Source organism: Globicephala melas, chromosome 15 (assembly GCF_963455315.2).
Source record: "Globicephala melas chromosome 15, mGloMel1.2, whole genome shotgun sequence".
In the NCBI taxonomy this organism is placed as follows: domain Eukaryota; kingdom Metazoa; phylum Chordata; class Mammalia; order Artiodactyla; family Delphinidae; genus Globicephala; species Globicephala melas.
In genome coordinates this window covers 34,993,132-35,195,530 of record NC_083328.1, presented here as the reverse complement: position 1 = coordinate 35,195,530, position 202,399 = coordinate 34,993,132, and the positions used below count along the sequence as shown (strand labels likewise).

At 47.0% G+C, this 202,399-nt stretch overlaps 5 protein-coding genes and 1 long non-coding RNA gene across 21 annotated transcripts; 3 read left to right on the top strand and 3 right to left on the bottom strand.

The window, feature by feature from the left end:
• The first annotated feature begins 9,575 nt into the window (after nt 1-9,575).
• On the top strand, nt 9,576-53,551 carry CLUAP1 (clusterin associated protein 1). 5 transcript variants are annotated; one of them, XM_060285493.2, is made up of 14 exons: nt 9,577-10,141; nt 12,493-12,604; nt 13,496-13,580; nt 16,113-16,292; nt 18,904-18,999; nt 21,167-21,250; nt 24,987-25,120; nt 32,295-32,436; nt 34,520-34,592; nt 35,462-35,539; nt 45,883-45,990; nt 48,446-48,501; nt 48,783-48,839; nt 51,829-53,549. In XM_060285493.2, exons 1-14 carry the CDS (start codon nt 10,120-10,122, stop codon nt 51,973-51,975), a joined length of 1,374 nt encoding a protein of 457 aa, XP_060141476.1. In that variant the 5' UTR covers nt 9,577-10,119; the 3' UTR covers nt 51,976-53,549. The 5 variants fall into 5 exon arrangements, with proteins under 5 accessions (XP_060141477.1, XP_060141476.1, XP_060141479.1 ...); XM_060285494.2 differs by lacking the exon at nt 48,783-48,839 and having other exon boundaries at nt 9,576-10,141; nt 51,829-53,551; XM_060285495.2 differs by lacking the exon at nt 35,462-35,539 and having other exon boundaries at nt 9,583-10,141; nt 51,829-53,546.
• Nucleotides 53,552-57,411: 3,860 nt separating this feature from the next.
• LOC115848090 (uncharacterized) lies at nt 57,412-100,334 on the top strand. The gene is made up of 7 exons (XR_004037578.2): nt 57,412-59,406; nt 61,546-61,661; nt 72,938-73,091; nt 78,630-78,763; nt 94,883-95,158; nt 95,430-95,592; nt 98,445-100,334. It is a non-coding gene; the product is annotated as an uncharacterized lncRNA (long non-coding RNA).
• NLRC3 (NLR family CARD domain containing 3) lies at nt 58,547-76,272 on the bottom strand. The gene is made up of 17 exons (XM_030848454.3): nt 76,095-76,272; nt 74,243-75,989; nt 73,130-73,216; nt 69,778-69,861; nt 69,246-69,329; nt 67,783-67,866; nt 66,352-66,435; nt 65,676-65,759; nt 64,993-65,076; nt 64,380-64,463; nt 63,617-63,700; nt 63,040-63,123; nt 60,661-60,744; nt 60,156-60,239; nt 59,429-59,512; nt 58,955-59,038; nt 58,547-58,637 (listed from the first exon to the last, which is right to left on the bottom strand). The coding sequence occupies exons 1-17, from the start codon at nt 76,270-76,272 to the stop codon at nt 58,547-58,549; spliced, it is 3,195 nt and encodes a 1,064-aa protein (XP_030704314.1).
• SLX4 (SLX4 structure-specific endonuclease subunit) lies at nt 97,633-119,501 on the bottom strand. Of its 3 annotated transcripts, XM_060284219.1 has the most exons (16): nt 119,460-119,501; nt 117,370-117,463; nt 116,756-117,152; nt 114,877-115,098; nt 112,850-113,039; nt 111,181-111,393; nt 108,925-109,133; nt 108,495-108,817; nt 107,733-107,973; nt 107,239-107,327; nt 106,197-106,343; nt 105,338-105,507; nt 102,116-104,385; nt 100,003-100,105; nt 99,032-99,448; nt 97,633-98,743 (listed from the first exon to the last, which is right to left on the bottom strand). In XM_060284219.1, exons 3-16 carry the CDS (start codon nt 117,099-117,101, stop codon nt 98,347-98,349), a joined length of 5,337 nt encoding a protein of 1,778 aa, XP_060140202.1. In that variant the 5' UTR covers nt 117,102-117,152; nt 117,370-117,463; nt 119,460-119,501; the 3' UTR covers nt 97,633-98,346. The 3 variants fall into 3 exon arrangements, with proteins under 3 accessions (XP_060140202.1, XP_069899634.1, XP_030704309.1); XM_070043533.1 differs by lacking the exon at nt 119,460-119,501 and having other exon boundaries at nt 100,003-100,102; nt 117,370-119,453; XM_030848449.2 differs by lacking the exons at nt 114,877-115,098; nt 116,756-117,152; nt 117,370-117,463; nt 119,460-119,501 and having other exon boundaries at nt 112,771-112,993.
• A 95-nt stretch (nt 119,502-119,596) lies between these two features.
• DNASE1 (deoxyribonuclease 1) lies at nt 119,597-155,556 on the top strand. Of its 9 annotated transcripts, none has more exons than XR_011376767.1 (13): nt 119,597-119,705; nt 134,518-134,952; nt 137,057-137,313; nt 144,076-144,162; nt 144,623-144,770; nt 145,148-145,236; nt 145,409-145,492; nt 145,791-145,906; nt 146,108-146,220; nt 146,301-146,455; nt 146,913-147,009; nt 147,228-147,438; nt 151,371-155,556. XR_011376767.1 is itself a non-coding variant. In XM_060285729.1 (12 exons), the coding sequence occupies exons 5-12, from the start codon at nt 144,624-144,626 to the stop codon at nt 147,279-147,281; spliced, it is 855 nt and encodes a 284-aa protein (XP_060141712.1). In that variant the 5' UTR covers nt 119,597-119,705; nt 134,518-134,952; nt 137,161-137,313; nt 144,076-144,162; nt 144,623; the 3' UTR covers nt 147,282-147,561. The 9 variants fall into 9 exon arrangements, 7 of the variants coding, with proteins under 7 accessions (XP_060141712.1, XP_069899866.1, XP_069899868.1 ...); XR_011376766.1 differs by having other exon boundaries at nt 151,996-155,551; XM_060285729.1 differs by lacking the exon at nt 151,371-155,556 and having other exon boundaries at nt 137,161-137,313; nt 147,228-147,561.
• TRAP1 (TNF receptor associated protein 1) lies at nt 143,823-192,512 on the bottom strand. 2 transcript variants are annotated; one of them, XM_060285728.2, is made up of 19 exons: nt 192,386-192,512; nt 170,800-170,964; nt 169,851-169,933; nt 168,531-168,671; nt 163,981-164,052; nt 163,577-163,737; nt 162,657-162,766; nt 162,023-162,096; nt 161,066-161,221; nt 159,789-159,909; nt 159,272-159,341; nt 155,858-156,005; nt 153,497-153,682; nt 152,894-153,032; nt 152,404-152,489; nt 150,946-151,091; nt 147,911-147,983; nt 147,633-147,752; nt 143,825-146,983 (listed from the first exon to the last, which is right to left on the bottom strand). In XM_060285728.2, the coding sequence occupies exons 1-18, from the start codon at nt 192,459-192,461 to the stop codon at nt 147,651-147,653; spliced, it is 2,109 nt and encodes a 702-aa protein (XP_060141711.1). In that variant the 5' UTR covers nt 192,462-192,512; the 3' UTR covers nt 143,825-146,983; nt 147,633-147,650. The 2 variants fall into 2 exon arrangements, with proteins under 2 accessions (XP_030704382.1, XP_060141711.1); XM_030848522.3 differs by having other exon boundaries at nt 143,823-147,752.
• Nucleotides 192,513-202,399: the final 9,887 nt, after the last annotated feature.

The following is a 202,399-nucleotide window of genomic DNA, read 5'->3' as shown; positions in this document are numbered from 1 at the left end:
GATATCAGTTTCCTAATCCATGGATGGAAAATGAAGGTTTAGGGATGCAGACTTGGTGAGATCTGGGTCAGTGCTTTGAGCATGCTGAGAAGGTGGTATTGGGTGACTGGATAGGTCCCTTAATTTTTCTGTCCATTTTCCCATAAGTAGATGATGGGGTACTGTGGGATCATACCAAGTGTAAGGAAGGATTTGGAGGAACTGGAACTCTCATATGTTGCTGGGGGAATGTAAAATGGTACCACCAATTTGGGAAACAGTTTCTTAAAAAGTTAAACCTTCAATTCTCTATTCACAGATGGCATGATCTTATACAGAGAAAAAAATTAATTCACACTAAAAAAAACTATTTGAGCTAATCAAACTATCAGAACTAATAAGATTCAGCAAAGTCTCAGGATACAAGATCAACATGCAAAATTAACTGTATTTCTATACAGTAGCAAAGAGCAAAAAAAATAAAACAGGAATAAAATTAACCATGGAGGTACAAGACAACACTGAAAACTAGAAAACATTGCTGGGAAAAAAAACCTTAAATAAATGGAAAAAGATCCTGTTCATGGTTTGAAGACTTAATATTGTTAAGACAACAGTCCTTCCCAAAGTGATCTATAGATTCAATGCAATTCTTATCAAAATCTCAATGGCCTTGTAGGCAGAAACAGGAAAACTGATCCTAAAATTCATGTGGAATTACAAGGGAGCCCAAAAGCCAAAAACAATCTTAAAAAGTTTGAAGACTCAAGATTTCCGATTTCAAAACTTATTGCAAAGAATGCTACAGTAACCATAACTGTGGAACTGGTATAAGGCTAGACATCCAGACTAATGGAATAGAATAGAGAGCCCAGAATAATTTCATACATCTCTGGACAATTTATTTTCAACAGATCGCCAAGACTATTCCATAGGGAAAATAATAGTCTCTTCAACAAATGGTGCTGGGACAACTAGATGTTCAAAAGATACAAATGAAGAATGAAGCTGGACCCCTACCTCACACCATATACAAAAATTAACTCAAAGAAAACTCTTTGAAGAAATCCTCATCACCATGGATTTGGTAATGGATTCTTAGATATGACAACAAAAGCACAAGCAACAAAAGAAAAAATAGGTAAATTGGACTTCATAAAAGTTGAAAACTTTTGTGTTGCAAAAGACAATGTCAAGGGCTTCCCTGGTGGCGCAGTGGTTGAGAGTCCGCCTGCCAATGCAGGGGACAGGGTTCGTGCCCCGGTCCGGGAAGATCCCACATGCCGCGGAGCGGCTGGGCCCGTGAGCTATGGCCGCTGAGCCTGCGCGTCCGGAGCCTGTTGCTCCGCAACGGGAGAGGCCACAACAGTGGGAGGCCCGCGTACCGCAAAAAAAAAAAAAAAAGACAATGTCAAGAAGTGAAAAGACAGCCTACAGAATGAGAGAAAACATTTGCAAATCATATATCTGATTAGAGTGTAGTATCTAGAACACATAAAGAGCTCTTAGAAGTCAACAACAAAAAGACAAACAACCCAATTTAAAAATGGGTGAAGAACTTGAATAGATATTTCCCCAGAGAAGATATACAAAGAGTCAACAAGCACATGAAAACATGTTCAATGTATTTAGTCATTAGAGAAATGCAAATTTAAACCACAGTGAGGGACTTCCCTGGTGGCGCAGTGGTTAAGAATCTGCCTGCCAATGCAGGGGACACAGGTTCGAGCCCTCGTCCAGGAGGATCCCACATGCCGTGGAGCAACTAGGCCTGTGTGCCACAACTACTGAGCCTGCACTCTGGAGCCCACGAACCACAACTGCTGAGCCCAAGTGCAACAACTACTGAGGCCCACCCGCCTAGAGCCTGTGCTGCGTGACAAAGATAAGCCACTGTAATGAGGGGCCCATGCACTACAACAAAGAGCAGCCCCCACTCGCCACAACTAGAGAAAGCCTGTGTGTAGCAACGAAGACCCAATGCAGCCAAAAATAAATATTTTTAAAAATTATAAAAAGTAAACCACAGTGAGACACTACTTCTCACACATGAGGCTGGCTATAATTTAAAAAACCAACCAAACAACCCCCCAGAAGATAAGTGTTAATGAGGATGTAGAGAAATTGAAACCTGCTTATACTGCTGGTGGGAATGGAAGGTGGTGCAGCCACTAGGGAGAACAGCTTGGCAGTTCCTCAACAAGTTAAACATAGAACTACCATATGACCTAGCAATTTCACTCCTAGGTATATACCCAAAAGAGTTGAAAACAGGGCTTCCCTGGTGGCGCAGTGGTTGAGAGTCTGCCTGCCGATGCAGGGTACGCAGGTTCGTGCCCCGGTCCAGGAAGATCCCACATGCCATGGAGCGGCTAGGCCCGTGAGCCATGGCCGCTGAGCCTGCGTGTCTGGAGCCTGTGCTCCGCAATGGGAGAGGCCACAACAGTGAGAGGCCCGCGTACCGCAAAAAAAAAGAAAAAAAAAAAGTTGAAAACGGGTATTTAAATAAATACTTGTACACAAATATTTATAACAGCATTATTTATAGTAACCAAAGAGTAGAAACAACCCAGAAGTCCATCAGCTAATGGATGGATAAACAAATTGTAGTCTGTCCATACAGGGAAATATTATTCAGCTGTAAAAATAATGAAGTACTGATACACAGGGCAACATGGATGAACCTCAGAAACATAATGCTCAGTGGTAGAAGCCAGATGCAAAATGCCACACATTTTATGATTCTATTTATACGAAATATGCAGAATGAATAAATCCAAAGTGACAGAAAGCAGGTTAGTGATTACCAGGGGTTATGGGGAAGGAGAAATGGGGAGAGGCTGCTTAGTTGGTATGACATTTCTTTTGGGGGTGATTAAAATATTTTGGAACTAAATAGAGATGGTGGTTGAACATTTCAAATGTATTTAATGCTACCGAATTGTACACTTATAAGGGCAAATTTTATGTTATGTATATTTTATCACAATAAAAATAAGTAAATGACCAGCACCACTTAAAACTATCAAGGTCATCAAAAACAAGGAAAGTTTGAGGAACTGTCACAGTCTAGAGAAACCTAAGAAGACATGATGACTAAATGTAATGCTGTGTCCTGAATCAAATCATAGAACAGGAAAAGGACAGTAGGTTAGAAATGAGGAAATCTGAACTTTAGTTAATAATAATGTATCAGTATTGGTTCATCAGGCAAATGCACCATACTAATGTAAGATGTTAACAATGGCGGGGGTGAGGGAGAGATGGAATATACAGGAACTCTGTACTATCTTTGAAACTCCTTTGAAAGTCTAAAACTGTTCTAAAATCAAAAGTCCATTGAAGGGCTTCCCTGGTGGCACAGTGGTTAAGAATCTGCCTGCCAATGCAGGGGACACGGGTTCGAGCCCTGGTCTGGGAAGATCCCACATGCTGCGGAGCTGCTAAGCCTGTGTGCCACAACTACTGAGCCTGCGCCCTAGAGCCCGCAAGCCACAACTACTAAAGCCCACGTGCCTACGGCCTGTCCTCCACAACAAGAGAAGCCACTGCAATGAGAAGCCCGCGCACCACAACAAAGAGTAGCCCCTACTCGCCGCAACTAGAGAAAACCCGCATGCCTCAACGAAGACCCAACGCAGCCAAAAATAAATAAAATTAATTTATTTTTTAAAAAAATTATCGAAGGGCTTCCCTGGTGGCGCAGTGGTTGAGAGTCCGCCTGCCGATGCAGGGGACACGGGTTCGTGCCCTGGTCCAGGAGGATCCCACATGCTGCGGAGCGGCTGGGCCCGTGAGCCATGGCCGCTGAGCCTGCGCGTCCGGAGCCTGTGCTCCGCAATGGGAGAGGCCACAACAGCGAGAGCCCCGTGTACAGCAAAAAAAAAAAAAAAAAAAAAAAAATTATTGAAAAAGAAAAAAAGTTAAACATTCACTTGCCTTATGACTCTGTGTCATTCATAGGTATTTATTCAAGAGAAAAGAAAGCATATGTGTCTTTATAAGGATTTCTACATGAATGTTCATACCAGCTTTATTTGTACTAGCCCCAAACTGGAAATGCCCAGAACAGGTGATGTGTAAATAAACTGTGGTGTATCCATACAATGGATATACAACTCAGCAGTAAAAAGGGATGAATTACCGATACAGGCTACAACCTGGATGAGTCTCAAAATAATTATGCCAAGTAAAAGATGCCAGACAAAAAGGAGAATATGTTGTGTGATCCCATTTATATAAAACCCGAGAAATACACCTGTGTACAGTGACAGAAAGCAGAGGAATGGTTGCCTGGGGTAGAGGGAGTGGCAGGAGGTAGACATTACAAAGGGGTGGGACACAGGAAAACAGGTGGCAGATGTGTTCTCTATCTTGATTGTGGGGATGGTTTCTTGTGTGTATACACTTGTCAAAGCTTATTAAATTGCACACTTTAAATATGTGCATTTTATCTTATGTTAAAAAGCTGTTAAAAAATGTAAAAACCGAGGGAGGAAGCTCGGTGCTCCCTCCATGCCCTGCCAGCTACAGTGGTTGTCAAGTGCTGTCTGCCCATCACAGCCTCCACTGTGTGTGTCAGGCATCACAACCTCCACTGTGACATTGAAGAATCTAAGTCCCCCAGAGGTTGAGTAACTTCCCAAGTCACAAAGCTGACTGCTTTAGAGACTGCACTAGGTGCCCTGTGCACACCAGTTTGCCCTAACTTACACCAGATCTGGTGGACTTCAGGCAGCCTGTTGTGTCAGCTCTGAACTGGGCATCACAGCCAGCACAGAGCATGGGAGGAGGGCAGGGGACGTGGCCTTTCCTGAAAGACCTTTCACTTCACTGGGGTGAGGCATTGTACTCCGACTCACTCATTCAGTCTCAACATGTATGTTCTGAGAGCCTGTGTAGTGCCAGATACTATTGTAGACTTGGGGAGAGAGTTGAGTAGGACAGAGAAGGTATCTGTTTCCACAGTGCATACATGTCCAGATCAGAGACACAGAAGAGAAGCAAGCGAGATGTTTCCAGGTCATACTACGAAGAAAATAAAAGAAGGTGATATGACAGGGAGGGGGCTGGGAAGGGTCTGCTTTGGTGCAGATGGTCCAAGAGGCCTCTTCACAAAGACCTGAAGAACTTGGGAAGAGCACTCCGGACAGAGTGAACTACTTGTGCAAAGGCCAGAAAGCAGGAAGAAGGTGGGCGTGTTCAACAGGAAGCCAGGGAGGGGAGATGGAGGGAAGGGAGCAGAGGAGGCACAGCAGGCACAGCTCAGAGGGCTGAGTTTTCTTTGAACAGTGATGGGAAGCCATTGGATAGTTTTTTTTTTTAAGCTTTTTTGTTTTTAGTCATGCTTAGTGATATAATATTTTATTTTATTCTATTCTATTCGCCATGCCACGCGTCTTGTGGGATCTTAGTTCCCCGACTAGGGATAGAACCTGGGCCCCAGGTTCGACAGGGCAGTGAAAGCGCCCAGTCCTAACCACTGGACCCCCAGGGAATTCCCAAGAGATACAATTTTAGATGTGGTAAAATTAACCCTTTTTAGTGCACAGATCTATGAGTTTTGACAAACGGCTACTGTCATGTAATTACCACCACAATCAAGATATAGAACAGTTTCATCACCCCCAAAATTATTTTGCACCCAACTCTTCCTGGCAATCACTGATTTATGTTTCTATATTTTCATCTCATTCTGATTGTCACATAAATGGAATCATACAGTATGAAGCCTTTTTTTAAAATAAATTTATTTTATTTATCATTTTTGGATGCGTTGGGTCTTCGTTGCTGCGTGCAGGCTTTCTCTAGTTGCGGCGAGTGGGGGCTACTCTTCGTTGCGGTGTGCGGGCTTCTCATTGCGGTGGCTTCTCTTCTTGCGGAGCATGGGCTCTGGGCATGCGGGCTTCAGTAGTTGTGGCTTGCGGTCTCTAGAGCGCAGGCTCAGTAGCTGTGGCGCACGGGCTTAAGTGCTCCGCGGCATGTGGAATCTTCCCGGACCAGGGCTAGAACCCATGTCCCCTGCATTGGCAGGCGGATTCTTAACCAGTGCACCACCAGGGAAGCCCTTTTTAAATATCTTTATTGGAGTGTAATTGCTTTACAATGTTGTGTTGGTTTCTGCTGTACAACAAAGTGAATGTATACATATATCGCCATATCCCCTCCCTCTTGAGCCTCCCTCCCACCCTCCCTATCCCACTCCTCTAGGTCGTCACAAAGCATCGAGCTGATCTCGCTGTGGCATGCAGCAGCTTCCCACTAGCCATCCGTTTTACATTTGGTAGTGTATATATGTCAGTGCTACTCTCTCACTTTGTTCTAGCTTCCCCTCCTCCCACTGTGTCCTCAAGTCCTTGTACGAAGCCTTTTGAGTCTGGCTTCTTCCAGTTAGCATAAGACATTGGAGATTCATCATTGTCCTTGCGTATTTTAGCTCTTTGCTTTTTTAAAATTGCTGAGTGGTAATCCATTGTGTGAATGTACCACAATGTGTTTATCCATTGATAAGTTGAGGGGCACTTGAGTGGTTTCCAGTTTGGGGCAATTATAAAGCTGCTCTCAACATTTATGTATAAGTTTTATGTGAACGTAAGTTTTTATTTCTCTTGGGCAGATACCTGGGAGAGAGACTGCTGAGCTGTACGTTGTATATGTTTAACTTTATTAAGAAACTACCAACTGTTTTTTCAAAGTGGATGTACCGTTTCATATTCTCACCAATAGTGTATGAAAGCCCAATTTGCTCCACATCCTTTCAAGTCCTTGGCACTGTCAGGGTTTTTGTGGTTTTTTGTTGTTTTAGCTATTCTAATAATTGTGTAGTGATATCTTGTGGTTTAATATGCATTTCTCTAATGACTAATAATCTTGAGCATCTTTTCCTTACTATTTGTAATGAAATAAAATTCATATTTTAAGGCAAGACAAGAAGATTTAAACATAAATTTTTTTCTGCCCATTTGGGCCTCCTCTCTCCCCTGTAGTGTGCATTGTGTATCTATATTATGCATTAACCAGACCTCCCCAGCAGCAGAAATACCTGCTCAGCCATAAAGCTCAGTTTTTCTTCTTTTGATGCCAGTTATATAACTCCTTAGAAAACATTCCTTTCTCAATCTTGTAAGGGGTCATGATGCAGATATCTTTGGTGAACTTTGTGTGCAATGCCAATATAACATTTCCCTTAAAGATAGCGATTGGTGCAGAACACACTGGGTCAGATGATCTGGGGAGATACTGGGCCACACCTAATGGAAGTTCTTAGCTTAAATACCTACTTAGGACCTTATTAATGTTACTTGTATTCTGTCTATTTTGCAAGATTATAGTTTCTTGTATTACTGAATATGTGACTGAGCCTCTGATGAAAATGACTAGGCTACTTGAAACAATTGATCAAATATACAGTTCTATAACATTGAAGATTTTTTTCTTTTTTTGGCCACACCACGTGGCTTGCAGGATCTTAGTTCCCTGACCAGGGACTGAATCCAGGCCCTTGGCGGTGAAAGCGCAGAGTCCCAACCACCGGACCACTAGGGAAGTTCCAAGATTGATGATATTAATAGTGTAACTCTAGATACGGGAAGAAGCAGTAAGAGAGAAGCATTTCCTGGACCATAAAAGACTAGAAAGACAGGCAACGTGGTCCAGAGGCTTTTGGCTACTGTTAACAGTCCAGTGATAGCACATTGCGTGGCCTATCAATGAAATCCTTGCTTGACCTGGGTATGAGCATTCCTAGAGCTGTGGGACAAACTGGTCATGAAATGCTTCCTAAACCGTGGTAGAAATTAAGATGGAAAAGGAGGAGATTGTAAAACAAAGAATGTTGCTCACCATCCAATTCTACAAGAATTGAGTCATTAGTCACTACAGTCACTGATTTACAACACACCCTGAAAGAAATTCAGGGCCAGTATCAGGATGAGGCATTTTGTGCTCTGGGAAAACTGGCAGAACTAGCTCTCAGATATTTTCGGGAGAAAATTTTATGAACTCAGTTTCTTGCATCTTCCCATACTTAGAAAAGCACTACAGGGCTTCCCTGGTGGCGCAGTGGTTGAGAGTCCGCCTGCCGATGCAGGGGACACGGGTTCGTGCCCCGGTCTGGGAAGATCCCACATGCCGCGGAGTGGCTGGGCCCGTGAGCCATGGCCGCTGAGCCTGTGCGTGCGGAGCCTGTGCTCCACAACGGGAGAGGCCACAACAGTGAGAGGCCCGCGTACCGCAAAAAAAAAAAAAAAAAAAAAGAAAAGAAAAGCACTACAACCATTAACTAAGATATCTGCTCCTCGTGAATAGCAGTAACCTTCTACCAAGATGTATGCTTGACTGCACCTACCCCTTAGTCAAAATCACTACATACTAGCCTCCCCCTTTCCTCTTTGGAACATCCTCAGAGCTTTCTGAAAGACTGTCTCCCTGATTATAATCCTCAGGCTGGCCCGAATAAACTATGCATTTCTTAGATTGACTATTGATTAATTTTTTTTGTTGACATTTGCCACATCTTCCCTTGTGAAGTATCTGTTTTAAGTTTTTTGTCTACTTTCTTGTCTTTAATTTTTTTGAAACAATTTTTGACTGGGCCGTGTGGCATGCAGGATCTTAGTTCCTGAACCAGGAATGGAACCCATACTGCCTGCAGTGGAAGCTTGGAGTCTTAACCACTGGACCACCAGGGAAGTTCCTTTTTCTACTTTCTAACTGGATGGGTTTTTTTTACTGAGTTTTGAGAGTGTTATGTATTTTGGATAGAAGGCTTTTTATCAGATGTGTTTTGTGAATTTATTTTTCTAGACTCTGGATTATCTTTTCATGTTCTTAGTGTATTGAAGAGCAGTTTTAAATTTTGATGAGGTGCAATTTATCAAAAAACATTTTTTAAGAGGATGATACTTTTGGTATATCTAAGAACTCTTGTTTAACCCAGTCAGAAAGTTTTCCCCATAAGTTTTCTTCTGGAAAAGTTATATTCGGTTGGCCAAAAAGTTCATTCCGGTTTTTATGTGCGATATTAACGAACTTTTTGGCTAACCCAATAGTTTTTAGGTTTTACTCTTAGGCAAGGGTGGAGGTTCATTTACTTGCATTTCCAACTGTTCCAAAACCATTTGCTGAAAGATTATTCTTTCTCCACTAAAGGGCTTTACCATCTTTGTTCTAATGACCACGTATATGTGGGTCTATTTCGGGACTCTCTTTGAGGTCCTGTGCCTTTATGTGTCTGTTACTTCGCCAAAACCAATGCAGGGGCGGAGGGCGTCCCGCGGGTGTAGTCCCTCGTCTTCGCCTACCCTTCTGGGCTCAGCTCACTTCGCCTCCCCAGCCCTTGCTGTCACCTATCCCCAACCGTGGCAGCCCAGTAGAGAAGACTCCCAAGTTAGATCACAGCTCATCTGGCCACATGTTGGGCGCGGTCCTCACCCCGGAGCCGCCCCCTCCCTCCACCAGGAGCAACTACAGCTCCAGCTGCCAGAGTTCACGGTTGCCAGGACAACCGCCGGCGCGCGAACACCCGGGTCAGTTTCCGGCCTGTTGTGAAGAGCGAGACGGCTGCGCACGCGCAGATGGCTGTCGGGCCTGCTCTCGCCGCCCCGCGGTCAGCGCCTACCTGCGACTCGCAATCTGTGGCCTCAACTGCTTCACGCTGCAGGCGCTTCTTGCGGGTTTCGGACGCGGGCGCGGCCAGCCATTTTACACATGCCAGAGAGAAGTGTGCTGGGCACAGGACACAGGCTGGAGACCCGGCTTCGTGATATTATGTACATTCTTTCTAGAGGAGTTTAGGAGGAAATGAGAAGTAGTACGTAGGGTGCCTCGCACAGCGTCAGGCACTTAGTAGGTCCTCAGGACATGTCAGCCAGTGCCAAACGTCTGCAAACTGTGTAAAGTGGGCCCGGCCGCCAGGCGGGGCGGGACCCCACGCCCCCTCCCTCAGCGTCGCGGGACGTCCCCTGCCGGCTGCCCTTTCTCTGGTGCGCATGGAGCATGCGCACACAGCCCGGCCGTTTCGCCTCCAGTCCTGTTTGGCCCCGGCTGCGCGCCGTAGAGGGCTCCGTGCATTGCCATAGAAACCCATGAGTGCTGAGGGGCAAGCGGCGGAGACTCCGGGATCCTGAGGACCAGGGCGCAATGTCTTTCCGGGACCTCCGCAGTAAGGCAACCCTGACCCCTGTGACCTGCGGTCCTCCCGAGACTCGGGGCTCCGGCCCGCCGGGTTGCCTGTCTGAGCCCCGCTGAGGCTCTCGCGCTGGAGCCCCCTCCCGGGCCTCTGCGGCTCGGGGGCGCCCCTGGCCCGCCGCCCCCCAGGCTGAGCGCCCCAGCCCTGTCTCAGCCCTTTCTGCGATGATGGGAGGTTGTGTATGTGTATGCGGCTAGTGCGGCTGAGGAACCGAAGCTTTAATTTTATTTAACTTTAATTGACTTATGGGTCTGTTCGCTACTGTATTGGAAAACGCAGAGACCGTTTTTGAGTTGGGTTAGCTTAGAGCTCCGGGAAACGAACAACAACCGAGGAGGGGGCTGGTGAATAATAATTGAGGCTTCCGTTTTTTCGAGTTTTTATGATCTGCCAGGTAGTTACTGTCTTATGTGTGTTCATCGTTTCATTGACTTCTCTGAACAACTGTGCACCTGTGTTTAGAGATGAGGAACTGGGCAGAGAGAGGTCAGGTCAGGGGACACAGGTGGTAAGAGCTGGCGCTGAAGTGTGAAATCAGGGTGTCTAACCTCCAAAGCTTGCATCTTTTCTAAAGGGGTTGGTGAGGAGAAGGGAATCCAAGTGCCTTTGCTAGGAGGGTGGGGTAATGGAAGAATGGGGAAAAGAGAATTAGTTACTACTACTTTGGGGGACACCTGTTACACACCAAACATTTTACATTCAATATCTTATTTTAGTCCTCACTGTAACAGTAAGGTGGTTTGTATAAGTTTCTGGATGAAATACTTTGAGGCAGAGAGGTAAAGTAGTTTGCTTTAGGTCACACAGCTAGAACTGGGTGGAAACGAGGATCAAAAGGTAGGACTGTGTGAAGGAATCTCTTGCCTTTTATACGCTTTCATTTTCTGAATCTGAAGCAGTTCAGCCAACTGGCTCCACCTGCGTAGGTGTAGCAGGTGATTGCCGATTTGGTGTGATCTGAGGGGCCTCTTTAAGGCCAATTTTCTAACAATTGCTGGTGCCTGAAATTTCCCCATTAAAGATTACTCCTTTCAGTTGTGAATTGCTCTTTTTTCTATAATGGAAATATATAGGAAGAGGCATCACATTTTATTGATGCCTATTAGCACTATTGTGTGAATCTGTGCCCTCTGGGAGTTGGAGGTTCTTGGTGACCTTGTGTTGTAGAGACAAGTTTCTCCTTCCTCATAGTTGAGGGAGGCCAGCCTTGTGCTAGGGGATGTTGAATGGAGTTGTGTTGGTTAAAGTGTAGAAGAAGGGGATTTCTGAGCATTTTGACCTTAAATGAATGCTGTACATTATGCAATTCATGGTAAGATTCTTATTCAGATTGTCTCCATTTTAACAGTAATACTGTAGAATTAACAGAACTGCACTGCTACTTAGCGGCAAGAAGTGTTTAGGGCTTACTGTGTGATGGGAAGGCTGCTGCTTTATTTTCCATTGCTCTATTTAAATATCCCCCAAAACAGCAACAGAGGCCCTCTGCTTCTCTTTCCTCTGCTTATGCTTTCTCTTCTGTTGTCTTGTGAAATCCAGACTAATCTCCAAGGCCCAAGTAGCTTATTTGTGAATGTCATTGGGACATCTTGAATATCCACCTTCAAGAAGAGTGAAGACAGACATTATTTAGCCAGAAGCACACTGAATACAGGTCTTAGCACATCGTGGGAACTAAAAAGATGTTTTATTTCCAAGTCTTGCTTAAAGCTTAGTGACTGCAGCATCTGGTATCAACATGTATTAGTATTACTGTTTCTTAGTCTGTCTCATAATACATCTAAATACTGCTCAATAGTTCAATCATTTTCTTGAAGATTTCTCTAAATACAATGCAACTAATGTTTAAATTTTGTGTTATTAAGGTCCTATATGCCCAGTGGGAAAAAAAAGTCAACTCAGAAATAACACAAAAAACACAGAAATAACACACAAAACTTCACCCTACCACCATCACACCCCCCCAAAAAAAACCCACAGTTAACATTTAAACCGTGACCAGGTAATTCTCATTTTGAGTGGTAAAGAGAAAGATATCCAAGAGATAAATGAGGTATCCAAGAGAGAAATTAAATTCACAGCCAATCCCTAAACCCCATTTCAATGTACAGTTTCCTCTTCTCCCATTGAATTTAAATACATGTTTTTCAGGAAGCAGATTAGGTATTTTAACTTTTATCTCTTTTTTTCTTTCCTTCTTAGTTGATAAATAGTCCATAAAAGTGTCAGTAGGTTGGGAGTAAGAAGAGAAAGCAAAGTGTCTGCATTCATAAGTCGTTGCTGTTTGACGAGGAACTGACTACATTGTGTTTTACCTTGGACAGACTTTACAGAGATGATGAGAGCCTTGGGATACCCTCGACATATTTCTATGGAAAATTTCCGCACGCCAAATTTTGGACTTGTATCTGAAGTGCTTCTCTGGCTTGTGAAAAGGTTAGAACTGCACTTTACTGAGGTCTTAAGAATGTATATGAGTTGTTATTCATTAGCTACCTAGAAACAGGATGCTTTTGCGTAGCAAAAGGAAAAGTTCAATAAAATTTGACAGACTTGGTTGTAACCTGTTAAAAATCAGTTGAGTTTAAAGAATGCTGTGGGAGAAGGGAGTGTACCAGGCAGCGGTAAAAGGAGAATGTTTCTCAGTAGGAAGCCGACACAGGGGTGCTGGTCCGCATTCTTCTTCATCCCCTCACCTTCATCAGGGAGTGACAGGACCTCCTCACACATTCTGCTGAGTACCTGGCTTGGAAATAATTTAGATTTCATTTTGTGTGAAAAATCTAATATGATTCAGGGTTGGCAAACTTTTTTGCTAAGGAGATAGTCAATATTTCAGGCATTGCAAGCTACATAAGATCTCTGTCATGTATTCTTCCTTATTTTTTTTATAACCTTTGAAAAATGTAACAAACCGTTTTTAGTTTGCGGGCTGTTCAGGAAGAGGCCAAGGGCTGCCGTCTGTTGACCCCGGTGTGTCATCAGTTACTCGAAGAAAGGAACTCCACTGGGTCAAGGGCAGGCAGCCAGAGTAATAGTTCTGATTATTTTAATGGAACTTTACAGTCTGAGATAGATTTAATTTTGTAAGCTGAGCCCCGAATTTGATTTTTGAAATTTGTTAAACCTATTTTTAGGTGAAGATTTGTTCTCTTGAATGTTTGGTATTTTGTGTTGCTTCTGAAGCCTTTCTTACTCTTACTGCCTTAGCTGGGGACTCAGAGCTTCCTGTTACAGATCCACTGTCCTCTCAGTTGCTTTACCTTCTCTTTTGTGAACTTTATACTTAATTACCTTGTGTCTTCTCTCTCTCTCTCTCTGCAATAGGTATGAACCTCAGACTGACATCCCTTCTGATGTTGAGACTGAACAAGACCGAGTTTTCTTCATTAAGGCAATTGCCCAGTTCATGGTTGGTTCACAGTTTTTTGATGGAGTTGTAAAATTAAATACATTAGAAGGAGATGAAGCCTAGTTAGAGCTGCTTTCAGATTTCTTTTTTAAAAGTACTTTTTCCTTCTATTTTTTAAAAAATTAATTAATTACTTTTATCTTTGGCTGCGTTGGGTCTTTGTTGCTGCGCAGGCTTTCTCTAGTTGTGGCGAGCGGGGGCTACTGTTTGTTGCAGTGCGCAGGCTTCTCATCGCTGTAGCTTCTCTTGTTGCGGAACACAGGCTCTAGGTGCGCAGGCTTCAGTAGTTGTGGCACACGGGCTCAGTAGTTGTGGCTTGTGGGCTCTAGGGTGCAGGCTCAGTAGTTGTGGTACATGGGCTTAGTTGCTCCGTGGCATGTGGGATCTTCCCGGACCAGGGATCAAACCCATGTCCCCTGCATTGGCGAGTGGATTCTTAACCACTGGGCCACCAGGGAAGTTCCAGATTTCTAAACACACTCCATTACCAGACTTCTGTGGAGCCATTTTACCAACAAAGTTTTCTGGGTTTTTTGTTTTTAATTTATTATTTGTTAAGAAATTTAGAGTCCCATGCCCCAGCGGCCATTGGTCCCTACAGTCAGGCTGTGTTAGTTGGCAGGACCATTTACGTTTCAGGACAGCTAGGCATGGACCCTGCAAATGGACAGCTTGTGCCAGGAGGGGTGGCAGAAGAGTCTAAACAGGCTCTTACAAACATGGGTGAAATTCTGAAAGCAGTAGGCTGTGAGTTCACGAATGTGATAAAAACAACTGTTTTCCTAGAGAACGGACTTGAGGTTATGGGGAGGGGGAAGGGTGAGCTGTGACAGGGCGAGAGAGAGTCATGGGCATATACACACTAACAAACGTAGTAAGGTAGATAGCTAGTGGGAAGCAGCCGCATGGCACAGGGATATTGGCTCGGTGCTTTGTGACAGCCTGGAGGGGTGGGATAGGGAGGGTGGGAGGGAGGCAGACGCAAGAGGGAAGACATATGGGAACATATGTTTATGTATGACTGATTCACTTTGTTATAAAGCAGAAACTAACACACCATTGTAAAGCAATTATACCCCAATAAAGATGTTTAAAAAAAAAAAAAAAAAACTGTTTTGCTGGCTAACATACTGTCAATGACATCTACAGGCAATATTTCCAGAGTAGTTTTCCTGTGAGAGCTGCTTACCAGGTTGCTGCTTTGCCCAAAGGAGGCCATGTTGAAATTGAAGCAGTAGCTGTTCCAGGACATCTTGTGACAGCATCACTTTAAGTGGACCCAGGATTATTTAGTCTGGAATTTTAAAAATGTTTTAAAATTAACATCTTAATTTTTACAATCTTTGTTGCAAAGTGTAAGGTTGACTGAAATATCTGAAATTATTATGGAAATACTATATAATAAGGGGAATTGAACATAAATTGAAGATTAATGATGAATCTAGTTATTGACATTACAAATTACGCTTACAGAACACTCGTATTACTGGACGTGGGAAAAGAGACATGCATTACATAGTTACTCAGATAAATAAAAGTAAAGGGAAGTAACATACAGGAAAGATGAGTTACTATTCCTGAGAAATAATAAAGAGCACACCTAATTAAACCCGATTAGTTTAATGATGTGAAATATTTATTTTTCATGTCAGATATATGATCCTGCTTTTACTTGAGTAAAATTAAAGTATTTAAGTATTCAAACCTAGTAGAGCTAAAGGAGAAGAAACTGGACCAAAATTTTATATAGATAATATTTTTCTAATGGAAATTAAATAGCATGCAGATTTTAAAAAAGAATTTTATTTACTTATTTTTGAATAGGTAATATATTTTATGGTTCAAAAATTTTTTTAAATCATGAAACAATATAGAGTAAAATGACTTTTATTCTGTTTGCCATCAGCCCAGTTCCATTCCCAGTGATCACTATTCTTAATATCTTTCAGAGTTTCTTTAGGCATAATTAAGCAAATAGACTGTATATTCCTTTTCCTTCCTCTTACACAAATGGTGGCATACTGCACACCACCGTTTAGAATCTTGTCTTCATATAACAGTACATTTTGGAGAACTTTTCAAATACACATAGAGTTTCTTTATCCTCTCTTACACCTGAGTAGTATTGCTTGCAAGTTTATACCATAACTTATGTAATTTATACAGGTAGGCATTTAGGTTGTTGGTAACTTTTGTTCTTAGAAGCAATGCTGTAACAAATAACCTATACACATCATTTTGTTTGTGAATATGTATATCCCTAGCATAAGTTCTTAGGATTGGAATTGCTGGGCCAAAGGACATATGCATTTGTAATTAATTTTGTTGTCATTTACCAAATTGTTGTCCATCAAGATTGTATCAGTCAACATACCCACTTGCAATATATGAGTAACTTGAAAGTTTGATTCTTAAAATGATTTGGTTATATCCCTATTGTTGGCAGTGACATTTTCAAATGACCTACATGGAATTTGGTTTAGATTTTACGTGGAATGGGTCTTAAACTTTTTTTTTTTTATCTGAAAATAGGCCACTAAGGCACATATAAAACTCAATACTAAGAAGCTTTATCAAGCAGACGGGTATGCAGTGAAAGAACTATTGAAGATCACCTCTGTCCTTTATAATGCTATGAAGACCAAAGGTATGGAAGACTCTAAAATAGGAGAGGAAGATATCAGCAAATTCAAGTTTGACCTTGGCTCAAAGGTAAGGACAATGCAAGGCTTGTAGTGAGGGATGGAATGTTTATTTCTCAAACACTGAAATGGGCTATATCAATACAGCATCACTTCTTTCCTTACTCCTTGACTGAGGGCCATTTGTTAGTTTTGTGCTCATCAGCATTTGGATCAAAGCAGAAGGGACAATAAATTCAACTTTTTATTGAAAGCCTGCTGCTATCTGCCAGGCACTCTTCAAGCACTGGGGATACAGGCGTGAACAACAAGGACAGGAATCGTCTGTTCCCGCGGCTCAGTTGGGGGAGCCAGACTGTAAACCGCAAAGCAGAAGGAGTGACAGGTCAGATGGGCTGCATGTGTGGAGGATAGTAAAGCAGGGAAGGGGCTGGGGTGCCGGGGGAGGTGTCTTAAATAGAGGGCTAGGACAGCCTCAGGGATTGGATGACGGTTTCAGCAGAGATCTGAAGGAGGGAAGGAGCAAACCATTCAGTGGAAAGGTGTGCTGTGTGTGTTTGAAGAAACACAAGGGGGCCATGTGATGAGAGCTGGGAGAGGAGGCAGCCTCAGGCCTGTGGTCCCTGGAAAGCCACTGTCAAGACTTTGACTCTGAGCTGGAAAATCATTGAGTTTTGAACAAAGAAGTACATAATTTGAAACTTCATATTAAAAGGATCACTCTGGCTGCTGGATTGAGTCGGACTGAAGGGGGAAAAAAGGTGGAAGCCCAGAGACCTGTTAGAAAGCAGGAGGTGACAGCGCCTTTGAGCAGAGTGGCCGTCAGGTGCTCAGCTGAGCTTGGGGAGAGAGTGAGCTGCCAGGCGTCGGAGGACTCGATTAAAGCAACAAGCCAAACATGAAAGCTGTGTCTTTAATCACTAACTGCAGTGGTATAAGCAAGGGACTAAAGCCAGAGGAAGTGTCAACTCCCTGTTTCATAAGACTGCTTTGGCAGTTTTAATGCCCCCTGAGGCGTGGGAGAAGGTGTTTGCCCCACCTTCCCCAATAAGGAAGCCTCAGCAGAGGCACTGAAGATGACCTGGACCCAAGGCCTCAGATAAAGAGACCTAGGAATGCAGGTCTTTATGAGAACATGACTGGCCAGAGGGCCTGGTTCCTTGACTGCAACTCTCTTCAGAGACTGCAGGGCACTGGTGTTCGAGCACAGCTTTCCCCAGGAGGCCTGCCAGGTAAAGCCTCCAGGATTGCCTGTGGTCAGGCCTGAAAACCCATACACAGGAGCCAGATCCTCACTGGGAGGAAGTGGTCAGAGGTTAGAGCATATTTTGAAGGTAGGTCTTATGGATTGGGTGTAGGTTGGAAGAAAGCAGACAGCACAAGGAAGGTCCTGAAGCAGCTCTCTGGTAGCGCTTCCGGGCTGGTGGATGTGTTCTGTGTCTCTGCCATGTGATATGGTAGTCGCTAGCCACGTGTTGCCAGCATAACCAAGGAACTGAGTTTTAAGTTTTATTAAATTTTGAATGGTTTAACATTGAAAATGGCCACACGTGACTAGTGGGCACGATATTAGATATCATGGCTCTAAAGTTTTGGGTGTGAGTTCCTGCAAGGACAAAGTTGCCATCTACTGAAGTGGAGAAAAGTTTGGAAGGAGCAGATCTGGCAGGAAAGATGAGTTTGGTTTAGGACATGTTATGTTTGTGACGTCCACGAGGTGTCCAAGTGGAGATGTCAAACCTCAGCTCATGGCTTTAATCTTGGTATCAGAGCTGAAAGCTTGCGGGGAGTATGTGTGGAAGGGAGGTCCGGGGTTGGGGGTGGTGTGCGGCTGGACTCTGCTGAACTTCAGTGCTGAGAAGTGGGGCGGATGAGAGGACTCCCAGAGAGGAAGCTGGGAACTCGCTGCTGGTGAGGAAGCAGCTATTCGAGAGGAGTCCTGAGGACTGAGGAAATGGGAAGGAAGTCACCAGCTGTGAACGAAGAGTGAGAGTTGTCAGTGGTTTGAAAATGAAAGAGGGTGGGAATTCGTTGTTTTGGGGAGAGGGAGAGGGAGCTGAGCTGGGAAATGTTTGGGCTCTTTGGAAGTTTAGTGTATTCATGGAAGAGTGTGTGATGTGTAGATCCTAAGAAAGAAGCTGTGCCCAGGGCCAGATCATCATCATCTTCACAGCAGTGCCTTGTGGGAGCTTGTAAGGCCTTCATGCCGGTGAGCTCATTTGAGCTCACAGCAGCCCAGTGAAGTGCAGCCTGAAGGCAGAGAATGAGGGGACAGGGAGGGTTAAACATAGGGCATCAGGGTTCTGCGGTAGGCATGTGTCCCTCAGGTTGCCCCTCCTTTGCTCACCCCACCACTGCCAGGGTCCCTTATTATAGGAAGCGTGTCAACGTTCACAACCCCCACAGCTCCTTGTTGCAGAGTACATTTGACCTGACATTTGGGTTTTTCAGGTGACCTGGAATTGGTCTAATTTGTACTTAGATCAGTGTTTCCTAAACTGATGTTTTGGGAACTCTCTTCTCCAGGATGTAAATATGTGTCTTGTGGAAAATGTGTTCTATAGTCAAGTAAGTCAAGTATCCTGACTGGAGGTGGGAACCTATATGAACAGATTGATTCTTTCTGAATGCCTAATAAAAACCTGTCACTGAAGTTTCTGTTTTTGATATTTTCCTTCCAGATTGCAGATTTGAAAGCAGCCAGGCAGCTTGCTTCTGAAATCACTTCCAAGGGAGCATCTCTGTACGACTTGCTGGGCAAGGAGGTGGAGTTGAGGGTAAGCAGTGTTCAGATAACTCAGTTACCTCCTTAGCTAAGCAGATTTCCAAGGTTTCTTTTCCAATTCTGTTTTTCTCTGTTCTTTTGATTTCATTAAACGGTACCTGATTAAATGAGCTACTGTGGGGGAAAGTAATATACGTGTGGTGTTTGCTGCTGTTTGTGCTTCTGGTGGGCTCTGGTCTGTTTCTAATACCTTTGACATCTAGTTCAGGAATGGCAAATATGTGCCTGTTGCTGAAACTTTCCTCCTTGTGCCCGTGGCAGACTTTATTGATCATGATGCTTTCCCCCGGTACACTCAGCCTTGGCATTCTTCCCAACAAAATGCTCTTCTGAGCCTGTGGTTCCCAAATCTTGTGGCCCAGTGGAATCACCTGGGGATCTTTACAAACTACTGATGTCTGGCTTCCATGCTAATGTCATTGGTATGAAATGTGACTTGGGCACTGGGAGTTTTAAGTCTCCTGGGTGGTTCTAACGTACAGCAGAGTTTGGGAACCAGTCATTAATCTAGGTAGTCACTACCAATCATTTGAAGTTGATGTTACAGTTGAAACTTATTTGCAGTCCTTATTCTAGCCCATGCCAGTCAAGGAGGGTGCTCTGTCCACTGTGTTTAAGGAGCTGTTGAAGAGTGGGTTCGTAAAACACCCTTGGAGCTCCTATAGAGCTTTTTAAATCATCCAGCATCCAGGTCATCCCCCATACCAGTGGATCAAAATGTTTGGGGGTGAGAGCCAGATTTTTAAAGATCTCCAGGTGATTCCAACGAGCAGCAGAGTTTTGGACCTACTGGCTGGAGAAGAAATGGAGTGCTGTTTAATTCTTACCTGGGAGGATTTATGGCATTTGAAGCATACATGCTCATATCTAATGTTTTTGAATTAAATGCACTTAGTTCATTCCATTCCCATCAGGTGTATCATCCATGACTGCTCTCTCACTGCCTTGCCTGTGTTCTGGCATTGCTGCTACAGTGTAATGGCATTTTTCATTTCTGCCCTAGGAACAGATTGGAAGCGGGGGACTTGGTGCTAGCTCACCATCCCTGCTCTTGATATATTGCCACCTGGTGAAGTGTAGTTGGCAGAACAAACCTGACATAATGTCTGACAGCTAATTTAGATAAGCAGTGAGGCAGCTCCTGGCTTTCCATGTTTTCTGTTTATAGTGCACATGTCTACACGTGTTCCTCACAGTCCCAGAGACAGGAGCTGGTCACTTGCTATTTGCCAGCAGAGCCCTGGCTTCATTGTGAGGCTCACCAGGATTTCCCTGGGGACTCTTTTAGTACTGTCCTGTAATGAATTGATGGAGCAATCAGAGGCCGAACTGTTGCCATGGAAGCCAAGGGACCCTGAATGTAGGACTTCTCATATTCTGTGTACAGTCATGATCTGAGGAAGATCCCCTATCCAATATATGTTTTTCATACACTCAACAAAATATTCATTGAGGACCAGCACCAACCACAGGCAAGGAAGGCACTGTGCTCTGTGTCCTTGAGTAAGTCACGGTCCCTGCCCTCAGTAGTTTTCCACTGTGGGGGAGGTAATGTACACTGTGGAATAAAGGAAGCACAAGACAGGATTTGATAAAGTGCTCCAGGAACCCCATAACTGCATCTGCAATGAAGTCCCATGTTTCGGAAATTTCCAATACTGATATGATAGGCACAGATGCCTCCCTTGATGGTTAGTGGTTAGTGCTGGGGCAGGGCCGAGCTGATTCTTCTCATTAGTTACAGTTGTCAGTAATGGGCAACTTAGAGGGATGTGATCACAAAGAAGATTGTACAGGCTGGCAGTGGGTTCAGACAGCAAGTTGAGCTGCACTTGGTTTGGGGTCACCTGAATGGAATGCAAGTAAAAGAAGCAAATTTTGGAGAAAAGATTCTGGATGGTGAGTTCAGGTTCCTATGGTGTTAGGGTACAGGGGGCCTGTGGCTGGAGAAGGGGACCTTGAGCACTGGAGAGAGGCCAGGCTGGCCAGAGGATTACAGAAGACACTTGGAGGAGGTGATGGCGGGAGTGCTTTTGCATCAGAGACCCACACAGTAATGAAGCTTTTGAGAACCAGTCCATAAGCCGTATCTAGACAGGGGAATTGGTCTTGAGAATTCGTCTTCTGAAAAAATAATTTCGCTTCATTGTTTCCAATAGGAACTGAGAACAGAAGCAATTGCCAGACCTCTGGAAATAAATGAGACTGAAAAAGTGATGAGAATTGCAATAAAAGATATTTTGGTAAGATTACTTCGCTTTTATTTAATGTTTTTATGCCTGGGACTGGAAAATAGTTCCTGGCTCTACAGGACAGAACAAGCCAGACTTCATAACAAAGAAGGGACAGGTTAGTGGGGAGGTGAAAAATTTAGAGCACATTCTAGAATAGTTGGTGACTTACTGTTATTTTCCCCTCATTACAAATATGAACAATTTCTCCTGTTGCTAAAATTTTGCCAGTTTTATTAATTTAATAATTCTCTTAAATTCTGCAGTAATTTTAGTAAATACTTTATGGACTCTTCATACTTGATTTAACCAGTTCCTCACTGCTGGGCGTTTAAATGATTTCCAGATTTTCTTAACTTTAAACAGCACTGTATAAATAGAATGATCATCATCCTTTACTACTTACCCATGATCAGTTGTTATTTGCTTATCTCACCTATATCATTCATTTGGAAAGCAGAAGGTGAGGGGGACTCAGACTACTTGGGTTTGAATCCCTCTGTGTGATTTTAGGCAAGTTACTTAACTTCTTTGTGCCTCACTTTCCGCATCTATAAAATGGGAGGAATGGCAATGCCCACCACATAGGGTCCTTGTGAGCATTCATTATGACAGTGCGTGGCACATAGTAGGTATTCAGTCATTATTAGAGATTCATTTTATTCAGTAGACACAGACAGGGGGGCCTTACATAAATTAAGAATAGTTATAAAACAAGAATTTGCTGTGAGTTGTACAAAACTCTAAGATTGGTTTTTATAGTACTCTTATCATAAAACAGTAATACTCCCTGCGCAGCCCAGCACAGAGAGTTGGAGCCTCAGCAGGGTGAGACGTGCAGGGTAGCTGAGATGGGAGATGGTTACATACAGGCAGGTTGATCAAATAAGTAAATATATTAAAGATAATGGAAGCCAAGTTTCTCACTGTTGGAGAATGGAGTTACAGATATGAAAAGGGAGAAAATTAGATTGAACCCTGAAATAGGAGGTGTTGGCTAAATGCATGCATTTCAATATGTAGATAGATATAGGAATAAATTTTGTTGTGTGTATGTACGTGTAGCATATGTATGTAGTATATTTATGTACATACACATGCACACCCACATACACATTCATACACTCCTTAGCTCTGAGCATACCTAGCACCCAGATCTTGGCTTCTAAATGCCATTCTCCACTAAAATGAAGCAGGGCTCTTCAGGAGAGATGGCTGATTCCAAAGCTAGGATAAGAAAGTACAAGATCTTCTTGTGCCAGAAAGCAAGGAAGTGCTCAAAGAGTGTCAGAAGGACACAGAAGCCAGCTTCCCCTGGCCACACCAGGGACAGGATAAGCATCAAAATGAATGAATTATAGTAATGGATTATAGACCATTGAATGAAATGGGAGATCTTGAGTTCTCACTGATAAATGAATACATTGAAAACTGATGAAGAGCAGGTTTTTCACATAGTTTCAAAGTAGCTCCCTACAAAATACTTATTAATTACAGAGAGGAAAAGAGTAATGTCATAGGAGAAGCCTGACAGACACCCTCTTAATCCAGTGGTCAAAGGAATATCACCAGTGATGGAGCAAACCAGAATTATGCCCACCTGATGGGATGCAGGGTTCAGTGATATCTGTGCTATTCCTGCTAGGGGTGTGTAATCTGAAGCTAATCAGACAAAGGCAAATTGAGGGGCATTCTGTAAATTCCCTGGCCCCTACTCTTCAACAGTGAAAAGTTCATGTTCCTGTCATGAACATCCAGGAGAGGTTGAGGAGCCATTCCAGACTGAAGGAGGCTAAGGAGACCTGATGACTGAATGCCAGGGGTCACTCCCATCTGCTGTTAAGAACTTCATGGGGACAGTGGGTCTGAGGGTTGGGTGGGGGTGGTGCGTCAAGAGTTCATTTCCTGTCTTGATGATTGTGTTGTGGTTATTTAGGAGAAAGGCCTTATTTGCAGGAAATACACATTAAAATATTTAGAAGTGATGGAGCATCAGGTCAGCAGCTCATTCTCACCTAGGTTAGGAAAAAATGTTTTGTATTATACTTCAGCTGTTTGTAAGTTCCTCATTGTTTCTAAATTAAAAAAAAAAACTAATGATAATACTTGTGTGCTTGTCAGTGTTCTGGCTGAATCAGGTTAGCATGACATGAATGTGCCTTTAGCACTAAGTCAGTATTAAAAATGGAACAACCAAATGAGGGCACAGTTCATTTCTTGGTGAACACCTCTTAAGATATCTTTTCGTTGCTGGAAAATATACATGATATTTGATAATTCTAAAAACAAAAGCGAAACAACAACATGGATACTTAAAAGGGGTTATGAAATATAGGCCATTTATTTCAGAAAGCTAGAGAAAATTTTTTATGTTTATTACATTTGTCTTTTTTGAGGAACAGAACCTTTTTAAAAATTCTTTATTTTTGAGGTCAGATAGATTCACTAGGTTTTAATCTGACTTTGATTCAGAGAAATAGTTGCCATCAACCTGAGTTGTCTGTTCAGAAAGGAGCCCCACCGTGTCTTCCTCTGAGAGTGAACTCACATCTCTGCTGTGGTTTTTAAAGTACTTGCAGCAAATCAGTGGTTAGTGATATGATTAATCTTCATGAAAGCATCTTCGAAATGGTTAGTGTACTTAAACAAAAAAAATTAAGCCATAAAGTGCTGATAAAACTGATTGCTTCCAAATATGCACTGTCTCTGAGAGTCGTGGAGCGTGTCTGGGCTCCTTAGCTGATTTCTTTGTGGACCGCATAGTGTTTCAGAGGCCTGCAGGTAAACAGTAAACCTTCACGGGGCTACACACGTGTAAAGTCCTGGAGGGGAGGACCCCACCTTGGCCATCTGGAACTTAACAGCAGAGTTGGATAGTCCCAGCCTGGGGGCGCGGAGAGCAGTTCTACACTTGGCTGGTTGAGTTGCAGATGTCATTCCTAGGGCAGCAGATTGCAGCTCTGAGCCACAGGCCTTGACCTGGCCCGCTTACCAGACAACACGAGTGTGAAGACAGTGCATTTACTCAGACTAGCCCTGCCTCAGATGAACTTGCTCTTATGGGAGGGAAGATGGGGAGGCCTGTGGTTTTCGCCAGAGATCTCTTTCCCTTCACGCTGCCCTCTTGCTCAGGGGCCTGTGCCACACTGCTGCCCAGGCTCCCTCCCCAAGGCTGGGTCACACCGGAGCCACCCAGGGAGCCACTTTCTCCTAATGGAGTGGTTTCTCTGTTTAGTTCAGTCTGCGGTTCAGCTGCCTGGGAAGGGGAGAGGAACCTTCTCTCAGTCCCAGCAGGCAGCGCATTAGAGCTGGGACCAGGCGGCATTTCTTTTTGTTCCCTTCTAAGTAAAGCTAAGATAAAGTTTGTGTGTGCATGTATTCTGTAAGTCAGTTATTTGTAGCTGGGGGGTAGCCTGAACTATGTAAATGAAGGCAAACCAACCCTTCAGAGTGAGGTGTAACCATCTAAACAAGTGAGGTGGCAGGAGGTTTTGGGTCCCTCTTTGGAAACACCTTCTCATGGAAAAAAAAAAGTAGATGATTCTTTCTAGGCCTATGTGATGTTCCTCCTGGAAATAGTTGGTTAAACGAGTGATTGCTTGGGGGAGGGTTTGCTCTGTTTGCTTCCCGTTGATTATGTTTAGTGAGGTGTTGCTGGGCTTGAGAGGTTGAGAAGTCCTGCTCTTCCAAGAGTCAGGTCGTGGTCCTTATTGGCACATTTGTCTCCTTCATTTCCTGTTAAATGTAGGTGCAGGTTCAGAAGACGAAAGACCTGCTCAATAATGTGGCCTCTGATGAAGCTAACCTAGAAGCCAAAATTGACAAGAGGAAATTAGAGCTGGAAAGAAATCGGAAGCGACTCCAGACTCTGCAGAGTGTCAGGTAGATATGAACACCTGAAGTGTGAGTAGAACGCTGTCTCTGCAAGTTAAAGCAGACTGAGGGAATATATCGTCAGTGGTATTAACCTTTCAAGCAGTGGGAAAAGCCCAGCATAAAGATGTCTCTGCTGCAGAATGTACGTGTGTTTTTAACAGGCACACTGCTAAACTCATTCTCTTTACTGCTTTCAATATGTCTGGAAAACTGCTTAGTTGTTGAACCTCCCTTCTAGCTTTTATAGCTTCTTGGAACACAAGTCAAAGTAAGTAAATCCAGATGGCGAAAGTTATACAAGGCCTGGCTCCTCAGATCTGTGACTTGCCATAAATTAGGTGGAAACAGAAACATACTCCCATTTCTTGGTTTGAGTAGATTTTACAGTTTCTAATTCCTCACTGGTAATTCATCCTTCCTCTGACTTTCCCTTTCAAGTGTGTGCCTCACATTTTCTTGGAGCCCACACTTGCCCCCACCGCACCTCTTTCTTGTGCCCTCCCTTTTTCTCTCACTTTGTACCCTCCTTCCTTTGCTTTGTTTCTGTGTTGCCCTTCCTCCGTTTTCATTCTCCCATTATTTTTCTCTCTTTACTCCTTCTTTCTCCAGCTGCTGTATTCGCTCTGAATGTGTCTTGCTTTCTGGGGACACGTGCCTGGCCCACACTCTGGCTCCTGTCCTGAGATCTGCAGGAAGGCAGCACCTGGGGGCAGCAGACAGTAACCGAGGGAGCATCAAGGCTTCCTCTTTGCCAAGGGCAAGCCCACATCCCTTCTGCCTCTGGATCAGGGCCACCAGATAGATTTATCTCATTAAAAACTTCTGCCTTTCAAGCATAAATTCATTTTTGTTAAGCCTCAGATCTTTTGTTTTTTTAATTTATTTTTATTTTTTTTATACAGCAGGTTTGATTAGTCATCAGTTTTATACACATCAGTGTATACATGTCAATCCCAATCGCCCAATTCATCACACCACCATCCCCACCCCCCTGCGGCTTTAACCCCTTGGTGTCCATACGTTTGTCCTCTACATGTGTCTCAACTTCTGCCCTGCAAACCGGTTCATCTGTACCATTTTCCTAGATTCCACGTACATGCGTTAATATACGATATTTGTTTTTCTCTTTCTGACTTACTTCACTCTGTATGACAGTCTCTAGATCCATCCACGTCTCTACAAATGACTCAATTTCGTTCCTTTTCATGGCTGAGTAATATTCCATTGTATATATGTACCACATCTTCTTTAACCATTCGTCTGTTTATGGGCATTTAGGTTGCTTCCATGTCCTGGCTATTGTAAATAGTGCTGCAATGAACATTGGGGTGCATGTGTCCTTTTGAATTATGGTTTTCTCTGGGTATATGCCCGGTAGTGGGAATGCTGGGTCATATGCTAATTCCATTTTTAGTTTTTTAAGGAACCCCTCCATACTGTTCTCCATAGTGGCTGTATCAATTTACATTCCCACCAACAGTGCAAGAGGGTTCCCTTTTCTCCACACCCCCTCCAGCGTTTGTTGTTTGTAGATTTTCTGATGATGCCCAATCTAACTGGTGTGAGGTGATACCTCATTGTAGTTTTGATTTGCATTTCTCTAATAATTAGTGATGTTGAGCAGCTTTTCATGTGCTTCTTGGCCATCTGTATGTCTTCTTTGGAGAAATGTCTATTTAGGTCTTATGCCCATTTTTGGATTGTGTTATTTGTTTCTTTAATATTGAGCTGCATGAGCTGTTTATATATTTTGGAGATTAATCCTTTGTCTGTTGATTCATTTGCAAATATTTTCTTCCATATTGAGGGTTGTCTTTTCGTCTTGTTTATGGTTTACTTTGCTGTGGAAAAGCTTTTAAGTTTCATTAGGTCCCATTTGTTTATTTTTGTTTTTATTTCCATCACTCTAGGAGGTGGATCAAAAAAGATCTTGCCGTGATTTATGTCAAAAGAGTGTTCTTCCTATGTTTTCCTCTAAGAGTTTTATAGTCTCTGGTCTTACATTTAGGTCTCTAATCCTTTTTGAGTTTATTTTTGTGTATGGTGTTAGGGAGTGTTCTAATTTCATTCTTTTACATGTAGCTGTCCAGTTTTCCCAGCACCACTTATTGAAGAGACTGTGTTTTCTCCATTGTATATCCTTGCCTCCTTTGTCATAGATTAGTTGACCATAGGTGTGTGGGTTTATCTCTGGGCTTTCTGTCCAGTTCCATTGATCTATATTTCTGTTTTTGTGCCAGTACCATATTGTCTTGATTACTGTAGCTTTGTAGTATAGTCTAAAGTCAGGGCGTCTGATTCCTCCAGCTCCGTTTTTTTCCCTCAAGACTGCCTTGGCTATTCGGGGTCTTTTGTGTCTCCATACAAATTTTAAGGTATTTTGTTCTAGTTCTGTTAAAAAAAAATGCCATTGGTAATTTGATAGGGATTGCATTGAATCTGTAGATTGCTTTGGGTAGTGTAGTCATTTTCACAATATTGATTTTTCCAATCCAAGAACATGGTATATCTCTCCATCTGTTGGTATCATCTTTAATTTCTTTCATCAGTGTCTTACAGTTTTCTGCATACAGGTGTTTCGTCTCCCTAGGTAGGTTTATTCCTAGGTATTTTATTCTTTTTGTTGCAGTGGTAAATAGGAGTGTTTCCTTAATTTCTCTTTCAGATTTTTCATCATTAATGTATAAGAATGCAAAAGATTTCTGTGTATTAATTTTGTATCCTGCAACTTTACCAAATTCATTGATTAGCTCCAGTAGTTTTCTGGTAGCATCTTTAGGATTCTCTATGTATAGTATCATGTCATCTGGAAACAGTGACAGTTTTACTTCCTCTTTTCCAATTTGTATTCCTTTTATTTCTTTTTCTTCTCTGATTGCCGTGGCTAGGACTTCCAAAACTATGTTGAATAATAGTGGTGAGAGTGGACATCCTTGTCTTCTTGTTCCTGATCTTAGAGGAAATGCTTTCAGTTTTTTACTATTGAAATGATGTTTGCTGTGGGTTTGTTGTATATGGCCTTTATTATGTTGAGGTAGGTTCCCTCTATGTCCACTTTCTGGAGAGTTTTTATCATAAATGGGTGTTGAATTTTGTCAAAAGCTTTTTCTGCATCTATTGAGATGATCATATGGTTTTTCTTCTTCAGTTTGTTAATATGGTGTATCGCATTGATTGATTTGCATATATTGAAGAATCCTTGCATCCCTGGGATAAATCCCACTTGATCATGGGGTATGATCCTTTTAATGTGTTGTTGGATTCTGTTTGCTAGTATTTTGTTGAGGATTTTTGCATCTATATTCATGAGTGATATTGGTCTGTAATTTTCTCTTTTTGTAGTATCTTTGTCTGGTTTTGGTATCAGGGTGATGGTGGCCTCATAGAATGAGTTTGGGAGTGTTTCTTCCTCTGCAATTTTTTGGAAGAGTTTGAGAAAGATGGGTGTTAGCTCTTCTCTAAATATTTGATAGAATTCACCTGTGAAGCCATCTGGTCCTGGACTTTTGTTTGTTGGAAGATTTTTAATCACAGTTTCAATTTCGTTACTTGTGATTGGTCTGTTCATATTTTCTATTTCTTCCTGGTTCGGTCTTGGAAAGTTATACCTTTCTAAGAATTTGTCCATTTCTTCCAGGTTGTCCATTTTATTGACGTATAGTTGCTTGTAGTAGTCTCTTAGGATGCTTTGTATTTCTGTGGTGTCTGTTGTAACTTCTCCTTTTTCATATCTAATTTTATTGATTTGAGTCCTCTCCCTGTTTTTCTTGATGAGTCTGGCTAATCATTTATCAATTTTGTTTATCGTCTCAAAGGACCAGCTTTTAGTTTTATTGATCTTTGCTATTGTTTTCTTTGTTTCTATTTCATTTATTTCTGCTCTGATCTTTATGATTTCTTTCCTTCTGCTAACTTTGGGTTTTGTTTGTTCTTCTTTCTCTAGTTCCTTTAGGTGTAAGGATAGATTGTTTATTTGAGATGTTTGCTGTTTCTTGAGGTAAGGTGTATAGCTATAAACTTTCCTCTTAGAACTGCTTATGCTGCATCCCATAGGTTTTGAATTGTCGTGTTTTCATTGTCCTTTGTCTCTAGGTATTTTTGGATTTCCTCTTTGATTTCTTCCGTGATCTCTTGGTTATTTAGTAATGTATTGTTTAGCCTCCATGTGTTTGAGTTTTTTACGTTTTCTTCCCTGTAGTTCATTTCTTTTTTTTTTTAATAGCTGTTCTAAGGTTTTTTTTTTTTTTAATAATTTATTTTTGGCTATGTTGGGTCTTCGTTTCTGTGCGAGGGCTTTCTCTAGTCGTGGCAAGTGGGGGCCACTCTTCATCGTGGTGCGTGGGCCTCTCACTATCGCGGCCTCTCGTGTTGTGGAGCACACGCTCCAGATGTGCAGTCTCAGTAGTTGTGGCTCATGGACCCAGTTGCTCCACGGCATGTGGGATCTTCCCAGACCAGGGCTCGAACCCGTGTCCCCTGCATTGGCAGGCAGACTCAACCACTGTGCCACCAGGGAAGCCCCCTGTAATTCATTTCTAATCTCAGAGCGTTGTGGTCAGAAAAGATGCTTGATATTATTTTAGTTTTCTTAAATTTACTGAGGTTTGATCTGTGACCCAAGATGTGATCTATCCTGGAGAATGTTCCGTGCGCACTTGAGAAGAAAGTGTAATCTGCTGTTTTTGGATGGAATGTCCTATAAATATCAATTAAATCTGTTTGGTCTATTGTGTCATTTAAAGCTTCTGTTTCCTTATGTATTTTCATTTTGGATGATCTGTCCATTGGTGTGAAGTGTTAAAGTCCCCCACTATAATTGTGGTACTGTTAATTTCGTCTTTTATAGCTGTTAGCAGTTGCCTTATGTATTGAGGTGCTCCTATGTTGGGTGCATATATATTTATAATTGTTATATCTTCTTCTTGGATTGATCCCTTGATCATTATGTAGTGTCCTTCCTAGTCTCTTGTAACATTCTTTATTTTAAAGTCTATTTTATCTGATATGAGTATTGCTACTCCAGCTTTCTTTTGATATCCATTTGCATAGAATATCTTTTTCATCCCCTCACTTTCAATGTGTATGTGTCCCTAGGTCTGAAGTGGGTCTCTCGTAGACAGCTTATATGTGGGTCTTGTTTTTGTATCCATTCAGCAAGCCTGTGTCTTTTGGTTGGAGCATTTAATCCATTCACTTTTAAGGTAATTATTGATATGTATGTTCCTATGGCCATTTTCTTAGTTGTTTTGCGTTTGTTTTAGTAGGTCCTCTTCTTCTCTTGTGTTTCCCACTTAGAGAAGTTTCTTTAGCGTTTGTTGTAGAGCTGGTTTGGTGGTGCTGAATTCTCTTAGCTTTTGGTTGTCTGTAAAGCTTTTGATTTCTCCATCAAATCTGAATGAGATCCTTGCTGGGTAGAGTAATCTTGGTTGTAGGTTCTTCCCTTTCATCACTTTAAATATGTCATGCCACTCCCTTCTGGCTTGTAGAGTTTCTGCTGAGAAATCAGCTGTTAACCTTATGGGAGTTTTCTTGTATGTTATTTGTCTTTTTTCCCTTGCTGCTTTCAATAATTTTTCTTTGTCTTTAATTTTTGCCAATTTGATTACTGTGTGTCTCAGCGTGTTTCTCCTTAGGTTTGTCCTGTTTGGGACTCACTGTGCTTCCTGGACTTGGGTGGCTATTTCCTTTCCCATGTTAGGGAAGTTTTCGACTATAATCTCTTTAAATATTTCCTCTGGTCCTTTCTCTCTCTCTTCTCTTTCTGGGACCCCTATAATGCAAATGTTGTTGTGTTTAATGTTGTCGCAGAGGTCTCTTAGGCTGTCTTCATTTCTTTTCATTCTTTTTTCTTTATTTTGTTCCGCAGCAGTGAATTCCACCATTCTGTTTTCCAGGTCACTTATCCGTTCTTCTGCCTCAGTTATTCTGCTATTGATTCCTTCTAGTGTAGTTTTCATTTCAGTTATTGTATTGTTCATCTCTGTTTGTTTGTTGTTTAATTCTTCTAGGTCTTTGATAAACATTTCTTGCATCTTCTCGATCTTTGCCTCCATTCTTTTTCTGAGGTCCTGGATCATCTTCACTATCATTCTGAATTCTTTTTCTGGAAGGTTGCTTATCTCCACTTCATTTAGTTGTTTTTCTGGGGTTTTGTCTTGTTCCTTCATCTGGTACATAGCCCTCTGCCTTTTCATCTAGCCTATCTTTCTGTGAATGTGATTTTTGTTCCACAAGCCTCAGATCTTTTTAATAGAAAAATTTCTCTGTTTTCCTCTAGTCCAAAAGATTATAAATTATTTTCTAGTTTGTCTGTTTATGTTTTTATTTTTAAAATTTTTGGGGCTGTGCCGTGCGGCCTGCGGGATCTTAGTTCCCCGACCCGGGATCAAACCCGTGCCCCCTGCATTGGGAACTCAGAGTCTTAACCACTGGACTGCCAAGGAAGTCCCTATCTGTTTATATTTTTAAAAGAACAAAGTTTTCCCTTTAAGATCTATAATAAGAGAAAAAAATTCAACAAACCAATTGAAACAGGTTTTTATGCTGTGGTTTTATTTTTAAGTTTTATATTGTTTAAAAACTTAGCTTTAATTTGTAGCAACCTATATTTCTCTTTTTAGGGGACTGATTAAATTTTGGAACATTCAGACAGAATATTATACCCAGCTAAGATAATGCATGTATTTAATTTATTGATTTTTAGAGATGTGTATGATGTATGATTATTCTTTAACTCTGTATTGAAATATGTGCCATATTGAGTGAGGAAAAAAGACCTCAGAGCTTCATTTGAGATAATATACTTAATGTTTGTTAAAAAGAAATACATTTCTGTATGTATCTATGCATAGAAAAGTCTGGAAGGATGTATGTCAAATATTAAGTGCTAATACCTAGTGATGGGATTATGAGTAATTTTAATTTTATTCTTAATACTTTCAGGATTATTTCTAGTTTTTACAAAGAGCATGTCTTAATTTTTGATTAAAAGTATCTTCATTTTGTGGGGAGGGAAGAGAAAAGGGGAAATTAGCTTTAGTTACAAGAATGAAGAACCTTCTCTAATTAAAGGCTTTCCAAAGAAAACCAGGACGGAATCTGGAGCTCTGAATATCAATTTCAAACTACTGTATTTTTGTATATTGATTAATCTTTCAGTTTTTATTTCATTTTTTTCTAGGCCAGCCTTTATGGATGAATATGAGAAGACTGAGGACGAATTGCAAAAGCAGTATGACATTTATCTAGAGAAATTTCGAAATCTGGCTTATCTGGAACAGCAACTCGAGGATCATCACAGGATGGAGCAAGAGAGGTTTGAGGTGAGTGCTTAGTCCTTCTGTATGACCATTTGTTCTGGTGTGTTACTTTGTACTTGTTGACATGCCAGTTTGTAAATATCACTGTGAAAAAAATATCTGGTGAATGTTTTTTCTCCCTGACCAGACTAAGGATTGCTCATGTGATTCTTCTGTTTTTCTGGTTGTGTAGCCTGGGCTCCGAGGTTGTCAAATCTTTGGTAGTAGGTTATCACCAGAGTTTGGTCAGTTAGGACTACAGACAGGGTGGGGACATGACCTGTGCAGTTGGCTACAGCTGCAAGCTTAGAAGGACCTGGGCTTGCTTTAATCCTCTGCTGTCACCGTTTTGAAATTCTTAGTAATTTTTTTTTTTTCTTAGTAATTTTTAACTCCATTTTATTTTGCACTGAGTCCCACAAATTATGTAACATGTCTTGTGTACAGATCTTGCTTGGTCAGCTCACTTAAAGATTTTCAAGCTCTGGTTTATTGAATCACCCAGAGTAGCTTTTCAGAAACTGCTTTATAAAGAAGAATTGTAGCTTATCGATTATTGTGGGAAATATGTATGACCTATAAACTGACCAGCTGTCTTTCAGGTTCCTTTCATCCCAATGCGTAAGGCCATTTAGGAAAGAGTATTTCAGATCCCAGCATCAGTTGATAAGTATGGAATCAGAGCAAAGGAAGTTGGACAAAGTTGCTGTCATTTTGAATTGCCCTTATCCCCTAGGGATATTTCTGCTTAACCCTAAAATAGGCATTTGGAATCTATTTTCACAGTGAAACTGGTCTCCAGTCTCCCTTTCTCATGCTGTCCTTGACAGCTTTTGGTATAAAGGTTATCCTAGCCTTATTACAAACCTGGACATTTGAATTAGGTGATGCTACTTTGTTGCCAAGAGGGCTGGCTGTAACTGACACCTTCATCTGGACATGTTTATCTGGACGAGGAACCTGTTGCCACTCTTGCTGTAAGGCAGAGGCAGGTCATGGAGGAATGGAGGGTCCAGGACAGGCACGTTTTGAGGGCAATGAAAAGACCCTGGAGTTCTGGACATTTTAAACATTGGGTGTCTGGGAAAGAGCAGTAAAGAGACAGTGAAAATAAGCTGATCATTTTGTACTATTGTCTGGGCCACCCCTGGGCTCAGAGAACGTACCAAAGAACGTGCCTCAGGATGCGAGTGGGTGGCCCAGGTTACTTCTGAAGGGCGCCTTCCTGCCCACCCTCCCTTCAGCAAGTACCTACCCTCTTTTTCTTCTGTGCTCACAGCTACTCCCCATGCTTCTAATACCTGGTCCCTCAAAATATCTCATGCATGAAACAGTGCTTCCTTTTTAACATTTAGAACAACAGCACATTTTTAAAAGCCAATTTCCTCTCCCATTCTCTCTTTTTCTAACTTTTTTTTTTCGGCCGCACCGCATGGCATGCGGGATCTTAGTTCCCCAATCAGAGATGGAACCTGCGCCCTCTGCAGTGGAAGTGCGGAGTCTTAACCACTGAACCACCACAAGGAAGTCCCTCCCATTCTCTTTTTTGACAATAATCAGGGCCACATTTTGTAACCTAACTCAAGTATTAGCTTTTTTTTATACCCTAGGAATTAAAACTAGTATTTCTTTCTTTCTTTTCCTATCTGATCACTCCTACCATTTAGCCCCTTTCAGGGTTAGAATTGTGCAGGGCAGGAAAATGATAAAATTCGTGCTTTATTTTAAGAGCAAGAGGCCCCGTAGTTGATGCATCTGTTCCTGTGTCCACATCCCACACAGGCACATGTGACGGGCATCTTGTTGTGTTGTCAATTTTCTTCAGAGGCAGTGAGGTGTAGTGGGAGGAGCCTGGCTTTGGGGATCAGTGAGGCCCATTTTGGGCCAGTGGTGTCACTTCTGGGAGCCCCCCTTTTCATCGGGCTGCCAGAGTGATGACGGAGAGGGGGTGTTGAGTTTCTCATGCAGCGTTAGTTCTCTTCCCCTTCCTGTAGTTTAGTCTTTTTTGCTTCTATATCACAAATTTAGCAGTACTTACATGGTAAAGAATAATAAAACAGTCCAGAAAGTGTCATTTCTTCTGGATCTTGTTTTTCCTGCTCCATAGGAAGCTGAAAACACTCTCCGTCTGATGCAGAACAAGCTAAAGGAGGAAGAAAAGCGACTGCTCAAGAGCAGAAGTAAGCCCACACTTTTTAAATGGACGTACTTACTCTGGACTAGAGTTTTTAGCCTCAGAAAATTTACACGCATATTTTATTTATTTTCAAAAGGCAATTTTCTCACAACTTTTATATCAGGTACCATTTTAATTCACTTAGGAGCTCAAGAGAATGTTTTAAATTACATAGCATTTAAAGTACATTTGGTTTTCGTGCCAACTGAAATACTGTTTTCCCCTGTTTAAATGATACAATTAGTTTGAGTTGCATATAATTATACAAGAAAATTTGCTCTTAGAGGTCTTGTAGGGTTCCTTATTTTAGGGCAAACTGAGGGAAAGCAAGTATTGTGATGCAGTACAAGTGTACTTATTTGAAGGTAGTCCCCCCACTTCACACACGCCTGTCATATGTCCCCCGGTAATCCAAAGTCGTTCATCTAGGCTCTCACCTGTAGAGAAATGGGAGTTACCTACTTGTGAGACCTAGATTCTGGGAAGAAATGTTCCCCATGACTGGGTAGCACACTTCATCCATGAACTTCACCCAGGTGTCAAGTCAGCCTTGGGAGCAGTAGCAGCACATGATCTTCATGCGGAATTGATGGTTTTGTCTCACAGAGTTACTTCTCTTGCTTGTTTCTCTTTTCTTGTGATGGTTTTTTCTCTCATGCTTGCAGGAAGTGTACCTGTCCCAGCAGGTGTGCTCTCTCTCTGTGTTTTCCCTTTGTATCTCTTGCCTGTCATACTTGTTCTATGCCTCTCTCTCCTGAATGTCAGGAAACTCTGGAAGAAGAGTAGGGACTGCTGTGAAATTCTCTAGGGGCAAGTTTAGAAAATTCCAAGGGCCTCTCTAGCAAAAGCAGCCCCTCACCTTTATGGTTCCAGGTTGGCCAGGAGTGCCTGAAGCAGCCCTAAATGATAAGCCTGCATGGAGTTTATCCTCTTCCGAGAGGCCCAGCACAGGTAAGAGCCCGGTTGGTTGGCTGCATCCTGCTCCGCCCTGGACCAGCACATTAAGACCTTTCTCAGTGATCTTGCTTTATTCTTCTGAACTCCTACTTTAATTTTGTGATCCATAGGTTTGGGATCTCATGAAGGACAGAGATTCTCATGAGTATGTGTGATTTAGTTTTTTTGGAAAAATAAGTTCCGGTTTAAACCAACTTAATGAAGGAAAGCGCTTAATTTAGTAATTTTTGAGCAAAGAAGTTAGGAAAATATTTACAAAGGACCATTCTCAGTTCTATTTATCCTAAGCTTCTTAAGATGCCCTGTGCTTCTTTGCTTTTCTGCACATGTGGGAACATTGCCCAGAGTATTGGGATATAAAGGAGGAGAGATATAAAGGAAGACCTTCTGAACTTTTCTCCCATCTGTGAAAGACTCCTCTGAACAGAAAAATCTAATAGTACATAGATGTGAATCGGGGCAAGAATTAGCAAAATCCAAAAGCTGGAAGAGAGCATCTTGTTCAGGCCACTCTGCAGGTAGCTGATTCAACCCAGCAAAGCATTATTGAGTATCTATTCTGGGTGCTAAGGACATACCAGTGGACAGCAGACAGGGATCCTTGCCTTAAACGATTTGATGTGCTAATGACATGCTGGGGGACAAACAATAAGCAAGCTGTTTGTGGAAGGTGAAAAATGCCATGGGGGAAAACGAGGAGCAGGTAAGGGGCATAGGGAAGGTGTAATAGAATTGCAGTTTTAAAGAGGAGTCAGGGTAGACCTCACCAGGAGATGCTGTTTAAACAAAGGCTAAATCAGTAGAGCTGGGGAGAAGGGAGCTATCAGATGGGGAAAGTCCCAGCCTTTCTGTGAGAAACTCAGTGAGTTTTGCTGAGTGAGGAAAAGTATGAACACATGGGGCTGGAGCTGAGGCAGATGAGATGAGCTGGAAGGTGGGCCGTGTGCTTGAGGGGTTCACATTTGATGGAGACTGTCTTCTCTGTTAAGCAGGAGGTAAAGTCATCTCAGATTTCGCTTTGGGATTTGGAGTAAGAGGTTTGAGGAAGAGAAAGTTTGAGTAATTAGAGATGGGAGAGTGCCATAGGCCCCAGAGATTAAAAAGGCAAAGTGCTCTGTTGGGATGCCCTGTAATAAAAGTCAAGGGCGACTCTTCACCTTCCCACCATCCTTTTAAACCTCGTTGCTGGGAGTAAATTTATAACTGTATCCTCGGTAGGATTCAAGCACTGTAGCATTAGGAACTTAAAGAATCCTCTGAATTTATAAAATGACCCAGGAATTTCTAGAAAGCAACTGAGTAACCTTGCTGTGGTTCCATTTTTGTGGTGTAGTGGAGAGAAGATGTTCATGCATGTCATGCACATTTACCATTTGCCTACTGTGTGACGGGTGTTGTGCCAGTGCACAGTGATGGCAAAGGCGCTCAGGGATCTCCACGTCTAGAACTGCACCATCGGTACCTGGCCATGAGCTGGTGTTCTTGGAGCACTTGAAACGTGGCTAGTCCGAATCGAGATATGCTGTTTGTGGAGAATATACACCAGATTTTGAAGACTTACTATAAAAGTAGAGTAAAATTACTCATTAATACTTTTCTAAATTGGTTACTTTTTTTTGAATTTTATTTTATTTTTATACAGCAGGTTCTTACTAGTTATCCATTTTATACATATTAGTGTACATATGTCAATCCCAATATCCCAGTTCATCATACCACTACCCCTCCCACCCGCCACGTTCCCCCCTTGGTGTCCATACGTTTGTTCTCTACATCTATGTCTCAATTTCTGCCCTGCAAACTGGTTCATCTGCACCACTTTTCTATGTTCCATATATATTCACTCTGTATGACAGTCTCTAGATCCATCCACGTCTCTACAAATGACTCAATTTCGTTCCTTTTCATGGCTGAGTAATATTCCATTGTATATATGTACCACATCTTCTTTAACCATTCGTCTGTTTATGGGCATTTAGGTTGCTTCCATGTCCTGGCTATTGTAAATAGTGCTGCAATGAACATTGGGGTGCATGTGTCCTTTTGAATTATGGTTTTCTCTGGGTATATGCCCGGTAGTGGGAATGCTGGGTCATATGCTAATTCCATTTTTAGTTTTTTAAGGAACCCCTCCATACTGTTCTCCATAGTGGCTGTATCAATTTACATTCCCACCAACAGTGCAAGAGGGTTCCCTTTTCTCCACACCCCCTCCAGCGTTTGTTGTTTGTAGATTTTCTGATGATGCCCAATCTAACTGGTGTGAGGTGATACCTCATTGTAGTTTTGATTTGCATTTCTCTAATAATTAGTGATGTTGAGCAGCTTTTCACATGCTTCTTGGCCATCTGTATGTCTTCTTTGGAGAAATGTCTATTTAGGTCTTATGCCCATTTTTGGATTGTGTTATTTGTTTCTTTAATATTGAGCTGCATGAGCTGTTTATATATTTTGGAGATTAATCCTTTGTCTGTTGATTCATTTGCAAATATTTTCTCCCATTCTGAGGGTTGTCTTTTCATCTTGTTTGTAGTTTCCTTTCCTGTGCAAAAGCTTTTAAGTTTCATTAGATCCCACTTGTTTATTTTTGTTTTTATTTCCATCACTCTAGGAGGTGGATCAAAAAAGATCTTGCCGTGATTTATGTCAAAGAGTGTTCTTCCTATGTTTTCCTCTAAGAGTTTTATAGTCTCTGGTCTTACATTTAGGTCTCTAATCCTTTTTGAGTTTATTTTTGTGTATGGTGTTAGGGAGTGTTCTAATTTCATTCTTTTACATGTAGCTGTCCAGTTTTCCCAGCACCGCTTATTGAAGAGACTGTGTTTTCTCCATTGTATATCCTTGCCTCCTTTGTCATAGATTAGTTGACCATAGGTGTGTGGGTTTATCTCTGGGCTTTCTGTCCAGTTCCATTGATCTATATTTCTGTTTTTGTGCCAGTACCATATTGTCTTGATTATTGTAGCTTTGTAATATAGTCTGAAGTCAGGGCGTCTGATTCCTCCAGCTCCGTTTTTTTCCCTCAAGACTGCCTTGGCTATTCGGGGTCTATTGTGTCTCCATTACAAATTTTAAGGTATTTTGTTCTAGTTCTGTTAAAAAAAAATGCCATTGGTAATTTGATAGGGATTGCATTGAATCTGTAGATTGCTTTGGGTAGTATAGTCATTTTCACAATATTGATTCTTCCAATCCAAGAACATGGTATATCTCTCCATCTGTTGGTATCATCTTTAATTTCTTTCATCAGTGTCTTACAGTTTTCTGCATACAGGTGTTTCGTCTCCCTAGGTAGGTTTATTCCTAGGTATTTTATTCTTTTTGTTGCAGTGGTAAATGGGAGTGTTTCCTTAATTTCTCTTTCAGATTTTTCATCATTAATGTATAGGAATGCAAAAGATTTCTGTGTATTAATTTTGTATTCTGCAACTTTACCAAATTCATTGATTAGCTCCAGTAGTTTTCTGGTAGCATCTTTAGGATTCTCTATGTATAGTATCATGTCATCTGGAAACAGTGACAGTTTTACTTCCTCTTTTCCAATTTGTATTCCTTTTATTTCTTTTTCTTCTCTGATTGCCGTGGCTAGGACTTCCAAAACTATGTTGAATAATAGTGGTGAGAGTGGACATCCTTGTCTTCTTGTTCCTGATCTTAGAGGAAATGCTTTCAGTTTTCACTATTGAAATGATGTTTGCTGTGGGTTTGTTGTATATGGCCTTTATTATGTTGAGGTAGGTTCCCTCTATGCCCACTTTCTGGAGAGTTTTTATCATAAATGGGTGTTGAATTTTGTCAAAAGCTTTTTCTGCATCTATTGAGATGATCATATGGTTTTTCTTCTTCAGTTTGTTAATATGGTGTATCGCATTGATTGATTTGCATATATTGAAGAATCCTTGCATCCCTAGGATAAATCCCACTTGACCACAGTGTATGATCCTTTCAGTGTGTTCTTGGATTCTGCTTGCTAGTATTTTGTTGAGGATTTTTGCATCTATATTCATGAGTGATATTGGTCTGTAATTTTCTTTTTTTGTAGTATCTTTGTCTGGTTTTGGTATCAGGTTGATGGTGGCCTCATAGAATGAGTTTGGGAGTGTTTCTTCCTCTGCAGTTTTTTGGAAGAGTTTGAGAAAGATGGGTGTTAGCTCTTTTCTAAATGTTTGATAGAATTCACCTGTGAAGCCATCTGGTCCAGGGCTTTTTTTTTCTTTTTTTTTTTTCTTTTTTTTACGGTACGCGGGCCTCTAACTGTGGTGGCCTCTCCCATTGCGGAGCACAGGCTCCGGACGCGCAGGCTCAGCGGCCATGGCTCATGGGCCCAGCCCCTCCGTGGCATGTGGGATCTTCCCAGACCGGGGCACGAACCCGTGTCCCCTGCATCAGCAGGCGGACTCTCAATCACTGCGCCACCAGGGAAGCCCTGGTCCAGGGCTTTTGTTTGTTGGAAGATTTTTAATCACAGTTTCAATTTCGTTACTTGTGATTGGTCTGTTCATATTTTCTATTTCTTCCTGGTTTGGTCTTGGAAGGTTATACCTTTCTAAGAATTTGTCCATTTCTTCCAGGTTGTCCATTTTATAGGCGTGGAGTTGCTTGTAGTAGTCTCTTAGGATGCTTTGTATTTCTGCGGTGTCGTAACTTCTCCTTTTTCATATCTAATTTTATTGATTTGAGTCCTCTCCCTCTTTTTCTTTATGAGTCTGGCTAATCATTTATCAATTTTGTTTATCTTCTCAAAGGACCAGCTTTTAGTTTTATTGATCTTTGCTATTGTTTTCTTTGTTTCTCTCTCATTTATTTCTGCTCTGATCTTTATGATTTCTTTCCTTCTACTAACTTTGGGTTTTGTTTGTCCTTCTTTCTCTAGTTCCTTTAGGTGTAAGGTTAGATTGTTTATTTCAGATGTTTGCTGTTTCTTGAGGTAGGATTGTATTACTATAAACTTCCGTCTCAGAACTGCTTTTGCTGCATACCATAGGTTTTGGATTGTCGTGTTTTCCTTGTCATTTGTCTCTAGGTATTTTTCAACTTCCTCTTTGATTTCTTCCGTGATCTCTTGGTTATTTAGTAACGTATTGTTTAACCTCCATGTGTTGTGTTTTTTACTTTCTTTCCCTGTGATTCATTTCTAATCTCATAGCGTTGTGGTCAGAAAAGATGCTTGATATTATTTCAATTTTCTTAAATTTTCTGAGGCTTGGTTTGTGACCCAAGATGTGATCTATCCTGGAGAATGTTCCGTGCACCCTTGAGAAGAAAGTAATCTGCTGCTTTTGGTTGGAATGTCCTATAAATATCAATTAAATCTATCTGGTCTATTGTGTCATTTAAAGCTTGTGTTTCCTTATTAATTTTCTGTCTGGATGATCTGTCCATTGGTGTAAGTGAGATGTTAAAGTCCCCCACTACTATTGTGTTACTGTCGATTTCCTGTTTTATAGCTGTTAGCAGTTGCCTTATGTATTGAGGTGCTCCTATGTTATGTGCATATATAATTATAATTGTTATATCTTCTTCTTGGATTGATCTCTTGATCATTATGTAGTGTCCTTCCTGGTTTCTTGTAACATTCTTTATTTTAAAGTTTATTTTACCTGATATGAGTATTGCTACTCCAGCTTTCTTTTGATATCCATTTGCATGGAATATCTTTTTCCATCCCCTCACTTTCAGTCTGTATGTGTCCCTAGGTCTGAAGTGGGTCTTTTGTAGACAGCATATATTTGGGTCTTTTTTTTGTATCCATTCAGCAAGCCTGTGTCTTTGGGTTGGAGCATTTAATCCATTCACTTTTAAGGTAATTATTGATATGTATGTTCCTATGACCATTTTCTTAATTGCTTTGGGTTTGTTTTAGTAGGTCCTTTTCTTCTCTTGTGTTTCCCACTTAGAGAAGTTTCTTTAGCGTTTGTTGTAGAGCTGGTTTGGTGGTGCTGAATTCTCTTAGCTTTTGGTTGTCTGTAAAGCTTTTGATTTCTCCATCAAATCTGAATGAGATCCTTGCTGGGTAGAGTAATCTTGGTTGTAGGTTCTTCCCTTTCATCACTTTAAATATGTCATGCCACTCCCTTCTGGCTTGTAGAGTTTCTGCTGAGAAATCAGCTGTTAACCTTATGGGAGTTCCCTTGTATGTTATTTGTCGCTTTTTCCTTGCTGCTTTCAATAATTTTTCTGTGTCTTTAATTTTTGCCAATTTGATTACTATGTGTCTCAGCCTGTTTCTCCTTGGGTTTATCCTGTATGGGAATCTCTTCGCTTCCTAAACTTGGGTGGCTATTTCCTTTCCCATGTTAGGGAAGTTTTCGACTATAATCTCTTTAAATATTTTCTCTGGTCCTTTCTCTCTCTCTTCTCCTTCTGGGACCCCTATAATGTGAATATTGTTGCATTTAATATTGTCGCAGAGGTCTCTTAGGCTGTCTTCATTTCTTTTCATTCTTTTTTCTTTATTCTGTTCCGCAGCAGTGAATTCCACCATTCTGTCTTCAGGTCACTTATCCGTTCTTCTGCCTCAGTTATTCTGCTATTGATTCCTTCTAGTGTAGTTTTCATTTCAATTATTGTATTTTTCATCTCTGTTTGTTTGTTCTTTAATTCTTCTAGGTCTTTGTTAAACATTTCTTGCATCTTCTCAGTCTTTGCCTCCCTTCTGTTTCCACGGTCCTGGATCATACTGTCATTATTCTGAATTCTTTTTCTGGAAGGTTGCCTATCTCTACTTCATTTAGTTGTTTTTCTGGGGTTTTGTCTTGTTCCTTCATCTGGTGCATAGCCCTCTGCCTTTTCATCTTGTCTGTCTTTCTGTGAATGTGGTTTTTGTTCCACAGGCTGCAGGGCTGTAGTTCTTGCTTCTGCTGTCTGCCCTCTGGTGGGTGAGGCTATCTCAGAGGCTTGTGCAAGTTTCCTGATGGGAGTGACTGGTGGTGGGTAGAGCTGGCTGTTGCTCTGGTAGGCAGAGCTCAGTGAAACTTGTGTGCTGATGGGTGGGGCTGGGTTCCCTCCCTGTTGGTTGTTTGGCCTGAGGCGCCCCGACCCTGGAGCCTACCTGGGCTCTTTGGTGGGGCTAATGTTGGACTCTGGGAGGGCTCACACCAAGGAGTACTTCCCAGAACTTCTGCTGCCAGTGTCCTTGTCCTCACGGAGAGACACAGCCACCCCCCGCCTCTGCAGGAGACCCTCCAACACTAGCAGGTAGGTCTGGTTCAGTCTCTTATGGGGTCACTGCTCCTTCCCCTGGGTCCCGATGTGCACACTACTTTGTGTGTGCCCTCTAAGAGTGGAGTCTCTGTTTCCCCCAGTCCTGTCGAAGTCCTGCAATGAAATCTCGCTTGCCTTCAAAGTCTGAATCTCTGGGAATTCCTCCTCCCGTTGCTGTACTCACAGGTTGGGAAGCCTGACGTGGGGCTCAGAACCTTCACTCCAGTGGGTGGACTTCTGTGGTATCCGTGTTCTCCAGTCTGTGAGTCAGCCACCCAGCAATTATGGGATTTGATTTTATTTTGTGTATTTATCTTTATTTTTGGCTCCATTGGGTGTTTGTTGCTGCGCACGGGCTCTCTCTAGTTGCGGTGAGCGGGGAGCTACTCTTCATTGTGGTGCGCGGGTTTCTCATTGCAGTGGCCTCTCTTGTCGCGGAGCACAGGCTCTAGGTGCACGGGCTCAGCATTTGTGGCTCGCGGGCTCTACAGCGCAGGCTCAGTAGTTGTGGCGCACGGGCTTAGTTGCTCCGCAGCATGTGGAATCTTCCCGCACCAGGGCTTGAACCCGTGTCCCCTGCCTTGGCAGGTGGGTTCCTAACCACTGTGCTGCCGGGAAAGCCCCTGATTTTATTTTGATTGCATCCCTCCTGCCATCTCACTGTGGCTTTTCCTTTGTCTTTGGATGTGGGGTATCTTTTTTGGTGAGTTCCTGTGTCTTCCTGTTGATGATTGTTCAGCAGTTAGTTGTGATTCCAGTGCTCTTGCAGGAGGGAGTGAGAGCACATCCTTCTACTCTGCCAACTTGAACCAGTCTCCTATTGGTTACTTATTAAAATGACATTTTAGATATATTGGGTTAAATAAAACATTATTAAAATTAATTCACCTGTTTTTGCTTTAATGTAGTTAGTAGAAAATTTTAAATTGCATCTGGGGCTGGCATATTTCTATTGGACAGTGTTGATCTAAAAGGAGAAACTTACAAAGTTTAAGTTTAAGTGTGTATGAAGTATATTTCATTGTGTTTTTTTTTTTTTTTTTTTTTTGGTGGTTCGCGGGCCTCTCCCGTTGCGGAGCACAGGCTCCGGACGCGCAGGCCCAGCGGCCATGGCCCACGGGCCCAGCCGTTCCGCGGCACGTGGGATCCTCCCGGACTGGGGCACGAACCCGTGTCCCCTGCAATGACAGGCGGACTCTCAACCACTGCACCACCAGGGAAGCCCTTCATTGTGGTTCTGATTTGAATTTCTCTGATAGCCGATGAAATGGCGCATCTTTTCATCTGCTTATTGGCTGTCTGTATATCTTCTTTGGAGAGATCTATTCAAGCCCTTTGCAGATTTTTAAATTGGGTTTTCCTTTTATTGTTGACTTATATATTCTAGATACTAGACCCTTATATATGATTTCTGATTTGCAAATATTTTCTGTCATTCTCTGGACTATCTTTTCACTTTCTTGATGCTGTCCTTTGCTGTACAAAGTTTTAATGAAGTACAGTTTATCAGTTTTTTTCTTTGTTGCTTGTGCTTTTAGTGTCATATTTAAGAAACTGCTGAATTCAAGGTCACCAAGGTTTACCCCTCTGTTTTCCTTCTAGGAGTTTTATAGTTTTAACTCTTACATTTAGGTCTCTGACCCATTTTGAGTTAATCCTTGTATATTAACTCATTCTTTTGTGTGTGGCTGTCCATTTGTCCCAGCACTACTTTTTGGAAAGTCTATTATTTTCCTGTTGAATCATCCCGGCACCCTAGTTGGCCATCCTCATTTTAACGTGTCACTGACAACTCGGTGATTTCGGTGTCAGCGTGTATTAACTTTAGTTTACATGCTTGGTCCTCAGTCTATTGCTGTGACTTGTCAGAAGAAATCGTACTGAGCCCAAGGTACCTGTATTAATGTTGGTTTAAAATTCATGATATCATTTGCTTTATATTGCATGGGGTGAGGATTTAATGTCATAATTTTCCTGGAGGAAGTAAAAAAACTAATCTGAAGAGTGATTTCACTTTGTGGTCATTAATTTGTGTTAATATCTAGTTAATATCTAATCACATTCTCTGTAACAGCTTTTATAAGGTGGTAGTTGTCAGCTTGATTGTACTGAAGTCCTTACAGGATGCCCTTATTGACACTTTCTCCAGCTCCCAGCTTTGCCCCTTCGTGCTGTAGAGTACAGCTCTTCTCTCCAGGGCTAAAGGAAGCAGGAAACTTTCCCTCAGTGCCCAGCTAGATGCAGCTGCCATTTCATTACTCTCTTACAGCAGGAGTTACGCAAAGCATTTTTGTAGATGAACAATTACTCTACTTCCAAACTGTCTTAAGAGTCAGTGATGAGAACAGCAACTGCATTCTTCCAGTTCCATCCTTCTGAAACCTCTGTCACTCTCTGGGCACAGAGCAGTTGGGCTGGGCAGTGAAAGTTTTTTCTCCCCACTGTGGAAACTCTCCTTTTGTAGGTTTACATTAGGAAATGTTCAACCTGCACAAGACTCCAGAGGAGTATTTAAGAAATTAATGTAAAAGCCCATTGCACTGAGAATGACCTTTCTTTACCTTTATAATGAGTTTTCTCCAGTAAGGAATATCACGAGCACCAATTTTCGTTGCCAGTCACCAGGTAGCTATCTTTCCCAGGCAGCCCAAACAGGACCTTCCTGGCCCATCTCCCTCTTGCCTCCAGGCTTGTTCTGGTGCAGTTGCTGACCATTTCAGTGGGCTCCACTTTCCTCGTGTTATCTTCAAGGAGCTTGAGTTCTGGTAACATGGCCTAAGACTGAACAGAGAATGGTTTTTTTCCCCCGACTAACGAAGAACTCCAGCTACCTTGACAGCTGGCTAGTCAAATTTTTAGTTTTACATACTGGAATAATGTTTCTAACTGATATAACTGACCCACTTTTTTCTTGCTTTGGAAAATTGTTTATAAAAAAACTAGCCTATGGTTGTTTGCATTAACTCTTCACTAAGTATCTACAGGCAACTCCCAAGAGCCTTGTAAAATCAAATGCATCAAAAGAAAGGCTCAGGAGCACAGATGGCTTTTGACAAGAGCCTTACTGGACAGAAGCTGTTTTAGAGGCAATGACGGAGCTGCCCTTTTGTTTTGCCTACTTGTGTCGCTGCCAGGTAATGATGACTCCGACATTGACATCCAGGAGGACGATGAATCCGACAGTGAACTAGAAGAGAGACGGCTGTCCAAGCCACGGACAGCCATGGAGGCGCTCTTGCAAGGTACCACAGTGGCTCTTGCTTGCCCTCCGCCCCATGCCCTGTCACAGGAAATGGCGGCCGGGATTGGGTCAGGGCTGCTTGGTTTCGAGGCCCATAAGCACACTGCCCTGTTGTTCATCAGGATTTGGCTCTTAAACTGGTCAGTGGTCATCTTTGCTGCTAATACTCTTACCTTTGGCCCCAAGAATAACCAGTCTTATTTATGGTTTGGTACTTCTCACAGAGGCCACATAACACACTGCCTCTGCTGATCAGCTGAATTCTGCCCGTTGTGGGTCCAAACTGCTCTCAGTGCAGTTACATCCCTTATGGTCAGAGAATTAATGCACAAATAAGGGACTTACATGAGCATCTGTACTGTTAAAAAAAACGTTCTTCTGGGAATTCCCTGGCGGTCCAGTAGTTAGGACTGTGTGCTCCCACTGCAGGGGGCACAGGTTTGATCCCTGGCCAAGGAACTAAGATCCCCCATGCTGTGAGGTGGCCAAAAAAAAAAAAAAGGTTCTTCTAGTTTCTACCTTCTTACTGCAAAAGATTCAAGCAATAACATATGTGGAGCAAATGTGGGTGCTCCCCTCGGGTCTTCCTCATGTCCCACACTCTCACCTACAGGGATCATGGCCAGTGGTTTGGAGTGTGTCCTTCCAAATTACCTTTCCACACATTTACAAGTGTGTGCTTGTGAGTGTGCACACACACACACACTCAGATGTGGACACAAAGATCACCTGAAACATTTTTTAACCTAAATGGGACCAGATTGTGTGTGGTTCTGTACTTGCTTTTTAAAATTATTATTAAATATACTGGAACCTTTTCCATGTCAGTAAAATATAAATCTGCTTCATTCTTTCTGACAGCTGCATAGTATTCCATCCTGTGGCTGTACCCATAATTTATTTGGGCATTCCATATTGATATATATTTAAGTATTTCTACTCTTGCCTTTGTATGTACATCTTTCCGCATATGTGCAAGTGTTTTTTTAGGTTGCATCATTAAAAATGGAATTCTTAGGTCAAAGGTTATATAAATTGTTATTTTGATAGATACTAAATTGCCCTATATTTGCCTATAAAGCATTTCTACTACCTGTTAATTTTTGGAACAAAATTGCATTTTTATGTATATAATACTTCTAAGTCGTAAATCATCTTTATTGTTTTATATTAACTTCTATATTAACTGCTTTCTCTTATACATTTCATTTTTTTATAGGATAATTAGATGCTCTGATTCCTTTCTCTTCCTTTTATTTTTTAAGAGCTTCATGATATAAATAGAGGTTAGAGGTTATGACTCCCATTCTGCAGATGGGGGCCAAGGCTCTAAAAAGGTATGGAATTGGCTCAATAGAACATAGTAAGGGCACTGGGTTCCTAAATTCTCCTGCTGACCACTCAGCCTGCAGAAGTAAAATCACAGGGTTCGTTTCCAAAAACTACAAATAAGTTCTTCAAACAACACAAGAGTTGCATTTTATCTGACCAAGGGAGCGTGTCCATAAACAGCTCTTGATGGCCATCTCCAGGCCTGCCCTGAATGAGCTCCTCTGAGCTGCCTTCGCTGCCTTTCTTCTGAGGCCTGGCCCTGGCGTCACCGGTGGCTGTTTTTCAGCCTTCGGGTATGTGCAGCTCTCTGCCTTCACCCAGCAAGGATGGCTCCTGAGTTTTTGCAGAAGTCTCATCTAGAAAACATTGACTTCCAGAGGAGGAGGGGAGAATCACATAGATAATGATGGTGTTTTGAAGGATAAATTAATGTGATACTTAAATTTTTTTTTACTGTTTGGAGCTCAGACATAGATTCAAGTACAAGTGACACTGGCCCATAAAAGGAGAATATATTTCTTTTTTCAACAGAGAGCACATCTATTCTATTGCATGTATACTAATAATGGGATTCAGTGATTTTTACCTAAAATATTTACAGGATGCATATTTATTTTTCTGATTTATGATTTGTGCTTATATTTTAATGCCCTTTTCCTCTTTTTCAAAGTGGAAATGCAGAAAATCTGTTACTGTCACAGTTCTGATTAGCTGGATGCTACTGAAGTCAGTTTTTTGTTTTTGTTTTTTTTTAAGTATTTATTTACTTATTTTATGTATTTGGCTGTGCCGGGTCTTAGTTGCAGCACGTGGGATCATCGTTGCCTCGTATGGGATCTTTATTTGTGGCATGCAGGATCTTTAGTTTTGGCATGCATGTGGGATCAAGTTCCCTGACCAGGGATTGAACCCAGGCCCCCTGCACTGGGAGCGTGGAACCTTAACCACTGGACCACCAGGAAAGTACCTACTTAAGTCCGTTTTTTTTTTTTTTTCTTAAGTCAGTTTTTTAATGTGATTCTTCTTTTTCCCAGTTTTCTAAAGGAAAGCAAATCTTGAAGGCCGTTTCCTGTCCTGTATCCTACAAGGTTTTCATACTCTCTTCATGCTTTTGTTCTCCTCAGGACGACCCAGCAAACGCGTTGTGGGCACAATGCAAGGTGGAGACTCGGACGACGATGTGAGTCCCGACCAGCTCCCTGAGCTGTCCTGGTCTTGGCCGTCTTGGGCCAGCCTCGTAGGCTAGTTTGGCCGAGAAGCTAAGTGCATCTGACCAGTTTAGCGCGAGGTGCTGCTTCTCAGCCCGGCCTTTTGTTGGGTTTGTGGCAGAGTTCGACCTCCCAAGGAGCTAGACTCTCTTCTTTGCTAGCTGTTGGCTCATTTCTTTTCTTTTCAAATGAACGTGCTTGCCCTACTTTTTTTTTTTCTTCTCATTGTTCTTTCCATTCTCGCTTTCCAAAGATGGAAGCAGCACCAGCTCTCTTAGGTAAATGCAAGACTTCCAGCTCCAAGAAACAGGTTGGTTTTCTTTTTCACCTCCATTTGTGTGTGTGTGAGCCACTTACGGTCAGCAGAGAGCCTTCCCCAAGAGTGATACCTTGTGTCTGGGGCAAGAAGCCACTCACATGGGTTCCACAGTGAGTGGTGAAGTTACCTAGAGGTCCCTGTGCTAATGAGGAGGCGGGGTGAACACTGAGCCAAGAGACAAGGAAGGTTATCAGGCCCCTTAACTGTAACCTAGAAGAGAAGGGATTCTGCTGAGGGCTGGGATCAAGACCAGGCTTTTCTTCAGCTCCATTCTGGGGAGGGAACCTGAAAGGCAGGCTCTCTTGAGACCAGGGCCCGGAGTGTGACATCACGTTGCTGATGCCTTGAGCACTGTTGAGTGGATAACTGACTGGGAAACCAATGGAATGGGGAACCAAGGCATCCTTGCTGGGGTCCAGTTATTGGGGCCGCACTGTCCATCGATCTGGGCTTGCCTTCTTTGTTGAGTCCCTGGCAGGGCTGTGAGGCCCAAGAGGCAAAGGTGACTGGACTGATGGAGATCACAGACTTCCCATCAGGCTGAATGCCATGTGTGTTTGGAGCATGGCACGAGTACATGCACATAGCGTGGGCTGATATTCTTGTACAAACAGTTCCATTTATTAGGTACCAATGGTGAATACTTTTAGAGAAATTCACAGGAGAGGAGAGGTCACTCAGATTTGCTGGGCAAGATGCACAGAGAAGATAGGGCCTTGAATTCATAGAAGACAGTCTGTAGAGAAGCAGAGAGACTACCTCCAAAATTTTTTTAACAAAGTAGGGGATGGATGGCTAAATAGCTTCTATCCATCCATCTTACCCATCTGAGACGGAATTAGGGAAAGTCTGGTGTGGAAACTCATGACACTGGCCTCTTTTCTTATGATTTGCTTGATCATTTGTATAGCTTTCTACTTTTCTGAGTAAATGCCTTATTTGTAGCTTAAAATCTCCTCTGTGCCTGTTGCCCCTTATTTATCTCAAGGAGGCTGTTTCCACACATCCCCCTGGGCTTGTCCTTCACCTGTTCACTCATTCACTTGCCGGGTCCTTGTTGAGTGCCTGTTACGTACCAAGCACTGTTAGGGGTTAGGGGAATACAGCAGTGAACAGAACAAAGCCCCTGCCTTCTTGAGGCTTACATTCCAACGGTCATCAAGCAGATACATCAGGGGTCATGGTGATAAGAAAAATAAAGCAGGTTTAGGGGACAGAGTGACAGGGATGAGGGAGGAGGTCGATGTCTTCTGATTGGTCAGGGAAGGTCTCTGATTAGGTGACATTGGGCAGGGGGCTGAGTGGCAGGAGGAAGGTGATGCTGCAGTAGGGCAGTGAGGCCTAGGAAACATGGTTCCTGAATTCGAGGGCCGGAGGCGACAGCGTGACTGGGAGTGAGTGAACTGGGGCAGGAGCAGCAGGAGAGGCAGCAGGAGCAGCAGGAGAGGCAGCAGGGGCCACGCACAGCTTTGCAGGATGTGAGGAGGGCTTGTGCTCTCTGAGTGCAGCGGGGAGGTGCTGGAGACTCAGGAGAGCTGACCTGAGTTTCAGAGGAACCAGGTTGGGGGCATTTGCAGGGGTCTAGTTCAGAGTGAGGGTGGCGGTAGCAGCAGACTGGTGAGAAGTGGTCAGGTTCTGGATGTTTCTAAGGTGAGAACCATTAGGTTTTGTTAATTGGACATGAGGTGTTAGAGAAAGAGAGAAATGCCCTGGTTGTGGCTTAATTGGCTGAAAGCATAGTTTTCATTTCCTGAGGGGGGCAGACCTGAGGCAGGGACTTGAGAGCAGATCAAGAGTCTGGTTTTGGACATTCTCAGTGTGAGCTGCCTGCTAGATGTCCACATGCTGGTGTTGAGGACTTCAAGGGTCAGGTCTGAGCTGGAGATTGAATTTGGTGGAGCCACCCAAAGACCACCATGAGGATAGATGTGATTGCTTGGGGAGAGAGAGTAGAAAGGGAAGAGAGGAGGCCCAAGGCCGACCCTGTATTGCAGAGGTCAGGGCGAGGAAGCAGGTCAGGCAAGCTCTATGGAGAAGACAAGGAAGTGAGATGGGGCGAGCACCTGAGAGGAGGGGGCCTGGAGCACAGGAAGGGGGTTCTGGGGGAGGAGGAGCAGTCCTGTGTCAGATGCAGCCATGGGTCAAACAGGAGGATGGAGAATTACCCATAGGATCTGAGTCCATTGAACGTTTCAGTCTTGGGGGACTTGGGGGGAGGGGTGAGAGCCTGGCTAGTGGGTGCTTAGAGGGCAGCGAGAAGGGAGCCAGCAGGGATAGCGTGAGTGCAAGCTCGTTCTGGGGGTTTGCTGTGAGGCCACAGGAGAACAGGGCAGAGTAGCTGCAGAGGAAGGTGGGGTTACATTTTAGCGTTTTTTATTTTGTGTTTTTAAGAAGAAGGAGATTGCAGCATGTATGTGTGCAGGTGGGAATGGTCTATATAGAGTGACTGACCATCCTGGTTTACTGGGGATACGGGACTTGCAATATGAAAAAGCTGGTTGAGTTGGTCACCCTCATCTAGATGATGAAAGAGAGAATGTCTTTTATTTTGCTCCTTACACCCGTTTCCTGAGTGGCTTTCCATCCAAAAGCCCAAATAAGCAACCCCCACCAAGCCCCTGCCCTTCTTGCTGTCCACAGGTGGGTCTCTGGGCCTCCAGTGAGCTTCCGTGCACATCCAGTGGTGCTCCTGAGACGGCGGCGGGAAAGCCACCTTGCAGCTCCAGCCTTGGCTTGCCCGTTGGTGTTTGAGGGTTACTGGTTGGAAGACACATTTATATATGTATTTCAGCCAGCAATATATAGACACTGGCCCCATTCTTATGCCCCCACAGCCTGACTGCTACTCTGGCAAGCTCTTCCTTCATGTGGGTGTTGCTGGTTATTGAGCAACTAGTAAAAAAGCAAGGTAGGGTCTCTGCTGACATGATGTCAGTAGCAGGATGGGACTCTCAGCTGTATTTGCTGTCTTTTCTTGTAGGAAGACTCAGAGGACAGTGAGATTGACATGGAGGATGATGAAGACGATGACGATTTGGAGGACGAGAGCATTGCTCTCTCACCAGCTAAGCCCAGTCAAAGAGTCCGGAAACCTGAGCCCCTGGATGAGAGTGACAATGACTTCTGACCTTCTTGCCAAGGGACCCAGGCAGACTAAAACCCTCAGATTTGTAGGTAAAGGGGAAATTAAAGGGTCAGAAGGAAATAGGCATTTTGTTGGATAAGCCAGCAGGACTCATTGTTAATGAAGTAAAACCTGTTTCCGCTTTAGCCTCCTGTGTGTTACTCTACACACTCCAAAGCTTAAACAAGAACCGGAGCAAACCCCAAAGATGATTTTTTTTTCCCTTATCTATCTCCTAAAACTTGGGAAATGCACGTGTTCTTAGTGATTCACATCCACAGGACAAAACCTTGAGAAATAACAGCCAACGCTGTGTAAGTCTTGCCCGTTATTTTTGTCATACTTTTCCTCTAAAAGTCAGCCGGACCTTCAAGTCCAGACCTGGGGCTAGAACTGGGCACAGGACTCATTTCAGGAGTTGTGTGGGAGTGTCTGACTATTCATCGCATACAGTTCAGAATGTTTATTTTAGATCAGCTTTTGATTCTAGCCTTTATTTTCTTTCTTCTGCATGCTCACGATACCAAGCTTTAAATGTATTTTACTAAAATTGTCTGAAGGAAAGTCAGCTGACTCAGACGAAAACTAGCTTTCCTTGAAAATCAGGCAACAGATCGATGCTCCAGATCATACACACTCCATTTTCTCTCAGAAGGCTGACATTCCTCCTTAGGAAGGAGCAAATTAAGGACAAAGTTTTGGTACGGATTCATGTTTCTGACCTAAAAAAATAAACCAGAATTGAATTTGATAGAATAGCACTAGAATTTCCCTTCTGTGAAAGGAGAAGTGACAGATAGGTGGAGTTTGGTTTTGTCTTGTTAATATGGAAAGCACAGAGGAGTTTTCATTGATTTCACTTATAAAGTCAGACGACTTGTGAAGTTCTCGCTTAATAAATTTATTTAATACCATATTTTTATATTATTGTTTTATTTGAAAGTATAATTATTTATTTGTACCATAACATATAGATACTTATTTAAGAAGAGTTCATGGGTTATTATATTACATGTGAATTTCAGGAGACTATGTGACAGTTATTTCTATGTTTGCTTTTTTCTCTGTCTTTCCCTCAATTTTACATAAGAGATTACCTGCTTTTTATAAAAAAACATTCAGCATTCAGTTAATTCACCAGTAATTTGAGATGTGCCATCTTTGAAACGATAAGCTAACGGGGAAGAGGTGTATCGGGTGCCACATTACCTCCTCAGATGCCGTGGCTTTTAAGGCACAAGAGAGTCATTGCATCTCCTTGGATGACATAGCTTTGGTTTACCTGAGTCTGACCTGACTTTTATTTTAAAAAACAAAAATTGTATTTGTTTCCCTTATGTGATGCTTTCTTCTAATGGGCATTAACATGGGAGCCCAACCCAAACCACAGATAACACGTCCACAGGTGGAGGCAAGAGCTGCAGCGGCTAGTCATTGTCTCACCTGCTTCTTGTCATCCCTCATCCCTTGATTAACTGACTTTGTGCAGAGTCTTGCGTGGTCTGATGTTTCCTTACTTGAGCAGCATCTTTCAACAAAGGAGCTTCAAGTATGGATCCTAATTATTAATGTACTTCTGTTGCTCTGACAGATCCGGGAGTCAGATGTGTGCAGGGGCCTTACGATTTGGTGTCATTTGGTTTTGGTCAAGCAGCAGAGCAGACTCAGGCCCCAGAGAAGATTGTGTGATTAGGTCAATGAAAAACTAGCTTTTAGATCATTGCTGACGGCTTTTTTTGTTTTTTGCTGTGTAATCAAAGGACCTCTTAAAATGCTTTAAAATACATGTATTGGCAGAAAATGTAAAGGAACTTTTTAAGTCCTCAGTTTTTATTGGTGGGGATACCCATCGAGGATGTCCATTGGGAATTCTGAAGAACTGTTTCCCTTTTATCTGGGGCAGGAAGAAGAAATACAAGATCTCTTTCACTAGTATTTTAAACTGTAACATCAGCGTCAAATGTCTGAAAGGAAGGTGTGTCCCTTTAGGTTAGCAGCATACTGTGTAAATATCACAACTGTTAGATTGGCCCAGGGGACTCATGTGTGCTAGAACACAGGACTGGCTGAATTGGAAGTGAACTAAAAGCTTCTGCCTCCTACCCAGAACAGAAGTCCTTTCTATAAGGATGCGACTGGAGCAGGAAGACAAAGGGCTCAAGAAGTAATGTCATTAGGGGAAAATGGAACTGACAGGATAACCGATATGTCTGTAGGAAACAGTATTCAGATTTTACTTTCCTATTAGATCGTTTGGAAAAATTAAGCAGTAGTGACATAGAAAGTTTAAAATGATGCAACTTTTAATTCTAGAAAGAACAATGAATTATATAGGAAGAAAATGGCTCAGCAGTGATCATCAGTACTAATAAAATCATAAAATAAACACTAAATAATGATTTACCCAAGAATCATGCTGTAACTGTATTGGAAGGATGGAGAAACAAAGTGGGGACATACAGTGATATACGTACAAGTGCCATTTCCCATAATAGAAAGTTAATAGATAATCTCTAAAATGATGAAACAAGAACTAGTGTATGTATGACATTTAGCTTTGGGGTGGAGAGGTATTCAGGAAGGGGAGGAATAGGACAGGAGATTGTTCTTTCCCATTATAAGCCTAGTACTCTGACTTTTTAAACTGTGTATTACTACACATTTTGTCCTGATGAAAATGAATTTTTTAAAAAGATAAATGTACAGGCAGGAAAGGGGTGAGGGCTGGAGATTCAGGTTTGAGAATCATTTGTGTATAAGATTCCTCAGGGGAGAACACGTGGGACGAGAAGAGAGCTAAGGGTGGAAGCCTGTGTCTAAGGGGAGAGTCCACGAGGAGCCAGGAGAGACTGGGAAAGTATTTTCTAGATTTTCTAAAGTGAATGTATTTTTCCTTTAATAATCAGGAGAAATATGTTTAGTTTTTCAAAGAGTGGTAATGAGAAGGTGGAAGGATTGGAAGATGGTAATGTTATGGAATCCAGGGCAGGGGAGAATTTCCCAAGAAGGGAGAGGTGAACAATGTGAGGTCCTTGCTGTAAGTGAGCTTGAGTCAGAGAAGTCACTGAAATGGACAGTTAGGAAATCTCTGGTGACCTCAACAAGGAAAAGCAAGATAGCAGGTGAGGGTTGAAGAGAGGTTGGGATTTGAAGTGAGTATTGATGACTATTTGGAAAGTGGGTGGTCATAAGTGAAAATGGAAGGCAGAGCCAGGGAAGAGTGGGATCAAAGAACATTTTGGAGGGGCAGAGGGCCTTTTTTTTTTTTTTTTTTAAGAGGAACATGAACATGGCTTTTTAACTGAAGGGAACTAGCTTGTGGAATGAGAGGGGTTGAGTCTGTGGGAGAGAGAGAGGGAGGGAGTGACTGTGTGTGTAATGATGAAGCAAAGTTTGCATTAGGAGCCATTCTGCTTAAATATGTGTTGTATATTGAAAACATACACACCAGATAACCATTTGGGTTGGTGCTGCTATTTGGGGTAAGAAGGCTAAGGCTGATTTCATGGTCTTTTACACCTGGATTTCTATAGTGTCTATTGTAGATACGGCCCAAAACAGTTCTCTTGACTTGGGCATCAGGTAGAGTACCCAGAACACTGAGACATTGCCTTAGAAGTTGAGTCAAAGTAGCCCTAGACTAAAGGATGGCTGATCCTGACTAGCAAATCTTCAAAGCAAGTTTTGAAAGGATCCAACTGTTTCTAGGTAATTGTGTCCCAGAATAAAGCTCAAGAATATTTTAAGGAATATGAAAATAGTCAATACCCAACAAGATAAAATTTTCAATGTCTGGGATCAAATCAAAAATTACCAGGTATAATAAGAAAAGTCAAGAAACAGACCAAGAAATGACGCAAAAATGACAGTTGATAGAATTAGTAGAAAGGGACATTCAGACAGTTATAACTATATTCCATATATTCAGACGGTAGAGGAACGCATGAGCAGGTTGTGAGATACGGAAGATGGAAGGAAAGTCTCACACAGTACTGCTAGAGATTTAAAAAAATGAGAGGACAACTGTGCAAGCTGAGATTAAGATCAGATTAGACACTGCAGAAGAAAACATTACTGATCCTGAAGACACAGGGCATGTTTGTCTAAAATGGAATACAAAAAAGACCCCCAAAATCCCATTGTGCTGATTATCAATTTATTGCCTCAGCTCCAAATTCACCTTTTGGCCTGCTCTGTGATAGTGGAGCTATTCGTTGTAAATATCTCTCCTTTGCTAGCCAGCAAGATGTTAAGCCTCATCAGTAGGGTGCTAGAGAGACTTTGAAGGAGAGAAGAGGGGCCTTTACTTCCAATTCCCAGTGTGGCTGCTTTCGAAGTTCCTGGAGAGCACACTTTTTTCTCCACTGGTTTGGCCCCTGAGTTTTCTCCAGTGCTAGGTTCCTGCAAAGGCACAGCTTTCTCTAGCATTTGGCTACTGCAACTACTGTCTGTCACATTCTCAACTTAGCCAGAAACAGTGCAAACCAGAAGACAGTATAGCAACATCTTGAAAGTGCTGAAAGAAAAAACTGTCACCCTGGAATTCTATACCCAGCAAAAATATCTTTCAAAACCAGTAATCCAGTAAAGACTATAACAAGACCTATGTTCAAATGTCCCCAACTTCCAAATAATGTTCTTTATAGCTGATTTTTTCCCTCTAGTCTAGGATCCAATCAAAGATCTTAAGTTGTTATGACTCTTTAATAATATCCTTTCGTTTAAAATAGTCCCCAGCCTTTTGTATTTTTCATGATGTTGACGTTTTTTAAGAGGTCAGGCTAGTTTTTCCTTTTTTTTCCCCAGAATGACCCTCCATTTGGATTTTGTCTGACTGTTCATTCATGATTAGATTCAAGTAGACATTTTTGGCAAGAATAAAATACATCAGTGATGTGTCCTTTTTTATGAATTTATTTATTTTTGGCTGTGTTGGGTCTTCATTGCTGCGTGCAGGCTTTCTCTAGTTATGGCGAGCAGGGGCTACTCTTTGTTGCGGTGCACGGGCTTCTCATTGCAGTGGCTTCTCTTGTTGCGGAGCACAGGCTCTAGGCATGTGGGCTTCAGTAGTTGTGGCACGTGGGCTCAGTAGTTGTGGCTCGCGGGCTCTAGAGCTCAGGCTCAGTAGTTGTGGCACACGGGCTTAGTTGCTCCGTGGCATGTGGGATCTTCCCCGACCAGGGGAAGGGACACAGGGGAACCTGTGTCCCTTGCATTGGCAGGCAGATTCTTAACCACTGTGCCACCAGGGAAGTCCCAAAATGTCTCCATTTTTAAGGAACCTTTATAAATACCCCTCTGTGGGGTGATACTTTGAGACTGTGTGATTTTCTTCCCTAATAGGCTTTCATCCATGGTTTTATCATCCAATGATGATTCTTGCCCAAATACTCTTTTTTTTGTTGTTGTTTTTTGCAGTACACAGGCCTCTCACCGTTGTGGCCTCTCCCGTTGCGGAGCACAGGCTCTGGACGCGCAGGCTCAGCGGCCATGGCTCACGGGCCTAGCCACTCCACAGCATGTGGGATCTTCCCGGACCGGGGCACGAACCCCTGTCCCCTGCATCGGCAGGTGGACTCTCAACCACTGCGCCACGAGGGAAGCCCCCAAATATTCATTTTTAAAGGAACATTTGGAACATAGTTCCTATTCAAATTTAAAAGTGATAATTACTTTATAATTTTCATAAGCATTTTCCTTGGTTATTTAGTTGATGAGAGCTGTGATGTCCGTTTGGAATATTTTTCCTTTCAACATGGACAGATGTCTGAGGGAATTTATGCCACATGGAAACTCGCCTTTCTTGCCCTTACAGGGAAGCTGTAGCCACAGTAGTGCTTTGGGAAGCCAAATATATATTATGGCATTGACATTTAATGTACCATTGATAACCACTATGCCAGATTCCAAATGACATATAGCAGACAAAATCAGAGATTTTGTAATGGATAAAAGATGGCAAAAACCTTGGAGAACTTTTTTTGTCTGTCTCCAGAATCCTATAATTGAAGGCTTCATTTCTCTTTAAAATTTTTTCATAATTTTTCCGTATGACTCTAAGGATCATACTCCTAAATCCTGTTTTTCGTCTTGAGAAAAGAAAGAGAGGTCCCCTCTGTCACGGATGCCAAATTGATACTCTTCATGGGCTTGAAGATGGCAACTCATTTCAGAGTGAGGGGGATGATTTTAGCCAGGTCAGTGGAAAAGGGCAGTAATGATAAGAAAAAGTAGGGGCACATGAAGACCTCAGGATATAAATGGCTCCAACTGGCTTCTTACTTGCTGAGTTCTGAGGCCTGTCCCTGATCCCCTTGGAGGAAGACCCTCCTTTCCTTGTGCTGTAACACAGTGTTCATCGCTCCCCTGCCTGGACTGACCCTGGACCAGGAGAGGTGCTTGTGTCCTCCTCTGGCAGCACCACTCCTGCCTCCTAGTAGAAGACCAGCTCTCCTGCAGGTCAGCATCATTCCCAGAACACAGGAAGGCACCTTGGAAAGTGGTCTTTTTGTTGGAAAGCTTCCAGCTGTGTCTCTGCTGTTCTTCTGCCTGGTCCACCAAGAACTTGTTTTGCTCACATTTCAACAGTGAACGAGGAGGCATTTGTCTTGATAGCCTCTGAGATCATCCTGGCACCAGATTCTCCAATGTGATTTCCCTGGAGACTAGAAGAGAAGGATTAGGACAGGGCTTGAGAAATTGACTGAAGGGCTGGAGGCCTGAAGATTCTCATTAGTAAAGCACAGATGGTCACTACATAAAATGCAGAACCCAGTGTGAAACCTTTGTGCTTCCAGGATTCCTCCTGTGGACAAGGCTCAGCATGGCTCCTTCTTATACTGAGTTCCCTTGCAGAGCTGCTAAGGGGCCTGGGAGTCAGCTGGCTCCGAGACTCAGGCGGAAGGTAGGGTCTGCCCTGGGAGCAGTTCTAAGGGTGAGCAAGGATGGCAGGAACGGGCAGATGCTGCCGAGCCCCACTCACTTGATGTGCCGTAGCCCATGGTTTCCAGACAGTGCGGTGGCAACACATATCGCCCCGTCCATTCCCAAGGAATTCTCTTGGAGACTAGGCAGAGAAAAGATGGAGACACCACAGTGAGCCATTCAGGACAGAAGAACACTCCCCAGGAAGCAGCACTGCACTATCTTGGGACAAGTCTGAGACTGATTTATCCACAGGCGCCATAGCAACAGCGAAGTGGCATTTAACCCTGAGACCTGTGTCTGCAGGCCGCCAGATTGTCTCGTCCAGGTGCCGTGGAGGACATAAGACCAAAAATGCAGAAGTGAACAAACCCATCCACAATATGGACTATAGTAATCAGAATAGTGTCAGCTATTTGTACTCGGAAGGAAGCAGCTACAAAGGAAATCAAGTGTGTCTTATGCCACGGGAGAGGTTCCAGAAGAGAAGTCTGCTGTTTTAAGGCGCAGGTAGGTCTATACAACCACTCACTTGAGTCTTCGGAGACTTGAGTTGACCCTCAGAGCATTCGCCAGGGCTTTGGCTCCGGCCACCCCAATGGCATTTCCTCTTAAGCTGTTGGGAAAGATGGGAACCCTAAGGCACAGTGACAGCTGAGAGGTGAACACGGTACCTCTTCAGGTGAGCATGAGTTACTTAGTAACCACGGGCGGGTGGCGGTACAGTAAGGTTGCTCCTTCCTCACTCCTGGGCACAGAACAGAAATTGGCTCTGGGGAGCAGGATGCAGGGAGGGGTGAGGCCAACCCAACCTGGTGGTTTGTTGGAACTCTTATCCTCCGTTTTCATTCCAAAGAAAGAGCTGGGCCCAGACCAGAGCAGCAACCCTCCATCCAGAGGGGCCCATGTGCTCGGAGCCACAGAACTGCAGGAGCAGGGATGACCCAGACATCCTGAGAGCCCCACAGAGGTTGGGGCCCCAGGTTTGATCTTCTCACAGACCGGGTCAGTGGCCACTGGCCACCCCAGGCCTGGGGACATGTTTAGCCTGGGCAAGGCCAAGGAGAGGACCAACAAGTGACTCCCAGGAAAAGGGGTGACATGGGGTTGGGGAAGCTGGGGCCTGCCCAATCTACGTGAGGATATTTAAATGATTTGGGAGTTTCCGTGTACATTTCCCCCTTCCATATCTGTTCATTTTGAGTCAACATCTTGGTTTCTTTGGGCAAGAGGCTGTAGCCAGAGACTGGAATACTTACTCAAGAATCTCCAAGGTTCTGTTCACAGCCAGGGCCTCCCCGAGTGCCTGGGCCCCAGGGGCAGCAATGGAGGCCACCTGGAGACTATAAAAGGAGATGCAGTCAACACAGACAGGCAGCCTCTCTGGCCCTCACACCCACCCGGGTCCAACTGCATCCATACTCGCCCTTCATTTCCACTACCTCTTGACTTAGGGCTGAAAGTGGTGAAATAGCACTGAAAGTTGTTGGCCCTGGTCTGTCCAAAGAACGCTGCATCTCCTGTCTGCACTGATGCTAGACAGAGATCTGGATGCTATGGATATAGGAAGTAGAGGTGGTCTTCCGGAGAGTTTGGGGGGTAATACTCCCTGCACCCCTAGTTCTTTCTAGATGTCCGGTGACCCAGTTGCTAATATTAGGAAAATCAAACCCACCTTCCTTGACTAGGAAACAAAAATGACGGTTAATGTGAAAGGATGGTTAAGGGCCAGCTTCCTGGGCTGCTGTGCATATCAGGACTTACTAGAGAGCAGTGAGGGCTGTGTTCGCCTTTAGCGCACTGGCCACTGCAGAAGCACCTTCGTCCCCGATGGCGTTTTCCTGTAAACTGAACATAGAGCCTGAACTCTGGGTGCACAGAACAGGGGCCAACGCTGTGGCAGGACATGCTGAGCATGGACCTTCTAGATTTAAATCAGACCACACACACGATAGCAGACCATCTTCCCAGGGTCACCCTGGGGATCACTGTACCTCGTGTGTGGCCACTGCAGCCCCGTGGCCACCTAATGCATGTGCTCAGGGGTCTGGGGTCTGCATGAGTCTGGACTGTCAGAGCCAAACCAGAAAAGGGACACGTGGACATACTGTCAATGAGAGCTTGGTGTGCTTTGCAAAGCCATCCAGAAAATCAAAGCGCTCAATCCTCGGGCCATTCTTGCTGGTCAGTGTTTTACATCTTTTTTCCCCCCTTTCCTTCCACATTGGAGGAAAGTGGCAGGCCCTGGAGCAATAAATGTTTAAGAGTTTAGTTCAAGTGGACGTTGGTATGTTTGAGGGAGCAATTTGCAGTGATAATTTTAACAGACATTTGAGTATATTGGGTGCCAGCAAGCCCAGTTCCAGCTTCTTGGAACTCAGGTGGGGAGACAGATGAGAGTTACCAACTGCAGGGTGCTAGAAGAGCCCTGTGGAGTCTCCTTCCCCAGTGTGGTCACAGAGGCTGCCCAGCAGAAATAGGTCTAAACCAAACCTGCAGGTGAGAGATGGGGGAGGGCCTGGCACATCTAAGGAAACCAAAGAAATCGAGTTGAGTTGTTGGAGTGTGTAATGAGGCTGAGGGGGTGCAAAGGAAGCAGATCTTTAGGGGCCTTGGAAGCCACGCTAAGGGTTGGACTTCACTCTGCAGGCACCAGGCAGCCATTTAAACATCTTGTCTAGGATGGGAACAGATTTACGTTTGGGAAAGATCTTTGGCCAGCAGTATGAAGATGGACGGATGTGGAGGCTGTGGCAGTGATGCAGGTGAGTGCTGCTGGCGGCCTGGACAGCGGCCGTGAGGGTAGAGGGTGGGTGGGTGGAACATTGGGGGAAGAATTGACAGGATTTGGAGATGGGGTGCAGGTGGGAAGTGAGAAGGCGATGTTTCTAGCTTGCACAGTTGGTTGCTGGATCCCCTCACAAGGTGAGGAGCCAAGAAGCAGACTTGTGGGGGAGATAAGTCAGTGGGAAGTGGAGTGGGCAGTGGACACGTGGGTCTGGAGCTCAGGAGAGAGGTCTGAGCTGTAGATGTGGGGGCCACCAGGACTTTGAAGGGAATTGGAGCCCTGGGTTAGGAGGAGCTTCTAGAAAGAGACATCATTCAAGGGAAGATGACCCAGGACAGAACCTTGAGGAGTACTGTATTTAGAGTCAAACGGAAGGACCAGCCAGACGAGGAATATCTTGGAAGTTGAGGGAGAAGTATTCGGCATGAAAAGCAGATGAGGCTCAAAGGTTCAACACGGAGTGACCATCTGACCCAGCAGTTCTGCTCCCAGGTGTACACACAAGAGAATTAAAAGCATGTGTCCACACGGAAACTTCTCTATGAATGCTCACGGCAGCATTATTCATAATAGCCAAAAAGTGGAAACAACCCAAGTGTCCATCAGTGGGTGAGTGGATAAACATGTCTATCCATGCAGTGGAATATTATTTACTCATAAAAAGGAATGAAGTACTGATACATGCTGCAATGCAGATGAACCTTGAAAACATTATACTAAATGAAAGATGTGAGTCACGAAAGACTTCATTTACATGAAATGTCCAAAACAGGTAAATCCATAGAGACAGTAGATTAGGGAACTGGGGGACTTGGTTGGGGGCAGGGGAATGGGGAGTGACTGCTAATGAGTATGAAGTTTCTTTTGGGGTGATTGAAAGGTCCTAAAATTGATTGCAGTGATATTGCACAACTCTGTGAATATACTAGAAACCAGCGACATGTACACCTTAAATGGGTGTATTATATCTCAACAAAGCCGTTGTTTTTTGGGTTTTTTTGCAGTATGCGGGCCTCTCACTGTTGCAGCCCCTCCCGCTGTGGAGCACAGGCTCCAGACACGCAGGCTCAGTGGCCATGGCTCACAGGCCCAGCCGCTCCGCGGCATGTGGGATCCTCCCAGACCGGGGCACAAACCCATGTCCCCTGCATCGGCAGGCGGACTCTCAACCACTGCACCACCAGGGAAGCCCTCAACAAAGCTGCTTTTTTTTAAATAGCAGATGAGATGGAAACCTGCCCGCTAGCTTTAGAGCAGAGGAGGCTGTGTGCTGAGGGTGTGAGCCCTGCACCTGGTGGGCACCGAGGTTGCAGATTTCCCTGCCCCCTCTCCCCCCCTGCGGAGGCCCCACTTACTCAAGGCTGGTGAGGCTCGTGTTGAGCTGTAGTGCTTGTCCCAGGGCCTTGGCGGCGCCGGCCTGGATAAAGTTCCACTGCAGGCTGGGCAGACACACACACATGACTGCGTGGCCCATGGCAGAGCCCAGGAGGTCCTAGGGGCTCCAGAAAGAAGGGGCTTCTCCTGGGAGAGTGACCACAGGGAATGGGGTCCCTGAAGGACGAGGTCCTGACCAAGGTGGGCAGAATGCCTGCAGCCCCCCCTCAGGCTAGTCCCAAGGGGCCTACGTGCACTCTGGTTAGTGGAGGGCACAGGGACAGGCTCAAATAGACTCCAGGTGGCCCTGCATGAAGCATGTGACAGAAGCACAGCGTGGGCACACACCTCCCACCATTGGCCTCTCTCCGGTGAACGGCCCCAGGGAGCAGAGCAGGGGGCAGGGCACAGCCTAAAGGCCCTGAGGCCATGTTGCTGGCGGGGGTGGGGCCGGGGCCCTAAGCCGAACTTGGCCTTCGGCCTCCCCTGGTTTGAGTGGTCCTGCAGCTCTGTGAGCAGACAAATGGACAGGGCAGGGAGGGTGCGTCGAAGACTCACTGAAGGGATGTGAGGGCACAGTTTTCTCTCACTGCCACTGCGATGGCCTGGGCGCCCTGGTCGTGGAGCAGGTTGGCTGTCAGGCTGGGAGGAGGGGAACAGGGGCAAGTGAGTGGGAGCTGGCAGTGCAGCCCCCGTTCTTGCTCACTGGGGGATCCAGACCTCTGCCGTGTTGTCCCCAACCCCCCCACCCCAGGACTTCATCGTGTCTCCTGGGATTGCCTGGCTCACGCTCTTGGGGTACTTGAATGTACCAGGTGCTGTGTCCAGCATGTGTCCTGGACCATTGAACTGCATCCTGGCAAGCCCATGGGGGGTGGGGGGCAGGGGGCAGGCTCTGTTCAGTGAGCTTCCACGACAGGTCACCTGCCAGGAGGTGGCCAGAGCCGCCTGGGGACTCACTCATTCCTGATCCCTGTTCTGGGAGCCCCTCCCACTTGCTCATATATTGTTGCCAGGGAGTGGGGGTCGGGGGGTCAGGGCAGGGAGAGTGTTGCCACTCACTTCATCCTCCTGTAATTTACGACATAGAGCGGGGGACTTGTGTCAGGGTTGCCACCGGGCAGCAGGTCTCCCAGTCCCCCCACCAACCAGGTCCTTCCCGCACAATGGCGGGGGCGCCAAGGGTCTGCCATCGACTCCCAGCTCTGGATGAGTGAGGCCCTAGGTGCCAAGGGTCTGCCATCGACTCCCAGCTCTGGATGAGTGAGGCCCTAGGTGGCATAAAGAGCCTTAGGAAGCACAGCCTGCCCCCATCACGTACTCCAGGCTCTTCAGGGTGCTGTTGGTGCGGAGAGCACGAGCCAGATCCTGGGCTCCCTCCGGGCTGATGGAGTTTTCTCGCAGGCTGAGGAAAGAGAGGACCGTGAACTGCTGACTGACAGGGGAGGCCTGCCAGGTGCTCAGGCTGTGAGAAGCTGAGAGCCCCAGGTGGAACCTGGGCCAAGGTGGGAAGAGCCTGCTCTAGGAAGTCCCCCTCCGACTGCTCACCAGCCAGATGTCCCCACACACCCCCAGGACTGTCAGCAGTAGGACAGACAGTCCAGGAGGAAGAGGATAAGATGACAGGACCTCAGAGGTGTGAAGGGAGGGGAAGGCCAGCATGCTTGGGGGCCTGCAGGCTTGCCCGTAGGAAGGGAGCTGCAGATACGGCCAGCTGAGGGCCAGAGCTGCCCCTGCCTCCCCAGTGAACAGGGGGAGCGCCGGCTGCCAGGCTCCAGAACCAAGCTGCCCAACCATAGATCTTCCCCATCACAGGCCCCTGGGGGTGGGGGTGTGGGCTTCTCAGCACCAGCCTTTCCTTCCACGCCCCAAAGTCCCTTCAGACACCCTGGCCAAAGGGACGCCCTCAGATGGAGAGTGAGGCAGGGACTTACTTGAGGCTGAGGAGCATCTGGTTGGTGCAGAGGGCTTCCATCAGCGCTGCCACTCCCAGATCACTGATGGAATTGCTTTGCAGGCTGCAGACAGAGGACAGGGCGCACTTTGACGTGGCTGTCTCAGGATGCGGAGGGAGTCCAGCCTGGGGCTGCAGGCACTGAGTTCAGCAGGGAGTTGGGGGAACCCTGTGCTGCCCCCACGGCCTTTCTCATCCCGTTCCCCGCATTCCGGCTCCTGCTAGGTCAGGGCAGGTGGGTCTAGCACAACCAGTGCCTTGATTTGAGTGGCTCCACAAGGCTTCTGGGGGGGGGGACATGTGTCTGCAGCCCCCAGAGAAAGTGGTGCAGCTGAGTGTCCCCATTATGGGGATAGCACTGAACTCCCCAATCCCCACCAAGGCCCTTGGAGCCAGCCCCCTCTGCAGCCACCTGTGCCAGCTTCTAAAGTACACTCAGTGCTTGTCACTGAAAATTCCAGAACCAGCGCCGACCCTGACTGTCCACTGGGGTGGGCTGGAGGGAGACACTAAGATCACAGTATGCCCAGGGTTGGTGGTTGATTTGGTTCTGACAAGGAACTGGTCCTGACTGACAGCCCTCCTCCAGGACCCACCCACCTGCTGGATGGGGAACCCAGGTGGGGAGTCACCCTCTGCCCATAGCCACCCCTGGAGACTCACTCCAGGCTCTTCAGGCCCTGGTTCACCTTCAGGGTCTCCGCCAGGGCCTTGGCACCTCCATCGCCAATGCTGTTACTGGAGAACCTGCAAGAGATGGGACATGGGTGGAGCAGCCTGGTAGGGCGAAGCTGGGGGATCAGAGTCCAGGAAGCCCTCCAGGGAAGGGCTGTCTCTGTTGTCTCAAGGGTGCCCAGGGCACAGTTTCTTCTGCCTGAGGCTGGTTGGTGGGTAGCCTCCGTAAGAGATCAAGGTAGCAAAGTCTTTCTTGACTCCTTGACAGGGTTGGCAGGGCCAACTCTTTAGTGAGGGGTATTTGTGATAACTTTATGTGAAGGTGGCTGGGATGGTGTTTTCTTCTACCAGCTGGGAAGGCAGTAAATGTGAGTCTGAGACAGTTGGGGCTCACTCATTCCTGGGAATCTGGATCTCCATTCTCCTGGTCCAGGGCTTTGGAGTCCAAAGCCAGCTATCTTGTGCCCACACATTGATTCATCCATCCACTCACCCACTTACTCACTCATCCATTCATCCATCCATCCACTCACCCACCCACTCATCTGCCCACTCATCCATCCATCCACCCATCCATCCAACCCCTTGTTCACAAATATTTGTGATGGGCTGGGCATTGTGCCAGGCATGGAGGATACCAGTTTGGCCCTTCTGCATTTCTCACATGAGCTCCTTCAGACTCCTGTTCTGCTTCAGGGCATCTGCCATCTGCTGGGTTCCCGCTGGCCCGATGCTGTTCTTCTGCAGGCTGTAGGAGAGGGGTCCTTCAACAAAGCTGGTCACAGCCATTCCCAGGCTAAGGACAGTCTGGTTCAAGGTGAGAGGTCAGAGACTACTCAAGTGCCTCTCTGTTTACCACAGCATGGGGCGAGGGGTCTCCAGGAAAGGTCTGTGGATTGTTGCCAAAGTGTTGCTAATAGACTGATGTGAAGAGTTGAGGCAAGAACCGTTGGGCCTTCCCTTCAGGGGCCAGAAAGCAGTGACCAGCGGACACTGTTGATATCCAGCAACCTCCAAACTGGAGATTTCCATGTAGAAGTCCCACTGGCCCTTCACCTGACCAGCCTTCTCAACACTCAGCAGTCTGCCTCCAACCAGACCAGCCAGCAGCCTGCCCTGCAACCCTGCAGTCCTCCCAAGGGCAGACCCTCCCTTAGGCGCCTCGTCTTCAAAAGCTTCTTCCTTTTATACTAAATGTGGAGGAGGGAGATGTTACAGGAGAAACCCTGTGCTCATCCTAGAAGGACAGGCAGGGCAGGACCTCTTCTGTGTGAGGCTAAATACACTCTAAACAAAATGGAATTTTCCCTGGTTACAAAGGGAAAAAACCCCTCCCTCCCCTCCCTTAGAGTATTTCCTTGAGCAAACTTGGGATTGTAAATCCTTTCCCTGTCCCTTTGAGAGTGTGTAAATCTTTTTAAGAGCTAGAAGTAAACCTCTTGGCAAGTTTATAGCCTCGGAATATCTTTTGTAAGGGCCTTGGAGCCATCTCTTTGAACTGTGCACATCAAGTAAGAGAGCACCTGCTCCAAGCTGTAAGTACCTGCTGGTCATAAAGATGTGAGAAGTTTTCTTTTCCTTTTGATAAATGCAGTTAGCAAACACAGATGGCTTCCCCCAAATAACAGGCAAATTTAGTATAAGGTAAGTGTGACAAATGGTTCTGTCCAGTCCTCTTATTTGAGGGCAAGTTGTGGTTTTTCTTGAAGACACTTATGTAATGGGTTGTATCTGCTCGACTGTAGGAAAGGGTGAGATTCTTTTCTGTCTTTGCCATCCCATTGGTGGATTGCCTTTGATGCTCATTGCAGGCTAACTGAATGCTTATTCCAGTAATTAAGCTGTTTCATACTTTTCTACATTTGTGGAGAGGATTTTCTGGGTTGGCAGGAGGCTTTATTTTTAATTATTTCCCCCACACCTGTTCTGTGGAAAAGCAGTGGACATCAGATTTTCCAGGGGCCATCCAGATGGATCAGAAAGCCTCAGGGCTTTGTCCCATCCATCCCTCCATGCAGAAAACAGACAGGCCCTTGGAGGAGAAGGGAGAAGAGAGAAGAGAAAACGTTCTCTGCCAGCCAGCATGCCCACTCACTGCAGCACGGAGAGGGTCCGGTTGGCAGCCAAGGCCTCAGCCATGGACCTGGCACCGTCATCCCTGATCCTGTTGCTCTGGAGGCTGTGGAAGCAAAGAGGTGCATCACTGATGGAGCATAGGATGGTGCCTGGCATGCCCTCACCCCCACTACCCAGGAAGTGGGAAAACAACTGGCCCTTCCCACTGCTGCTTTGGCCTTAGGTTTTCCTCTGGGTCTCTAAGTACTTGCCTGCTGACTGGGGACAAGGTGCCCATGGTATGTGGATCACAATGACAAGGTCATTGATAGTCCCAATTACAGCTAAAAGCCACAGCACCCAGGTGTTGGTGAGGATGTGGAGAAATTGGAACCCTCATCCGCTGCTGGTGGGAATGTCAAATGGTATGGCCTTTGAGGAAAGCAGTCTGACAGTTACTCAAAAGGTTAAATATAGGGTTACCGTGTGACCCAGCAAATTCCACTCCTACGTATATCTACCCAAAAGGATTGAAAAAAAGTCCTCAAATACTTGTACAGAGATGTGTACAGCACAATAGCCACAAGGTGGAAACAACCCAAGTGTCCATCAGCTGATGAATGGATAAACAAATTGTGGTCTGTTCATGTAATGGAATATTATTCAGCCATGAAATGGAATGAAATACTGGCGCATGCTACAACGTGGATGAACCTTGAAAACATTATACTAAGTGAAAGAAGAAAGACACAAAAAGTCTTATTTTTTGATTCTATTTATATGAAATATCCAGAATAGGTAAACATACAGAAAGCAGATTGGTGGTTGCCAGGGGCTGAGGGGAAGGGAGAATGGGAAGTGATTGCTAATGGGTATAGTGTCTCTCTTTAGGGTGATGCAAATATTTTGGAACTAGATAGAGGTGTTGGTTGCACAACTGTGAATATACTAAATGCCATTGAATTGTACACTTTAAAATGATGAATTTTATGTGAATTTCGCTTCAATAAAAATAAATATATAAATGAACAAGACAAAACAAAATGACAGGACACACTCCGCTAAGGATGGATACAACCAGTGGCCCCTAAAAGGAGCCCAGCAAACCACACCACACCATAGGAACCATCTGGAAGATGGGATTTCAGTGTCTTGGAAAACACCGCAGGGGATCATTCTGATGCCATGGCCTTGGGGATTTCCTACTCAATGTAGGACAAGAGCTTTCCCTCATAGATTATTTTGTCCTTCAAACCTCCATATACCTCCACCCCTCTTCTCCTCCATCCCCTGTTCAGGCCATAAACACAGGCATAATGACTAGGGAAGAGCTGAACTTAGAAACTTGCTTAGGATACAAGATCCCCTGGCATCCACTGGGTGGGAGCCACTATCTCATGGTCGCCATTTTGAATTACCTCCCACTCCATGGGTGGCACCTGATGAGAGGGTTCTCTGGGCCACCTCCTGGGGGCAGAGAGACAGGGAGCGGGTGACACGTACCACAGAGAGGCCAGAGTGCGGTTGATCTTCAGAGCATCTGCCAGTGCCTTGGCCCCTTGAGGTCCAATGGAGTTACTGCGGAGGCTGGCAGAGGAAGAGAGAGGAAGAACCATTCTCTTTTAGCCAATTCCCAGGGAGGGAAGGAGGAACAGAAGTTACATGGACCTTTAAATCCATGCTCCTCGAAAAGAATGCATCAGGGTTTAGGATTTCACGTTCTGTAGAACTGGGGCAGAGATCCTTATTTAGGCAATCGAGGAAGGAGTTCCCCAAGATGGCCCCATGTGATGGGGAGAAGAAAGCAGGATCTGATGGACTAGTGGGCTTGGGCCAAGTGTGAAGAGATGATAACACCAGGTTCAAGGCCAAAATTCTGGCGCTTCACTGGGTGAGTCCCAGCAGCTGAGCAGGAGTCAAGACTTTGCTTGCTCAGCTGTCCTTCCAACCCATCCTGGGAAGAGTGTGGTCTAGGGGACTTCACAAGATGGCTCAACACTCTCTCCCTGTCCCAGGGGTGAAGGGTCCTACTTACTCCAGAGTGGTCAAACTTCTGTTAACGAGGAGGGATCTGGCCAGAGCTTTCGCCCCTTTGTTACTGATCTGGTTTTCAGCCAAGCTGCCCAAAGAGAGGGAGAGGAGTGGTTAATGAAGGTCTGTAAATCTTGCCGCCTATCCTGCAACGCGAGGCCTGGGATCCAAACCCGTCAGCCACCATAACATCATCGGGGCCTGGACTCAGGTGGAGATCAGGTAAGCCAGGCCGAGGAAAGCCTCTGAGATGGGCAAGGTAGGGCCAGAGTGGGTGGACAGACCCTCACACCAGCAGAGGGTCCCAGTGGGAAGTATGACCAGAATCCAGCACAACACCTTCTACCCCAACAGCGCAGCAGAGGGTACGGGCAATTACTGAAGACTACCATGGGATTCCCAGCCAGGGGTGTGCTGGAAAACCAGCTGTCAGGAAGAAACAAAATACAAAAATCATGATTTGTTGGGTTGGCTAATTTCCATGGTGTAAATACTCCCATCATGGCCAATTTCAAGCACTCTCAGCTTGTAAAAATTCCGAAAATGTAACAATCAGCTCTCATGAACTTGTGGCTGAAGTCGGTTCCAGCACACCCCTGACCCCAGCCCTTTCTCTAATCCAAGAAAGGAAAATGGTAGAGTTATTATAAAATTAACTTTGAAGTAACAAAATGTACGTCTGTATCTGCCTTGAAAGGGCATTCCAGGGAATTCCCCAGTGGTCCAGTGGTTAAGACTCTGCTTTCATTGACAAGGGCATGGGTTTGATCCCTGGTCAAGGAACTAAGATCCCACAAGACACGTGGTGTGGCCAAAAAAAGGCATTCCAGGAACACAATGGGGATCCACTTAATGTTCCTTCATACACCCAGTTTCAGAAATGATATCTGTTGAGGTTCTTAGGCATTTTAAAATGTGAGACAGCCCCATGGGATGCAATTGGAATCCACAGTGCTTTTCAAGCTATGTTTCAACAGACCCTAAGTTTCTTCAGAAAAGCTTCAGGAGGCTGAGGGGAAACCAAGTGCCTAGGCCCTGCCTCCCACTTCTTTGAATCCCAGCAGCCCCCCTTTTGTTTGCCTGTCTAATTGGGATTCTGCCTCATATGCCACTTTTTTATTTATATTTGACGGCGTTGGGTCTTCGTTGCTGCGCATGGGCTTTCTCTAGTTGAAGTGAGTGGGGGCTACTCTTCGTTGCAGTGCACGGGTTTCTCATTGCAGTGGCTTCTCATTGTGGAGCAGGGGCTCTAGGCATGCAGGCTTCAGTAGTTGTGGCACGTGGGCTCAGTAGTTGTGGCTTGTGGGCTCTAGAGGGCAGGCCCAGTAGTTGTGGTGCCTGGACTTAGCTTCTCCGTGGCATGTGAGATCTTCCTAGACCAGGGCTTGAACCCGTGTCCCCTGCATTGGCAGGAGGATTCTTAACCACTGTGCCACCAGGGAAGGCCCTCATGTGCCACTTTTAAAAAGCGTTCTATCACTTAAAAAAAGTTTGAAGACTGTTCATCCAGACCACCACCTTCTATATAACTGTTCTCAGCTTCTAGAGAGCCTCTGTCTCCATCCCCTACCCCCAGGACTTTTGTAACATTTTATAAACAATATTTCATGAAGGATACCTTGGATGTTTCAAACAGGGTTGTGGCACTGAGGACCACCTATAGAGAGGTGAAGGAGAGAGTGTGGCCAGAGAAGTTGTTTTTGGCTTTGTTCAGAAAAATCTCTGAGTACTATCTAGATTCCTTTAAGCAAAACACTGAAAGTTGGCTATTTTGCTGAAGGTTCTCATGAAGGAAACTATATTCATAATGAGAAATTATCATTATTTTGTTTCTTTCAAAGAGATTGCATTTAAATTTCTGGCTAACAAGAGGATCCTGCTAGTTAACAGCTGGCTCTTACACGGTGCTTCCTCTGTGGCTGTCCTGTCCTGAGCACTTTACGTGAATTAACTCATGTAGCCTCGTGGCAACCCTAAGAGGCAGTGTGCAGTAAAGGATTAACCTTGGCCCCTGCTCCTGAGAGGTGACCTCTAAGCCCTTGGAATGTCCTGCCTGGTAGGAATGTCTCTGTTTACCTGGGGGCCTTGGGCCTTGATGGATAGTCTATCTCACAATGGGATTTATGGTCATGCAGTGTCAGCTTGACCTCTGGAGGGGCTGGAGACTAAGGTCAGCATGCGGTGGGCAGGTGTGTCTTCACGACCAACCCCCAGTAATAACCCTGGACACCAAGGCTTGGGTGAGCTTCCCTGGTTGGAATGCTCTGTGTGTGTTGTCACACATGGTCTCTGGGAGTAGGAAGCGCTCTCTGTTCAGCTCCGCTGGGAGAGAGCGGCTGGAAGCTTGGCCTGGTCTCTGGGACCCTGCCCCAAGGGCTGTTCGCTTTGCAGATTTTAATGTGTATCCTTTCAGTGTAATGAACCGTAATTGTGGGTATAATTGGTTTTCTGAGTTCTTTGAGTTCACTGAACCTGAGAGTGGTCATGGGGACCCCTGAACCCATACCGTTTACCCTTCTTAGGCACAGAGGTGTCTGTTCAAGGTCACATGGAGCTCACCACTACTCTAACCACTATCCTCAAAGACTTACTTTTGCTCTGGACTCATTCTATATTCTTGTCTCCTCAGAAAAAGATTATTTCAAAAGCTGGAGGCTTGTGTGAGGATGAAAAATTACTCTCTGGGTCCTGTTCTCTAAACTCACCTCCCTAGTTCTCCTAAAGCCACCCTCAGGTCATCACATCGATTCAACTACAAATCAGGGTGTTAACTCACACTTGGATGTTATTGGGTTGGCCAAAAAGTTTGTTCGGGTTCTCATAAGATGATGTAGAAAAACACAAACGAATTTTTTGGCCAACCGGATGTAGGAGTGATTTCATTAGCACATAGATCAGTTCTGCAATCAGCATATAAACTCTAATTATGTCATTAAAGATGCAATGTTTAAATTTAAAATTGTTTTAATTGATATTAATTTAAAAATTTGTGTGTTATTTAAAGATGCAATCCTGTGCTCAAAATACCATTTGAGGGCAAACTTTGTGAGGCATTTAGAGTAAATCAGACTTGGTGGTATGTCCGCACAGACAGCATCTGGAGAAATGGTTATGTATCCACGATAGTATCTGACCCATACCGTATCCTTTGCCTCTTCTTACAGATGAGGTACCTGAGCCTCTGGAACTTTCTGGAATGAGCAGAAACAAGCAGCCTGCATCCTGAGCCACACGCCTCAATGACACTTCACTTTGAAAGCACCCCTGGCCATTTGAGCAGAGAGGAGGATGTGAAAAGAGCCCCGGACACCTAGACAGGTGGGCAGCCTGGGCAAGGTCTCCTGGGTCGGCGTTACCTGATCCTCTGAATGCGACAGTCCTTCCCACTCAGCACACTGCCCAGCAGTTCCATCATGGGGTCCTGGAACTGGTTGGTGTCCAGCCTGGTCAGGAGGAACAGCAATAATGAACAGTCCCACTGCCCATGGGCAGGTGGGATGAGGCCCCTGGCAGAGGGCTGGCATCAGGCAGCGGAGGGGGCACTCCACAGACACCCAGGCTGAGATCCTTTCCCTCCCCCTCCTCTCCATCCCAGTGCAGCCCCCACTGTGAGGTTCAGAGATCCGTGCCAGCACACCCACATGCTCAGAGTTTTCCTACAAGAGTGACTTGGGAGGCTCAGTGGTGTAAACCCTGGGCTTCCTACCCACAGGGATGTCTTCCCAGCAGCCCCGCAGTCTGTATGCGTGTGCAGGACACCAGTTGCTAGCTCTCCTCCTTCTGAGGATGTAGAAGCTACTCTGAGGTCCTGAATGACCCTTGTCCTAAGCCTTCCCTTCCCCCCACCAGGGTCCAGAGAATGGACAGAGGGTGATGGGCTGAGAGTGGAGTGAATGGGTATGGCCTGTCAGCATTGGGATGGTTTACAGGGTGTTGTAGGTTGAATTGTATACACCTATAAGATATGTTGGTGTCATAACCCCCCAGTGCCTCAAGAACGTGACCTTATTTGGAAATAGGGTCATTGCAGGGTAATGAGTTAAGATGAGGTGGGGTGGGGTGGCCTGTAACCCAGTGTGACTGGTGTCCTCACAAGAGAGGAGAGCTCTACATGAAGACAGACATGGAGAAGGTGGCCGTGTGACCTCAGAGGGCAGAGACTGTGGTGATGCGTCTACAAGCCAAGTATTGCCAGCAAACACTGAAGGCTGGAGAGGCCAAGAATGACCCAAGGATCCTCCCCTACAGGTTTCAGAGGGAACACAGCCCTGCTGACACCTTGATCTTAGACTCTAGCCTCCAGAACTGGGAGAAAATAACATGTCATTTTAAGCCACCCAGGCTGTGGTCCTTTGTTACAGCAGCCCTAGGACATGGACACAGAGGGGCATGGTGGAGGGGAGGAGCCCTCCAGGTCCCTGCTCTCTCCTCTGCCCACACGCCCCACACAGCCCCACCCTGGCGCCCACCTCAGACTCCGGCAGTAGAGTAGCTGGGGCAGCAGGCTCTGGAGGACCCCCTGGCTGAGGTACAGGGGCAGGTTGGCCTCCTGGGTGCAGACATCGGACACCTGCAGGAGGTAGGCCAGGGCAGCGCGGTGTTGGGGGCTGGTCAGCCCGGCCAGGCCCCCGCTTGCCATGGCCTCTTCCACGCTGTGGGCCAGCTCCGTGTGCTGCAGCTCGCGCAGGCAGTGCAGGACGTTGATGGCCCGGGCGCAGACCACCGTGTTGGGGCACAGGCAGCCCTTCAGGAGCTCGGCCACCTGGGCCCGGTAGCCCTGGTGCTCGCCCTGGGTCAGCAGGGAGCCGGCCAGCAGCGCGTTGACCCTCGGAGACAAGAGGCCTGAGAGGAAGCGCAGGAAGACATCGAGCCGCCCATCCTCGGCCTGCATGGCCCTCTGGGCCGCACTCCTGAAGTGCGTGAGGAAGCCAAGCTGGGGCCAGGACATGCCACCCTCGGTGAAGAGATCGAAGATGGCCCTCTTGGACGCGCTGTAGTAGTAGGCAGCTGCCACAAACTCCTGCAGGGACAGGTGGGTGAAGTAGTAGACTGCTGAGGAGAGGGTCTCCTCCCGCTGCAGGAAGCAGCTGCATGGGGCGGTCTGCAGCAGAGCAAGGTCCACGCCGAACACCTTGAGGTCTGGCTCATAGAACACGTACTTCTTCCTGACCAGCCCGTGGAAGGCCAGCCGGCCCAGTGTCCCCACCATCTTGCGGCAGCCGTGGGCCAGCTGCTCAATGCGGGGGCTCACCTTGCCCTTCTCCTGCCCCTCCCTGCTGAGGGCCATTCTGAAGTACCATGAGTAGAGTTCACACAGGGTCCTTGGAGGCCACGGCTCTGCATCCTGGAGCCCTGGCCTGTTGCGGTGCAGGTGGCCCAGCACCGACCCCACCAGCTGGCAGAAGGCTGGGACGGCGCACATCAGATACAGGGGCCTGTCAGCCTGCATCTGGCTCAGGACCCAACCCGAGAGGACCTGGTCCTCAGGGAACATCTGCCCCAGACACATCTTGATCTCCTCCTCGTTGAAGCCCCGGATCTCGGTCATCCGGTCCACCAGGCCTCCCGGGATCTGGCCAGCCGCGCTGGGGCGGGAGGTGACCCAGACAGAAACACCTGGGAAGAGGTTGCCCCGGATGATGTTGGTGATCAGATGGTCCACTTGGATCTCCTTCTTGGGGTCTCTGCAGGCCACGGTGTTGGAGAAGTCCAGGGGCATCTTACACTCATCCAGGCCATCCAGGACGAGGAGGACTTTGGTTAGGGCTGCTGACGCCAGGCCAGTCTCCCCCGCGTGTGGGAAGACAGAGCGGACAAGTCTGTCTGCAGACAGCTTCTCATGGGTGTTGAGATCCCGGAAGGTCAAAGGCAGCACCAGCGAGAAGTCCTTGCCCATCTGCCCCCGGGCCCAGAGGTAGACAAAGTTCCTCACCAGGGTGGTCTTGCCCACGCCAGCCACCCCAATGGTGATGGAGATGCGGGGCGGGACGGACACCCGCGACAGAGGCAGGAAAAGCCTGTCCAGGGCGATGGTCCTGTTGGAGCACCAGCCCCCACGTGTGGCCTCCACCTGCGTGAAGTCGTGTTCCCTCAGCTGCAGGTCCATCAGGTCCTCCACCAGCAGGAGGCTGGTCAACCTGGAGGAGGGGCTTCCCAGCTCAGGGCTGCCTCCCATCCTGTTCAGAAGGGCCTCTCGGTGCCTCTGTATCCTCAAATCTGGACAGAAGCCAGAGGGGAGGGATGGGGGAGGGTGGGGGAAGAGGGCCCTCCCTCCGGTGGGGGAGGGGAAGAGGGCCCAGGGATCCCTATCTGTCTGCTTACCATTGCCATGGGGCCTCAGCAGGGACTCTGGTGTCCTGTCAGGGGGCTGCAGGATCTGGGAGCCCTGACTGCCCTTCCCAGCCAGCAGGTCCACTAGGGCTTTCACCTGCTCGGCTGGGGAGCCAGCACCGTGGCCCTGGCCAGCCTCCCTGCCCGTGTGCACCTCTTGCTTCCTCATGGAGTCTGGGATTGCTGCCAGGAGCTGTGGAGAGAGGGCCTGAATCTGCTTTCTTCTGTCTCCCCATCAGTGGCCTGGGGACAGGTTAAGCAAGCCTCAAGGGATGGGCGGATGGGGACCCACCCTTTCTCCTGCCCTGAACTACAGGTGGCTCTTGATCTGGCCTCCGGGACAGGGTTGGAAGGACTGTTTGTTGCTGGATGGTGACAGTAGTCCCTGCTGCCAGGAGCATTGCTCAGGTGCAGGGGCCCTGGGCTCGAATCTGAGCTCTGTCACTTACTGGCTCTGCAACACTGGACAGGCCACCTGAGTGCTCTGTGCCGTGGTATCCTCATTTGTAACCTGGAAATGGGGATGAGATTGTGAACAGTTCCACTCATGAGAGGGGAAGGATGAAAGAGACCAATCTGGAAAAGCTGCGTGTGGTATGATTCCAATCCTATGGCCTCCTGGAAAAGGCAAAGCTATGGAGACAGTAAAAGGATCAGTGTTCGTCTGGGGTTTGAGGCGAGGAGGGAGGATGAAGTGGCAGAGCACAGAGGATTTTTAGGGCACTGAAACTACTCTGTATGATACTGCAGTGGTAGATTCATGTCATTGTACATTTGTCCAAACCCATAGAATGTATGGCACCACGAGTGACACTAATGTCAGCTCTGGACTCTGGGTGATAGTGACGTGTCAGTGTAAGTCAACCAATTGTAACCAATGTGCCCCTCTGGTTGGGGAAGGGTGCGTGTAGGTGTGCTGGGGGTAGAGGGAAATCTCTATATTTCCCACTTGATTTTTCTGTGAACCTAAAACTGCTCTAAAAACTAACGTCTATTAACTTAAGAAGAAAAAAAAGAAAGAAAGGAGGAGCCAAAAGGGAAGAGAGAGCTGGTTCAGCTACTCAGCTACTTTTCTTTTGTGTTCCTGGGGCCTCTGGGAAGCGCAGAGGCTCCTGACCCTCAGGCAGCACTGTTTTCTGCTGGGAACAGTGATGCCGAGGCACTGAGAGGCAGAGCCCCACCTGCTCACGTTCCTTTCCCTCCCTGGGGACTGGAGTGGATCCTGTTGCCAAGGCTGGCCGCCCCCATGTGTCCCTCCGTCAGCTAAGGTGGACACTTGAGGACCCTGAGCCCGCCCCCAGCCGCTCCTCACCTGCAGCAGGCAGGATGTCCAGCCCTAGGCAGCCCCTCCAGCAGGGCCCCAGGAACTCAGGGGGCGGGGGTCAGCCATCCTTTGTCCACGGGTCTAGGAGAAAACAGGACGTGGGGCTGGGCAGAGGTCATGCCTGCTGCTTCAGATGGCAGCAGCTCATTGAAACAGATCGACCCGCACCCTCCAGCCCTAAAGCTCTCTGGGTCCCAATGTGATTCATTTACGAGGGGGCCACTGAATACAGACCCCAGGATCCAACACACTCGCTGACCTTGGATTTGAATTGGTCTTCCCAGGCATTTTAACTTGAGATGAACCTTTCTACGTGGAAAATGCTAAAAGAAGCTTGGCAACAAGTAAAATAGCATTTTCTAACCATTCAGTTCACGGTGATATTGAAGAGTTAGTGCAATGAATTTGAGGTAGGTGGTGCCCAACCGAGCTGACTAAACTATTCTGGGAACTTCAGAAATAGGCCAGGGTGAGGCCATGCTCCTTACACTTTTTCAGGACCCTTCTGGCTGTTTTGTTTTATTTTTCTGAATGTCAAAACCAAGGGGGAAAAAACTGGATGGGGTGTTGGTTTAAGTCTTATTAATGTGCACAGATTAATGGAGGCATTATTGAGGTTTTTCTTTAGATCCTTTGCTAAAACTATATTTTTCCTTATCTAGATCTTGCCAATTTCTTCTTTGTGTCTAAGTATTTTTAAATAGTTCTTGTTGTTATTATGAATTTTGTTGGTGTCAAAGAAGGCAATTTTTGTGTATTTTATCTTGTATCCCACCAACATGTTAAGTAGTCACAGTAGTTCTCATTTTTCAGTTAACTCTCTTCAGGCTTTTGAATTACTGCAATGCAAATAATTTCATCTCTTGAACAATTTCTCTGCATGGTCCAGCCCCACCGCTGCCCCCAGCAATGTTGAAGGACAGTGGTTGTAACAGGCATCGTTTTCTTACTCCTGACTCTCCCAGGAGTGGTTCTAGCCCAAACCATTAGACCTGATGTTTGTGACCGGTATATAATTAGTTCTCTTCTCCTCTTGGAAAAGATTCCTTCAATTCCTCCTTTCTTATTGCCATTCAAGTAACATTATATAATCCTTGTTGAAGGCTTACTGTGTTTCAGACATTCTGTTAAGCACTGTACTTACATCACTTCATTTACGCCTTGTAACAACTCTCATTACCATTCCTTCTCGCATTTTATAGATGAGGACACTGAGGCTCAGAGAGTTTAAATGACTTTCTCAAGGATACACGAGTGGGAAGCAGTTGTGTTGGAATAGAAACCAAGGCTTCACTGACAGCAGTACTTGTGCTGTATAATCTACCTGCCTCTTAAGGTATGTTGACACATTTTATAAAAGTTTTAGGCATGTCTGTTAAATGAGCAAATAACTTTTTAGCAATATTGATATAATCGCATGATTTACTTCCAATCATTCATCCAGCTAGCAGATATTTATAGGGGGCTGCTGTGTGTTCCAGGCACTGGTGATGTAAAGGTGAACAATTAGACAAAGTCCTTACCTTGTGAGTGTGGTGGGGGTGGAGGATAATAATAGTAAAGAAGAAAACAAGTGAATAAGCAAGGCAGTTCTGATGGTGATTAGTGCCTGAATAAAATAAACCGTGTGAGTGATGGAGAGGGTCAGGGTCCGGGGGAGGGGGTCCTTTAGTCTCAGTGTCCAGGGAAGGACTCTGTGAGAAAGCTACATATGAGCAGAGATCTGAAAGGTGAGAAGGAGAGAGTCATGCAGAGAGCCAGGGGAGCAGCAAGTGTAAATACCCTGCGTGTTAGAGCAGGAGGAAAAGGCCAGAGTTGCTGGAATGCAGTGAATGAGCACGTGGGCTCACAAAGGGGGTTGGGAGGCCACCTCAGAGGGGCTTGAGACCTGGTCACTCCCCTAAGGAGTTTGGATGCGTTTGAGTGTGGTGCGAAGCCACTGGAGGGAGCAACGGGACTGATGTATATCAGATCTTTATTTTATTTTATTCTGTTTTTATTAATTAATTTATTTTGGCTGCGCCGGGTCTTAGTTGCGGCATGTGGGCTTCTTAGTTGAGGCATGCATGCAGGATCTAGTTCCCCAGCCAGAGATCGAACCCAGGCCCCGTGCATTGGGAGCGTGGAGTCCTACCCACTGGACCACCAGGGCAGTCCCTCAGATCTCTCTTTTAAACCGTGAACTACACTGGCACTTCCCTGGCAGTCCAGTGGTTAAGACTCTGTGCTTCCACTGCAAGGAGCACGGGCCTGATCCCTGGTCAGGGAATTTTATGCTGTGTGGCACAGCCAAAAACAAAAAAACAAAACAAAACAAAAACTGTGAGCTATGCTAATAGATTTTCTAACATCAAACCAAACTTGCATTCTTGAATATAATCTTCCATTAGTATTAAGCTATGTATAACAGGGTGGGATAGCACAAAAATAGAAACATAAGTCAATAGAACATAATAAAGGGTCCAAGAACAAATATATATTTATATTATTTACATATGAAGGAATTTGCTAATATGACAAAAATAACATTTCAAGTCAGTGGTATTGGCCAGCCTATGAAAAAAAATTTTTTTGAACTTCACATTAAGTGCAAAATTTAACTTCAGTTTGGATTAAATACAAAACCATAAAAGCACAATAAGAAAATACGAGAGAATATTTTAAAATATTCTTTCGGTAAGGGAGGCTTTTTTTTAAGCAAGACATAAAATCCAGGAGTCATAAAGGGGAAGACTAACAGATTTGCCTTAATTGAATATTTCTCAATAATAATAGGTGCCACAAATAAAATTGGAGGAAAACCTCAAGCCAAGAGTCAGCATTTGCAAATATATGAAAGAGCATTAATATCTTTAATGTATAAGGAACTCTTAAAATCAATAAGAAAGAAATAGAAGTGAATAGAAATAGAAATGAATAGAAATAGAATGATGGACACAGACAGGTAATTGTGGACCCAGACAGAAATAGAAAAAAGGACATAGATAATTCATAGAAGTATAAGTGACCATGATATTGAAAAGATGCTCAATCCTACTAATGATCAAGAAAAAACAAAACAAGGAGCTATCATAATGACATAACAGGCTGCATTGGTGAGAACGTGGGATTAATAGGAATCTTAGTGCATAGCTGGTGGGAGGGTAAATTAGTATGATTCTGGATCATAATGTATCATTATCTATTGTCATTAAATATCTTTGATCCAGAAGTTCCACTTCTGGGAATTTATGCTAAAGAAATAATTGGGTAAGTGCACAGAGATGTGACTATAAGGATGATCCTGAAACATTGTTTACAACAACAAGAAATTGAAGGGGAAAAAAACTAAATTTCTATCCAGAGAGAATTGGTAAAATTATTTTGGCGCAGTTAAACAGTGGAAACCTACGTGGCCATAAAAAATAATAAGGTCAAACTGGAAATGTCCACAGTGTATTTTTTTTGTCTCTTAATGTTATAAAGGTTTTTTTTAAAAATTCATTTATTTATTATTTATTTATTTTTGGCTGCGTTGGGTCTTTGTTGCTGCGCATGGGCTTTCTCTAGTTGTGGCGAGCAAGGGCTACTCTTCGTTGCGGTGCATGGGCTTCTCTTGTTGTGGAGCACGGGCTCTAGGCACGCGGGCTTCAGTAGTTGTGGCGCACGGGCTCAGTAGTTGTGGCGCACGGGCTTAGTTACTCCGCAGCATGTGGGATCTTCCTGGACCAGGGCTCGAACCCGTGTCTCCTGCATTGGCAGGCGGATTCTTAAGCACGGCGCCACCAGGGAAGCCCTGGTATAAAGGTTTTAATCACTTTTCTGAGGTATAATTTTTTTTAAAATGAGAATCCTATATATATATATATTTTTTTTAATTATTTATTTATTTTATCATTTATTTGGTTACACCAGGTCTTAGTTGCGGCCGGCAGGTTCCTTAGTTGTGGCATGCGAACTTTTAGTTGCGGCATGCATGTGAGATCTAGTTCCCTGACCAGGGATCGAACCCAGGCTCCCTGCATTGGGAGCATGGAGTCTTAACCACTGTGCCACCAGGGAAGTCCTGAATTATAATTTATATAAAATAAAATGCATGCATTTCAAATAGAGTTATATGAGTTCTGACAAATGTATACACCTCTGTAACATCTACCACAATCAAGTCACTGAACATTTCTTTCTCCCAAAAAGTGATCCCTCATGCCCCTTTGCTGTCTACCCCAACCACACCCCTCTGGCCCTGAGCCATCCATCTGCTTTTTTCACTATAGTTTTACCTTTTCTAGAATTTCAATGTTTTTTTTTCCACTTTTTAAAAATTGTGGTAAAATTCATATAACATAATTACTATCTTAACCATTTTTAAGTGTACAGGTCAGTGGTATTAAATGTATTCACACTGTTGTGCAACCATCACCACGATCATCCCCTTAACTCTCTTTATCTTGTAAAACTGAAACTCTATACCCATTAAACAACAACTCCCTATGCTCCCCTCCTCCCTAGCCCCGGGCAACCACCCCTGTACTTTCTGTCTTTATGATTTTGATGACTCTAAGTACCTCATATAAGTAGAATCATACAATATTGGTCTTCTTGCATCTGGCCTCTTTCACTGAGCATAATGTTTTCCAGGTTCATCCATATTGCAACATGTATCAGAATTTTGTTCCCTTTTATGATTGAATAATATTCCATTGTATGTAGGTACCGTATTTTTCTTATACATTCACCTGTCAGTGAGTACTTGGGCTGCTTTTATGTTTTAACTTCGGTAAATAATGCTGCTACAAACATGGGTGTACAAAGGTGAACTCTTTAAGACCGCACTTGCAATTCTTTAGGGTTTATACCCAGAAGTGGAATTGCTAGATCATATGGTAACTCTATTTTTAATTTTTTGAGGAGCTGCCACACTGTTTTCCAAAGAAGCTTTAACATCTTACTTTCCCACCAACAGTGAGTGCACAGGGTTCCAATTTCTCCACATTCTCACCAGTACTTGTTGTTTTCTGGTTTTTTGATAGCAGCCATCCTAATGGGTGTGAGGTGGTATTTCATTGTAGTCTTGATTTGTGTTTCCCCAATGATTAGTAATGTTGAGCATCTTTTCGTGTGCTTATCGGCCATTTATATGTCTTCTTTGGAGAAATATCTATTCAAATCCTTTGCCCATTTTTCAATCAGGTTGTTTGGGTTTTTTGTTGTTGTTGAGTTTTAGGAGTTCTCTATATATTCTGGATATTAAATCCTTATCAGATACATGATTTGCAAATATTTTCTTCCATCCTGTTTTTTGTACTCTGGATAGTGTCTTTTGATGTACAAAATTGTTTAATTTTCATGAAGTCCAATTTGTCTAATTTTTCTTTTGTTACCTGTGCTTTTGGTGTCATATCCAAGAAATAATTGACAAATCCAATGTTGTGAAGCTTTGTCCTCTGTTTTCTTCTAAGAGTTTTATTGGTTTAGGTCTTACATTTATCCATTGTGAGTTAATTTTTGTGTATGGTATTAGGTAAGGATCCAACTTTATTCTTTTGTATGTGGATATCCAGTTTTCATAGCACCATTTGTTGAAAAGACTGTCCTTTTCTCATTGAATGGTCATGGCACCCTTGTCAAAAATCATTTTACCACATACATGAGGGTTTATTTCTGGGCTCTCTATTCTATTCCATTGGTTTACATGTCTGTCTTTATGCTAATACCATACTCTTTTGATTACTGCCACTTTGTGGTAAATTTTGAAATTAAGAAGTGTGGGTCCTTGGGGCTTCCCTGGTGGTGCAGTGGTTGAGAATCTGCCTGCCGGTGCAGGGGACACGGGTTCGTGCCCCGGTCCAGGAAGATCCCACATGCCGCGGAGCGGCTAGTCCCATGAGCCATGGCCACTGAGCCTGCGTGTCCGGAGCCTGTGCTCCACAACGGGAGAGGCCACAACAGTGAGAGGCCTGCGTACCGCAAAAAAAAAAAAAAAAAAGGAGTGTGGGTCCTCTAGTTTTGTTCTTTTTTTTTTTTTTTTTTTAATACGGCAGGTTCTTATTTAGTTTTGTTCTTTTTCAAGGTTGTTTTGGCTATTTGAGGTGCCTTGAAATTCCATGTGAATTTTAAGTTGGGTTTTTATATTTCTGCAAAAAAAATGTCATTGAGATTTTGATAGGGATTGCACTGAGTCTATAGCTAGCTTTCAGTAGTATTGACATTTTAACAATATTAAGTCTTCAAGTTCATGAACATGGGATGTGTTTCCATTAATTTATGTCTTCTTTAATTCAGCAGTGTTTTGTAGCTTTCATTGTACAGGTCTTTTACCTCCTTGGTTAAGTTAATTCCTAAGCATTTTATTCTTTTTGATGTTATTGTGAATGGAATCGTTTTTGTGATGTCCTTTTCAGGTTGTTCATTGTTCATGTATAGGAATGAAGGTGAATTTTGTGTGTTGACTTTGTATCCTGCTACTTTGATGAATTCACTTATTAGTTCTAACAATTGTTTTGTGGAACCTTTAGGATTTTCTGCATAAAAAATCATATCTGCAAACAGATGATTTTACTTCTTCCTTTCCAATTTGGATGACTTTTCTGTGTGGCCTTTTATGGCCACATAATTTTCCACTGTATAACTTGGCCATAATAATTTTACCAATCTTCTTTGGATAGAAATTTCATTTTTTCCCCTTCAGTTTCTTTTTCTTACCTAATTGCTCTGGCTAGAACTTCCAGTACTATATTGAATAGAAGTGGTGAAAGCAGGCATCCTTACCTTGTTCCCAATGTTAGAGGAATCACTATCAGTCTTTCATCATTGAGTATGATGTTTGCTGCAGGTTTTTATTATGTGGAGATAGATTCCTTCTATTCCTAGCTTACTGTTTTTTTTTTTGTTTGTTTTTTTTGTGGTACGCGGGCCTCTCACTGTTGTGGCCCCTCCCGTTGTGGAGCACAGGTCCCGGATGCGCAGGCTCAGCAGCCACGGCTCACGGGCCCAGCCGCTCCACGGCATGTGGGATCTTCCCGGACCGGGGCACGAACCCGTGTCCCCTGCATCGGCAGGCGGACTCTCAACCACTGCGCCACCAGAGAAGCCCACTGAGTGTTTTTATAATGAAGGGATGTTCAATTTTGTCAAATGCTTTTTCTGTGTCAGTTGAGATGTTCATGTGGGTTTTTTCCTTCCTTTTGTTTATGTGGCATATTACATTGGTTGATTTTCCTATGTCGAACCATCCTTGTATTCCGTGAATAAATTCCATTTGGTTTTTGTTGAAGATTTTTGCATCAGTGCTCATAAGGGATACCTATATTTTTCTTTTCTTATAGTGTCTTTGTTTGGCTCTGGTATCAGGGTAATGCTGGCCTCATAGAATGGGTTGGGAAATGTTCTCTCCTTTTCAACTTTTCAGAAAATTTTGAGAAGGATTGGTATTACTTCTTTAAATGTTTGGTAGAATTCACTAGTGAATATATATATATATATATTTGGCTGCACCACATGACATGTGGAATCTTAGGTCCTTGACCAGGGATCGAACCCATGCTCCCTGCATTGGAAGCACAGAGTCTTAATCACTGGACTGCCAGAGAAGTCCCTCTTTTCTAGTTTTAGTAATTTAAGTTGTCTCTCTTTTTCCTTAGTCCATCTAGCAAAAGATTTGTCAATTTTATTAATCTTTTTGAAGAACCAGCTTTTGGTGTCATTGATTTTTCTCTATCATTTTTCTATTTTCTGTTTTATTTTTATTATTTCCTTCCTTATGCTAGTTTTGGGTTTAGTTCTTTTTTTTCTAGTTTTCTTAAGTTGTAAAGTTAGGTTGTTGATTTGAGATCTTTCCCATTTTTTAATATAAATACTTATAGCTATCAGTTTCCTCCCTTAGCACCACTTTCACTGTGTCCCATAAGTTTGGCATGTTGTGTTTTCATTTTTATTCATCTCTGAGTATTTTTAAATTTTCCTTGTGAATTCTTCCTTAATACATTAGTGATTTAAAAGTGTGTTGTTTGGGCTTCCCTGGTGGCACAGTGGTTGGGAGTCCGCTTGCCAATGCGGGGGACCTAGGTTTGGGCCCTGGTCTGGGAGGCTCCCACGTGCCACGGAGTGACTGGACCTGTGTGCCACAGCTGCTAAGCCTATGCTCTGGGGCCTGTGAGCCATGGCTGCTGAGCCCACGCGCTGCAATAATTGAAGCCCGAGTGCCTGGAGCCTGTGTTCTGTGACAGGAGAGGCCACTGTGGTGAGAGGCCCGTGCACTTCAGCGAAGAGTGGCCCCCGCTTGCCGGAACTGGAGGGAGCCTGCGCTCTGCAGCAAGGACCCAACGCAGCCAAAAGTAAATAAAAATAAAATAAATTTTAAAAAAATAGTGTGTTGTTTAATTTCTGCAATTTCATGCATTTTCCAGTTTTTCTTCTGTTATTTATTTCTAAGTTCATCCCACTGTGGTTAGAGAAGATACTTTGTATAATATCTATATTTTAAAATCTCTAAAGACTTAACTTGTAGCCTAACATATGGTCAGCTCTGTTAAAATCCCATGTGCATTTGAAAAGAATATTCTCTTGTTGGGTAGTGTATTCTGTATGTGTCTGTTAGATCTAATTGTGTTAAGACTTCTATTTCATTATTTGTCTTCTGTCTGGTTGTTCTATGCATTATTGTGAGTGGGTTATTAAAGTATCCAACTATTATTGTGGAACTATTTCTCCCTTCAGTCCTATCAGTTTTTGCTTCATATGTTTTAATGGTCTTTCATTAGGTATATAATGTTTATAATTGTTATATCTTCTTGCTGTTTCAAATCTTTTATTAATATAAAATGTCCTTCTTTGTCTCTTGTAACCTTTTTTGATTTAAAGCCTTTTTTGTCTGATATCAGTATAGCTTCCCCTGCTCTCTTTTGGTTACTATTGTCATGGAATGTAGTTTTTAGGTTTTTTGGGTGGGGCCATGCTGCACGGCTTGTGGGATCTCAGTTCCCCAACTAGGGATTGAACCCGAGCCACAGCAGTGAAAGCCCGGAATCCTAACCACTAGGCAACCAGGGAACTCCCCATGGAATATCTTTTTTTTATCCTTTCATTTTCAACCTATTTGTGTCTTTGGATCTAAAGTTAGTCTCTCATAGACATCCTATAGTTGGATCACATGGTTTTCTCCATTCTGCCAATCTCTGTCTTTTGATTAGAGAGTTTAACCCATTTACGTTTAAAGTAATTGCTGATAAGAAGGGCCTTACTTCTGTCATTGTGCTATTTGTTTTTATTCTGCCTTATTACTTCCCCCCTCATTTCTTGCATTACCGTCTTCTTTTGTATTTAGTTGATTTTTTGTACTGAAATGTTAAAATTCCTTTTTCATTTCCTTTTGTGTATATATTTTAGTTATTTTCTTTGTGGTTACCATGGGTTACATTTAATATCCTAAAGTTATAATACTCTAATTTAAATTTATACCAGCTTAACTTCAATAACAAACAAAAACTTTGCTCCTTTACAGCTCTGTCCCCACCCCTTTTGGTTGTTGATGTCACAGTATTACACCTTTATACATTGTGTGCCCCCCAAACATAAACTAATAATTTTAAAAAATTCTTTAGTCTCTTATATTATGTAGAAAACAAAATTTGAAGTTACAAACCAAAGATATAGTAATATTAGCTTGTACACTAATAACTGGTTTTTTTCTTTAAATATAATAGTATCTTAAATCATGTAGAAAACAAAAAGTGCAGTTATAAACCATTGTTACTAGCGTTTATAATTGCCCATGTGTTGACTTTTGTTGAGATCTTTATTTCTCCATATGACTTTGAGTTACTACTGTCTAGTGCTCAGGACTCCCCTGAGCATTCTTGCAGGGAAGGTCATGGTCATGAACTCCCTCAGCTTTTGTTTATCTGGGAATGTCTTAATTTCTCCCTTAATTTTATAAAAATAAATTTATTAATTTTATTAATTTTATTTATTGTTTCTGACTGCATTGGGTCTTCGTTGCTGTGCGTCGGCTTTTCTCTTGTTGCAGCGAGTGGGGGCTACTCTTCTTTGCGGTTTGCAGGCTTCTCATTGTGGTGGCTTCTCTTGTTGAGGAGCATGAGCTCTAGGTGCACGGGCTTCAGTAGTTGTGGCATGTGGGCTCAGTAGTTGTGGCTCGTGGGCTCTAGAGCGCAGGCTCAGTAGTTGTGGCTCACGGGCCTAGTTGCTCTGTGGCATGTGGGATCTTCCTGGACCAGGGATCAAACCCATGTCCCCTGCACTGGCAGGCAGATTCTCAACCACTGTGCTACCAGGGAAGCCCCTCCCTTAATTTTGAAGGGCAGTTTTGCTGGATATAAGACTCTTGGTTGATAGGTTTTTTTCTTTGAACAATTTGAATATGTCAGCCTACTCTTTTCTGGCCTCCAAAGTTTCTGATGAGAAGTCTGTTGATAATCTTATTGAGGATCCCTTGTGTGTGATGATTTTCTTCCTCTCTTGCTGATTTCAAGATTGTCTTTGTTTTTTGAAGGTTTGATTATAATGTGTCTTGGTGTGGGTCTTTTTGAACTAATCTTACTTGGAGTTTGTTGAGCTTCCTGTATGGTTTACAATGTATTAAAAAAAATTTTTTTTTAATTAATTAACTTTATTTATTTTTGACTGCATTGGGTCTTCGTTGCTGCGAGTGGGCTTTCTCTAGTTGCGGTGAGCGGGGGCTACTCTTCGTTGCAATGCACAGGCTTCTTATTGCAGTGGCTTCTCTTGTTGCAGAGCCCGGGCTCTAGGCGTGCGGGCTTCAGTAGTTGTGGCACGTGGGCTCAGTAGTTGCAGCATGCAGGCTCAGTAGTTGTGTCTCGCGGGCTCTAGAGCGCAGGCTCAGTAGTTGTGGTGCATGGGCTTAGTTGCTCTGCAGCATGTGGGATCTTCCCAGACCAGGGCTCGAACCCGTGTCCCCTGCATTGGCAGGCAGATTCTTAACCACTATGCCACCAGGGAAGCCCTACAATGTATTTTTGTGTGGGGAAAAAACTCGATGTGCAGAGGAGAATTATGATGGGATACCTTTATGTTTTAAAAAGAAAATAGGATACTGTTTTTGTCTGGCTAGAGATTAGCTGGAAATATTTGACAGTGGGATTAAGGAATTATTTCTTATTTTGTGAATTTTGATTGCTTAGATTTTGGTAACTAATGTGTATTGCTTCCCCTCATTTAAATAGATTGCTTATAGAATTATAAAAGTAAAACATTAAAATCATTTAAATAATACAAAAGTAAGTAAAGTATATACCTCACTTCCACTCCCCAGGGGTGACCTTTTCTAGTTGATGGTTTTGTTTTTTTTTTAAGTAGGTGCTAGTGCAATAGGGCAAATAAAAGAAATAAAAGACATCAAGATTGGAAAAGGAAAGAATAAAACTGTCACTATTCACAGTTGACATGACTGTATACTTTGAAAATCCAAAAGAATCTACAATAGAACTATTAGAACTAATACATGAACTTAACAAGGTTTCTGGACACAAGATCAACACACAAAAAGATCAGTTATATTTCTACGTACTAGCAACACTCAAGTCAAAAGTAAAAATTTTAAATACCATTTAAAAAATCAAATATATAAGAATAAATCTAGGGACTTCCCTGGTGGTCCAGTGGCTAAGACTCCACGCTCCCAATGCAGGGGGCCTGGGTTTGATCCCTGGTCAGGGAACTAGATCCCACGTGCTGCAACTAAGAGTTCACATGCCGCAAATAAAGATCCCACGTGCTGCAACAAAGATCCTGCGTGCTACACCTACGACCCAGCATAGCCAAATAAATATTAAAAAAAGAATAAATCTAGCAAAAAAATTTGCATGACCTCCACATTGAAAACTATGAAACAATACTAAGAGAAATTAAAGAAGACCTAAAGTAGGGATTTGCCATATTCGTGGATTGAAAGACTCAGTATTATTAAGATGATCTATAGATTGACATACCAATCAAAATCCCAGCAGGCTTTTTGGAGGGCGATGGGGAGGGTGGAAATTGGTAAGCTGATTCTAAAACATAAACAAAAGACCCTGAAATAGACAAAATAATCTTGAAGAAGAAGAACAAAGCCTGAGGACTTACACTACACAATATCAAGACTTAGTATAGAGCTATAGGTATTGGTACAAGGGCAGACAAATAGACCAGTGCACTAGAATAGAGGGTCCAGAAACAGACCCATACATATATGGGCACCTGATTTATAACAAGGCCTCCAATGCAATTCAGTGGGCATTAAATTGTGCTGGCTAATGGGATATTCATATGGGAAAAGTGAACCCTGACCTCTACTTCACACCGTACACAAAACATTAATTCAAGCTGGATCATAGATCTATCTAAATGTGAATGCTAACACAGTCAAGCCTTAGAAAAAATACAGGATAAAATATCTTTTTAGGGCTTCCCTGGTGGCGCAGTGATTGAGAGTCCACCTGCTGTTGCAGGGGACACGGGTTCGTGCCCCGGTCCGGGAAGATCCCACATGCCACAGAGTGGCTGGGCCCATGAGCCATGGCCGCTGGGCCTGCACGTCCAGAGCCTGTGCTCCGCAACAGGAGAGGCCACAACAGTGAGAGGCCCACATACCGCAAAAAAAAAATATATATATATATCTTTTTGAACTTGGTCTACGTAAAGATTAAACAGAACACAAAAAGCACTAACCATGAAAGAAAAGAACAATATATTGAGATTCATTAAAATTAGGAATATCTGTTCATTAGAAGACAGCATTAAAAGGTGAAAAAGCAAACCATTGACTAGGAGACAACATCCCCAACACCTTAATCAATCAGTAAGAAACAGACACCTGATGATAAACTGAGCCAAAACTTGAAAGAATGTCACTGCAGAGAATATCATTAGTAATCAGAAAATGAAAATTAAGATCACTCTGGAAAAATGTTTGGTAATGGTAAGACTAAATATGCATATTTCTGTGACCCAGTAATTTCCCTCCTGGGTATATACCCAACAGAAACGAGTGTTTATGTCCACCAAAACCCAGATCAGAATATTTATAGCAGCTTTATTCATAAACTCCAGAAGAGTGGAAACAACCAATGTCCATCAACAAAAGATTGAGATTTTTTTTGGAATATTCATACAATCAAATCCTACATTATAAAGAAACAGAATAAGCTACTGATATCCTCAACACTATGGCTGACTCTCGCAGACATTGTGAGTGAAAGAAGTCTGATGCAAAAGAGACATACTCTTGTGATTCCATTTGTAGGAAGTTTAAAGTCAGGCCAAACCAATCTGAAAAGATAGAAGTCAAAGTAGTAGTTACACTTGGAGGCGGTTCTGACTGGACGGGGCATGAGGGAGCCTTCTAGGGTGCTGTAAACTTCTATCTAATTTAATCTGGATGGTGTACACACAGGCGTACACATATATAAAAATCCATTGAGCTCACTTTACTGTCTAAGTTATACCTCAATTTAGAGAACGTTATGCTAGCAGCTATCTAAAAGTTCAAATGTATGTAAACCAAAATGAAGCACTGTTACTGCAGCCTCTTAGTGCATGAGCTGGGACACTCAGGCCTCTGTCCTGCTCTCAGGGCAATGTCAGGGTGTGGCCCAGGGCTGGACACAGCCTCCTGCATTGGATGTCCAGGTACACCCACCAAGTAACAGACTATGCTTTGGTGGGGGTGGGGTGGTGGCCAGGAGTACGCAGGACCATGTTGAAGAAGGGCCAGGCTCAGTGCCTCTCAGCTCTGGCAGGACATTGTCTGGAGCACTAAATATTTTTTTAATTTAAAATTTTTATTGTGGTAAAGTATACCTAACATAAAATTTACTATTTTAACTATTTTTTAAGCATTCAATTCAGTGACATTAAGTACATTTATAATGTTGTGCAACCATCACCACCATCCCCCTCTAGAACTTTTTCATCCTCCCAAATGGAAACTCTGTACTCATTAAGCACTGACTCCCCAGCCCCTGGTAACCACTTTCTGTTTATATGAATCTGACAACTCTAGGTACCTCATGTAAGTGGGATCACACAGTATTTGTCCCTTTGCATCTGGCCTCTTTGAGCATAATGTTTTCCAGGCTCATCCAAGTTGTAACAAGTACTAGAATTTCATTCCTTTTTAAGGCTAAATCATATTCCAGTTTATGGATGGACCACATTTTGTTTATTCATCCATTCGTCAATAGATATTGTTCTTAGGTTGTTTCCACCTTTTGGCTCTTGTGAATAATGCTGCTGTGAACGTGGGAGTACAAATAGCAGTTCAAGGTCCTGCTTTCAACTCTTTTGGGTGTATACCCAGAAGTGGAATTGCTGGATTTTATGGTCATTCTATGGAGCGCTATTTTAAAAAAGCCACTGCTTAGCCCAACTGCGCAGAGATTTCACTGGTCTGGGGTAGAGCCCCTACATGGATGCATTTTAAAGCTACCCAGGTGATTCTAATGAGCAGCCAGAGTTGAGAACCACTGGGCCAGAGAGAGGCTAGGAAAGTGACAAAGAAGCGACTGCAGAAGGCGAGAGTGAGCAGGAGGAAGAGGCCGGCCTGAGTGTGCCTGGGAAGGTGGGAGGGCGAGCTCCTTGCCTCTGGGTCCCAGCAGCCACTCAGCAGTGGGGCCAACATTCCCTCCTGATCAGACACCCATCTTTCTTGCCCCACTGACCTCGCCTAGGGTTGCCAGATTTAGCAAATTAAGATACAGGACAGCCAGTGAAATTTGAATTTCAGACAAACAACAAATAATTCTTCTAGTATATCTTATGTACTACTTGGGACATACTTATACTTAAAAAAAACAAAACTCATTCTTTATCTGAGATTAAATATTAACAAGGTGTTCTGTTATCTGGCACCCCTACTCAGGCCCCACTCAGATAAGAGCCCCCCCAGTCTGGCCTTCACCTTTGGACACCTTGTCCCAACAAGAACAGAAGAGGAGACCCCAGCAGTTGGCCCAGGAGCCACACCATTCCCATGACCTCCCAGGGCCAGCAGCAGCTGAGGGTGGCTACCTGGCCACCTGTGTGGACAGCCCTGCTTACAGCCCCAGATGCCACCCTCACAGGGTGGAACCTACCACAGACTTCTGAGCAGGATGACATCCGGTGGCCACACATGCCACCAGGGACAGCCAGGTAGACCCTGCCCAGTGTAGACAGTCTCCGGTGAGCAGCAGGAAGCCTGAGAGCCCAGCTTAAAGGGAAGAAGACTGAGGGCGGGTGGGCCTTGGATCGCCTTGGGGGCTTTTAGGGCCAGAGGGCGGTCAGTCTGCAGAGGGTCTGTGCTGTAGCAGGCAGGGCAAGGCCAGACACAGGACCGGGGTTCCACGGCCACCTCCCTGGAGTAGGGCTTCCCCGCTCCCATGCATCCTCCAGTGCTTCATCCATGGGGCAGGACACAGCTAAGGGCCTGCGTGCCCTTGTGCTGGAATCACTCAGACCCTGTCCCTCAGGCTCCACAGCTGGGCTTCTGTCTCATCCCTGAGGCCCAGGCCCCGATTTCCTCATTGTCTCTGCCAACAAGGTCCAGCTTGTCCTATGCTATCCTTCCAGGGGCCCTAGTCCCGTCTGCCAGGCCTGTGTGAGAGCAACCGGCCTCTGCTCTGCCCACCTGCACTTGGTGACTGTGGGGCCTGCAGTGCTGCCCTCCCTCCTGGGCTGCCCGTGTCCCAGGCCACAGCTTCTCGGATGTTCCTGTCTCCTGACTCCCACCCCTGCCCCCCAGGGCCGGAGACTTCAGTTCTCAGCCCTTTTAGGTGGCCCCCCCAACCATGACCGCTGACCACCTGAGACCAAACAGCCTTTCCCAGAGGGAGGAAGCAGTGCCTTCACCGTGAGACACAGCTCTCCTAACTTCACTGCCCTGGAACCCTCTTGGGGACCGGGACAGGCTCAACCCTGGGGATCCTGGCACCCCTGGGACAGAGGAGGAGGTGCCCAGCCTGCACCCCCACCTGGGAGCCAGCTGCAGGTTTCCCTGTAATGGCCAAGGGTGAGCCCTAGGGCTCAGGGAAAGCATGTGCGTCCTTTGAGGGGACAGGGAAAAACCCTGGGACCCAGGAGCCTGGCCACAGGGGAGGGCCCTATGACCAATAGCCACCCTGAACCAGCTCTATGGTGCCTCTTCTGAGAAAGCCTCTGTGATTACCGTCCCTCTCAGAATGATGAACCTCACCTCCATCCGAGGGTGCAGCTGGGAGAGGACCCTGGGGACTGCTCACCCAACATGAGGGTGACATTTATGGAGCAGGCACTGGGTGATAGACCCAACCCCACCTGCACCACCTCCCTTGGTCCTCAGGACCCTGGGCAGGTCTGGTATTGTCCCCTCCATCTTAAGGGAGGAAAGGGGATGCTAGGATAGTGCCCAGGTCTGCTGATTCCAAGTTTAACCACTGGGCTGCACTGCTCAACCTCACCTCTGCCTGCCTGCAGCACTTTCCAGCTACTTCCTGCTCCTCCTGTCCCATCATTGGTACCTGGGGTGCTGGGCTTTGTCGCCTTGGCCCATTGTGGGCTGTCCTTAGGCACCTGTTTGCTTATTTCACACCGTTATCTAGTCCTTCCCAGCAGCTCCTGGCACCCATGGGGACACCTTCCTGGAGTTGCCCCAGCCACCACTCCACAGAGTGGCTCAGGCCTTCAAAGTCATGGTCCTTTCTGCCAGCTGTCTCCTCTTTCTCCCCCATCCTGTACTGAGACAGTCTGGACTCGACTTACCTCCCGGGCCTCATTGCTCCAGGGATGCCAATGCTGGGGGGCCGAGGGCGTCCATCCCAGCGCTCCTGGGCTCAGCCCTGCTCCAGTGGACAGAGGCAGCTGGGTGGGTGTGAGGATGTCCTGGGAATCTCTGTGGCTGGTCAGCTGGTCCCCGAGCCGTCAGGATCTGTCCAGGGCAGGAGTGAAGCCCTGTCTGGAGGGATCAGGAGGTGATTACCGTGCAGGGCAGCAGGGCCGTGGCCTGCCAGCTCCCGCACTCCCCCGAGCCCACCGGCTGTCACGGCAGCCGGGGCTCCTCACCTCTTCCTGTGCCGGGCTCCACCTCAACCCTCCTTCCTGTCTGATTTCAAAAGCCAACAGCCTTACAGACAAATCAGTGAGCTGTAGCTGCCTCGGGCCAGCTCTCTGGCTTTGTCACCACCCTGTAAGTCAGAGGCAAGGGTGATGCCAGGGTCTTGTTTCAAGGACTGAGTGCCCCTGCAGACCTGATGCTCAGGGGAAAGTGGTCCAACCGAGGCCACAAAGGAAAACAGACTCACCATCAGCAGACCTTTGCTTTTTGGGGGGTGGTAGGGAAACCAGGCAAGCGTGGGGGCATTCAGTGACTTCCTCAAGGCCACACAGCAGGCAGCTGACCTTGCTGGGGCTGGAACTGCGTCCTGCCACTCTAGGCTGGCATGCTCTGATACGGTGTGTGGCCCTCCTCACCCCTTCTTCTAACCGCCCTTGCTTTCCTTCTCTCTAGCACCCAACAGGCACCTTTGCCCCAGCTGTACTCCACAGTGTCTTCCCAACTCAAGGGCCCCCAAGGCAGGTCAGCTGCACCTGAAACAGCAGAATGTGGCAGTTCACTCAGGCCCCTGGAGGTGGACCTCAGCACGTGCGCTGCATTGATGGGGAAGGACACAGCCCAGAGTGAACAACATGAGAAAAGTTACAATAGAGGAAAAATACAGGACAGACTCTGGTGACAGGGAGCAAACCACCTCATGTGAAGCCACTGAGAGAAGCAGATGACGAGGTGGGAGCAAAGTGATGGGGCCTCAGATTTTCTCAGCGAGCAGGTGGGAGCCAGCAATGGTTGTAGAGCAGGAGAGTAGTAGGTTCAAGTGCATGTAGCAGCTTGTGTGTGAGGGGAGTTGGGAGGGGGCGGGGCATGTGCTTGTATTAGCCTGTCCTCAAGAGCCGCATGGGTGATGGAGGGGAGGGGGGTACCAAGGCGGCAGATCAGAAGTGCTTCATAGAATGCCATGCTCCCATTCCCCCCTCACTCCCTCTGTCCCTTCCATCAGCACTCGCCAGGTGCTGGGGGGACACACGGTGGCTACCCTGGAGAAGCCTGCTGAGGCTTCAGGCAGGCAGAGTGCAGACTGGCGGCTGCAGCCCTGGCCAGAGGTGCAGCGAAGGCATTTGAGAGCAGGCCGCCCACAGGATGTTGGAAACCACAGGGGCCAGGTGGGTATCTGTCACATGACAGAGGCCAGGAGGCCCCTCTGCTCCTCCCTCCACGGCTCAGGGTCGATGGATCCTGAGCACAAAAGGAAACAGCATCCTCTGTGGGGAATCTCAGGGCACCCCTGAGTCAGCACTGCCCCCCACCTTTCCTCCCCACCTAGAAGGGATGTCCCATGGCTGGGTAGGGCTGGGCCCCAGGCTCCCTCTGCTGGCTCCTCTAAGAAGTTCGGGGCCTTCTCCTGACTCTCCCGGGGGTTTTCATACGTTTGGGGTGAGGTCTCCCATGCTCGTTCTCACTCTGGGGCTTTCTATCCACCCAGAGTTGTGGTCAGCTGGGCAGGCCCTTCCCAGCTCAGCGAAAACCTGAGGCTTCCTGCCTGCATGGGCCTCTCTGGGGTTGTGCAGACTGCAAGGCCCCCTTGCTGGGGCCCTGCTCAAGCTGGGCTGTGGCTGTCCTTTGATTGCCTTGAGTGACCATGTCCAGGCCGAGGCCAAGCCACAGGAAGCGGGACTGGCCCAGGAGGTCACATCACAGTGAAGCGTGGGTGTCTCTTCGTTTTCGCTGATGGGTGAATGTTCCGCTGCCCTGGAGCTCAGCGCATGTTCTTCCTATGCTGAGTCCCTGTGGCGACTGTCAGAGCTTCTGCACAGGAACGCCTGTGCCTGCTGCCCACCACGAGGCCATGGCCGCTGGCTCCTCCAGGCTCCCTGTGGGTGCTGGGAGAGGGCAGCTCATCATCAGCTCCTTTTCAACCAGTTAGCTGGACCTAATTCTCTAGTTCCTGAGTCAGGTTTAAACCCTCTGTAAAGGTCATGCTTTCCCGGGTGCCGCCTTCTCTGGCTGTGGTGGTTTCTTTTCTTAGTGGCTGGTTTAACCCTCTTTCCTTGCTTTTGCACTGGCCGAGCCATGGCCAGGCCAACTGCTGACCCCTGCTGGCCTCCGGGGACACGCTGCACAGACCCGATGGGCCAAGGTCTTCAGTCCCCAGGCCCACCTTCCCTCCCTTTACCTGCTGGTGGCTTTTTATCAACTTTAACCCCTCCCCCAAAACCTCCTTTTCCACTTGGAGTTGGTAGCGTTCTCCGAGTCAGGACACTGTCCGAGGAGTGAGGCTCCCAGGCCTCCCCCGAGGGAGTGCACCCGAAGCTGCATGGTCTCCCCTGCGAGCCAGTGAGCAGGGTAAGGACCCTGGGTCGGCTCCCTCCTTCCTAACTCCACTTCATTTCCCTGACACAGCCCATACTCGGGAGGGGGCATCAAGCCCTTCATACAAGAAATGCATGGTAGCTTCTAGAACAGGCCAGGCTCCATCTTCAGTCTGATCAAAGTGGTGTGATCTGAGCCGAGCTTCCCTCTAGCCGTCTGCCCTTGGGCAGCAGACACAGGGAAGGCTGGGTCCCCTCCGCCTGGTCACAAATCAGGAAACACAGTATGTGTTCAAGAAGCCCCATTTCGCCTCCCTGAATGCTGCACGCCGCTGAGGCCCAGTTCACAAACCCCCTCTTCCAGGAAGCTGTCCCTTTGGGCCATCTGAGCACTGACCCTCACAGCTGGCACAGAGGAGAGGCCAGTCTGTCTTCTCCACTAGATGACCGGAAGTGCCGGCCTGTTTCCTTTTCTCCACAGGGCCCAGCACACAGGCCAGAGCAGGCTTCATAAACTCATCCTGTTAAAATGCAGATTCTGACTCAGTGGGTATGGGCGGCCCAAGCCTGCATGTAACAAACCCCGGGCAATGCTGCTGGGCCTCGGCCTCTCCTGGATCATCGAGGGTGGGAGCTCAGCGCCTGCTGAGGGCTCTTAACTGTAGGCGTGTGGGGTTTGGGGTGGGGGCGCAAATGTGTAGATGAATGAGTACCTAAGAACCAGAGGAATGAGCAGCAGCAGGCCTGGGCTCCGCCTTGAGATGGAGAACAGGCACAGGCCTTCGGCAGACACGGGTGTGGGGTCAGCAGGGGCACTGTGGGTCCCCTCCCCACGGCCCGTTTCCCTCGTTATTTTCTAGAGTACAGTATCCAGAAGGTTTCTATAAAGGCTTTTTGTTTTTATTGCACGATATAAAACGAACTGCACCGTATTTAAAACAGACAAGACGTTCACAAGGACACAGAGACCCAAACTTTTCTTCTTTTCCAGCCCTCACCTGCACTCCACAGGCGGCTACATACTGGTGGAACCAGTTAACAAAGAACATGCTTATTTGGGGGGCTTCAGAGCTGTACTGGGCCTTCTGTACTGTCCAATTCAAAGACTGCTGGTGACAATGACAGGTGTCTGGGCAGGACAGCTGGGCCAGCAGAGCACCTGGGGCCTGGCAGTTCAGGGCCTGTGGACAGCTGGTCTGCTGGTGGAGGCTGGGATTACAGCCCAAGTGCTGAGAAGGAAGACATGGGCAGGGGCAGCCTGGACCCAGACATCCACCTCAGGACACGGACACCTGTGACTGGTGGGCAAAGAGAGTGGAAAATGCAGCTGAATCAGGCCTTGCCCTGGCCAGCTGGCAGTGGCCCACCCCCTTCTGAAACACATGGGGCCCAAGGGGGTTAAAGGGAGACAAACTGTGGGCACCAATGGAGGGAGGGGCCAGGGCCCCTAAATCCAGCAGATGACACACTCCAAAGGCCACTCTAGGATATGAGGTCAAGAGGAAGCCGATCTGGGTTGGTGCTGCCGTTATTCACAGGGGGAGCAGTGTGGTCAGAAAGCTCAGAAACACTGTGGGGGCCTGGCTGGCTGACGGGGGCTGCAGACCCTCACAGGGTGCTGATGGCCTGGGGTTGGGGGCGGGGGACAGGCCCGCGGGTTCTGACCCCCGTCTTCTTGCTCATGGGCTGCCGTCTCTTCCTCACAGGCTTTGCCTTGCGGGCGGCAGCTGTGGTGAAGGTGATGCACTGGGTGTCCAGGAAGTCCAGCAGCTTCCCCGTGGCCACATGGATGCCTTGATGCTTCAGCTCGGCCTGTAGCTCTGCCAGCTCCAAGGGCTGGTACAGCAGGACCTTGCGGTAGAGGGCTGGCTTGGAGCAGATATAATGCCTCACGGCCTCCTCTGTGGCCGCTACCTGGATGGCCGCCTGTGAAGCACTGATACCCTCCTCGTCCTCCTCATCTTCTCCTGCAGACTCCAAGGCCGCTCCAAAGTCACAGGAAGAACTGAAAAGAACCAGACAATAACACCTAGCAACACCCCTTCTTTCCGGCCTCCACCCCGAGACCAGGAGCCCCTTTGAGGGAAGGAGTGTGTTTCTTTGTCCCCTGCGGAGCCCGGCACATGGACGACCCCCAGGGCAGTAGGAAGCCCCAGGCTGCTGTGTCCCTGGCACTCTAGTTGCAGGCCTGAGCGGGATCGCACCCTCAGCCAGAATCTAATGCCGAGGGCAGCTGTGCTAGGCTGGCCCTGCTTGTGAGAGAGGATGTGGCCCTGTCCTTCCATCTGGTTACCTTTGTGAGCTGCAGGAGCTGTCACTGCTGTCTACAGAGGTGGCCATGGATTCCTGGGAGGCCGGTAGCTGGGTGTCACCATCAGGGCCTGGAGGGCCCTCCTTGGCTGGTGACGTGCTCAGGGCAGGGACCCTTCCACCAGGCTGTGTCTTTTGATGTTGGGGGCCCTTGGTCTTAGCAGGTCCCTTGGACCTTTGGGGAACGGAGCCAGAAGTGGCCTCCAGCTGGGTGCGGCCAGCTGCCCTTGAAGGCTTAGAGGTCTTGGTGGTGTAAGTTTGGCTGCAAGGAGCCTCCAAGGGCACCTGTGAGGACTGGCTCTCTTCCTCAGAGTCTGACTCCAGTATCTGGTGAGTGTACTGGAATATCTCCTTCAGTTTCAGGACCATTTGGCGTTTGGGCAGAGGGCGGACCCCAAACCTGAATAGGAAAACAGATGAACGTCAGCAAAGAGCAAACAGGTATTAACGAATTAAACTAGTGGCTTTATGTAACTGAATCTTAAATGCCTGACTTAAGAGCATTCAGAGGTCGGTATCTATCCTGCATACCCACTGAGCTGACTCAGGAATATTCCAGAAAGGCCATTCCCCCTGAGTTCTGAGTGGTGGTGGTAGCAGTGACCTCCCCAGTGTCCAAGGCAAACAGCAGAATTCATTGGAATGTGAGTTTTGATGTTCTTTTAAAAAATCAGCTCTCCCTCCTCAAACTGTTAAGGCAAGGGTACCATTCCCATCCACATGGCACATGGAGACCTGCCACCTGATGGGTGACCTGGAGGAGTGTCATTTCTTGGCCCTAAGTCACCTGGGGAACAGTATGTGGAGAGCTGGGAGTCACGCACGCCCCCCCACCAGCCAGAGGCTCCTGCCACCAGAGCCCAGGGTGCCGTTCTGCTCCCCACTTCACTAAGCCTGGACATAGGTGCAGGAGGGAGGGTCTGCTCAGAGCAAGCTTTCCAGAACACCACCAACCTGTCCAGTTCTTTCTTCAGCACCGGGGTCTCCATGATGGAATACCTTGGCATTGGGGTTATGGGCACTTCGGGGGGCAAGTTCTTCTTCCGGTTAGCACCTTCTGGGTAGAACAAAAGAAACATACGTTTCAGCACGAGGGCCCTGGATTTGCCTCTTCTGACCCTGATAGTGTCACTTAGAGAAGCGCTGCCCTCGCTCCAGGACAGCAGGGATGTCCACCCTTCACTGTTTGACTCTGGAGTCACATCTTCCCATTGGAAAGCATCACACAGCACGCGGTGAGGGCCACGGGCTTATGTGGTGCTGATGCTGTGAAGAGCTCGAAAGCAGGTAGGCAGTTGCCAGGGGCTGGGGTGAAGGGGGCAGTGGGGCGACTGCTAATGGGATGGGATTTATTTTGGGGTGATGAAAACATCCTGGAATTAGACAGTTGTAGAATACTGTACTAAAAAGCCATTGAATAGTACATTTGAAAGGGTGAATTTTATGATATGTGAATAACATCTCAATAATGCTGTTATTAAAAAAAATCAGTATTTTAAAGACAACTTAGGGACAACTTAAGTACATCTGGACTTTGGTTCTTATCCTGTTTATGAGCATGGAGTCCTTTGAGATGCCAATGAAAACAACAGGATCTGTCTTGTGAAAAATGCACAAGATTCTTTATATCATTTCAGAGAGTTTGTGACCCTCATGAATCTCCCCTCAGATTCTGACTAAGGTCCCCTGGTCTCAGGTCTCCTGCAGCGGTTCTCACACACCACCTCGGAACCTGTTAGAAATGCAAAATCTTGGTTACACAGCAGACCTCCTGAAGCAGCAGCTCTGGGGTAGAGACAGGCCACGTGTGTTTTAAGAAGCTCTGCAGGCAATTCTGACGCCCACTCAAGGCTGAAAGCACTGGTTAGTGATGCCCAGCTGGTCTAAGATTTTAGGGGGACATGAAATAGCAGGACACAGGCAGATGCTCTGCCCATAGGCTCTGCTTCCCTGTCACCAGTCACGGCTCAGTGTCGCCTGGTCCCTTCCCAGACTCTCCCTGGATCAGTCCAGCTGGAGAGGATAGCGGTGGGGCAGCAGCACCTCAAGGGGCCGACACCAACACCAGGGGCCTTGATTTTCCCCTGTGACTGAAATGAGCTGGGAAGTGGGGTCCCTCCACCAGTGGGGCCGATAAGGCTCACAGCAGACCTCCCACACTCACCCCATCTGGTCTTTTAATTGAGATGAAATTCACGTAACAAAATTTTAAAGTGAACAGTAGCACTTAGCACATTCAGTGTTGTGCAACCACCACATCTTTCTAGTTCTAAAACATTTCATCCCCCAAAGAAAGTTCCATGCTCGTCACTCCCTGTTCTCCTCCCCCCAAGCCCCTGGTGATCACTCATCTACTTTCTGTCTCTATGGCTTTGTCCATCTGAATGTTTCATATAAAAGGAATCATATAATACGTGGTGGCCTTTTGTGTCTGGCTTCTTTCACTGAGCAGCATGTTTTCAAGGTTCATTCTGCTGTATCTGTGTCAGTGCTTTATTCCTTCATATGGCTGAATAATATTCCACTGTATGTATGTATGGACCACATTTCTTTATCCACTTATCAGCTGATGGACATTTGGGTTGTTTCCACCTTTTGGCTGTTGTGAATATTGCTGCTGTGAACATTTGTATACAGGAGTCCCGACCTCAAAACCTTTGAATGTATACGTGGGAGTGGAATTGCCTGGTGGTAATGGCAATTCTGTGTTTGACTACTTGAGGAACCACACGTTTGCTCTTAAGGTGCACCTGAGGAGCCTATCACAGCCTCTCGGGAGGTGCTGGTCCACTATTCTGGAGCGGAGCCACAGACAGGGATCTTGAACAAGTACCCAGGCGAGCCACAGGATCCAGGCAGGTTTAGGAAGCCCTGACTTACTGGCTAAGGAGTATATGTTTGACAGCAGGCCGATCCTCCCCAACCGTGGAGTGGGGTCAGGCAGGCAAGGGGAGGGCTGGCCACGGGTCAGCAGGCCCTTTAGCATCACTGCCCCGCGCTGTCGTTACGACCCTCCACGCCCCTTAGTGTAAAACAGTGTAAAAGACAACACCCTCCCATTACTCACTTGGCGTCTGTAACTCTTGCAGTTTCTGGGCTCCATCCGCGCTTGGTGTCTGGGGCAGAGGAGGAGCCTCTGGGGGCTTCTGTTCTTCTCCATCCCAATCCTCCCACAGAGCTGAGTTCAGAAAGCTCAGCCTGCTGCTCCCAGGGGAGCCAGCCCCAGGGGATTTCTCTTGAGGCTTCCTCTGGCCAGTGCAGCTTCCTCGGATGGGGGTGGTGCCCAGCAGTGCTGGGGAGCGGCAGTCACCGCTGTCCGGGGCTCCCTCCACCCTACTGCCAGGGCTACTGGTGCTCAGGGGGCCGGTCCACTCGAGGTTCAGGTGGTCGATTGGAATTGGTGAGAGGGGCTCCACGTGCCAACACCAATTGTCGGCTGGAATCGGGGGGTCACTATCCAGCAGGGGGATGTTGCTCGCCTTCTGGGAGGCCACCTCCTGCTCCTCCTCACTGTCCTCAACCTCCACCACTTCACTCGCAGTGGCCTGAACCCCTGGGCTCGGCGCAGGCGGCGGGTGCCTCTGGAACTGCCCAGTGAGGTCAGCGAGGCCTCCTGAGCCGGGACGGGGAGCCAGAGGAGAAAAGTACTGGTGGCATCTGGGGTGGGGACTGGACGGGCTTCTGCAGACCTGCCTTCTGCTGTCAGGGCTTCCGGGAGCGATGGGGCCCAGGAGTGAGGATGATGTCTGAGGCACGATGACCGAAAACTTACTCATGGCTTCCGGTTCACCCCTGTTCTCTAACAGGGCCCTGGGCTTGGGCTGAGCCAGTGGGTCTGCTGAAGGCCTGGACCTGAGGCCTGTGATTTGGGTCTGCGATGAACAGTCGCGGCTTCTACTAGCCAGTGGGGTGGCAGGCACCAGCCACGAGGTATCTGTCGTGCTGTCCTCGTCGCCACTGATCTTGGGGTCGCAGAACAGTTGGGGGGTCCCTCTGCCCCCGACAGAGCCCCGGTTCCCCAGCGGTCCCTCCACCTCCTGCTGTAGCGTGGGCTCTCTTCCTGGTGGGCTTTGGGAAGGTTCCTGCTCTGCATCAAGGTCGATGATGGAAAACAGCTCAGAGGACTTGGTGCTAACTTCAAGAACTTTCCTTTCTTCCGAGGGACCATTCAAACCTGACTTTGTTTTGATTTGTTCCAGCTCCAGCTCTTCATCTGAATCCAATAAAAGGATAACCTCATCTTCTCTGTTCACGCTGGATGGAGAGTTCTGAGACCTGGCACTCAAGCAGCCAGGTTCTGACTGGGTTAGATCCATGGGTGGTGACTTTTCTGGGGAGATCAGGACCCCTTTACCTCTGTGTTCCAACACGGAACTACACTCCTTGTCTTTCTGGCCTGGATCCTTATGTGACATGGGAAGGCTTCTGGCCCTCTTTGGCTTCAGTGATGAGTTCTGGGAGGCCACCCTGGAAGCTGTGCCCTGCAACTGGGGTGTTGGCAGGGACAGGTCACTGGTGTGACGAGAACGAAGATGTGGCCCGCAGGGACTCCTGCCTTGATGGGGCTGTGATGGGAAGAAGGGTGAGTGTGAGGGAGGTGCCTGCTGGCGAGCAGGGGGATGGGAACTCTCTATCTCCCTTTCCCATACAGTGCAGTTTCCTTCCTTGCGATCACTTGTCATCTGGGAGGGTTCAGGGTATCCGGCTTGAGGCGATGAAAAGGACTGTTCATCATCATCAACATCAACTGAGCACAAAAAGGTGCTTTCCTGCTTCTCTGCCTGACCCCGGGCAGGGCTGGAAGAGTAGGGAAGAGCCAGTGCTTCCTCTGGGGACTCTGCGTTCTCCTCCCTGTCCAAACCCCGGTCCCCGGGGGACAGGAGCGTGGACTGTCTCATGTTTTTCCATTTGTCTAGGGCCTCATCTCTTCCTTGCCCAGATGATTCCATCTGCTCTGCATTTTCTGACTGTTGTTTATTGTGAACGCTTGTGAGGATTCCCCCAGAAACTGGACCGTCCTCCCTGAGCTGGTCAGCTTCTTCCTCCATCGCTGGAGCTTTCTCCCACTGGAGCAGCTTTCGCTGAGTAGCTGCAAATTCATAAATTTCTTCCATCTCTGCCTCATTCACCTTTTCTCTGTCTTCTTCTCGGCCCTCGGATTTCAGCAGAGCCTCTGCTTCCTCCTCCTCACCCCGCCACACCAACCGCAGGAGTTCTTGGAAAGTCTCCACTCTGCTTTCACAATCCTCGTCTTCCTGCTCCTTCTGCTGTCCACCCTCTGCATCCATCAGGACGGGCACCTGTTCGCACAGGTGAACAAGCTCAGTCACGCCAAACCTGCAATGGGAAAGCCATGCGTCACCCCACCCTGCGCAGAGGCGGCAGCTGGGTGTCCAGGTGCGGGAGGCTTGGAGCAGGAGCCCTCACGGGGAGGACGGCCATGATTCACCCTGGCCTTTCCCCTGCTCCCCTATGGAGACGGTTCCCGTGCTCATGCCCAGCTATGCCCCAGGCTGCTCAGTTCTAGAAACAGAGCCTTCAAGGAGGGCCACTAACCCTGCTGTGCAGGCCCAAGTGCAGGCTGAGGGGAGATGGCAGGGATGGGTGGTGCTGTGACCGGGAGAGCACCCAAAGCGCTGTGACTGATGCAAACCGGGACACCCAAACCTGTCACGGGTCAGCCAGGCCTAGGGCCACACCAGCCTGCCACCTGCTTGATGGCTCTGTGGTCTAATTGGTACCTTTGAAACTCCAGAGGCTGAGCCCATCCTTCCCAATAATACACCTGAGAAATGAACAAGGTTTCATCCCAGAGGCCCTCGAGGCTTATCAGGAAATAAAACACCTATTTTTGCTGAGCTACCTGCCACCTCTCCTGAGATACTGGTGTGGACAAACCAGGTAGGTGCAAATTCATGGGAGTTAGATCAAGCATCCTATTCACTTCCATTTTCTGGGACTTGGGAAAGGACAGCTGTTGTTCAGCTTTGGTGGCAGAACCACCAAGGAGTGGCAGTGTTTGGGGGCTGAGGTTGGGACCACCCTCTCACCACGCCCAGGGATCGAAAGCCACGGGGCCCTCCTCAGCCGGCACTTGGCTCTCCTGCAAGTGTTCATTCTGGCCAGACTTCCAGTCAATACACCCTGTTCAAGGTCACCACCGGGTATAAACGGGGGATTAAAAGGTACAGGAAGGACTCAGCCCTGACCTTCCCACGGGCCACCAACCAGATAATCCTTGTCAGTTAATGTCAAAAGCTGTGAAGTAAATGGGAAGACCAATCCGGACCTGTGGGCCAGAGAGCTCAGGTCAGGGGCCAGGTGGGGAGTAAGGGCAGTGTCCGCAGCATAGAGGTAACGCAGGAACACCCGGGCGGCCTCAGCGCTGACGTCACTCAGCAGAACGCGCTGGGTCCTCATGTCACCATCTTCTATTGCAAAGAAGCCTTCACTGTTTACCTGAGGGAGAAACGCATGCAGAAGAGTTACCGATCGGACAGTCGTGACTTGGGGCGAAACAGACCTCAGGGAGGTTCTGGGAGCCTCTGAGCTTGTCCCAGGACAGGTATTAGCCAGTGTCGCTCCATTTAGTTGGCCAGGAATTCTGCAGGTTAGGCCACAAAACTTGTCTGTTTCCAAAATCAAGTCAGTGATAGATGCTCAAGAACCCAGTCAGTCCCCTCTTGACAGGCATATCAAAGGCACTAGAACTTTCTGACGAGACTGACAACAGTTTCTGGGATTCCTGCAATGCGATGTTCAAGTCAAATGCACAATGGCACAGAAATGTCGCAGTAGCTCGAGCTTAACAAGGTTGATTATAACACTTTACAATTATGCAAATAGAGGAAAAGGAAACAATTCTGGGGAGAAAAGGATTTTTATTCAACAGAACAAGAAATCTGATATTTCCCAAAGCTCATCTCCTCATAGAGCTTCCTGACCTCAAACCTGTCTTCTCCATGGAAGCATAACCTTGATGGCAACAGAGGAAGAACATTCCAGGGCAGTGGGAGGAGAGCCGGGGTTGGGGGAGGAAAGGGGGCAGGAAGACAGAGGCAGAGGCAGGGCACAGAGGGAAGAAGAGGGGAGGAGGGAGAGGAGGGGGGAGGGAAGGGGGTGGGGAGGCAGCTTGACCGCACACTTACGTGCTGCATGAGGAGTGGGCATCGGGCATAGAGCACAAACTTGTGGGCATAAAGCACCTCCCCACCGTCCATCTGAAACTGGACGTCGCTGAGGTGTGGGTTGTTGACCATGGCACTGAAGTCGGCCACCAGCAAACCGAGGGCGAGCTGAAATGAGAGGGGGAGAGCGGCCACTGCCGCCTGTCACCCACCTAACTGTGCAGGCCCAACTGACGGGGTGCAGGTGGCCAGTCAGGGCCTCGTGCTGCTCCCCACAAGGTCCAATGTTGGGCTCCACCTTTAAGTTACCTTTAGGCCCTCAGGGACACAGAACAGCAAAACCCAGTCCTTTCTAAAAATCTCCATCACACCCAATTCCCTGGCCTAAATGGGAGCCCCAGCCCATGGAGAGGTGTGCTTGACGGCAGCATCAGCACCTGCTGAGGGCTCCATGGGCCAGGCGGTGTGCGGCCCCACAGGAAGCTACCAGCCTAGCCTGCCATGACAGATGGGACCTGAGCCCAAGCAGTTACAGGGCAGGCCGAGGAGCTCCGTGTCCCTCTCTGACACGTGCCACGTCTCTAGGGAGACCTTGGTGAGAAGTGCTTGGCTGATACCAATGCACTCACGGGATGACACCCACCCTAAGGAAAACCCAGCTTCTAACCCAATTTGTCACCAACATAGAACACAAACTATTAGCTGGAGGCCTCCAGGACTCACACATGAGGGCACAGCAAGTCCTGAACGAGTGAATGGAACTTTGAGAGATGGATGCACAGAGCCGTCGGCTGAAGTGAGGCACCCTCACCGAGCAGGGGTGCTCCCCAGGCCCCAGGACAGAGCAGGCTCCCAGGGCCAGGCTACTGAGGTGCCCCAGGGTTCAGCAACAAAAGGGAAAACTGCCTCATGGCAAAGACCCGCTCAGTTCAAAGCCCGTCAAGGGGATCAGTGGACTCGAGCAGGGGCCTGGAGGCTGGCAGTGAGCTGGCAGCACTGAACACACAACAAGCCCTTCGGCCAAGACCATGGATGGAGCCGGGACAGGGCCAGACATTCTTACCGAAGCCTGGCTGCTCCTCTCCAGGCACTTCTCCTTGTCTGGCAGGACAAACCCAGTCAGTGGAAGGCTGCTGGGCGACAAGTCCATTCCTGAGAGGAGGATTCGCAGGTTAAAAGAACAGCACCTCCTGGCAACATCAACCACCAGGGAAAGAGCATCACCTAGGCTGACCCGAGGACGTCTTCATGGAAAACGAACTGCCCACAGACCACCTGCACCACCACCCCCTCCCAACAGAGAGGGACTCGGGAGAGAAAGAGCTGAAATCAGCCCTCATGACCACTCGTTCTGGCAAAAGGCTCTGTCCTTGGTCAAAGTTGAAGGAAGACTGTGACAAACTCACCTAAATCACATTTACCTTTGAGGAAAAATGAAAGCACCTAGTGAGACTACATTCTCCCTGTCACATGGGGATGAGCCTGGCAACATCGGATCTGAGCAGCTCTCACTGCCCTGGTCCCAGGGAGAACAGGCCCCAGTGGCCAGTGTCTCACCTGTGGCCCCTCCTGAGCCGGCCGGGCCCCCACTGCAGGGCCATGGGCTGGCGCTCAGCCCCTCTCCTGCCAAGTCCAGGAGGTCCTGCAGGGCCTGATGCTCCCTCTGGCTGGCGGAGGGCGCTGGGCTCAGGGGGCTATGGCCCACAGGGCGGGTGCCATGGACGGCAAGGGGTGTTTGCACGCCAGGCTCTGGCTTCTCAGGCAGCTCCAGTGGCAGCGTAGGCTCCTGTGTGAGGCCCTGAAAGAAGTGGGAGAGCCAGAGTGAGCGTGCAGCCACCACAGCAGGCTCCCCAAGGGTGTGAGCCCCAGCCCAGAGCGACCCTGGGAAGCTTGTCACCATTGCCACCTGTCAGCAGGCTCATCTGTCACGGCAGAGGCCATGCCTGTGGCCTCCACATCTGCAGAAGGGTTCCCAGGGCCCCCGCCCTCCTAGTATCGTCTGAATTGCTTCAAGCGGGTGAGTACCAATTCCAGACACCTGCATAGGCCAGTCTGGTTCCTGCCCCCCATCACAAGCAGGTCATACGCGGTCCGGGAGAAGGCCCTGGGACTCTGCATTTTAAACTCTCCAGGAACATAACACACTTGGGAGCCAGTGGTCTCCCTGTTCCTACCAGGGGAACCATCTGGTTGCTGCAAAGAAAACACGCTAGACCACACACGATGCTCCTTGGCTTCCCCCCCCTCCCATCTTCCTCCAACTTTCTGCCGCCACCCTCTCTCCTGAGCCCACCCGTGCCAGCTTGGAAGGGAGCACACCTCGGCGGGCCACTGGGGCACCAGGGGAGGGACCAGGCTGGCCGTGTAGAAGGATTCCAGAGCCCAGGCCCCGGTCAGGGCGCTGCCCTCCCACAGAAAGTTCTGCTTTCCTCCAGGTGGTCGAAGACCCCGCCTGCTCTTTTCCAGCTCTTCCTTAAAAATTCTGCTCGCAGGAAGCGGTGGCGTGCCAGACAGTTCCAGCTCCTCTGCCAAGAGCTGGGCCACGCGATCCTCCATCTGTCTCCCTGTGGTCTCCACGTCCTGGACTAACAACTGCGGGGGCGTAACGGGAGCTTTCTTCTTGCGACTTTTCTTCTCTAGAGCTAAACAGAAGCAACATGGAGTCATCCTCCCCCCGAGGCCTCCAGCTGCTCCTTTAGCGGCTGCCGTGTGGCGAGGCTCCCCCGGCACCACCCTTGACCACACGTACCTGCTCCCGGTCTCGTCCTCTCAGAAAAAGCGTTTCCCAGCCTGAGTGCCGCCGGCACAGCCTTCTGCTCCATCTCGGACCGGGACAGAGCCATGGCCACCAGCAGGTCCTCGGACGGCGCCTCGGGCTTGGCGACCTTCCGCCTCTTCTGCGGCTCCTTCTTGGCAGTGGCTCCCTTCCGCTTCAGACCTCCAGCGTGATCCCTGAGGCTTAAAAGGCAGCCACACCGAAAGGTTAGTGAGGCTAGAGATGCGAGCACTTCCTGTTCTGAGGTGGTCCCCACTGGACCCGAGAAGGCTCACCCTTTCTCCTTGGTAGGGGGCGCGAGAGAAAAGGGATAAATGTGCAAACAGAAGCATCAACGGCTTCTGTACTCAGTCACTGCGCTCACTCTGTGCCTCACGTGAGCTCGCCTGATCCTGGGCCATGAGTTCAGCACAGTCCAGACACGGGAGGGTCTGGGTCCTTCCAGGTGATGCTGCCCAGCAGGGTTCTTGGCAGACACACAAAGCTGACAGCAGCACCCGCATACCCCAGCCATGGCCAAACCCTTCTGGTGGAGTCAGCTCCCCGGATTCCACCCACTTCTGCCCATCCATACCTCAGATGCCCTGAGGCGGACCCGGCCACATTGGCCGTGAAAAGATTCCTTCCCTCCTGCAGGGGCCCTAGGGTGGCACCTCTGCCCAAGGCCTGAAAGGCCTCCCAGGTTAGGCCACCAATGTGGTCAGCTGACTCAGAGGTCAACGTGCAACATGTCATTTGGGTTGGAGGATATTTATTTAAAGGACTTTCTGGCTGGAGAGAACCTACACTGCCTGGTGAATTCCAACAGTCTGGGTGAGAGGTGGGAGGTAAAGGTGAGACAGATGGAGATTGCAGACCCAGGACCACCTTCCCTGCACCTCAGGGCAGTGTGCGGGAAGCACCTCTGGTTTGAGTAAAAGCTCGTGCTCTCCACCGGGCCAGGGATGGCTCCGGAATCGCAGGTATCACCTCAGAGATCTCAGCGAGCCCTAATTCAGTTCCAAACTCCTGGGAACCCTGCATGATAACCACAGCCTCCAAGAGGGGAAGAAGCCACCCTAACCTCCAGGCCCTGCTGGCAGCTGCTGCAGACTATACCTCGGCCCAGCGGGCAGGGCCTGGGCTGAGGTGAAAGCATGCGAGGGGTGCAGGAGCAAGTGGGGTGCTCTCACCAGCATGTGTGCCCTGGCTGGGGAGCTCTGACTACCCCAGAGTCAAAACACTCTGGGCTGGGCCGTATGGCAGGCAAGGCTCTTCGTTTGCTGTGGTTTTCTACTCTAACAACCTTCCAGAAGGACCCACACACTTCTTGGAGGTATTTAAAAAGCAGATATATTTTATCTGAGTAGGTAGCTTCAGTCTAGTCCTGCCAAAAGGCAAGCAATAGCTTAGATGACATCTATTCTAAGGACTTAAGGCTTCTGAATCTGTGATGCTAGTGTTGATGTGCTAAAATATGGACAGGCTTGCAGCTAAGAATCGACCACCCAGTCTCAGCACTGGCCCCCTTCAGAGGCCCATCACCTGTGTGCAAGGCAATGGCTGGAACAAACAGAGCCACTGCCCTCAGCCTTCCCTTTGCCCTCAAGAGCTGCCGAGAGAAAGAAGTCCCGAACCTATAGAAGTCCAGGGCCTGTGCTACTCTGTTCCCTGTAACACTGGGACCTACCCAGGCATCCACAGCGGCAGAGGCGATGTGGAGGGAAGCAACCCTCTGCCACTTGTTTGCCTGTGGTTTGCATGCCAAGCACTTGTTTCTGGGTATCAGCAAGGCCTCCTATTCAAACACTTAAGCATTTAATTCATGCAAAAAAATAGGCCTATGGTTCTGTCTCATCAACTTGTTGAGCTATGCTGAGTAATCTTACATTAATAGTATGAAAATCGGACTACACTGAGCTGGAAGCCATGCTGTACCCCACACAAAATGGATGAGGTGAAGAGAATTATCGAATTCTTAGCTGCTCAGGATGGTGGGGATGGGAAAATCTCAGGAAGGCCCTCGTGGAAACCAGTCCAATCCAACTGGTCCATTTCAAAGCCTCCGACGATAGAGATCTGTCCCCTCCTCAGTCCCTGTGGAGACTATGCCCAATTTCCTCCCAAAATATTTAATCTCCAGAATCAGAGAGGGCTCTGTTGTCCTCCAACACTACAAAAGGCCTTTTCTCTTTTTTTTTTTAAACAAATCAGAGTACTTTGATTTTTCTTCCTTTTCATCTGACTCACCTTGATGCCAGTGTGCCAGAGGCCCCCTCGGGCTGAGCTGTCTGCAGCCGCACGGCCTGGAGCAGGAGCTGCGGGCCAACCTCCATCTTCACTGCACACTGTTTCAAGTGACTGATTCTGCTCTTTGGGGTGAGAAATGGCTTGCCGCAAATTGGGCATTCAGGGATCTGAGGCACAGAAGGTCTCAGTGCCTTTTCAGCCTCGTCCAAGCACCTGGAGGAAGACAGCAAAGGTAGAAGAACCACCCTCCCTGGTAATATGATCGTAGATAGGGATTCATATCAGCGTGGACGTGCTGTGGGACAAAGCCTGTTCCCCCTGAGCTGATCCCTCCACACAGCCTACAGTCAGCCTCCAGACATTGAATTCAGGTTTCTGTTAGCAAAGGTGTCTGAAGAAAGCAAGGATACACTAAACATAGAGTCATGGGAGTAACCATATGGCACAGTGATTCTACTCCTAAGTATGTGCCCCAAAGAGCTGAAAGCAGATACTCAAGGGACTTCCCTGGTGGTCCCAATGCAGGGGGCCTGGGTTCCATCCCTGGCTGGGGAACTAAGATCCCACATGCCGCAACTAGGCCCGCGTGCTGCAACTAGAGAAGCCCAAGTGCCACAACGAAGAGCCCACACAGCCAAAATAAATAAATAAATTAAAAAAAACAAAAAAACAACAGATACTTAAGCAAATACATGGAAAGCATGTTCACAGCAGCTCTATTCATAAAACCCAAAAGGTGGAGACAAATGTCCACCAATGGATGAATGAATAAATGAGATGTGGTCCATCCATACAGTGGAATATTATCTAACCTTAAAAAGGAGAAAAGCACTGACACAGCTACAACATGGATGACCCTTGCCAACACTCTGCTGAGTGAAGGAAGCCAGACACAAAAGGCCATATATTGTGTGAGTCCACTAATGTCCTGAACGGGCAAATCCACAGAGACATAAGGCAGATCAGTGGTTGCCAGGGGCTGAAGAGGGAAATGGGGGTGCCTGCTTAATGGGTCTGGGGTTTCTTTTGGGGGTGACAAGATATTATAAAATTGACTGTGGGGACTTCCCTGGTGGCACAGTGGTTAAGAATCCACCTGCCAATGCAGGGGACACGGGTTCGAGCCCTGGTCTGGGAAGATCCCACATGCCGCGGAGCAACTAAGCCCGTGTGCCGCAACTACTGAGCCTGCACTCTAGAGCCCGCGAGCCACAACTACTGAGCCCATGTGCCACAACCACTGAAGCCCGCATGTCCAGAGTTCATGCTCTGCAACAAGAGAAGCCACCGCAATGAGAAGCCCGTGCACCACAACGAAGAGTAGCCCCTGCTCACTGCAACTGGAGAAAGCCCGTGCACAGTAACAATGACCCAATGCAGCCAAAAATAAATAAATAAATAAATTTACAGGAAAAAAAATTGTAGTGATGGCTGCACAACTCTGTCAATATATTAAGTAAACACGATTTTATTGTTCACTTTAAATGGGTGAATTGTATGGTATACGAATTATATCTCAATAAAGCTGTTTAAAAAGAAAAGCAAGGACAGATTGACACTGATACTGAGGTACTATCTCAAGATTCCCACCATGGCCACAGGAGCCCCGGAGCTGGTCACACCCATGGGAGAGGTGACCGCAGACAGGTGACGGCCGAGCTGCTCCTACCGGTTCACGTGCTGCTCCCTCCGTGTCACGGTCATAGCCGAGAGGTTCTTTTGACAGATCTGGCAAAAGAACAACCCCTTCTCCTCCAGGCTGTCGTTGTGTGCGGATGCCCGTTCTAGCCCAAACTCATGCTGGAGGGCCAAGGCCACTGCAGCGTCGCTTTCTGTGGCAGGGAGCCTGGGCCCAGACCCTGTGGAGGCACAAGGACCCATGAGGACCAGCTTATCCTCAGATGTCGAGGAGCACAGACACTGGGCGTGTCGTGAGGAATCCAGACCTGGCACCACTTGGCTCATGCGTGGCCCCTTCCAGGGAGACTGGACACCTAGTGGGTCCCTGAGAAGGGTACTCCTTAAACTTTAACAGGTACAGGGACCCCCAGAAAGCTGGTTAAAATGCAGGTCCGGAGGCTGGCACTCTGGGGGCCCAGGTGGAGCCTGAGATTCTGCATTTCTGACAACTCCAAGGCAAGGCTGATGCTGCTGGTCCAGGACCATTCTCTGAGCATCAAGGTACTAAAGAACTTGCCTTTCTTTTCCCATCTCTGCTAAAGTCAGCAACCCTGGGCATTCCAGGTTTATAAGGCTTCTATTCCAAAAAATCTAAGTTTTCTCTTCAAAGCTCAACCTTTCCTACTACTCTGACTTTTTCTTGCCCATCCCAGAAGAACCAGGTCAGAGTGAAATGCCATTCTTGGTTTTTCTCTGCATCAGACCAGAGGATGGACTGACTCCAATCTTGAGATGGCTCTCAAGGTGGTCATGCCCACTGCTGTGGCCCTCTGTCACATCTGACGTTGCTGGAGCAGACCCTCGGCACTCGTGAGGGATATGCCCTGAGAACAAAGCCAGAAAAGCATCATACTTCATTTTGGTCCTATGTTTTTTTTAAACAAAGAAATGGTTTATCTCTCCTGAGTATTCCTGGGTATGATGTGATGATTTATGGAAACAACTGAGTCGCATGTACGGCAGGTGCTGGGCTTATGCACTGGCTGAGTGACTCCTCTGCACCCCTTGGTGCCACGTGGACCAAGGACCAACGCCACAGCAGATGTCACATCACTATGTCACCTGCATGGACCTTTGGGGTAGCCTGAGAATCCTCAGTAATCCTGAGGTGAAATCTGCAGGTACAGTACCAGGAGACTATGTATTCACTAGCTGTAAGTCTGTCAATACAGTTTCTTTCTATTTCTTTTCCTTTTGTATATTTTCACCAGGGATGAAAATTCCTATTGTTTAGGGGATAAAGTGTAGTACCACCTGACATTACAAGCCTCAAGAGGTGGTGTAACATGCAGTGCATGGCACTTCCCTGCAGGAAAAGGTTAAATGACAGCAGGAGGAAACAAGCAAATCCAGAAAGGGGGGAATTTTCAAAGACAATTGTCCTGGATTTTCAAGAAGTTAGTATTGTGAAAAAACAAGGACAAGACAAGGGGACTGGTCTACAGTCTAGACCAGAGAGACTACTGAGCCACAGCCACATGTGTGTGACAAATCCTCATTCAGAAAGAGAAGGAGTCCAGCTACAGCAGCTATCCTTGGGACAACCAGGGAAATCTGAATGTGAACTGATACCAGGCAGTGTTATGGAATCACTTGTGTTTATGGTATTGTGATTATATAGGAGAATCTAGGAGTGAAGCGTCATGATGTCTATAACTTGCTTTCATATGATACAGAAGAAACGTATATTTATAGAGACATAAAAAAATGTATGGCAAAATGTGGACAATTGTTAAATATAGGTTGAGGGCATAGGGACTTCATTGTAATATATTTTTCTGACTTTTATGAATGGGAAAATTTTGTAATAAAAAGTCAAAATAAAAAAAAGAGGAAGTGGTACCTTGTCAAAGAAGCTAAGTGAGAAATGACCCAAGGGACCCTCTGTTCTCTGGCGAGACAGAGTGGCAAAGGTAGAGCGCCACCCCCAGCAGAGACGCAATGAACACGGGCTCCTTCCTGACTCCCTTCCCCAAAAGTCAACCCTGTTGGGAAGACAGAGGACTCCCATCATACCGTTCCCTGCCATCATCTCTTGAGGGCCCTTTGGGACGTTTTCTTCAAGTGCAGCCTCTAGGGAGCACCCTTCTGAACCATGTTTCAAACGCTCAGGGTCTGCTCTCTTGAACTGCTGCATTCGCTGTAGCACCAGCTCTGCCGCCCGGGGTTTGGAGGGACTGGGCACCATCGCAGTCAGACAGGAAGGAGGGGGCTGGGAGCGGCTGTCAGGAGCGGCCTCTGGCAAGGAGGAAAACATTCATATGCATCAGTTCTAGCCGGAGGAACCAAAGACTCTTCCAAAGTTTCAAACACCTCAAGTTTCAAAGGGGTGCTTTACTGACTAGTTTAGGTTTAAGTCTTTTTTTTTTTTCCCCCGGTATGCGGGCCTCTCACTGTTGTGGCCTCTCCCGTTGCGGAGCACAGGCTCCGGACGCGCAGGCTCAGTGGCCATGGCTCACGGGCCCAGCCGCTAGACCGAGGCACAAACCCGTGTCCCCTGCATCGGCAGGCGGACTCTCAACCACTGCGCCACCAGGGAAGCCCTAGGTTTAACTCTTAAGTGTGAATAGTACTGATTGTTTTTTGGTAACCTCACTGTTTGTGGTAATATAAATACCCCTGTCATAAATATCTATGACAGGAGGGGGCATGGGGAGTGACTGCTATTGAACATGGGGTTTATTTCTGAGATGGTGAACATGTTCTAAAATTAAGTAGGAGGGATGGTTGCACAACTCTTGTGAATATACTAAAATCACTGAGCCATACACTTTAAAAGGGTAAATTTTATAGAATGTGAATTGTATCCCTATAAAGCTGTTATTAAAGAAATATTAATAACAAACACTTATATCTTTCTAGGTCAGAAGTTTTCCTTTAACTTGGTGTCTGTAGATGACCTCCGGGGGGGATCCACGAAGCCCCTGAAGTTATATGTCAATTTTGCAGGTGTGTTCGGGGGTGCAGTGTTCTGGGGGAAATCAAGCATAGCTTTCACTAGACTCTCAAAGGGAACATGAAGGACCAGTAATGTTTCAGCAACATTAACGACGCCTTACAACAGTTTCTTTACCACCACTGCACTGGGAGGTCATGCTGACCACATATTATTTAAGATCAGGAAGTGAAGGTGAGAAAAATTTAGAAACAGAACTCAGGAGCCCAAAGATCTTGTGCTGTATTATATATGCAAGGCTGGTTTTCAGTTCTGCATGAAGAATGTATGCTAAGCATATGGTTTAGTACACCAAGGGCAGCAGGATAAGACAGCTGCTTTAAACCAACAAACCAAAAAAAAAGAAGAAGAAAAAGCAAAGAATAAAAGGTGCTTGGAGGAGAAAGGAAGGACGAGAATATTCTCCTGGGACTCAAACCCACACGGCACCCTCGTTCTACCTTTCAGCAGCCTAACCAAACTGGCTGGCCCACTGCAACTTAACCACTTTGGAATGAACTCAAGAAAGTGAGAGAAAAAAAAAAAAAAAGGAAGTGAGAGAAGCAGCATTATTTTCATGTTCATGTAACTCATGTCAACTGCGTGATGTAAACATTAATAGGAAACTGAAAGAGGAGAGGGTCCCAAATATATCATGTAGAAAATTCACACGGGTTATATTTTTTATGACTATTGTTTAAAACAGGAGTTGGCAAACTACAGTCCTCGGGCTGGCTGCCTGTTTTTGTTAAGTGAAGTTTTGCTGGAACACAGCCCATTCTATTACATACTGTCATAGGGAGTTGAGTAGTTTGCGACAGAGACTGTACAGCCTGCAAAGCCAAAAAAATTTACTAGCTGGCCCTTTTCAGAAAGTTTTCCGACCCCTGGTTTAAAATAGTACAAATCACCTCTGGTTTCCTCTCTGGAAAAGTTTTGGCAGCTGTTTCAGCTGGTTACCTGTCTGGGTGCTCCATGCACTGTCCTGGAGCACAGCAGAAGCATGCACGCCTCCCTCCCCATTTTCAGGGGGAGCCGGTTCACTCTCTGGCCACTTGGGTGCCCCTTGCTTTTGAGTCCGCAGGACCTGGCTGCCAGAGCGAGTTTTTCTCTCAGCGGGGCCTTGAAGGGTTTTGCTCTTGGAAGCAGGTGGTTTGGCCCTTTTCAGTTTGCTTCTTATCTGGATGCTGTCTGAGGCCTTTTGTGTCTTCCTTTCCCCCGACACTTCCTTGGGGCCATTCTTTTTCACCCTTTGGAAAAAGCTGGCACAGAGTTCCTTAAAGTCATCGTCTGACTCATCCATCATCTGACGGGTTTCAAGGCTTTCAGGCTGGTCTTCGGAGGAGTGAGGGTCAATCTGGGGGCATGTGGACAGATGAGAAAGTGAACCCGAGTGTGAGCCTAGCCAGGCCTCGTTCGTACTCGCAGCTTCATTATGGCTCCTCTCTACTTCTCACTGAGGTACCTGGAGAGTCTGCACAATTGAGCAGGAAGTACTGCTCCCCACTGCCATAATGATTTAAAATGTCTTTCTTCAAATTGAACCTATGTTAAACAGCACGTTTAAAGCTTACCTTTATTAAAGTTCACAGCTGAGAGCTTCTGTTGTCCAGTAGATGCCTCTGAGAGAGTACATGTGACCTTGGTGCTCAGGTGATTCTCCAAGATCTCCATGGTGATAAAGCACATTTGATTCATTTAATTTTTCACTCGTGGAAAACCAAAAGCATCTAAGTGTAACTAGACAGATATTGTCATTTTATGCCATTTCTTCCAGGACGGTACAAGAGCATGTGGGGTATGAGAAAAGTCTCCAGAGGAACAATACCCCTGTCAAATAATCAGCTATAGCCTGGTTAGCACAAACTAACTGTCCTACAGGCTACCACAACACAACAGGGGAGAGGGATCTAAAAACCTGTCAAAGCATGTTCTTCCACAGGCAGAAAAATGCGTGCATCTTGGAAGAGTATAGTTTTATTGAAGCCTAGGGAATAAATCCCATGAAGAGCAGTCACCACAGAAACAAGATGGCCCCGGAATCCAGAAAAACTATCTCTTAGGCCTGTGCTGGTCCAAGGCCTCCAGCTCTCAGAGGCTCTATCAGCAAGCAATGTAATGAGAGAGAAAAAGAGAGAATACGCACTTGAACGCTCACGAAGAAACAAAAGATAGGAACATAGCAGGCTCTCTTTCACTGATACAACCAATTTTTCTAAATCAGAAATAGGTCACTTTTCATCCATTCTCGCACCCCAGCAACTCTTCTAACCCAGGTGACTAGAATGCTCCTCATATGCAAAGGTTGGGCCTTATGGGCATGATTATTTATATTGGTGCAGTTTAGTGGAGTTCAGAAATCAAAACTGAATAACCCAGTGGTAGAAAGTTCATTTCAAATACCATAATGAAATCTCCACTGTCCAAGTAATCCAATTAATCACCTAGTTTTCCAAAGCTGGGCAGACACACATACCTAAAATCTACTTTCCATGGCTGGCTCATTCTCATCTTACATCTCCTTAGAGAAGCTTGCTCTCTGTCTTTGTCTAAGCGAACCCTCTCCACTCCCATTATTTTCTGTCATTACACACTGTTTTCACAATGGTACTTATCACAAGTTATAATCACATGTAATAGATTTATTGAATGCTTACTGTATGCAGGCAGTGGTCCCAAGTGCTTTACAAGTCTAACTCGTTTAATACTTACAACTTTACTGGGTACAATCTATTGATGCCCTTTCTTTACAGCAAGGAACCAGGCACAAGAATGAGGAACTGACTCAAGTTGACACAGCTTTTCAAGTGGCTGGGCTGGGATCAAATCCAGGCAGTGTGGTTCCAGGGCATCAGCTCTTATATTTTTATTCATTTACTTGTTATCTGTTCCCTACTAAGCTCAAAACTTCAGGAGGGCACACACTCATCTCTATTTTGTATTCTCTTTGGCTGACAAGGTGCATGACTTGTAATAAGTGCTCGATAGTTATCTGTTGAATTAATTAACTGCAAATAGTTTGGTAAAATAGGGAGCGAAGAGGAAAGTTGTGAGAGAGAAGACTGCAGGGAGAATCCGTGTCCGAGCGCCTGGGACGTTAGGCCAAGCAAACTGTTGGATGTCGGAGCTAGAACAAACTCCACTCTCCACACTGCCCTGAGTCGCCACATCTCTGCCGATACTACTTTAAAACGGTGCATCTCCTATAGGTGCTCAATCAGTATCTGCTGAAGGAAGTAATGGATCCTACGAGACGGCAAGTTTCCAGAGGGCTGGGGACTGTGTACCTACCGCGGCCGGGCTCACCGCAGACGCTGAAAAAAAGAATGGGCAGGTGCGGGGCTGACCCCCCGCCTCGCCCAACACACGGGTTGTCACCTGGGGAAGGGCTGCCAAGGACTCTGGCAGCTATAAAGACAGACGGCGAATTCCGATCGCTAGTCAGACCCCCGGGCTATGCCCCGTAGGTATCCGGACCCCCCCAAACCCCTCTTCCGTTCAGACAGCCCTGGGCTCCTCCACCCAAGCCCGGGTCCTGCCTCTAACCGCAGCTGGCGGCGGGCGAGAAAGCCTCTTCGCCCTCAGAAGAGCGAGAAAGACCCGAGGTGCCTGTACCGCCTCTCCCGGGTGCAGACTCCCGGCCCCAAAGCCCGGCTCCTCCTACCTCCGGCACCGCCGCAGCACCTTCTCAACGGAGACCAATGCGCCTGCGCATGCGCCGCTTGGCGCTCCGGCGGCGAATTGCGTCCGCGCAGGCGCAGAGCGATCTACAAGGCTCGTTTCCCATACTCCTCCGGGGCCGGGGCGAGCGGCAGGGCGGGACTAGGCGGAGCGCGGCGCCCGTGGGCAATGTGGCTGAGTTTCTAGGCGGCGCCCGGCAAAGTCTACTAAGTGTTGAGGAAGAGTTGGGGTGAGTTTAGGGCTCCGCCGCAGTTTTAAGTTGAAATTTGGGTGCACCACGGTTCACACAGGAAATGTATGCGGATTCATTGGCGGCCCCTCAGAGCGTACCTGTCTGAGGAGCCGACGGGTAAACGGAGGCGCCAGAGCTGGGGGCGGGGGTTGGCGGGTGAGGGAAAATCTTCCTTCCCGAGACGCTTGCGAGCAGGTTGAGGCCTGGAGGGAGGGTCACCCAATGCGGGCCGGGGCCTAGGCGATACCCACCCTCTCCAGGCTGCCAGGTGCAGGCTGTCCGGGCGTGAGGGGAACGTGAAGCCGGAGAGGTTCGCCGCGGGCTGAAGTCTGAGAGACTTTATAAATCTACTAAAGGTTCTAACTTCAACCTGGGGTCATTGGGAGCCGGTAAAGATTTTGTTTGTAAAGGAGGTTCTAGTTGCAATGTAAAAATTGATCTGGAGAGGCAAGCCCGGAGGCCGGGAGGCCCATTAGGAAGCTGCTGTAATGAAGGCGAGAAATGAGCGCGGCCTGAATTAGGAGTTGGAGTGGGAGAAGGGAGAGATATTAAGACGTTTGAATTGCCGTGACCTAATTAGTTGTTAACATTTGTAGGTTTTTGGGAAAAAAAAGTTATAGGTTTCTGGCCCGAGCATCTGAGTAGAACGTGGTCCTAGTTACTGAAATAATGAACATAGGAGAGAGAGTAGATTTGGAAGGGAGCTAATACATTTAGCTTTTTCTCCTTAAGATAAAATTTACATATTTTAAAATTCACTCTCTTAAAGTGTTGGTTATTAGTATATTCACAAGGTTTTGCAACCATCATCACAATCTAATTCCAGAACATTTTATAACCCCAAATAGAAATCTCTGTACCCCTGAGCAGTTACTCCTCATTCCCCCTTACTCCCTCTGGCAACCACCAATCTACTTTCTGTTTCTATGGATTTGCCTATTCTGTATATTTTATATAAATGGTATCGTGTAAGGTCGGATCTTAACAAACAGCACCGCGAAACAGAGGAAAGCTTCAAGGGAGCTTTATTAGGGAGCGCTCTGGGGCGAGGTTCACTGGTCCGAGAGAAAGGGGCCAGAGAAGTCGCGTCCAGTCCTGGGCGTGGGAGATTTTTATTGGGGTGTAAGGGAAGGGTGGTTTGCGGGTGTGGGGGGGTTGCTATACAGGGTAATTCCTTATTTGGTGAGAATACAGCAGGGCCAGGTGTTGGTTGGTCTGTTGTGGGGCATAAGCCCATTTTCCCTTCCCGTCAGCCCCATTGTTTTCTGGGCAGAAAGTTATAGAGTCTCTTGTTGATTCCCAGAACAGGTGAGGTCGTTATGTCCCAATGCCTCTCCTTCCTCATACTGGTCGATGTTTTCTCTTACCCCCCGGGCCTCCTTTCACCCGGGCCAACGGACCTTACAGTATCGTACAATATATGTCGCCTTCTGTCTGGCTTTTACTTAATGTAATGTTTTTATGTAATGTAATGTTTTTAAATGTCATCCATGTAGCATGAATCAATTCTTCAGTTCTATTAATGATAGGATAATATTCCCCTTTATGGATATACAACATTTTATTTATCCATTTATCAGTTGATGGACATTTGGACTGTTTCCGCGTTTTGACTATCACAGCTAATGGTCATGTGAACATTCGTGTATGAGTGTTTGTGTTTTTGTTCTCTGGGGTATATACCTAAGACTGATTGCTGGGTCATACAGCATTTAGTTCTGAGTGTTGAGTTTCAAATGCTAATAGGACTTCGAAGAACTTTCTGTGTATGAAGGTGCTAGGAGGTGTTACTTGCTCTCTGGTTTTGGAAACCTAAGTTAGTTTGTAATATGGTTTCCAACTGGATTAGCTAAGTAGACAGCACAAGAGTGGTAGCGGTGGAGTGTCTCATCTGTACCAGTGGGATATTAATTTATAAGAAGTGACTGGGTGAGAACACGGAGAAGCCAGTGCCATTGAAAGAAAAATGTATTACATTTCCAGAGAGAAGAGGGCATGCCATGCCACACAGGGAAGGTTTTGGTCAGGAGGCAGAAGCAGGAATGAGGGGAAAGCCTAGGTTGGAGTCTTATTCACTGAAAAAGGCAAGGCAGGGCAAGGTAAACAGTTCAGGACTAGCTAGTTTGAGTAATTAGGGTGGGCTTTGGGCTACAGGGATGGTCCCTAGATGCCTGGTACCTGGCCTGGGATGATTCAGGGCAGGGGCAATATTGACTTCATCTGTGAGAGATAAAGGAATTGATGAGTGTGCATGTGAGAGGCTGCTCCCAAGTAAATTGATTACTATCTTTGGGAATTGGTTAGTCCTGGGAAGGTTAGTCTCTCCCCACCAGCGAGATTTTTAAGATGTCAAAACATCATACAGTACAGTACAAAAAATTGATTAATGCATGGGGACATGGCTGGGATGATGTGAAGGACAGTTGTGAAGGTGATGCATATTTTTCTCTAATTTAGGATTTAAATCTCTTAGAAGCCTGGGGAAGAAAACTGCTCCCTTTCTCCCCTCTGTCACCTGCTCAATCTGGCCATTTTAAGCAAAATGAGTTATTGAAGTGTAGTTTAGAGAGGGGAGTGTTCCTTAAACCTTAGCTTCTCAACTGATTTACCTGTGGAATATTTTAAACTGGAATACTTGGACACCACCCTTAGACCTGCTAAATAAATCTTGGGTAGGGTTCCCAGCCTGTGTCTTTTGAAAGTTTCACAGATGATTCTGATGGTCTCTAAGTTAGAGACTGATGGTCACTACATTTAGCCAATACCTACTGAGCAAATCCTATAGGCTAAATATAAAAGAGATGCCAAAAGCTGAGTGAGGGCTGATTGGAATTTAGAGTTAGACATGATTTCTCCCTTCAAGGAACAAAGTTCTGGGGCAGCTTTCTCTTTGACCCAAGGTGAACCATGGGAGCCCCCTTGACCTGGACCCAATTGTGACTTAGCTCCAGCAGAAGCTCTGAGGTTCACACTCTTCCACTGGAATTACAGGAGTCACCGAGTGTGACTAAGCTGAGGGACAATATCCAAAAACAATGTTATCGAGTCCATGTTATTTCAGTGGGAATACTGCATGTTTGCTCCCCGCCGGCATTTGTGGCAGAACTTCCCTGCCAAAACACTAAAGCCAGGGACATGAAGGAACATTTAATATATTAAAAGGTCAGAATTGTCCTTATGTTTGATAAACTTTACATAGTTTTTCAGAAGGAGAATAGATGCAGAAGTGTGTGGAAAAATTTAGACACAATGTAAAGAGTGTTATTCCAAGTGGAGACTCTGATTTTCAAGCCCATAGAAGCCCATAGGAGTAGATTTGGGGTCCAGGGGAAACAGGCAAAGGTTGAATATGCTATGATTATCACTTCATTACCCTCCTGGAATATTTCCTTTTTGGAAACTTCTGGCATCTTCCACAGAGTTAATGTTTTAAACAGTTCTGTGGAAGAAGTGAAAGGCCCTTTTCCCAGGTCTGTGGTTTGGTTATAAATTACAAAACCAAAACCTGCCCAGCTGCCTCTCATTTATCTTGGCAGGGGCTAGGGAGAGGGCAGATTGAACAAGGGAAGAGTTGTCTATATTCTCAGTTCTTTGGTCGTATAAGCTTTTATTTACTGTTGTATAATCCTGTTTCCTACACTGCCAAAATTGTTGAAATCCAGAGGGGAAATGACTGTTTCACATGTCAAAGTGTACAAAAGTCATTCTAGGTTATGCTGCATTTCTGTCTACCACTGCTGCCATTGTGGGATATATACTTCTGTTAATTTTGCTAGGTGAGTTTGAGGGGAGGTTGCATGCAGACGTACTGACCTCAACTGCAGAACAGCATTCTCCTTAATAAAGTTGATAATGCCACTCATAATTTTGATGTTAAAATTAAGTCATCTTTCACTTAATATTGTTAAGATAGCAATACTCCCCCCAAGCAATCCACAGATCAGTGTAATACCTGCCAAAATCCCAATAGACTTTTTTGCAGAAATGGAAAAACTTGAAGTTCATATGAAATTGCAGGGGGTCCTAAATAGCCAATCTTGAAAAAGAACAAAGTTGGAGGATGCACACTTCTGATTTCAAAACTTACTTACAGAGCTACAGTAATCTAGACTGTGCTACTGGCATAAGAATAGACATTCAAATCAGTGGAATAGAATTAAGTGCCCAGAAATAAACCCATACATTCATGGGCAATTGATTTTTCACAAGAATGCCAAGACCATTCCATGGGGAAACAGTAATTTCTTGAACGAATGATGCTGGGACAACAGAATATACACATGCAAAAGAATGAAGTTGGATTCTTACCTCATACCATACATATAGAAAAATTAACTCAAAATGGATCAAAGACCTAAATGTAAGAGTAAAACCATAAAACTCATAGAAGAAAACAGGTAAATCTTCATGACCTTGGATTTGACAATGGTTTCTAGATAGAGCACCAGAAGCACAAGCAAGCAACAAAAGAATTCAGTAGATAAACCGGACTTCATCAAAATTTAAAGCTTTGGTGCATCAAAGAGGACTATCAAGAGAGGGGAAAGAAAACCCACAGAATGGGAGGAAACATTTTAAAATCATATATCTTATAAGGGTCTGTTATCCACAGTATACAAAGAGCTCTTACCACTTAACGACAGAAAGGAAAAACCCAATTAGAAAATGGGCAAAGGGACTTCCCTGGTGGTGCAGTGGTTAAGAATCTGCCTACCGCTGCAGGGGACACGGGTTCGATCCCTGGCCCAGGAAGATCCCACATGCCGTGGAGCAACTAAGCCCATGCACCACAACTACTGAGCCTGTGCTCTAGAGCCCGTGAGCCCTAGAGCCTGTGCGCCACAACTGCCGAAGCCCTCACGCCTAGAGCCTGTGCTCTGCAACAAGAGAAGCCACCTCAGTGAGAAGCCCACCCATCACAACAAAGAGTAGCCCCCGCTCGCAGCAACTAGAGAAAGCCCGTGTGCAGCAGTGAAGACCCAACATAGCCAAAAAATAAAATTTTTAAAAATGATAATCTTAAAAAAAAAAAGAAAATGGGCAAAGAACTTGAATAGACATTTCTCCAAAGAAGATATATAAATGGCTAACAAGCACATAAAAAGATGCTTAACATCATTAGTCATTAGAGAAATACAAATCAAAACCACCATGAGATACCATCTCTCACCCATTAGGACAGCCATTAAAAAAGAAGCCAAAACCCCCAAAACAGCAAATAAGTGTTGGTGAGGATGTGGAGAAATTGGAACCCTCATACATTCCTAGAGGTGCAAAATGGTGCAGCTGTTGTGGAAACCAGTTTGGTGGTTCCTTAACAGGATAAACATAGAATTACCATATGACCCAGTAATTCTCTTCCTAGGTATTTGCCCAGAAGAGTTGAAAAAAAGGTGTTCAGGACAGAGTGGTGACTTCCAGCCTCCTCACATGTGGAACTAGAAACCAGAAGTCCTGTTGCTGGTAGATAAGAAAGCAACTGACCCTTGTATATTAATCTCTTTTAAAATAAATTTATTTATTTATTTATTTTTGGCTGCGTTGGGTCTTCGTTGCTGCGTGCGGGCTTTCTCTAGTTGTGGCAAGTGGGAGCTACTCTGTTGCGGTGCACGGGCATCTCATTGCAGTGGCTTCTCTTGTTGCGGAGCACAGGCTCTAGGCACGCAGGCTTCAGTAGTTGTGGCTTGTGGGCTCTAGAGTGCAGGCTCAGTAGTTGTGGCGCATGGGTTCCAGAGTGCAGGCTCAGTAGTTACTCCGCGGCATGTGGGATCTTCCCGGATCAGGGCTTGAACCTGTGTCCCCTGCATTGGCAGGTGGATTCTTAACCACTGTGCCACCAGGGAAGCCCCTTGTGTCTAAATCTTGTATTGTCCAACTTTGACATAGTCATTTATTAGTCCTAGGAGGGTTTTTTTTAATTGATTTGTTGGGATTTTCTACATAGAGAATCATGTCATCTATGTACAAAGACTATTTTATTTCTTCCCTCTCAGTCTGTATAACTGTTATCTCCTTTTCTTGTCATATTACCTAGGACTTCCAGTAATGGGAGTGATAAAAATAAGGCATTCTTAGTAAGAAAGCATTCTGATCTTAGTAAGAAAGCATCTAATTTCTCAGTGTTAAGTATGCTGTTAGCTGAATGGTGTTTCATCGTGATAAAATCAATGTAACATAAAATTTACAATTTTAACTATTTTTAAGTATACAACTCAGTGGCATTAAGTGCTTTCACACTGTTGTACAACCATCACCACTATCCACACACTATCCATCTCCAGAACTTTTTCATCATTCCATTCTTTTGGATACCTAGAAGTGAAGTTGCCAGATCATGGTAATTCTATGTTTAATTTTTTGAGGAATCTCATACTGTTTTCCGCTGTGGCTGCACCATTTTGCATCCCTATCAGCAGTGCACAAGGATTCCAATTTCTCCATATACTCATAAAAACTTGTAATTTTTTTTTAATGATAGCCATTCTAATGGGTGGATAGTGATAGTTCATCACGGTTTTGATTTGCATTTCCCTGCTAATTAATGATAATGAGCATTTTTCATGTGCTTATTGGCCATTTGCATATCTTCTTTGGAGAAATGTCTATTCAAGTCCTTTATCCATTTTTTTTTTCTTTGCCCATTTTTAAATTTGGTTGTTTGGTTTTTGTTGTTTAGTTGTTGGAGTTCTCTATATATTCTCAATACGAGACTGTAATAAGATAAATGATTTACAGATATTTTCTCCCACTTCATGGTTGTCTTTTCACTTTCCTGATAGTGTCCTTTGATGCACAAAAGTTTTTAATTTTAACGAAGTCCAGTTTACCTATATTTTCTTTTGTTGGTGATTTTGGTGTAATATCCCAGAAATCACTGCCAAATCCAATGTTGTGCAGTTTCTAAGAGTTTTATAGTTTTAGCTCTTACATTTAGGCCTTTGTCCATTTTGAGTTATTTTTTGTTATAAAATGAGGCACGGGGCTAAGTTCGTTCTTTTGTATGTGGACATCCAGTTTTCCCAGTACCATTTGTTGAAAAGACTGTTCTTTCCCTGTTGAATAGTCTTGGCACTGTTGTTAAAAATCACTTGACCTTATGCAAGTGTTTATTTTGGGGCTCTTTATTATATTGGTTTATATGTCATTATGTTAGTATCACACTGTTTTGATTACTGTAGCTTTGTACTAAGTTTCGAAATCAGGAAGTTAGACACACCTCCAACTTTGTCCTACTTTTTCAAGGTAGTTTTGGACATTTGGGGGTCCCTTGAGATTCCATATGAATTTTAAGACAGGTTTTTCTATTTCTGTGAAAAAAAAAGTCATTGAGGTTTTGATAGGGATTGCTTAAATAGGTAGATAATTTCAGGTAGTGCTAACATCTTACTAACAATATTAAGGACTTCCCTGGTGGTGCAGTGGTTAAGAATCTGCCTGCCAATGCAGGGGACACGGGTTCGAGCCCTGGTCCGGGAAGATCCCACATGCCACGGAGCAACTAATCCCGTGTGCCACAACTACTGAGCCTGTGCTCTAGAGCCCACAAGCCACAACTACTGAGCCCATGCACCTACAGCCTGTGCTCCACAACAGAAGCCACCACAATGAGAAGCCCGCGCACTACAACAAAGGGTAGCCCCTGCTTGCCGCAACTAGAGAAAGCCTGTGCACAGCAATGAAGACCCAATGCAGCCAAAATAAATAAATAAATTTATTTTTTTAAAAAAATTAAGTCTTCCAATCTGTGAATATGAGATGTTTCCATGTATTTATATCTTTTTAAAATTCCTTTCAGCAATGATTTGTATTTTTCAGTTTATAAGTCTTTTACCTCCTTGATTAAGTTTATTCCCAAGTATTTTTTAAAATTTATTTATTTTATTTACTTGTTTTTGGCTGCGTTGGGTCTTCGTTGCTGTGTGTGGGCTTTCTCTAGTTGTGGCGAGTGGGGGCTACTCTTCGTTGTGGTGCGTGGGCTTCTCATTGTGGTGGCTTCTCTTGTTGCGGAACACAGGCTCTAGGTGCGTGGGCTTCACTAGTTGTGGCTTGTGGGCTCTAGAGCACGGGCTCAGTAGTTGTGGCGCACGGGCTCAGTTGCTCTGCGGCATGTGGAATCTTCCTGGACCAGGGACCGAACCCATATCTCCTGCATCAGCAGGCAGATTCTTAACCACTGTGCCATCAGGGAAGTCCCCATATTCCCAAGTATTTTAAATCTTTTTGATGCTATTGTAAATGAGATTGTTTTCTTAATTTCATTTTAGGATTGTTCATTGTTAGTGTATAGAAGTGCAACTGGTCTCTGTTGTTTTGTTTTTCTCTATTACCACTGTATTCTGTATTTCCTTCCTCCAGCTAGCTTTGGGTTTAGTTTGCTTTTCTCATTTCCTTAAGGTGTGAAGTTAGTCTATTGCTTTGATATCTTTCTTTTTTTTTTTTAATGAACTTATTTATTTTTGGCTGCGTTGGGTTTTCATTGCTGCGCACGGGCTTTCTCTAGTTGTGGCGAGCAAGGGACACTCTGTTGCAGTGCACGGGATTCTCATTGCAGTGGCTTCTCTTGTTGCAGAGCACGGGCTCTAGGCGTATGGGCTTCAGTAGTTGCAAGCATGGGCTCAGCAGTTGCAGTGCGCAGTCTCTAACGTGCTCGGGCTTCAGTAGTTGTGGTTCACAGGCTGTAGAGCGCAGGCTCAGTAGTTGTGGTGCACGGGCTTAGTTGCTCCGTGGCATGTGGGATCTTCCCAGACTAGGGATCGAACCCATGTCCCCTTCATTGGCAGGTGGATTCTTAACCACTGCACCACTAGGGAAGTCCATCTGTTCACTTTCCTTCATTCTTTTTTCTTTCTGATCCTCAGACTCAATAATTTCATGTGTCTTCAAGTTCTCTGATTCTTTCGTCAGCCTGCTCAAATCTGCTGTTGAACCTCTCTATGAATTTTCTCATTCATTTATTATATTTTTCAGCTCCAGAATTTTGTTTGATTCTTCCTTATAATTTCTCTCTTTGTAGATATTCTCATTTTGTTCATAATATCATTTTCCAGATTTGCTTTCCCTCTTTGTGTTTTCCTTTAGCTCTTTGAGCATATTTAAGACAGCTGTTAGAAAGTCTTTATCTGGTAAATCTGATGTTTGTGCTTCCTCAGGGATAGTTTTTGCCAGTTTATATTGTTCTTTGGATGAACCATGTTATCCTATTTCTTTGTTTGCCTTTTATTGTTTTTATTGAAAATTAGGTATTTGAAAAAAACAACCACCTTTCCCTGTCCTTGCAGACTGGCTCTGTTGTGCCTGGGCACTCCTTCACTGATTGCCTGGACTTGCTTTGAGCGTAGGGATCAGCCCAGGTGAAAGCTTAAGGTCATCTCTGAGGATTTGTTTTGCCTGGGTCTGTGTGTGGCTTTTTTCATTTCCTCTTTATACACAGCTGTTTTTGAATGTCTTATCTTCCCAAGAGTCTCATCTCCAGCTTCTGTTTGTGGCCTTAGGTTATCTATTATATGTCTTCACTCATAAGCTCTTGCTCAAGGCATCTCAGAGTCTGAAATCCTTGTAGCCTTCATGATTAGTGCCTGTTGATTTTCTCTGCCTGAGATTCAAGTTAGGTGGACAGAGATCAGTCCTTCAATAGTCCCAAGACTGGTTAGATCATTGCAAATAAGGTCAGCTCTGCTGCCTCTGATTTGAGGGAGGGAACTGGGAACTGGTCTGCTGCCTCCTCTAGACCAAGACACTGCCATGCCAAGGCGGGTAGGCATTGATTGCACATTCATTTGGCTGATATAGACGTTTGACTGTTCTCCAGATCTCCTGTAAAGTTAGTTCAGCCAATTTTGGATTGTTTTTTGTTGTCTCTGTGGGAACAAGGGCTTAGAGCTTCCTAGTCCTCCATTTTGCTGATGTCACTCCTTACCTGTACGTTTTTTGTTTTTGTTTGTTTTTGCAGTGCGCAGGCCGTTCACCATTGTGGCCTCTCCCGCTGCAGAGCACAGGCTCCGGACGCGCAGGCTCAGCGGCCATGGCTCACGGGCCCAGCCGCTCTGCGGGATGTGGGATCTTCTCAGACCGGGCCACGATCCCATGTCCTCTGCATTGGCAGGCGGACTCTCAACCACTGAGCCACCAGGGAAGCCCCTGTTTTTGTTTTTTTAATATTTATTCATTTATTTGGCTGCTCCGGGTCTTTGTTGTGGCATGCAGGATCTTTAGTTGTGGCATGCAAACTCTTAGTTGTGGCATGTGGGATCTAGTTCCCTGACCAGGGATCGAACCCGGGCCCCCTGCATTGGGAGCACAGAGTATTAGCCCCTGGACCACCAGGGAAGTCCCAACCTGTAGGTTTTTTTGTGCATAATCTTTATCATATTAAGGAAGTTCCTCTCTATACTTAGTTTGCTGAGTTTTTATGGTTTTTTAAAAAGTATAGAATTTTGTGAAATGCTTTTTTTTAATGTGTGTTGTTATGATCATGTGATTTTTCTTCTTTGGCCTGTCAGTGTGAGAATTTATCTTACTTGATTATTGAATGTTGAGCGAGCCTTTCATACCTGGAGTAAATTCCACTTGGTCATGATATGTAATTCTTTTTATACAGTGTTTGGATTTTATTTTATTTTACTTTTTAAAATTTATTTTTGGCTGCATTGGGTCTTTGTTGCTGCGCGTGGTCTTTTCTCTAGTTGTGGCAAGCGGGGGCTATTCTTCGTTGCGGTGTGCAGGCTTCTCATTGAGGTGGCTTCTCTTGTTGCGGAGCACAGGCTCTAGGTGCATGGGCTTCGGTAGTTGTGGCACGCAGGCTCTAGAGCGAAAGCTCAGTAGTTGTGGTGCACGGGCTTAGTTGCTCCGCGGCATGTGGGATCTTCCCTGACCAGGGATTGAACACGTGTCCCCTGCATTGGCAGGTGGATTTTTAACCACTGCGCCACCAGGAAAGTCCCTGGATTTTAATTGTTTATATTTTGTTGAACGTTTTTGTATCTATGTTCATGAGAGAGATTAATTTGTACTTTCTTTTCTTGTAATGTATTTTGGTATTAGAGTGATGCTGATGTCACAGAATAAGTTAGCAAGTATTCCCTCTGCTTCTGCCTTCTGAAAGAGACGAAAATTGGTGTAATTTCTTGTTAAATATTTGGTAGAATTTACCAGTGAACGCATCTGGGACTGATGCTTTCTGTTTTGGAAGGTTATTTGTTCATTTCTTCGGTAGATCTAGGCCTACTCAGATTGTCTTTTTCTGTTTGTGTGAGTTTTGGCAGATTGTGCTTTCAAGGATTGGTTCATTTCCTGTTAAGTCAGCAGTCCCCAACCTTTTTGGCACCAGGGACCAGTTTCGTGGAAGACAGTTTTTCCACGGATGGGGTGGGGAGGGAGGGTTGATTCAGGTGGTAATGCAAGCGATGGGGAGCGATGGGGAGCGATGCAGAGCGGCAGATGAAGCTTCGCTTGCTCGCTAGCCCACCCGCCTGCCTGCCCACCTGCCCGCCCGCCGCTCACCTCCTACTGTGCAGCCCGGTTTCTAACAGGCTGCAGACTGGTACCGGTCCGTGGCCTGGGGGTTGGGGACCCCTGCTCTAAGTTATTACATTTGTGGGCATAGAGTTGTTCATAGTATTCCTTTATTATCTTTTTAATGCCCATGGGATCCGCAGTCATGTCCCCTTTTCATTTTGGATATTAGTAATAATGTGTCCTCTCTCTTTTTTTTCTTAGCTCAGCTAGTGGTTTACTGATGATCTTTTCAAAGAACTATCTTTTGGTTTCTTGATTTTCTCTATTTCTTGTTTTCAACTTCATTGATTTCTCCTCTAATTTTCATTATTTCTTTTCTTCTGCTTACTTTGGAACTAATATGCTCTTCTTTTTTTAGTTTCCTGAAGTGGATGCTTAGATTATTGAGTTCAGATATTTTTTCTTTTCTAATACATGCATTCAATGCCATTAATTTCCTTCTAAGCACTGTTTTCGCTGCATCTCACAAATTTTGATGTTGTATTTTCATTTTCATTTAGTTCAAAACATGTCTTAATTTCTCCTTTGGTCTATGTGTTATTTGGGAATGTGTTATGTAATCTCCAGGTGTTTGGGGATTTTCCAGTTCCTTTTCTGTTACTGATTTCTTATTTAATTCTGTTGTGGACTGAGAGCATACATTGTATGATGTCTGTTCTTTTAAATGTGTTAACGTATGTTTTATCGCCCAGAATGTTGTCTATCTTGGTGAATGTTCCATGTGAACTTGAGAAGAATGAATATTCTTCTGCATGAAGTAGTCTATAGATGTCTATTATATCTGGTTGATTGATGGTTTTGTTGAGTTCAGCTATGTCCTTTTCTGCCTTTTGGATGTGTCCATTTCTGTCATAGGGGTGGTGAAGTCTGCAGCTATAATAGTGGATTCATCTGTTTCTTTTTGCAGTTCTATCAGTTTTTCCTTCGTGTATTTTGAAGCTCTGTTATTAGGTACGTACACATTAAGGATTATTATGTCTTCTTGAAGAGTTGGCCCATTTATTATTATGTAATGCCTCTCTTTTTTAAAAAATAAATTTATTTATTTATTTTTGGTTGTGTTAGGTCTTCTTCGTTGCTGTGTGCAGGCTTTCTCTAGTTGCAGCAAGCGGGGGCTACTCTTCGTTGCGGTGCACAGGCTTCTCACTGCAGTGGCTTCTCTTGTTGCGGAGCACGGGCTCTAGGCACGTGGGCTTCAGTAGTTGTGGCACATGGGCTTAGTTGCTCCACGGCATGTGGCATCTTCCCAGACCCGGGCTTGAACCTGTATTCCCTCCATTGGTAGGCGGATTCTTAACCACTGCACCACCATGGAAGTCCTGAGTTGTGTGATCTTTTTCAGTGTTGATCTGATGTTCATCCCATACTGTGTGTTTTTGCATTTCAGATATTTATACCATCTCTAGAAGTTCCATTTAGGTCTTTTTATAGCTTCCATTTCTCATTATGCTCATGTTTCCCTCTACTTTCCTGAATTTATGAAGCATGTTTATAATATCTGTTTTATTGTCCTTGTCCGATAATTCCTTTATATCTGTCACTTCTAGGTCAGTTGCTATTGATTGCTTTTTCTTATGGTCATAAGTCATATTTTCTTCTGTTTTCACATGCCTGGTATAGCAGTTGTCAATCCACCCTTCATCGCCGGCTTGTGATGCTGGAACATTCCTCTCTTGCCAGCTAGCCTGATACTAACCTTTGTCAGTGGAGGGCGCTGGAGGAGAAAGGGCCTGTCATTCTGGTTCTTTGTGCTTTGCTCATTCCTGTTTTGTGACATCAGCTCACCCCCGGTGAATTTCTGTGGCACCTTCTCAGGCAGCTTCCTAGCTGCAAATTCAGCAGCACTGGCCTGGGTGCCAGCGATGAGGCTCTTTATATATTTGGAAGGGGGTAGGCACTTGCATGGAACCCAGGCAAGTTCCATGGGTACCCCAGCTGGCCTCCTGGCAGCTCTCTAGTGAGTTCATCAGCACCTCCACCCTGGTGACTTCCTAGCACTCTCTGCAGACAGCTTCCCAGCTAATTCTGTTGGCACCCTCTCAGGTGGCTTTCAGTTCCCAGCCTTGGCCTGGGACAGCCCAGTAAACTTCACCATCCAGTGAGCTGTGATCTCGCAGCTCTGAGTCGTTCTCTTGTATACTTCCCTTCACCCTAGGGTATTCTGTAGGGTTCTCTTTTGGTTCCTTTTAGCTAATTCCCTATAAATAGTTAATTCTTTATAATAAACTTCCCTTGTTTAAAATACCATGTGGTATCTGTCCCCTGGCTGTACCCTGATCGATAGACCTGGCAATTTCCTTATTGGCTACTAGACATTGTAAATTTATGTTGTTGGTTGCTGGGTTTTGTTGTATTCCTTCAAATAGTATTAATCTTGGTATGGCACCCAGTTAAGTTCCTTGGCATCAGTTGATCCTTTAGAGGATTGCTCCCGAGCTGAGTTAGGGTAGTCCAGAGCTGCCTTTGGTCTACAGCTAATTTAGCCTCATTACTAGGGGTGATGCCCTTCTGAGGATTCTACCCAATACCCTGTGAATGAGGAAGTCTTTCCATGGTGGCTTGTGGGAACACAGTTTATTCCCTTCCTGTGTGAGCTCTGGGGATTGTTCTGTCTGCTCCTTTCCAGGGGTTCTTGCCCCAGCCTCCTCACATAGTTTTTCTTACACAGGTACAGACTTGTCCTTAGCTGAAGACATGAGGGAATCCTCTTTGGATCCTGGAGCTCTGCTTTCTGTACAGCCCCCTGCTCCCCAACATTTTGCTGTACACATTCTAGCCACCTGGGCCTCCCTGACCTCCTCAGTGTCTCATGCACTCAGGAGACAGCCAGGTCTGAGTTTCCCTTCCCTGCACTGTAGCCTAGAAACTGCCTCAGCTATGGCTGGTCAGTCATAGGGCCCAGAGTTCCCTGGCGGTCCAGTGGTTAGGACTTGGCGCTGTCATTTCTGTGGGCCCAGGTTCAGTCCTGGTCGGGGAACTAAGATCCCACAAGGTGCACGGTGCAACACCGCTCCCCTCCCCCCCTGCCACAAACACACAAAAATCATAGGGCCTAGTGTGTTGGTGTCCCTTCTCCCTGGGATCACTGTCCTGTACTTATCCAGTGACTGAAAACCATTACATCATCTCTTGTCCAGCTTTCTTGTTGTTTAGGGCCCCTGTTACTCCATCTTGAATGAGTGAATAAACACACAAACAAATGAAACAGCCTGATGAAATTTCAGGACAAGTTGGTACCCTGTAGCTAAGTTGACTGACATTATTAACGCTCCCTTTTTTCTTCTTTTTAAACCAGTCACGTGTGAATGGGAGCAGCAAGATGGCACAGGCTGTGAGGGAGTGACATGGTGGCAGTCTGGAGTTGGCTCCCCAGCAAATTTGCATTTTACCAGCTTTCCGCACTGTGTCATTTGTGGGCTGAGGCACCTGCGAAGATCACTGCCTCCTCACAGGAGCCCAAGTGAGGAAACAGCCAATGCATTTGTGTAGGCCTCCTCTATGGCCTGCTACAACTTCAGCAGTCTTTGGACGATGGGGAGCCAGACCGACAAGGCACCTGCCTCAGGCCACTCTGGCCTTGGCCAGAGGACCAGGTGGGAGGGCGCTGGACTGGGCTTATTCCTGGCATCCTGAGGTCATCGCTGCTCCTGCCTGAGGCCCTGTCCCTTGACTGGTGGCTGTGCTTTTATGCAGGCCCTGGGGAAGAGAATCTGGAAAGCCAGCCTCACAGGTAAGTGGACATGTTTTCTAAGCTGGTATAGAAGTGGGGTGAGATCCAGTGCCATTCCCCAGAGCCCAACGATTCCTGAGGAGGCAGAGGTCTCTGCGGCTGCCTTTCCTGTTCTCCTGGGGGCACATTCTCTTCTAGTAGCTGGGAATCTACATGCCTCAGGCCCCCTCACTGGGGCAGTGTCTGGACCTTTGGGTAGAGAAGTGGGGGCAGGGCCCTATGTCTGCCCACATTTGGCAGGCCCTTTGGGGAGCCCTCACTCGGGGGGGGGGCCTGGGCAGGACAAGCACAGCACCCTTCCCTCACAGCAGGCCCGATGAGGTGACTGCCCTGGAGGCTGGGTAGGGGGAAGCTGAGGTGCGGGGGAAGAATGGTTCAGTGGGAGCCTTTCTCCTCACATGACTGAGCCCCCCCCACAGGCTCTCACTGCACGTGTCCCCACCCCCAAGAGAAACTGAGTTATAGGAACATTACAGCTCACAGCTTCCCATGGTAGTGGGGGGCAGGGAGAAGTACCCAGGGGAGCTCAGGGACTGTGGTCTTCTCCTCACTGGTGGGGCCACATTGCTCAATGTCCTATACTCTGAGGTCCAGAGATGCTTAGATAATGGAGGGTGAGCAGAGGCTAATGACTAGTAGGCATGGTGACCAGGGGAGGTGGTGAAGACATGGTACCAGCCTTCCCTAGCTACTCATCCAGGAAGGAGTAGGCAGAGTTGGAAAGACACACTGCACTTGGGACTCAGGTCTGAGGGTCTGTGGTGAGAGCTGTGGTGGCTACTGTATCATGGGGCTGTACCATACACGGGCATCGGCCCCTGGGGCCATAGATCCTTGTGAGAGTCCTGCTGGGCTCCGGCTCAGGCATGGGCAGCCCCCTCCTCTCCATGGAGATGGGCCCGTACCACCTCCTCTCTAGAGTCAATCCTCAGCCTTTGCCTGGGACTTCCATGACAGGGCAGAGTTGTTCTGAGCTCTCTGCTATCTGGCTGCGCTTTACCTGAGTATCGTTCTGACGGCCACTTACCCCACGGGAAGCCTCCTTCCCCTCTGCTCCCCTCCTGTTAGGAGCTGTAACTTTGGTGCTCCCTTATCACTCTTGGTTACGTGTCTCCATCCCACCAGGATTTGGGATGTGGAGGCTGAGGAGCCTGGGCCAGTGGCAGAAGCCTGTTCCTTTACTTAGTCATCAGGGAGGACCAAGTTGGGCTCCTCTTGTGTGAGATGCTCACACTTAAATGGGCACAACCAGAGCAGCTGAAGAGGTTGGAGCATCTAAAGACATTGTTCTGCCAAGAAAGTCCCTGCCTGACATTCATCTTTTCATTCAGCAAGTAGTTGGTGAGCACCTGCTATGGGTCAGGCCTTGTTTAGGCGCTGCTACATAAGCCCCAGCTCTTGTGGGACTTACGTCCAGTGGGATGAGACTGACCATACGTTGTATGTTAGATGTGATTGTTGGGCAAGAAAAAATAAGCAGGGTAAAGGAGATAGAACAGTGGGACAAAACCTGCTACTAAGTAGGATGCTATGGTAGGGTGACATCTGGGCAGAGGCTCAAGTCAAGGGAGGGACAAACCATGTAGCCATCTGGAGGCAGAGTGCTCAGGTAGAACAGTGCAAAGGCCCTGAAGCAGGATCCCCTTTGGGAAACATTGTTGAAACTGTCAATGTGAAATAAACTATAGTGTCTATAGATAAGCCACGTGGCGGGTCCTGGGCAGGAAGCACAGCAGGTACTTACAGTTCTCAGAAACCAGCATTGCCCATCTGGCTAAGGGTGCAGAGTCCCCAGAAAGGAAACAGGCCTGGAGCTGGCAGTCTGCAGGCCCCAAGGCTTCTTCTCTAGGATTGAGGTAGTAAACCTGAGCTGAGGACAGATGCTCCATTCTCTGAGGAGCTGTAGAACAATTTATGGAATATAGAATTGCTATGTCCTGGCACTACGCCATCTTCACTTTTAGGAGTGGGCTGATGAGAACAAATGCTGTGGGTTTCAGACAGGACATGGAGATCTTCAGTCCCAGAGACTCTTGGTCGGGCAGGAAGGGATTGTCTGTTTCCCTTCTGGCCGCCTCTTATTGGGTGGAATACCTCTGCACAGGACATTTATAGCTCAGAGATGTCCACACGGCCTGCTAGTTGGACCAGCTTGCCTAGTTATCAGCCATATCCTCTCCAGCGCTCTGCTTCAGTGACTCATTCCAGGTAATGAAAACAGACTGCTTCTGGCAATGGAGTAGCTTACAGCAGACCAGTGCCTGATGAGGACTCAAGGAACTGACCATAATTCAGAAAGCATCTGCTTGTATGACTGGAGCACTACCCCATCACCTGTAACTCAGAGGGGAGCTTGAAGAGGTGAGTCCTATTTCCTCCACTGGCTTCTCCCTTTGGGGCTGGGCAGGAGCAGCTGCTCAGAGGCAGAGAAGCCAGAGGAGCTCCGCGTAACCTTGCAGGACTGGGGAGACTGAGCTGGGGGTTTGGGCCTGCTGAGGCAGTGGAACCTGAGGGCCAAGATCCCTGAGAGGAAGGAGGCCAGAGAAGCAGAAAGTGGCTAAAAAAGCACAGCTGGCTTTTTGGCAGTTTCATGATGCTAGGAAAGAGTTCAGAGCCTGCCAAGGAGGAATGGCCCTAAGAAATACCAGGCTCTCAGCTTGGACCTTTGGGGACCACAGGTAGATTGGACTTTACAAGGACTGTGGAATGAGTTTAGCGTTAGCTGAGCCCTGGAGTGGCTTGAGGTGGCCTTCCCCTCTGCTGCCCACCCTGGAGGGAGACACCATCCTGATCCTCAACCATCTGTCACACACAGTGCCTGACACTCTGTCAAGTTACTAGGTACACTGAGAAACAGGATGAGGGGAGTGGGGGGGAAGAGTGACGGACCCACAGGAGATAAGATACTGGAGTTAGCAGACATGGACTTTAAAATAACTGACTAACATATTGAAATAGGTGAGGTGGAGAGTTTCACAGAGAATTAGAATTCATAAAAGATTAAATGAAAATTCAAAGTGCAATAACTGAAATTTAAAATTCAGTAGGTGGATTTAAAAGTAGATGAGAGACAGCTGAAGAAAGGACTAGTGAACTGGAAGATAGATCAATAGAAAATATCTCTGCAAACCCCACCATGACCAGCTCGCACTATCCTGTGAGCTTCCTTGTCCTGGGCCCTCTGAACCCTTCTGTAAACCCGTTGGGCAGTGGCAGGGGGGCCTGCTGAGGAGGCTCTTTGTACTTGGGAGAGACTGAGGGGGCTTGGGAATTTGGGGATCGCTCTCCATTGCAGCCTTGTTGGAAACATTACCAGCACATTGGCAGTCTAGTCATTGAGCTCCATGACTCTAGTGAAATCTTCAAGAGTCTCAGGCAACAGGAACTTTGTGCTTATGGGCTCAGGCTAAAGGTATGCTAATCTCTCCAACATAAACCTTAGAAAATGCCTTTGGTGGGACGGGGAACCAAGGGAGGCTTGTCTGTGATTTGCAAGGGGCGTGCACATTGCTGCTCAGGCTCGTGGACCATGGAACCCGAGTGCTGCCTGTTCCACTGACATGATGGGCACTGGCGTAACTGGGGGTGAGGGAGCAGGGTCGGGGCTGTGCTGAGCTTGACCTTGAAACTGTTGTGGATTGTAGCAGTTCACAGGCATGTTCTGAGAAATTTTCCATCCTGGGTTAATGAGTTCCTTATAATGAACAGAAATAAATTCAAGAGGGATGGTGAGCTAAGGTGGGGTCATGGGCCAAGGCCAGTGGCTGTGCTGAGAGATGACTGCTGACCTGCACAGGCTGTCTAACATGGATTAAAGCAATGTCACAGCAAAGACATTGGCCTTTTATCTCAAGTAAAAGATGGAAGCCCCTTTGTCCTCTAAAATGCTCTGTCTTGGGGCCAGCAAAAACCGCTTTTGAGGGGAGAGGAGGAATCCAGGTCAAATCTGGGTGAGGGAGGACACAACAGCCACTGGCTCCTGGGAGCTTCTGGTCAGCTCAGGCCAAGTGTCCAGAAGCAACTTGGACACCCTGCAGTGTCTCCTGTGCTTCAGGAGAGGAAACCATGCTGGGTTCTCTCTGGAGGGTCCATGAGGAAGGGACGTTCTCTCACATGGGAGGTTGCAGGACAGGAGGTGAGGAACAGGTGAGCACAGAGCCTTCTACCTTCCAGGCATTGTTTTAGGCCTGGTCAGTTTCATGGACGAGATAGACAAGGTCCCTGCTCCTGTGCAGATTGTGTTCTAGTCCAGAGGCTGCCTTCAACCGGTGTAAGCAAGTAAGAGCAAACACTAAAACAAGGAAAACAAGTGATAAGGGTCATGGAAAAGATGACATTGGGACCACGCTGGTGGGAGGGTTGGGTTGGGGAGAGGGCAGCCTCCCTGAAGAGGTGATGGTGAGCTGAACTGGAATGACAGGGTGGGTAGCTCTGCGTGCAGAGCAGCGCCCTTAGCTGGCATTGCACAAGCCCTGGTAGGCCCTGGCTTTCCTCATAAGGACAATGAGAAACCGATGATAGATTTTTTTAAAAAATTATTTGTTTGTTTGGCTGCATTGGGTCTTAGCTGCGGCACACAGGAACTTAATTGCGGCATGTGGGATCTAGCTCCCTGACCAGGGATCGAACCCAGGCCCCTTGCATTGAGAGCATGGAGTCTTAGCCACTGGACCACCAGGGAAGTCCCCCGATGACAGATTTTAAGCAGGAGAAAAAGGTGATCTGATTGCACATTTACAAGATGTGCTGCATGCTGTGTGGATACTGGGATTGTGGGGAGAGTTTCTGGGAGCAGGGAGACCAATGGGCAGATTTGCTTGTGTTCAGCAAAGGACAGGTGTCGCAGCTGCAAAACCAGAGGGGACTGTAGACTCAGGATGCATTTGGGGTGGGGCTGAGAGAAAACAGGGACCCAAATGAGCCTCAGGTATCTGAGCATCTGGGTGGAGGCAGGGCCATAGTGGGAGGGGGGCATACCCACTGTGTATGTCAGATCTAGAGGTTCCCAAACTCGCAGTTCAGAGCACTTCTAGTTAAGGTTCAGTAATTATTTTAAGGGACTTATAGGCCAAAAGAAGTACCTAACAGTTCCATTTTTAAATACATAAGTCCAAACAAGTTAAGTATTGACATCCTAGCAACTTACAGTAGATATTTGGAAAATAATGTAAACTTAAATTTTTTTTCATTTCATTTTTAAGTAACTGTAATTATTTATGGGTGGAACGTGTGCCTATCGGCTCTTCTTGAATCTTGGAATCAGATTGGACACTGCCACCCTTGTTGCTTTTTTCACATTGATTCTTACACAGTAATTGCTTTTTCAATAACTGCCAGAAACCTAGCTTTGCAGACATGAAATAGTGGAAAGGAGTGTAGCAAGATATGATGTTGAAACCATGAAGTGTTCAGAGATGTTTAGTATCACCATTTTCCTCAAAAGTAAAAGGCATCCTGCTGTGCCTGCAAGTTCACTGTGGGCTGGGGGTTATTCAGTGCATTGTTTAGAAACTGCAGCTCTGTGCCCTTTTCCCTCTGGGTCTGTGGACATCCTCTGTCCTGGGCCACATGTTGGTGTGCAAGTCCGCCCCCCACCCCCAGCAATTCTTTGGGATGGCTCACTGGGTCTTGTGGCACTCACTGTTGCCCTCACAGCCCAACAGCCTGCACATGGCAAATGTCCCTTTGAAGCTATCGTGTTCCCAGCTTCAGTGCTTAGAGGATTTTCTCTTTATCCTTTGATTTTATTTATTTTTTATAAATTTATTTATTTATTTATGGCTGAGTTGGGTCTTTGTTGCTGTGCGCAGGCTTTCTCTAGTTGCAGCTAATGGGGGATACTCTTTGTTGTGGTGTGTGGACTTCTCATTGTGGTGGCTTCTCTTGTTGCGGAGCATGGGCTCTAGGCGTGTGAGCTTCAGTAGTTGTGGCTCGCGGGCCCTAGAGCACAGGCTCAGTAGTTGTGGCGCACGGGCTTAGTTGCTCCGTGGCATGTGGAATCTTCCTGAACCAGGGCTCAAACTCGTGTCGCCTGCATTGGCAGGCGGATTCTTAACCACTGTGCCATCAGGGAAGCCCTATTCTTTGATTTAAAATGCCTCAGAACTCAAGACCTGACCCCGACTTAATTACTTCGGTGTGATGCGTCATTTCCCCTTCCTGTATCTGAACAGGTTTAGTTTAACTAAAGAGTGTGGCAGACTTTCGGGGTTGATGTAAAAATAGCTCACCCTGATCAGAGAAAGCGGTCTGCCGTCTGCACCCATTTCCCTGCTAATGTGATATTGAAAAATGCCAGCAACACTGGGCTTCCTCCCTTCCCTGGCACCCATTCTGTCTCCACTGTGGAGCCTGGCGCGGGAGGAGTGTACCCCTGACTCTGCCATTGGTGTTGGGTTTGGCCCTGTCACTTGCTAAGACCAAAAGAATATGGGCAGAAGTGGCATCATGCAGATTTTGAGCCTAGGCTTCTGGAGGCATCATGTATTTCTGTTCACCTCTCTGGAAGTTTCCACCTTCCACCATGTTAGAAGATCATATATGCTAGCTGCAGCCCCTTCAGCCCAGTGCCTACTCCCCCACCCAGAGGGAGGCCCAGGGAGCAGAGCCCTCCCAGCTAACCTACAGACCTGTGAGCATGAGAAAAAAAATGCATACTGCCATACATATTGAATCCTGGGGTTGCTTGTTACACAGCAACAGCTGACTGATACAAATGGAAAAGAGGTCCATGAGGGAAAGTTAAAAGGGTGATGGAAATATAACAGCTGAGAAGGTTACTAGTCTTAGGGATAAGATGAATTTTTAAGATGTGAAATGATTCTTCTGTAGAATAATGTTATGTCTGTTGATCCTTAAGACAAACCTAAGAGGAAAGCAGTGACAGTTTTATCCAGTTTTATCCCCATTTTATAGATGAAGATATTGAGGTTCAAAGTGGTTGAAGGTGCAGTGGGTGAGCCTGGTCTGGGCCCCAAATCCCTGACTCCTGGGCCAGGGTCTTCCCGGCTGTGCTGCCTGCCTCTCTTGTGGGCCCGACTTAGAGCAGCCAATATGGCAGTAGAGCTTGGCACTTTGTGCAAATGAGGCCACCGTTGGGACCTTTCTTCTGACAGGTTGGGGAGGGAGGGCACCTCCCAGAGAAGGGGCAGCATTTGGTTGAGAGGGGGACAGGGGTGCCAACAAACAGGTGCCCGTGTCCCACATGCTGAAAACTGGGGGGTCTGGGTGTCTTCTGTGTGAGCCATGGCTCTGCTGCCTACTGGTTTGCTCTCATGCTCCCCTCAAAAGGTCTGGCAACTGTGTGTCCAGAAAAGATACCTATGGAAGAAAAGTGTCAAGGCACCTACACTGAATACATTGATGGTCTTGCCTGGTGGTTGGGGTCTGAATTTTGACACACTTGAAGCCTCGGGGATTTTAAACAGGAGAGTCAGCAATCAAACCTTTGCAAAAGGCTGCAGTGGGGCTTCTGGCAGCTTGAGGGCCAGGCCACATGACCCCATGTTGTAGATGCCATATCAGGGTACACACGAGCTGACTGGCATTCCTACTGACTGCTGGAGCTGTCCGTCAGCATGTTCTCATTACTTCAGGGGGTTCTGGTCTTGTTGAAGTTGGTTTACTTTCTGAGTTGTTTTTAATCCCTCTGTGTCCTCCTACTTCATGATCAGCTGACCACATCCATGGCACTTTGATTTTGACCTTGGCTCCTGCTGACTTTTCCCCTAAGGCCCCCTCCTGCTCCCTGACCCCCAGGCCCCCGTAGCCCTACACTCCCCTTTATACTTCAAGACCCTTCCTTTCCAGGAAGGGACCCAGCCTTCCCAGTTGCAGGGCTGTCCTTGGAGACCACAACCTCCAACCCCGAAATGGGGCAGAGCCCCCATGGATAGGGTGATGGGCTGAATAATACCCCCCAAAATATCTCCATGTCTTAATCCCTGCAAACTATTAACTTCACACGGCAAAAAAGGATCTCAAGATGGGGAGACAGGCCTGGATTATCTGGGAGGACCCTAAACTCAATAACCTATATCTTTGAGGGGAGAGAACCGACACAGAAGAGAAGGCAATATAATGATGGAGGCAGAGACTGAAGTGATGCAGCCATAAGCGAAGGAACACCCGGAGCCTCCAGAAGCTGAAGAGGCAGGAAGGGTCTCCCCCAGCACCTCCAGAGTGTGTGCAGCCCTGCCACACCTTGTTTCTGCTCAGTGAAATGGATTTTGGACTCTGGACTCTAAGATTATTAGATAATAAGTTTCTGTAGTTTCAAGCCACCAAGTTTGTGCTGACTTGTTACAGCAGCCACAGGTAATGAACACAAATGGGAAAGCCAAGGATTCCAAATGAAATGACTGGACCCATGGCCTGGCATGGACCCTCAGCTGCTGCCTGACAGTGTCCTTATGACCCAGCCACTCCTGTCACCTGTGCGTGAAATGCACAGGCTCTCCACAGGAAGGTTTCCTGCTGCCTTGCTGGCAAGTGAGGTGGACTCTGCAGCCCCTGCCCCTCCCTGGTGCCCGCAGCCCTGCAGCCCCCAATGCTGCATCTCATGTGCGCCCTGTTGAGAGCCCCAACTCCTGGCCAGGGTGCTTGCAGCCGTCACAACTGAAGGATTAGGAAGCAGGGGTTGGAGTTGGTGAGAGATGGGGTCCTGGGAGAGCAGCCACCATGGGCTCCATTTGCAACATGGAATGTCTGGCTTTGGCTGCTAGCTCCAAGGTCACCTCAAGTCCTGCAGCCAGGAGTAGCCAGGACCCTGCCCTCCAGTGCATCTGCTCCCCACCCCTGGGAGAGCAACATGTGCAAAGGACACAGAGCCTTTGGCTGTTTTTGTTTTTTTTACTTTTTAAAACCAAGGGCAAACATCAGGTGCTCTTTACAGCAGGAAGGACCTGTACCTTTTGAAATAAACACATGCCAGCTACCCACCTGCTAGGAAAGCCCCACAGGCAGCACTATTGTTCTGTGTCCTCCAGGTGATGCCCTGGGAAAGGTCACAGCTGCCTAAACCTTTAAAACCCCAGGTGGGACGAACATTCCCTGTGTGAGGATTTGGAGCTGCAACAGCTCACAGTTGTGTTTCTTAACACTTTGTGAATTTTTTTCTTAAAGCAGTGAAAGGAGAAAATTGGCACCGAAGAGTATCAATTCTTGATTCTTGGCAGAATTCCTGTTGTCTTTGTGAAAGTCAAGTTTCAGGTGAGTGTGCCTGGTGCCCCAAGGGCTGTGTGACCCGTGGCCTGTGGAAGGTGGGTACCAGGCCCATAAGCCCCGTGGAGTCCCTCTTGGTGACCGTGGCCACCCTGGGAAGAGCCCTGGCCAATCCCAGAGGGGAGGGTGGCCGGAGCGGGGAGGGCGGTGAGCTGGTGCCCCACCCACAGTGTCAGGGGCTTCCTAGGCTGGCGACCCTCACAGGGGCTCATCTGCTGGCAGGTGAGGAGTGAGAAGATCCAGCGCCTGTTACTTGGCGCTTGGTGTCTGGCTCTCTGCATGCTGGTGAGAGGGCTCAGAGGCTCACCCTGGCCTGCTCGGCATAGCCCACAAAGACAGGGTTTACTCAGCCTTGGGCTCTACCAGTTCTGCGCAGCTGGACTCAGGGAGGCCAGAGTGCTGAGTCTGCCAACCTCAGGCCCACATGTGAACATTTCTCCTCATCCAGAATGAGGGGTGCCAGGCTGATGGGGGTGCTACTCACCCTGGCTGGCCTGCTGCAGCAGACCCTGTCCCTGAGAATAGCAGCCTTCAACATCCAGACTTTCGGGGAGACCAAGATGTCCAATGCTACCCTCTCCAACTACATTGTACAGGTAAATCCAGGCTGGCCTGTCCTCAGGGGACTCAGGGTGGGGGAAGGGGAGGGCCCTCTAACAGGCCCTGGGAACCCTGGGCCAGTGGTCAGTCCTGAGGGTGATCGGCAGTGGTGGTGATCGGGGGAGGGGATTGAAAGCCTCTGGTCTCAGCCCACCTGTCTGTCAAGGGGACAGGTCCTTGTCACTGCTGTGCCGTCCACCACGGCTGGAGGTGGTGGGATGTCTGGCACGTCCCAGGCAAGTCCCAGGCCAAGCTGTGACAGGAAGGTGTCTGGGAGGAGCAGGTCGGCCCTGTGATTCACAGCAGGCCGGCTCGGATGCCTCAGTCTCCACCCAGCCTGCCCTGCTTAGCAGTACTGTGGCCTTGTCCCCAGATCCTGAGTCGCTATGATATCGCCCTCATCCAGGAGGTCAGAGACAACCACCTGACGGCCGTAGGAAGGCTGCTGGACAAACTCAACCAGTGGGTGACAGTGCGGTCCTGGGAGGCATGGATGGGAGAGGGTATGCCACTTCAGCCAGGCCCCAGAGATAGGGATGTGGGCAGGAACCCTGCTATAGATGTATATAGGTGGCAGGAGGGTCCCCACGGACTGCCCCCCACCCTGACCGCGACATTTGTTTCCTCAATCCAGGGATGACCCAAACACCTATCACTTTGTGGTCAGTGAGCCGCTGGGACGCAACAGCTATAAGGAGCGCTACCTCTTCCTGTTCAGGTAGATTGGGTCACCTCCTCAGAGGGTGCCGACAGGAGGCTGGGGTGTGGTCTAGAGAGCCTGTGAGCCCCTCCCCTCCGGGTGTGGGGGCGAGAACTGGGGCCACAGAGCAGGGCTCTGAGCTGGCCTCACAGCCTGTGCAGAGGCAGGGGGACATGGCAGGAGCTCCAGGCCAGTGGGTCTATGCGGTGCTAAGGCCGGGCCCCCTGCCCACCTGGACGTGGCAGAAAGTGACTTTACCAAGACAAGCTGGCACCCTGGCCCAAGGCTAACTGCCCTCTGGCCCGGCCTTCTGCAGACCCGACCAGGTTTCCGTGCTGGACAGCTACCAGTACGATGATGGCTGTGAGCCCTGTAGGAATGACAGCTTCAGCCGAGAGCCAGCTGTGGTCAAGTTCTCCTCCCCCTTCACACGTGAGTGCCCCGCCCAGCCCTTCCCAAGACACCTGGAAAGCTGTCTCGTGCTGCAGCCCACACCCTTTGTGCTTTGGTCTTACATTGGAGTTACTTAGGAAAACGTCCACCCTCGAAGACTGGCTCATGTGTCCTCCACCACAGCCCAACTCCTGGCTGAGCCCAGCCCACACCGGCTCAGTATGACTCCTGTTTCCACAGAGATCAAGGAGTTTGCCATTGTTCCCCTGCATGCGGCCCCATCGGATGCGGTGGCTGAGATCGACTCTCTCTATGATGTCTACCTGGATGTCTGGCAGAAGTGGGACTTGGAGGTGAGGCAACCCCCACCCCCAGCCTTGGGCTCTGGGGCCCCCCTTCTGCCCCAGGCCAACCAGTGTGTGTCTCCTGGTAGGACATCATGTTGATGGGTGATTTCAATGCTGGCTGCAGCTACGTGACCCCCTCGCAGTGGTCATCCATCCGCCTGCGCAGGAGCCCCCCCTTCCAGTGGCTGATTCCTGACACTGCCGACACCACCGTTACATCCACGCACTGTGCCTACGACAGGTGAGCGGGGCCTGGGCCCACACTGAGCCCCCAGGCAGGGATGAGGGAGCCTCCATGACCAGCTTCAGAAATGGTTCCCAAGCCCTGTGACATGCACCCTCCTGAGCTTCACTCAGTCCACTTAGGAAATGGAATGAAAGGAGCAGCATTTCTTAGTTTGGGGGTGAAGCACATTTAGGGATAACACTCACTGGGGGGTATGTAGGTTGGTCAGTGGTGTGCAGTTTGGGGCCCAGGTTGCTCAGCTCAGTGTTGGGGTGACAGTGAGCCAGGACCCGACTGGCCCCATGGGAACATTTGAGAGCAGTTGGGGAACAGTGGAACTGTGTGACATTTACCATACCAAGAGGAGCTGGGGGGACATGCTGGGATCGGGGACATGCTGGGATCTGAGGTGTAAGTGCACAGAGCTAGACAGTGGGCTGAAGGGGACCTTCTCTTGTGTCTGCTGCTGCAGGATCGTGGTTGCAGGACCTCTGCTCCAAGATGCTGTGGTTCCCAACTCAGCTGCTCCCTTTGACTTCCAAGCTGCATACGGATTGAGTGACCAGATGGTAAGTGTCCTGGTTACGTAGCTCTAATAGGGGCCTGGGACACAGGAACATAGGCCTGGACCCTGCTTTTTTCATTGACTTGAAAGAGCCACTTGTCTGTGGCCCTGGGTGCCTCTTGGTCTCCTTTTCCCAGGCCCAAATCCCGACTGGCCTCAGGAGCATGAGTGCAGAGTACTAGATGTCTGGGTGTCCCTGTGCTCATGGCTGTCTCCCCACAGGCCCTAGCCATCAGCGACCATTACCCGGTAGAGGTGATGCTGAAGAGAGCCTGACGTGAGTGGGGCCTGGCCAGCGACCTCCGCTCTGCAGCCTGTCGCCAAGAACTGAGACGACACAGCCAAAGGCTAGGGACAGAGTTTAGGAAACCAGTGCCTGGTCCTGAGTGCTCCTGCCCCTCCCCACCACCGTGGCAGCTGGAATTAGAGGAAGGTAGGCTTTTCCTCACTGTACCCGCTTCCATTGTAAGCTTGGAGGTTGTGTCACCAGAGCACCCCAATCTGGACAAAAACTCTAAGAATACATTTTAAGTGAATAAAGCTCAAAAGTAGGTGTTCTCATTGGCAGCATCCAGTCCTTTGTCATCGTCCCCATCCACCCCCCCCCCCAACCCTGGGCAGGAGGACCTGGGGCTTTCACAGCTGTCAGTGTCGGTCCAGGGCCTTGATGAGCAGGTGGTTCAGGCGGCTGACCATGGGTCGGGGGTCGTCGACCAGCCCCGCTGTGATCATGGCATTCTCGTAGATCTGAAAGGCAAGGCAGCACCTCGTTGTTAGTGGGAGGGTGAGCGAGGCCTGATCCCAACCCAGGGACCTCAAAGAGAGAGAAGAAAGGAAGAGAGAGCCTCCTGAAGCTGACAGCCCCATGCCTCAGTTTACTGTTCGCATTCCTCCAGCAGACTCACCTGATCCACCAGCAGCTGGGCCAGGTCAGGCTCGCTATCTCTCAGCTGACTGAGCTTCTTGATGAGTGTGTGCCTGAACACAGAAACCACCAGAAGTTATTAGCTCAGGGCTGGGGATGCACACACAGCCTCTAACTTTGTGCTCCAGTGACTTTTCTGAAATGTTGGGGTTATCAGGACATGCAAAAAAGGGTAATAGGTCCAGTATAAAAAATAAAGCCCATAATGATCAATTACAGATTATATACCCAGAAAACCCAGCAAAAATTTTGATACTAAAATTGATATAAAGGAAACACTACTAAGGTAAAGAAAGATGAGTTTAATATATGAAAAGACATATGTTATAGTTCTTGGATAAGTGGACCATAAATAGAAGTGAAACTTTCCTTATTTAATAGGATTCCTTTAATCTAAAAAATCTAGTATAAAATTTATAAAGTAAACATGGAAGAGCAGTTAGAGGAGGAAGTCCCAGTTAAAACATAAAGCTCCAGTAATTAAACAGTTCTGGAAAATGAAAAGGTAACAGCTCAGTGCAACAAAGTGGACAATGTATAAATGGCCCAATTCATATAGGAATTTCGTTAGTACCTCATAAAGACAGGATAACTGGGCCGCACCCAGGAAACAAGTTGGATTCCGATGTGATTAATTTCCAGAGGGATCAAAGATTAAATGTAAAAATTAAAAGCAAAGAAGTATAATACTCGAAGAAAACAGGGAAGAAGTATTTTATAATCTAGGAAGGGGAAAGCCTTTTTAAACAAAATACAAACCCAGAAGTCAGAAGAAAAGAATAACTGACTACAAAAAAACATTTTCTGCACAGGAAAAAATACAGTGGGAAACATACATCAAAATTATAAGGTATAATTTTAAGAGAACGGCAAAAATTGATGTTGGATAAAACTGAAGGCACTGGGGAAAGGTTAGAGGACAGCAGGAGTGTCTTTGGTCCCTGTCTGAGACGACATGATTCCCTCCCCTCACAGGGCTGTTCAGAGTAGCAAACACTTTACAAAGCAAGGTGAGCACACTGCACAGCAAGTGTACCAGAGGAGGCCCCACACAGTGTCTCCGAAGATACGTGAGGAAACTGGGGATGGGGGGAGCGGGGAGTTCACCGTGAACTCCCTTAGTTCTTTAGAATTCTCAACCGAAAGAATATATTAACAAATTTTAAAGCAAATCTGTAAAATAAGAGTCTTTTGGCAACAGAAACGAGCACTCTGCACAGCTATCTTACAAAACTGCTTCTGTGTCAGAACTAGTTAAGGCAACGGGGTGTCCAGTCAGCGTCCATCTCTATTGGGGACTCACAGCTGGGAACTGTGCACCCATTACACAGGCCTGCACCCATTATGCCAACCTGCCAACCAGGACAGCTCCTTTGAGAGGCGTCCAACGCTCTTTGTGGCCAGCCATGAGCCAATTCAGATCTTTTCACCCAGTAATTGTGTTACTAGTAATTTGGCTCAGAAACTGGAAAAGGCACTTCCCCCTACTCCCCAGTAGTTTTAAGTAAATTAATGGTTCTAAAGCAACATGGAAAAATATTTATAGGTGATGAATAAAAAAATTAGGCATGTACTACATAAAAAAACCAAAACCCACAATAAGACGAAAGTCCAAAAGAAAATATACCAAATAGGGTACAGTGACTGTGGTGGGGGTGAGACTATGGATTTTCTAGCGTTTTTGGTAACTTGTTCATGTAACTTCATGTAAAAAACTACTGCTGTATACAGTCAATTTCCAAAAAAGAAACTGTCTCCATATACAACAGTTAGAAAATGAAATTTCAAAATATCCAATGAAGACACATCAAATAACTATAAAAAATGTACAAGAACTCTAAAGAAAACATAAGTTTCCAAGAGATACTCATCTGAGAAGGCAGCACAGTTAACGGTGTGGGCAACAGGGTGTTCACATGGAATAAGATGAAACTAGAACCCCCCCCTTAGCCCCCAATCCCAGACAGGCCAGTTAGAGATGGGCTCAACCAACATGAAAGGGCAGAACTATACAGCTTTTAGAAGGACATGCAGGAGAAGAAACTCATGTCTGGAATAGATGCTTTTTGGGGTCTTAAGAAATCTCTAACAAATGTATATACATTTGACTACATTAAAATTAAGAAATTCTCTTTAAAAGACAGGTGAAAAGACAGAAAAGATATTTGCAACTGTTAAAGTATATATAAAGAACTACCAATCAATTTTTTTTTTTAAAGCCCAACAGAAAAAAGAACAGTAGCCTTCTAACTTGCAGGGACCTGGGTTCCCATGCTCTGCCCTCTGGAAGCAGTGGGCCTTACTCAGCCCAGCTGAGGATAAGGTGCTTTCACGCCTGGGCACCCATCCCGGAGAAACACATGTGCAGCACCAGACGGGGGACAAGAATGTTCAGAGCAATGTGTTCCCAACAGCCTCCAAATGGAAACTACCCAAATGTCTATCAAAATAGAATAAATAATTGTGCTGAGTAGATTCATACCCTGTGATTCAGCTGTGAACAAGAACAAACTATAGTCACCCCCACAGATGAATACATCTGATCACACGCCAAGAGAAGAAAGGAAGGCTTCAAAGGGAACCTGTGCACAGGGGTCCATTCACGTGAAGTTCAGAAACAGGCAGAACTGAGCTTGTGTGTAATGACGCACAAGTAGCTGAAAAACCATAAAGCACAGTGAGGAAGTGACTGACACAGAAATCAGGACTGTGGTTCTCCCTGGAGAGCGGGACAGAATTCAAGTAGGAGGAAAACAGGAGTGTCTGGGTGTCGGCAAGGTTCAGTTTTTTTAAATGTCACATAGGTATAGTTTAATACAGTTCAATTACACGAGTGTTTATATAAACATTTATCAAACTGTCCAAAAGTTTTATGCACTTTCTATGTGTTATAAATAAAAGAACACACACTCACATACAATTTTAAAAGATTACCTGGCAGGTTAGAAATGAGCATGCCCATTCCCTGGGCATCAAGGGCCCTGGGCCCAAGAGGCCTGGAGCCAGCAGCCTTACCTGGGGTTGATCTCCAGAGTGGGCTGCAGCAGCTGAGCACGCTCCTCCTGGGTCTTGGCCAGCTGCTGCATGCGCAGGAAGTGCCGGGCGGCCCCCATCTCCAGCACCGTGATCATAGCAGGGTGGGTGTCCAGCCGAGGAGTCACCTGCAAGCAAGGCCGGGGGTGACAGGGGCCCTGGCAGGGTCTTGACCAGGTATAAAGCTTCCCCAAATGACAAGACAGGAGAACGCAGGTCTCCAGGGACATACCCTCAACCAGCAGTGCTCCTCCCTCCCTCTCTCCCTCCCAATCACCTGCTAACGAATAGTACCCTGCTTGGGAACTCCCTCCTCTTCTACACTCCAAAGCTACCAATTTCTAACCTATCAGTTACCATCCAAGGTCCATCTTGCCTGGTGTTATCTGCACTTCTCTGCTTCACAGGGTCCACTTCCAGGTCCTACAGCAACTATTTGAAGACCCGCCAGGACTGGCCACCCCATTGCCCCTGGCCCAGCCTCTTCCTCAATCTTGTGTCCGTCTTTACTGCAGACGGTGCTCTCACCCACCGCTCCCTGTGGCTCCCTCTGGCCTTTACTTCATCAAATACACCTTTTCTCACCGAGCCCCACAGGCTTCAGGCCTCCTGACTTACGCCAGAGACTCTCCTGGGCCTGCTGGGCCCATGGCTGCCCCCTTCCCGGCAGCACAGTAAGGATCCAGCTCCACGACTTCCTGACCTGCGGAAGCGCTCTGCCTGTTTCCTTCATAGGATACGGACGAGAATTCTACCTACCTCCTAGGCCACCTTAAATGAGTCACTGCTGTAAAGCATGGACACGATATGTGTGTTACATAGAGAAACCCCAGCCACACACCTTGCTCCCTGCCAGGAAGCCCTCGCCTCCCTCAGAGACCCACTGCTACCTCCCATGGAGCCCCCAGGTCTGCCCTCCTCTGCTCTCAGCCTTCCCTACCCTGCACACCTGCCTGTCCCTTTGGGGCCACTCCTGAACATGTCCCTCAGCCAGTGACACCTGTTCCCTGGTGACTGTCTTTTCTCTTGCAGCTCAGAGCTGGATCAGTGGGTTCCTAGCTCATTAAAGCCTACCCAGAACCCCCACTGAGAACCCAAGCTGGACCGTACGCCCTTGTGTCCTCAGCCACTGCAGCTCCTCTAGGCCTGGACGAGGATGGCCCTGGGGAGGCCAACTGGGGACACCTCCTCTCTGCTTCTGCCTGCCCACCAGGCCCTCAGCAGCTCACCTTCCACTTTCTTCATTCCAACTGCTCTACAAAGTGGAGGCGAAGCCAAGCTTGCCCGCCCGACCTCAGTAACTCCCCGGGCACATGTGGCTACGTGCTCACGAGCGCACACATGCAGGAGCAGCAGCAACCAGAGCCGGCAGGCTGGCCAGCTGTGCAGTCACCAAGGGCCATGGTGGTTGGGTGGTGGCCCGTCTTTGGGAGGCCTCACCTTCACGTTGGTGACACGGGACCCTAGCGCGTTTCTCATCCAGGCCATCAGGTCCTCTGTCTCCTTCTCTGACAGACGGTCGCCAGCTACAGGAGAGCAGAAGGGTGAGCTTGGAGGCCGTCTCCACAACTCCCTCCCCATAGGCTCCCATCGGCAGGCTCCCTCCACCCTGCCAGCCACTGGCACAACGACAGAAGCTACCAGAACACTCTTCATCTAAAATTAAGCAGATAAATTTGGACCCCAGAAAGGATACTTTTGATTGCCTGAGGCCCATATAATTTTGTTAGGGCTTTAAAATGTCTGATTCTCTTAAGCTTTATCAATCTTAGGAAGGCAAGCTGTGAAAAGAAAACCCCATATAGACCCACTGTTGCAGAACGAAGAGGCCGTGTAGCAAACAGTGCCAGCTCCCTGGGCCTGCCTGGCCTCACCTGCACCCCAGGCCACCATCCACACCTGTGCCCAGAGAGAAGGGAAGCAAGCCGACCTGGGGAGCCGTCCTCAAACTTCTCCTCCTTGTAGTGGTCAACAACGATGTCCGTTTCCACAGACATCAGCTTCTTCTTGTCAAACTCACGAAGGTGGAGCAAGGTCAGCTCATCAAACTGCTCGTAGCAGAAGAGAACCTGTGATGACCCGAAATGGCTTCCATCAGGCCCGGGGAACCCTCTGCCCGTGACAAGAGAGGGACACGGAGCAGGGGCTGGGGCTGCGGGCTGGGCCCAGCATCTGAGGGCCATGCAGGGGGTGCTGGGGTTCCTGGGCCTTGTGGACGCAGTGGTTTACAGACGGCTCTCAGGGAGGCTCTGGCTCTATCTTAGAAGCAGTGATGCTATTTATAGAGAAATCTCTGTGTCACCTCCTAGAAAGACCCAAACTAGTAGGCAGGCTTCAGCCTGGCCTCTGTGACCCTGGATGCTGACTCTCACTGCTCCGCTCTCCCGAATCGTGGGCACATTCAGCCATTCCCCAGTGAGCATGGGGACCCTCCTTCAGTGGTCAGACCCCCTCGCCCTCTGACCTGGCCCCAAGGGAAGGACAAGTGCAGGGAGGCCCGGTAGGGGCCAAGCCTGCCCCTTGGCTCACCCACCTCTGTGTTTTTCCACTTCATGGCCTCATAGTAGGGCGAGTGCTCCGCCAGGTGCCGGTTGGGGGCGCACAGGTAGTAGATACTGCGGGTGCCGGCCTGCATGCGGCTGGCGTAGTCTGGGAGGCTGGTCAGCTGCCCAGCAGGCAGTGCCGACGACTCGTACCGCAGCAGCTTTGCAATATCCTCCTGTAGACAGACAGAGGCCAGGTCATTGCTCATTCCAGGTCCTGGCTCTGAAAGCCTCCCGACAGCGGGGCACAGACTTCAGGAGCCTTCAGCTAAGGGAGGAAAGGCTCTGGCTGGCCTCACACCCGCCTGGTGACCATGTCCTGCAGCCAAGGCAGCTCCTTTGGGAGCCTGGTCCAGGGACGGCGCCCTGGGCTGGCTCGGGCCCTGGGGAGCTCTGAGGGACTCCAGTGCTGTCCATTGGGCCCCATGTCAGAAGTTCAGGGGACCTCGGAAAGCACATTCCACCACAGGTGGCCCAGGGCCTTGCTGAGAGGGCCTTTCCAGGTGAGCTGCAAAAACGGTCCCAGGAGTGGCTAGGCCCTGTCCGTGGCAGAGCCCACTCTGGACCCAGCATCCTCCCTCTGTCTCGAGTCACCGACCCTGGCTCTCGCCAAGCAGGGGACACGGGTGTGAAGTCCACACTTCCCAGCCTTCCTCACAGCCAGGGGACGAGTCCTGGCCCAGGGGGTACAAGCCTAAGTGGGGTGTGTGACTCAGAGAACAGGCCCTGAAAGGAGGGGCTTGTCCATCTGCTCCTGTCGGCTGAGATGCTGGTGGCATCTAGACTCCATGAGGGAGTCGCTTGTAAGGACAGAAGCAGCAACAGGCTGGGGTCCAGCTCCCTGATGCACCAGCCTGGACATGACCTGACAGTAAACTGCCTCGTCTATGCCACCGACTCATCTCCAACAACCCATGGTGCCCAGAGGGGAGGTCCAGATGAGAGAGTGATGTGGTGGGGATGAAAGGGGGACGAACAGGCAAAACCAGGGATCTGGGAGCCCACCCGGCGAGCCAGGCTCTAGGTTCATAGGTTAAGCTCATGCTCTTGTGCATGTTACGGATCCTCATTAACTGAGTAAGGGGCCTTCCCTGGTGATGCAGTGTTTAAGAATCCGCCTGCCAATGCAGGGGACACAGGTTCGAGCCCTGGTCCGGGAACATCCCACGTGCCGCGGAGCAACTAAGCCCGTGCACCACAACTACTGAGCCTACTTTCTACAGCCCGCGTGCCACAACTACTAAAGCCCGTGTGCCTAGAGCCTGTGACCTGCAACGAGGAGCCACCACAACGAGAAGCCGGTCCACCACAACGAAGAGTAGCTCCCGCTCGCCACAACTAGAGAAAAGTCCACGTGCAGCAACAAAGACCCAAATCAGCCAAAAAATAAATAACTTTATTTATTTATTTATTTAAAAAACCCCTGAGTCAGTCAGTGTTTATAAAGCACTCAGAAAAGCCTCTGGCACCACCTGGGTCCCGCTACCTACAAACACAGAGAGGAATGAGTGGAGAGTCCGAGCAGGCAGCACTTGGAGCCACTGGAGTCCTTGTGCCAACAACCGGGGTTAGGAGGACCCAGGGTGATGAGGGCCTGGGGGGAGCAGGCTGGTAGCCGCAGTGCCCAGGCCCCATCCCACCCTCCCTCATGGCCTGCAGAACAAACCCTGGGACCCCAGACGGTTGGTCACTCTCCTTCCCTGCTGCTGTTCTGGAGCAAAAGACGAAACGCCGGCGCTAAGAGTGACAAAAGACTTGTGTCTTTTGGGAGTGATGGAAATGTTCCAGAACCAGATGGTGGTGGACGTACAACCTGTGAAGGTACTAAATGAACTGTTCACTTTAAGAGAGTGAATTTTATTGTATGGGAACTGTATCACAACTTAAAAGTGGCCAATAAATGTTTATGGAACAATCTCATCATTTTTAAGTTATTGCGCAATTAACCCAGTGGCACAGTGTTGATGGATTTCTACCGATCACATGATGAACTGCCCTGACTACATATACCTCACCTGCCCTCCCCACCCCGTGAACCAGGCACCTCTCCTGTCCTGACTTCTGTGACCTCCCCAAGCCCCCCAGGCCCTCGAGGGAAGAGACACTAAATGCCCGCTCCCCTCAAATGAGGGCACTGGAGGAGCTGGACATGTGCAAGTGCACGCCGGGCCTGCTGGGACCACGTGCGGAGTCCAGAGGCCAAAGGCTGCACTTTCTGACCCCTGGGAGTGGTGACTGGGGTGCCTGGCTATGCCATCATCACGTCCTGGGAAGCTCAGGTTTCTGATCTCCAGCAGCTTCCTCCACAGCCCAAGGCAGCCCAGAGAAAGGCCCAGAAACCCAGACCCTACCTTGACCTCCTGCTCAGCCGTGGTCACGATGCCCTCCCTCATGAACAAGCCGTAATCTTCAAAAAACTTGGCATATTTCTCAGCATGTTTTTTACTCTGGTCAATGAAGAATTTTATTAGCCTCTGCTGTAGAACGCCCCGGAGTTTCCTATGAACAGAAAAGCATTTATCACAAAAGAGCAACTTTCACGAAATACAAACAGCCAGAAGGATATGAAAAAACGTTCAATCCCACTAATAATCAGAGAAGTGAAGACAACATACCAAAAAGTTACCCTTGGCCAACACCAGTTAAGGAGACATGCGCCCCCCAGAGTCAGGGATGCTAGCTGACACCCCCCCCCCCCGCCCCCGCAACCTTGTGGAGAGTGACAAAACTATGGTTCTGAGATTACACCTTCATGAGTCACCAAGATTTATGGACCAGGAATTTCACTGTAGCACATAAAACAGAAAACAATTATGGGACTTTCCTGGTGGCGCAGTGGTTAAGAATCCGCCTGCCAATGCAGAGGACACGGGTCCGAGCCCTGGTCCGGGAAGATCCCACATGTCCTGGAACAACTAAGCCTGTGTGCCACAATTACCGAGCCTGTGCTCTAGAGCCCACAAGCCACAACTACTGAGCCCACATGCCACAACTACTGAAGCCCACGTGCCCAGAGCCTGGGCTCTGCAACGAGAGAAGCCACTGCAATAAGAAGCCCGCGCACCGCAACTAAGAGCAGCCCCCACTCACCACAACTAGAGAAAGCCCGCGCACAGCCAAAAATAAATAAATAAGCTCTGATGCAAGTTTAATTACAGAAAAGAAAAAAAGAAAACAATTATGAACAAGCTCAGTGTTCAACTGCAGAGAACAGGTTGAAATGAATGACGGAAAGCTACACGGCCATTAAAGATCAACATCCTCTAATGATATGATCCTTAAAAACATGAGAAAGTGCCTGGGTTGAAAGAAAAACTAGAAAAATCCCAATATGGATAAATTACAGGGTACATATAGTATATAAGTATACAAAGACTATACATACTACTTGCTGTGCATTATATTTTTCATAATTAGGATCAATGCTGTATAAACTTGGGTTTATACTGGATATACTATATGTGCTCTACAGTTTTACAAAATTGGGATCTTGTGTATTAGGGTGTTTACCAGAGCACTACATAAAATCGTGAGCAACACTATTAGTGGTATTAGGGAGTATTTTTTTTAATTTCCTTAATATTCTGCCTTTCCTAAAGGTGAAATTACCATTTGTTTCCTTAATAATCCAGGGTAGGGGAACAATAATGTTTAACGTTCATTTAAGCTTATCCTCTTCCACTCCCATCCTGAATAACTCAGTCCTTCAGCCAAGGGGCTGCACCCGCATCTGTGGTGGGGCAGCCACAGCAGCCAGGATGAAACGAAGAGGGTGTCCATGCAGGGTGAGGGTTGGAGGAGCCTGGTGTGGAGTGTCAGAGCCCAAGGACCCCAGAAGAGGACATCCAGACTGGGGACAGCGAGCAGCTGGCAGAATGGCTGACAGACACCCCCTTAGCCCACCGTGTGGCATCAGAGCCCAAGCAGGTGAAGGAGCAGGGAGCTGGTGGGGCAGGGGGGCAGCAGCGATGGCAGACTGGTAACATGAAGGGGACTGGTCAGAGGTAAACACATTAGGGATAATCAGAGGCAAATTCCTCACTGTCAAGGGAAGCAAAGACCAAGACCACGGCAGTGCTGGTTGGTATTGAGTGAACTCAATACAGAAGTGCTCAAAGCACAATGGGAATAGGTCAAAGGGCAAAGAGTCAGCCTGAGTAGGTTCCTGCTAAATCAGGGACAGTTTGGGCATCAAACAATGACAGTAACAGATTATAGCCCTTGAATAAAACAGGAAATCAAGTCATGCAAATCAGTTATACAGGTATTAAGAAAAGCACATGCATATTGTAAGAAATGAACACACAGCTGCCAAATACCACCCCATTACATAACATCATTACTAATTACAGAGGAAAAAAGAGTAACCACGTGAGCAGGCTGGCAGACACCCCCTTAATCAAGTGTCAACATGAACATCACCACTAAGGGGACAACTCAAAGTCGTGCACCACCTGACAGGATGCATCACTTTGTGCTACTCCTGCACCTAAGCATGAGGGAGCATCACAATCCGTGCAGAGGGCCATTCTATATAATCACTGGCCTGAAATCTTCAGAAGCATCCAGGTCTTGAAAGTCGGGGAGACTGTGGAATTCGGCCAACCTCCAGGAGACTGGAGAAACATGACAACTAAAGGCTTGTGTGACTCTGGACTGGACCCTCCTACTCTAGAGGATGTGACGGGCACAAGTGTGCAACGTGGATTGGTCTGAGGATGAGACGTGGCAGCTGCACCACGTCAACTCCAACTGACGGCTGTGCTGGCTAGGAGGAGACTGTCCTTGTTCTCTGGAAACACACCCTGAGATAACTGGGGACGATGGGCATAGAGTGGACAACTTACTCTCTCAGGATTCAGGGGAAAAATGTACTTTGCATCAAGTTTCTACTTTTTCTTTCAGTTTCTTTAAAAAATTTCATTTAAGTCTGACTCTGCTGGTCAAGAATGAGTGCTCAGACTGACAACCTAGCCCTGGAAAACCACCAGCAGTGACCAAGTGGCCGGACACACCCCCGCCTGCAGCCTTGCGTCCTGCCAGCGTCTGGGTCAGCCCAGTCCCAGCTGCTGGGGGCAGAGCACATGCCTGAGATCAGAAAACGTGGGTTCAAATACAGGTTCACTCACTGTCGGGTGAGACCTCCCTGTAACTCAGTTTCCACAACTATGACGTGGAGACCTAGTGGCTCCCACCTGCAAGGATGACACAGGCTGCACAGGAAGGGCTTGGTACAGTCTGGGTGAGAATAAATGCTCAGTAAATAGCAGCTACTGCTATGATCAGGATGGGGGAGGAGAAATTCGGCCAACCCAGCTCACGAGGATTCCAAGAGCGATGTCTCCAAAAGAAAGTTCAGTGCCCAGCCCTTGTCTCCTTCACACCATTAGTGACCTTCCTGGACCGAGGTCAGACGTTCTCCTGGCTCTGGGGCCGTCCTTTGCCTCGTCCACCCAGAAACAGCCCTGCATGGAACTTCCCCTGCCACGGCTGCCCCAGGATTGAGTGACAGGGATTGGCCAAGGGAGGGAACATCTCCTGGAACTGGCAGCAATTCTCCTCAATGTCAGTCTCCAAACCCTTTACAAAAGCGTGAAGTAAAAGATGGGGCAAAGCACACGTGACCTGTTCATATTCTCCAGGCCCATAGCTCCCTTGGGCACCTTCAGCTCCACCCTCTGCTCTCAGCAGCTTCAAGCCCGCCTGGGCCTTCCGTGGCAAAGGCGAACCCGGTGAGGTGCCCACTGTGTCCTGCGGCTGCTCACCTGATCAGCGCACTCTCCTGGAGGAGCTCCCGGCTGAGGTTCAGGGGGATGTCCTCGCTGTCCACCACACCTGTGAGACACAGGCCGAGTGTGGGTGAGAAGGGAGGACACTCGGGGGCTTCTCCTCCCAAGTCCCTTGTCTTCCTAGAATTCAGGCAGAGCCCAGGTCACAACCATGGGGTCGGAAGGAAAGCAAGCAAGGCCGGTGAGCCTTTGCCGGGACAGTTTCTACGATTTCAGCATCAGTTGGACCCTCTTTCAAAACTACCACCTGGGTTTTCTGTTCAAAATCATAACATATCATGGATAAATCAACCAAGACTAGTGTTTGAAGACAGGAAGCTCCCTGGGAGGCGCCACGCTGTGAGGACTCGGCTCACCAGCCAGCAGCTGTGGTGACTCGCCCTGACCCCGCACTCATCAAAGATGAGCCCTTTCTGATGGTGTTGGCATCTGGAGCAGGCAGCTGCTCCTGGGCCTCAGCCCACACGGCTGGGCACAGACACTGGCACCGAACCTCGAATGAAGCGCAGCCACGTGGGCAGGATGTTGGTGGCCTTGGTCTGGATGAGGACCTTGCGGCTGTACAGCGAGACACTGGAGCCCAGCTCCCGGCTCATGTCAAACATGGTTGGTTTCTGGAGGCAAGGAAAGGGCAGCGTCAGGTGGCAAAAGCAGAAATCCGTGGCAGCCCTGCCAGGAGGCAGAGCCTGCATGGTCACGGGGAACCCCTTCCTAAGGCTACCTGGGCTGGGAGATTTGAGGCAGATGTGCGGTGTCCTGCCTGTGTCTGTCTGTTCAAAAGCCCAGAGGGGCCGGGGGAGGCCCCTCCCACCATGGCTCTAGGTGGAGTGGGGGGGTCCTCTCTGGGCAGCTGCCGCCCTCCCCATAAAAACAATGACTTACATGTCCCTGCGAACAGAGCCAAGCCTGCTAGGGATCAGGGGTCAGCAAACTAGAGCGCACAGGCCAAATCACCTGTTTGTATAGCTTAGAATGGCTTTTCCATTTTTAAATGGTTGAGGAAAAAGGCAAAAAAGGACATTTCATGATATGAGAAAAATACATGAAATCCAAATTCCCGTGTCTACAGTTTTTGGAACCCAGCCACACACGCCCATCTCAGCGTGGCCCGTGAGCCTCCGCCACAGGGGCAGAGTCCTTGGTGGTACGAGGCTGCAAAGCCCAAAGTGGCCGCTGTCTGCCAACCCTGCTCTAAACCAGCGCCTCCCACGCTGCCGTTTGCACACACATCATGTTGGGATCTTGTTAAGGTGGGAACTGACTTGGGGGGTCCTGGGCCCAAGGCTCTGCACTCCTAATGGGCCCAGGGGAGGCTGGGGCTGCTGGTCTGCAGAGCACACTCAGCGGGAGGGTAGAAGAGCTCTTTCCAAGATGGGTAACAGGCGCGGGGCTCTAGTCAGTTAAAGCCAGGAAAGCTGGGTTCAACCCAAGCAGGTTTCCCGGCTGCAGGATTTGGTGGGGCCTTCACGGTGCTGCCCGAAGCCATGCGGAAGTAGGGAGAGCGCACTGCATGGAGACAGGACGCCCGCACCCGTCCACAAAGCCCAGGCCTGCCGGGCCAAACATCTCTCTGTTCAGCACCCCTCACTTCAACTTCTGTTCACCCGTCCAGACGTATAGGATTTTCTTTCATCCTGATGCTGCTAAGGCAATTTTTGTGATGTCTGTGCTGAGCTGTCACCGTTCAGGGGAAGTGCTGCTGGTATGTAAACCCAGGGAGCAGTGGACAAACCCCTGGCAGCTCGCATGGCAGGCCTGCGCCCGGCTCACCGTTTCTGGCACGTAGAAGAGGCTGCGGATGTTGAGAGGTGCGTCCGTCTTGTAGTGCAGGGTGTAGCGGGGCTTGTCATGGGCCTGAGCGATGTAGCGGTAGAATTCCTCATGCTGACCCTCGCCCACATCCTTGGGGTCCATCATCCAGATGGCCTGGAAATGGAATGAACAGGGACGTTATGTTTCAGACGCAACCTCCCAACAATGTGCAGACCTGACCTGGTGGAGCTCGCGGGGCCCGGGTGCTGGCAAAGGAGCCCTCAGCTCCTGAGGGTTGGCCTCCCGGGCCCTCTGTCTCCAGCCCCACCCTCTCCAGTGCTGGACAGAGAGACACACAAAAGGCTCTGGGAACAAGTGCCCTGTCCCCTGCACAGTGTCAGGAAGAGCAAAGCAGGAGGCAAGGTCTGGACGAGCCTGCACGACGTCATGACACTAGCCACCAACAGGTGAGCAGCTCGAGTAACACGGTTGAGCCACGTGCTGGACAGTTACTGAGCCGTGAAAAGGAACAGAGCACTGATACACCCTACAACCAGCACAAGCCCTGAAAACACAGTAAGAAGCTGGACACAAAAGGCCACACAGTAGTCGACTCCATTTTTATGAAACGCCCAGAATAAGCCAATCCAGAAAGTGGACTGGATGCCAGGGGCCAGGGGCGGAGAGTGAGAGTGACTGTTGATGGACGTGGGGTTTCTTTCTGGGGGTGAAATGTTCTGGAACCGACCATGGTGACGGCAGCATGACTGAATACACTCAGGAGCACGAAGTGTGTGCTGTGAAGGGTGACCCCCTGGTGCACATGGACCTGCCTGCACCCACAGATCTCGCCTCCCCCAGAACACCCAGTCCTGGGGCTCTGACGCAACGCCCAGTCCCACCTCTGACCCGCCAGCCTGACGTGGAGTGGCTTATCTCCAGAGCCACCTGAGCCTGCAGGTAGCCAGGCCTCACCTGCAGGGTATTAAGGCGCCTTCCATTCATGTACAAGGGGAAGCTGACAAATTTGCTGTACTTTGTCACCACATCTGGAAGAGACAGAAAAAAGCAATGAACACGGGAAGCTTCTGTAGATGAAAGCTCTGGAAGGTGCTGCAGGGGTCACACAGCACTGGGAGGCCTCGTCCCTGTCCTCCCCGCACACAGGGAGCAGAACTCACTCCCAAACCGGATCTCGAGGCCCATGCCACCATGATACATGATGCCTTCTTGGCGGCATAAGCAGGGTTTCACGGGCTAATGTGACCCCTTGAAGAGCACTGGGCACCTTCAGTAGCATCCAGTGAGACCTGGACAGAGAGGAGCGCCTCGCAGCTGCACCCGCTCTGGTTGTCTGGGAGCCTGGACTCAGGCTGGGTGGGCAGGCTGGTGACATCTTACAGCACAGGCAGAACGAGCACAGGACCCTGCGCTACCAGCAAGCACACAGACAGTGCTGCTCGAAAGGAGGAAGGCAAACCTGACCCTGCCCCAACCCACGGCCAGCCCTGCGCCTGCGACCCCCGCCCCAAAATGTCCTAAAACGCAGTGGCAGGAGGTACTGCACTGACCCGCACGCACGTCCCCAGAGGCCCAGGCTCCTGCTCACCTCGAACCCGAGCCTCGCTGGTGAACTCTCTGCTGTCTGCCCTGAGGTGGATGACGATTTTGGTCCCGGTTCTAACTCCTGAGGCTTCGGCGATTTCAAACACCCCAGAGCTAAGACACGCGGGAGAAGGAAGGCGAGTTCTGCCTGTCAGTGCTGAGAAGTCCCACGTGGCAGGCAGGACTTGCATAGAAAGGAAGCTGGAGTGTGCCCCAGGCCATCACACCTCCGCCAGGGACAGTGGCCGCTGGGGCGCAGGGCTCCCCGCTCCTGAACACAACCTCTCAGTCTCACATTCCCCTGAAGTGGCCAGGTAAGCACCAGACTCCGGGAAGAGACCCCCGTCCTGTGCTAACTCCAAGCGCTCCGGACCCCTGGCCAGGTGCCTCCTCCCAAGAGCAGAAGTACACGAGGGGCACCTTGTCGATCCCTCGGCCCTGGTGACTGTGGGCCCCACTTTCACTTTTCCTGCGGGAAAGCAGGATTCAGAAATGAAGTTTGGGGGCTTGTGAGATAAACACTTAACCTTGGCTGTGGTGGGTGCCATCCTCCACGAACAGCTGAGATATTCCTGGACTTCGCAGGCCCAGCACACGGTGGAGACGGCGGGAGGTGGGGCAGCCAGGGAGCCAAACCCTGACCCCCATGAGGAGTCAGGGACGCGCCCTCAGAACAAAGGCACCAGCCCCGGAGCACAGAGCGGGGACCCACCCAGCAAAAAAGAGTAACGGCTCCCTGAGTGTGGGGCTCAGGCCTCCCATGAAAAGCCCAGGATGGCGCACTGGCGCTTTCCAAGGAGCCTGGCTTCCCAGATCAGGCTGCGAGCTCCAGCTGAGTCCCACTCTGCGTGGCAGGTGACACTTGCCTCGATGGCCCCAGGGCCTGGGGACACTCCGTGTGTGACGTGGGACCTGCTCACTTACCCGTCTGAAAGCCACTGGTACCCAGGGCTGCCTGCGTCCACTGAACGAGAATAGACCTCGACTCTGTCAGCCACCATGAAGGCCGAGTAGAAACCCACTCCAAACTGGCCGATGATCTTGCTGCTGGCCTCCGCCTGGCTCTGGAGCGCATCCAGAAAGGCCTGTGGGGTGATACTCGTCAGAGGGAGGCGGCCCTGCCCCGGAGACCTGCCGACACAGTGAAATCCTGTGATAAAGGGTCCCCAATGCCAACAAGCTCGTGCCTGAGGACATTCCTCTGAAGCTGGTGTCCAGAGCGTCTGGGACCTACCTTCTCTGGTCAGAACTGCCCTTTGAGGGGAGACCCTCGAACCTGAGAGGGGGAACAGCTGCAGCACCTGATGAAAGGGCAGCGGGGGGCTTACCTTCGACCCCGACCTGGCAATGGTTCCCAGGTTGGACACCAGCTCCTCCTGTGTCATCCCGATGCCAGTGTCCTGAGGAGAGAGACAAGCTAAGCACCCAAGCGAATGCACCAGGGAGCCAGGATGGACGTGTGGGGACACCCAGCAGGAGCACATCAGTTACACTTGCCAGGATGGATGTGTGGGGACACCCAGCAGGAGCACATCAGTTACACTTGCCAGGCGGGCCCAGCAAAGTAAGAACACTGTCACCAGAAAAGGCGAATTCCAGCCACGTCAGCCAGGCCTCACTGGAGAAAACCTCACTAGAGGATAGACACATAGATGAAAGGGACAAAACAGAGTCCAGGAAGAGCTGCACAGACAGTGTCACGTTATTTTTGACAAAGGTTCCAAGACAAATCACTGGGGAAAGGAAAAACAAATGGTGCAGAAACAATGGGACAGCCACAGGCGAAAAACAACTCTTAGCCTTCCCTTACATAAAAACAAAATGATCACAGATCTAAGTGTAAGAGCCAAGGCTGTAAAACTAGTAGAAGAAAAGATAGGAGAAAATCTTTATCACTTTGGAATAGGCAGACTTTTTCGATAGGTCACTAAAAGCATAAAGCATAAAAGGAAAAAGTGATAAACTGGATTTCATTAAAAACTTCTGCTTTTCAAAAGCCACTACTAAGAAAATAAAAAGGCAAGCCACAGACTAGGGGAAAATATTTGCAAAAGTATATCTGATACAGGACTCGTATCTAGAATATACAAAGAACTCTTACAACACAATAAAAAGACAAACAACCTGATTAAAAATGAGCAAAAATCTGAAAGACATTTCACAAGGAAGATATACGAATGGCAAACACATGAAAAGACACTCAACACCACTAATCATTAGGGAAATGAAAATTAAAACCACAATGAAATACACTGCTCACTCACCAGAATGGCTAAAATTAAAAAGACTGACAGTGACAAGTGCTGACAAGGATGTGCAGCCACTGGCATCCCAAATGCTGCCAGGAGTTACACAGAATGGGACACCTGCTGTGGGAACATTTGGCAGTTTCTCATAAAGTTAAACACTTTGCTTACAACCCAGCAATCCTATTCCTAGGTATTTACCCAAGAGAAATGAAAATATATGCCCACTCGAAGACTTAAATGTTCACAGTGGCTTTATTCCTAACATCCCCAAGTGCTCACCAACTTGTGAATGGATACATAAAACTGTGATGCCTCTACACAGCAGAGCACTTCTCAGTGACAGAAAGGAACAAACTACTGATACATGCAACAGTGTAGAAAAATCTCAAAAGCACTGTGACAAGTGAAAGAAGTCAGACTCAAAAGACTACCTCCTGTGTAATTCTGTTTATATGAAATTTCAGAAAACAGAAAACCATAGTGCCAGAAAGCAGATCAGTGCCTGACAAGGGCTGGGAAAGGCAGGGAATACTGGGGTGATGACATCAGTGGTGTGGGTGGTCCCATGACTGTGTATGTTGGTCCAAACACACTGTACACTTGAACTTGGGGAATTTGATTATATGTAAAAATCATCTCTCAATAAAGCTTCTCAAAACAACAGCAGCAGCAAGCAAGGCACACACATGCACAGAGCAGAGCAAAGGAGTGAACAAGAGAGCACCAGACACCAGCAGCAATTCTGAGAAGCGAAACCAGGCCTGCTGGGAAGAGGCAGAGTCCATGGAGGCAGGCCCTCCACTCCATAGGATACGCGCCCCACAACCACCACCACCCTGCCGCCCCATAATCCCAGCCAGCAGGTCCTAGAGCAGCTGTCTCGGGAACGTGGTGGCCCTCAGGCCCACTGCCTGATGAACCCCATTTCTGCCTTTCTAACTCTTTGACTTTAAACTGCTCAAAGGTTACAACAGCCGCCAAAACTATTGCTGCGTCTAAAGTAAGACTGTTAATCCAAATACCGGGCTGTGATTAAAATATAGTACCACAGAATATTCAATAACATGGGGAAATATGCATCACAAGAGTATAAGTATGGTTAAAAGTGTGGGGCTAAAAAAAACAAAACAAAACAAAACAAAAAAAAAAGTGTGGGGCTTCCCTGGTGGCGCAGTGGTTGAGAATCCACCTACTAATGCAGGGGACACGGGTTCAAGCCCTGGTCTGGGAAGATCCCACATGCCGCAGAGCAACTAAGCCCATGTGCCACAGCTACTGAGCCTGCGCTCTAGAGCCCACAAGGCACAACTACTGAGCCCACATGCCACAACTACTGAGCCTGCGCACTGCAACTACTGAAGCCTGCATGCCTAGAGCCCGTGCTCTGCAATGAGAGAAGCCACCACAATGAGAAGCCCGCGCATCGCATCGAAGAGTAGCCCCTACTCGCCTCAACTAGAGAAAGCCTGTGTGCAGTGACGAAGATCCAATACAGCCAAAAATAAATAAATTAAAAAAAAAATATGAAGAGTTACAGCTGACTCTTGAATAACACAGATCGGAACTATGCGGGTCCACCTATTCACAGATTTTTTTCCAATAGCAAGTACTACCTACAGTACCACACGACCCGCAGTTGGTTGAATTCGTGGATGTGGAACAGTGGGTACAGAGGAACTGCGTAGGGAGACCTGCAAATGTGGAGGAACTGGGTATACAGAGGACAGACTAGAAGTTATATGTGGATTTCTGACTATGGGGAGGGTCTGTCCCCGCCTCCCCAGTGTTATTCAGGGTCACCTGTATATTAAAAAATAATATATCATTTAAAAATCTGTTTAGGGAATTCCCTGGCAGTCCAGTGGTTAGGACTCCGTGCTCTCACTGCCAAGGGCGTGGGTTCAATCCCTGGTCAGGGAACTAAGATCCCACAAGCCTTGTGGCATGGCCAAAAAAATTTTTAAAAATCTGTTTAGGGCTTCCCTGGTGGCGCAGTGGTTGAGAGTCCGCCTGCTGATGCAGGGGATATGGGTTCATGCCCCGGTCCGGGAAGATCCCACATGCCGCGGAGCGGCTAGGCCCGTGAGCCATGGCCGCTGAGCCTGTGCGTCTGGAGCCTGTGCTCCGCAACAGGAGAGGCCACAAGGAGAGGCTGCGTACCATAAAAAAAAAAAGAAAAAAAAAAAACCTGTTTAGATATGTAGACAAATGCATAGATCAAAACCCTAAATACACACATACTAAAATGTCAACAGTATTTATCTTTGAATGATGGGGTGATTTTAAGTTTTCTCCTCTTCGAAAAGGGAACCCCTCTTACACTATGGTGGGAATGTAAACTGGTGCAGCCACTATGAAAAGCAGTATGGAGGTCCCTCAGAAAACTAGAGTTGCCATGTGATCCATCAAACCCACTCCTGGGCACATACCCAGACAAAACTATAATTCGAAAAGATACATGTGCCCCTATGTTCACAGCAGCACTATTTACAATAGTCAAGACATGGAGACAACCTAAATGTCCGTTGACAGATGAATGGATAAAGATGTGGTGTATATATATATGTGTGTGTGTATATATATATATATATATATATATAAAAAAAATACATACATTATGTGTATATATATTATATATATAATATATATTATATATATAATATATATATAATTATGTAATAATTATATATATTATATTACGAGTAATATAATATATAGTAATATATTATATTACTCGGCCATAAAAAAATAATGAAATAAAGCCATCGGTAGCAACATGGATGGACCTAGAGATTATCATACTAAGTGAAGTTAAACCAGAAAGAGAAAGACAAATACCATATGATATCACTTACATGTGGAATGTAAAATACAACACAAATGAACCTATCTACAAAACAGAATCACGGACACAGGGAACAGACCTGTGGTTGCGGGGCAGATTGTGGGGAGGGATGGATAGGAGTTTGGGATTAGCGGATGAAAACTATTATACATAGGATGGATAAACAACAAGGTCCTGCTGTAGAGCACAGGAACGATATTTAATATCCTGTGATAAACCAGAACGGAAAAAAATATGAAAAAGAATATATATGTATAACAGTCACTTCATTGTACAGCAGAAATTAACACAACATTGTAAATCAACTATACTTCAATAAAATTTAAAAATAAATAAATAAAACGTCTCCTCTTCTGCTTATCTGTATTTTCTAAATTTTCTATGTTGAATGAGTGGGGTTTTTGGTTTTTTTTTTTGCAGTATGCGGGCCTCTCACTGCCGTGGCCTCTCCCGTTGCGGAGCACAGGTTCCGGACGCGCAGGCTCAGTGGCCATGGCTCACGGGCCTAGCCGCTCTGCGGCATGTGGGATCTTCCCAGACCGGGGCACAAACCCGTGTCCCCTGCATCGGCAGGTGGACTCTCAACCACTGCGCCACCAGGGAAGCCCTGAATGAGTGTTTTTATAGTAAATTAACAGTAACGGTGGTCAGCAGGTTACTAGGAGCCTACAGCCATGACGAAAAGGCAGCCTGTCCCCCATCCCAGAAGGTGGAGAGGCACTGGCGGTCACCAGCATGGGAGGCAAGGTGGCGTGCCCCGCGTCGAGACACTTGGATGAAGTACCTGGATCGTGATGGTGCCTTTCTCGGCATCAGTCTGCAAGTGAATCTCCATTTCCGGCAGCGCCTGGCCTTCAGACAACAGCTTATGACGCAGCTTTTCCAAGGCGTCGCTAGCATTGGAGATCAGCTCCCGTATGAACACCTACGGAAATGGAAAGAAGATGCCAACGCTGCAGGACCTATTTGGTTAGCAGCATCTGCAGCAACTGGTACAGGCTGGGGGAGAAATGCCACAGAACTGTTTAACCAGAAAGACGTCCTGCTTTCCTCAAAGGCAGTTTCTCCAGGGCAGCTCACAGAATGATTGAAGTTAGATCACATTGCCGTGACCCAACTTTATGTCGACTCTGACTCTACTGCTCCTTCCTCAACATCAAACCTGGAGTTAGGTGTCAATCTGTTAAGTTAATTCCAAACAGGACCCTGTGAGACAACTTCTTTCTCAACTCTTGCCCAGGGATGTCAAAATATCCTCAAAACATATTTTTTCTACTCCACAAAGGACTCATTGACTTCATTTAATCTAATCACAAACCAGACCTACCATGTTCAAGAGAAAAAAGGGCCACAGACCCAACTACCAACCCGTGTTTGTAAAGCCCTTTACCAGCGACAGACCTTCCACTTACAGTCATGGGGAAAGGGAAGGTGGTGCGACCTGACCCCAAGAGAACAGAAGCTGGATGTCACGGGGACACTTGAATATAGAATTTAACAGGACAAGACCTGGAAATATTCCCTGGAAAGTCCTTTCATTTTGGAAAGTTGTGCTTTACCCTTCTCAAATTCTTTGCATTTTAGCAAAAATGAGCATGGAAACGATGGTTCACCATGGCCTGTCACCCTTGAGCTTCATCATTTTGAGCTTCATCTCCTCAAAAAGGTCCTTGGCAGCTCCTCCCTGCTCTACTCCACCCTGGACCGGGGTCTTCCTCCTTCAGCCCTAACACCCCCACAGACCACAGGTGGCGATGCCAGGTGATGAGGGGCGTGAACCCAGGGCCTCAGCACACATCAACAACACCACAGAGATGGACCTCAGCAGGACCCCACGGCAACACCCGAGGGACTTCTAAATTATCAGCACAATTCATTAATTCCCAGGTTCAATCTGGCTCAAAGAATCACCTGCATATAGTTATCCATGAAACCCAACAGATTTTGGTAAAAATACTCTCACTGGTAGCCAAGATCAGGACCTGTCCAAATTTAATGCATTTTCACAGCTAATGTACTAGCTGGCACCTCCCCAGAATAGCATAGAAACAGTCTCGCCAAAAGAAACCTTGCGAGTGCCGGGAGTGATTAGCGGGTACTGCACCTCTTTTTCTGAGTACAAGGAACGGGCAACGATGTCCAGAAGCTTCTTTGTCTCAGCCTGGAACTCATGTTTGGAAACAGAACCTAGTAATGAATTGCAGACACAACCAATAAAGTTTAATGTCTTTTTTCGTGGAAGAAAATGCTATGTAAAACATTCAAAAAAATCTTTAAGGTAAGGAGTTTTAAACATGTTTCAAAACAGCGAACAAAAAAGAAAGAAAGAAACCAAGTGTCTGGGCCTCAGGCAGGAGGTCTTGGGAGTGGAACAAACCAGTGGTTCCCTCTCCCTGTAGAAAGGGGCGTAGGGGCACAAGCCCTCACCTGCCTCCCTCCCCGCAGCCCACAGGCCTCAGGTCGGGCTACCTCCAGGGGCTGTCGAGGCTGGCACCTTACCCAGTCCTGAGGCGAGCTGGCTCTAACAACCAGACCCTGGATTCTATTCTGAATACAGTTGTTTCCGAATTGATCATTTAGAGAGCAAAGTAACAAGAAAACCTCACTTCTCTTAACCCAAACATCAAATATTCTGTTGTTGTCTCATTTGAAAGCCAGAAATGGACCCACTGCAGGACTGGCTCTGGAGATTGCCTTCCACACTTGCCAGGAATGAAGGACAAGTCGGACTGCAGTCCTTCACCGGCGGGGCCAACACTGAGTTTGCATCCTGCTTCCATGATTATTAGCAGATGTGCCGTGAATCACTACTTTAAAGGGGCCCCGTGCGAACTCACGGGTGACCACCAGAGGGGGCAAGATACGCCAGGATGGAAGTCAGAAGTTCCTGAGAAGCCGGAAACGCAGGAGGCATTGTTTTGGGGAACCCTCCCTCCAACCAAGACCTTCCTTCGTCTGAAGCGAGTGGGTGGCTCTATCAATCATTGCTTCTGCCTCAAAATCTTCCCCTCATGAGCCAGCAACGAGCCAACAAACGCAGCTACATACAGTACCCTGCACGGTCTCCGAGCTGCTGATGATGGAGTGCAGGGGCTCCTCCTTCCGGTCCTCAGCAGCCTGGGAGCTGAACAGCCGTCCAACGTGGGAGCTTGAAGCCAGGTTTTGCCTGGGACTCCAGGACTGGGCTGGGGGCCTCCAAGGACACAGAACTGGTTTTCCTGAAAAGACAAATGTGAGAAAGAATGAGAGTTAATAAGACTTCAGAAACAGAAAATCCTAATTTGTTCACGTCTGGCAGATGCTAACATGGAATTCTTTAAGGCAGGCTTTTGCTCGAAAGACCCAGTGTCACCCAGGAGAAATCAGAAGTGACAAATGCTGTGCAGCTAGCTGGTATTTTGGCAGGTAGTTCTGGTAACATATCCTCACACGTGGCAAATACCAAGAACACATGAGAACTTGGGGCAGAACCGCAGGAACGGGCAGGGGCCTTTTGACACCGCTTCCCACTTATGTCCCCCAGTGAGATCGTGCACAAACCCACCAAACCCACACACGCCTCAGTGCTCACAGCCCCTCCAGGAGCCGGAAATAATGACAGGCTGGCCAGTCTTCTTACGGTGTAACTAACATGGAAAAAGGGAGAAAAAATACCCCTAAGAGGGAGCCAAATATTAAAATGTTGATGTTCTCAAACAGTCTCATCATCTTCTAAAGAATCTTTGCTGATTCTTTTCCTTTCCCTTTTTGTCCAAAACTGTCAAAGAGTTTTTAAAATTAGTGTATTTAAAAACTGCAAACCAGGGGATGATCTCCTCTACTTCGCAATCAGGAAGGGGATTCACAATGTCTCTTGAGTTGCTTTTCTGTAAATTCCTGCTCAGCACAGCGGACCAAGAAACCACTGCAAGGGAAGAAGGAAAACCCTTCCATTTGACACTGCTGTCCCCAGCCTGGTATGGTTGACAGACGCTACAGAAATACATGCAAAGGGTTGTCCCTGGTGGCGCAGTGGTTAAGACTCGGCGCTCCCAATGCAGGGGGCCCAGGGTTTGATCCCTGCTCAGGGAACTAGATCCCACATGCATGCTGCAACTAAGAGTTCACATGCTACAACTAAGAGTTGACATGCTACAACTAAGGAGGCCGCCTGCCACAACTAAAACCCGGCACAACCAAATAAATTTAAATAAATATTTAAAAAAAAAAAGAAACACGTGCAGATACCTCCACTCTAACCGGCAGGATAGAGCCAGTCCTCACCAGCAGCCCCTGAAGACACTCGCTGGGGACTGGCATTGTTCAGTAGGCACTTAAGGCCCGACCTTTTCAAGGATACAGGTCAGACATACAAGACACTCCATGTGAAAGTCTAGGCCATAACAAACTGCAGCTGCCTGTTATGTAACTACATACATGTGACAGTCAGAAAGGAATGATTTAGAATGTCCAGAAATAACTTGTAGGTTTAAAAATCAACATATTGACTTCCACATTCCTACAAGGCATAAAAATCTGCATTTTCTTTAAGCTTACTCTTGGATTTATAAATAACACGATGTTAGCCTTTACCTCTACGCAGAATACCTTTAAAACTACCCCATTTCAGAAAATATTCAATTTCCAATCTAAATATTGATATTTAATTCTCTGGCCTAACTGTATTGTTCACCTTATCCATACAGCTTAAAAAAAACCCAAAAACCCAAAACCCAAAAACAAAAAACCCACAACTGGAGTATTTCTTCTGGAATTAAATGGTATTTGGTTAGAGGGTTTAACAAACAGTCTGCACCAGGCCAGGTGGGGGTGCTGGGGTCCCTGTGATTCGCCCTGATGCAGGGCGAATGATGCCAGTGGACTATGGGCAACCACACGCTGCCTCCCCTCCCAGGGACAGCGCTCCTGGCCACATTTGGAGACATAAACAGGTTCCCCACAAAAGCTGGGAACCCTCTGCTTTAAAGTACAGTAGAACTTCAGGATGAAATCAGTGAGACTAGGATAAAGGAGAGATGTTTGAGGGATGCAAGACCCGGGCTGGGCCTCAGGATGGATTCTGGATTCTAGTTCTCCATTGAGCACTACTCTGGACGTGAAAGTGTTTGGGCCACCAGAAGTCGGAGTGATGGGGGAGGTCCCCCAGAAGAAGAGGGGCAGAAAGCTCAGTAAGCACAGATTGGTGGTGTTCCTGACCATGCCTCCACATAAGCCCAAAGATGCTGAAAGCATTTTAGAAATTCTTACATCTAATACTCCTCTTACCACATTTCATCGGCAACCACTCCCTATCATGTGGCCTCAGGAAAGGACACAGTGGAGAGGAGGGGATCATACTGAGTCTTCTTCCAACAGTGATATGCACGAAGCACTTATCCTTGTCCCCCCAGACCTCCCCCAGTTCTCCCGGTCTTTGAGCAGGTTTTCCTGCCTACAGCACTGTTCCCTGCAACCCATCCCTTAAATTTCAACATGTTATTCTTCTGACACCAATTCCATCTTGTTATTTCTGATTTCTGAGGACTTATTCCTGAACGCAACCTCATCAATTCCAAATGCTTCAGGCTGGTCTTCCAGGCCCTCCACTAAGCAACACCCCAAACCTCCGGAACTCACCTCCTTCCTCCCCAGTCCAGCAGGCCTGCTGACACCCCATGCCCTGGAAGAAGGACTCCTGACCCGCTCCACTTGCATACATTTGTTGAACTGACCCCTATCCCCACTTCCTGTCCTGCCCTTCTGCTCATGGTCCTTTCCTCGCCATCTGCCTTTCAGTCCCATCAGGAAAGAACAGGTTGCATTTCCTCATGGTTAGCTGTAAACCATCCCTACCCCAAAGGAAACCAGAAATCACACAAAATAGAACAATTCAGAGGCTAAGGGCTCCTCTCATTTTCAGACTCCTTGAACTAACTGTTCTAAACCTGCTCTCATATGGGGGGAAGGGGCTACTGGATTATGGCTGGCACACTTTTATTTCCAGTCTTCTGTGTATAAATATTTTAATCAACAACACATCTTAGGGACTTCGCTGGCAGTCCAGCAGTTAAGACTCCGCACTCCCAGGGGCTTCTCTGGTGGCGCAGTGGTTGAGAGTCTGCCTGCCGATGCAGGGGACGCGGGTTCGTGCCCAGGTCCACATGCCGCGGAGCGGCTGGGCCCATGAGCCATGGTCGCTGAGCCTGTGCTCCGCAACAGGAGAGGCCGCAACAGGAGAGGCCACAGCAGTGAGAGGCCCGCGTACTGCAAAAAAAAAAAAAAGACTCCGCACTCCCAATGCAGGGGGCCTGGGTTCGATCCCTGGTCAGGGAACTATATCCGTCATACTGCAACTAAAAAAGAACCTGCATGCCACAACTAAGACCCAGCATGGCCAAATAAATAAATAAATAAATATTTTTTTTTTAAAAAAAAACACATCTTAGAGATCACTCTGTTTTAGTACATATAAAGCTGTTTATTCTTCTTAGTGAGCAAATAATATTCCACTGTAATGGATAAGTATTTAACTAGCGCTCAACTGATGGATGTTTAAACTGTTTCCAGTCTTGTGCTGTTAAACATAATGCTCCAAAGTGATAAAGAGTTATCTATTGATTGCATGCTTACCCTTCATGGAAGAAAGGAGATACAGGAAAATATCCATGTTTCCACTCTTTTGTGCAAAAGAAACAGGAAGGATAAATGAGAAACTAATGAGATTGTGTATTCGTTTGCTAAGGCTGCCGTAACAAAGTACCACAGACAAGGTGGTTTACAACACAGAAACTTAATCTCTCACGGTTCTGGAGGCCAGAAGTGGAAAACCGAGGTGTTGGCAGGGCTGATTCCTTCTGAAGGCTCTGAGGGACAGTCTGTCCACGCCTCTCTCCTGGCTTTTGGTATTGCCAGCAGCCCTGGGCTTGGGGCTGCCTCACTCCACTCTCTGCCTCTGTCATCACATGGTCCTCTCTTCCCCATGTGTGTCTCCTCTGTGTCCAAATTTCGCTCTTCTTAAGGTCAGTTATACCGGATTTGGGGCTCACTCTAATCAAATATGACCTCATCTTATTATACCTGCAAAGACCCTACTTCCAAATAAGGTCACATTCACAGGTAAGCGCTTGAACGTATCTTTTGGGGGCACACAATTTAAGCCATAAGAAACTGGTTACAAGGGCTGTTAATTTCCTGGGACTGCTGTGGCAAAGCACCACAGGCTGGGCAGCTTAAACAACAGAAACTTATCATCTCACAGTTGTGAAGGCTAGAAGTGTAAAATCAAAGTGTTGGCAGGGCTGGTTCCTTCTGAGGCTGTGAAGGAGAATCTGTTCTATTACTCTCTCCCAGCTTTGGGAGCCCCAGGCATTCTTTGGCTTAGAGATGACCACCTTCTCCCTGTGTCTTCACATCGTCTCCCCTCTGCTCGTGTCTGCCTCTGCATCCAGATTTCCCCTTTTTATAAGGACACAGTCATATCGGATTAGGGCCCACCCTAACGACCTCATCTTAACCTGATCTTCTGCAAAGACCTTATTTCCAAATAAGATCGCATTCACAGGTCCTGAGGGTTAGAATTTCAGCATCTTTTGGGGGACACACGATTCGACCCATAACAGATGTGTGGGAACAGAATGGAGAAAGGAGGTTGGGAATGGCGTAGCAGAGCTGAGGGGAACGTGCATTTCTGAGTATCCCTTTTCCCTCTGATTCTTAGAACCATGGTAATGTTTCACATACTCAAAAAGTAAATAGTTAAGAGCAACCAGGGTGTGTGGAGAACAAAAAACTAAATACAAACAGTAACAAATGTGCACAACTATACTATGAATAACATAACTGCCCTGAAAAAACCTAAGTGACTTTAGAAAACAGCATTTGGGGAAAAAGAAAAAAACCAGTACTTTGCACAGGTGACCCTTGAACAACGGGGGTGTTGGGGCACAGAACCCTCCACCCCACCCCCCGTGAAGTTGAAAATCCAAGTATAACTCTGTAGTTGGCCCTCCAACACAAGCATATCCACATCCGTGGATTCCAACCAACTGCAAATTGTGTAGTACTGCAGTACCTACTTAGTGAAAAAAATCTGCAAATAAGCAGACCCTCACAGTTCAGAGGTCAACTGTTCAAGGGTCAACTGTATATTGTAAAGCTGGGCTCAAAAAGGACAGCATACTATTACTGTAGCAGAAGCGGTAGCAATTCTCAAACTGCTCTGTGTATATACTAAGCTCAAGCAAGTGAGTACATTGTGACTCAAGTCAGGAGAAAGGAGTCAGGAAAGGGCAGGGGGAGGCCAGGGTGAACCTTGCTGTGCTGCAAATGGAGGCATCAGTGTCAGTGTAGAAATAAACACCAAGGTGCATACATGTGGGTGACAGTGCACACACACGCATACTTCCTGGCTGTGTCTGGGGACACCCAAGCAGCAGTGAGCACACCTGGCACCAGGGAGAGCACCCGTCTCGGACCTGCCACCCCAAAGTCCCACATCCCAGGAAATGCCTTCATCCTGGGCAAATTGGGGTGTGTGGTCACCCGCCCTGGCACCCAGATCTTTGGTTTGTAAATACCATTCTCCAATAAAAGGAATCGAGACCACTGGAGAACACACCAGATGAGCCCAGAATAGCTGTGGTGCTAGAAAGTGAAGGACTCACAGATGACGGGACGTGCTGAGAGGGCACAGGCTCTGAGCGGAAGGCGCTCCCGGTGGCAGAATCTAGGACAACCTGAGCAACAACATAATGACAGTGGGGGACTGTCAGCTGGTGAACAAAATAAATATAAGTCCACACCTACATAAATAATAAATAAATGGAGGAGAAAGGACCTCTTCCTTATAGTAGAATTACAATTAGTAAATGTATAAGGAATGATGGAAATAGACAATCACCATCAGACAAGCACAGTAACAGCTGTGACAGGTACAGATTGTTGATTTGATGTTCACCAGAAACAGAACATCTTCAGAATCTCAAAGAATCCCCCCTCTTGGTTTCAAAGAGAGAAACAGTACTTTACGGTGAAATAAGTGGCAGATAACCTTTAACTAAGCGACTGCAGTGACCATCATCAGGAATGAGATGTGTCCATATCCTGCAACTCCTGGTGGGGTGAGAGGGCACAGCCTGTTTTCTGTTGTGTTCTCACCAAAACCACATCTCGATCTAATCATAAGAAAACACCAGACGAACCCAAATATATATACACAAAAGTGTCAAGGTGCTGAAAGACGAACACAAACTGAAGAGACACAAGTACAGGATGGAGGATCCTGGTCCAGCAAAGGACATGGATGGGAAACCCAGCTAAAGTCAGGTAAGACCGGCATATTACTGAGTAGTACTGTGTCACTGTTATTTCAGTTTTCAATAATTATACCATGGCCACGAAAGATAGTAATATTAGGGGAAATTAAGGAAAGGGGAAGGGAAGACTGAGTACTATTTTTATAACATCTCTGTAAAGTAAAAAATATTTCAAAATAAAAAATAAGACTCTAAGGAATATTCCTATACATGTGTCATTTCATTTATGCACAAGTATACATTTGAGTACACATCGAGAAGTGGAATCATCAGGTCCAAGGTTATGTCCAATTTAAACTGTGGTCAATGCTGCCAACTCACCCTCCAGAAACTTATCAGTTTACATTCCCACCAGCAATATTATGAGAGTGTGTATCACCCCACACTCTTGCTAAGATGGTAATGTTATAAAACTTTTGAATCTTAGCTTATCAGTTAGGTAAAAATTTTACTGTAGTTTTCATTTATATTTCTCTTATTATAAGCAAGATGGAGCATCTATCCACATTTTAAAATATTTTCTATTTCCTTTTATGTTAATGGACTGTTGATATCCTCTGATCATTTTCTACAGAATTTTTTCTTATTGATTTGTAAGAACTCTTTATATATTAAGGAAATTAGTCCTCTGTTTGTAAAGGACTTCCTTGCTCCAAGATTAAACACAATTTTCCCATGTCTTATTTTTCCTATTCCTTTTGCTTTTTTCGCCACTTAATACTCACAATACTTTTGAAAGGATTTAATATGTTGTTTATGATGGGAATAATATAAGTCCTCAGAGTTAGGAAAAGGGAAAAAAATAAGCAATCCATATTTTCAACCACAATTTTAAGAATTTCCATTATATTCCAAGATTATATTAATCAACAGCTATCAAGAACAGATTTGATTTCAGGTTAACTGAACTTTCTACAGTAATTTTAAGAATAAACCAGGGATTCCCTGGTGGCACAGTGGTTGAGAGTCTGCCTGCCGATGCAGGGGACACGGGTTCGTGCCCCAGTCCAGGAAGATCCCACATGCTGCGGAGCGGCTGGGCCCGTGAGCCATGGCCGCTGAGCCTGCGCGTCCGGAGCCTGTGCTCCACAACGGGAGAGGCCACAACAGTGAGAGGCCCGTGTACCGAAAAAAAAAAAAAAAAAAGAATAAGCCAATAGTGCAGTAAGTCTGCCTGAACCAGATACAAACACACTATCTGCACAGTATCGGTCCTCATGTTCCCCCTACACCCTAAAGGAAAAACCACAAACCTCAGTGTCAAGCTACAATGTCTTAGTATTAATCTGTTTGGTGGTTTGGGGTCACAAAATGGGAAGCACCGATAGTTTGAATCTGACAACACACACACCTGCCAGTGCTCATGCTGCTTCCTCTACCTCCAACTTCTTTCCATTTGAACTGCTTCAGGATCCAGCATAAGGCCCGCTCTCCCACCAGGCCTTCCCCCCCCCCACCACAGTACACAATAATCTCTCCCTACTATGAATTCAGAGCACTTGTTTTCCATGCTACTAAATTAAAACTGCTATTACAAGCCAGCTTGTGGCATTTCTTCTACTATTAACTTTTTCTTAATATATAACATCTCACCAAAGTAGGGCAGGAACAAGCTTATATTTCTTAGCATCAAATTCTCTGAAAGCAAGAACAAACATATTTCTCTGTATGCCAAAGCATCTGATGCAGAAGCAGCCTTTTTTTTTTTACAATCATGAAACTTTTTATCAGCATAAACATCACTATACTCAATCAGAACCCCATTCAATCAGCCAACAGATGGCAGTAGTGATCCACAAGGCCATTTTAACTAGTAAGCATAAATTAAAAATGCAACTGCCAACAGGGGCCTGCTAAGGCAGGCACATGAGTCAAAACACAATGGGTATGTTCTTTTTTTTTTTTTTTTTTTGCGGTATGCGGGCCTCTCACTGTTTGTGGCCTCTCCCGTTGCGGAGCACAGGCTCCGGACGCGCAGGCTCAGTGGCCATGGCTCACGGGCCCAGCCGCTCCGCGGCATGTGGGATCCTCCCGGACCGGGGTACGAACCCGCGTCCCCTGCATCGGCAGGTGGACTCTCAACCACTGCGCCACCAGGGAAGCCCGGTATGTTCTTTTGCTTTGTTTTCTTAAGGAAAGAAAAAAAAATCTTTCTTATATATCAGCCATAGTTCTTACTATGGTTTTGCTTCATAATGGCATCCTAAGTTATGTACCTTAAATACAGACACATTATTTTAAGCTATGAGAAATATGCTGATTGTTTCTCTGGAATTACATATTCCAAATGGACAATCTCCCATTTTCTCAAGTGTGATATGGATAACAGCAATTTCACTTTTCGTCTTTACTACACAAAGTGCCACTTCCTGTATGGCTGAGGTGTATCCTACCAACCAAACCTGACAACAACCATGAACACAGGAACAACAACAAAAAGACTACCTGAAGGCTCTGGAGAACCAACAAAAGCAGGCAGATTCTGGAGAGAAGATATTTGGAAGAAGAGAACGGCACAGAATGACGGTGGGTTCAATGAGGGGTGGCTAAAACTCTAAGAGAAAACACACACAATGTGTACTTTTCTGGCCTGAAGAACCAGAGGAGAGATTTGGAAAACCACAGAATATGAAAAGTGAAGGGAGGAAATCCCAGAAAGGCGAGTCAGAGATAGGGAGCCCCCAATTTGGGGAATAAATTCTTCTAAGTCTCTGGCTGACCTCCTGAACCATGCATATGTGGGGCAAACTGCAAGCAGCGCAGTTAAGGAAAAAACTCAAGCTGCTGCCTAAGAGAAAGTGTTTGCAGTGGCGGGCCAACCAGGTCAATACCCACCTTTAAAACAACAACTACTCGTCAGAGGAATATAACAAGAGTCCAGAGATTCCACAAGGCAACATCCACAATGTCCAGGATGCAATAAAAAGTTACTCAATATACAGAGAATCAGGAAAATGCAACCCCTGCTAAAGAGAAGTGTCAGTCAATGGAGACTGGTGCCAAGAAGATCCAGATGTTGGTATCAGAAGACAAGGGCTTTAAAACAGCCATTATAACAATACTATATGACATAAAGTAAAATATGCTCAAAATAAAAGATGAGAAATCTCAGAGACAAACTATAATAGAAGAACCAAGTGGAAATCCTACATACAGAAAATACCATGTCTGTACTGGGCATATACCCTCAGAAAACCATAATTCAAAAAGAGTCATGTACCACAATGTTCATTGCAGCTCTATTTACAATAGCCAGGACATGGAAGCAACCTAAGTGTCCACTGACAGATGAATGGATAAAGAAGATGTGGCACATATATACAATGGAATATTACTCAGCCATAAAAAGAAATGAAACTGAGTTATTTGTAGTGAGGTGGATGGACCTAGAGACTGTCATACAGAGTGAAGTAAGTCAGAAAGAGAAAAACAAATATTGTATGCTAACTCATATATATGGAATCTTAAAAAAAAAAAGAAAAAAAAATGGTTCCAAAGAACCTATGGGCAGGACAGGAATAAAGACACAGACTTAGAGAATGGACTTGAGGAAACAGGGAGGGGGAAGGATAAGCTGGGACGAGTGAGAAAGTGGCATGGACATTATACACTACCAAATATAAAATACGTAGCTAGCAGGAAGCAGCCGCATAGCACAGGGAGAACAGCTAGGTGCTTTGTGTCCACCTAGAGGGGTGGGATAGGGAGAGTAGGAGGAAGATGCAAGAGGGAGGAGATATGGGGGTATATGTACACATATAGCTGATTGACTTTGTTATACAGCAGAAACTAACACACCACTGTAAAGCAATTATACTCCAATAAAGAAGTAAAAAAAAAAAAAAAAAAAAAAACCATGTCTGAAACTTACAAATTAACTAGAAGGCTTAAAAACCAAATGGAGACAACAGAGGAGTCTATGGACTTCAAAATAAATTGACAGAAATTATTCAATGTGAAACAGATTAAAAACAAATGAACAAAGGCAGTGGTTAAGAGTCTAACTGCCGATGCAGGGGACTCGGGTTCGTGCCCCAGTCCGGGAGGATCCCACATGCCGCGGAGCAGCTGGGCCCGTGAGCCATGGCCGCTGAGCCTGATGCGTCCGGAGCCTGTGCTCCACAATGGGAGAGGCCACAACAGTGAGAGGCCTGCGTACCGCAAAAAAAAAAAAAAAAAGAAGAACAGGGTCTCAGATATATGTGGGACAACAGAAATAAGTTTAACATACATGTAACTGGAGTCCCAGAAGGAGCAGAGAAAGAGAATAGGGCAGAAAAAACATTTGAAGAAATAATAACTGGAAAATTCCCCCAAAGCTGGTCAAAGACATATATTTACAGATTCAAAAGTTCGATGAACCACTAGCAAGGTAATATCAAAGAAAAACACCTAGGCACATCATAATCAAACTGCTGAAAACCAAATAAAAAGAGAAAATCTTGGAAGCAACCAGAGAAAAACAACACATTACATGAGGGAACAGTAAGTTGAATGACAGCTAACTTTTCATCAGAAATATGGAGGCTGAAAGACAATGGTACTTAATGCTGTTTAAGTATTAAACAGCAGACCTGCACTAAAAGAAATGCTACAGTTCTTCAGGCTGAAAGTAAATGACATGAAATGGAAACTTGGATCTTCAAAAAGGAATGCAGAGCATCAGAAATGATAACCTATGTAAACACAAAAGAATTTTTCTCTAATTTCCTTAAAATATATAAAGCAATTTAAACCAAAAATTAAAACATTATCTTGTGGGGTTTACAACGTATGTACAGGCAATACATAAGACAAATGTAACATAAAGGATGGGGTGGAGGGAATAAATGCACCTATATAGTTGCAAGGCTTTTACAGTTTATATGGTATATTACAATACTAATTCTAAACAGACTATGAAAAGTTAAGGATGAACATTACACTCTCCAGAGTAACCAATAAAAAATGATGCAAAGAGGTATAGCTAAAAAAGCATTAGTAAACTAAAATGGAATTCTAAAAAATATTTACTTGATCCAAAAGAATACAAGAAAGCTAGAAGACAGGAAAAAATGAGAGGGGACAAATAACATAATGGTAGAGATAAATCTGACTACATCAATAATTACATTTTAGGTCAATGGACTAAACACTTTGATTATAAAGGCAAAGACTGTCAGAATTGATAAAGCAAGACCTAATTATATGCTGTCTACAAAACAATCACTTTAAATATAAAAACACAGATACACTGAAAGTAAATGAATGGAAAAAGATATGCCACGTAAAAAGTAAGCATAAAAAGGCTGGTAGGACCAAATTAGATCAGACAAAGTACATTGCAAAATAAAAAGTATTACCAGAGGGGACTTCCCTGGTGGCACAGTGGTTAAGAATCCGCCTGCTAATGCAGGGGACACGGGTTCCATCCCTGGCCCGCGAAGATCCCACATGCTGCAGAGCAACTAAGCCCATGTGCCACAACTACTGAGCCTGCACTCCAGAGCCCGCAAGCCACAACTACTGAGCCCATGAGCCACAACTACTGAAGCCCGTGCGTCTACAGCCCGTGCTCTGAAACAAGAGGCCACTACACTGAGAAGCCCATGCACTGCAATGAAGAGTGGCCTCCGCTCACCGCAACTAGAGAAAGGCTGTGCGCCACAACAAAGAGCAAACGCAGCCAAAAATAAATAAATAATAGGGAAACATTATGAACAAATTTATGCCAAGAAATTTGACAACTTATATGAAATAGACAAATTCCTTGAAAAAATTATCCAAAGTGACAAATGAAACAGAAATTTTGAATTGCTTTATATGTAATAAAGAAATTGAATTTATTTGCAAAAGTATTTCTGTAAATAAAATTCCAGGCCCAGAATTTCTACTGAATTCTATCAATCACATGAGGAAGAAGTAACATCAATCTTACACAGTTTCAGAAAATAGCAAAAGAAGGAATTATTTCCATTCAAGTTTTATGATGACAGCACAACCCTAACATCAAAAGCTGACAAAGACATCATGCACACACAATAAAAATACTACACCAATATCAATCATGGACACAGACATGGAGGTCCTTAATAAAATATTAGCAAGTAAAATCCATTAATATATAAAAATGATAATACATCACAACCAAGCAGGTTTATCTGAAGGATGTAAGGCTAGTTTAGCACTAGGCAGACCTTGGAGATATTGCAGGTTCAGTTCCAGACCACTACAATAAAGGGAGTACCACAATAATAAAGTCACACAAATTTTTTGGTTTCCCAGTGCATATAAAAGTTATATAATTAATCTAGATATTGCAGAACACTAAAAGTGACCCAGAAGCCCTTCAGAAGAGGAGTAGCTGAGTCCTTTGCCATTGTAAATCTGGGGAGGGAGAGTGATGGGTATTTAAGATGGAAGATAAGTTTGAGAATCGTTAAATAAAAAGTCAGGATGGAGAACAGAAATGATAATTAGATCCTTTTTAGAGGTAAAAAGATATATATTGGGCTTCCCGGGTGGCGCAGTGGTTGAGAGTCCGCCTGCCGATGCAGGGGACACGGGTTCGTGCCCCGGTCCGGGAAGATCCCACATGCCGTGGAGCAGCTGGGCCCGTGAGCCGTGGCCGCTGAGCCTGCGCGTCCAGAGCCTGTGCTTCCCAACAGGAGAGGCCACTACAGTGAGAGGCCCACGTACCGAAAAAAAAAAAAAAAAGTACTAAAAGAAATTATAAGAGATATTTTAAAAACAGCTTTGAGATATAATTCACCCAGTTAAAATGTACCATTCAATGGCTTTTAGTGTATTTACAAAACCAACCTCATTATCTAATTGAGAATATTTTTAACACTCCAGAAAGAAACTCCATACCCATCAGTAGTCACTCCCCATTCCTCCTGCCCCCAGCTCCTGGTAACCACTTTCTGTCTCTACAGATTTGCCTATTCTGGACATTTGCCTATTCTGGACATACTACACATGGTCTTTTGTCTATGGCTTCTTTCACTTAACGTAATGTTTTCAAGGTTCACCCACATTGTAGCACATAACATACCTCATTCCTTGTTATGGCTGAATAACACCAATTATATGGATAGGCCACATGATGTTTATCCACTTATCAGTTGATGGACAATTGGGTTGTTTCTGCTTTTTGGCTAATATTACGAATAATGCTGCTATAAACATTGTTGTACAAGTTTCTGTGTTTTAAATTCTCTTGGGCATAAACCTAGGAGTGGAATTGCTGGGTCAAATGGTAAGTCTATGCCATTTGTCTATATCAAAGTCTGTACCATTTGAGGAACTGCCAGACTGTTTTCCAAAGTGCTGCACCATTTTATATTCCTGCCAGCAGTGGGTGAAGGTTTCTCCACATCGTCACAGATGTTTGTTATTGCCTGTGTTTTTTTTTATTATAGCCACCCTGGTGGGTGTGAAGTGCTATCTCATCATGGTTTTGATGTGCATTTCCCTACCTAACGTCTAATAACATTGATCACTTGAGATCTTTTTCCTTAATGACTTAAAAGGGAACTCTGCCCAAACAAGACACCATAGCCCAAGAACCATAAATTTATGGACCACATAAAAATTAAAGTCAATAAAGTAGACCCTTAAACAAAAAAAAAAATTGTAACTATGTGATGTGATGGATGTTAACTAAACTTACTGTGGTGATCATTTTGCAATAAAGTCAATAAAGTAGACCCTTAAAGTCAATAAAGTAGACCTTAAACAATAAAGTAGACCCTTAAACAAAAAAAAAAATTGTAACTATGTGATGTGATGGATGTTAACTAAACTTACTGTGGTGATCATTTTGCAATATATACAAATATTGAATCATTATGTTGCCCAGCTAAAACTCTTATAATGTTATATGCCAATTATATCTCAATAAAAAACTAAAATTAAAAAAATTTAATGAATAAATAAAGACAATGAGGGATTTCCCTGGTGGTCCAGTGGTTAAGACTCCATGTTTCCACTGCAGGGGGCACAGGTTTGATCCCTGGTCGGGGAACTAAGATCCCGCATGTCACAGGGCACAGCCAAAAAAAACAAAACAAAAAGAACCCACATGTCACAGGGCATAGCCAAACAAAACAAAACAAAATAAAGAGGTAAAAAAAATAAAAATAAAAACAAGAGGACCTCCCTGGTGGCGCAGTGGTTAAGAATCCGCCTGCCAATGCAAGGAACATGGGTTCGATCCCTGGTCCGGGAAGATCCCACATGCCACGGAGCAACTAAGCCTATGCGCCACTACTGAGCCTGCGCTCTAGAGCCCGCGAGTCACAGCTACTGAAGCCTGCACGCCTAGAGCCCGTGCTCCGCAACAAGAGAAGCCACCACAATGAGAAGCCTACACACCGCAACGAAGAGTAGCCCTCACTTACTGCAACTAGAGAAAGCACGCGCGCAGCAACGAAGACCCAATGCAGCCAAAAATAAAATAAATTTATTTTTTTAAAAATAAAACAATGAGCAATAACCACACTTAAAAAAATGAAAGTCAATGGGCAAACACACTAGAGTTAAAAAAAGTCTGAAACATGTGGCAGAAGGCTAGTTTCCTTAATACAGCAAGATCACTCACAGATCTACAAGAAAAAGACCAATAGTGCAAGAGGAAAATGGCACTTCACAAAAAAGAGAAACATCAATGGCTTTGAATCATAGAAAAAGATGCATTACCACATTCATAGCTAAAGAATTGCATTTTAAAACAAGATAGCATTTTCACTGTCAGACTGACAAACATTTATAAAATAGTTATGCTAGCACTGGTGAAGGTGTAAAAAACTGTTGGTGGCACTGCCTGTGATTTTAAAAAGAACGAAGACTGCAAACAACCTAAAGGTCCCTCAGGAGAAGGTTAAGTGAAGGAAGGGGCACCACACTGTGGCTCCAGGGCTCTGGGTGTCTAGATACAGCATGTGCAAAGTGTGAGGGGCAGACTGCGCACAGCCCATGACCGGGGTAGCCCTTCTTCATTCCCAAGGGAAGGACGGTGTGGACACCCGTCGCTGCAGAGGCTTTTTCTGGAGCCACTGGGCAGTGAGCTGAGACAGGGTAGAAGTTTTTTTCACTGTACCAGTCTGTTCGGGAAAACACCACTACCTTCTCACTAATAAAAATGTAGAAATAATTTTTCTCAGGAAACTCCTATGAAGTTAGCTTTAACTCTAACTCCCCATCTTATCACCAGCTGCCCATATCTCCCCATGAAGTCACACGTAGAGGAAAGCAGCGCGACTCTAACCCAACTCCACTCAAGAGCGTCCCCAGCGCGGCCCCCACCTCCTTACTGTCCCTCCAATATGCCAGCCCATTCCTGCCTCAGGACCCTGGCACCTACCACTCCCTCTGCTTGAAACGTCCTGCCTCGGACACCTTCACCTCCTTCCAGGCTTTGCTTAAACGCCACCCTGCACGTGAGGCCTCCCCTGACCGCCCCACTTCTACTGCGATCCTCTTCCTGCTTTGGTTTCTTCACATGACATCCATACAGCACGTACTTGTCTGCATAGACTCCACTCCACATCAGAGCCACAGAGGGCCAGGACTCCTGTCCGTCTCATCCCACAGCAGGCACTGCAGATGTTCGTTTAAGGAACTGCTGCTGCCACACTATGGAGCTCCAGTGGCCTTGACCGTCTCATGTCTTTATTTTTCCCACGATCACCCTAGAGTTGGAGCAGGCCCTTGATAAACACATGGTCATTTTCTCAGAAGGTACAGCCACAGGACACAGTGTTTCTCAGAATGCAGGTCAAGATTGCTGATTATGAAAGCAATTCAGTGAACTAAGCAATTCAGTGAGCTAAGTCAGAATTTTTTTTTTTTTTAATGAAACGGAAAGTAAAAGAATGCATAGCATGGGACTTCCCTGGTGGCGCAGTGGTTAAGACTCCGTGCTCTCAACGCAGAGGGCCAGGGTTCAATCCCTGGTCAGGGAACTAAATCCCACATGCATACTGCAACTAAGAGTTCACATGTCAAAACTAAGGAGCCCGTGAGCCGCAACTAAGAAGCCCACCTGCCGCAACTAAGACCTGGTGCAACCAAATAAATATTTAAAAAAACAACCAACACATAGCATAATACATGTAAGTATTTACAAAACTCTTTCAGCTAAGTATGTACACATATTTGTACAGTATATGCATACTTGTATAGCAGGTCACAATGTGAATGCATTTCTTACCAGAGTACATGACAAAAAATGCTTGAAATTCACTCATCTAATATCAACCTAAACATTTCTAAGTTAAAGCTTCAGGTTCTATAAAAAGTAAAATTTTTAATGAGTTTACTTATAAAGTTTAAAATTCTGTAAAGGTACTTTCAGATCAATGAAAAGGAGAATTAAGCCTCTCCCCAAAAGGGAAAATACAATACTGGAAAAACCGTCATCCTTTGGAATGTAGCCTCTAGCTTTCTTTCCAGAACACCTCCAACTATGTTACCATAGTTTTATGCTTGTAAGCATGAAATTCTCTGCTTTTCAGTTTAAGTCAACTCGGATAGTTTCATTATCTCTCAAATTTCACCAGATACCACAGGTTAGCTATTCGCATCTGAAATTTCTCCAAACATTTTGTTTCTTAAGTTCTGTAATCATTTGAGGTAAGATTTATGTATATCAATATTCTAGACAGAAAGTTCTTCACTTTCTATTTATATATCAAATAAAGATTTGGGGACTTCCCTGGTGGTCCAGTGGCTAAGACTCTGCACTCCCAATGCAGGGGGCCTGGGTTTGATCCCTGGTCAGGGAACTAGATCCCACATGCCACAACTAAGAGTTCGCATGCCACAACTAAAGATCCCACATGCCGCAAAGAAGACCAGGCTCAGCCAAATAAATAAATATTAAAAAAAAAAAAAGATCTGTATTCCCTCAAAATTTTCTACATGCGTTCCTCTGGAATTCCTGAACATTTTCACTATTTCTTAAACCTTACTGTGTTTCACAGCCTGTTTTGGGTTTTTTTTTAAATTTATTTACTTTTGGCTGTTTGGTCTTTGTTGCTGCACAAGGGCTTTCTCTAGTTGTGGCAAGCGGGGGCTACTCTTCGTTGCGGTGTGTGGGCTTCTCATTGCAGTGGCTTCTCTTGTTGCAGAGCAAGGGCTCTAGGCACGTGGGTTTCAGTAGTTGCGGCTCGCGGGCTCAGTAGTTGTGGCTCACAGGCTCTAGAGCACAGGCTCAGCAGTTGTGGTACATGGGCTTAGTTGCTCCACAGCATGTGGGATCTTCCCAGACCACGGCTCGAACCTGTGTGCCCTGCATTGGTAGGTGGATTCTTAATCAGTGTGCCACCTGGGAAGTGCCTTCACAGTCTGTTTTAATCGTTCTCTACTAAGCAATACTGACACTCTATCAAGAAACATCAACTCCCTGAATACAGAGAAACACAGCAAAACCAAAAGGGAGGGGCATCTCTGAAGAGTCAAAATACAGGACACAAAATCCACATGCAGAGCTTCAGTTAAACAAGAATATTCTGTCCCCATCCAGAATTCTCCTCTCCTTTAAAAAAAGTTGCTAACAAGTTTTATGATCCAGTTTCCCAACCCTCAACTGAAAACAGAGAGGAGGAGGGAACCTGGCGTCAGAGGCCTGGTAAGTTAAAATGAGAGTAATAGAGGCTAAAAACACAGAAATACTCAGGATGCAGTTTCAGTTTGGGACATTTTATAGACAAAGGAGCCGTCACATCCTAGTGGTCCTGCAGAGGCCTGTGTATTACAACAGAAGACCATAAGTTAACATTCATAATGACCCTGAAAAAAATCAAAGAAAGGTTCTGTCATGTTTCATCTGATGATTAAGTCTTTTAGAAAGACTTCTAATCATAATGGTTGAAATGAAATGTTTTACTACTTTGCAAGTAAGTTTCATGGAAAATCCTTCCAGGCACTCCATTTCCTAAAAATGCTGGAATATCGGTATATGTGAACTTCAGTGCTTTGCTCACTCCTTCACAGCACACATCGGTTCCCTCACTGTCCCGGTCCTTTCGGAAGACTTGTACCCTTTTATTTTGTTCTTAACGGTATTGCTATATAGATTTTTCTTTTAAAATATGGCATTCATTTTGCCTATCTCAAAATTAATTTCTAATATTCTAATCACATTTCTTGATTATACAGCTGCTAAATAACAGCCATTCTTTCAAAATTAGTTACATCCATGACTCAGCTACACCTGTATTCAATTTACCTATACTTTGGGCATCAAAAAGCAGATGGAAATAATGCCCCCAAGTAGACATTGGTTCTCCAAGCTACAACTTTCATCATTTGTAATTCCTAGTGGTTTTAGCAGAAATAACCAGCCATTCCAGAAATATCCTGGAATTTACCTTTACTAAAAGCTACGGAACTATAGGTAAGTCTCCACGTGGACGAAGCAAACAGCAGTTTCCTAGTAAAAAAGGCTAGTGTTCTGTATCAAGGCTGAGCAGAATGGTATTTAAGAAAAATTCTAGCTGCTGCAATGAAGGCACCAAGAACCCAAACCAAGAAAATCCTCTGGCAACTTAAAGTATCTCACTTGAGAGTGAAGTGGATACATTTTCATTGATCCTGAGTCAGTACTTTGGTTTGAGACAGACAAGCAAACACCACCACTGGCCTCTTTAATAGTCTCCTTTGTCCTGTTACAACCTGGTATTTGACATCTGGGAGTGAGAACTGTCATTTTCCTTCAGTGTTTACTCATCAGCCGTTTTCCCTCCCTCCCTTGAAGCTGCATGCCAGAGGGGAGCAAAACACCTGGGGATCTTTCTTCTGTCTTAGTTCTGATCAATTACTCAGCCAGTAACTAATAAGGTCTTTACTAACCTATTACATTTGGGTTGATCTTTTGCAGACAGCACAGATAACTCAGGCCCCTCATCCTAACCAAGTGTCCCATTGCCTCCTGGACAGCTGGCCACACATCCCTCCTCTGTCCACATGCTTCTCTGGCGCTAGCCCTAAGCCCCAGGACCATGGTTTACATAGACGGCACTGCCATTCAGGGTCTAAGCAGTTAACCATTGAAACCTTTGTCCTCATGTTAAATTAGCAACACCCACAGCTGCTTTACTGAGAGAGTGAAATCTGACCAGCAAGTGCTACTCCTTGCATCCCCAAAAACAGCCCGAGAACACCAGAAATTTGCCTGAATTCTTGTGAAGGTTGCAGCACAAGAGGTGGAAGGGCAGAAATTAAATAGTATGGGCCCCACACTGAGAGCAGAGGGAGGAAGCAAAATAAATCAACAAAATAATTAGTACTAAATGGGTGTTTGCAGTTGACAGGGTTCAGGTGGGGCTCGTTTTGAAGGATGACACAAACCTGCAATGATTTAGCCCTACAACAGAGAAAGCTCACTCTTGTGAACTTTCTTTGGAGCAGACTGCCCACCCCTTACAACTCCCCAAGGCAGAAAATTCCAGCAAAGCCTCCAGCTTATAGAGAACAGAAAAGTCATAAGATGTTAACTTAAGCACCAAACAGTCCTACTGTGGCTGCCGCATGCTCTCGTTCTTGCAATGCCAACCGTGAAAATTAGAATGGTACAAAGAATGAATTACAAACACACATGGTCAGAACATCTCAGAACATGGGAAAAGAATCTTAACCTGCAGAGAGCAGGGAAAAAAACAAGTTGGCTACAAAAAAACACAAGAATCAAACTGATATGACTGCTCACCTTTAACGAAGTTGCTGGAAGACAACATAGCAATATCAATCTTTGAAGGAAAATTATTTTGACCTGGAATGCAACACCCAGCCAAACTACTTTACAAGTATGAGGTCAAAATAAAAATCTTTTTAAACACGGTGGGGCTTAGAAAATTTACAACCCATTGACTTTTTCTGCAAAACAAACACAAGGGTATATATATACTCTGCTAACACAGGAAATAAATCCCAAAAGGAAGGAAGATGTTGAATACAAGAAACGGTAATAAAACCTACAGTTGTCTTATCTGCTAATGCATGATATTTTTAAAAATCATTGTTTAAAAAGAGACTACACCAAAATTTAAAACTCAGGTACAGAAAAAGCCGTAAAAGACATGAAGAGGAAATTCACAGAAGATATACAAATGGCCATTAAACAAATGAAAACATTCTCACTGGTAATGAGAATTCCCTGTGAGAATTCCCATTCCCTGCTAATGAGAATATAAGTTGATAAAGCCTTTTTGTACAGCAATTTGGCAATATCAGCTAACATTTCAAATACGCACAGGCTCTGAACCATCAATTCTAAAACTCTCTGTAATTCTAAAGAAATGCCACACATGGACACAAGGATTAAATACTCGCCCATTCTATACAGCACTGTAATGACCCCTCCCCCCCAAAAATCTGGAAATAACCTTTATTACGTCCACTAATAGGGCAATGTTAAGTAAATGATGATACGTCCTAACACAGAATACTACTATGCGTCCATTGTAAAGCCGTAAACCCGTGCATACTGACAGGAAAACATATGTAAGCCATTCTAGAGCTTAAAAAAAAAATCTGTAGCACAATGTATATACGGTTTAGGCCTTTTTACGTAAAAACAGACGTGTGTATTTATATGTGTGTAACTAAGTGTACAGAGCCTGGAAGCAACGCCAAGACGTTCACCCGTGGTTACTGCGGAGTGGGGAGTGAGAGCAGAGACTGCGGTCATTCTTTTTTTTTCAACACTGATTTGAGCACCTACCTACCAATTCCAGGCCCTAGGGATACGGCGGGCAACAACCCAGGGTCCACGGGCTGCACGAGAGCCCAGCGTGCCGGTTCTCTGGTTTGCTGCCGCGCGCCGGGCCGAGTGGGCACTCAGGTGTGTGTCGAATGAACGAGTGATCAAGTGGCTTATGCGTTATTCGTGTATAAATCAACTTGGGGGGGGGGAAGAATAAAAACACAACTAAGGGACTTAAGTAATCACCCTGGTGAAGCCCCTTCCCAGCGCACACGCGCCCTTCGATTTCAACTTCCCGAAAGTGCCTTCGGCTCCAGGAACGAGGAGCCCGCGACCCCTCCGCCTCAACCCGGCCCGAGGAGCTCGTTGGAGAGAAGCCTCTGCTGCAGTCACGCGGGCCCGGGCTCAACCCCGTCACCTCCGGGGAAACCCGGCAGCCTGGCGCGGAGCCGAGCCAGGTGACACCAGAACGTACCGAGGGCTCAGCGTTCGCCGCTCGCAGCGCGTTGGACACGTAAACCTCACAAAAATCTCCCAAGCCGAACACGGAAGAGCCGTCACCGCGCCTCCCACGTAGAAAAGGGGCTCGGGACCCCGAAGGCTCCGCGCGTGCCCGTCCCCACTCGCTTTCCACCCGTCTTGCCCGGCCGCCCTCACCTCCCCGGGCGACCGCCAGCGCCGGGGCCCGCAGGCGGCAGCCCCACAGCAGCAGCGTCCGCAGCTCGCGAGCCATGTGTATCCTCCTCGGCGCCCACAGAAGCCAAGCGTGCCGGGGGCGAGGCCGGGGCGGGGCCTTATTCGGGCGCGGCGTGGTGACGTCACAGCGCGCGCCCGGCTGCCCGGCCCGCTGCCTGCGCCGGCGGGTGGGCGGGGCCCTCTGTGGCTCGGGCTCGGGCGCGGTCCGGGCGCGGTCTGGCCGCGCGGGGGCAGCCGGACCTGGGGGCGGGACCTCCGTGACCTTGTGCCGCGTTGTCAAGGGCGACGGCCGTGTCCGCCGAGCCGCCGGGGCACTTGTCCGCCGCCAGCTGGTCCTCGGTTTGTGCATCCCAGAAATGGGGCAGATGTTAACATCCACCTCGCAGCGTGTGAAAAGGCGACGCCGGGGCAGAAGCAGTTAACATCTCCAGGGTCTTTATATAAGTCTCGGGCCAACGGTCCAGACCAATGGAAGTCAGTCTCTCCAAACCAAGACAAGCCAAATAGCTAAAAAGAGTAAAAGGGAGAATTTCAGGCTTGACTTGTCTACACCAAAACTTGGGAGCCAACTCCCACCAGCAAGACTGGGCTTATTCATCATTCCAATTCTCTCGCCTTCCTGGAGGTAAGAGTCTGGTTGGAGATTCGGACTATCAACTTCCTTTCTCACAGAGTTCCAAACCACGTAAAATGCAGATTCTCCGGCACCGCCTGAAGTGAGGCTCAGGCAGCCCCCTAGATGATTATGAGGCACACTGAAGACTTGCTGCCACGATCAAATAATTGCACACAAATGGGTTACTCGAGATTGTGACAGGATCTGCTAAGAACAGGAGCCAGGAGAGTGTCCCCCAGTGGGACCTGGACATAGCTGGGGCCACGGGAGGGGGTGTGACAGGGAACACTTGCAGGTCGAAAGTGGTATGGATGATCCCCAAGTTCCAGGCTTAAGTAATGTAAAAGAGGTGGGCAGATTTGGATGGAAGAGCAGGAGTTCTCTCACCTGGAAGACTCCATCAGCCTCCTAACTGGCTCCCCATTCTCTGCACAGCAGCTGATCATACACACTCCTCAGTCAGGGTCCTCCAGTGGTTTCCCTGCACATAATCAATTCCAAACCCCTTCTGCCTCGGCCTCCAAACCCTGCATAACCTTACCCCCACATCACTCCCTCCTTCACGATACTCCAGACACATGAGCTAGTCCCAGGTATAGTGTTCCCAGGATACCGCTGAATTGAGGGGTCTCAGCCTCACATTTCATGTGGTGTTCACTCCACTCAGGAAATCATCTCTTTTGTAAGAGCTGACACATTGGTCTATGGGGCAATAGATCTAGCTTGGGGAGCCCTCTTATTACAGGAACAGGAAATAGTATTTGGCAAAGGGAGGAGGGAAACCTAGGCTTCAGTGAAGGATGGCGGTGGGTGGGGGCTACTAGGACCCTTCTGTCCTCTCTCAGTCTGTGGCCTTCAGAGACATAACCTCAGCCACAGATCTTTGTGATATTGGGTTCCCTGGTAGCCCAAGGAACTGTGGCTTTTTAAAGTGCCCAGGGATCCAAGCGAATCTTGAGGGGGTCATGAGAAGATTCAAGCCCTATGCAGACAAGGAAAATGGAAGAAGGGAAAGAATGAATAGAGTACTTGAGTTGAATTAATCGAGACTGGCAGGGAGTTGCTTGGGGAGAGCAGAGAGAGAAACAGAGGAGGGGAAGGGAGGGGGAGACCCCCTGGATCTCCCAGCCACCACTGTGGCCACTATGAAGCTGCCCATTCCTTTTGCAGAAGTCACTGCCTTCCCCTGGGGGTAAGCTGACAGCCATGAAAAATGCCTGCTGCATTATTCACAATAGCCAGAAGGTAGAAGCAACCCAAGTGTCCATTGATGGATGAATGGATAAACAAAACATGGTATATACATGCAATGGAATATTATTCAGACTTAGAAAGGAAGGAAATTCTGACACATGCTACAACGTGGATGAACCTTGAGGACATCATGCTAAGTAAAATAAGCCAGTCACAAAAAGACAGATAGTGTATGATTCCACTGACATCAGGTAGTTAGAGTAGTCAAATTCATAGAGACAGAAAATAGCATGGTAGGTGCCAGGGGCTGAGGGAGGGGGACTGAGAAGTTAGTATTTAATGGGGACAGAGTTTCAGTTTTGCAAAATGAATAGAGTTCTGGAGAGGATGATGGTGATGGCTGCACAACAGTATGAATGTACTTGATACCCTTAAAAATGATTGAGGAACTTCCCTGGTGGCACAGTGGTAAAGAATCCACCTGCCAATGCAGGGGACACGGGTTAGATCCCTGGCCCGGGAAGATCCCACATGCCGCGGAGCAACAAAGCCTGTGTGCCACAACTACTGAGCCTGCGCTCTAGAGCCTGAGAGCCACAACTACTGAGCCTGCGCGCCTAGAGCCTGTGCTCCACAACAAGAGAAGCCACCACAATGAGAAGCCCGCGCACCGCAGTGAAGTACAGCCGCCGCTCGCCGCAACTAGAGAAAGCCAGAAAGCCCATGTACAGCAATGAAGACCTAACGCAGCCCCCCAAAAAAGGAAAGATTGAAATTTTGTGTATATTTTACCACAATTTAAAAAAAATGCCTACTGCAAAGAAAAATCTAATTTGACTGCCTCCCTTTTTCTTCATTTCTTTGTTCAAAGCACCAACTTCTGGGCAAGCTTCTCCCTTCATCAGGCAACATCCTGGGAGTTCCCAGAGGAGGAAAGGCTCATGGCTGTCGGTTACTTCTTGGCCCGGAAAGGTCCCAGTGATGATGAAATTTTTTTCTCAATTTCATGGATCCTTTTATAAGGCAGATTCCTTTTTGAAGCTAGAATATGGGAGTGGGAGGTGAGGAGAGGAACTCCCAGACAGTCCTGCAGACCCCGGGTGTAGTCTGAAAGCTATTCTATAATTGTCTTAGTGTTCGGGCCTTAGGGGCAAGGATTTCCTCCAGCAGGCACAGACCTGTACAGCCCCATCTGGGACAAGGGCAGCTGCAGCTTGGAGGCCTCTGACCGGAACCTCAGAAACAGTACCTCTCCCTGGGTTTCTGAGGCATCAAAACGTTCAAATTCAGAGAAGCACTAATGGCCCGGTGGTACCTGCACAGGGATTTGTGCATTCCTTAAAGTCCTTTTCATCATTTGCAGTACTTTCATGCCAACTCAGCATGAATTGGAACTCAGAAACCTAGTATTTTGCTGATTCGCTTGACAGCTATCTCAGTATGTTTGACAAAGGTCAATCCTCCCAACTTGAGAGACCTGCCCAAGGCAGCACGGCTCCATTTGACCCCCACTGGCACACATGCTGATGGTGGGATTCCGCCAGAAGCAAGACCTGTGGTCCTTCATGGAGGCAGGTGCAGCCACTTAGCAGGACCTGGCCTGGAACTCACTAGGACATTTCTAATTTCACTAAATGACTGAGGCTTTTTCTCCAAAGGGCTCATTCTACTTTGCCAGTGGCCACTTTTAATTTTACCATCAAGGACACTGGGAATGTCACAGGCTGATTCCACAAACCCCCACAACTTTGAGGGGTGAATGGACCCGAGGTCTCCTTTTTCTTCCCCTACAGCATCAGCAGTCAGTCCAGCCCCCTCTGTGGGGCTCCGTGGCCACCCACTAAGTGGGTGGCCCTTGGCAATCCCCTGTTCTATGGGGCCCTTCCACCGTGAACACTGCCTGTGCCCCTGCAGGAGGGGCCATCCTGGTGGGCTCCCAGTCTCCCTGTCCAGCGTGATGAACCTAAGACAGTTGAATCTGGACAACCACGAAGTATCTCTGGTGGGGCCTCCTCTGAGTGACTGGCTCTGGGGAAGGCAGCAACCTCCACTCTTGCATTTCTTCCTGGAAACTTCCGCTGGGAGATACCACTGGGCGAACTAGCCCTGAGGGCATGTGTTCAAAGGTGCATTCTGTCCTGGCAAAGAGCTGAGATCACAATTTTTTCCCAGCTTGTGGATGACATCATTTTAGGAATAAAAAATGTCCACCAAACCTCAAGTCTACCGCGTCTATTGCTTACGAGAAAGACAAGTGAGAATGAGTTTGCCCGAGAGACTCCACAGGGTGAAAGGCAGCTCTGTTCTATGCGTGCTGGCATGCACGTGCACGCGTGTGCCTGGGCCAAGCTGATGGCCCTGTACTTCCTAGAGCTGCCATTCTCATGCGACGCTTGGAGGAAACGGAGTGGCTGTGTGGGAGGCTTTGCCTGCTGGGAGGCCTCTTTCCCTGCTTGGCATGGCTTCCTGGTGGCTGCAGGGTCCCCTCCTTCAATGCCTGCTCTGTGCTGACAAGGCCCTGCCTCCCTGAAGGACTGGCCCTTTGCCTGGGCACCCTGGGCCTCTACTCCAGACAGAGCCCTGCCTAGATGGTGTCCTGAGCAACACCTGGTATCAGGCCCCACCTGGTAGGTGAGCAGCTTTTGCAAAATTCTCCTCGCAGAGACTGCATCTCCTCAGGTGTGAAGAGGGTTCCCTCAGTCAGGATTCTCTGGTCCAACGGGGGATTAGAGGACAGGTAGAGATGCAGACCATTGGCCATTTTCCCTGACTCCTAGGGCAGCCTCTCTTGGCACAGGCACAGGGCGGAGGAGGTTGTTGTCCATCAGCATCACTGGGGCTCGTCTGAGAGGCGAGTGCTGTGCCTGCAGTTCAGGAAACAGGAGGGACAGACTGACCCTGGCACTCACTCCCCAGGAGCCAAAGAACAGGCCGCAGTGTGATCACATGGCCTGGAAACTGGCTGGGGGGCAAGGCGCCCCTCCTGCTTCTTTGTTTGCTTCACAATCCGCATTTTTTTACAAATGCACTTCACAGCCAGGATGCCTCCCTGCATCAGACAAAACGGTGGGGATGCCCTTTCCAGGTAACTCAGGGCTTTCAGCCCACTGGGGCTGCCCACAGCCTCGGTTCTGCCTGGACTCCTGTCCTGTCTAGGGGACCCCAGGCGAGAACCACTCTCCCAAACCCCCTCTCCCCACACCCATGTTTTATCATGAACATTAAGACTAAGGCAGTTTTCCGGTCAAGATGGTCTGCTCTTGGTCCCATGCAGCCTGGCTACTCAAAGCAGATGAGGGCCGGCAGCAGCAGCCTCGCCTGGGAGCTTGTTAGAAACACGGAATCTCGGCACATCACCCCTGCCCTCACCCCCACTGGCCTCAGTTCTACAGAATCAGGATGTTGGCAAGATCCCAGCTAATCAATCCGCATACACGTTAACCTTGAGAAGGAAGCACAGTCCTGAGGGCACATGGCAGTGGAGGATCGTGTGCTTCCTGAACCGTGGAGCAGCCTGCGATCCTCGATCCTCGGCCTGACGAAGAGATGCTTCGTTTCCTGCACCAACAGGGCACAGTGCCCCGGCTTTGAGCCCCAGCACCTTCCTCCAGGACGTGCCTCTGTTGATTGAGTTCTCCCAGGGCTGCATGTCACCGCCCAGGAGCTGATCGATAAACACTTGCTGAGGGGACAGGCTCCGTGCTTCTCTGAACATCAGCTGGAAGCAGCAGGTGTGCATCAGGAGACCTGAAGCTGCTCGTTCCAGACGGAAAGGGGCCTCAGCTTGGTGCCACTCACGTCTTTCCTGCCACTTCTGACATTCAATGCCCTCTTCCCACACGAGGACCCCTGCTCCTCACCCAGGAAACCACAGCTCAGAACTTAAGTGTCCGGAGGGTGGGGAACCTGAGGTCCCCTGTGCTCTTGCCTGCGGAGGCCTCGCTCTCACTGGTGACCCCAATTCTGGCTGCTGAGCTCCTGTTAGCTCTGAGTGCCTCCTGCATGGCCCCTGGGACCTCTTGCTTCCCTGGCCCTCTCTACATCTGACTTTGGGAGCACAGCTGCGATGCCAGCATTTGGTCCCCAAGGCTCTCCCTCTGTCAGTAGACACCCCTCCCCATGCAGCAGCACAGGAAGCCACCCTCCCTCTTCTGTGGGCCTCGACCCTGTGCCAAGATGTGAGGGGCCCAGGGTGGGCTCAGAGAGGACAAGGAAGGGTCCAGGCACAGGGACCCCGGCACACCCCTTGCCATCCTTTCCAAGGGTGTCCTTTCTGGACATTTTCCTGAGGGACTTGTGGATGCAGGGTCCTCACCCTCACTTGCAACATTCCCTAAACATCACCATCTCCCTTGAGGATCAGTTATTGGATCCATATCATTGTTATGCCTATATATCATTTAAAAAAATTTAGTGAATTCCCTGGCAGTCCAGTGGTTAGAAATCTGTGCTCTCACTGCTGAGGGCCCGGGGTTCAATCCCTGGTTGGGGGAACTAAGATCCCACCAGCCATGCGGTGTGGCCAAAAAAAGAAAAACGTTAATAAGAGGATTTATTGTTGCTGGTCCAGAGCCGTGGGACCCATGATCAGACGATAAACCCCATTTCCATCACTAAGCGCTCTCTCGGAGTTGGGTGGGAGGTGGGTTAGGGTCATCTACACTAGGAGCTGGGAGCTGTGGCCGCTACAGTTGACCAACACTGTCAACATTTCTTCTCTGATGCCGAAGTGAGCCAGTGGGCACCAGACACAGGCAAGCTCAGGCCCACACAGTCCTTTGTGAGGACCTGGTTACCACATACCACTGTCTGCCGTGTTCAAGGGGCTACAATGTACTGCAACACCCCTGCTTTGCCAGGGTACCCCAAAGTGGGCTCAAGGGGAACCTGTGGAATAGGAGGGGAGGCAGGCGTGTGGGAGGGTTTTCAGGGCTGGAGGAAAAGCTCCTCTCGAACGAAAGGGGAGAGTGTGGTTGGGGCCAGCGGCCCATGTCAGCCCTTGGTGCTCATGAATTCAGGTAAGTCGGTCCCTCTGTTCTCCCACCTCATGGCTGGGCAGAGGGGTGGACATGCGTTTAAACAGCACTTGTTACCTGGTATCACTACCTTTCACGAGGCCAGGAAGGCAGAAGAGCTTGCTCACAGCCACGGCCAAGGCCCTGGTGCCGTCACTGACCCCACCTCACAGGCACCTCTGGCCCACACTTGCTATGACCTGGTCTCTCACTCCAAGGTCTCTTCCTGACCCCCTGACTTTTATACCACTTCCTAAGGTGTTCTAAGCTGTCAACGCCCTTTGAATCTTTCAGTTTAGTGAAGTAACTTCAGTCATATCACAGTCAGTGGATCTGAGTCCATCCTCTATGGAAAGGAACGAGCTCGTTGGAAGCACCATTTGCATCCTCAGCTTCTCATCAGGGTCCCTCAGCCTTGTCATTGTCAGCCTGGGTGCTACATTCACTTATGTTAGTATCTCATGACTGACCCGTTTCCCTGCTCTTGATTTTGCAGTGAACACGGGATGCCCTGGGAAGGTGCCGTGTGGCTTTATGATCCCAGGTGGACACTGGCCCCAGCCCCACGCGCTCCTGCACCATCCACCTGCTGAGGTGGCACCACCACAGTGTCTACTTCCCAGCACTGGCCTTGTGTCAAGGACTTCCTGGCTTCTCCCTGTCTGCCACCCATATTCAGCTTCTTTCCTTTTTCAGAGTAGCTTATTTTCTCATGCAGTTCTAAAAGCACATTTTGGCTCAAATGAAATCTTTTGGTTCCACTTTACAGCAATCAAAAGTTGCATGTCTTCAGCCTGAGATCTTAGAAGCCTCTTCACCTCGTGTTACGCAGCCATTGCAGCCGACTCCTGTTTTTTTGTTTTTTGTTTTTTTTGCAGCACACGGGCCTCTCACTGTTGTGGCCTCTCCCATTGCAGAGTACAGACTCCGGACGCGCAGGCTTAGCGGCCATGGCTCACAGGCACAGCCGCTCCGCGGCATGTGGGATCTTCCCGGACTGGGGCACGAACCCGTGTCCCCTGCATCGGCAGGTGGACACTCAACCACTGTGCCACCAGGGAAGCCCCGACTCATGTTTTTAACACACTGAATTCTCAAAAACATAATCAAACACGTGCACTAGACAAAATCAGCTGAACCCCTTTATCTTATGACTGGCTGCTAAGCTAATTCTACGGGTTGTTAGCCAACTGAAACCATCTTTGAATCCAAGCAGTTTTACCAGCTTTTATTATAAACACCAGCATATTTCAAGTTTCCTCTTTTTTGTCCCCCAGAATTTCAGGCAACTTTATTCATGGCAGAAGTTGCCTTTTTTTTTTTTAATGTTTATTTTTTTATTTTTGGCTGCGTTGGGTCTTCGTTGCTGCACGTGGGCTTTCTCTAGCTGTGGTGAGCGGGAGCTACTCTTCGTTGTGGTGCGCAGGCTTCTCACTGTGGTGGCTTCTTTTTGTTGTGGAGCATGGGCTCTAGGCACGTGGGCTCAGTAGTTGTGGCTCGCGGGCTCTAGAGCGCAGGCTCAGTAGTTGCGGCACCTGGGCTTAGCTGCTTCGCAGCATGTGGGATCTTCCCGGACCAGGGCTTGAAACTGTGTCCCCTGCGTTGGCAGGCGGATTCTTTTTTTTTTAATTTTTAAAAAAATATTTAAATTTTATTTATTTTTGGCTGCATTGGGTCTTCGTTGCTGCACACAGGCTTTCTCTAGTTGTGGTGAGTGGGGGCTACTCTTTGTTGCAGTGTGTGGGCTTCTCATTGTGGTGGCTTCTCTTGTTGTGGAGCACAGGCTCTAGGTGTGTGGGCTTCAGTAGTTGTAGCACGTGGGCTCAGTAGTTGTGGCACACGGGCTTAGCTGCTCTGCGGCATGTAGGATCTTCCGAGACCACGGCTTGAACCCGTGTCCCCTGCATTGGCAGGTGGATTCTCAACCACAGCACCACGAGGGAAGCCCCAGAAGTTTCCTCTTTTTAATCACAAATATAGGACTTTTTTCTCCTCCTAAGTAGACAGCATGTGAGACACCGCGTCGGGGCTTTCCAGCTCTCACAGAAACTTCCTTACGTCAAGTGCCAGGTTAGCATCCAGCCCACACCCTTGGCTGCATCCTTTGGCAACAAGATTGCATGGGACTCCAAGAGGATGAGGTTGGCACACTTTTGGATTCTGGGATGACCTGAAAGAGACTCCCCATTGGCCAGGTTAAAAGGGCTGCACATCCGAAGTGTGGACCTGGAGCTGCTTCTCCAGGGCCCAGACAGCTCACACTTCTTGTCTGAACAGACTCAGTCCAGGGCTTTCCCATCAGTGCAGAAGGCGACCAGGAAAAGGGTCACAGACGTGGGACTTGAGCACGTTAAGTGAGGATGGCATGTGGCCATGGAGGGCCTGACCCCGCTTCCCTTTGGGGATGGGTAGGGATGGGGGTTGGTTGGTGGTGAGACGGTGGTCTTAGTCTTACCTGGCTAAATCTACAACATTAGAACAAGATTCGAAGCCCTGTGTTACAACTAATTTCTTACAGTTTCCTCAAATTTAAATTCCCAGTTCAAGTGTTTTGAAAAGATTTCTGTGAATACAGGGTCAAAAGGAAAGCTATTTGGGCTGTCATTTCTAAGCCTGACATCACAACCCCTCGGTTGAGACCACCCTTGGTTGGGGGACAGGGGAATGAAACAGGACTCCACTTGCCTGTGCCCTGGGAGGGGGTGCACAGACCAAAGAATGAATGTCAGCTCTCCTGGCGGTGGTCTTCCTCATAGATGTCATTGTTATAGCATTCAGGACCTCGAGTGTCACCCCCTCAGTTAAGGGCCCCTGGAATTGGACTCAGAGAGGAGGGGTGGACTAGGTGGCCGAGTACAGGCGTTGCTCGAAGCTGGAGGCCTCTTCTCATCCCAGCAGGGCTGGTGGCCAGTGTCCCACATCGTTCCCCCAGCGGCCCCCAGGGCAGCACCTCGCTGTTTCTAGAGAAAGTTGGAGAAGGCAGGGCTGGAGCTGCATCTGCCCAGCCCAGCGTCAGAGGCCGTGGCAGCATCCTCCCTCATTGAACCAGGATTTGGGGGCAGGCCAGGAACCCCCTCTAGTCCCCGGAACACCCTTTGCATCAATTCTGGGATTGGCATGTAGGAGCAGGGATGGGGTGGGGGTGGCTAA

Coding starts and splice junctions, on each gene's coding strand:
- CLUAP1 (XM_060285493.2), top strand. CDS start 10,120: ATGTCTTTCCGGGACCTCCGCA. Junction 10,142..12,492: donor GTCTTTCCGGGACCTCCGCA/GTAAGGCAACCC, acceptor TACCTTGGACAG/ACTTTACAGAGATGATGAGA. Junction 34,593..35,461: donor GCGACTGCTCAAGAGCAGAA/GTAAGCCCACAC, acceptor TTATGGTTCCAG/GTTGGCCAGGAGTGCCTGAA.
- NLRC3 (XM_030848454.3), bottom strand. CDS start 76,272: ATGAGGAAGCAAGAGGTGCACACGGGCAGGGAGGCTGGCCAGGGCCAC. Junction 73,217..74,242: donor CTCTACTGCCGGAGTCTGAG/GTGGGCGCCAGG, acceptor CCTCCTGACCAG/GCTGGACACCAACCAGTTCC. Junction 65,077..65,675: donor CAGGGCCTGAAGAGCCTGGA/GTGAGTCTCCAG, acceptor CTCTGTCTGCAG/CCTGCAAAGCAATTCCATCA.
- SLX4 (XM_060284219.1), bottom strand. CDS start 117,101: ATGATGGATGAGTCAGACGATGACTTTAAGGAACTCTGTGCCAGCTTT. Junction 108,818..108,924: donor GAGGACGAGACCGGGAGCAG/GTACGTGTGGTC, acceptor GCTTCTGTTTAG/CTCTAGAGAAGAAAAGTCGC. Junction 107,328..107,732: donor CGGCTCAGGAGGGGCCACAG/GTGAGACACTGG, acceptor TCCTCCTCTCAG/GAATGGACTTGTCGCCCAGC.
- DNASE1 (XM_060285729.1), top strand. CDS start 144,624: ATGAGGGGTGCCAGGCTGATGGGGGTGCTACTCACCCTGGCTGGCCTG. Junction 145,237..145,408: donor CTGCTGGACAAACTCAACCA/GTGGGTGACAGT, acceptor TCCTCAATCCAG/GGATGACCCAAACACCTATC. Junction 146,456..146,912: donor ACGCACTGTGCCTACGACAG/GTGAGCGGGGCC, acceptor CTGCTGCTGCAG/GATCGTGGTTGCAGGACCTC.
- TRAP1 (XM_030848522.3), bottom strand. CDS start 192,461: ATGGCTCGCGAGCTGCGGACGCTGCTGCTGTGGGGCTGCCGCCTGCGG. Junction 164,053..168,530: donor AAGGCACCATCACGATCCAG/GTACTTCATCCA, acceptor CTCTCTCCTCAG/GACACTGGCATCGGGATGAC. Junction 156,006..159,271: donor CAGGAGAGTGCGCTGATCAG/GTGAGCAGCCGC, acceptor TTCTGTTCATAG/GAAACTCCGGGGCGTTCTAC.